This window comes from Perca fluviatilis, chromosome 7 (genome assembly GCF_010015445.1).
Source record: "Perca fluviatilis chromosome 7, GENO_Pfluv_1.0, whole genome shotgun sequence".
In the NCBI taxonomy this organism is placed as follows: Eukaryota; Metazoa; Chordata; class Actinopteri; order Perciformes; family Percidae; genus Perca; species Perca fluviatilis.
Window position 1 is genome coordinate 14,175,514 of NC_053118.1, and position 268,104 is coordinate 14,443,617.

General features: G+C 39.7%; 3 protein-coding genes across 7 annotated transcripts; 1 reads left to right on the forward strand and 2 right to left on the reverse strand.

Moving 5' to 3' along the window:
- The first annotated feature begins 303 nt into the window (after window positions 1-303).
- LOC120562174 (RNA-binding motif, single-stranded-interacting protein 3-like) lies at window positions 304-192,906 on the forward strand. 5 transcript variants are annotated; one of them, XM_039805720.1, is made up of 17 exons: window positions 304-456; window positions 694-853; window positions 931-1,568; window positions 2,275-2,373; window positions 3,149-3,243; window positions 4,712-4,915; window positions 101,037-101,224; window positions 114,780-114,838; window positions 127,755-127,846; window positions 158,224-158,381; window positions 159,413-159,492; window positions 171,603-171,709; window positions 178,313-178,356; window positions 182,579-182,675; window positions 184,743-184,793; window positions 191,164-191,280; window positions 191,540-191,748. In XM_039805720.1, the coding sequence occupies exons 6-17, from the start codon at window positions 4,859-4,861 to the stop codon at window positions 191,699-191,701; spliced, it is 1,212 nt and encodes a 403-aa protein (XP_039661654.1). In that variant the 5' UTR covers window positions 304-456; window positions 694-853; window positions 931-1,568; window positions 2,275-2,373; window positions 3,149-3,243; window positions 4,712-4,858; the 3' UTR covers window positions 191,702-191,748. The 5 variants fall into 5 exon arrangements, with proteins under 5 accessions (XP_039661654.1, XP_039661655.1, XP_039661656.1 ...); XM_039805721.1 differs by lacking the exon at window positions 931-1,568; XM_039805722.1 differs by lacking the exons at window positions 694-853; window positions 931-1,568.
- Window positions 192,907-198,249: 5,343 nt separating this feature from the next.
- entpd3 (ectonucleoside triphosphate diphosphohydrolase 3) lies at window positions 198,250-210,200 on the reverse strand. Its single transcript, XM_039806764.1, has 10 exons — window positions 209,963-210,200; window positions 204,550-204,687; window positions 204,015-204,132; window positions 203,561-203,720; window positions 202,409-202,568; window positions 202,047-202,274; window positions 201,081-201,344; window positions 200,886-200,996; window positions 199,597-199,734; window positions 198,250-198,921 (listed from the first exon to the last, which is right to left on the reverse strand). Exons 2-10 carry the CDS (start codon window positions 204,682-204,684, stop codon window positions 198,733-198,735), a joined length of 1,503 nt encoding a protein of 500 aa, XP_039662698.1. The 5' UTR covers window positions 204,685-204,687; window positions 209,963-210,200; the 3' UTR covers window positions 198,250-198,732.
- A 13,832-nt stretch (window positions 210,201-224,032) lies between these two features.
- ddc (dopa decarboxylase) lies at window positions 224,033-241,104 on the reverse strand. The gene is made up of 14 exons (XM_039806765.1): window positions 240,967-241,104; window positions 239,642-239,849; window positions 238,964-239,077; window positions 238,724-238,843; window positions 235,191-235,325; window positions 234,170-234,313; window positions 233,564-233,630; window positions 233,018-233,112; window positions 231,535-231,602; window positions 230,366-230,442; window positions 228,307-228,326; window positions 228,093-228,191; window positions 226,020-226,121; window positions 224,033-224,372 (listed from the first exon to the last, which is right to left on the reverse strand). Exons 2-14 carry the CDS (start codon window positions 239,840-239,842, stop codon window positions 224,172-224,174), a joined length of 1,443 nt encoding a protein of 480 aa, XP_039662699.1. The 5' UTR covers window positions 239,843-239,849; window positions 240,967-241,104; the 3' UTR covers window positions 224,033-224,171.
- Between the last annotated feature and the right edge of the window lie 27,000 nt (window positions 241,105-268,104).

Genomic DNA, 268,104 nt, shown 5'->3' on the forward strand with positions numbered 1-268,104 from the left:
TGACATGAGTTCCACCAATCAGAGGCATCACTGTGGGATTGTGGGTAATGAAGTACCTATCCAAGACATCGCGAATAAAAGACATTTATCTCAAAACAAGGTTGGTACCCCATGAACTTTTGGCGTCTATGCGAGCATATACAATCGCGTAGTCACGTCGTAGCTGGTTTTAAGTCTACCATCGACGGTTACGATTTTATGGCTTATACTCCAATTGTCAATGGAGAAATTGCATTGTATTTTTACTTCCGGAACCGGCTGTGGGCGGGACAGGGGCGGGACCGTTGAGCTCGAGCACACCGCACACCCTGAGAAGTTTTAGTTGTGTTTGCTGGAGTAGACTTGCCTTTCTCAGAGCCCGTTTATTCGAAATACGACATGGACAACTGTACAAACGTAAAGAAGTGTCAGCGTTCAAGGGTGTGGGAAAAGTTTGCTCCATTATCCCAGAATAAGGTAAACGGTTACGTTTTATGGACTGTTGTATTATTAGGCCTATTTATTATTATCTATTATTATTATTATTATTAGCTAACGTCATTGTCATTCAGACATTATCTGCTTAACAAAGTAGCCTAGGTGCATTAACTACCTACCTAGCTAGCTAGCTAGTAATTCAGATCAAATTGGCTATTCTAACAGGCCAGTCCAGGTTTTATTTCAAAACAGTCACACTCATTGCATTATTTTAAGGTTCGGTGTTTACTGTGCCAACAAGAACTGGCATACATCAATACCTCTACAATGTTGAGGCACCTCCGTACAAAACACACAGCAGCAGCAGCAGCAGCAGCAGCAGCAACATCCAGTGCTCCGCCCAGCGACAACATTCAAGGCAGTGTTAATTCATTTGGTTAGTTTTATTTCGTTTAATTATTGTAATCATTATTATACAACACATAGCCTACTAATCTTGTCTCACCCCACCAGGAAGGAACACGCACCAAACTGGGCGAAAGGATATCACTAGCGGTCCTCACTCCTTGCAGAAATCACCTTGATCGCCACGCTTTATCACTTTATATCCTTTAAAATGTCACCTAATTCAAACACAATGCTCACTCACATACACCTGTACGTAATTCTACGTAGCGGTAGAATGGGGCATTGTTGCTGCAGTTTATTGAATCCATATTTAGCCTAATTAAACATAGGCTACTTACATTCAAATCCTGATCACAGTATTATTATATTATAATGTTATATTCAAACATAGGCATTATATTTTTCATTCAGTCATGTCATGTTCATGTCATTTAATTCAAGTTCAGTCATGTCATGCCATATGCATGCATGTGTCCATTCTGTCTCTCCTATGTTCCTGTTGTAAGCTTTGTTTGGCGGTGTCGAGTTCATTTCTGCTGACCACCAGATGTCACTGTGTTGTCTTCGATGCTTTGATGCTGCGGATCATTTTGAGATACAGTCAGGAAGAAGCTTCAGAGGCTTCGCAAGGCTTCGTTTGCCCATCACTAAATGATGTCACTGGAAATTTCAACAGGAAGTGCACCAACGTGTCTTCCTGGTTGCATCTTCAGAACTAGAGACTTTCCATAGAAATAAAATGGGTTATTAATTTTCTTTATTGGACTTTATCTTAATTGAATCTAAATAGTTGTGAGAGAGTCCAAAAGAACTGGTTAATGATTTGACACAATATGGAATGCTCAACTAGTTGGATTATTCATCAATTATTATTCATCATTAATTTAATGAAACATTCATTTAATGAACAATAAAATAAAAAATGACTTTAAATAAGTAAGTTTAGTAAATGTGCTTACTAAAAGATAATTATATCTAGAAATCAAAAGTCCAAACATACATATAATAGTTGATCAAGACATTATGTAGCTCTAATATCAAATATTTCAATATTAATATTTTAATTTATGTACATTTTGGGAAATCTGTTTTAGGGAAGTGAGAGAGAAACATGAGTATGGCATTTACCAGCAGTGGTTGTGCCAGGCAGAACATTAAAGTGTGCACAGTAGTGTGAGTAAAAATCTCACTCAACGTGCCTACCTAACCTAAGGGTTTAAATGGTATCATTCAGAAAATTCTACTTAGAGAAAGCAACAAACAGTACTAAAGTTAATGGGATCTCAAGAGGCAACTTGCTTTCATGATTTCTAATGTTGGTTGTACTCTGCTGTGTTTTTAGGGAGTTTGCCACTTATGTTTGTCACTGCTATTAATCTGTAGGTTTTTCTGTATTCCTTGTATTGCCAAATAATTCCTAAATGTGCTATTTTCACCTTCACTTTAAAGGAGTCAAACCCTGTGCTTTGGCTGTTGAGGGAGCTGCAAAGATCAGTGACATGACATGTGAAGAGGCACCCGAGATCTGCATCTTAAAGACTCGCGAGTGTAAGCCCAACACTTGCATGTGTCACCTCAATAAACTCACTTCCCTGTGACTGTCGTACACACTAGTTTAGTTCTTAGTCTTAGTTTAGAGAGTAAACATGCTTTTCAATTAAAGTATAACGCTTTTATTTTATTCCTTTCAAATATGACTAATAGTTATATATATATATATATATATATATATATATATATATATATATATATATATATATATATATAACTTTCAAGAAGTTATATATATATATATATATAACTTTCAAAAAAAAAAAATATATATATATATATATATATATATATATATATATATATTATTTTTTTTTTTTGTATGCACCTGAATCTGCAAAAGTCAAAAGAAGTATGTCATGTTTTTAAGGCATGACATCAGTCTTAAATTCAGGCTAATGTGGTTAGAGTCAATGAAATGAGGTGACTTTGTCACCAGCATTTGAATAATTATTCATTTCTTTCATTGAGTTCAGTTGATTGTGGTGGTCGGGCTGTACAAATTCCAACATATAGTTTTTGAGTCCACTGTGCTAGTCCCATTTTGTAAAATAGTTTTTCTTCTCCCATCAATCCAAACCTTTTATTACATTTACAGTTTGAACTGTTTCATGTTTATATTTTTTGCATTTATATTGCAATAGTTTTAAAAGAATTCTGTCTGTGCCCTGGAACTGAGAAATTTACATGTCAGCAGAAGTGTTTTACCAAATTGTAATGTGGATAGCAGAGGTGGGGACTACTACTGTCTTTTGTGTCATTGTCATTGCAGTGTTGTTAAAGGCTCAGCTCCTGATGTATGATATAGAGGAACTTCTGGACTGTTGTACATCAGCAGGCCCCTGCAACCAGAGACGGTGCAGAACGGTACGCATTGAGGCAGTGGTGTAAATTGGAACCATGTGGATATGATCGTGACCACAATATATCCCTTAAAGGACAACTATTGTATAGCATTTTCAGGATTATACTTGCATTTGGTGTTTGTACTAGAACATGTTTACATGCTTTAATGTTAAAAAAAAAAACAACTTTATTTTTCTCATACTGCCCTTGGCCGCTGCACCTGTATTCACCCTCTGTATGAGATGCTCTGTAGGAGCGCCTGTCTCTTTCATCCCTCCTCCCGAAAAAGCCCTGTCTGCTCTGATTGGCCAGCGCGCCTCCTGGAATCTCCGGAGCCACCACTGCGTGTTTCACTAGTTGAAGCTGGAGCTACTGCAACAGAGTAAATAGCAGGACTTTCTACTGTGAAAAATCACCCATAAAGGCTTCTAAACCAAATATTACGTCTCATATTATGTCCCAGCAGTAAAGTGCTTGTATCATGTGGACGCGCCGACAGCTTTGTTGTCCTTACTTAGAATTCCTCATGGGGGCGGCAGAAACTACACACTATAGCTTTAACCAACCAGTTTTATTTGTCTAATGTTAACCTGACTATTTCTTTAATTTATTTTGTCCTGTCTTTTAAAGAACATAATGAAGCAGATAGGACTATCACATTCCTTCAATACTTAGGTCAGAAGTGGTCAGGCTACATGAGTTCCCTACAGTTGCATAGCAACACCGTTCATTTGCCCTCTCATCTGCAGCCTGAGATGTAAACTGAATTGCAATCAATGTAGTTTTCAGCTGACATACAGTACGAAGCTCCTTAACTATTTTACCCTTTCACGGTTGCCGTGCACTCTAAACTGAGCCTCTCATTGTTTTCCATCAAAGTGATCAAGGGACAAACCGCTTTAAGCATTAAATCCTCCTGACCTATTTCGTGAAGTACCCGAGAGGCCAGCAAATACAACTTTTTCCAAAACCTTTGTTCAGAAAGGAGAGAAATGTCTTTGCTTTAAAGCCAGTTGATTTAAAACAGCCTCCCATGCTGCATCGATTTCATCCACGCTTGTTGCTGTATTTTCTTTAGATTTTAGCTATGGCCCAGTTAGATGACGTTCACAACCTCAGCCCGACCTACAAATGCATTGATTGGCTCAGCTATTTCTCCAACCGGGAAAACAGCCATTAATGAAAAGCCTTTAAATCTCTCAACAAACAGATGTAGGTGCTTATTCAGAGGTCTGGAACCAGACTAGCAGAACACTAAGTTAGTATGGTAGTGAGGACTGTTTAAAAATTGTCTTTCTTTCACACACACACACACACACACACACACACACACACACACACACACACACACACACACACACACACACACACACACACACACACACAAATAGTAGACTCATAAACTGGATGGATGTGCAAATGACCTTGTTATTATTTTCAGGCATAGCGTGCACAGCGTGATCTAGTGTGCATGTTGTTGTTGTGACAGATTCAGCAGGAGTGTCAGGCCAGTATAGAGGAGGACGGAGAGACCTTGATCATAGAGGGCTTCAGGTTTGAGAGTGCGGTCAGCAGGGAGGACTGGCTGAAATCACAGACTGGTGGAAGAGGAGGATGCCAGGGCGACACTTGAGTGATGGCTACCTTAGTGGTTTCATCCCACAATGTCAACAAGGCCAAACGACTGGCAGAGGTAACAATGGCAGATCGAGAACCAACACATGACGTGATTAAAAATGATGGGAGGAAGGCCAACAACTGATGTGTAGCTCTCTAGACAGAGAGACAAAGCACGATGACACAATGTTCTATAGAGGATACAGACAATTTTTACTCTTGATAAACGTTCCAATTTTTCCTAAATGCTAATGTAAGACGTACGTTACTTGTTCATTGTTGCTTGTTTTCAGATCTTCGAGAACATAGTTTGACAGTTTTGAATTACCATATTTGGCACAACGTTTGCCATTTCAGAATATTGTATTTATTTTGTATTTATTATAGTGCTACAGTATAGAGAGGTAAATAGTATAAGTTAAAGTTAGAATGCCATTGTTTAGGCCAATGGTGAAGTCTTTGCATTATTTATTTCACTTCTGGTAGTCTTGTCTACCCCAGCATAGTACATTAAGCAGTTTCAGCAGTGTGACCCGACTGGAGCAGTAGCTCACTGACGTTCAATACAGTTATGCCTTTGTTTCATTTAGCGTTGTTGCCTTTTAACTATAGTGTGGGTCTCACACACCCTGAATATCCAATATACAACAACACACTGTGTAGGTTAGATGGGGACATAGGCTTTCTCTTTGATTACACAGAGCTGTTGGACTATTCAGTGTCCTTCCTGTTTGTACCCTATTGTAGATCATCTTGCTCTCTAAAAGAACCTCCAATGCTCTAATTACAGCAACGTTTCACAGCCCACCATGCTTTTTAGTGCAGTTGGCCTGGAGAAAAACAGTATAATAAATACATATGACAGTGCTATATTTGGGCATCTGAAGGTCTATAAGAAATCTTATGATTGAATAACTTGAAGTGAAGACCTTTTAGAGCTCATAAATAAAGTTCACTGCATTGGAGGATGAATATGACAGTACAGTCTCTCAGTCTTAATAGGTTGCTCTTCCTCAGTCCACTATGTCCTGATAGGTCAGATACAGTATTTACTGCACCATTACTTCTCTGCTGATTTTGGTAGTGAAACTGGTATAATAAACATTTTACTTGAATTTAAAATGAATTTATAAACTTGTGATGCCACTTGTATTACATCATAGCATCGATTCACAGTAATTGATGGTACATGTTATGTTCTAAATATTGTGATACTGTTGTATCAGCTCTAAAGGGGAATAAAAGATTACTGATCAATTTTGTTTTCTAATTGTTGCTCATAGCATCTTTTCTATATTCTAACCATAATCATATCCAACTAATCTGACGTTGGGGGCTTAAAACACCATCGACCTGATTGTGTCAAGGGAAGCCAAATGCAGTATCAGTGAGAACTATGTACTCATCAGCCCTTTATTACCTTATAAATCCCTCTACTGTATGATAAGGGGGAATTATGTGCTGCCATAGCCTGTTTTATAGTAAAGTCCCATTTTGTTAACCTCACACATAAGTAGCATCAGTTTTAGCACCATTAGTTTGTTGACATACATATAATTAAATATGAAAATCTTGTGAACAAATTGTAAAATAAATCCCGTAGATGGTGAAACCAAGACATAAAAATGAGACAGTTTTGTCTCGCCATGCAACGCCCTGTGTAAAGTGAGAAAGTAGGCTGTTTGGTTCTGAAATGAACGAGACCCGCCAGTAGATTAACAAGTGTCAGGGCATCAATGTAACCAATTATCAAACTCCCAATTAGAATGTCTGCTGAGCGATTAAACACTGAAGTTTACCAAGCATTAACATACTAAGCAGACTAACATAATATATGCAAATAAGGTAATTATTATGCATGTGCTAGTTCAGTGGCCAAATTAAGTGCTTGTTTGGAGCACTTGGAATGTGTTTGCAAGCATGAGCTCTATGACAACATATTACAGAAATAATGGTCACTTGAAAAATCTAATACGTTTTACATTTGGCTGTAAGCTATAATTGTTTCTCGATCACTTAGACAGCTTAAATTAAATGTAGTAATCATTCAAAGCTATATCAAGACATCTCCCTAATATTTATAGAAATAGGGAAAGGGCTTAATAATGAATTGTTTGGAAATATATTATGCAGACACACACTCATGCTGTAATCAGGCCAAGTGGTAGAAAAGCATTCAGCAGATGCTGAATCAGTAATGACAGAAGTTGCAGATTGACGGTGTTGATTGTAATGTTTTTGTCCTAAAGTGCAGAATGAATTATTTATGTTACAGCCCATGCAATTACATGTTGATGGGAAAAGACTGGACTAGGAAAACAAGAGTACTTGCTGTTCTTTGGAAATGATTAATCAGTCGCTTGGGTCTTTATCATTTGTGACAATTTTAGGACTTTGACCCTCTTCATACTGAGACGGACACTTATTCACCACAGCTTATAAGAGAATGACACTACTGTTTTTGGATGGTATCCTTTGGTTCATTGATCTCATGCCTGTTTTTGATATAAACATCTGCTGTACATAAATCTACGGTGATGGAGCCGAGATACTTGAAGCAACAGCAGATGCATGCTATGATGATTTTCAACCAGAAGAGGATGCTATTTCTTTGTTATTTTACTCAGTCCTTGCTCCGGAAAATTAGGCACTTAAGTGATTAGAATGGATGACAATGAGACGTTCAAAGGCATATGAAACACATTGTAGAGAAGTAGAGTGGCTGAAGGTTGGACTCCTACAGAGTTGTCTTTCACTACCTTGTAAAAACTTGAGTTAGAACATTATGAAATTAGTAGGGGGTACAGACATGCAGAATAACTCACCTTTGTCTCTTGGCAAAGTAGAACGTATTCCCCTATTATTAATCACTAGTGAGACATGTATGTATGGTGGGGGTCACAGTATACCCTCTACGATCCTTTTCTCTGCAATTTAACACCCCATCAACTGCAACTGCACTGCTGCAGTTAAAGTTAGGATCAGTGATGCCAGCAGTACGGTCATATATCACACGGCTGTCTCAGAGTTGTTTCACACTGCTGAACTAAACTGCACCAACACAAATTACACCTACAGACATACCTCCAGTATTTCTCTCACTGCATTTCAAAACACTGGGGATTTTTGACAGCCGTGGATTGCCATGATGTGGTGAAGTCTTATCGCCTATCAATTGTGCATCAAGCTGCACTGGGAGGAATGGTGTCATAAACTTATGTTACGGTAGGGAGTTTTTTTGTTTTTTTTGCCTGGATTTTGACAAACACCCTTTGCTAGAGCAAATACTGTATCACACACTGTAAGCGTTGTGCCCTGTGTGAGATGGTTGGCCTCAGAGCACTGTTTGCATGTAGAGTTAACGAGACCTCCATTGGCCAGAGCGTTCTTGGCAACCCACAGGGTGTTTTCATATTGTGCTTCAAAGCTGTTCTGAAGTAAAGTGCACTCGTCTGCTTACTGACTCATTACATACCCTGAAACTGTGCCATGTAATCAAGAACTGGCCTTCTTTAGACAACACAGAGGTCAGCCATATCCAAGGCCCCGTGGATATGTGTTGGTACAACAGAGGGCATCCCTGTAGACGGAATGGGCATAGCTGCAGCAGGGAATCCAAGGCCCTTCCCTTGTTTTTGCTGAGCCAATTAGAGAGAGATAGAATCTACTATAAAAGGAGAACAATGGCTTGTTCATTGCGTGTTTGAGTCCATAAGTAGAAGTATATGTGTGCGTGTGTCGGTGTCTGTAGGCTAGTTACTAATTACACTTGTGAGTTTCTGTAGCTACAGTATATTAGCGTGTGGAGTGTGTGTTGAATAGTAATGAGAGAGAGAGAGAGAGAGAGAGAGAGAGAGAGAGAGAGAAAATTGTGTACAGCAGAAGAGAGGACACAAGAAAACGACTGCCTACAAAGTATGACAGACAGCATATGGCTTCATCTGCTGTGGTTCAGTTAAGCCCCATACACACACAAACACACACAGGAAATCACCAGAGAGGCAAATATAAATTAGGAAGACTTCCTGCATTTATGCGCCGAGGCACATACAATGCTTGTAATTAAAAAGTCACCGCTGTTGAGTGACAGTCTGGCTCATGCACAGTTAGTTTGTGTCCTCGCTCCAACTTCTGTGAAACTTTTTGACAGGAAGTATGGTGATGATTTCACACTAGGCCATAAACACTCCATCTATCCAAAGGACCTGGAGTCCATTAACCCCTACCTGCTGCTGTCTCGAGCTGTGCAGTGTGATGACTCTTCTTTTTGAGCTAAGGAGTGAACAGAGAGGGTGTGTGTGTGTGTGTGTGTGTGTGTGTGTGTGTGTGTGTGTGTGTGTGTGTGTGTGTGTGTGTGTGTGTTTAGCAAAGCTAGCTAGCACCCCTGGCTTGGCCAGCCGGCTCCACCATATGGTCACATTTATCATGTATCTCGCTATTCATTAGGACTGCCCTTGCTGGCTGCAGAAGCACTGCTGGGGGCCTCAACCTCACCTCAGAAACACCATGGACGACTGACTGCAGTCCACTGTAATTTAGGTGTGAATGCTGCAAAAATATATCTGGCCTAACATTATGAACCAAAGGTTATTTTGCCTCACAGGAGGCCCAGTTTTGCATCAGAGGAAAGGATGATTAAAATGCAGTTTGAATTAAATTATACATCATAATAATAATAATAATAATAGTTTATTGCACAAATATGTAATTAGTGTTTTAAAGCTCTGCAAATATACAATTGTCTGTGGAGAGTCTCCCATAGTGTGCTATTCTCCCGCACTGTGTGACATATTTTTGTAACTAAGCAAACATAATAACAGCTTATCAGTGAGATCAGGCCCATTGCTTAACTGCCCTCACTGAATGTAATGGTTTGGGGGAAAAATCCTGTTTCTTCTCTTTATTTTCACTAAGAGATGTTAGCGTACGGCTATTTGGATGTGCGTATTTATTTACACATATTAAACTTACTGTTACACACATCAGCTCATCCTCTCATCGTGCTTGGTGACATTTTGTTTGACAAAAGTCTGTTTCTTCAGTATGTTTATACATCTACAAGGAGTCAAACATCTTCATTTATGCCAGAAATGCATTAGCAGCAATGGTTGCTAAACAATGTGGCATGAACGATATGTTTTGGTCTGTAATGTTAATGCCCCGAGATCCAAGTTCCCTTTGTGAGGAACGCATCACACATTTTCTAGTGTAAAACATAACGTTTCTTGTTCTTTTTACATAAAGAGAACACATTTACATTTTAGACATGATATATTAATGGATGGTTTCCTGCGTCAACTACAAATAGTGCTCTGATTAACATATCAGTCTTGTTCGCTGAGCTAACTGTGGCAGTGCAAAAATAATTACCTGAGCAGGGGATTTTTTGATCTGCTCTCTGTGCAGCGCGTCAGACTGTATTTACACAAACCACATACAGTACAGGCCAAAAGTTTGGACACACCTTCTGATTCAATGTGTTTCTTTATTTTCATGACTATTTACATTGTAGATTCTCACTGAAGGCATCAAAACTATGAATGAACACATATGGAATTATGTACTTAACAAAAAAGTGTGAAATAACTGAAAACATGTCTTATATTTTAGATTCTTCAAAGTAGCCACCCTTTGCTTTTTTGATAATTATGCAAACCCTTGGTGTTCTCTCAATGAGCTTCATGAGGTAGTCACCTGAAATGGTTTTCACTTCACAGGTGTGCCTTGTCAGGGTTAATTAGTGGAATTTCTTCCCTTATTAATAAAAAAGCAAAGGGTGGCTACTTTAAAGAATCTAAAATATAAGACATGTTTTCAGTTATTTCACACTTTTTTGTTAAGTACATAATTCCATATGTGTTCATTCATAGTTTTTAATGCCTTCAGTGAGAATCTACAATGTAAATAGTCATGAAATTAAAAAGGAAACGCATTGAATGAGAAGGTGTGTCCAAACTTTTGGCCTGTACTGTATTATCTTTGACTTTCTGATCTTGGCTATGTTCATTTTGTTAGAATTTGTAATTCTAGGCCTCCTGTTTAAAGACAGAGAACTAAAATAGGGCTCACAGCAATATCCTAAAGTCTTTACCATCTGAACCAGAGAACAGAAAACACTAATCACCAATACAATAAATTAACTGGAATTTCTTTTTGTCGCTAGCTATTTCTCTTTCCCTTTTATGTTGGTAACCTCAAGATAGCTCTAAAAATGTGTCTGTGCAGAGTTTGTGTCTCTTTGTGAAGATGTACCAGACAAAACAGGTGGGGAGCTCAAACATAGCACAGATCTAATGTTTACTTGTTGAGCATCCATCTGCTGACATCCTGGCCTCACTGGCAACAATTTTAAACTATCCCGTTAAATAATTTTTTCTAGTTTCATATGATAGCTGGAATTCTGGGGCATAGCATTTCAAACACAAGAGACTGCTCAATAGGAAAAGTTGAAGTGATATGTGAGGAAGTCTGGCGACTATACTCCATCGTGACATCATCGTTTTACAGATAATCACACCATGAGCCGTGCAGGAATATCTGCCGCAATGGAGTGAAGAATCGAAAAAACATTAAGCCTAGCTGAAGATCTAGATGGATGTGATCTGGAGCGAGATCTGTGATGAGCTCATTGGATGGACCCAATGGACAGCTGGTTCTGATGAAAATAGGAGGTGGAGGGGGTGGAGGTGGGTTGCACTGACAGCTGAAAAGCAGCATAGAAGGGAGCAGATTTGAACCGCAACAAAATGATTGGCTAATTCGGTTGTGGTAAGATGTGATTGGTTTCAATGAATCTGCAAACTTAGTTTGAAGCAGGAACGGAAAAAAAGCTAAATAAACAGAGAGATTGTTTTCTGTTTTGCACTACAGTTACCTTTCGCTATTTTATGTAAGTGTCTGAATTCTGAGTGGGAATTTTGTTTAAACTAGTCCCACAATGGAACTAAAATAAGAAGTGTAATGACATGTATGCTACTTTCTGTTAACAATCCCACAATGGGATTTTTTTTGGGTAAGCTTATTATACTAGATGTGTAATTTCTAATTGGTTATACGCAGATTTGCACACACAGTGCCAGGGCAATACCTTACTGTCCTTCATCAGTGTGGTCATGTATTCTCCTTACCATCTGCTTTTGATACTAAGTTAGGGACTTGGTATCAGAAGGACTGTTCAAACTTGCTGCAGCTTGTGTTGGGACTGCGAGGCCAGCTGTTGTTTCAGTACGTCCCTGTTAAGCATCAAAACATCAAACGGCAAGCATGACTTAACTGCCCAGAGAAAATCACAGACTGTTGTTGTGCCTGTCATTTTTATCTCAGGAAGAAGTCGTTGCATTTCTCTCCCACTCGGTGTAACACACTTGATTTTCTTTCATCCTGCCTGTCCGTCTTCCTCTGTCTCTCCTTGATGGTTTGACAGTGTGACAGCGAGGAAGAGACGTCTTCAGTCTTGTGGGGGAATGTCAGCAGGAGTGAGATGTCTGTCTTGGCACCACTGATTGCTCTGTGTGTGGGTGTGTGTTCATGCTTGTCCGAATTTGTTGCGTGTGTGCGCATACTTTAGGTTTTCTAATGTGTTGAATATTGAATATGTTCCGGTGCATACTCGTGTTTTTGTGTGCTTGTGTGCATCTTTGCACCGTCACTGCAGATTTGTTTTTGTTTTTTTACAATAAATCACATTATTCAAAGCATATATAAGCATTGTAATGATAATTCTGGTAAGACAGAGGTTTGTCCTGTTTGGAGCACCTTTATGAACAATGTCTCTGTAACAGTTTGGTTCTTGCAGCCATTCAAGCTTATGAGGCAAAATCTCTCATAAGAGACTGCACTGACTGCAAGTGAGACCTTGTTTTTCTAGATTGTCTAAGAGACATCATACATACAGCTTTAGATAAGGAAAAAAAGCCAGATACACAAATTCATTATAATAAAAGCAATATTACTAGCTTGCAGGAACACTGCACAACAATTTGAGCTAAGTGCCTTACTTAAGAGCATTTTAACACCGCTTGTTATTCCTAAATAATACTAGCTGCTCACTGTGCAGTTACTTCCTTAAGTGCTTTTACCCTTATTTTTGCTTGTGCAGACATCAATTACTGATTAGCATTTTAACGCTTTGGAAAATGGACAGAAATAAGGAAAGAATTACTGAGTTTACCATTGCTGTGGATTGTATTGTAGATTTCTGAGGCGAGAGGCTCTAATATAACTAGACTATATCCTAAACATACACTACATAAGACTCCATTAGAATCTTGTCTGTTGATGCAGATGTAAAAGTCTCACTTCTTTCAAAAGCTTTTCCAGTTTTGTGGAGCTGTCAGCTGTCATGGGATGATGTGGCCAGATTGCAAGTATCAAATCGTAAAAGTTTGTTCTGTTTCACATATAAGTCTGTTTTCCCCCATGTGTATTCAGTGACTTGCGTCTTTAGGACATTAGACTTTTTGAAAAGTGTATCTGTGTCCTCAGCTAAATCTCCTTTAGTCATGATCAGCAACACCAAAAATAACCTCTCAGCAAATGTACTCTCAATGCAGTTGGCTCCCATATACAGGTATGCTACAAATAACCAATGGCCTATGACCTTCCTAGCAAGTAGACAATAGCTTTTGGAGTCACAACGCCATTAAGACAGCAGTACAAAGCAGCTACAGTCTTTGCTGTTTTGTTGAAGAAGGAAGTGACAGGAGAAACTTCTTAGTAGCGGAGCAGCTTTTAGAGTTCTGTTGTTAGTCTAGCAGTGTTCATATCAGCTATTCCACTACTGGCTTCAGTGGAGATGGGTTTCAATAATAACTGTATTTAAATGTATTTTGTGCACTGGATTCTACTCTAACAGCAAGAAAGTACAACAAAGCGCCACAGTTTGGATCAGACTTTTTTTTTTTAATGAATATTGGTAAATTAGGCAGGCATTTAACCTAGCAGTCACTTTCATGAGGAAATAAAAAAAATACCCAGAGTAACTGAAAGGCTATTAAGTGAATATATTTGCAAATAAAAGATTTTCAGTGCAAAATGCTGGATGTATTTTCACAGCACGTACTTTATACTCCTGCATAATAGCCCTCCTAATTCAGATGTCACCTGGACATGTTTGGTAGACCAGTGATGCCTATAAGCTGCTGGCACAAAGACATGTCAGGGCATATGAAACTCAGAATGAGAGGATGTGTGGACACAGATAAGGATGAGAGTGAAACCATGACCTTGGTATAGTATTAATGACATGATCACATATAACCTTTGATGACAAAAGAGGCCCTTATTACTGCAGCCAGGGGAAACCCTGTGACGGGGGTATCTGCATTCAGAAAATGATAAACTAATCACATTTTATGTGTGTGTGGTTGTGTGTGAAGGAATTTTCAAGCGCAGTGGAATTTCCCTGATCCTTATGTTTCTATCAGTGGAATTACCCTTCAGGACACCTGATGCTTCATAGCATGTCTAACACACACACACACACACACACACACACACACACACACACACACACACACACACACACACACACACATACACATACACACAAACGCGCACACACAGTCTCATACAGGTGACAGAGAATGATTTGTCTGCTTGTGTCTCTTTGGTCAGAGCCTTGTTGTTGGGTCACAGACGTGCCTCCATCTGTCATTGTCTTATGACATATCACACTAATATGAAGCAATATATAAAGGAGAACCTGCTGTTATTCTAGATGCTTTAAACTTGTCTTTATTAAGTTTTCTGTCTCTTTGCATTTTACAAAAAACACAATTTGTACATGCAGTGATTCACCTAAATAGATTTCTAAATGCCGCATTTATCTGCCCTCAAAAGACATCTTGTATTACCAAAGTTTTACATGGATGCCAAGACAGACCCGTATTTAAAAAAAATCAACACTATTAATTTACTTTACATTCAATTTAGTTGTAAAATCAATGTAGTTGTATAAATATGTCAATTCCAACAAGACAACCAGATAAACTCACTACGTTATTACCCCTGAGGGTCACATTGGCTTTGTGTGGATTAGTGTACATGTGTAGTGGGGTGATCGCTCTGTGTGTTCATAAAACTCCTACTGTTAACACATAGAAGTACATATAAGCATATATTCTTATGCTGATTCTGTGCCATTAAATGCCTCAGGCCCTTCAATGTTCGAGCACACATTTTCTATATGGGACCCTAATCAAAGCCAGCTTCAGCTGTCCTGCCGGCACCCACACACAGAGAGACTGTGGACTGGAGTATGATGTTATTTTCCAGGCTGAGCTAATTGTCTCTGGGGCTCAGTTCTCCCTTCTCTCTGGTTGCACTCGGACTTTGCTCTGTTACACGATGCAGCCGCGGGTCCCTGGGAAGGCTCTAATGAAGAGTTATGAGAAGCTGGATGCCTCTTGGCTGGGGAGAGAGGGATGGAGGGAGGACACAGAGAGATAGAATATGGGAGTGAAGCATAAGAGAGGAAAGGAGGGAGACGGCATGCAGTGAGGCACAAAGATGGATGGAAGGAAAGAAAGCACGAGTGGCTATGTGAAGAGAAACCCAACACCCATGGAAGCCCCTGCAAGCCAAAAGTCTGTTACTGCAGTACGCTGCTCTGCCGCCATTACTGCCTTGCAACATGTACGCCACACGGGCTTCCCATGCAGTGTGATGTGCCTTGCCAATAGGAGGAGACTGTATTTCTTTGGATGAATTAAGATTATCTTACTGTATCCTAAACTTTTTACATTGTCATCAGGGGAGATGGTTGGTGTTCTGTAACCGGAACATTACTGCAGCATTTGCATTTTTATGTAACGTTTGGGGCTTAAGCCTGCTGGCCACCATTACAGCTTTACTGTCCTCAGGAGTGAACATGAATTATCCTCCGATTGTACAAGTTGGGTGTTTATGTCGTCTCTCCCTCAAGGCCTGTCTGCATTCCTTTTTTTTTATTCTGTCCCTCTCTTTCTTTCTCCATCTGATAAATATCTGCAATATAATAAATATCTAAATATAGCGATTTCATTTTGGAAATGTTCAGACCTCCAAGCTTTCTCCCTGTCTGTCTTTTCTTGCTTCCTCTTTCCTGCCTTTTCCCTGTTTGTGGCTGTTGTCTAAAAAACAAAACAATTGCAAGATTAAAAAAGCAATCCTCAGGATTTATTTAGTGTCTGTCAAGTTTTCGAACCGTTTGCGCAACATGTCCCTGCATATTGTAGGGATATTAATCAAGGTATTATCTCCAGGTTGTGTGTTTTTTTTTTTTTGTGTCACCTATTGCTAGAGAGAAATCCTATAAATGAGTGCGTAAATATGGATTATGGATTGCACACAGGTGTTTTATTTTCTTTAAGTTATGATAAGCAGCGGTTATGATCTTAATCCAAGTACAGCAAGTTTTGAAATCCTTAAAGTAAGCAGTGTTGAATTCACTGGAAAATCACGCCCTTCTAAAAAATGCATTTATGGTAGATTTCATGTGCATTTCAATAATATTTAGCTGTAACCTGGGTCCATACACTTTTAAGAGCAGGGTCTAAAATGTTAGCTGTCAGAACCGTCTTAGTTTTGTTGGTTGCATCGTGTCTGTGAAAACATTTAAGAAAAACAAGTAAAGTTTATCATGGCATATTAAATGTAGCCTTGAAAAGCTTCCTGCCTCTCCCTGCGGTTATTGAAAAAAAAGATGTCTATTGAACAGACTGTTTGTTTTCAAATAGTGTCATCAGTATTTTAATAATAGTTTGATGATTGCTTTTACCATTTGCATAAATCACAGCCAAACACCAAGAAATTGAGTCCACAGAGGCTATTTTCAGTGTTTCTTGCCTACATAACAAAAAGTGTATTGCTTTCCCTATATAGATGACAGAGCATCTTCAACCATTTTGATTTGAGATGGGGGTTGACTGGGTCACGCCTTTGGAGGATAGAGGAGACTCTTTCTGTCCCTTTTCAGGGGAGAATCCTTTCTTTGACTTCCTCTCTTCCCTCTGCCTTCGCTCGAGTCTAAATGTCAGCCAGTCTGAGAAAGAGAGAGAGAGAGAGAGAGAGACACAGAGAGATAGAGAGAGACGGAGACAGAAAGAGAGAGGGAGAGCTGCAGTCTGCTGGGAGAAAGCCATTGAAAGCATACATGATGGCACACCCCCCCCCCATTCAGTCTGATGAGCTATTGAAAAGCAAGATGACATTTTGCAATAATACACCATATACTGTAGCTCTAGAGTTTAGTGAGATAAAACATTATTCATAAATATGTGATGCCTGGCATTTATTGATGTTTGTGGCTAGATTTGCTGTCAAATCGTTTTTCGGTTTCAGTTGGAGTTTTATTTGTGAGGAAATATGCTGCACCTTGACAAAGCGATGAACCATGACAGTGAGCTGCAATAATCAGCTGTACAACCACATTGTTGAGCACAATAATGTAATGTATAGAGTCACAGTGAAAAATTTGACAAGATTTATAAAGCATTGTGCATTCAGCTTCTGCATAATTATGAAAAATGATCTACTCTGTGTGATGTGATGTGTGTGTGTGTGTGTGTGTGTGTGTGTGTGTGTGTGTGTGTGTGTGTGTGTGTGTGTGTGTGTGTGTGTGTGTGTGTGTGTGTGTGTGTGTGTGTGTGTGTGTGTGTGTGTTTGTTGAGGTTACAGAGCAGAAGTGAGTTCAGGCTTCAGCTTCGTGTCCTAGTTACAGTGGAGATTCTGCTACATCAGCCTGCACACAACACTGCAAAATCACTTTTGTTCAGTGATGATGGGGAAAAAAAGTATTTAGTTGACATGGTTTTCCAGGAGAGAGTGTTTGAAAACTTCTGCATCTTGTACTCACCGCTGAGAGATTTGTGTGCGTTTGTATAGCTATTTTTGCCAGCATGTGTGTGCACACGTCAGGTGGAACACTAACAATACAGTGATTGGGGAAATCAGATTGGCTTTTTGGGAACGGCAGGCGAGCTCATGCTATTATGCTTAATTTTTACTCTTTTCACCTCCCTGTCTGTGTCGCCCTCTTCCATCATTCCTCCCTCTGTTAGAAGAGGAACGCGTGTTATTTCCTTTCATGTCCCCAATTTGGTGTGAAGTCCCCATGAAGGGTAGTAGATTAGCGTCATTCTCATCCAGATAATTTTAACAGCTGCAGCGATGGTGCTGCTGCTGACATCTGAAGCCTCTTGTCTCCTGAGAGACACTCTGGCTGATGGTTGAATATCTGTCGCTTCAGATCAGCCCAGCTGGAGAAACCCTAAACAGGCACTTTTTATCTAATCCGGGCCCCCACGGATGTTCTGGTTACACAATGCTCGAGCTGCAGTATCAACGAAGTATTGACTGCTGCATCTAGAGGACCAGAGACGGTACCGAAGGGGCTTAAATCACATGTTGTGCAGAAAAAGGGAAAGAGAGTGCCTTTTAAGGAGAGCAAACATGCTGTTGGTTTGAATTGTCTAAGCATGTTTTTTTTTAAGTTTGTGGGTTTAACGGTGCAAAGAAGATGGCTCGGGTCTGTGTTGCTTGGCTGTGTTTTGATGCTTGCATGGCTTCTTATACTGAATGTGGATACTGTAGATGTGTAACTGTGCTAATGTCTTGCTGCTTCCTGTAGCTCTGCATGACTTACTGAGAAAGCTTATTTGTTGCTCCAGTGTCTTGTTGACTTCTGTCTGTATAGTTTAACCTGTACTAATGTCTTGCTGTTTCCTGTTGCTCTGCTCTAAAATCATCTGGCCAAAGGAACACTGGCACATTTACAGAAATGTTGATTAATGTGTGCTGTCCTTTATAAAATAAAGAATAATACCCTGTAGGTTCAAGTGAAAAAACAGAAGACCCATAAAAGTGGTCATCGTGTGAGAGACTTCCAGACTGGCCAGGGCAAGGCTGCCCAATTTGGGGCATTTTGCTCATGCTTATTCTCCTCTTATTTTGAAAGTGATGTAAAATCCTAATGACTACAAAACATACATTTTGTGCCGATAAAAAGTGATTAATCTGAATTTTACAGCAAAGTAAACCTCCCTTTAAATTAAATACATACGTTTTATCTACGAAGAATTACATGAATTATGGAATTCTTCAACATCAACATTTATTTTTGGCCCGTGGCCTTCCATCCAGATACATTTTGTCCCTTCATATGAAAGAATTTGGGCACCTCTGGGCTAGGGTGAGCATTCAAATTGAGGCTCGTTGTGTTTAAGTTTAATGTTATAAATACGCTTGTTCACTTTATTTCTGAGTTAGATCAGAAGATGAATAACACCCTCCTATCTGTACAGTTCATTTGAAGTTGGAAGTAGAAGCGGTTAGCTTAGCTCAGCATTAAGACTGTAAACAGGGGGAAAACTGCTAGCCTGATGTCCAAAGGTGACAAAATCAGCACCTCTAAAGTTCGCTAATGAGCTATATAAATAATGTTATAAATAGTTTTTTTAATCAGTACAACACCTGAGTTGTAAATACCACAGTTTTTTGCCTGGCAACTGGTCTAGGGATGAGCGGCTGCATATTTGTTGTACAGATTAGAGGTTGATGCAAAGACTGTATATGTGAAGCCAAAACATCTTCTTTTTTTTTTCAATAAAATGTTTATTGGCTTTTGTTTGAACATCAAAAAAAATAATAAAATAAAATATATATATGTATGTATGTATGTGTATATATATATATATATATATATATATATATATATATATATATATATATATATTTTATATATATATAAACAAATAGACAAAGAATAAAATAATAAAAAATAAATAAAAACATTACAGGACATCCAGAACAAAACTAAACCATAAAATAAGTAAATTATACATTTTGATATCAAAGTTCACAGCCATACATTGTGTAGTTTAATTTGCTATTTCAGTCATCCGATGTTGTCTGATCAATTTGGTTACAGTAGTGCAAAAAGGGAGTCCAAATTTTGTAAAAGTCTTTTAGTTTCCCTTTAACAACATAAGTCAGTTTTTCCAAGGCAAGGTTGCTGGTCATTTCTTTAAACCACTGACTAGGGGTGGGTCCTTGGGTCTCTTTCCATTTTAAAGCAATAGCACGCTTGGCCTGAAGCAAACTAAAATCAATTAGTTTGCGCTTTCTTGCATTCACATCAAGATAAATGAAACAAACACAATTTAGGTGCAAGAGGGACATTTTCTTCAACCAATTTACCAATCATAAAAATAATCTCCTTCCAAAATCCTTGAATCTCATTACACTCCCATATACAATGATAAAGGGTACCAATTTCTTGTTTGCATTTTAAACAGTTATCTGGAATATTTGAATTAAATTTATGTAGTTTGACTGGGGTAATGTAGGTCCGCATAAGCCATTTATAATGCAGCAATTTACAGCCAAAACATCTTCATCGCCCCCTGGTGGCTGGCTGCAGTTTAGGTTATTAACTCCACCCCCTCCATGTTAGCAGATGAGTAGTCTATATCCACGACGTTCAACTTCCGGGATTGCTCCAGTACCGCCGGAAATCCACAGGATGTCCTTCTTTTCGGCCAGATGCCTGTTACCTTCCGCTTTCTTTGTGTTGGAATTTTAAACTCTGGTCGATTTCTGAGGACTATGGTTAACTGCTCCTTAGATCTCTGCAGGGTAAATCCAGACAGCTAGCTAGACTATCTGTCCAATCTGAGTTTTCTGTTGCACGACTAAAACAACCTTTGAACGTACACGTTCCACCAAAATAAGTTCCTTCCCGAGGCTATTTTGCACAGGCACCATGGCTCCATATGGTGCTTAACACCGCCCGTGACGATTGTGATTGGTTTAAAGAAATGCCAATAAACCAGAGCGCGTTTTTTTCCCATCCCGGAATGCTGTGTGTACTAGCCAGACCCTCCTCCGCAGTGCTGTGGAGGAAGGTCTGGCAATGCGAGACTAGCGGATGAGATATGAGCAAAACTAAGAAATCTAAGTACGCGTCAAATAATTTTTTTCCAAAGATGCTTTCTGTCATTTTAGGTAGTTATTATCACGCTAGTCTTTGTTCATTTGTTCATGTTTCTGATTGTTGAACTTTGTTTTTTATTAGTTATTTGATGCTATAAAAATGGGGTGAAACATCATGATTGACAGCTGGGATTGACTCGCGATCGGTCTCCACTGTCGATCACTAGTTCGCCGACTCTGGCTCCAAAATTACAAGATGGCGGCGCCTGTATCCGAGGTATTTTGGCTTCACTTTTGTACAGTGGTAAGAAGTGGAGACGCTCATTCCAAAATGTTAAACTACCCCTTTACATTTGCAAATCTTACTTTCTATGGAACCTTTCCTGGACCACAGTTTGCACAAGAATTGTACGCACTTTACTCCGTTACTTTTTCTGCAAACATCTTTGGTTTCTGCAAAAACTAAATGACCAAAGATGGCATTCTTTTGTCGTCTCAGCTCTGTAAGCACTGAGCTCAGTTGCAGGGCGTAAGCCAGCGTCATTGGCAGATCTGCCGAACTGCCTGTGTGCTGTGTTTGTATTGGGTGGGTATTGATTTTGTATTTGTCCTGGTAAATACTGTATTTTGGAACCCAGTGCCTCACTGAATTCTGTTCGTTGTTGGATGGTAACAGAGGAGAGGGAATGACACACATGGGAGGGAGGTAAAAGAGTGCATGGAGCAACAGTAATACAGCAAGTATGAAAGAGGGAGAAAAAGGTGAGCTTGAGGACAAAGGAAAGAGAAGGGGTGCCAAAAAAGAGAACAGTAAAATAATAGAGAGAGAATTAAAGGAGGCGGTGAAAGAGAGACGATGAGGTAGAAATGCAAAAATGAAAGCAGAAGAATAATGAGGAGGAAGAAGAAGAAACTGAACTGCACTGTTCATTCTTACTTGGATGCATACAAACACATCAGCTCACCTCCAGCAAGAGCAGACAGAATTTGTGGCCAAATCATCCATTCTCCGACCCCCTCCCTTTGCTGCTCAAGAACTTAATTACAGCGATGATTTGGCCTTGTTTGTTGTAGCCATTATTACATTCTGTAAGCACCGGTCAGCTAATGAAAACACAGACACCAGATCAGAGACGTGATCAGGCCGCTGCCTAAAAAACTGGCGAAGAAAGAAAAGTTAAGAACAGAATCAACCGTCAGAGACCGTGTGAAGCCATGTCATGTACAGCATAATGAGCACCAAAGTGTTCTCTGTGCTCACTGATGCCAGCAGACATTATTAAGAAAGAATTAAAGACAAAAGGAAAAATATTAAAGATGAGTCGGTGCTTAATCTTGGTTGTTGACTGTGGTGTGTCATTTTAGGAAAATGATCCTCTTAATGCTTGCTTTGTCTCTAATTAAGTGAAATTACAGACTTCCCTTCATTTAAACATCAACTGAAGAGCCATCAAGATCTAGACAAGCCTAATTACAAAGAGCAGCAGCATACACCAGAAAACTGTTGTCCCTTTCAGTTTAAGCACTGCTTCAAAACTAATGTATTTTCTTTACTTTGATGTTGCTGAATGTGACAATGATGGGATGTATAGTTTAAGACTCAGCAGACATCTTCTATAGAGACAAAGGAAAAACATAAGGCAGAGGGGGTGATTGCCACTAGGATATGGATTTTGTTTAATACAATTGTAAAATTGGTGGGTGGTGATGGCGCAGTGGCTATAACCCATGCCTTTGATGTGGGAGATCTGGGTTCGATTCCCACTGCAATCTATCAACCAATGTGTCCCTGAGCAAGACACTTAACCCCTAGTTGCTCCAGAGGCGTGCAACCTTTGATATAGCAATTGTAAGTCACTTTGGATAAAAGTGTCAGCTAAATGACATGTAATGTAAAATTGTTCAACTTAAACTTTTGACTGCTAGTATTTTATGCTTATATACTGTATTTATACATTTGAATATACTTTAAGGGTAACTACCGTTTTTTTCAACCTGGGCTCCATTTCCCAATGCATTTATGTCTAATACACTGATGTGACTGAAAAAGGGATTTCTTTTGGTGGTGACAGGCTCAGATTGTTACTAAAAGTGTCTGAAAACATTATCGATCTCAGGAAGCAACGTTTTGTCCGAAGACAGCGGTTTGGAGAGTGAAACGCGAGACGAGAAAAAGGCGTTCAGGTAGTCTGTTTTTACGGAGTAGGCTACAGAAATTATAGGCTCCTGTTATCTTAAAGATTTTCAATGTAATGGCTCAGTATTGAAATGATTTCGACAATGTGGATGAGGTCGTTATCGTTCGATGACCACATGTAGGCTATTCATTTGAGCCAGAGTAGGCTACAACGTTACGGATGAAGAGAAAAAGAGAGAGAGAGAGAGAGAGAGGCAGAGGAGGGTGAAGCAGCGGCTGAAGGCTTGGGATATTGGTAGTGCTCCTGTGGGTGCTGTTCCCCTATATGCCCAAAGAATACGTTGTCAGGAGTGGGACCTGTTGCTGCTTGATATCTGTGGTCTGGATGTGTCCAGTGATATACCTTGGACACAACGCTGTGTCACCACGTCAGGATTTTCCTCCTCTAATCAACAGGGCTGTACTTGAACGTCTTGCGTTTCACTCTCCACATCGCTGACTGCGGACAAAACATCACATCCTGACACTGATAATGTTGTCAGACACTTTTAGTAACAATCTGAGCCTGTCAGTAGCAAAATAAATCACTATTATTGGCCAAAAAGCAAGGCTCCATAATTGCCTCATTAGGTAACATTTTAGCTTGGTTCGCGCCGGCTCGTCATTGCAATCTCGCTCAATACTGGACCAAATTCAAAGATTTTTGGTCACATCAGTCTATTAGACACAAATGCATGGGGAAATGGAGCCCAGGTTGGAAAAAACGGTAGTTACCCTTTAAGCCAGAGGACTTCAGATGGATCACCGATTGATACTGATACACTGATGATTGCTCATTGGATCATTAGAATCTATTCATTATCATAAATTTGGCATGAAATAAACATTACAGTATATAAAATGACAAGTAATAGCTAAAGTAATAGTCCAAGAACCAACTATGTTTCCAATTCAATGCAAAATAGTGTGACTCTATTGGATCGTTAACTATGTTGGGTCTATGGCATGTGATACTTGTTATTTCTAACAGTCTGAATATACCTGTATTCACCTTCTGTCTTTTTTTTAAAGATTATTTTTTGGCCTTTTCCGCCTTTAATTTTTGACAGCTAGGCGAGAAAGGGGAGAGAGAGGGGGAAGACATTGGAAATTGTCACAGGTCGGATTCGAAATCCTGGACCTCTGCATCGAGGCATAAACCTCTCAGTATATGTGCGCCTGCTCTACCCACTGATCCAACCCAGCAACTAGCGCCTGTCTCTTTAAGCCCCCTTCTCTTTAAGCCCAGTCTGCTCTGATTAGCTTGCGAGAAAAATATGGCGCACCTTTGCAAAGGTAATTCTCAAGCCGTGGATGGAGATACTCAGATGGGGGGGCGGTATATTCTAATGAGCCTGCATGTGACATAGGAAGGGGAGCCAAATCTGAATGACTTGTTGAATCCCATGTTTTCTGATCTAGACAGCCCACAAAAAAACTGACTGAGTTGTCTTATTTCACAGTGTGTGGGTTGGTACCTAAATGTATGTGCACAAGCACTGAAAAAGTGAGTTTTTGTATATGTCCCCTTTAAAGCTGTATGCCATATCTTTGTGATTCAATCATCAACATTTAATAACTTTGACTTCCACCATTGCACCTATTGCATTTCCAAACTATACCAAATGCTTTTAGATTTAGGTTTTAAGTGAGTGAAAGGGACTGACACAGTTGGAGACTGCATTAGTTAAAGTCCTGACTAGATAAATTGCAACCTAAGCTCATCCTGAAGCACTACTCAGTCTCTAGAACCCAGAGGAGGCATTCAAGTCTGCTGGGATGCCCCCTCCATTTATTAAATGATTTTGCTGCAGTTACATAGCTGTGTAAATGTCAGCTGACATGTGGGCGAAACTCCATTTAAAGCTTGTCAGAGAGATTTATCAGGGTATTAAAAACTTTTAAATGTGCTGTTTTTGAAAGCTGTTGCGATGCGTCATACACCTCCATAGCTGTGTATCATTGCAGGAGAAATAAACACTGTATATTTACGTCTTGCAGAGGCCACCAGCGATGCACACAGAGTAATCCACTGTGCATTTGAATAGAACAGGCAACAGATAGCTCACATTAGTCTGTAAATAATGTAGTTATTATAAATTCCCATTTTATTAAATTGCCTGTACGGTCTCAGACTCACTTTAGTAATAAGTAACTGATATTGCAGGGCAACAGTATTCTATTACAACACAAAATGTGACATACGACTGGTCTTGCATTCAAACTGTGCAATGCTAATATTTCCTTTTCTAAAGACACTAAAATAAAAGATATTGCACAGGAGACAAAAGGTATATCACTTTCCTAACTAGTGTACTAGTGTATACTCCACTGGCCTAGAGAATGTGATACATATTTGGTGTTTGCTCCCTTTGGTGACAAATACATGTTCTTAGTTGACTAAGCACTAATGGGCCAGAACAAGACCATTGTTGACCCACACTTTCCAGACGATCCATGCTCATATGTTCCATGCGCTGCCTGCCTTGCTAGTCGTCTGGTGCATAACATGAAATTATGACAGCAGTATAATTTTTATGATCCTTATTCTAGAATTAGGGCTGATGCAACCGAGCCAACTGTGGAGTTTCCGTCATGGTGGCTGCCGTGAGCATCATATAGGTCCCCCTGGTGCCTTTTTACACACACACACACACACACACACACACACACACACACACACACACACACACACACACACACACACACACACACACACACACACACACACACACACACACACACACACACACACACACTCTCGCACATGGCCACAGACTGTGGACCATTGGATTTATGGTAACAGTTTTTTCTTTTCTTTTTTTATGAGGGGCTTAGACAAACAGTATTTGGACCACATTGATCGTTATGCTGTACATTATCCCATTAGCTGGAACTCATTTCTCTTTTCGGCTGGAACTTGGCAAAACTGGACAGTGGACCAGACACACAGTCCACAAAACAAAGGAGTTTAAACACAAAAATATGTGGAAATGTTATTTAAAAAAAGGCAGCGGAACGTTAGTTGTTTTTTATTAGGTTTTTACAGTAACAAAGCAAGTACATGCATACAAAAATGAAAATACAGTATACCTGTATGGGTATTAAAAATGCATGCGCACATAAATAAAAAAAAGTGAAAAGGCTTTTTTTCACATGCATTTGCACACCTATCAGACACACAAACACACACAGACACACACACACAGATGGAGAGTTGAAGGAAAAAGGGTCAAAAAGGTTGCGCATCATGTGTCTGTGTGACCAAAACCTCTAGATGATAGAAGTAACCTCCCACAACTGTTTTAGTTTCCACACACAGCTGTAGAGTTGAGAAGATGGATTGTTTTGTACTATATGCAAGTCAGAGTTTTAAATAATTAGTGCCGAAGATGCAATTGACACCAATTGTAACGAAACAGTGCATACTGTATGCATTCATGTATGCTACTTTTGCTAATAAAATTGTTTATTCGTTGACTACACAATAAGCAATCTGATATAGTGTTTTTACAGCCTACATTTAGGCCAACACACATCGACATACATGCCTTGCATGGCGTTACCGTCAGCATACCCAACCAGAATAATATGTCTGCTAAAATGTTGGTGACAATCAAGTTTAGCCACCAACTCTGGCTCCATCTCACTTTGTTTCCGTAAGAACACTGAGCGTAGCCAAGGCTATTTAGTTTACTGAGGTTGTCCTCACAAACATAGCCGCTGTGTGAGTCAGTTTACGTATAATATCTGTGGTAGATTTAACATACATTTACAGTGACATTAGTGCTTGGTGCACATTAGAAAAGCTACAGGCTAGACTTGTCCGCCTTCTACGTAACTACGTACACTTTCCAAAGCAAATATGGCAGAATCGTCCTTCACAAATATGATTGTGTACATGCCTGAATCGAGATCGCGATATTTTTTTAAAGGAAAATTCCGGCGCAAAATGATCCTAGGGGTTAATAACATATGTGTACCAAGTCGAACGTTCTCGAATGCTGTGTTTGAACTATGTTACTGGTTGAATGGCGTTCGACGTTCGACTGCTCATTACCGTTTTCCAAGATGGCGCCTGCATGTAAACATGAACGCTACTGTCTTTATAATCTATCTTTTTAATAGACTGTCTGTACACTTACAAAGTTCTCAATGCTTCGGTCTACATGTAGGGACCCTCATTATGCTACCGTTTAAGTGTGGTGCTATTTTGAGCCTTGTTAGTGGTATAAAATAGCAATTTACCCTCTTGCCCCGAAAGCTAGCGTTAGCAGCTAACCACTGGTTTGCGGTAGCTTGTTTAAAGCTAGAGACTCATTCGATTAGCATGAAAACATATCCCCGAGAACGTTCGACTCGGTACACATATGTTATTAACCCCTAGGTTCATTTTGCGCCGGAATTGTCCTTTAACGATTAATCGTGCAGCCCTAGTACTGTACACCAAACAAAACTGAATTGGGCATGGTTGTACAGTATGTCAAACTGCTGTTGAGTACATTGCTGAAAGCACATGCCAGTATACTCACTAAGTCGAAGTAGCAAGGCGCCATATTCCCCCTTAGAATCATCCACTAATAGATTGTTTAAACAATTTAAATGCTAAGTTTCCTGCTGTCCATGGTTGTTGTTGGAATTCTCTTATTTTGGTTGTCAAAGGTTTGCTGCATCTGGATATGGCCTTCTATTTCAGCAGTACAATCATAGGTGGAATAAAAAATCTATTTCTTATTCATCATCGCACAGACATACATGGTAAGATAAAGAAGTAAAAAGTTGTTTTTTTAATACTATTTGTTCATGATTTTTTTTTTTTTTTACATTAAGTACTTCATTCAAGCCAGGGGATGTGTCTTGCTGTAATAATTGTTCTCCATAAGTTATAGCTTAATGTGGGAATAACCTCATGAATGTTAATTGAACATGTCTGTAACAACAAGCACAGTGAGTAGATATTAGAAAAAAAAACAGTAAACTGAACTGGTGGAAATCATCACTTTTGCTCATTAAAAGCATATTTATTTTAGATTGCTTGTTGTAATTAATAATTGTGAAGGGGTATGTTGTTTATTCAGCTAGCAGCTTTCTTTAATTAACAATGTGCAGCTTTATGAACTACTGTTACTTGGCATGGGAGGAAAATCTGGCGGATCTCAGGGACAAGACAAGAGGGGCACAAAAGACTTGCCGATCCTCATAGTAAATGAAAATGAGATGCGGCAGCCTACCCTACCTCACCGTGCCCATTGTGTCTTCAGTCTTAAAGAGGAACATGTGGCCTAAATGACTCATGGATAATGCATTAGGGGCAGTGAAGGAGGCTTTGGGGAAATTTCAACAAGGCAAATACAGCCAATCATTTAGAGCACAACGACACAGTTTCACCTGCGCAAACACATAAAATTTGAATTTGCTTGGACTGTACTGCTGACCTTACTTACATTAGCAGGGTTCATTCATCCTTTTCAAACTGTTATACACTCTACCAATAGAGCATAGGCACATACATCTGACTGGCTTGGCTAATTCAATTAACTCAGCAACATTTGATCAGATAAAAAGTCCAAGCCTGGGAGCTAAATTAAATACAAGGGGGTGCGGAAATGCCCATGTGTACACATCTGGGTGAGTACGAGTGTATTCGTGCTTGTCGACAGTATTAGTGCATGGATGGTGTCTGTGTGTGAGAGAGTGACTGCAGGTGCACGGCTGATTCAGTTTGTGTTTATGCTTGCATGGCTGTTTGGGTGTGTGTTTTTATAACTGGTTGCTAGGCGAGGAATGAGATAAAGCATTTAACTGAGACACAGGAGATTTACAACATGCTTTTCCGTTGAGCTGCTGAATACACAATAGTAGGGAGTTCAGCAAAGTTCACAAAATCGGACTGCTTGCTCAATGCTGCATGAAGATGGATGTGTGTTTGGTTTTTTTTCTTCCCAAAAATGAATTTATGATTTAAAAAAAACACCTTTCGGCCTAAACAAACCGGCAGCGATGTTCATGCCCGAGGTAGGAGTATGCATACCCCGGAGAATTTGAACTAACTACTTGACATCAACAAAGCTCAGGCAGAAGTTCAATGATAAAAACTGAAGCTAGTGTTTCGACAAAATGGCCCTCTTTAGGGCTATGCATTTGCATGTGCCCTTTTTGTGGATGTCTACTATGTTAGACAAATAATGATTATAAAACAACAAAACGTGACAAATAAATCCAAAGTAAGTCAAGAAACCTAAAGCAAAAAAATCTACACTGTGGAAGAACACTTAGGCTTACTAGAATGATAAAGCCCTCGGCTGAAGTCTGGGAGAGCGGCATCAACTAATATGTAATGGCACAAGTTCTGGCTGAAGCTGTGCACTTGAGGAGTACACAGCCATGCACTCTCCCAAATAAGTCATCTCCACCAACCTCTAAATCTCTCCACAGCGAAGAGGATGACTCTGGAGAATGATCCTCAGATACTTTTGGAAGTCCTTGAAGTGTTTGCTGTAGCCTTTAGACATCAGATGAGAGCATGGTGCTTTGACTGGTCTCTGTTTCACCAGAGAAGCATAGCTCACTGCTGTTTCCTGGCATCCTCGTGGTTAAGAAGCAGCCAGTCCTGGACGGCTGCTGGTTTTTAGGGGACTCACTCTAAGGATGCTGGCTTCCCTGGCAGATGGTGATTGTAGCTGCAGATTCCCAGCCTTTGTGTTGGAGTAGCTCTGTCTCTGCCTCTATGAAGTCAGTTGAACAGTACCAGTGCCACCAGCCCTCCACCCTTGTTGCAGCCATAGCACAAGATGAGATCCATATGTACACTTGGACATACTTAACACTGACTGAAAGCCTGCACCCTGTTCCTGCTGCTATCTTCTCTGCTCATGCTGCACTTTCATGCCTGACCAGACTTCCCCATTACAGTATCTTGACCTCATATCATCCTCTCTCCTGTGATTAGCTGGTTGTCTAATTTAGGATTGCTGGAGGTAAAATAGCAGCAGAGCAGAGTTGTTGCTTCTGGTACAGACCTGGGTCTTTGTGAATTGTCTTGTGATATGCTTTGTTTATGTGATTAACCTGGTCAGTTAGTGCCATGGTGCTGTCTTGCTTATTTGTGGCATCAAGGTGGGGAAAGAAACTGGTTTGTACTACATAAAAGTGTTCATAGTTAGTTCCGAATTGCCACTCTCGAAGGCGGGATTAATGCCGTCCGTCACATGTTCAAGTGGAATGGGGGGATAATGACGCATTAAATCAGGAAATCTTTCCTCGAAGGCATTCAGAGTTTTGCAATCGTACAAAGGAAAGGTGAATAGTTGTATGACAAATCCAAAAAAAGGAGAGCTGAAGAGAAAGGTTCAAATCTTGCTTACTCTCTGGCTGTGTGTTGTGTATTTGGCCTCCTGCATGACTGTTTTGCAAATAGAAGCTACTGTATGAGAGCTGCGATGAGGATTGTGTCAGTTGTGTTGCTCTGAGTGCTGTCCAGGCACTAAAAATTTAACTCAGCACATCCTGGATATTAGGGGGAAAAAACTCCTTTCACTTGGTCAAGTAGCACCGGTCGTAGGATCCCCAGCAGCATCTGTGTAACAGAGACGGGCACTGAGACAATTTTCACGAAGAGATAAAGTCTTTGTATTGGCCCCTCTTTTTCAGCTTCAAGTTACTCACCAGGTCTCAGAGATTTATGGTCGCATAACAAATGAAGGATTTTGTTTATGAGGTACGCCTGGAGAAAAAAAACAACAACAAATGCCTTGTCAGTCTCCTTAAACTTGCAAAGAGGCAATGTATTACCTGTCTCTTTGGCGAAAATGGAGAATGAAAAACATCAGTTCAGACCGGCGGTTACAAAATCATCGAAGCTTGACTGTGCCCTTTGTGATGACCATTTCTCAAGAGGCCAGAGCGTAAAACCACCAGAGAGGCACCCTTAGGGATAGTGGTACACACACGTCCTTACTGCTTGTAAGGGCCTACAATGCTTTAACAATAATTGAACATGTTGCTTCAATAGTACACTGTTGCCTGCTGGGATGAAATCTTCATCTGTTGTGACAGCTGGCAGCAGAATATACAGTACTTTGAAACCATTTTGGAATGACAGAATTGGATGGTCTTGACATCCCATCAGTGGTTGTCAGCCTCCCCTGCTGCCTGTAAGCAGACTAATTGTGAAACTTGTTCTTCTTGGAAATTATCTGTTAAATAATTAAAAATGTATTTCCCCTTCAAATGCAAGGGATATCTTGCAGACACCTGAGACACAAGCTCGGTGCTGCAATATGCCCACTCAGAACTGACTTGCAGCATTTCTAAAAGAATACTTGCTCTGGCTTTTATAATAGTGATGCAGCAAAGTATGCACAGTAGGCACATTCTGTGGTTGCCTCTGCATGAAAGAGCAATTTGTTTTCCGGTGTAACTAAGAAGTGGAGAAATGCCCCTGCTACTGTCAAGGTTCAGAGTTCTATTCCCATCGGTGCCACTCATATTAAACACAAGAACGCAGTTTTGCTTGTTACACTTGCCCAGTGCTGTCTACTTACTGATTTGGTAGAGGCAGATTGTGATTGCAGTTGACCTGTTCCTTTTTTCCATTTTGTTTATGATGCTCACACTATTAAAATCTGCATAATTACCAGTTAATGAGTTTGTCGTTCCAAGGTGTTAAGTGTGTTGGTGTGTGTAGCATGTATATGTGCCCGTTATTTGATAATGTTGATCATGATGCAGCAAACATCCCGTTTCTCAGTAGAGCCTTTCCTCTCCTCTCCATTCCTCACTCCTCTTCTTTACTCCTCTCCTCACTCCTCTACACTCCTCTCCTCCGAGGACTTTCTTCCTCTCCCCAGGTGACAGGGTGATGGATTATGCCCAAATAAACTCGTTCATCTTTCAATTAGAGCCAGTGTGGAGGTGCCAGCCATTATGAAGCTGTCTGGAAGATGGGGAGCATGGGAGTGATGGAGAGATGGAGAGAAAAAAGGGTGAGAGTGAGTTATGGGATTAGTGTGAGAGACGGAGATAGAAAGATGTATGTGAAAGACGGAGTGAGAAAAGAGGTGAGAAAGGAATAAAGAGAGTGCTGTATGTGTTTGGGAAGAAAGTTATTGGCCGAGGGAGCAGATCCAACTATTAAAACATCACTCCTGTGCTGCCGTCAGAACAGAACTCCCATGCCTGGCCGACCACCCACGGTCTAGCTCCCCACGTCATCACCAGCCCAGCTTGTGCTTTTACGCAACATTGCCTTTCACTGATTTGATTTTTTTCCCTCTATTGTTGTCGCTGTTTCTTATGAGTCTGATGAATTTGTTCTGAGTGGCTTAGTCATAGAAATGGAGCGCTGCAGAGTGCGAGTGTGGAAAGGCCCTTGCATATATGTACATGTAGGTGTAAAGGTAAGCATAGATATTTGTCTGCAAATACGTGTACTTGTTCACACATATTAAAGTGTGGGTGCATACATATTCCTTATAGTGTATGAATACAATATGTGTATTAATATGCAATAATGTCTGTGCGTGGGTGCATAAGAGGGAGAAGACAATGGTGTTTGAGGAGGCTGTTATGACTTAGTGCCCTCACCTTCATTCTCTCCCAGAAACCAATACTGAGTTGTTGGCATATTTTCATTTTTTTCCCATTTTACTTCTTCTTCTTCTTTTCCTTCAAGGGAATATTATGTACTGTAGGCACACAGGGACGAGTTCTAATGAATTTGAATGAGCGTCTCAATTTATTTTCCATGTTTTATTTATTTTTTCAGGGTTTGGTGAGTAAATTGAATCGACGGCGGTGATGCGTGCGCTAGTCAGGAGCAATATAGGGACCTGCTGTTCTGATTAAGTTCCTGTTATGGAGCCGTTCATTATTGATTTCATTTCTCCTCACTTCTCCTCCCTCTCACATTCGCTCCATATCTCTTTCTTCTCAGCAGGTTTCTCCATCTTTCTCTGTGCCTCATAGTCTTTCCTTCTTCTTCGCTGTCAGCTCTTATTTAAAAGAAGCAAGTTGTTTATAAAACTCTTCAGCTTTATTTCAAACCTAATACAAAAGTAGTTTTGCTTCTAATCCCACTTTAGTATTTAAGGTTTAGGTACTCTAGGTTTTGGCCAGCATTGTAAGTGGAGGCTGGCTTTGTTCTGATTGAAGCAAAGTCGTGAATCATGTTGTGCTGCTGTTTCACTGAGTGGACTTAGACAACATTCATGGTTTATTTACCAACCAGTTAAATACAGAGCTCCAGCTCTGACCGAAGTATTATTTAGTGAAACAATAAATCCATTTTTCTCTCTGTACTGTAAAGCAAGTTCTAGAAAGAGGACTACTGGCTTGTCTTAAGAAAGGAGTTTGCACTGTATACTGTCAAAAAAGCAAAAGATCAGTACTTGTAGAATACTATTTCAGCTTACGTGTAGTATTTTTGTTGTGTTGATGAAAATTAGAACAGGATCTTTTTTGCTTTATACACATGGATAGTCATCTCTGTAGACAAAGTCTTCACAAAGAGGTGTTATGTGGACCATTGTCAGCTCTTGTCAGACTTGCACTCAGACACTTTGCTGTGTATTAATTGGCACCTATATGCATTTTGGGAGTTCAGTCCATTGTTCACCTGGCACTCACACCATACCCATGTCTCTGAGACTGTAGATAGGCATATAGTTTGTTAGGTTATCCAAAGCATCGTGCTAAAACTTACAATTTTTTTTTATTATTTTCATTGTTAAATGCTTGTAGATTGAACAAAATGTACAAGTCACGCATAGACTCTCAAGCCAGCGGAGGTCTCTTGCTATTGAAATACATACTTTTGTCAAAAACTATGGTTGTAAAAATAACATGTGAAAATGTGCAGATTAATGATGTCCCTTGACCCAATATTTCATTAAACATAGCACTGTCCATAGTAGCTTTGTATACATAATGGAAGCAGATGACAAAACATTGCTTGGCATAGTGAATGACAAATGTACATCTAAAAACACGCCTATGCAAAACCGTTGATAGAAGCACCGTTTGTGCAATTTCTGCAGTTAGAAATTGAAGTACTTGAAATATCAGCTCAAAGCACATAGCCTGTAGGTCAGACCTAGCACAACCGCTGATGCTAGCATGAGTGAGCAGTTGTCAAGCCACGCTCAAATAGGCGTTCAGACGCAGACTAGAGAAGTCTACCTGTGACTGTTGCTGATGCCCTGGATTTGAAATTGCACTATATGTTAAACTGTTTGTCTGTGTTGCCAAAGTTTATTTTGACATATAAGATATTGGAGAAATAGTATTGAGGTCAAACGGACCGTTAGCCTATTGTCATATCTTTGACTGTTATTATCATTATTATTATTATTATTATTATTATTAAGGGATGTTGATCTTTAAAATGTATTCACTGATCTATCAAACCATTTGAATATCTTTAAATGCTTATCACGGCAAATATTGATGTATGTGATTCATTTAGATTCATTATTCACAAAACATGTAATTGATTAGATTAATTTTTGTAATTGCTTGACAGCCCTATTTAAAACTAAGGCAGGTTTAGATGCATGCCTTTAACATTAGCTCCAGCCTTGCAGATATTTTCATTGTCTTATTTGTGGTATAATGCACTTAATGTTCTATATTCTGACGTGTTTGCATGTACAGTACGCTGGACAGAACCACTTCAGATCTAATGAGAGTGAACACTGGCCCCAATCCACTCTACACATACTTTATTTGACACATGAGCCAACCTGCAAACAATGGGTTTAGTCCTTTAAGGTGCCAACCCTCAAAATATTATGAATTTCACCATAATGACATCAACGCTTGGGTGGCTTTCACTAAGGTAGAGTGGCAAGCATAGACCGTATATAAACTGGACCAACAGATCCCGTTGCTCTGGACGGAGACCAGTGAAGGATATTAGAAGCACTTTTCCGGTGATGGCTGAGCGTTACTAGGCAGCCTCCAACTGAGCTCGAAGATGTAGATGTGACGTGAGCAACCTGTCTGAAAGTCTTCTGGTAGCTGTGCCAAGAGAAATCTCAATCTTACCGAGACGGAGAGTGTAGGTATATGTAAGGAGATAACATAGGCACAGGCTAATTATTGCTAACTAAAATGCTAGTTAACATTAGTAATTAAACTTAAACAGCTAATGTAAGTCGAAACTGCCTGCGAGCTTCTCCTGTAAGATACGGTAATTCCTCTATTATGCGACAGTAAGTCGCGTGGTTATGACACAATCATTAGCCTATTTTTACAAAAACGTCTACTACGGAGCCATAATGTGAGGTACAAGGTAATGGAGCCTTTATACATTGTCGTGTTTCTTTAGAAATAAACAATGGACAAATAAAGTCTTTATACGCTTCAGATGTAAAGTTATTCGCTGTCAAAGTGACGCCAAAATGAATGGCAGTCATTGAAATGCTAACAGGAGGTGATGGCTTGGTAGCATCAAAATGGCGCCATTGGAGCTACGCGTTCCGGGGAGAGGCTTACCCCCTTGGTGGCAAGACTGTTTAATCAAAAAAAGGTTGATCCCCGGTTCCTTCTGTCCACATGTATGTCCAAGTATACTTTAGCAACAGTGAAACCAAACTCCATTTGTGAATACAGTAGGTATATATAAAAACAAAGTCAGCTGTTCTTCAAGTCAAAATTAGTTTTGGCTTGTTTTGCCTTTTTAGATCTTAAAGGTCAAACACATTTTGTAAAGCCACTGAATCTGCCATTTCCAGACGTTAATCCAGTAATAGATCGCAGATGAGAGTGATAGGTCTCTCTCTCACACTGAAAAACATAGGTCACGAGTCTTTCAAGAAATAAGTACACTCAAACAGTTAAATCTCTTATGTGGAGGATTAAGAAGTGCGGCTTCAGTAAAGTAAGAGGCCGGCAGCTGTGTGGAGACTGGGCTATGGTTCCGAGACAAACTGAAAGCTTCTGTCTGCTGGTGTTATTATGACTAACTTTCTATAACCCGACCTCTTCATGAGTCAAGAGCCACCTCACAGAGAAAGGAATGCAGCGACAGGTTCCATGGAAAAATAAAGAGGGGAACCTGACGTTGTCTGCATGTTTTCGACTGCTTTCAGCTGGCTGTTTTGCTTACTTGCAGTGTGGGTGGCAGGCTGGATCACAGACAGGTCGGCCATAGCACGATGTTGTGTTTTTCCTGGCTAGTATTCTCACTTCCTGGGCTCCATGCTGACGAGTAAATGCTAGCTGCTTGGCTTTTTTCGCTGGCTCTCTGCTGAATGTGTTGCTGGATCATATAAAGTACTCAACTATACAATACTCATATTTCAGATCATTTCAGCACCTTATACATCAGTCTGATGTATTTATTCATACAGTTTATTATATCAAGACATTGCTGAGCTAATCTTAAAAGCTAGGTTTCAAATATACTTTATTTTTTTTCTGGCAGCCTCTGTCTGCATTTTAAAGGAAGTACCCTGTCAAAAGTCTGGCCTTCTTAACTCAAACTGTGAGAGAGTGAGAGCGGCCTGCTGAAACATCTGTGGTCTTGGCTGGGAATTAATGACTATGGATAGACTGGGGATTAAGAATCCTGGATGTGAGCTCTGGGGTGAGGTGATGGAGAAGTTGGCTGGGTCCGGGGGGTTGTGAGTTGGGAACAAGGGGTGGGGTAAGGATGTGGGGCTGGGAACACGAGGGACGCTACAGGACTGGAGTTGAAAGTTCGGGATCGGTTGAGTGCAGGACTCAGGGAATTGGTGGTGAGGAGGGATGGATATAGGAAGGGCGCGGTGAGTTTAGGGAAACTGGGGTTAAGACTGGGACAAAGGCCGCTGTAGAAACTAAAGCAAAACTACCACTCTGCTTCAACAAAAAGAATCAAGGTAGCCGTGTTGGACATTTCTGGGCCAGGTAGCAACACTGAATGGACTTTTCTTGAATCACTTAAAATACCCAATACAATAAATCCCAACTGCTAAATCAACATTTGGGATTTGGTGTAATGGAGAGAATGAATTAGGTGGGTAACATGGCTAAGGAAAAAGACTTGATGTGGAGACTGTGGTGAAGCATGACTCTGGAGCTGTTTTAGGGTCTACAAATTGAGGTTTGTGGAAGTAAAATTATGTCAAGGTTTTTTTTTTCTCTTTATAGGACCACAGTGGGAGGCTGATGCCTGCTTTAGCTAAAGCCGTACTGAATAGATAGATAGATTACAGATAAATTGGAATACAAAAGAATTTGGACTGAGCTGGAACACGTGAGAGTGGAGTTGGCTCTCCAGCTGGGAAGTGGCTCTAGCGGGTTAAGGGAGGGTTGGGATGAGGGTCATTTGATGCTATTGTGGCTGTTCCCGGATTCAGTATAGGCTAGACATGAAGGAGGCCTCTCCTCTCTTTCACACACCACACACACACACACACACACACACACACACACACACACACACACACACACACACTTTGATGCGCACAAACTCCTTTCATGCTAAGCCAGTTACACTTTTGGGAAAATGATGTTATGGACGATATGGAGCACAAGATGACTCAGCCACAGGAATCCCAGAAAACCCACAGTGGCTGGCTGGACTACATAGAGAGATAGAGAGAGAGAGAGACAGTGAGACAGAGGGAGGCAGAGGGAATGTTTGTGAGAGTGTGTGTGAGTGAGAGAGAGAAATATGAAAACCAAGGAGAAGTAAAGGAGAAAGGGAGTCACGGGAACATGTCATTGGAAGTAGTAATTGTTGTTTCTGGGAATTAATGATCTTGACCTTATTTTTTGTTGCCATTAGTAATTCATTAAAATAAATCTCCCTTATTAGTCACTAATGAACACAAATAAATTCATGATTACAATTGATAATGAACAAGTCATGCCTAATGTCGATTGACGTTCTGTGAGCTCTGTGTCATGTTGACTGGGGCAGTTTCGATGTCTTTGTTTCAGCAAAACTGTGTTTGCTGTTCAAGAAAAAAAGAAATTAAACTGCAGTTGGAACAAAAAAACACCTCCCACAGTTGTTTTGAGGTAAAGACTGAATGCCAAAAGAAAAACCAGCATCAATGAATATATTCCCTATCATGACTAACTGATAATTGTCTGCAGCTAAATATTACAAATGCACAGCTGAGAAGCATCCCTGCCTGAGGTTTGAGATTTGAGATGTCTGTTCTACGTGCACCTGTCGTTGCAGTGGCTGATAGTAAAATAGCAAATGGCTACTTGTGGAAGGAGTTAGCATTACTTTGTAACAAAACACAGAATGTTTGTGGGAAATGTGGTCTTAGTGTTTATGGAACACCAGCAGCACACCACTGGTATGCTCAGATGATTCAGATATTACTGGCCTTTTCTAACAAGGTCTTATGGTCATTGTACAACAATACCACAACTAATTTGAGACGGATATATTAGGAATTGACTGTCCAACATGTCGTACTTCTCTTTCTTCTCTTTGGCTCTGTGCTGTTATTGGGGCTGACATTGCCATTGTCTCTGCTGGGGTATTTTGTCTGTTGTCCTGCCAAGCTGACATGAAGGGGTCCAGAAACAGGCCCAGGATCAGCTTGAGGCAGAAGTCCAATGTGCTGCACCTCCTCTGTTACTAGGCAGACACAACTGGAAGGAAGTAAACGGCCAGGCGAGAGGAAGTAGAGTCCCTTTTTTTTTTTATGCGTGCTGGATGCATGCCTACCCACACATTTAGAATGAACATTTGTCTATTCCTCCCATTTATCCATACCATAACTCGAAACAAGCACACTACAAATGATCTTGTTTTGGTTTCTAAAGTCGGATATTTTTGTTTTCTCCTGGGCCATTTTCTCAATATCACAGCTTCACAAGCTAGGGAGGAAAACAGAGACGGACTTAAGTTATGAGTAAGCACCTAATGTAATTGATGGTAATAAAACTGTAACTTTTGATAGAGTGGTACAGTTTTAATTGCATTGATAGCAGAAATCCTTAAAAAAGAAACACTTCCGGTCATGTCAAAAATAGATATAAATCACAATAGAATGCCAGGATCATGAAATAAGCCAGTATGCCACTGCGATGACATACAATCGAGGTACGTTGGACGATGCAACAGGATTCACACTCGCTCTTTTGTCAGTCTGGCTGTTAGAGACTAGCAGAGAGGTAGAAAAGTGCTGACTCACCCTTGAGCTCCTGGTACCATGTACCTTCCAAACTTTCGCAGTGTTGCAGTGACCTTGTGCGGCGCAGAGTGGAGCGAGCCAGTGAGTGACTGTGGAAAATGAGAGAGAGAGACTCCTCCAACCTGCTTCTTGACAGATAATCTGTCAACCCCCCACTGGTCCCCAGACTCATGGTACATGCGGCATACACACACATATGCTACATAGAGCACACACACACACACACACACACACACACACACACACACACACACACACACACTCCTGCAGCACAGCCGAGTGTCTGACAGAGAGGTAGTTGGTGGAGAACGGCCATACCCCCCTCCTCTCCTCCTCCTTTTTCAACTCCATCCATCACACCCAACACACCGCTTTCTTTCTCTATCATTTACTTCCTGCCTCCTCTCTCATGCATTATCTTTCTTCTCTTTAATAACCTTCCTCTTTTCCTTGCTGTGGGTCTGTCATGCTCTCCCACTCACTCTTTGTTTGTCATTTTCTCTCTCCAGTTTATCGTGTCTTATATTTGTCTACTCTTAAACCTCCTTAGTTAGTTGAGAAGGGGGGGGAGGCTCAATCGGTAAAAAATGGCCACTGTGGAGAACACACACTGGTCTGTAATCTCAGTACAAGCTGGAACACTCTTGATTATATCAGCCCTGTGAAGTGCTGTAACAAACGTGTGATACGAGGCTCGCCGCGAATGGCTGTCGTTAACGAATCTGAAATTGAAAACTATTGATCAGCTCGGTCACTGTTCATCAGCGCACATGCACATTTTGTTTCACTCTGGCTTTTCTCTGTGTGATACACACACACACACACACACACACACACACACACACACACACACACACAGACACACACACACACACAGTCCAACCCCTACATCTAAGCCAGTGAGTTACAGGATTGCACTCTAAGAACTTTTCTGGTGAGTTTGAGTGGATCACCATGTGCAAGCTGTCCTATGAGAGTTTTCATTATACCGGGGAAATGGATACAGCAGTTAACTTGTGTCTCTTTTTTTCTCTGAGTGGGTAGAGTGCAGAATGAGTCAGTGGGCTGACATTACCCGGCAATCCTGCAAAGTGCGCAAATGCATCGCAAAGACTCAAGATGAGTCACTCCTCACATCCAAGATGATGATTGCACTTAGTGACTCAATTACCACATTTGGGTTTGTTATTTCCATGGAAGTTAACGCAGAACAAGTGAACAGACATCCTGTAGTCCCAAAGACTGGGAGATGGAGATGCAGTGTGTTTGTGAGAAAGGAATGAGAGAGACGGTGGTTGTAAATGTGTGAGAGAGATGGATTTAGAATACAGAGTGGTGATGCCTCCTCCACCACGTGTGATCATTTAGACCATTACTGGTCCTCGTGTTTGTTCTCAACGTCTTTACCCCTCTCTCGTCCATCTTTCTGCCAACTTAATTTCCCTGCTATGTGATGGTTAGATTTATAGACGTGTTCCCCCACTGAGCCGCCACGGGAGGTGGAGCAGCACAGATGTGATGAAGCACCGTCCAGAATCCAAGAACTACAGTCGAGTTCCCAATCTGTGCCAAGAGCCGCGTGAATTTGGGTGGGGTGATGAGGTGATGTTGCTGAAAGCGGCTGAAACTTCTAGAGATGCTGTGACTGAATTCAATTTCACATCTGTGGTGGGAGATATTCAGTTGGTGATGATCATCTTTAGGGCTGCAGCTGTCGATTTTAGTAATCGAGTATTCTACCAATTATTCCATCGATTAATCGAGTAATCGGATAAGAAATACTTTTGTTTAATTGAAGAGCAATAACATACAATAGTTTGGTTTAATTTTCGGGAAAAAGCTACATTTTTATTGCCTACATTGCTTACAATATCATCTCTCAAAAAACAAACATATTAAGTGCAGTTAAGTGCCATATTACATGTTTTTTAAAGAAAACATTTTCTGAAATGCAATAACAACCTCAAACTAAGGCATACATTAAACATACATAAACATTACCTTAAGTTGTGCAACTTAACTTTCAGAACTACAAGTTTCAACCTGAGACTGATCTGTATATAGGGCTATATGTAAATATTAGTTATACTCAACCTATTTTCATTTATATATTTGATTACAATGTCACACAGCTCTGTTACACTTATGCTAGTAGATAGTTGATCAGCTGTTCCTCCGTGAAGAGAGAGGGGCGCACAACTATCAGCGGTTTTTCCGAAGGGATAGTCAACAAGTCGGCTCTTTAGATCAAATTGTGGTCACCACTACTTATTTTCTTATCTTTGTTTTTGGTAGTTGTTGTATTTGGTGTAGTTTCATCATCCATACGACTGTGATTTACTTTTGTCGGGTCCCCTTCGTGGAATGGATGGATAGATTCAATGTTTTCTGTTGAGATGCTGAAGCATTGACGTTGTGCCATTATCGTGGTAAGCTAGTTTGATTTTGCAGTAGACACAATGTACAGAGTTTTAGTTTTAATTACGTTTGAACTGATTCCAAACTTTGTCATTTTTCTCCAGCCTGTCTCTTCTCTTAGCCCCTCACTATTTACGCTCCCTTTCTTCATTTTGTAATCTGTGCCTTCATGGCATGTGTGGCCAGCAGCGTCAGCCCGGTGTGCGACAGTAATAATCATCCGTGCGGAAACTCCGTCAGTGATACAACGTTGGTAACGTTGATTAAACGAAGCTTCGAGGCAAATCATTTAGCTTAAAGGTTTTTTTGGTAATCGAATTATTCGAGTTACTCAAGGAATCGTTTCAGCCCTAATAATCTTCAGATAATGCTAATCTTCAAGCTGTATGGAGTTAACTGGTGGTAATGTTGTAAGCCTAAAGGAATAGTGCAACCACAAATTGTAATTTTGCCATTATTGACTCAACTTAGTCAAAACACCAGGGAGGTTTGTAATATAGCACAAAATGAGTTACTCTAAAAAGCTCATGCATTTCAGGAAATAATTATTAATGGTTGGATTTTTACATTTCAAGTTCATTTTGGTGGGCAAACCTTTGATTTAAAAACTAACAAAATTGATTATTGTTTGTGTTTTAAACGGTGGTTTGTCTGACAAAAAGCATAACACATTTCATTGCACTGAACGTCAATGTTATTATTTTCTATGCGATTTTGCATGCATGCATTCCGTACTACATAAAGAAAGAGTCTTCTTGTTATTCAGTTCAACGTTATTGCCCAGCACTTTCTGAAGGCCATGATGTATATGTTTATATGTGAGGCCTCAGTCCATTTGATAAGAATTAAAGGGGTGCTACACTGATTGGCATTAAAAGTACCTTCATAATATTTTCATGTGATAATACACTTATAAAAGCTCCTGATTATACTAAGTGGGTAGTATGCTGACTGGCTGACCTTGGTGGCTCTCAGATGCACAGATTAGAAACATGTTTTAGCATTATAATAATCACCAACATGGACCAAATAAAATCACAAAACAATTATCCATTTGTTTTACTCTGAGCAGTCATTACAGTGATTGCACTACTACCGAGAGTAAAATGAGAAATGTACACAATTGTACACAAGGCTTCCCGCACTAAGGCAATGCGAGGGTGTACACCTAAAGTAACTTTTGAAGATGACTGACAAAACAAAAGCCATAGCTGTTGCTTAATGAAGCATTTCATTACCATCGTTGTTTCTACACCCCCACAGGATTTCATTGTATCTTTTTACTTGATGTAGCCTGTGTGAAGTGCAGCAGAGCACTGTATCTACACAATTTTAGATAGAGGGCTCTGAAGCAGTGCCTCAGTGTTCAGAATGGGCCGCTAATGGTGTGTGTGTGTGTGTGTGTGTGTGTGTGTTAATCCTCTGTGTGTGGAACAAAGATAATTGAATGTAAGTGCTGCCTATCAACTGTGGTCGTATTTCTCTGTGGTATTGAAACCTACAGAGATTTGAAAACTCATTTAGCCGCGCCACTTCAAAGAAAAGAAAATATTATGTAAAAACTAGGCTGGAAGTGTGGGCACCCTTCCCCCCCCCCCTCTGCCGGTGCGTTGTAAAGTGCACAAAAGACCTGGCGTGTGGAAAATGAGTTAGGGCTGTCCTTTCACTGTATTTCCATGTGTCGTAATTGTGTATGTGTGTGCATTCATAAACATGTGTGCACGCATGTATTTGTGTGTGTGTGTGCATAGTGTGCATCCGTTTGCGTCTTTGTCTGAGCGACGTGCGTGATTGTATTCATGCTAATTAGTGTGTCGATTGAAAAACAGGAAGCTGTTCCCAGTCTGCGAAGATGAAAGGCATGAGAGCTGTGTCCAGTGTTTCCTCCCTGGCGTGTTACACTGCAGCTCTACAGGCTTTCACAGTGAGATCCACGACAAAGACGGAAAGAAACGGAGAAAAAGAATGAATGTCACAGAGTTTCATGAGCTCCATTTCACTACAGCATCAGAGTGAAAGCCTTCCTCAAATAATTGCAGCCAGGTCGGCAAGGTTCTAATGCAGAGCATTGCAGAAGGCGTGGAGGCAGGTTATTTGCAATTAATTATGGCAGACGCATTATATACAGCATTTTCACCTGCTTTAGCCCAACTTTTATTTTAACTATTACTGTAGTTTAAGACTGAAAATAAATGCAGGGTCTCACAAACATGGACTTAAGATCAAACCAAACAGGAAATATATATATATATACACACACACTATAAATGTGTGTCTGTGTGTGTGTCTGTGTGTGTGTGTGCGCCCAACTACACCAGCAAAATTACATTGTTAATGTAATGCGTTTGCCAGACTCAAGCCGGATTTAATTAACTTTAAAATAAAAGATTGATGCACTAATTACATTTCATTTAATTGAGGTAAATGTTGCACTAACAATGTTTTTCAGAACACTTCAGATACACACATGGGATGTTAAACGATAATGTATAAAGGTAGTTTTGCTGATAATGCTTCAATAGAAATCTAAATGTGATCTAATTGTTTTTTAGCTACTCTGGGATTACGTTGCTGCTCCAAATCCCTGCATGCAGCTCAACTGTGCAGTTTGCAAAGAAATTCCATTAGATTTATAATTGTTTACCTCAATTACTATTTGAAAATGTATTAAATGCTCTTTCGACTGTGTTTAGGAAAAGTTAACAAAACAAACAGAAAATGAATAAAAATGTAAATCAAGTAATTATGTGCCTCCCGCTGACAGATTTTATAGTTATACTTATATAAAAGCTGATAGGTAAGTTATAACGTAGCATATTGGCCTGAAGACCTTTTATAATTAAAGTGGAAAGGATCGTATTTTTTCATGCTAACATGACTGAAGGGGACAACTCTCCGAGTCTAATTAAACAAAGAACCTATTCATAATATGCCATGAAATATTTATTATGTGTCCCAGATACACACTCTCCAAATTTCACCTCACATTATTACTTGAGAGAGGCACAGCTAAAGACTGTCTATCATACCTGCCTGCCCTCGCAGCACTGCTGTTTCAGTGCAGCTGTTTTTGAATGTGGTTTTGTTTCTTAAAACTTCAGTAGCCGCCGATTACTCAAAACGGAGTTGTTGTTTTTTCTCCAGTCTTTTCAAAAATGTTTTACTTTACTTCTTGCTTGTTCTCAATGATCAAAATGGTTGCCACGTTTTGAATCAAGGATGCCGCCGTTTGATTTAAGGGTGGCGTTTCTCCTGCTGCAGACAGCTTCCTATTTGTCAAATATTCCGTTTGGATTGGGCCTTTTAACAGACTCAGGGGAACTGTAAGAAAACAGATTATTTGCCAAAATGCTTCCTCCCATGATCAATAATCGCTGACTCAGTATGGAGTCCTGCACAATACCGGACTGTAAGTGGGATGTCGTTAGCTTGTTGCATATTAAAGCGGGGCGATTAAATGCCACAGCAGGACATGGACAGTATAACTTAATGGCTCATTTTTACTGCAGTTGTTAGGTCCTTGCCTTGGCCCCCAGTGAGCAATATCTTTCTATTCAGCAACAAGGACAGCGGAGAAGGTAAAATATTGTTTTCACAGATTTTTCTTTTTAAGTTAACAAGGGCAATGCATGACATATTTTGTGTTAACAAGGGAGATGCTGCCCCCCATTCCCCCCCCCCCCACTCAAATTGATCCTGTTAAAAGCCACCAGAGTATGAAGCGGAAGCCGTCGCTGTGAGGAATGAAGGCCATTGAGTTAAGCTTGTTGAGTTAAATGGAGCAGGAAGGCTACAGTAGAAGTAATGGCTGAGGGTGAGCTTAGCTACAGGCCTGTCAGGTACCAAAGGGAGGGTAGAGGAAGGTTATATCCTGCAAGACAGTGCTATCTTTTACCACTCACACACACTGTTTTCATTGTTTTGGCTTTGTTCCACTGTATATCAAGTTTGTGTGCTATTGCAACAGGATACAGCACGTCATTTACAGCAATATCATATAGTATCAGTGAGTCCTAGAAGAGGTCAACCGTTAACACCCATCATTATCTGTTGATATGAAGACCTAAACTGAATTCCCCACTGGCTAATTTAGAGCAGATCGACATCTGGCTCTGGTAATGTCATCTAGATGTTGTCTTTAGTCACCAATGGTTTATGTCTGTGTGATGGTGATATAGGGCAGGTGTTGCGGTTGTTAATGTTCAGCTTTTTATTTGGTGTGCTTCTCCTCTCCTGGTGTGTGTGTGTGTGTGTGTGTGTGTGTGTGTGGGGGGGTGGTTACATGTGTGACAGCAAGTCCGTATGTATTTGTGTGTATGGAAGAAGTGGATGGGGGATGAGGTAGTTCTTTTTAATGTCAGTGCAGTGACTCATGGGTACCCTCACGATCCTGTTAAGAGCTGCTCCATCTAGGATACACACACACAGACACACACACACACACAAACATTCACACATACAACATGGGTGCAGAAATGATTGCTCAGCATATACGTAGAGAATCACTCATTTTCTTAATCTCTCATTCTCGGACAGTAAACAATCCCATCGGCCTACTGTAGCTATGGAAACACTTGCTGCCACAGGCCCCTCATTTGGCCGCACTAGTCTGTTCTACACTGTGGTTTACTATAGTTATCCCTGCCAAGTATTGAGGCAGGCAGACTGCTGTCATACATTGCTGCAAAAGCCATAAAGGCTCCTGTCATACAATCCATCAGATCTATAAGCCCCGGGGCTTGATGTCACACAGTAATGTATGTCTAGCTGTGAAAACACTGACTTCGAGGCGAGCCATGTAACTTGCTTTGGCAGGGGGAACAAAGCAGAGCGGTGGCTGCAGCGCTTATAGTCTGGCAACCGGATAATATTAGAGGCAAACAGAACGGTTTTCACAGGACTCGGCTGACCGCGTGCCGAGTGACTGCGGTGTGGCTCCGCAGTTCTCGGGCTCTGGAAATTCTGAGGGGAGAAAGTGGGAAAGTTACATGCTGTTGAGTTATAAAAACAATCTTACACCAAGCAAACTCCAGCTGATTTAGTTTTATTGACCTCAGTTTTTTCGCTCAGGGCATACATTCAAAGTGATTTTAGGTGCTTTGTGATTGTGCAGCAGTATCGTGCAACTGATAAATGTAGAATGTGGACCTTGACAGTTTCCTTATAACCTTAATTTCATTATTTTTGAGATTACAATCACTTTTGCAAGAGAGACCAGAGTACAAAGGACAGAATGAAGATAAGACACACAAGCACACCAAGTTCCATATTTACTAGCGGGGTACCAAGAGTTAATCTGCTTTGACAAACAGGAGTTCTAAATTTGAGAAGAGATGTGACATACTGAGGCAGCCAAATAATAAACTAAAATGGTGTGTGTAGTTCTCTTCTTGTTACTGCTTCTTCCTGTAGTACACGGCGATGAGTATGGTATTTATCTCCTGTAATGAAACGCAGGGCACAGTGATGAATTGCATCAAGTTGTTTTAAGGTGGAATTGATTGCCTGACATTTTACTGTAATGTACAATAAAATATCAGTTCTGAATTTAATCCATCTCAACACCATAGCAGTACGCACAGTTTGTGTTTTACCTGACATTGCAAAACCTAAGACTTGGGCTGCATCTCTGACTCGTTTCTTTCAGAAGACTTTTACCCTGAGCAGTATTCTGCTATTTCAACACATTTCCTGTATGGTTGTAGAGTCAGCTGTGTACGATTCAACGCAACCACTCCTACATATGATCACAGCCTTCCAAGTTTGCCTATGGAGTCTAGTTTTCTAGGTTGAGTATTTTTTAAGAGGGGTGGTGGTTGACTGAACTATTATTCTTGAACCTCAAGAGATTGCATCTAATGTCTGGATTCACGCAAGTACAGCGAACAATGACCAGACATTATAGTGTTACTGTCAAGACACAACATTTTCTCAATGACACAAACAGTTCTTATTTTAGGATGTCACTTAGGTTGGGATTAGTTGCGAAGGACATTGTACTGCTGTAGCCTTTGTTTTCCTGGATGTGGTGCATGCTTCCAAATGCGCCCAATGGCATTAACAAAGAGAACATTGGGTTGTTAAGGTGCATAAGAACGTAATGGAGAGTAGTTATTTTGGATATCGAATTATGCTTGGATGTAGAATAAAATGATTTGACTACCACCTTGATGTTTAGTCCGTGATGCTCCACGTAATTAACAGCGACGATACTGGCCTTTGATGAGGCCTGATGAGATGTAGTGAAATCCTTCATGCATTATAATATTTTGTGGTGTGCAACAGTGTAGGCGTAGAGAAAATTAACACCATGAATATGGATGTTGGGTGAGCATCATGAGAGTAAATGTGCTTACTCTATTGATTAAATCTCCCATCAGTCACCTAGCAGCATGGTACCCATCCTCTCTCTCTCTCTCTCTTTCTTTCTTTCTCTCTCTCTCTCTCTCTCTCTCCCTCTCCCTCTCTCTCTCCCTCACACATCTCTCTACTCATCTCTGTCAAGGCGAGCTCAGTGGAGTGGTTAAATTGTCCATAGCGCGTAAACGCTCGTTTATAAAAGCCGACAGACGTGGCGGTCGTTTGCTAAAATTAATTACCCCTCGGAGCCACAGCAAGCACGGGCCCTAGTCAGTCAGTCACGGTCCACCACCTCCCAGGCCCTGTACCTGCAGAGAGAGAGAGAGAGAGAGGAAGAGAGCCACACAAAAAGACATGTTTGCAACAATGAACCTGATTACCTGATACAGTTAAACGTGATAAAAGTGATAGCACCAAACAAACCTCTAATCCTCCAAAAACAATAGAAGTGTAAATCATAAGAAAAAAGTCTGAGAAACCCCCCCCATCCAAATTGCACATTTTTAGCTGTGAAATATTTTGCTTGAGCAAAAGATCTGTGGGGAGTTTTACACTGACGCACCACAAGACGATAATATGATACACACCATAGTGACATCAAACTAATCAGAATGTATTCATCTTCAACTGGAGTAACTTAATGAACTTCAGCACTATCTGATGCAACACTTCTCTAACATTAATAAAAGCTTCATCTCCTGTCTGATTTGCATAATTGTTCAAATGAATCCACTAACGTGCTGTTTTTTTTCTTTCTTTTTTAATAAAGTGATGATTTGTGTTAAAGTGAGCTGTGGCTTGCTGTTGAGAGGGGAAGGAGGGGAGGAGGGAGCAGAAAGGAGGATGGGAGGAGCGGGATTTGCAAAGAGCCTAAGGTGATTTGTCACCATTTTGATTCAGTCATGTAATTAAGCGTTCAGTGTTGTACAAGGGGTTATTGGTTTGAAGTGATTTTTCATATGGCTTTATGGCTACGGAGATAGTTTAGAATGAGTTCCTCATATTGTGTAACTTAATATCTCCTTCTTCTTGTCTGCCTCTCTCATTGACTGAGACATCTACACATTTCCCTCATCCCTTAATCTACTTATTGTTGGTGTTCATTATGAACTCTGCAACCCATTTCAAATCCCTTGATATTGCTACATCGACTGTCATTGTCAGCCACACGCTGGGAGTGCTTTATAAATGTGTGCCAAATGTGTGTCATGAAATGGCATCACTAGGCGTCTTAATTGTAAGAGATTTTACTAGGTGGTGCATGTGCGTAGTGCTTCTTGGTTAAACGTTAAAGCCAGTACCTACTCCCTACCAAGACAACTGCTACGTCCACGTCTTTCTCGGCTTTTGTTCACACAGCTTTGCCTCCACGACAGCAGATTGAGCTCCTTCACTGAGAGAGCCACACATTTTCTTGAGGTTTAAACTGGCCTTTGTCCCAGCCTCTCACCCAATGTCAGCTGGGATAGGGATGGATGGATGGATGGATGGATGGATTTCAGTTGGAATTGATTATTCAAAATAACATATGTTGTCTTTTTGCTAGTTACATTGAGCTGTGCCAGACACTCAGAGTTATTGAAAGTCTTCCATCAGGGGAAATTCACTGATAATGGCACGGCAATACAGATGTAGAGAATTATATTGAAGGGGCCCTTGAAATTAGTATTAAAAATCTGATTTATCATAAGTGATGTTAATTGAATTGATCACATTGATAATTTACTGCTTTGTCAAAGCTAAACGGAGGTGAAAGAATTAACAAACGCAGCAGGTTGAGTAACGAGCTTTATCGCGGTTTTCAGCTTGCTGTAAAGAGTTTTTTTTCGAAGGACAGTTGTGTTATGCCCTTCTCCTCTGATTAAGTAGACAAGCTGGCAAGGCTCACTACTGACGCGCTTCGACTGTCTTCGTTGTTTACCTGAGCTTCGCTTTGCAGATAATATCAGTCTTTCCAGAGTCCATTGTTGTCACAAGGGGGCATTGGTCCGGTATCATCTGCCTTTTACTTACCTTTTCAATCTGTGAAAATGTGTGTAAGATTTAGAGATTCACTAACCTGACTCCGCCAGATGGATTGCTTCGCATTTGCTCAGCATATCCATCTGGGAACTTTCCTTTAGAGAACTTTTGGGAAGGGGCGAAAATACTGGTTAGCTGATTGGATAAACCATCTGTCTATCACCACCTATGTTGGTGACAGATGGGCCAAATCAACCAGTCAGATCAAACTCTTGCCGAAACCAGTCGGGAGAAGAGCAAAAACATCTTTTCCTCCGAGAAAAGCCTCCAGTGCCGTTTTTTGCTCTTCTTTCAATGAAGGAATACTTTCTAATTCGGATAAAACGTGCGTGATAGCTACGCTCATCTCATCCGTGGAAGCTGCCATGTTGTTTAGACTGAACAGTCGCTTCTCGTTGAGTCACACCTAAACCCGCCTCAAAACCAACGCTGATTGGTCGGTCGTTTGGCGAACGGCTCCAAATTTTTGTCTATCTCAAGATGCCAGACTGATCTGCGAGTGGAAAACTGGAGCTCGCGAGATCAGGACGGTCTCACGAGTCTAGAGATTCACTGCATTACAATAGTTTAATTTGTTTACCCTTATGTCTAACTGAGTGTCTCACATACAGGATAATAACCATGTGTGAATAAGGTTTAAAAATGTAGCTTGGATGCGATGTAGATGTTAACAGACGCTAAATTGCCAAAGATACTGCATTTTATTTTGTCAATATTTTTAAACATGAATTCTTCTTATTCGATTTCCTGTATCAAAGAAACCCAAACCAGTTTATTCTACATTATCTGCAGTCTCTGTGTTTGTATCTCATGGGACTTGCAAGCAGACAAATTCCCTCATGCTGTGTATGGCAATTGGATGTAATAGTCCATTTACCACTGTAAATCTGCTGTGTTCAAATACCAGTGTGTCTGTGTGTGTGTGTGTGTGTGTGTGTGTGTGTGTGTGTGTGTGTGTGTGTGTGTGTGTGTGTGTGTGTGTGTGTGTGTGTGTGATATCCTGGCCAGTGTTTTCTTTGATAAACAACCAGAGCAGCTTCTGTAAAATAGGACTATCGTCATCATGACCTCTTCTGTTTTCCCAGCTGTATCTGAGCTAAGATGTGAGGATTTTACTGCTCTTTTTTTCTGGCTCGGTGTTTGTTATACATCTGGTGGTCAGCGATGAGAGGATCACATCCCTTAGTCACAGCATGGCCTTTCCTGCTCCATTTGAAAACTGCTTTGATGACCAGGGGCTTTAAGAATACACAGTGTCAATGAAAACACTTTGATACTTTGCTCCAGCTGTCAGTTTTTTTTATCTGGTATTTTTCAAGCATTGGACTTGGAAAATAGCGTCTCTCCTTAGGAAAAGGTCATTTTTTGCAAAGAAATGCAGATGCAGCAGATACACTTTCAGTCTTTAGAAACAAGTAGGCAATTAGATTGTGCTTAAGACGTAATAGAAGTCTGTTTGATATTAGAATGAATGCAATTAACCAGTATTTACCACCGCCATTATGGCTGTCTTGCCACAAGACGTGGTAATTAGGAAGCTTTATTATGGCAACAGAGTATGGAGTGAGATGTAAAGATTGTGCCTCATAATGGGACTGTACTGTGCAGTTGGAAGAATCAATTCTCTTTCTTTGTTTTCCCAAACTGCGGTGTCATCAGAATCTTAATTTTCATGAAAACTTTGGCTGGTGTGCTACTCATGTATAGTAGACACGCACGCAGGCATGCACACACACACACACACACACACACACACACACACACACACACACACACACACACACACACACACACACACACACCCCTAATCTCCCAGTATCCCTCCGTGTTTGGCATTCCACACATAGTGCCATTGAATGAATGTATAACCTTCCTCATCAAACTGCTTAGCTCTGTGTGCGTACGATTCAGGAATGCATACTCCTCAACTACAAGTGCAACACAATCAATACAGCCTGCTTTTGCTAGCAGCGGCCCAACAACATGCTCATATATTTCACTGTGAAGACGAGGCTGGAATTACTGCAAGATGAGCTCACGCAGTAGCTCCTCTTCCATGTAGAAGAGTATAGATCATGACTTGCATGTAAAGGTTACAAAATGGTTTTGGTTAATTCACTGATTGGTAGCGTAAAGAGAATGTACAAAATTACATTTTATTGTAGGAACTGTTCTTATGAGTGGAATATTGGATAGCCTTGAAAACTAATTGATATGAGCTTAATCAAAATATTGACCCAGTGCCATTGATGGAAGATGGTAATCCGTATCGATTTTTCCACCACCCCTACTTGCCAGCAGCAATCTTTTCTAAGTAGGCACATAACTGTCACGGCATCATGTCATGTCATTTAACATAGTCTCATAAAGTGGTTTTGCAAGTTGAAAATGTATCCTAATTTAAATAAACCACTGGGTTTTCCACTGGATGAACACATGTTTTTGTCTTAATCTATTATCTTTCAAATGTTTAGCTTCACTTGCACCGTGGCACTAAGGATAACGATGTTGAATGACAAAAACTCAATAGTTGTGTTGGTACACACAAAAACACAAATGTTGATCTGTCAATTGGCCTACTGGTCGCTCAGTCTGTCCACCACTTTCCAGACTAAAATATCCTAACAACTATTGTTGGATTGCCAGGGAACTTTGTTCAGTGATTAATGACTTTGGTGATCCCCTGACTTTTCCTCTAGCGCCACCATGAGAGTGAATAAAGCGTCTCTACAAGTGTAGGAAGGATTGCCATTAAATTCACTACAGACATTCATGTTGCCCTCAGGATATTTTGTAGTAACTCTGATGCCATTGTCACAGTAATGGCCAAATACCTGCAAAACTAATGATCTCATCAGCCACAGCTGTATTTTATGTTTACTGTTGAGTAGCAAACCATACGATGCTAACTAAGATGGTAAAAAAGATTGGTGTACAGTAAAAAGATGCTCACTAAGCATGTTGCATCAGCACATTGTCTTTGTGAGCATGTTCGCATGCTGATGGTTGCAACATGCTATATATACAGTACAGGTCAAAAGTTTGGACACACCTTCTCATTCAATGTGTTTCCTTTATTTTCATGATTATTTACATTGTAGATTCTCACTGAAGGCATCAAAACTATGACTGAACACGTGGAATTATGTACTTAACAAAAAAGTGTGAAATAACTGAAATCTTGTCTTATATTCTAGTTTCTTCAAAGTAGCCACCCTTTGCTCTGATTACTGCTTTGCACACTCTTGGCATTCTCTTGATGAGCTTCAAGAGGTAGTCACCTGAAATGGTTTTCCAACAGTCTTGAAGGAGTTCCCAGAGATGCTTAGCACTTGTTGGCACTTTTGCCTTCACTCTGCGGTCCAGCTCACCCCAAACCATCTCGATTGGGTTCAGGTCCGGTGACTGTGGAGGCCAGGTCATCTGGCGCAGCACTCCATCACTCTCCTTCTTGGTCAAAAAGCCCTTACACAGCCTGGAGGTGTGTTTGGGGTCATTGTCCTGTTGAAAAATAAATGATAGTCCAACTAAACGCAAACCGGATGGGATGGCATGTTGCTGCAGGATGCTGTGGTAGCCATGCTGGTTCAGTATGCCTTCAATTTTGAATAAATCCCCAACAGTGTCACCAGCAAAGCACCCCCACACCATCACACCTCCTCCTCCTTCATGCTTCACGGTGGGAACCAGGCATGTAGAATTTATCCGTTCACCTTTTCTGCGTCACACAAAGACACGGCGGTTGGAACCAAAGATCTCAAATTTGGACTCATCAGACCAAAGCACAGATTTCCACTGGTCTAATGTGGCATTCATCTGGTCTCTAATCTGAGCTGCTGTTAACTTGCGATTTGAGGCTGGTGACTTGGATGAACTTGTCCTCAGCACATTCAAAGTTTTCGCACATTCAATTTTCCTGACTGACTGACCTTCATTTGTTAAAGTAATGATGGCCACTCGTTTCGCTTTACTTAGCTGATTGGTTCTTGCCATAATATGAATTCTAACAGTTGTCCAATAGGGCTGTCGGCTGTGTATCAACCTTACTTCTTCACAACACAACTGATGGTCCCAACCCCATTAATAAGCAAAAAAATCCCACTAATTAACCCTGACAAAGCACACCTGTGAAGTGAAAACCATTTCAGGTGACTACCTCATGAAACTCATTGAGAGAACACCAAGGGTTTGCAGCGCTATCAAAAAAGCAAAGGGTGGCTACTTTGAGGAATCTAAAATATAAGACATGTTTTCAGTTATTTCACACTTTTTTGTTAAGTACATAATTCCATATGTGTTCATTCATAGTTTTGATGCCTTCAGTGAAAATCTAGTCTAAAAAATTGTCATGAAAATAAAGAAAACGCATTGAATGAGAAGGTGTGTCCAAACTTTTGGCCTGTACTGTGTGTGTATATATATATATATATATATATATATACATACTGTAGCTTAAACTAGCACTGTGGCTGGAAACCTGTTACCTTGTATAAGATAAAAATGCGTCCCATGTTTTTAAAAATGAGATGGCATCTTCATTTACTTTTACTTGAAGGAGCATGAGAGTATATTTGATGTTATGTTTTTGTGCTTAAAGTGCTCATATTATGGTCATTTTCAGGTTCATAATTGTATTTAGAGGTTGCACCAGAATAGGTTTATGTGGTTTAAGTTTCAGACAACACCATATATTTGTTGTACTGCAAATTGCTGCAGCTCCTCTTTTCACCCTGTGTGTTGAGGTCTCTGTTTTAGCTACAGAGTGAGGCATCGCACTTCTGTTCCATCTCTGTTGGGAGTCGTACATGCGCAGTAAGTACTGCTAGCTTGTCAGTTGCAGAGTATGAGGGTGTGCCACGCTAGCAGCTAGGCGAGCATTATAACGTGTGTTACAAAGTGATGCACGTTTGTCACGGAAGTAAAGGCTGGATGCATACAATAGAGCTGTTTGTGAAAAGGGGTTTTTTTGGAAAGAAGGAAGGCTTTGGGGGGGGGGTAGAGGAGGTGTGCACTTTTTTTTGGGGAAGGGCGGCGCTTGTCTTTGTGGGGGGGCGTGGCCACCCCTTCCCTCTTGGGTCCCCCTTTTTTTTTTTTAATAAATTCTTCTTTTTGTAACTACCGTCCATACAGTACAGTATCAAAATCAGTTGTAGGATAACTTCATGGGGTCTGCTTAACACATCCCTCTAGCCCTCGGACCTGGTGAAATATTAACCTAAGTCTGTCACATCATATACAATGTGCCTGTTCCCAGCATTAGCACAACACTTTGCTATGGTGTCGAAGTGGAAATCAAGAGAATAGTGGCAGCGCCACACCAGTTACAGAACAACATGCATCTCAGTGTCAGTCCAAATTACGCACAATAAACAGTTTGAACTCACTGATGTAATGCCATTTATTTATTTTCTAAGTGTTAGTACGCTCAGTTATTGAAAGCAAAACTAACGACAAAAGGCACAACTCCGGGAGGACTTGGTGTCGCCATCGTCAATGCATTTTTTTTATATGTGAGTGCGCGCACATAAGGCATAGCGCATGCGTTACGTTGCACATTATGGCAAAGGGCAGGGGACATGCAGCTCATCATACGTTTGCCCAACGTGTATGCGCCAATAAAAGAAAATAGAAATACATTAATAAATTTAGATTTAAAAAGCAATAATTGACGAGTCTCGAAGCTCAAGTCCGAGTCAAGTCTGAAGTATTTTGGGTCGAGTCCGAGTCAAGTCTGAAGTCAGCTATTTGTGCGACTTAAGTGCGACTCGAATCCGAGTCTCAGACTCGAGTCAGAGTCTCAGACTCGAGTCTCAGACTCGAGTCCCCATCTCTGGTGGACTTTGCGCTTTTTCACTTTGTAAACTTATAATGTGCACAAAAAGATATGTAGCACAATAGGAAAGGGGAAAAGCCAAAAAGCAGAATATGAGCACTTTAACTTAACTATTTGTCAGCTGGATGGCTTTAACTTGACTACTACAGCTGTGCACACTTCTTGATTTCCATTTACAAGATAACTCCACTATATCCGATGTATAGTCCTTTGGGGGGCAGAGAATGTCTGCTACTGTCAATTTATGATAATTATGATCATAAAACATGCTATCACAAGGTTATTCAGATGGCTTTTTGGAAAAACTATGTAAAAGCTACTGGCACTACATCAACAAAACTCAGGGTTAAACTGTAGCACAAAACTTTGTCACCAACAAAAATATATTAAAGGTACTCTAAGCGATGTCACGAGTTTTGTAGGATACAACATTTTTTTGTCCCATACAGCAAACATCTCCTCACTATCCGCGAGCTGCCGGTCCCCTGAACACACTGTAAAAAAACGCGGTCTCTGTAGACAGCCTAGGGTCCACACACGCCAACAAAAACAAAGTGGTTCAACCTGGACCATGCAAACATACACAAACCGTGTTCCAGTGTTCAGCCAATAACAGACAAGAAGGATTTGGGGGGGGTTGTATGGGGTGAGGGGGGTTAGTGCGCTGAGGCACAGAAGGGAGGGAACAGAATGAGGAGGAGGGAGGAGCGAGCTAGTCTTCGTTTTGTTTGAAAATACTTTGAACGTCAACAAGAAGTAACGTCACCCAACATCGCTTAAAGCACCTTTAAAGAGCCCCTATTATGCTTTTTTGGATTTGTTTTCCATCTTTTAGTGCATTACATAGTTTTTGTATATGTAATAGATGAATAAAGAACACATTTTACTCCAAATGGAGTTTTCTCTCCCACAGACAGCACTTTTTCTCAACTGCCTGAAAACAGCTTGCCCACATTCCTGTTTGAAATTCCCCAATTAATGATGTCATTAATGGAGAATGCCAGCCCAGTGCTGCCCCGTGGCTTGTTTGGATTTGGTTGCCGACTGGGCTTTTCAGAAAGGCAGGCCAAAAGCTCAAACAGTGTTTCAGGTGGAGGCACTGCAGCAATTGGGATTATGAGAAACTTAATGTTTTTTGAACATCAAAGCATGTAAACCTATTCTAGTAGACCCCAAGAGTACAAATATGATGCTGAAAAGGAGTATAATAGGGGCTCTTTAAAGAAAATAATCTAATTGGGTCTGATTGGAGCAATGCATGGCTTAAAAAATTATAACTGTATACAAATTACAGCATGCAATGTATGCAGTCCTGAAGACAGACTTGTTTCAGTCTGTGTAATAAATAAACTCAATTTGTCACATGGTTAACAATGCAATACAGATGAAAATGAAAACACAAGTTATTCCCGGAGTCTAGGCCAAGCATGAAGTTTAAGGTTAAGACTCAGAGAGCTGTTTCACACACCGGTGCTGAGGTAAGACAAGACAACAGTCAAGTAAAAATGATGTTACTCATTACCCACTTCTCAAAGCTGGAGTAGCATTTATACTCACCCCCCAGGGGGCTTATGCATACTCTCCAGTCAGTGCGTTTACATGCACAGCAGTAACCGGAGTATATACTTACCCCGGTTAAGTGAATAACATCATAAATAATGACAGGAGTAACTCTACCTCCGGTACAGTAGGTGGCGCTCTACCGACGCACAACTTGCTTGTTCATCCGGTTGATCTTTGTCAAAATTATACTGACCGGACACTAAATTAGTAAAATATAACAACCTAATGTTTCATTCACACACTCTTGTCACAGCGCAGAAAAGCACAGTGCTTCGCCAGATGGCTGTCAACTTGTTCGGCTCATAATATCTGTAACCAGTGTCTGGTGGAATTAATCAGCGGCTGCAGCGTGGGCTCCTCGGTGCCTCCACTTTTTTGCCGAGCACAGCGTTGACAGCCCCGGAGATGGACAATCTGTTTAGCCATATCCCGGTGTCTGCTGCTGCCTCGGTGGGGAGTAAAACAGATGGACCGCAGGCTCTTTGCTGCCGATGGCTCGCTGATTCGGGCAACGCTGTTTTGTTGTATGGTGTCATAGCAACGACTAATGATTCACAGCGCTGACGGATTATTTCCGGTTCAAAAACCACTTCAGCGGAGTGGGGAGGGGCAGTTGGAGCACGTGCATATGGTTAACCCGACTATACCCCAGTTAAGGAATGCAGGAATACCCCGGTTATTGAAGGAGTTCTCTAGGTCTGTTAACCGGGTTATGACGGTAACTCCGAAATTAATCGTTTTTTTAAACTGCATCTAAACGCAATGACTGATTAGTATGTTGTGGGGGCGGGGTTGGTGCCAGAGTAATTGCTGTCCTTGCTCCTTCTTCTTTCTGACAACGTCCTAATCTGGATCAAACATGTTTAATATTTTTGTTGATGGGTGGTCAAACAAACACAATTGTCACTTGTCAAAATAACTTTTAAGAAATTTGAGATGTCTCGACGAAACTCTGTGTTGTATGCACCTAGCACTGTGCTGCTCGCATTTTTTTATTTTACACAACAGCCTTCTACAGTTTTGGGAAAGTTCACTTTCTACATGAACTAGTTCAAAGTTCAGTTCACAGTTCCAAAAATGAACTAGTTCATAGTTCTTTTTTCCATATGTTGCTGCGAGCTATTATTTTTCAAAATGATTGCCACAGCCCATATAGAACCACAGACAGCAATTATTTGATCAGTTTTAATAGGGCTGCACAATTAATCGAATTTTAATCACGATCATGATTTTCCTCTATAGTGAAATACAGTCACACTACACCGTTTAGTTGTCAGCATTTTAGCCGTGTTTAATCCAGTTACTACTGTGGCTAACGGTAGGCTAATGTTACCTGCTGTGTAACGTGTTATTAGTGTTTACTGTAGCTAGCTAATTGTAGGCTAACGTTACCTGCTGTGTAACGTGTTATTAGTGTTTACTGTAGCTAGCTAATGGTAGGCTAACGTTACCTGCTGTGTAACGTGTTATTAGTGTTTACTGTAGCTAGCTAATGGTAGGCTAACGTTACCTGCTGTGTAACGTGTTATTTCGGAGCATCAGAGCGCAACGCAGACATGTAAGTAGCAGTGTAATGAGCCACCGAAATCCGCGTTGCTATTTTGTCAGGTAGATACCTTACGGCAAACGTGCATGTATGGAAAGCGGTCGCACAACAGCTGAAATGGCATACTCCTTCACAGTATCCCTCAATAAAGGAGGTATGTAGCACAATATGAATGTATTAGCAGGAATGTAGCACAATATGGATGTAATGGATCTCAATATTGATCAAAATAATCGTGATTATCATTTTGGCCATAATCGTGCAGCCCTAAGTTTTAACTCTGAAACTATGCGTCAGATTTCATCTTCATATCCAATCAATTCAATGTGCCGTTTCAGGTTTGCTGTGGATGTGACTGAAGTGCGGATTTTCTTTTTGAAAGCCGGCGGGCAAAGTTTGCACAGAAATGTAAGAAAAACTTGTTTAAATGATCATACGACGCCTCCTTGCTGCTTTGTCGCCTCCATGCTGCTGTCACCTCATGCTGCTTTTTGTTTTGATGACGCATGCGGCAGTGCGACACTGGTGGCTGGTGTTGCCAGATTTGGTGTTTTTGCTGCTACATATTAAGGCGTGTTTACGGTGTGTTTTAGCTGGGTTTTCGCCTGGAAGGCTCTATAGAAATCTGGCACCCTATTAAACGAAGTTAAAGGTGCAATATGTAATATTGTATGTAATACTGGCAGCTAGCGGTTAAAATAGTTACTGCACTACCAATTCAAAATACTGGAGAGTCGTTTCCCCGCCCCCTCCTGCCCAGACTCGAAGTTCACGGGGGTTGCCAGGCTGAGACCGCAGCATTCACAACAATGTTGCTAGACGGCTTTTCTCACATAGCCAGACATTACCCCACAGCACAGCAGAGTAGCTAACGTTAGATGCTAGTCTCAAATAGCCAGACATTACTCCACAGCACAGCAGAGTAGCTAACGTTAGATGCTAGTCTCACATAGCCAGACATTACTCCACAGCACAGCAGAGTAGCTAACGTTAGATGCTAGTCTCAAATAGCCAGACATTACTCCACAGCACAGCAGAGTAGCTAACGTTAGATGCTAGTCTCAAATAGCCAGACATTACTCCACAGCACAGCAGAGTAGCTAACGTTAGATGCTAGTCTCACATAGCCAGACATTACTCCACAGCACAGCAGAGTAGCTAACGTTATGCTGGCTATATCGACAGTCATAAAAGCCCGTGCTCACGCGGAGCCATAGATATATACACGACGCGGAGCTCTGTAACCAACTGACAGACACACTTTTTCGGCTTAAAATTACAGTATGAACCGCTAAAAACACAACAACCTCACCGTCCTCTCCACACGCCAGTCAGGCACACTTCCTCGGCTTAGAATTACAATACGAAACGCTAAAAATACCACTAGCTACCTTGCCAACGGAACACACTTCATTGGCTTAGAATTACGGCAACAATCGCTAAACACACTGCAAACTCACAGTCCTCTCTTCCCGATTTACAGCCCCCCTCTCGTGGCTTAAAATAACTCACCGTTGTCGGCTCCAGCTGCTGAACTACACGTTGTAAACAGCCATGGCCCGCTTGCCTGGTCCTACCGGTAACGTTAGCAGTTAACAGGGTTAGCATGGCGGCGTTAGCCAGGACCAGTCGGGATCACTTTACTGTCTGTCTCAATTGTTTTTGCGAGTAACCACCTCGGGTACTCTAGCAATATAATTCAATGCGAGTACACAAATGTTGAAATGACATAAAATGCCCGTCCCTAGTGGCTGTGATAAATTAGCCTGAAGCTATGCTTACCTGTTCAGGAGGAAATTAGCCAATTCTGCGTCCTTTTGGGATCTAAGCTGTCTCCATCTTTCAAATACATCTCCAATATTTACCAGGGGGTTATTACGTCTCTGGTCACGCAACTGTTAGAAACATGCTGTTTACTTTTTTTTTTTTTAGGTCGGGTAGAATCTATCTCCGTTGATCCTGTTCGTTTGTTAGCTGCTTTCATGGCTGTAACAACGTTACAGCTGTAGCGCGCTGGGTTTACGTTTTTACAGGTATATCTGGCAACCCGGCCTGGCTGTCAAACTGGGCCGTTGATAACAACACACAGATCAAAACATAAACAGAAATTCCGTCACGGAATGTAAATTTCAAAAAGAAAAAATACTGACATTAGCATTGTTGTCAGAAAAGATTGTATTTCAGTTTAACATGTTTCCTTAATATCTGATGAGGCATTGGTGTCATTTTTGGATTTATTACAGTACAAATATTACATATTGGACCTTTAAACAGAGAGCGTGCCGTTCACAGACACCAGAATGAACGAGTTCACAGTAACGTTCATCAGGCAGTATTACAGTACGTTCAGTTCACGTTCGCCCAAAATATGAACGAGTTCATGAACTATCGTTCAATAAACGCGTTCAGGCACAACACTGGCCTTCTTTATGCTGCATTTCTATATGCTGCATTGGAAGATGTTTTGTTATTAGTACACCTCAGAGCCAAACATATAATTTTTGTGTATTATATAAGCTGGCAGAAGAATGCTATTAAAAAAATAAGGACAGACATGTGGACATTGTGACAAAAACTCTCGCACACTAGCACAAGGACAGTGATGTGATTTTGCAGCACAGTCTGTAAAGTAGTTTAATTGCGCACAAGAAATAAAGCCCTTATCTTAGAGAAGGTTTTGTGTTTGCATTCTGTTCTCATGCCCCTTTTTCCACTGCAGGGAATTTGCATTGTCTGCCAACCCTTGTCTCCTTGACACACACACACACACACACACACACACACACACACACACACACACACACACACACACACACACACACACACACACACACACACACACACACACACACACACACACACACACACACACAGCTGCAGTCAGAGGGCAGAGCAGTCTTCATGCATGGCTCACTGTGCTTATATAAGAGCACTACTTAAACCTGGTTGCATCACATAACAGGCAGCACTGTGCCAGTGGGTCACTGTGCCACACAACCACTGCATACTATGTTGGGCCCTTCACTGGCCATGTGTGAATGGAGCGTCTCTGTGTGCGCTGAGGCATTCGGGTCGGGCACACATGTATGTCAGTTATGCCAGCTGATTGTGAGTTGCTGTATAATAAAAAAAACGTGATTCAATATTAGCAAAGTAAAATGGAAAATATGATGATGATGATATATTATGTTAATCAGTTTAAAGTATCCAAAACAGCTTTTATTATGAAAAATGTGTCATTGCTGCGCCTGTAGAGTGCCAGTAGGGGGGCCTCTCTGTTTCCAAATTATACTGCTCGTGTATCCTCTTCTCAACCTTTACCCTAGCTCCCGCTCCTCGTACCCCCCCACCCCCACCCCCCCAGCACCGCCTTTCTGCCAGTAGAACAGCTCATCTTCGTCTTCGTTCTCAGTTTCTATTCAGTACACACACGCACACACACACACACACACACACACACACACACACACACACACACACACACACACACACACACACACACACACACCCACCCCAGGGCTTGAACGAGGGCAGGACCAACCACTCCCACTGTTCTATAGTTCCATGAAAAAAACAGAGGGAGAGAGACACAGACGGAAGAGAGGAAGAGAGAGAGGGAGGGAGGAGCGTAGCTGCGCTGAAGCCGAGCCCCTCTATGCCTCAGCACGCAGAGTGGAGCAGACGGCAGCAGCCACACAAACACACTCCACACACCACCACCACCACTGCCGCCACCACCACACACACACACGCACACACATAGTGACGGCTGCCAGGCGCAGTGGGAAGCAAGCCGTCAGGGAGAGCTTGAGAAGAAAGAGGGGGATCACAGAGGGGAAGAGAAGAAAAGAGTTGGAGGAGGAACCTTGTGGATCAGAAGGGATTTTCCTCTGTGTGAGTGCGTGTCTAGATAGGACTATCTGCTTCTTCCTGAGCGAGAGGAGTTTTTACGGAGGCTTTTTCTTTTTTGCTCATCCTCCACGCCGGGCTTCAGCGATATCTACCTATCTATCCCCGGAGCTTAACAAAAGAGGGAGGGAGTGTGAGAGAGAGAGTGAGAAGAAAGGCACTCACAGCTTCAGCTCCAGACCACCCTCTCTCCTCCTCATCGTCCTCCTCTCCTCTCTTTCTCGCTCCACATCCATGTGTGAGTTAATCACTGATTTCACTGTCTATTGAGGATAGAAGCAGAGGACAGCGTGTGTTCCCCAGGATACAGCCGAGCTCCCGGTGGGATCTGGGTCTCGTCTGGTGTGAGAGAGAGAGAGAGAGAGGGAGCAAGAACGAGACAGGGAAACGGATTCACAAGAAGAGAGAAAGAGAGAGACAAGAGTAAGAGACGCTGGAACGCAAATTGAGGGGCATGTTCAGGGCAGCAGAGAGAGTCTGATTTTTAGAGCCGAGTGCAAGGAACCGGCAACCGGATCCCATCCATCCCTCCCTCCTCATCCTCTTCTTCTTCTTCTTCCCTCTCCCTTTACCCTCTCTCTGTCCTGCTCTTCAATTCCCCCTATTGTTTCCTGTGTTGCCTCCTGCTATCCTACCCTCCTATCTTCCTTTCCTCACCTCCTTCTCCCCCAACCCCTTTTTTGCTGCCACTCCGGATTCTCTCTACCTCTCTTTCCAGACCTGTCTCTCTTTGTGAGGTTCCCCGTGAGCTCCCAGACAAGTAGACAGACTGAAATCCCAAGTACTATCTGTTCCTCCTATCCCTCCATTGCTCTGTGCGTTTATCACACACACACACACACACACACACGTACACACACACACACACGCACACACACACACACACACACACACACACACACACACACACACACACACAGCTCAGTAAGAGGAGAAGCTTCTCTCTCTGCATCCTCCACTTTCGGACACAGCCGTCTGAAGGATCCAGGCCAGCCCCTCTGAGTGATTGTACCCCACCTGCGAGCTTCTATCTCCAGCCTCCAGGACCTTCAATTGGATTCCAGCTACATGGGAAAACGTTTGGAGCAGCAGCCAATGTACCCCCACTGCACCTACTACTACCCCCACTATCTCCAGACCAAGGTAGGATGGTCCGCAAGGTTGACCTATTTTACCCCTCTAAACTCAGAGGGAATAAACGCGTTTGTGCGTTGCAAATACACATCCGCTTTTCCTCTTGTAACTGTCTCAAAAGCATCTTGCAACCCTCATTTTAATTAACTCTAAAATCTATAACTCAATATATATATCTTCTGTATCTGCTGCATCTTTAAATCTCCTGCTCAATCAGTACCAGATGAAGACAAAATTGCCTTTTCCGACGGTCGCAAGTGTTTGATTGACAAGTAATTCTTACCTAAATTAGGTTGTTTCTTAATCTATGCACCAAGACTCAAAAAGGGGTCTGACCGTAGCATATCTAAAGACTAAGATTGTGTTTCACCAAGCCAGGGAAGACCAAAATTGACTCACTTTCGGTCCTATGGTGAAACTGTTTGAAAAAGCACAGAGATAGATGCTGAAACTGCCTCGTAAAGACAGCTTGCTAAACGTCCCCTCTCCCCCATCTGTCTCTCAGGAGGGTGATATTGGTGTCACTCAGCTGGGTTTTTCCTTTTCCATCCACACGAGCGCTTGACCCCATGCTCCCCTCTCTCTCAGACCCCATCAGCTCCAAGTTCAAGTTTAGGGCATGAGGCCCACCCTTTCCTCAGCCCTTGTTTTCTCTCCTACTTTATTCCTCTCTCCCCCCACCCCAGGCCATACTGGCCCCATGATACCATGTTGTAGACGTGACTGATGGAACCTGATACACTTCTCCGATTACCCGAAGTACATAAAACCGAGCTCAGTTTTTTCTTTGTTCTTTCACTTTTATTCTCAAACACACACACACTATATATATATATATATATATATATATATATATATATATATATATATATATATATTTCCCTCTCTGAGTCTTCTACCACCAAGAAGAGGAAAATGGATTGCTAAGGCCTGATCGATGGCTCCTGCATCATATCACCCGGTCCGCCATTCCTTTGTCTGCCGTGATTCATTTGTTTTTCTTTTCGTGTGATAGTAAGTGTGAGGAGTTGGCAGGTTTGCTGCAATATTTAGTAAATGTGTACATGTCAGTAGGCAGGAGAGATGGAGAGAGATGCAAAGATAAAAGTGTAGGTGTGGGATGCTATGAGAATAGAGAGATCATGCTATCAGATGGACACAGTGTGGGAAGAACAGGTAAGAAAATGATTGCTCCACTGTTAGGAATAGGTTGAACCTTGAACCAAACGCAGACTGCATGATGCATTTGCAGGCTTATCAACACATCTAGAATGAATGAGAAGTCCTATGTACTGTTATTTGAACCAACAACCCGTTGGTAGTATTGTCTTAATCTTGTCCTAGACTCCAATCCAAATGATTAAATACTTCCATCCAGCCAATTTCCAATCTGATATTTATATTTTTCTTCAAGACCTGAGAGCACCCAAATAGCTCAGCAGCTCTAAAAAAAAAACTTATAAATATCCCTTGTTGTTTCTTAACTGCTAACTTGCCCCAAAAGACTGCCTACCCTTAACAATAACATTTAAATAAATACATTTTACCATTAAAAGAACCTGTTACTGCCATCGTGCAAAACACAAACGATTTGTGGATGTGGATTTTTGGCTTTTTTCATTTTCTAATTTAAAATAGTTCCACATTGAAGATTGCTTGCTAACTTTTGCTAACACGTGCCACAATTGGTGGATAATGTTAGTTGACGACAATTACTGTACAGATGAAAGCTGGTAGGGACGAAGCATTTTGAGTTCCAATTAAAAAAGGCATTTATATGTTGGGGCTTCAGTGTTGCTGATACTGATCAACCAAAACATTGGCTAGAATATCAATCCGTCAGATCAGCTTTGGACATCTCTTTAAGTGGTGATGAACAGATTGTAGTTTTTACACGATGAAACTGTTGTCCACATGTTTTTAAATCTAAGATCTTAAAGAAATATCTTTTCACTGATTCAGCTCAGTCAAGTACACGCTGACTAAATGTTGTACTTTATTCATTAGCTTAAACAAATCCACTGTAGCAGCTCTTCAGCTTTAGTTCGCAAAATAGGCTATTCCCATTAACTGCAGGATGTATTTGGAGAGGACGTGCAGATTGTATTTGCAGCATGTCGACATTAGCGACTTATCTGCTGATCTCGGAGTTGCATACACTCACATCTGGGCGCTGTCTGATGTTTTTAAGAATGTGCTCAAGATGAGCAAACAGAAGCTGGGAACTGTTTGTTAATGCACATCTGTGATTTGGTTGTAATAAACAACATCACCAATGACGAGCACCCCCCTTTTTTTGTAGCTTATCTGGAAGAGTAAATACGTGTCTGCTGCTGGATCCTATAAACTGTGTTGTTTCTAAATGTTCTTTTAATGAAAGAAACTCCAAACATCTATATGGTAATTGTCTCTTGGCAAAAGTGTTCTTTCGTTTAATATATTTTTTCCCTGAACAGAATTAAAATGACAAATACACAATTCGTCTTGTTGATAAATTGTGTTGTTCTTGAACAAATCGTGCCCGACTTTGACAGCCAGTGTTTATGGCTGCGTTTTCATCCTTCATTTTGTGGTCGCGTTAATTCAGCATATTTACACGCGTAAATATTAATGGTTGTGATTGTATTGGCTTTATAATGAACTTAAAAAAGGGCATCTTATTTAATTTTCTAGCAACAACAAAGATGCAGCAGTTCTAGTCGGCTCTGTCAGTGAATGAAGGAGCATCCAACAGAATTCCCTGTGTGATTTGTTTATTTCACGAGATATTTTGCTGTGTGCACATGTACGTTAGATTAACTTCAACATTTGATGCGCGTCTGTCACACCGTTTTATGTGCGCAGATGTCACCGTGTCACACTGCTGTTTTCTTGTTCTATGATTTATCTCGATCAGTTCGAGGTCATCTAATTTCTCTGAAGTATCTGCAACAGGCATCTGGCCCAGACCATCACTTCATTCCTTACACTCCATCCATCCATCCCTCAGTCCCTCCCTCCCACCAGCCCTCGCTCGCTCTGCTGTCAAGGTCAAATCAAATTGGATCCTACCCTACCCAGTGTTCCCTCTCCAGTGTGCCTGCCTGTGTGTGTGTGTGTGTGTGTGTGTGTGTGTGTTCGCATATCTATCCATATATGAATAAAACCTGCATGTGTATGTCAGCTTTGTATCCGTGACTGTACATGAGCCTCTAACTTTGTCCGTCAATGTGTGCGTGATCTTGGACTGAATTTATTTGCTCACTTTTGAGTGTGCATGTCTGCAAGTACATGTGTGTATCCTGTATTAATGTGTGTGTGTGTGTGTGTGTGTGTGTGTGTCTGCGTTTGTGGGGCCTCTGAACAGTGACTTCCCTGCCTGACCCCTTCTTGCTGCAGCATGCTGTCATTAAAGCTCTACCAGGTCCCAAAGGAGCCGTTGTGTGTGTGTGTGTGTGTGTGTGTGTGTGTGTGTGTGTCTGTCAGTCAGAGGCCCCATAGAATAGCTCAGTTATACATCTATATGGACCTTGACAACAGCCCAGTGTTTGATCTGCTTGTGCTGCTCTCAGACGTCAAATATAAGGTGTGTGTCTTTGTTTGCGGGTGTGAATGTAGGTGTGCAGCTGGTTTTCAGGCTCTTTTCTTTGTTTACAATGGACAAGAGTATACAAAGACTTACTGGTTGTATTTATTGTGTTCCATTTTTTTTAGCTCTTTCTCACACTTCCACCTCTCTCTTTCTCTTTCTCTTTCTCTGTCTCGCTCTTTCTCTTTCTCTCCCTTGCTCACTGATCTGATTGGAGATGTAAATGGCCTCTTATTAATCTCGATTCCAGAGAGTGGAGGCTCTCCTCCTGTGGAAATCAATTGTGTGTGTGTGTGTGTGTGTGTGTGTGTGTGTATATATGTGTGTGTATATATGTGTGTGTATATATGTGTGTGTGTGTGTGTGTGTGTGTGTGTGTAGCCTTCACTGCCTTACAATAGCAATCTTTAAACACAAGACACACTCGCTCAACAGCACGCACGCACGCACGCACGCACGCACACACACACACACACTGACACACACACGGACCACCTTCACACAAAGGCAGTTATGAAATGACTAACTTAAACTAACAATCCTTAGTCAGATGACTGAGTGTGTGTAAATGTGTGGCTATTAAGTGGAGAAATGCTCTTGCGCTGCCTCCATAATGGTGCTATAGGTACAGTTAGTGTACATTAGCAGGGGGCGGGTAGGGACAGCATGCTCTCTTATGTGAGCCTAGTGGCCCTTAATCACAGCTGTGAGAGGGTTTGAGGAGATCAGGGGGAGGGTTATTGCCGAAGCGCAGCTGCATTGTTGCGTTCTCGGTGTAATTTGTTAAAATATAACCAGAGGGTATAGCTGGAGGGGCTAGCTCTATTATTCTTAAGTACAATCAGTGTTTAGGATTTTCTCAGTTGTGTCTTTGAGCTAGTTTCAGTCGGCGTATTGTTAATGCCCTTTCTGTTGCTTAGAGGCCATGATTTAGTAATCTAGTGGAAACATGTTTCAGGAAATCCTGTCTGTTAAATCCCTAATTGGACCAAATGAAAGTGAAAAAACAAATTATCGCTTGTGATTGTTGCTGTGATGTTTTGAACGTGTTTTTTTCTTTTTTTCTGGGGTTGGGATGGAATGTGTCATATCTGCACATTTCACAGCATCAATAACAACAAAATCTGACATGTTGCTTTTTTTAGAAGTGGAAAAGTAGCAGTCATGACGTAGGTGACTACTTGGTTTTGACGAGGCAAATGCCTCTTCAATGTTCTTACACCCTTGTCATACATTTCTACCATAAAGCTTCTGATAATCTGAAATTATATTTGAAATATTTTATTATAAATTTGATCAGCTGGACCGTTTCTTAGATAATTCAGGCGCTCCTTATCTTTAGTTAACATATACGTGATACATTCTAGTTCATCTCCTCTCCCCTTTTGCCTTCATTTCTCTTATCTCAAACATGATTTGCTCTTCTTTGACTTTTGATTTTATGTCTCTGTATATACGTATATGCCAATATATGAACCTTCATCAGTACATGCATGCATGGTTGTGCCTCTGAATGTAGTAGAGATATTCAAGTTTTGAATCGTTCCAGCCTCTGATGATGATTGACTGAGGATGTGAATCTTTGATGATAATCGTTGAGAGCAAGATAAGAGAGAATCTGAATGAAAAAAAGAGAGAATAAAGTCGCATTATCAACCAGCCGATCATTAGTTTGCTGCAGATGAGTGTGCTAATATGCTCAGTGGCACACGAGGAGCTTTAATTAGGCTAATGAGAAACAGCATTCCGCTGATATCAAAGTAATGGCACATGCGGACACCCTCAGATGTAAATACAATATTCCATTCTTCAAAAATGAGCTTTTCACATTGAATTACTCTCTATTAGATAAATGCTAGATAAATGTGGCCAGTGTTTGGCTAAGCTGTGATGAGTAAACATCATAATGGTAGGAGGGAAAGAAGAACCCACAGCATGGAGGTATATGAAACTGATTAACTCATACACTGAGCTGTTCTTTCTCTCCTCCCTTCACTATCACTTCCTTCCTTCCTTGCTTCCTTCTAAGCTTCTGTTCCTCCTCTTGTCAAACATAAAGTACTTTGCCTTAGCAGAAACAGCGACCATAAATTATGCAACACACACATACAGAAACTGAATAGTGTGTGTTTGTGTGTGTGTGCAAAGTTAACAGAGGGTATACGATTTACAGCACGGCATGCATTCTGCTCATGCCCTGTTTCTCCTCACGCATCTGCCTGCCTGCATTAGGTTGTAGTTTTACAACACAATAATGTTGTCATGTGCTTGTTGTTTAAGACCTAGCTATTCTGTTTGGATCTCAGCTCGGCTTTTGATAGCATCGTTTGCCAATGTAGAGAATGGAGAATATCCTTATGTTGCCTTCTTCTAATGATCTACCCAACACTCATGCTCCCTCCTTTCCTTTTTTTTTTCTGCTCTCTCTTTTTTTTTTTTTTTTTTTTTTTTTTTTTTTTTTTTCTCTCTCTCTCTCCTTTCTACCATCTGTTCAGTTTGCCAGGCCTGGGTAGTTTTTACTGCTTAAAAAGGACTCTCCTAACCACCCATATATGTCCATTTATTATTCTCCGTGGGCTGTTCTATTCTTGTCCCAGTACAGTAGCGGCCGCTGACCAGCGCCTCGCTATGTTGCATAGGAGTAAAAAGGCTTCAGTGGGTCAGCGCATGTACGGAGGGGTGAGAGAGGCGCACCCCTGCCAGTTTTGTAATAGAAAATATGTGGGGGAGGGAGAGAGAATGGAGGAGAAAAATGGATGCCAAAAGAATTCAAAAAAAGAATTCAATAAAAGAGATGGAGATCCAAAGGGAAATAAAGAGTGATGCGGTGAAGGAGATAGAAGTTGTAGGCTGGGTCAGGGAATAATGGTGCTGCTGCATTTTTAATAGTTGGCCACTTTGTAGCGACCCTTGTCTAATGGATTCTCTGCCTCTTAAAAGCTTATGTCAGAGCCCTTTACCTCAAACTGTTACACCACGGAAATTGCTGAGGGCCCCAATAGTCCCCAACACTTCCTGATAAAATGTTCAATGATCTAATATTGCCTGGCAGCAAACATAATTCTATTTAGTACTCAGATGTTTTGGAAAATCATGTTTAGAGCTAAATAGACTGCACTTACAGGAAGCAGCAACTGAAATACTTTGGGCATAAAAGAAATCCAAGACTTGACTGATATCGCAACTCGTTGAGATGTACAGCTCTGGCCATCGGTGTTTTTGGCTTTTAGAACACAGTGCTACAGTAAGTGTCTGACAAAGACTCTATCGGTGGGAAGAAAAGGGAGAGACGAAGAGCATAACCTCTAGCTGTTAGCTATTTCAAATGTGTGTGTGTGTGTGTAATTGGCAGTGCAGTGTATATGGCCCCTGGCTCTGAAGCTGGTCTAGTTTCTGGTGATAGGGGATTCTGTCTAGGTTTTACAAATGCCTGTATTTCTGCATTATATAGACGGTGGCCTTCAACTATCCAGTAAATGTTCAGACTCCTCACATCCACTTATTAACAGAACAGGTTGGAAGATACAGTGTATGTTGACATGTAAGGACATGGTTGGGTATCACAGCGGACCCAGCAGTCTAATACCTCTCTAAATTACAATTTATTATATAAGTATAATTTAGGTGTCACAAATTATCGCATCAAGTTGAACTCTGTGTTTCAGTCTGATTCAGTGTGGTTGTTGATAGCCTGTATCAACACCACACCTTGTTTGAAGTTATAAAGTGTGTGATGTTTAAGGATTGAAGGTTTGTCTTCTGACCAAGAAGTTGCCCGTCATTTTAATTAATATTATTTAAAATTAGGGCTGTCAGCATTAACGCGTTAATCGCATTGCGATTAATGGCCGAGCATAACCGCATGTTAACCGCCATTTATTAATTTATTTTCACTTCACTCTGCCTCATGTCGTTCCTAACAGGCTACTATTTTGACCCTTTGCCGCACCTTTACTTATCAATCTGCCATACTTCTTCGTAACACATCCTCCTGCTGCAGGCTGCAAGCATGATGGAGAAATGCAGCAGGAACACAATTCTGAATGGGGTTTTTTATTTTCCAAAACTCCCAGACGGCTCGTAGACAAGTCGAAAGCCATATGCACATTGTGTAAAGCCGAATTAAAATATCACGAAGCACGTCAAGCTTGAGCTACCACCTACAAGCTAAGCATAGTCCAGTTAACGTGACTCAGGTTGATGCTAGTGGGCTCAGGCAAAGCACTGTTTTGGAGAGTGCTACTTGCCGACCTGTTATTGAAACCAAAGTGCAAACGCTGTCTCATCAACCGGTGATCACTGGACGTCAGTGAGTTATCAAAATTACGAGACGTAACAGTCTGCTCTGCAGTGCAGCTGCTGCTGTTGTCGGAATTAAACAACACAGACGGTGCGTTCACTTAAAACAGGTAGCCTTGTGGTGCATTCACAGTAATTGTAAAATACCCTTTTCCCATCTGGTGGTTGTTTTTGTCGTTCAACAGCAATTTACTGGTGAAATAAGTTATTGTTATATTATAGTTATTACTAGGGCTGGGCGATATGGCTGAAAACTGTATCACGATATAAGTGTTTCATATCGGTCGATATCGATAATTATTGTTTTTTTTTATGACCTATTTAAAATAAGGACCAGGAGAAAAATATATTAAATTTAAACATTTTTATTTTAAACTTAACCTTCCTCTGATTATAATCCCCTCAGTTATAAAAGCAGAAATGTCAACACAACCATGGAAATCACTCAAATAATTAAAATGTAAACGTCTGTAAAAAGACGTTTTAAAAAAATGTAAAAAGTCTAAAATCACAGTAAAGAAAGAATAAGTAAGAACTGCTTAATAAGGTGTAATAAAATGGTGCAAAGTGTTAAATATAAACATAGAGAAACCTGAAACCTAAGAAGAACTATTTTCTGCAGGTTTAGTGCTAGGTTGGTAACCTGGCTTCTGGACAGTGCTCAGCACGTCTGCCTCCGTTATTTCTTTGTAGCGTTTAGTAAGGCGCTGATGCAGAGTACCTCTCCATGGCGGTCTGCTGCTTGTGCGGTGTAGCAGCGGCAGATGTTGGACGTTGCTGGCGAATACGGCTGTGCTCCAAAGTGTGAGCGCGGCTAAGGTGGTAAAACAAGTTTGCGGTAGTGTTGGTGGGGACGACGGTCAGACTTATAAAATCCAAAAAACTGCCATACTGACTTTTCCTGTTTTATCAACAATTTCCTCGCTCGCTGCGGCACTCACTTTCCACTTATTCCGGTTCTGTTATTGTAGAATCCAACACGAGACAGCGATGTGGCGCAACCAAACTTGATACTGTTACATGATTGGCTGTTAGAGTGTCACTCCCTACGTTGCTAGGTTACCAGAGAGTGAGTGCCTTTGTTCATGCAACCAAACTTGCTTTGCAACTTCTGGTTTCTTCCGAAGAAGAAAAACAAGTTATCGAACGTTTTATCGACCGCATTTTCTATTGATATTGATTACGTGTCTATCGCGATACATATCGTTATCGTTTTATCGCCCAGCCCTAGTTATTACATTATTATTAAATCTTTAATTTTGACCATGGCCTTAACAATAAACAAGTTGCTGACTGTTGTTTAGTACCCTTTTTTTTCTTTCTTTTTTCTTCTTTTGTTTACAGTAAATAAATAATAAACAAATACAAATCTTAAAGTCAAGTTCATAAAGTAACTTTCTTTGCATTCATTTGATTCCCAATCAAGATACACTGGTAAGAATTGCTTTCCATTGTTAATATGTATTTAAAAACAGTTCTGAAATGCGAAATAATAGAATTTGAATCACGTGATAAAACATGCGATTAATTGCGATTAACTATAGAAATTCAGAGATTAATCGCGATTAAAAAAATGTATCGTTTGACAGCCCTATTTTAAGTATGTTTTATTTTTTGTTGTTAATGTTATGACTGAACCTGGACCCTCAACGTGTAAATGAGAGAAATAATGTGTTTTTATAAAATGGTGTATCCAGGTTTCAGCGCGAAGCTGCTGTTCACTTAAAGTTTACAAAGTTCACTCACCTCCAGCTTTCTGGAGAGTATGCCGTTCTTTTGGTCTACATTTGTTCACCTTTTCACCCAAATGTAACAATTTCCCTCTATTTGAGCACATATTAGTAGAGCGAACTATTTTTGTATTGCAAGATTTTGTGTTCTTACTGGATTTCAGGGGGGGGGGGGAGCTGCGAGCAATGTGATGTGATTTTAGAGTGCTTGTATTGTGCTCTGTTTTTACTCAGTTGTTTAGCTACAATATTAAGTATAAATAAGTATAAAAATGTGTGTGTTTTGGTGAAAAAATATGATATGTGTCAGGAATAGCTTAAGGATCATTAGCTGACCAGTGTGGGAGTATTTTTACACAAAACTTGTTGACCTGTGATTTCCCTGTGTCAAGCAGTTTACACAGAGTGTGGGCACGGGACATGAGTCAGGCAGCGCAGCACACATGGGCAGATGTTGTCTGCATTCGTTACACCTACACGCTGTAACAGATACAATACTGCTATCATAAATTTCATTATCTCCTATCTTAAATTACACATACATTGATCCGGTATAATTAGGTTGCTTGTTAATTAGATGCTTGTTCTGTTTCTTGATGAATTAAATAACATTTTTCCTGAAAGTTGGCTATATTATAGTACACATCTTGTTCAGACCTAACAATATCTACTGTATTTGCCATCTGTAATGCATTTAGCATTTAATTAGCTCATCTCTTCCTGTTCAGGCTTGTCTGGGGTAGAAATATGTTGGAGAAAAAAAGAATTGGCAAAAATCTATAAAGATTCCATTGTTTACATTTAACACATGAAAATCTTGTCAAGCACTTCTAGATTTAATTCATACTGTTTCTCGTTCTTATTTAAACAAGACATATAATGCTTTGTGTTCACAGACCAAATATATTTATATAATTGAAAATATTCATCTCTAACACCGTAGCATTATTTGCATACATTCTTTGCATGAAATGCATGATGTCATTATTACTGTCAACGTGGGGATTTGGTCGGCCCATTTCTTCTCATTTTGTGTGAGCTGGTGGGATGTGTGGGGGTTTGTTCGTTGGTGGGCGAGTGATCCCTACACAAGGGACCAGGGAGATAATTGAAAGAATGGCCTAAGGGATTTCCCCCCCATATGTTGTTCCTTATCCTACTTAGCTGTTGCTTCCTTCTATCTGTCTCTTCTTTCTCTTTTCCTTTCTCACTCTCAGTCACCTCAGTTCAGCTCAGGTCAGACATGTTAAAGGAAAATTCCACCCTGTCTACCTTTACACAGTTAGTGTGAATCGATCTGTGATCTTAAACACATGCCAGTCTTTTTGTCATTTACCCTTCTCTCTGCAGCTCCTTCAGTGTCTTTACAGTTCACGGATTGCCTTTTAAAATCCGGCAAAGAAGTGAATCTATCCATTTGTGGACAGCAGAGAGAGTAATAAGGGTAGTGATAGCTGTAGTAAAGAGAGTCCCCCACACTTCAGTGGAGAAAATGTAAAAAAGCCTCCACTAGTTAGGGCCGTTACAGAGTCAACGCATCGGTACGCGTCCGCAAGGCTACGCATCGCTACGCTTCGGCCGCCATTATGCGTCGATGCGTAGCCAAATGTGTCGTCCCAGTTTTTGATACGCGACGCGCCGATGCGCACAATACTATGCGTTGTCGGTGGGGGCGACACTGCACGTATTGTACATTAAAAATATTGAATCAACATATCTGTGCAATTTCGTCAAACATAGGACTACTGAGTCACATTTTTCGGTGTGTATTAACGTTGTGTGTAGTCTATGCTGTGTGCCCTCCTCAAGAGGCGAGAGAGAGACCCAAATGTATCTATATATTTTTAAAACCTCCTAACCATTTATATGCGACCTTTTATCAATGTATTGGTCAGTGCTACCCAATTGTAGCATACTGTACTGGTGGGGAAACAAGCATCTGATAAAAAGAAATCAGCCAGCCAGCTGCTCCCTGACCATAGGTATATATCTATGCTCCCTGACAAGAGCCACTCTCTGGGAGGGTCTGGCTCTGCCGACCGAACACCGTGGAGCACTCTGCTACCCCCTGTTGCGTGGGCGGTGTATTGCATTTCACGCATCGCCCGTGACGCTTGGGTCTACTTGCGTCCGCTGTTTAGACTATGAAAGGGAGCGCGGCGCTCGCGTTGCTTGTTCGCGTTGCTCGCGTTGACTCTGTAACGGCCCTTACTCTTTGCTAGAAGAAAGTCTGAGCCACTCGTGGAGTCGTCGATGACATGAGTCTGTCCATCCTCTGGCAGTTTATAGACCACACCTGGTCTCAGTAAACACAAGTGTACCAACAGCAATGACTATACATCTGTCTGTACTCTACATATACATTTCATTTCACACAAATAATAGTGTTCTGTTAGCTTTCTCTATTCCAAACTCTAGATTCACAGTGCATTATTACAATCCCTGTTAATTACAATAGATATACTGTACTAATTATTACTATAGAAATGACTGTATACACTGGGAGTGCACTGGAGCTGACACTTTGGCAGAGCTAAATAGATAAATATTGAATTAGGTGCGGACCTTAATCATGAAGAAAATAAGAAAAGTATGATTGTAAGCCTCCATTTATAGTTGTGCGTTAAATTCCGGTGCAAACTATAGCAGGAGGATAACACCAATTTGGGTTTTTCTCGCTACTGACAGCACTCCAAGTCCAGCTTGATGGTTAGATTTAGGTTGTACACAATGAAATAAAGGCACAGAGCTCATCGGTACATCTCTGTATTTTACACAAATTTGCCTTAAAACCTTAAAGCACACGCTGAGGTTAAAGTCTCCATCCGCCAAGATTCCAGAGAGGCGTCCTACCCATGAGCATCAAATCCAGGACACAATACATCATCCGTCTCACGCCTTAAACCACCCAAACATTTATATTTATTTTATTAAAATGTTACCTCATGCTCTTATCAATATTAAAGAATAACAACAAAAATGAGAGACATCACAGTTTCTGTAGAAAATGATACATTCCTCAGATGTATAATCATAAAACTCCAAGAAAATATTGAACCCTAGCACACACTGCGCCTTCTCCTCAAATTTTCCAAAGTCTCACCTTGCTGGCTGCTAAACACTGATAGTGTTTAAATCTGTGTCACTTAAAGAGTACTTGCAAGCACACAGGACACCTTTTTTTTAATACCCAGCAGCATAGTAGGACAGCTCCAAGTGTGAACAAACTCAGGAGCTCAACCTCTGTACTTATTCTTTTTGGGTCTGAGAGGAATATATAAAGAAACACAGTTAAACTCTATAAAACTGTCACAGTGTTTGCCCTTACAGACACTTTAGCTGGGTTACAGACACTCTCTTGTCCCTGAGCCAGAGGTGGCTGGCCAGGCCAAACATCTCCTATTCCCTGCTAATGAAATCCTGAATAAAACCCTCCCTACTCGGCTTGATCCCACACATACACAATTGCACAACTACGAACGCACAAACACAGACACCCACTCTCCAGGGTTCTGGTACACACATACACACATACACACACACACACACACACACACACACACACACACACACACACACACACACACACACACACACACACACACACACACACACACACACACACACACACACACACACACACACACGTAGATCCCCTGCAGTTCCAGCCAGGGATTATCCTAGGAAAACACTCCTTTTGTTGGGCCCCAGTCAAATTACTTTTCAGAGCTCTCATGCTTTTATCAGAGCTGTCTACCTATCTGTGTGTATATGTGCGTGTGTGTGGACATGCATGTTATGGCAGTCTAAACGTTGGCTGTTGCTGATTGCAGGGAGCGCATCCAAAGCCAATGATCACTAATGACACTTGAAAGTAAGCTGTTTATATTGCCCTCACTGTGTGTGTGTGTGTGTGTGTGTGTGTGTGTGTTGTGTGTTGTGTGTGTGATTGAGAAAGAGATTGCGTGTGTGTGTCTACTCATATGCCAGTGATTTTCTAAAGATAGTATAACACCAAATCACCATGTTGTGTTGCCCGTTGAAAGGCTGGTCTGGAGTTTGTGACATTTCAACTTGACATTTATGAATAAAGACACTGATACTTACAAACAAGAACATCAAGTTGCACTTCCTGTAGGCCTAATGCTCCTGGGACTTTACCCCCGCTCTGTGAAGAAATATATGGGACATTCCGCACGACTACTTCGACTACCTCACTAGAACAACAACAGCAGTATTTGTTGTTCAAATGCTAAAAAATATTGCACTTTTTTTTAACCCTGAAACCAATCTTCCCTTAACCTTAATCCAGTATGACAGATCAGGGAAATGCTCATATGTGTCGTTTTTTGGAACAATGACCTTTTTTGTTCGTTCGGTACGAGGACTGACTGAATCAGTATACTTGGAGTTCAGAGACTCCTCTGTAGCGGCTGCCAATGTACAGTCATACTTTTGTTCTGTGGATAATTCTTTTCTGGGGTACCAACTCTCCGCCTGGGCAATGGCCAACTCAGTTGACTGGGCACAGATTGTAAAGCTACATTCAGCTTCTATTCATTCACACTACAGGCTCTCCTTAGAGACTACAAGTCTTTTTCAAAGTTGTGTGAGAGTGTGTTGTGTGCAAGTATGTTTTGGTGTGTACGAGAGCGTGCGTGGTGTGGGTTTGTGCCTGAGACGCAGAGGGATGAGGCGAGAGTGCCAATGTGAGAGATAAACAGAGACTAACAACGAAGGAGGAGAAGTGAAGCATGTGCTCGCGTGCATGTGTACGTGTGTGCCGATGGTGCAAACTAGCTTTGTAGCTCTCAGTGAAGTGTTGATTTAGGTGGAAGTGGAGGGAGGAGATGGGATAAAAGGCCTGACTAGATTAGGCTGGCACACACTACTGAGGCGTGCTGTACTGCCTGGCCTTTCAGCGCACTCTGCACTGAGTGTGTGTGTGTGTGTGTGTGTGTGTTTGTGTGTTTGTGTGTATGTCTGAGAGAAAAGCAGCAGATTAGCAGAGCCACCGCAGCCACTATAACAGCATTGAGAACACTAATCACTGTTCTGACATCTCAGCGTTATCCTGTGCTGTACATAGTGTATGTTACCACGGTGAAGTGTTATTGTGGAGGGGTGGTATGGAAGTTTTTACAGTGTCACAGTTCTCCAAGTCCCCACCGAATGCCCCAGATTCTTCATCTCTGTGAAGGAGAAATATAATAGATTAGAAGATGGATTATAGGAAATAGATTACAGACTTTGCGGCTGTTTTTTCCCCTCCATACTTTAATATACTTATAACCTTGCAGTTTCTGCCAGTAGGAGGCTGACTTACTGCATATTCAAGCTCCCCCACCCAGACACCCCACTGTTTAAAGTCAAGGTAGCCTCCAACAATAATAGTTCATTGGCTAAGCCACCTTGCAGAACTGTCTTTCCATGTTAGTCTCTGTGGGTAGGAGACTGAATTTGAGGGTAAAAATAACATTTAAAGTGTTTTAAAATGTCTGAGGTGTCCTTGGTTTAACTTGAACAGACAACGCAACCGCTTCAAAAGTGGTAACACACTGCTTGTAAAATTTGACAAGTCATCCGCCCTCTCGCTTTTTCAAATATTGAACATGTATGCCACTGCTCTTTAGCCAGGGTTTAGAGAGTGACAGAAGCTAACTTATTATTGGCACAGTGGTTTTGCAGTAAGGTTAAACAATCATCTGGCCTTAATTATTACCACAACAGTGCTTAAAACACAGTTGAATGAGTAGGAGTCCGTGGGCTGTCACATTTTGGCAACGGCGAGGTGAGAGTTAACTGAAGCCGCCGCTAAATAATGGTTCGTCGTAATTGTGTTGTTGTTGCTTTTTTGCCTCCATTCCGTGCTGCTCGAACTCCACCATCATGCTGACAGTTGTGCTGAACCATTGGATGAGACAGAGACATTAGTCTGCTACATGTGGTACAGCAGCAAACTGCATATTTCATTGATTTAACTTCCCGTATGAATAATTAAGACCCTGGGAGACAGTCTCCTTGTGCATGTATGTTTGCATCCTTGTATGCACATGCTCACTTGTCTAGTCGTGTATATAGTGCATAGCTGATGTGTGCATTTATAGGCTTACTTAGTATGTACTTTGTTCATTAAGAAGATGCTCCTTATGCAATATGCACTACAGGGCATCGATGCAGAAGCACTAGAGTACATTAAGAAGACTTTCTTATCAAAGCTTGACGTTGTTCTTAGACTCTGCATATTTGTGTCTGTGGGTGTTTCTGAGGGTTCCTGCTGTCATGTGCGTTTTAAGGTTGACCTATGACTGCACCAGAGCTGCACCAGATTTCATCACTGTATTCTGCAATCTTATAGTATTTTCCTGTTAATCTTAATCTATCATAAATCTTTATCTCTCTTACTGTTGTTTTTTTTAGTTTCTCCCACAAATGTGTATTTCCAGCTCTTTGAGGCCTTATGACATGGGTTGGCCTCTGCCAAAATATATATATATATATGTTATATATATATAACAAATACATCCTTTATTTCAGAGAAATGGACAATGCATTCAAATTAAAAGTGACCCATTGCCCAAAATCATCTCTAATGCCTGAATTCTATTTGTTTTAATAGATGCCAGGCACTAATCGTGGCCTCATCTTCAAATGGATACTGTAACACAATTTAATATATACAGTTTAAAATGTTCCTCCTGGATCAGCAGCAGTAGATTCATGCAGTTGGATAGTTAGATAGTACCTGATATATGGACATTGTCATTTTGCTTTATAATTTATTATAATCCCATTATGATTGAGTCCTCTCTGCCGTTAATAGCTAAGTCTGTATTTCTTCCTTTAACTAATATCCCATTGTTTTACACTTTGAATGAATCCTCATAAAATCGAAATAAGACACTCAAATAACATTTTATGTAGACTTAAAAACTCATGCATGCACACATGCAGGCGTGAATGAAATGTTCAACAAGTATTTGTATGTAATAAAAAAACACACACACACACACACAGAGCAACTGTCAACTGCTAGATTAGATGCAGTGGAGTACAACAGGAGGAGCCTTCAGTGCACCGCTGTGACAGAAAATACTAACTGTAGCACTCTTACCAATACCAACCCTAGAATTATCCTCTCAGCAGAGGTCTCTCTCAGTCCTCCCCGTCTCTCTTTCTCCCCCCACATCAATGATGTGGGGGACACTCAGCCAGTACGGTGGGAGAGCCACCTGCATACAAGGCATACAATAACTGATTTGTCTTTGTTCTATAGACAATATAAAGTTAATACAGATGTAATCTGATGCTGTTGTTTTCAGTCTGACATATTTTACATGCTGAAACAGCTAACATTGCCACCAGTGTTTGATTAATGCATGATAAAATGATCATACTGATGACTAAATTAATTTTACTGTTAAGTTTTGCATTATCTCAGAAGCACCATAGCGGATTAAAACACTAAGAATACAGAGGTGAAACTGCAACCAAATTTCTTATTGCACTGCAGTAAATTAATCCAAAGGATTATTTTCAAAAAGTCAATGTATTCCACCAATGGATATCTCTTGTTATGGGATACTGTGACTGTGACTGAGTACTTTCCAGAAACAAATCTGCCTCTAAGGGGAGGTTCAGTTAAATGGCAGGTACTTGAAAAACAAGGAAGTAGAACATACAACGGATAATAACATAAAAATATTCACATACATGTAGCTGTATTGCTGTCACAGACGCACTGCAGTGGGCACAACAGCGCGCTGTATAGACAAGAGGGAGAGTACATATCATAAACTAACGGACATGACATAATGACACTGTGATCTCCCCCAACTCATTCACAAAGACACTAAAGTGGAGCAGAGCCCCAGTGGTGTTGGTTATAGTCTGGAGGAGGTGTGTGGTGGTTTGTACATCCGCAGAGGATGCTAGGTCAAAAATGTTAAAGCACAACAGCAGAGGAGATGCAGAGGAAATACAGGAGAGGATCAGAGTACGGGGGGAGGGACTAAGGCACAGATAAGGCAGAGAGGAAAAGAAAGGGGCCGAGAGAAAAATATGAAGCACTTCTGAAATAAGCTTATAAGAGGAGAATTGTTTGACTCCCTGGTATAGGAATCCTCTCCAATACTCATTCCAAAAAATAACGTTTTTAAAATCCATATGTCACTTTCCCACCCTGGATCATATTCTCTGCTGTATTCACTCGAATTGCTCTCGGCAATTACTCCTTTGCCTTCTCTCTGAAATACATCAGAGCTATATTGCTAGGGTGCTGCGGTTCTTGGTCCTTCAGTTTTTCATTATTGCGTGGTTATGGTTTTCATGCACAAGGAAGCTTATTCAATTTCTAGATTGCAGAATGTCAAAATAAAATGATGAAATTATACACTACATATCGTGAGAGAAAATGTAGTCAGACAAGACTTCATGTCATACTGAAAGCTGAAAGACAGTCGCACAGATTTCAAAACATGCAATCTGGACTTCACAACAGTCAATCAGAGACAGGAAGTACAGCCGAATTACAGATTGAGTGGCAAACCCAGACCGAAGGGAACATGGACTGACAAAAGTGGAGAGGCAAAACAGAGACAAAGCAAAGGAGGCAGACTCTTGCTTTCTTCCAGAGTACATCCACAAGCTGTTGGTCTCAGTCTGCCAACCGAGCTTAACATCCCAGCCATAGATAAGCTGTGTGTGTGTGTGTGTGTGTGTGTGTGTGTGTGTGTGTGTGTGTGTGTGTTTTTTTTTTTTTTTGTGTTGTGTGTGTGTGTGTGTGTGTGTGTGTGTGTGTGTGTGTGTGTGTGTGTGTGTGTGTGTGTGTGTGTGTGTGTGTGTAATTCATAAGCGTAGCCAAATCAAGATTTACAGATTATCATGATGACCAGTGCACAAAAAAGGAGAGAGGAAGGGAATAAGGGAGGATGAATGGGAACAGAGGAGAGAAGGAAAAGTGTGTGTGTGTGTGTGTGTGGGGGGGGGGGAGGGGGCGTTAGCAAGGATGATACACATGCAATTACAGGTTACAGAGCATCAAATATTTTATATTCACCCCACATTTACCTGTATGCACCAGCATGTGTTCACATACACATCCATTTCCCATAGGCTCCCTGTGTATAACCTTCTCCTCTCTCTGTTTCTCTATCTTCATTCAATGGCTCCTTCCCTCCCTCTTTTACTTTCAAGGAAGGGTAATCCCTCTTGTAGCTAATGTGCTGTGACATTTCATGGTACAATAGGATTTGGGAGACACTATGTATTCTCATGGTGCCCGGGTCTGGCTGATAACCTCCCTGTCTGGGTGATTTTGGACTGCAAAAACTCCTGGACTAGTTTTTATCTCACTTTGGAAATCTAATTCTCAAGGTGGAAATGCAGTTCACAATAATATAGACTCTGAGGTGACGCTTCGGGGGTTATTGGCAAACCACAGTAGCCGCATACGGCCACACAATATTTTGAATAAAGAAAATGGACTATTATTAGATATGATTCATAGATTTAACATGACATCAACTGCCATGTTACAGATTAATGTATTTCTGAGTGCGGACGCAGGTGACAGCCAATAAAATCATTATTTTAAGTAAGTGGTGTATGTGCTGGGGTTAAAGTGGGCCGGAACCATCCGGAACAGCGTTCCAGCACCTTTGATTATTATGTAAATTAATCTAATTGGCAGTTTCATACATCCGTGTTCTCCGTTCGTTTAAAATAAAGCCAAATATCCATTTGCACCACCGTGAGTCCATAAACAAGGCAAGTGTCTGCGGTTAGTTCACATATCTGATAAAAGCAGGAAAGTTGAGTACTATCTGGTAAAGTCGATTGAACAGGCGAAGATAACGTTGTCGGTATTTTATATAAAGGTAGGTATATATCGGCGCATGAGACGCGATATGATACAGTTAGCAGGGTTTCCCTTAGAATCAGCTGAGGGCTAAGGTGCTTATCTCACCAACAGAGCTGATGTGTGAGGATAGGATATGGGAGCAGTTTATGTGCTCATCAACCTTTAGGCACAGATATGATGCCGCCAGAGTGCCTTGAGCTGGACGGCACTTAGTGAAGGCAACGTTGGAAGGGATAAATGTTAAATACTTTGCGTGACATTTATTGTGGATTCTGTTTTCAGTTTGTCCGACAAATCAAGGATGTTTACCGGCAATGAATGAGAGCATCAGAAACATACAAACCAAGAAGAAGATGCTGGCCTCAATTCTTTTCCTTTTGGTTGAGCACCCCAAGATGCTAGCACCTTACCCTAAGAGGCATCTTACAGGATTCACATGCAGACCAATACAATTTGCTGACTTTCAGTTTCTTAGACACAACTAAAGCAGTTTAGACATCTGCACACAGAGGCACGCACTGGATGTTTTTCTGTAGCTAAACAATGCATTGTGCTTACACTGATATTATTCCATACACACAAGTACACAAGATGCAAGTTGTCTTCTTTTCAAAGAATGAGAAGAACATTCTTATTTTCCCTATTAATACCTGTGGAGATTTTAAACGACGAAAGGGCTTAATTTATAGTGGCGCAGAGAAAGCTTCTATACATAAACAGGCTTTTACTGTAATACATTTAAAAAAAAAAAAACATTTGTGATTATGACACCATTACATGGCAATAATGACTTGCCCTTCATATTATTTCTTGATTATTCAAACTGTAGTAAAGCCTTGAGTACTGAAAAGGCAAATTTAATTCACGACCTGTTATTAAGTCAAGCCTTAAATTTACTTTAATGCAAATCATGCGAAAGCCCCTGATGCTGCACATAACGTCTTCCTCAAATAAATGCAGATTACAACTGAAGTGAGCCGAGTGTTTATCTAGCTAACAACCGTACGAGGGGACTAACGTCTTGTCGCTTTGATTTGCCGTAAGATTTGCTTTCAGAGCGTGAGAGCGAGCGTGAGACAGATAGAAGCTGAGAAGTATCACGCCCAGATTCATAAGACGGGGTTGCCAGGCCTGCTATTGCTGTTTTGGCTGACTGTGTTATACCTGGAGGGAAGTCAATGCTGCCGTCGCTACACTGTAGCCAATTTAGCTGGAGCACAGCTGCTAAGAGGCTCCCTGAGGTGTGTGTGTATGTGTGCTTCAGGATTAAGCCACAGCACCAATTAATGCCTCAGACTGTTTTTTAAAGGATAAATTATTAACAGCAGAAGTGACCTCTCTGGTGGCCTTTTCTCCCTCCTCTGCTGTTCTCTTCTGATCTTCTCTTTAACCTTCCTCCACTTTCCTCAAACTGGCCTCCCTTCCCTCACGTCTCCTCTTTCTTTGCCTGTGCTTGCTTCTGTTTTTATTCTGATGACCCTTGTACAATTTCTGAAAGATTATGGATTTTAAATGTTTTTATATTTTACTCTTGTATTTTAGAATTTAAACGGAAAAAATCAAGTCTGGTTGTATATTTTAAGTGTCCCTAAACTTGCAGTTCAAAATCTAAACCTTCATCTTCTCACCTGGCTAAACGAAAAGGAACGACAAAGATAGGAATGTGTTCTCTCAGCAAAGCATATTCAAGAACGATTTCTTTCTGTTTGCCTCTCTCTAACTTGCGTCTGTTAACGGTGATATTTCTCTTTCAAGATGTGTTTTCCCTCACTGAATACTTTGGTATATCTATGCCTCGAGGATAAAGTTGGGCCTGATTGTTGCTCTATGCAGTTGCATTCCTTGTTTTTCCCCCCTGTGTTCAATAGCAAATGCATGTTAGTAATGGATACTTTTAACCTTTTCCAGGTAATTTGATCAGGCGGGCTTTAAATCAATCCAAAAGCACACACTCTCTCAGTAATGATCGGTGAATACGTCGACTGCTGCTCTCACTGTTCAGCTATTGTTTGTTTTTTTAATGGGTGAACCATGTCTCTTTTTTTTTTTATTTGATGAATGGTTCAATACTGGATTCTGAATTATAAATGTGGGCTGCTGTGTACCATCTTTTACAGGGACAAAAGAGGAGTGAGAGTTAAAATGGTTTCAAGGCCTAAATGTATTTAACACTGGGGTTACTTCATGCTGTCATTCAGTATTCCAGCAAATGGAATTTCCTGTGGAAAATGGTGCGGCATCCCCTCACTATATTATATTGGTCCGTTGGCTCGTCATAATCCAGATGTAATTTGTTTTGGCAGTTGACTCTATTAACATACTGTTGGAACACAGTGCACAGAATATAAATTGTGAGTTTCATTTCAACAGCAAAGTGCATACAGTGGAGGTGCATTTCTGAACGAAGGTACCAATTGTATGCCTGACTCGTATCATGTGTGTCTGATACTTCACTTTGCCTCTCTGTACTGACTAGCAGTGTAATGCATTGCCACCTTTTTCTTTAGATGTTTCTGTTTAATCTTCCACCTCAGAAATAAAAAAATTTAATGATTTGACTTTGCTCTACCTTTTGTTGCGATGCCCTTTTATGGATTTTCCCTGTAGATATCCTTAGGTCATCATCTGATCTCACTCAGCAGGCCTCGGATGATCCCACTCAATATGTTCTTACACTCTGATCTCTTCCTCTCTTCCTCCCTCCATCCCTCTACCCCTCCCTCTTCTTCTCTCTTCCCCTGAATATTTCCTTCTCTCAGATTTGATGAAGGAATTTAATTAGAGCAGAGAGAGAAACAGGAAGGAAGGAGGGACACAGTGAGGGAAGGAAGCAGAGTAATAATGAATGACCCTGAGAGCAGACAAGGCAAAGATAAGTGTGTTTAAATCAGACCTGGTCGATCTGGAGGAGAGAGGCATATTGAACCTTGTTACTACATTATACGAGACTGTATATAGTTGTAGTGGTGCATTGACTCTGCAACGCTGCTTCAAATACGAGTGAAATTACCTGCAAGCCCCGAAGTACCCAGACGCCTACTGCACCATCACGTGTCTCTGTTCGCTACCATAGCTCAGTGAGATGACCTTAAACAGGAGTTCTTGTTTACAGTGTTTTCATGTGATTTCCATCAACATAGATTATTTTGATCGAATACATCAACCTTGGATTTGTTTTACAGTACAGCTGTGTCCTGTTGTTAAGTGCCAGCACACATCCTATAATTGTAGGGAGATTGATGTGAATTTATACATTTCCTAATTCTCAGCTTAAAATGTACCAGAATTGAATAATTCCCAAGAGTTCAGAGGGATGTAGGTTTATACTTTAAAGTCATATTTTATATTTTCCTCATAATAAAAGCTAATAGGCTACTTTAGCCGTGGTAGCTAGTAGCCAGGTAGCTAATTAAGTATAGTAGTTTTTCTTGAGTTTGCTAGCTATTTTCTTGCCGCTCAACTGTTTTCATTCATTACATTTCATAACATTTTATTTACGTTAAATTTATTTATTTACGTTTTACAGACGTGGTTTTTTTGTGTCAGCTGTTGCCCTTCTTTATGTTTTGTGGTAATTATCAAAATGTAGCATGCTAACACGCCAAACTAAGATGGTGAACATGGTTATCTGTGCTACTTGTCTTGAGGTTAATACTGCCAGTTGAAGCATGTTAGCATGCTGACGTTAGCAATAGCTCAAAGCAACGCTGTGCCAAATACAGTCTCAAAGAGCTGCTAGCATGGCTGTAGACTGTTCGTCTTGTTAGAGCTGACAGGTGTATCTGAAGTTATTTTTTTTAGTGGTCTGCTACATGATGTTGAATGGCATTTTTTCTTAATCTTTTCTTTAATTCGTTTGTGTGTGGGTGTTAAAGTACCGCCTTAAAAATGTGATGGTTATCATATTGGTTTATCCTGGTTCACAATATGTTTGAACACCAATGTTAACCGATGTTAGGTAATAGACTGGCAGTGACCCTACTGTGCTTTTCTAGAATGTCCACCTCTGCAACACACTTTCACAACTCAGAATCTATTCACCAACATTATTCTATTATTATTAATCTTAGCTGCCTCTTCCAGTAATGTGATACGTTGCCATCCCCATTTCTGTTGCCTTGTATGCCCACATAATATACTGTATGTCACGACCTGTGATGTTGCTACGCTAGAGACATTTTAATTGATTCGCTAATGAGAATATACCCCCCTTAACATGCGCCACAACGTGCTCACACACACACACACACACACACACACACACACACACACACACACACACACACACACACACACACACACACACACACACACACACACCTGTCAATTACTATCTCTTCAGCTTCTCATTTTTGCTGTGAGGAGATGAACCCAACACACAAGAGCGCACCCACACACACAGACACACACATGGCAGCTTTATCTTTTCAGCTTCTCATTGTTGCCGTGGAGAAACATTATTCTGTCTGCACTCTTATTCTATAGTCTCCATTCTTTGACCTGACGCTATATAAGCATTCTGTCTTATTCTTATGCCCTCTTATTCTGATGTTAATTTGACTGGCTGAAAGGACTGGCAGAGGATTGTTCTGTCTCATTCAACAAAATACGCTAAAAAGTCATTCCTGGGATTAAAAAAAAGCTCTGCGGTTGATTTCCAGGGCTCTGTTGTCGTCTCTGCAGTTGCCCGTCGGCCCCCTGTTCATATGCTAATGAGCCAGAGCTTGATTGTTTCCTCATATTTTAATCTCCTGCACGGTGTTGGAAGAGAGGGGGGCAGCATATAGGAGGAGTGTGAGTACAAGGAAGATGAGAGGAGAGGAAAAAAGATGATGGAAAAACAAAAAGAAGACAGGGCAGAGGCTGCCGGTGGCTGAGGAATGGAGAGGAGGAGAAAGTTGAAGACAAAAGACGAAGTAATGTAGGAGGAGGAGAAAAGCAAAATGTTTGACTAGAACAGTGAAGAGGTGAGGGACATGAGAGGGCAGGGAGATATTATTAATATGCAGGGAGGAGATGATAAGATAAAGAGGGATAGAAGCACTGCTGGATGATGAGCGGCAGGTAGGAATATACAGTTCACCTATTAAGAAGAAATCCAGAGTTCATTAGCAGTGACAAAGAAGTGGAGCTAAGCTGTTGAAACTTAATATTTAACATTCCTTCAGTTTAAACTTTGAGGGGAGTCACCGTAGAAGAACAAAACCTCCATACTTTCCCCTTGCACATAGGTCTGTATAGAACCAATCAGAAAGCCCGTCTGCTGCCGCTCATCATGCATACTGCAGGGTTGAAACACTGACCAGGGGCCAATGAGAGGAGGAGCGAGAGAGACTTTCTTGAATAAACTAATGTGTCATTTGCATAAATATACATAATAAAAGAGCTTTGTGGAAAGCTCCTCTTCAATATGCACCCCCCCCCCCTCCTTTTTTTTTGCAATAGAGGTCATGCAATTAAAAAAGAAGAATGTAACATTTAATTTTTTTTCTTTTTGGAATATACTCAGAGAGGTGAAGAAAAAAATCATTGCAATGGGTTTTGAAGTACAATGCAGTGTAATGTTTTTTATTGGAAAGAAAGAGTGCCAGGTCAGCTGCTTTAGCATAGGTAGATTTGTTAGTTACTGTGAGTGTTTCAGACAGCAAAGGCAGAACGTATGCACGTAGCTTACCAGGGACTTGAATCTGAGCCAGCATGTAGTACATATGTTGAGATATGTGCATTGGTAGACTTCCTTGTCTTTAAAGATGCAGTAGGTAAGTCTTATAAAACTAACTTTCTGTCATATTTGCTGAAACTGACCCTATGTTCCAGTAGAACTACATGAATTATGTAAAAAAAAAAAAAAAAGACCGCTCCCCTGGCAACTCCTACAGCCTGTAGTGCCATTGGCAAAATTCCACCGCTCCCGGTCGATTTTCTCCAATCAGGGCCACAGGGGTGGTCTATCTGCCTGTCAATCACTGCTCAGGCACACGCATATATAGCGTTCTCCCCTCCCCGCGCACGAGCTGCAGAAAGGTTTTCCAAAACTCTGTGAATAATGGAGTGGCTTTTCAGAGGTGGCGTGGCTGCAGGATTTTAAAGATCTGAAGAACGATGCAGATGTAGCCACATTTCCTCTCAACAGGTAACATAATTACCATAAATGATTTATCTTTCACTTGGTTATTAGTAGTCAAAAGTCCACAAAGCTACGTTGGGGAGGATGATAGTAACGTTAGCACAGTGTTCGGTCTGATATGATGCTGAAATGGCTAACGGTAGCCTGCTAGTTAGCATCGTTTTACTGTTGGTGAGTAAAGTTAACGTTGTGTTGGTGTTTAGTTATTGAACATGTTGTCTGAAATGCCGGCAGTTCTGTCAAACTCCGTTGTGTGGGAGGGGCTTAGGAGACGGTTTGGGCTGCAGCAGAAAGGGAGGAGGGACTGAGAAGTTGTCGATGTTCAAATTTGTTGGCAAAGTCCTGGCTCTTCACAATCTTACCTACTGCAGCTTTAAGTGTTAGGAAAAATAAGTAGAATCCATACTTGGCTGTGATGCCAGTAAAGACATTTTAACACACACACACACACACACACACACACACACACACACACACACACACACACACACACACACACACACACGCACACGCACAGCCTTGACCCCCAGAACAAGAGCCCTGCAGCCTAAGTCAGATTCAAATCAATCTTAAGTTAAACAGCTTGCCTGTAAACTCACACATACTGTAGCCGTCACCTCCCCTCTCTCTGACCTTCTCATAAACACAGCTGCAGGAATTCAATGAGAGTTCAGCAACGTCACCGCAGCCTCTCCATCGTCTCCTTATCTCCCACCAGGTCACTCAGCACAAAGCCCAAACTGGATGTCCCCCTGGGATGTTTGTGCAACTTGTTTATGACAGCCCAAATGTTGTTGATGCTTTTGTTGCTGATGTTAAGAGAGATAGAGACGTAGAGGGTTGTAACACGGTGTTCCACTGGGAAGCAACCTAGACGACCTGATCTTCTGAGGAGACAGAGAGAAACGAGGGGGGTGGAGTTGTTTTGGGAAGGGGGCTGGGAGAGGGACGAGAGGGGAGAGGAAATCAGGGGAGAGGTGAGAGATAAACAAGAAGACTAGAGAGACAGAAAGTGGAAGCACATAAAATGTAAGAGTTCTAAAATGCAGCGTCCAAAGACTTTCTTTTCAGAATAACTCAGCACTGACAGACTGACGTTGTTACAGTATGTGACCGAAATGAAACATTTTAATGTAAAAGATGAGCAATGTTCCCGTGTGTATGCAGTTACAGATACTGCTTTACATTGCGTCCTACATTTCACAAATGTTACAGATTCCTGTTGCACAAATTTCCTGATGAGCAATGAAATGGGTCATGCGGACTCTATTCTCATTGGTCAACTTTCTTCATTTCTAATTAAAGTGATCTTTTTTCTATTCTGATTGACCTTACCATGATCTAAGATCGAGGCTGATGAAACTTGCAGACACCCTGGTAAAACATGATATCCACTTTTTTCTGCCTCATAAAAACTGCTGTGTCTGCAGGTCCTGAAAAACTTAAACAGCCTTAAATTACAATACTTATGGCTGTTAAGGCTCAGGGGTATTGTTAAAGCTAGTATTACACTTGTAAAATAAAGTGGTTGGTGTGGTATATTTTTTGTCCGTTGATAAATAACCCCAAATACAACGACTCATATTTTTCATGTATTTCAACTGCATATTTGTTCAGGTATGTTACTGTAGCTGGCATGAAGATACGTCCTTAAAAACCTTAAAGGGGTGATAGAATGATTATATAGGGTATTTCACACTGTTCCTTATGGTCTCCTTATGGGGTATGTAACCTTGGTTGGGCTGAAAATGGCGTGGTTGATATTTTATTGGCCCTTATTCATCCCTGTGTTTTGGCCCTATTTGTAACAAGAGCTTAAATTCCAAATATGGTATGTTCATGAATATTTAGATGAGCTGCGCGCTGATTGGTTCAGCGAATCCCCATACACACACATTAGAGAAGCGACAGAATCTCATATTCCAGACACTGCAATGTTTCATTACCAATTCACTTCTGAGACTTTTTTATGTGAGAAATCAACTATATAAAGCTCAAATATGGGCCGTTTTACGAATATTGATGGCTAATTGCAAATTTGGTAAGACGTGTCGGACTATAGGAGCTCCACACAGTATGACGAGAAAGCGGCAGCCTGCTGGGCTCCATACCCAGGGTAAAGTCACCCTTTGTGGATTAGCTACTGCACTACGGGGCTTTGCGGCCAGCTGCCGGAATAACTATAATATATTTACAGTCTGAATTTCGTCATTGCACTTATATCACAGCTACCCCAAGGTCTTACAAAGGTAAAAAAAAGCTAATAGTCTGATTTGAATTTAAGGCATTTTTATAAACGTGAGGGCTCTTGTTAGGTGGAACAGCTAACTAGCTATGTGTCCCATTCAATACAATGGGAAACGATTGTGGCTCACTAGCTACACTTTCGACATAACTATAGTATATTTACGGTTTGAATTTCGTTACGCCACTTATATAACCTCTACCACAAGGTCTTATAAAGCTAACAATGGTGTCCGATTTCAATTTTATAAATTTTTTTGAATTTCAGGGGAATTCTAAGAGGAGGCTAGCTAGCTCTCATTGATAGAGCTCCATCCAGCCGCAGGCTCTATCAATGAGACTCGCGGACAAGAGGCATTTATTTCACCGATCGTTTGTTTAAATAACTCAACACATTATAATTACACACATTATAAGATTAACTGGAACCTGTGGTAAGAGATTGCTGGCGTAAAAACTTCGCTGACCATGCTCTCACTCACACACACTGGGCATTTAGCAGGAAGAGGGCAGCTGCAGGCCCTGGAGCTCTGTCCAGGCAGCGGCGTTTGTTAGTCCATTAACCCACAAAACGGTGACTTTGCATGGGTATGAAGTGCCGTGGGCTGCCAGCCGTGACGGAGCTCAATCGAGCACACAGCAGGCCGAGGTCTGTGAAGGAAGGCAGGCCAGGCGGCGAGGCAGCAACACAGGCAGCACCGGCAGCTGAACTCCGACACACAGTCGGACAAAATTTGCAATTAGACATACTTTTTCTTAAAACGGCCCATATTTGACCTCTACATAGTTGATTTCTTGCATAAAAAAGTCTCAGAAGTGAATTTAATGGTAAAATAGCAGATGAACAATGTATACAATTTCTGAGATCTGCCCGACCTAGATTCAGAAGACTACCTGATCTCAGGTCAGTTGTGTAGCCTATGTAAATGTTGGGGCATGACAAACATAGAGACTAGAGCCAAATGAGGAGGATTGTTTTCAGAGGCAGTTTCAAATTGTGAGATTTGCAGAGGAAAGAGGTGTCAATGGGATTTAGAGGTTCTATGTACGTCCTAGTTACCCACTAAACTGTCATTATTCAACTATGACAAGGTAAAATCGGTTTTGCATTCTATCACCCCTTTAATGAAACATGCAGAGACTTGATTATCAGTGCACTTTATGAAAGGACAAACTTAAATAACTGCAAATCCTTTTTTTTCTGAAATTCTAAGCAACTCCTGGAACTGGTTTGAAATGGTTTTATTAAATAACTCTCAGATGTGATTTCCCCACACATAATTTACTCTCCAGACTAATCACAGGTTATACCTCTAGCCTACACATTCTCAACTTGATACTTGGAAACCTGTACGTATCCTGTATTGAATATCATTAGGCTTTTCTCCAAGAAGGCTAATTATACTGGCACACAGCATTAACTGAACTTGCTGTGGCCTCCTCTGCTTCCACTAACATAAATATGCCATGTTTCCTTCCTTTATTTTCATCATATAAAGTATTTATTTTCTGTTTGGTGATTGCAACACCCCGCGGCCACGTCGTCCAGTCAGACAAGGCCTGGACACGACAAGTTTGGCATTCAATTCCTGAAAAGATGATTTGTTGCTTTTTTAAGATTTCCGAGAGAAGCGGTAGCCAAGGCTTAATTTAGCTGCTTGTGTAATCTCTAAACCGGGATGGTATATTGGGAGCCATGTTTCCATTCCGATGTATTCATAAGCTCTTCCTTAAACCCTTCCGCTGGTGCGTTTAGAGGCACAGAGAGTAAGAGAGAATCTCAGCGCTGGACCCAAAAATAGCCCGCATTCTTTCCTCTGTGTTTCAGGAAGCATCCGAAAAGGCTGGAACAACCCGCTCTTACATGTCCCCCTCTTTCATTTCTCCATTGTCTCATCCTCTTTCCTCTTATCCTTTCTCACTCAGTTCTCATCATCAGCCATCCCTCCTTTACCCTCTCCCTACTCTTTTCCCTGCCGCCTTCTCTTTCACCGCCTCTCTCCCATTTCTTTAGCCCTTCCTTGCTTCCTTTCACCCAAAGTTCACCCCTCTCTGGGACTTCTTTTGCTCTACTCTCCTTCCTTTCTACCATCACTTAGAGTCTTTCAATCCCTTCATCTATAATGGACTCACGCTTAATACAGCTAAGACTGATCCTTAATGTTAATGTCTCTGCACACACGCCCACGGGAAAAAGAAAAAAGGTGTTGCATCATATTAAATGCACATTGCACACACACATATTGCATATTGCCAGAGATGAGCCTTGTTAAATGTATAGTGGAGTTATAGCAGCTTCAGATTCATTGTTGGCTGTTACTGTAATCTCCCAAGCCATATACCTGTCTTACACACTTTTATATCTGCATCTCTGTCTTGCTCACAGATACAACAGCAACACACTGGCACACTCAGAGCCTCAGCATGCAATAACAAAAATTGTTTTTGCTAAAAATAGCAGGGGAAACCTGACCTTAGCAAGGTCAATGTACTTTTACGGGAACTCTGGAAAAAACTTAGCTGTGGTTGTATGTGAGTGTGTGTGGGGGGTTAGTTGAAACCCATTTTGAGAAGCTCATTGTTTGGAAAGTAGAGAACTCTTTAGGGACAAGAGGGCTATCTATAGACAAGTGTGTGCGCATAGATGTGAGTTTAGTTGCAGATACAGTATCTGTGTGTGTGTGTGTGTGTGTGTGTGTGTGTGTGTCTCTAGTGTGTTTTATGTGTTTCAACCTAGCCCTGAATAAAGTGGATCGGCAGAGAGGAAGGGCAGCATTCACAGAATGAGCTGAATAACAAATGGGTGGTAGATAGTAGAGTACATGCCCGGTCGCATCAGCATTTAAAACGGACAATTTTGTGAAAAAAAAGGCTCACGTGTGCAATGAACATCTGCACAAACTGTTTGCGTCAGGTTCAATTTTGGAGAATTTTAACCAATAGCAAGCCATTTTGACAGTGTTGAGTAAACGGAGAACCGAAAAGTCCAAAATAGACCACCATTAACTTTTATTTAACCCTCTTTTGGTGTATAAACTGCTCCACAAAAAAAGAAATGTTTATTTGACAGAAAATGATCATACAAATATGTTTTCTTATTAAACTGTGTGACTTTGTATGTGACCCAGCTAACAAGCAGCTGACAGTTAGCAACTTTGCTAGTTCGGAGAACTTTTTCCCTCTTTACTAACTATTTGTTAAATGAAATGATATTCAGTCCTGAAAGCAAAACGGCAGGTGAGTAAACGGGCCAGTACAGAGACAACAGAAAGCAGCTCAGAGAGCTATTATGACTTGCCAGCGCTAGCATGACCCTGGCTGGCTATCATGATATTGGTTAGCTAGCCAGCTACAGGAGTTTACCAACTAGCCATTCAAGTAGACACTATAACATTATGCCTCTTGAACCACATATTTCCCAAAGACGCAAAATGAGACTCAAGAAAGCAGTTGTTTCAAAGAAATATAGATTGAAAGTGGCTGGGTTGGACCAGTGGGTAGGGGAGCGCAGGGCACAAAGTAACACTTTTTGGTTTGGGCTAAATATTTCTCAAACCATTTGAGTTTTACTGCTCATATTTTTATACAAGCAACATACATATCTCTGTTACAAATGTGCACTGAAAGTTTGTTTATAGGACCTACCGTTCTTGAACAATTCCACCGAGAGTGGCGAAAGGTGAAATGTTTCAACCATATGCGGGGTTAGTTGTAACAGATAGAGGGTTAGTTGTAATACTTGTTAAAAAGTTGGATTTAACACAAATAATTCAATAGCATTGTGCTATACACCTAATAAACCTGTATAAAACACTTCTTTACTAAACTCTGGATAATATAATAGTTTAATTTATGGAGCTATTGAAAAAAATAAATAAAATAAAATGTAAAAAATAATAATAAAAAGAATTCTCATTCTATTGACAAAAGAAATGCAATACATAGTTGTTCACGCTGTACTTCAATACTTTCAAAATGACGCATTTACCTCAGGACTGGTTAGCACTTGCTATAAAATGGTACGATGTTTTAGCCAAGAGGACGGTGATCAAGGCAATCTAAGATTAGTTACACTGACTTTCACACGCTCTTTAGAAATCGAAAAATACTTCTGACCAAAAAAAATAGTTACATGACGCCAAAACACAATTTCTTCTCTCTCTCGGACACAGCGGAAGTAAAAAGAATTCCAAATTGGCTGGAACATGTCTAATTGCAATGTCATTACATGCCCTGAAGAACATCCAGTTCTACCCTGTGCAACCACCTAAAAAACATGTGTTACATTTAACCCCGCGTTACTTTGTGCCCCGCGCTCCGAGCAGGCGCACATATACTTGGGGGTTTATGCCTCGACGCAGAGGTCCAGGGTTCAAATCCGACCTGTGACGATTTCCTGCATGTCTTCCCCCCCTCTCTCTCACTCCCCTAGCTGTCCTATCAAATAAAGGCGGAAAAGCCCAAAAGAAATATATATATATAGATTGCATAGTTGTTGAAGTCAATAATGGTATCTATTAAAGACAAAAACAACATTAAGTGTCTTAGGAAGGTGTTGGGCCACCACGACCTTCCGGAATAGCTGCATTGTACCTTATTGCAATCTTTATTATTATCATGTGCTTTATATGCTTTTAGTATCTAGTAACTGAAATAGTTTGCATTGCATTTTACTATCCAGACAAACTCATTAGGTAGTCAGCAGCATGTGCATATATGACACCGTGCAGCAATGTTTTGTGGTGTGTTGCTCACAGGCTCAGCCATGCAGGAAATCTACGAAAAGCCGGTGACTGTGTTTGCTTTGTGTGACAGTTTGTGTTGCTGCCTCTGAGCCTTTTTCCCACTGCGAGAGCTGCTCCACTGTACTTAGTGTGTCAACAATACCAGCTGAGAGGCAGCCTTCAGTCCACACACTCCGACTGCAGAGTAATCCTTAAAAGAGAGAAACTGGGAGAAAGAGAGAAGGGAGGGAGACGTATAGAGCGAGTATATGGGAAGTGGAAAGATAGAGGTGAAAAGAGCAAGAGATTGAGCGATGGTGGAGCTGAATTTGACAGTGAGCGAGAGAGGGAAAGAGAGGAGAATGCACGAGAGAGAGAGAGAGATATTTCAATGTTTCAAAGGATTTCCCTATCACAGTCTCTGACACATTACATACACAGCTCACTATCGGCCTGACCCTGACAGCTGCACAAATTGGCTGAAAGAGGTTTCCTGGGAAAGGCCTTTGATCAGGTGTGTGTGTGTGTGTGTGTGTGTGTTTGTGTGTGTGTGTGTGTGTGTGTGTGTTGTGTCAGCAAATGAGAGGAAGGGGAAAGATGTACATTTGTGCATACCTGGACATCTGAGTGTGTGTGTATGTGTGAGTGAAGAAAGGCTCTTTTCTGTTCCAAATCATGATGGAATGAAATTAATGTACATAGGTAAGGCTGACACTGAGTGTGTGAATAAATGCTGCCAGTTTGGTTATGTTTGCTTGCGCATATTGCATGTGCCGACATGTGTGCAACGTGTCTTATCTTAAAGACGATAAAGCTTTTATTCCGGTGATATTTCTATTTCAGATTTCAGCCTGGGGTCTTTTATTTGTATCTGATACTTCCCATCAAACATTTATCCATGTTATCTTTCAGAGGTGGTCGGTAAACAAACCTATTGTTAAAAGGCTTATATCGAAATAGTTCAGGCTTTGAAGCAGCAAGGTTTTCATTATCAGGATCACAGGCACCACATGCAAACACCTCTCAGTACAATCCACACACTGCTGGGCCCTGAGCAGCTCCTCTGGAGGAATTTCGACTGTGATGCTTTGCTCAGTGTGTCTGCTTTCTAGCAACTAAAAAGCTGTCTTTAATAATAATACAGCTTCAGGATATCAGAGTTCACCTTTTCTTCTCAGTCTTTACAGTAATGATATTAACACATTGATGTTGATGTTTTAGAAATGCAAGCAGCATGGCACTAGGTATGGTCCTCTGAGGCCCATGAATGTGCATATTATTGGGCATTAGTGGTCCCCAGAGGATGAACCCCACTGACTCTGGTGATACTTGACTTTTTCCTCCAGCGCCATAGCGAGGTGGATTTTTTTTTTTGTGTTGTAGTTAAATATCTTCTTAACTATTGAATGGATTGCTTATGCATTTTAATGACTTTGGTGATCCTCTGACTTCTCCTCTAGGACCACCAGCAGGTGGACATGTTTTGGTTTTTAATGAAATATTTCAACAACTTTTTAATGGATTGCCATTAAATTTGGCACGGACTTTCATGTTCCCCCTCAGGACTAAATTGAATACCTTTGTGGTTCCATTAACTTTTCATTTAGTATTATTACCAAATACCTACAAAACAAAATCTTCTCAGTAAACACAGTATTGGGAGATATTCTGGAAAAAAACACCAGACTGCAAATGTAAGGGTTTTAGGACTCACTTGCAATACAGAGTTGTATTTGTCACAGCCATTAAAATGAAGTATTAGCCAGTGTAGCCTTTTTTCATCTCTGCACTTTGTCATGTTTTTGTTGAAGTGTATAGGCTCATTCTGGGCTGTTAGTGTAAGGCACTGACCTGTAAATGACACTACTCCACAGGCACCATCTCTTTTTACTGCTGCATGTCTGCTGTACATGTGTTGAATCCTGTTAGTGCAGTCTGTCTGAGCTGCCAGCGTGCTTGTGTGTGTGTGTGTGTGTGTGTGTGTGTGTGTGTGTGTGTGTGTGTGTGTGTGTGTGTGTGTGTGTGTGTGTGTGTGTGTGTGTGTGTGCGTGTGTGCGTGCGTGCGTGTGAGGAATCGAGGGAAGTACAGGTAATGGATTAATATCAGAGCTGGCTCAGGCTCTACATTGCTGTGTTGTGGCAACCTGTCATTATCACAAACACTGGCTTACACACACAAAAGCTCACACACACTCACTGGCAATTGCAACGCACATGCACATACATCCGCCAAATACAGTATACATCCAAACGCACACACTTAGTCTCTCACCTGTCCCTCTCCCTTGCCTCAACTCTCTCTCCCTGTCTCGCTCACTTGTCATTGTGGCACACAGTGGAACTGGCCTGTGATCATCTCGAACTGCAGCAGGATCTCAAACTCATTCCATCCAGTTCTCTACATTGGGACCAATGCTGAGACTAGATTTCTTTGTTGAGACAGTGTTTTGCTCCCAACATTAAGGAGGCAGTAAGAGTGTTTTGCAATGCTGTTGTCATAGGCTTGTTTACTTCCTCCAAACTTAACCTAATAGTTTGCTTGTGGCAGCGGGCAGGCAAGGGTGGGTGTGCACTCTGATCCCATCATCCAAACACTCATTAATCCTCACACTGCCCTTCTTCCCTGCCAGAAATGGTCATCTTATTAAGTCATTTAGTCAGCATTGAGCTGTGTAATTGGACCGTGGAGGCCGATAGGAAACGTTTGAGTAAGTTAGGGTTGATAAAGGGCCAAGGCCTGGATTAAACACTGGATGGCCTGGTTTGTGCACCCATAACAGGATGCTTGACAGAAACTTCTTAGAGTACAGTGAATGAGCCCAATGTAGTATTCTGTGGTTTCAAGAAATTGTCATTTGACTCGAGATGATTTCCTTTTATCGTTTTGAACCAACTCTGCTTGGATACTAAAGAACAAGTTAAATGATCACATTTTTAAAGGAACACGCCGACTTATTGGGAATTTAGCTTATTCACCGTAACCCCCAGAGTAAGACAAGTCGATACATACCCTTTTCATCTCCGTGCGTGCTGTAACGCTGTCTGACGGCTCCAGCATTAGCTTAGCTCAGCACAGATCCTGCAGTTAACTGGTTCCAACTAGCCTACTGCTCCGAATTGTGACAAAAGTGACAAAATAACGCCAACATGTTACTATTTACATGTTGTTACATTAGAGTCCGGCGTGTACAAAAACAACGTAACATGAGACACAGCCATCTTCTATCCATAAACAAACCGGAAACATATTCTCGAAGACTGCTTGTTGCGAGCATATCCTCACTGCCCAAGTACTATATTCTTCCAACTGAGAATATAGTTCCCGGTTTGTTTCACGGTTAGAAGATGGCCGTGTCTCATGTTACGTTGTTTTTGTACAGCGCGTGACTCTACAAATCACAACATGTAAATAGGAACATGTTGGCGTTATTTTGTCACTTATTCGGAGCAGAAGGATTACTGGAACCATTCACCTGCCTGTTCTGTGATGGGCTGATGCCGCTGGAGCCGTCAGACAGCTTTACAGCACGCACGGAGATGAGAAGGGTATGTATCGACTTGTCTTACTCTGGGGCTTACGGTGAATAAGCTAAATTCCCAATAAGTCGGCGTGTTCCTTTAAGATTCAGACTGAAGATTTAGACTGAAAGACCTGTCAAGACAGCTGATGCAACTTTTAAATTAAATACACTCACCAGCGACAGGACATACGCTCAGAGCCTTCTGTCCACCGACACTTGCCAGTGGCTTGAGAAATTTCCTGTTCGATAACACGAAAACCCTGTAACTTACAGCAAGTCACTCCAATCGTGATGTTGACACTGCCTGAATAGGGATGTTTATTGCATTGTCATCAAAGCCGGAGAAGTTACTAAGATGCAACACAGCCTGTTATCGTTATTGATACAGGCACCCATAGTAAAACTTGGTACCATGATCATAATGAGCACTACAGTACTAATTACACACATCCTGCTTCCTTAATTTGATGTGCTTCCTGTTGAATCAATGTATTGGTGTGGGACTTGATGCAGGAAGAGATTATTCACAAGGATGTGAGTTCGGTAGAAAGATGATGTTGTGTTTGATGGGTAGGACTGAGGTTACCGTGCACAACAGCTGGAATCTCACAATATCACATATCACACGAAAATCCATCTTGGCAGGTTTCAAGTAACGCGTTTGTGACTGAACTACCAGCTTTCCGAACCAATCAGCGCCTGGTGAGGAGCTACTGGCAGCTACGGGTGTAGTTTACTGTAGGTGTGTGTGACGGCAGCAACAAAACAACAATTGTGGACGTGATAGACAGATGGTTCATCCAATCATCTGCCAGGTATTTCTGGAAAGTGCCTGCCCTTTTTCAAACAGTTTCCAATGAAGGCTTCTCAGATGGTTCTGTGTAACAAACCATGTGGCGCGTCAGGTTAGGACTGAGGGGCAGAAATCGAAAAATACTTTTTTTTTTAACATTTTTAAATTGGTAATTGTTGTGGCACAAAAAAAGTCTAAAACAATACAAGGCTGGAAAAATATATTTCAAAACTAAATAAATTTTTATATAAATAGAAAATGTATATATTATGTTGTGACCTCTCCCTCTTTTTCTCTTTCCATCTCTGCAGCAGTCCTATGCTCCTCCCCCTCCGCCCATGGCTCCGCCCAGCCCTGGCACCACAGGAGGAGGAGGTGGTGGTGGTGGAGGAGGAGGTCATGGAGGAGGGCTAGTGGAGCAGCTTAGTAAGACCAACCTGTACATCAGAGGCCTTCCGCCTGCCACCACCGACCAGGACCTCATCAAACTCTGCCAGCCGTGAGTTCTATTCTATTCTATTCTGTTCTGTACTGTTTAGTTCTGTTCGGCTTAATCTGACCATGTCCTCGCTCTGCATAATTATGCATCCTTCAGTGCAGCTGAGCTCAGTTCATTCCTGCTCTGTTCAGTTTAGCTTGTGGTAATTCGTTTTGCGTGAGTCCAAAAGCAGCTTATAATGAGTATCAACAGTTTGCTCTTGACCTTTCTGCCCAAACCCCCCTGTGCTTCCTCAGAGGAAAAAACACAACCCAGCTGGGCCTAACCCATCCGCTCCCTTCTGCACTGGGTCATCGGCACACACACACACACATATGCTGCACAAGGACAGACACATGTATCCTTTTATCCATCAGCAGAACATGTAATCCCGTCAGCAAAACATTTCTTCACAGGAAAAGGGGGGTCTAACTGCGTGTCAATCACTGCTCATGCACACACATTCATTCTCCCTTGTGGGGGGGAGGGGCTTAGGTGACCGGTAGGGCTGGGCATCGTTCAAAATCTTTCGATCCGGTGCCAATTTCGATACCTCAGTTTCGATGCCGGTTCCTAACGATATTTTTTTCGATACCATATGTTTTAAAATCCATTTCAACATCAACAAAAATACATTAAACACAATGCTTTTATTTTCAACTTTAATTGTGAATCTAAACAGTTCAAAATTCTGGTAAAACTGCTCACTCAGAGTAACATTATTAAAAGTACCTTGTCTTACAAGCTCAGCCTGTCAGTCAGTCATCAGGGCAGAGAAACCACCGTTGTGCCTGCTTGTCTAAGCGGAAGTGCAACATCAACAGCACCGCCAACGCTTTCGCCTCTCTATTAATATCATATCGCAGCAAATGCTGTCTGCGTGAAGTTTAGGACAACTGTAACCACACTTGAAACCATTTTATCGTCGTTGCTGTGACTCACTGTGACTTCAACAAAACTGCAGAGTCGACAACGTAGTTTACTCAGTCCGCACCTCTCCGTGTGTGTGTGTGTTTGTGTGTGTGTGTCGGTTGGAGCTTTATTCTCTGTCAATATGCAGAGAGGAAAGATAAGCTTATGCTTACGCGTTCAGACGCTTTTGGAACCGAAATTTAGCACAGAAAGATTAATAATTTTTCAATACTCATAGGATCGGAATTTGTTTTTGGTGCCATAAAAGTATCGACGTTCGGTACCCAGCCCTAGAGACCGGTTTGGGCTTTAGCGGAAAGGGGGGGAGGGATTGAGAAGTTGTTGATGTTAAAATCTTTTGGCTAAGTCCTGGATCTTCACAATCCTACCTACAGCACCTTTAATGTTTAGGCTTGCTACACGTAAATATCATTGAATTTATCAGCCGTGGAAAGTAACTATGCCATACTTCAATACAACTGTAAGGTACTTTTAATTATTAAAGTAGAGTATTTTCATTTTCTCCTACTTGCCTATTGTACGTTTTACTTCTCTATTTTTTATAGCTTTAGTTAATTTGCATATTCATATTAAATATACAAAATATTATAGATAATCAATGATGTATTAAAGTGGATAAAGATGAGACTTTATTGATCCAGTGGTGAAATCCCCAAGCTACCTGCCAAGTCAAACTTCCGCTGTTATTTTGGTGAAAGAAACTCAAAAGTAATGCAAAAGTAGTGCAAAGCATTACAATTCCGAGACAGTAATACTGTAATCTAACTCTCAAATGACAGTAACTAGTAATCTATAATGTATTACATTTTGGAAGTTATTTGCCCAACACTGGTCTTTAAAGTGCCCATATTATGCTCATTTTCAGGTTCATAATTGTATTTTGAGGTTGTACCAGAATAGGTTTACATGGTTTAATTTTCATAAAACACCATATTATATTATTATTATATTATACATATATTTTTGTTGTACTGCACATTGCTGCAGCTACTCTTTTCACCCTGTGTGTTTTAGCTACAGAGTGAGGCATCACACTTCTATTCCATCTCTGTTGGGAGTCGCACATGCGCAGTAGCTAGGTAAGGACTACTGGCTAGCTACTATTACTAGCTAGCTAGCGGCGCTAGCAGCAGCGCTAGCAGACGAGGGACACGTAAGTAGTTCTATACAATTTCTTTTGTAAATTAGGGTGAACTTGTGTGTATTGTAGCAGTGTTTTGCCATTGAGAACGAGGTGGCTAACCGCCGCTGCTAGCGCCGCTGCTAGCGCCGCTGCTAGCACCGCTGCTAGTGCCGCTGCTAGCGCCGCTGCTAGCACCGCTAGCAGTTAGCCACCTCGTTCTGAATGGCAAAACACTGCGCAGGTATTCCACGCAAAGTTGGAAGTGCGCCCTCGTTTAGAAGAACTCTCCCGGCTAATCCTGCCTTGTACTGACCAAGGGGGTAAGAAAACGTCTGGCAAGCATAGCTCCTATGGCACCATTTTGATGCTAACAAGCACTCACCCCCCGTTAGCATCCCATTGACTGCCATTCATTTTGACGTCACTTTGACAGCGAATAACTCTACATCTGAAGTGTTTATAGACTTTATTTGTCCATTGTTTATTTCTAAAGAAACATGACAATGTATAAAAGGCTCCAATACCTTGTATCTCAAGTTATAGCTCTGTAGTAGACGTTTTTGTAAAAATAGGCTAACGATTGTGTCATAACCACGCAACTCACTGTTGCATAGTAGAGGAATTACCGTATAGTACAGGAGAAGCTCGCAGGCAGTTTCGACATATATTAGCTGTATAAGTTTAATTACTAATGTTAACTAGCATTTTAGTTAGCAATAATTAGCCTGTGGCCATGTTATCTCCTTACATATACCTACGCTCTCCGATGTTTTTTATCCAAGTTTGTATTCATGTGGAAGCACCGGAGACACAAAATAACACCCCAAATCCCAGAAAAGGTGTTTTTTTTCATAATATGGGCACTTAAACATATATGCCAACGGTTTTGGAAATGTATTGTTTAAAGACTATATTACATATAGGACATATCCACTCATTCCATAAAAGAAGTAGTAAAACTAGAATTAATAGAAATGTAATTGCATTGTAGTCAATGCTACCAAGTGATACAGCACAATTTAAAATATAAAGCTTTATTACAACTGATCTGCAAGATTTATAGTAGGGCTGATGAAGGCTCATCACTATCCACCAGCAGCTAGGTTACGTCTGAACAAGTTCTGATACAGTGTTTATTTTAACCCACTGTGCTTTGGCAGCAGCAATTGTTGTACACAGTTTGTGTTGTAAATGCCCGATTGCTCTTTGTTTAAACGCTAAAAACATTGAGGTTGAAAGTTCTGGAAGACAGAAACAGTCTCACCACAAGGTCCCCTCTGCTGCTTTCAGTCATTTCCCTTGATCTCCCTCAACAGATGGAGTTTAAAAGAATAGAATTAGAAAGATAAAAATGCTAAAAATAGCAAAGTATAGTCGTTTCTCTAGTGGATTTTGTTGTTTCCCGTCATTTTGGATACAAAGAGGATTATAAAAAAATTTAACTTTGAATGAAACCTTTAACTAAAATCTGCAGATTATATTTTTCTTAAAACAGTATTAACACATCTTACCCAACTGGATTGTTATTATCAGTAATTTGCATTAAATGACTTTGATAGGAATACTTGAATACTTGATTGAGACATTGTTATTGAGCATGTATTCTTACGTTCACAGCAATATAGCTGAGCATATCTGATCTTTTTGTTAATATATGGGTGAATGATGCAAATGATAAACCAGCTCTTCCAGAGAGGTCCTGTTTGCCTCCAGCTATTACCTGATATTATCAAATGTAACTGGAGAATAATATATTGAGCTAAATATTCAGCAGGTAAAGGCTTTCGTTGTCTCATCAGAATTTCTAGTTGATCTGATTTTGGAATAAATGGTGGAAAAAAGGTGGATAAAAATGAAATAGTGAAGACTATAACACGCACACACACACACACACACACACACACACACACACACACACACACACACACACACACACACACACACACACAAGCACACACACACACACACACACACACACACACACACACACACACACACACACACACACACACACACACACACACACACACACACACACACACACACACACACACACCATACCTTGCCCTTCTGCATGTCAGCTGCAGTTCAAGCCTGTTGTATTTCAGCTTAGCCCTGGAGGCGTTCTGGAGAAACAGGGTGAAAAATGGGGGCCAATAAAAGTTTCATTAGAGGCCCAGTCAGTTTGCCAAGTGGCCAGTAACATTTAGGAAAGGTCAGTGGGGGAGGGGGCCTGTGTGTGCTGTTGGGCAGCAGTCTTTGCCTTGGCTTTCTAACTCTCTGCGGCTTTCAGAAATACACTGAATAGCAGTTTCCTGTCACTCACTGATGTGACATGCGCGCAAACAAACACACACAAACAGGCATTTTATTCATGCAAATAGTTACCATGAATAACAGAAGGACAGTCCCTTGACGCTGACACACACACACACACACACACACACACACACACACACACACACACACACACACACACACACACACACACACACACACACACACACACACACACACACTTTTAGCTCAATGTTGTCCTCATCCTTTTTGTTACCAAGCGTGGTCTTCTTGTGTGTGCTAACCCGCCTACCAGCACCATCCTCTCCTTTCACATTCTGTCATCCTCCTCATTTCCTCCCTCCATCCTTCTCTCTCTCTCTTTCTCTCTGCCCCTGTCCCTCAGTCTACCCCTCACCCCACTCTCTCTGTCTCTGTGCCAGTTCTCAGAGTGTCAGTGAAAAGTGCTGTTGTCAGCTGACATTTCCAATCACTCCCCCGGTCGCCCAAACTATGGACACACTTTTAACGTCTGGGGACAGAGCAGAACGTGAGCGGAATCTAAAGCAGAGCACAAGGGCAATTTCTCTCTCTCTCATTTTAACTGACACTGTCTGTCTCTCTCACGCTTCCTCTGACTCAACACATTGTCTGTCTATCTATCTATCTATCTATCTATCTATCTATCTATCTATCTATCTATCTATCTATCTATCTATCTATCTATCTAACTATCTGCTAGTCTCTAATTCATGATGGAGGGGTTGTATGAGGACAGAAAACTTAACGGCTCAAATCCACTAAAAGGAGAAATCACTGAAGACCTATATAAAACACTAAATGACTTCGCAGTCTCTCGTTAATCCTCAGAAGGCTGAGGTAGAAAATGCCAATTCATGTAAATTGGAAAAGCGTCCCAACGAATGTGCTTGATATTTGGTAGCAGTTGATTGATGTGAAACCTGAAACCTAGAAATATCTGTCTGTCCTAAAATGTATTGTCTAGTATTTCATAGACGGATTCCATCTTTAATTATCTTACTGTCTTATTAGCAAAACTCTGTGGACAAGAATTAATTTAAGTAATACGGCTTAAACCTTTTTCTTGAATAGTTGTTGGTAGGTGCCTACCCCGACACCTGTGTCTGACAATTTTAATAACGTTCTTTAACCCATATTTGATCTGTTCCCTAGCAGCGAATTCCGGTGATGCTGATGCGAAAGTGCCTTAAACCTGTATTCTATCTCATTTCCAGCAAAGGGCAACTCCACTGGCTCCGAAAAGAAGTCAGTTTCTATAGAGGTCTATGGGAAGTTGACCCTACTTCTCACTTGATTTATTACCTCGGTTTTCTAACAAGTTTATGGTCTCAATCGTTTCAATTCTGCTTCAATACAGCAGTGGTGGAATGTAACCAAGTACAAATACTTTGTTACTGTACTTATGTACATTTTTCACGTATCTGTACTTTACTTAAGTAGAATCAATAGTGCATACTTTTGACTTTTACTTAGTTACATTTTGCAGCAATTATCTATACTTTCTACTCCACTACATTTCTACAACGTTCCGTTACATTTTCGTTACATTTTCTGATCAGTTTTTCCCCCTGCCAAAACGTCTTCCTGACCGTCACATGTTTGTCTCACCAGTGAAGTTTGGTTGCCATAGATATATATGGGGCACCGCCGGTCCTTCATCTGCTTCCAAGCTGGCTCCGGTGCTCCTGAGCCTGGGCGCAGCGCTGCTGACCCTCGGTAATACAGTCTCCGGTAAAAGTGAAAATGTTTTTTTTTTTATTATTCCCGTTTTTAAATCATAGTTGCCATCTATTTCTCTCCACAGCGTCGTTTACTTCTCCGCCAGGCTGCGTTAAGACGCGTTCATATCTTATTTATTTGGCTGGACCTCTTCACAGCGCCTCCCCATTTCCGCTGCTTCACACAATTTATTTGCTTACGCTCCCATGGTTAAAGGAAATAAAACTGTCTTAAAATACATCCATGAATAAAACCAACTGCATCCTGATTCTAACAACATATTTCCGTTTTATGCTGGTTAGGATATGAACTTTTTTTAAAAGCCAGGCCTTGTTTGTGGTAGTGGACAGCATGGATACTGTCGAAGCTCAGCATCAAAATAACTGAACCACTCCTTTGTAAATCGCGGGTCGCTAGACACAGTACCCTCACTCACCAAGGTGCAAACTAACCAACTAACCAACTTTTTTTTTCTTATTTGCATTTTACCATTTAAAATGGTAATATGCAAATAAGATTAACAGAATAAATCGTTATGCAAGTACTTTTGATACTTAAAGTACATTTAAAATCAGGTACTTTTTACTTTTACTTAAGTAGGGTTGTCATTGTGGTACTTCTACTTTTACTAAACTAAATATGTCTCTGGTTATTTATACTTTTACTTAAAGCGTAACTCTCGCCAAAATGCATCCTAGGGTATTTTTGTGAATGTACGTGAGTCAAACTTTAGTTTAAAAGCATATTTAGGACCGAATCGCCACTTTTAAGATTCACCGTATTCTCGTTTTTGGGTCAAATGGCCTTTTGAATTGGAGTGATAGGGGCACTCTCATGCTAGTCTCAAAATAGCTATTTTCGAAATAGGCTCGACATGAAACTTTGCTTCAAGTATCACCAGGAGCTCTACACCTTAACGCAAGCATTGACAACATTCTTTGTGTACACAGATTTACTAAAAAGAAAGTTTCTGAGCAACTCACCGCAGCTGTCCGGCTGCGGCCATTTTATCAGTCAAAAACAATCGATTTCCGAATGCAACGTAACAGGGAGGAGAGTAAAGACGGAAAGCTCCTAAAGCTTAGTTCCATATAAATGCACGGATAAGTTGTTGTTTTGTCGCTATTGAAAAACAATATTGACCTTGTAGTTGAAAAAGGAGCCTCATATGGAGTCTGTTCATTCGCATTCGAATATTGACTCGTTTTGACTGCCGAGGTGGTAGTGGCCGGAAACAACAACAGCTGCGGTGAGTTGCTCAGAAACTTTCTTTTTAGTAAATCTGTGTACACAAAGAATGTTGTCAATGCTTGCGTTAAGGTGTAGAGCTCCTGGTGATACTTGAAGCAAAGTTTCATGTTGTGTCGAGCCTTCTTAGTATTTCGAAAATAGCTATTTTGAGACTAGCATGAGAGTGCCCCTAGCTCTCCCATTCAAAGAGGCCATTTGACCCAAAAACGAGAATACGGTGAATCTTAAAAGTGGGTCCGATCTAATTATGCTTATAAACTAAAATTTGACTCCACGCATACTCTCAAAAATACCGATAACAATTGGAAGATACGCTTTAAGTACTGACTCCTAATTTCCACTGGTTGCGGAACGGCTATGGCACCCAGTTTTCCTGCGCGATGTTGTGCAGAACCCAAAAGGCTAAAACAATGTTGCAGACTTTTTCTCCCGTTTATAGTAGGGTCCCCCCCTGCTGATGCAAGACAGAGCAATCTGCCCTAATCAATCCGATGGAGCGCTCCACCGTGGCCCGTGCGCGTACGTGTGCACTGTTCTGCAACCGGTTGAAATAGCCAGTGAGATTCAGTTCTTCCCCCACCACTGCAATACAGCATGATGTTCATTTAGTAAATTATTATAGAAGATAAAACAGGGGATGGTTTGGGGGCGTGGCTACACCCTGACCTGTCAATGATAACAGAGGCTTAGCAATGCTAACCATAGCCATTTGTACATTAAAATAGCTGTGAACTTGTTTCTGAGTGTGTCTCGCTGTGTGTGTTCACTTCATCAAAGTTAATTGGAACATCTTGGTCACCTAAAAATGTATTGTTCAGTGTTCGGTAGCACCTTGCCAACCTAAGCTAGATAGCTAGTGTTAGCTGGTATTTTAAGAGAAAGTTTGCTGATTTTCTGTGCTGCCGTAAATACAGATGTACGGCGCCAGTGCCTGGAGGTCCGCATTTACGTTTGCGATTGTAACCACAACCAACACTGGCTTGGCCGCGTCATCCTCCCCAGCTCCGCCCTCTTGTCCAAATATGGTCAATTATGGCTCCAAAATACCAAGATAGCGACGGCCAAAATGCAAACAGCTGGCTTCAAAACGGCAGTCCACAAATCACTGGGTGACATCACGTCCATTATTTTTTACAGTCTATGTTCGTTACACATCTATTTCTGTCACTTGTTGTGTTTATAACTGAGTGCCAGGCACTAACAGTGTTACCTGCCAAGTGCTCTGCAGAAGAGTCTGAAAGCATGCTCTGTTTTCCCCATTTGAGCTATTATGGAATCACACTCCTCTCTATAATGGTCAGATTTTCACCCCACCTCAAGTGTGGCCATTTGGAACAGTTATAAATACTTTTGCCTTCTGACGTGGTCGGACAACTCATAGTACCAACTAGCTCTTTTCTAGAAAGTCATGATCTTTTGCCAACACTGGTGTTGTCACACGTAATTTCACTTTAACTACATTGACAAAAAGATCCTATGTTAAGGATCCTAAATGGAGAATGTATTGAGCTCTCTGAAGAGTTATGGCCAGTGACGTAGTGGAGATTAAACTCATTTAAACTCAATTCACCCTCCATGTATTTGAAATAGAGTATTACCCAGCTTTTTGGTCTGACATAAATCTTCATGGCAAAAGTTCACACTAAGGATAGGAAAACAAATTCAACTAAAGCTTTTTTTGTTTTGTTTATACTTGTGATTGTTTACCTTATGATGACCACATATTTGTGGTCATACAGTACTAGTTTACTGCATGTAATACCAATTCCTGAATGCACCACCTAACTGGCCTTGCAGACACTGAAACATCATAAAAAGCCCTTTTGGCAGATAAACTTGTTTCAGTGACATCAAGCTATCTTCTGAAGTCATAGCACATTGCCTTTTCATCATGGACAAACTCCAAGACTTTATTTCTGTATAGCCTCTGAACATGTTAAACTACATGTGGGGAATGAATTCAAAGACTTCTGAAGCACTGCACTCTTTCAGTCCCTCCCTCTGTGTGAGTCCAACTGGCAGAGAGAGGGACAAATGAAGGAAGTGCAAGAGACAAGACAACTGCATTGGATCCCCAATTAGGGGATACCACACACAGAGACCAACCTACGTGCATACACACACACACACACACACACACACGCTCAAACACATACACAGCCTCAGACACAACACGCACAACTTACAAACTCAGAGAACATGCACATATCCATAATGTATGTACACACTCACAGACATCCTGGAGAGATGTAGAAATGATGTGTGTGTTGGTGTGTGGCAACTGTGCTTCAGTAGACATCAAACGATGAGCATCCATTGACTGACAGTGCTCCACAAGCAAATGAAAACACAGATCTGACGCTGTGGGGGCCCTCTGAGGATCAGTCATTAACACACACACACAACACACACACACACACACACACACACACACACACACACACACACACACACACACACACACACACACACACACACACACACACACACACACAGCCAAGGTGCACACAGATTTTGTCAAGCCTGCCAAAATTGGGTGAGTTTCATGTTGACATTCCTCCTTAAACCTTGACAGTGTGGAAAATACTGTCACTTTTTTTTTTTTACTGTCTTTGTGTATCGCATATCTCGGTGGGGAAAAAAAAATCAAAAGTTCTGTTTTGGCAAAAATACTAAGGAGTTTCCATGTGTTGAAGAAGACAAGTAGCTTGTCCTAAAAGGTCTTCTCTGGCTTAGTACTGTTTTGTGGGGCTTTGTAGCTTTTCTACAAAGCCAAAGAAAAGAGAGAGCTACTCCTGGCATTACTTTATGATGTTTGACAAAATGTAGATACTTCAGCAGGGTAAGAAAAAGAAAAACTTAGTATTCGAAGGGTTTCACTCCTGAAAACAAACAACACGCACGGGGAATCAGGATTGGGAACAAAAGTGGTGTCACATGGATGGGACTGACAATAACAGACATTATGGGAATGAACTGAGCAGACTGGAAATACAATTTCAATATACATCAAGGGAAGATACAAGTTTGGTTACAGAACTACAGATCCGGCTGTGGTTTAGATCACTTTGTCTAGCACGTTGGAAATTGCTCCACTGTTGCTTCACACTTAACTCCCATAATGGACTCTTTAGTCATGATTTACATCCAGTGGAAACAAATGACATACCCAGATCCCTTTCAGAACGTATTCACTTACTGCTTCTTTGGCGCAATGGAGAATAATGGAATAAGGAAGTGCTAACTCTAACCATCTGGCTCCTTGGAGTCTTTTGTTGATTTGTCGTAAGTATTTGAATAGTTTTTTTTATGTGTATCTCATGTGTCACAGCCGTTGGGTCAAGTGTGGGTCGATGTTATTTCAACTAGCGCCGGCTTCTGCTGGATCAATGAAAGGGCTCCAGTTGGGACTTTAAGACAGAACAGGACATTCTGCACTTTTCCTCTCCTCTTATTCCAAGCTCTCGTCTACACCCTTACTTTATCGTCTGATCTATTATCAATACTTTCTTCCATTTCTTCACCCCAGTAGCAGATCGCTGTAGCTGTCTGGATAAAATGGAATTTTACCACTGAATCAAGTCCAGAAGGGGACACCATTTTGGAATGGCGCAGTGTTGTTGTAATTTGAATTTTCCCCAAGGCCATTGTGTCATCTCTCTCTCCTCCTACTCTTCCTTTGTTTTTCAGTCTAGCTTAATTGTGTTTTTATCACATTATATTAGAGAATGAACAGGCGGATTTATACTTGTACGTCACACACGTTGATCTGAGGATAACACGCACACACGCACAGACACAGCCACGCATTAAATATACGCTGTTTGTTTTCCACTCCAAACATATTTTTTCAAGATTCATAATGTGTCAGGCCAAGTACATCTCTCTTTTTCTTTCTCACTCTTTCTTTTTTTACCGATACACACACACACGCAAACGAACAAACAGTCTGGAAATGTTTCAGTTTTCTGCCGGGAAAAACAACCTGCCAAAACACCAATGGTGCATGAGATCTTTGTCATGCATTCACACTCACTCACACATGCATTGTATGTGTTTGCACGCACACTCACACACACACACCAAGTTTGGATCACACTGAGGCCGAAGTCAACAAAGATCTGGGTATTGCCAGATGGTGTGTGTAATGTGTGTGATTACCGCTTTGGTGTTTTTGATCTACGATGTTGCCTCTCGTGTGCGTCTGCATGTGTGTTTGTCTTTGCGTATGTGTGTGGGCGATTAGACCTGCCTTGTTTTTCCAGTGTTTTTTGCATCTGCAACAGTTGGATTGCTCCCCAAATTGCAGGCCAAAGACCTTGTTTACCACCAGCTATGACTTTGTAAAAAAACAACACTCAGACAAACATCAGATTTGGTTTTAGCCTGACACAATCGGTGGGTTTGTAAATACCCTAAAAATATCTCAAATTGCAGAAAAAATCTGTGAAATTATGCATTGTCTGAAAAAGCAGTGATTTTCTCTCTCCCAATTTCAAGATCATACGCTGCTCAGCTATCGTGTTATGTGTGATAGCAGCCTTTTAAAGCCTTTTGTCTGTCGTTATTTCTAAAGTCTCCTGTCCCAATAGAGTTTGATGTGAAGCTGTCAGGCGAGCTCGTCTCTGTTCTCTTTTTCTAACTGACAGAAGCAGTTGGCTGACAGAGACTCTCCTGATGGTGACAACTAAATGATCTCTTCTTTATTAAACACCTCTTACTATCTCCCTATCGCTCCCTGAATACCTCGCTTCCTCCTCGCCTTCAGTGTCTCTTTTTTATCTTTTGACTGACTGCTCTCCCTCTCCTCATCTCTTTCTCATCCCTCCGAGTGTCTCTCTCCTCCTCCCGTCGCTTTATTCACCCTCTCGGCTTGTAACCTCCCACACTGTATCTTCTCTTGATTTCTCTATCCTTTCTGTCTCCCTCCTAGTTGTCTCCCTCTTTTTCTGTGAAAGGGAAGAGGGAATATGCTTCCATCCCTCACCTGTGGCCATCAGCCAGTCAGCTAGCCAGTCTGTCAATCTGTTTGATAGTCACTCAGCCAGTCTGTCATTGTGCAGCAGCGTTAAAACATTAATTAAAAAGTCTCATCCACAGAGCTAGGCAGTGATCCAGACTGATCTCAGCGATCCAAGCTTTCTGGTCTTGAGTCTCTCTCCCCCTCTCTCTGTCTTTTCTTTCCTCTCTACTCAAACCTTCTCAGCCTCTTTCTCAGTTTTCTCTCTTTCCAGGAGGACTGAAAGTATGGGCTGATAAGAAACATTATTAACTTCTCTCTGAGAACAGAGAGCTGGAGAATAGAAAAGTGATAAAGGGGGAAATAAAGGAAGAAGACAAAGAGAGGCACAGGTTCAAACGTAAGACAGACAGTGAAGTATTGAAACGGACAGACATTAAAAGTTGGCACAGAGAACAGATAGAAAGAGGTATGGCGTTTGTCTCTCTTATAGGCCCTCCAAGCAGGATTGGGTGCCATACCGATGTCTAGTTATTACCATCATTTATGAGACAGTACTGTCTGTGTTCTGAGGCCTACGGGTGAGATTTGAAACAGATAAGGACAGAATGGATGGATAGGAGCATAGATAGAAAATGTAACTGATGATGTGGAGTCTCTTGTAGACACCCGAGAAACTGTTTTATGAATAGACTTTGTTCAGTTTAATTTAATTTTGTCCTTTGTGGAAACATCTTTACAGTTGCACCTAAAACTATTGTCTCAGAGGAGGTAACATTTCTTGAATTTCGACACTACTTAAGTGGTGCTTTGAGCTAAATGCTAATACTAGCATGACAACTATGATAATGCTAACATGCCGATTAGTAGCAAGAATAATGTGTATCAAATTCACCATCTCAGTTTAGCATGTTAGCATGTTTAGATTTGCTAATTAGCACTTAACACAAAAGCTAACGCTGATGGGAAATGTCATTAGTTTTGCACAAACCGACAATGGACAACTATTTTTACCTGATATATAAAAAGTTAACATAATTACAATTGAACCTCTGGGGAACATGAATCTCTGTACAACATTTGAAGTTGTTGAAATATTTCTAGGACCAAAATGGTGGACTGACAGAATGACCACTACAGACATTGCCACCACTACCCTAGAGCAATGCCACATCCATAACACTCAAACAACAACCATTATTGCTCCAGATGTTAAAAATAGCAAAACTGATATAACAACTAATCAGAATATGTCATTGTTGTTTTTACAGATATGGGAAGATTGTGTCAACAAAGGCGATCCTGGACAAGAACACCAACCAATGCAAAGGTGAGTGAGAATCCATTGACTTTATCCAGTGTGGTTATGTGTGTGACTTGCAAAGTCATAACTGACAAACTCTGATATGAGATTTCAGTCTAGGAAAATGGAATTGATTAGGGACCGTTCAGTATTTATGGAATGGACCACCGGAGGAAAATAGGGGAGGGTCATGTCTTTTTATTCTTTGTTGATTGGAGGGTCATCCAGTTATTTTTAGTCTAGGGGGGAGGGTCACCCAACTTTTGTATTCATGAAAACATTTCAGCAACATTTCAAAGTGGCTTGTTTGGTGCATATTTATCCATGTAGCTCCATATAGCTCTCTCAGTCTCGGCCCCTATTGCTAGCAGATGGGTCCCTCCCTGTTTAGTCAGCCAGACAATTTGAGCTGTAGCTTTAGAGACCGTGGGATTTCCCAAACTGAATAAATCCCGCTCGCACATATAAACACAAAACTGCTTTGCTAGCTCCATCGTGTTGTAACTAAGACATCTGCTGAAAAAATAGTTTTATTCATTAGCATGATTGCCATACTGTTTAGTTCAAAAACATCCAAAACACCGTACGAAAATATATAGCGGAACAGACGCAGGCTTTTATTTTGAAAAGCCGAAGCTCGTGGACAGCACCAAGCCGGGATGGCATGAGACGGGAGGTCTCCAGGCTGCAGCCATACCCGACTCAAATATCCTTTTGGTCCTGGTGATTATTTGTGAAATGATGCAAACGACAGCCTTATCAAGGCATTTGAGAAGGAAGGAGTGGTAGCATCCAAGCTCCCAAATTGATGCTCGTCTTAGAAATGGAGTTTTGGATAATGTTCAGCTTTGGCAGCTTTACCTATGCTAAAATATACAATGACTCAGGAAGCCTGGTGACGAGTCCATAGCAACCAGTGTTGAATTTGTTATTACCCAGTGTGCTTTGTTGGATGGTCTCAATGTTTTGTTTTATTTCATGTAAATACTAGTTTAGTAGAGGAGTAACTTAGTATTTGAAGTAATGCAGGAAGTGTGCATTTAGTTTCCATGCTTATTGTGTTTCCACAACAATGTCAGTGAATAAATCTCCTGAAATGGCCACCACACCATAACAGAGGAGTGTGATGCGTTAGATGAGAATGCAGAGGTTAACTCACATATGTCATGGCTGTAAAAGAACAATGGGCGTCTTTACATCTTTGCCATGTGCAATTTTTCCATATTATGGGAGGGTCAGGTCTATTTTGACTAAAGATCCCCAAACTCCTCTGGTGGCCCCTGAAATAAATAACAAACAGTTCCTTAGCTTGGCAGCTTACAGGCAGACCAAACAGTGCACTCTAGGGAGTGTATTTTTTTGTATATTTCCCGTCCTGTAGTACTTTTTTTGCATCCCCAATTAATCAATGCCTAAATGTTTTAACAGTGGGCTAAAATGTCTGTCTGAAAGTGTGACGTCAAATTAAAACAAAGCACTTCAATCGTGCTGTGCGTGCTGTTGCACAAGGTTCTTCTGTTTGCCTCAGAATTGTGAGTTTACTTATGTGGTACTGTAAGGGTGTGTGATGTTACACTGTATACATAACAACAGTATTGACTCCCATAATGACCATGCCATCCTTTAATCTATCTAAATGATGCACTGCTAGAGTACCTTTATTTGGTTTCACTTCTCCATGATGATGATTTCAGGATTGCACCCTAATGATAGTCAGAGTTAAGCAGCTTTTGAAAGCAAGATGTTGGCATTGTCGCCATTGGCCAAGTCAAAATAGAGAACGCCACACAACAGCCACAATGTGTTTCAAATAGCCTCTGTGGTGAATGAGGCTCACTCAAGTGTCTTCTGTTGAGGGTCTGCTTGATTGTTGGAGTGGTCTGAACAAAGCATTAATCAATATGATTGTAGTCGTCTGCTTTTGAAGAGGCACACAAGAGCATGTGTTCAGTATGATTGCTGCTCATCTGCCAGGGCTGTACTCAAAGGTACACTGACATGGTTCAGGACAACGGCACAAATGGCCTGTAATCAGCACATCAGGTTCAATAGCATGAGTGAAGGAAAAGTCATTCTGATTGATAGCGATGGCAGAGACCTTCATGCAAATTCTAAGACTTCATCTGCTGTGATTACTTCAGATAAGATATTTTGAGTAAATGATTGCAGTCCTACCTGTTTTAACATGATAATGAAACCAAACGTTATTGAATGTCCCCTGAAAACTGTTTTACTTTCGTTATTTCTTGGATCTTTCTAACTGGCTAGTTATATAAATCTAGTCAAATCTAGTACCTGCTTTGGCATCACATAATCAAATATTGCTTTGAGCTCTAAAAGCATATTGAAATGCCTGTCGTGACATCATTACAGCACAGCCGGGGGAAAGACAGAATATTCTATAAACCTAGTGATAATTATCTGTTACTCTTCCATTTTCTCAATTCATATTTTTTTTGTATTGCTGTTACTTGAAGTGGAGTTTAAAAAAACAGATTCAGTACAGCCTCAGTGCTCCAGCTCATGATTATTATGTTTGCCAGTTATGCTATGCTATACGATGCTGCTTAGTATGATTTACACATGGAAAATAACATCTGTTTTATTTATGATCACATCACAATGCTTACAAACCAAACCAAAACCAACCTTAATTTGCTTTAATGTGGTGATATTCTAGGCAAGGCAAGTTTATTTACATAGCACATTTCAGGGGAATTCAAAGTGCTTTACATAAAACATTAAAGAGCAATTAAAATCAATTGAAACACATTCTCATCACATTTGTTGAAGAGAATAAAAAATAAAAGTGCTAAAATAGATTAAGACAGATATAAAATATAAGAATAAAGGTTACAGTGCAGCGTAAGAAATAGACAAATCTGTTTAATTGATTTTTTTTTTTATATATATAGGTATCGGAACAACTCCACTAGCCATATCTTGGCACATGTCAATTAAAGCTTGCTGCATTTTGTAAATGGACTGTTTTTATATAGCGCTTTTCTAGTCTTAACAACTACTCAAAGCGCTTTAACATAGTACAGGAACCATTCACACACATTCATACACTGTGGCCGAGGCTGCTTTACAAGGTGCCACCTGCTCATCAGATAAACATTCACACACATTTACACTCCGATGGCGCAGCATCGGGGGCGACTCAGGGTTCAGTGTCTTGCCCAAGGACACTTTGGCATGGAACTGCAGGGCCAGGGATCGAACCACAAACCTTTCGATTGGCAGGTGACCTCTCTACCACTTAGCCACAGCCACCCCAAGCATACACAAGCATCCTTATCAGGCTGTGGAGACAGAGGTTGTTGCCGTTGTGGAGGGGCCCAAGATGCCTGGCGTTTTACCTTCGGAGGTTGTGTCAAAACTGTGACAGGTGGACGCCAGGGGGGGAATAATGGGAGTAGGGCGGTGGGTAAATTTGTTTCCAGCATTAACCAGCTCCTTTATCTGGTCAGTGAGCTCCAACAGGGGGAGGAGGGGGAAAGGGGCGAAAGGTTGAGTTGAGATAACGGTGGTATGGAGTGGTAAAGGAGATGGGCGTTAGTGTTGGTGAGGGGGGTTGAGAGTCCTCGTCCTAGCTCTGAGTGTCCCACGGTCAAAGCTCTCCTCAGCTGGGGGCTGAGGTGGATCTCTGCCACGCTGTGTTATGTCTTCCTCTTGTTTAGAGTCCTCATGTCTTGTGTCCTTGGCAGAGGGAACAGGGTGACTCAGGAAGTAAAATATGTTCGAGGTGAACAGCTTTACTCCTGACTTGCTAAGGAAAAGTCTGTCTGCCTTAAAAAGATGTCTGAAGTCCCAGAAAAAGTTGAAATTGTTAATAAAATGCACTGAATGGGTGGTACATGCAGTTCATTGCTAACAATCTGCTCAATCTCTCAACACCTCTTCTGACTGGTGGTAGAGGGACACAGCATTCAGAGAGCTGACTGCGTTCAGCAGATCAATAAAGTCCCGTTTCAGTACTTCAGACTGTTGCTTTACAACATCATTTGACCCTATGTGCAGTATGATCTTTTTCACAATTGGGTGTGCTGCCACGATATGCAGGATTCTTTTTGCAGTGTTTCCGCTATACATTTTGGAGTGGCAACCCGCTGAAGAGACGTATTCCTGTGACACTTTGTATTCACTTACTATTTAAAACTCACATTTACATACAGTTCAAGTTGCTTCAGTTTAGGCTTGTGAAGCTAAGGTTTTAATGTTATCCTAACCTTACTTTGGCCAAAAAAAAGCAAACGCTGACTTTACTTGATATCACCATTGAGTTATGTATGCTTTTAAGTTACATACTGTGTTTAATTTGTTCACAATATGGACTAGCCTGCTCATATTTAAGTATAAAGCCAGAAGGAATGCATGTATACAGTGTTGTAGGGCTGGGACGATTCGTCGACGTAGTCGACGGCATCGATTACGTAAATGCGTCGACACAAATAATTTGCGTCGACACGTCACTATATAAAATAAATAAAACTTGCGTGCAAATTAATTAATGTAATGCGGAACTAATGTAATGCGGAATTACTGTTAGATACGCGGGTTCTAGGAACACCTAATCTGTAGCTTTGAAGCTAGCAGAGCTCTCCGCCTACATGCAGTTTTTTGTCAGGTCCCATGTCATGCCCTCCCGCCTGGTGCCGTCCCTGCCTCGAAAACGTCGGTCTTCGGGTCAGTTCCAGTAGTAGGCTACAGGCGAGAGAGTGGTGGATAAGACGAGGACTGTGTGTCGGCGTTGTTCAGCAGTTGTTGGGTATGTGAGTGGAAATACATCTAACATTCTAATGCATATCTGACGCCATCACCCAGATGTGCCAATCACTGGAACGAGACAAAAAAAACCTGTCCAACTTCTCCTCCCTACAGTGCGTAACCAGCCTTTAGATACAAATAATTAAACTAAAAAAAAAAAAAAATGCAGATACAGGCTACTCTTTTTGCACTTGCTCTGTTTACTTTAAGTTTTTAATTTTTGTATTCTTCCTGAAAGTGACTTTATTTTGTGGTTGGATTGATAGCCTATATCTGGCTTCAGGTTGCACTAAAAAATAATAACAGTGCAGTGTTAAACAATTTGAATAAATAGAGATTTGAGCCTTATTGAAATTAGTTTTGTGTAAATTGTTAATAATTGAGCAATGGGAAATTAATCGTTAAGTGAAAAATTAATCGTTCGATTAATTGAAAAATTAATCGTTAGATTAGTCGACTAATCGAAAAAATAATTGCTCGAATAATCGTTTAAAAAATAATCGTTTGGGACAGCCCTACAGTGTTGTAATGACAAATTAGCGGTCGTAGTAAGTGAAAATGTGATCTGAGTTGTACATTGTAAAATATGGTATGTATTTGTAATTGTTCATTATATGTGATATCTGTAAACTGAATGGACTCTGATCTGATTTTATTATGGTCCAAAAACTGAAATAGAACTATTTGTGTGAGAGAAAGGACACAATATCCTGGAATATAATTGTAACACATATGATGCTTTTGAGTAACCATTGCATACACAGACACACTGTTTGTATGGGACCACTCTCTGGACCCATAACACCTACGATATTTTTCATTGCTGTTGCTGGCCAGCAGTGTAGCTACTAGACTAGTGCACCCCCACTAATTTTCAACCCTAATCAACATTAACCCTTTCCACCAGCTGCTGAAAAAAAAATCCTAGAGGAAACACTGTTTTGTCAAGTCAGAAGATTCCTTTTTTTTACTAAATATTTTCATGTAGCCTTTCGCTTTTTGAGTTACTCTCAGTCCTTACCCCTGCTGTGGGACGATAAGTCATAATCCAGTTCATCAGACGGAGATCCAGGGTCCTGCAGCAGTACAGCATATCTGTTGCACACTAGCTGTGGGGAGTTGTTTTGTTGCTAGTTCCACAGATGTTCCCTACTAAGTACAGGGGTTGAAGAGGCGCTCTGCCTGGACGATAATGCAGGCCAGCCGGTCATATCACAAATCTCAGGGTGCTGCGCTCTGCCCGTTACTCGTCCTCCCATTTCCCAGGAAAATGATTTACTCTTAGACTTTGCACCAAGAGAGTGCAAGGGAGGACTATCACTTGTAGATTTATTACCTGGTACACAGCCCTCCTGTTTCTTTGTAGTCTTGTTGGTGCTAATTAAATGTGTGTCAGCATACAGTTATCCACTGTTTTGTCATGGTAAAGTGGTGTTATTCCCACAAGGCCCATTCACTTCCACATTCACTTCTAGCCTGTTTATTTTGGTTTTCAATTGGTTTGCAACTTTCTGAAGAAGTTTTTCGTCTGTGAAGAAGGGAGGCATCTTGCTGCTAATTAGCTTCAGCTAAGGGCCACGTTTCCAGTCACTGCAGTACAGGCTTGTGCTATTGGTAGGCTATGCTTACGCAGTACTGAGGAGGTCATATACAGTAAATGTTGAAATATACATTAAAAAAAAAGAATTTAAGTATCCATCTCGTAGTTTCTCACAGAAGCAAGAATATGCAAGCAGAGGTGAGAGCAAGCAGCTAAAGCATCACTGTAAGAAAGCAAAACAAACAGACTATTCTACTAACGAGTATTGCAATAGCAATTTCCAAAAGTGTCCAAAAACTGTTAAAACACACCAATGAGCCACACCCTTGCACTGGGTGACATGTTTTTTCATTACAATGGACATGGGCACATGTTTATGTTGAGTAAATCCCACATAGTTCTTCCATAAACACTCACTAGAGCACCAAATGTGTATTAATCCGCAGCTGAAAATAGTCCTCAACAAATGCACTATTTACTCTTGTTTGTGTCACATTTTGACCAAGTATTTAGCCTTTTTCATATATGTAATATATGGAAAGACTGGAAAGGTGTGTACACGTACGTTTAAGCAGACACCCAATGTAGCATAAATAGAACTGCTGGTGCATCCGCTGTCCATGTTCATGTTTCCTAGATCTTGTCCAGAATTAGATTTAAAAAAAGTTCAGTGAATGAGATGTGCAATGTTTGGCTTTCTTTTTGTCATCTTGTAGAAGAGACACAACTTTCATTATTACATAAAATCCAGGTAAAAAAATTTTGTTTTGTAAAAAGCAAAGAGTCTGTGTGTTTGCATGTAAATAGTAGGGGTAATCTTGGCACTGGATCAGGCACTATACTCTGGATATACTCCAGACGAGGCCTTTATGAATGCTTAACATTAGTGAGAGTGTTTCAAAATGCAAACTGATATCTTCAGCTGTAGATTTATGCTTATTATTGAATGCAGCAGCTGCAGCAGCATAGGCGATTTCTACAGGCTGTGGCCCACATCAGCAATTTCGCTGCTTGTGATGTAGACATCATCATGTTAACGCACAATGAAGGAGTTTCATTATCAGGCGGCCATTATAATGCCTTACAACCGGATAAGTGTTGGTTTGATTGCAGAGGCATTCAGTGGGGACAAGATAAGTGCTTAGCGTGACTAAGGGAGTACAAATTGGCACCGAGAGTTCTCTTGGAAAGGAAGGGATGGATGGGAGGAGGCGGGGGAGGGGAGGGTGGGGGTAAAAATAACCTGGGGCTGACAGAAAAGGAAGGGGACCCCTTGAAAGTGATGATTTAGCAGACATCCTCTTTTCAGTAAGATTTTGCAGAGAGGAAAGAGTATAGAGAGCGTGAGAGACAAAAAGATAAAAATAAAGGTAAATAAATAGTCTTGTTCCTTTGCTGTCTGCAGGGATATTGATCCCAATTTCTGTGGTGGTCTTGCTTCATCTAAATAATTTCTAAATTGTTGTTGAGTTCTGAAATTTCACGATTCCTCAGCTTTTGAAAACCCCACAAGCCCCTCAAGGCTTCTTTGCTTCTTTTACCCTAAAAAGTGAATGTTTCTCTCTGGAACAATATATGAATATATGGTGCATAGATACATTAAAATGTTAGCCCTAAACAACACTTTCCTGATAATTACTGTTTAATGCATTGCCATTTCAATGAACAAAGAAAGCAACATTTTTGCTTTGTCAGCAGAGGAAGAAATATTTACATCTTTCACTTAAGTAAAAGTAGAAAAGTGTTAGCATCAATATATACAAAGTAACTAATGCAACATAAATATAGTGTTAGAGTAAAAAGTACAATATTTCCCTCTGAGATGTAGTGGAGGAGAAGTATAAAGCATAAAATGAATAATCAAGTAAAGTACATGTACGTCAAAATTGTACTCAAATACAGTACTTGAGTAAATGTACTTAGTTACATTCTGCCACTGTGCTCTGTTCTCTGAAAAAAAAGATTTTCTTTGTAAAATCCTCAGCTTTGTATTGGGCTCAATGTTAAATACACTGACAGTTTTCTAGTTAGCAGCGTGGGAGCTCTGGGGGAGGGAGAGGGCACGGAGCACAGGATGGAGGAAGGAAGGGAGAGGAAACCACTTTAGATTGTAAAGGATTTCCATTTCCCAAAGACAAGCGCTCTCCCTCTCACTGTCTCCATGTCTCCTGCCTTTTCTCCACCTCCCTCCTGTTTTTCATCTCATCTCTCTCTCTCTCTCTCTCTCTCTGCCTGCCTGCCACTCTCTCCCTCCCATTCCTCCTTTGCTCCGTCTCGCTCTCCTTTTCCCTCTCTACTCGGTTAGCCCATTCTAATGGCCTATGGCCAGGAACTCCGGGAGCTCAGGAGATTAGATGGGAGTGTGTGTGTGTGTGTGTGTGTGTGTGTGTGTGTGTGTGTGTGTGTGTGTGTGTGTGTGTGTGTGTGTGTGGGTGTGTGTGTGTGTGTGTGTGTTGCGCATGTGTGTGTGTGTTGCGCATGTGTGTGTGTTGCGCTTGTGCTCATGTTTATCTGTGCTTCCATCTGTGTATGAGCGCAAATGTGTATTCATGTGGACCTGTGCTTCGTAATAAAACTTATTTTTTTCTTCTTTTTTTTCATTCACGATTGGAATATTTGTCAGGCCTGACTGAGCAAGAGGAATTTTAATCTCTGTGTCATCATAAGGCCACAGATGGGAGGGACAGGGCACAAATAAGGGTTATATAATTCAGAGATATTATTTTATTTCTTCCGTTCTCTGGAAATATCCTTATTATTGTGCCTAGAAGAGCTGAGATGAGGGTTTTCACCAAACTAAAGAGGTTAGGTTATATGAAAATTTACAAATTACATGTCGGGCAGTAGTGTGGCGTAATCATTTGGAAAACTGTCCATCAGCTTGGAAGGCAGGCATTTACTTACAGATTCAAGCAGCTTCCACTAAGCTGAAGTGTCCTTGAGCAAGACAATAAATCCCTACCAGCTCCTGGGATGTGTTCTGTTGCTGATACTTGACCTCTGACCTCCCTAGAGGGAGGGGCAAATACATTTTCACAAAACACAGATCACTCCTTGAGTGATGAATACAATCAAAGCAAATGGCACATTTCAAGGCTGATGGTCTATCATACCAAAGTTGTCAATTAGATGAGCACTTTGAGAAAAAATACCTCCACCATTCATGTCTCGAGACATGAATGGTGGATGGTGTCTGGCTATAGGTGTTTTTCTTGTGTGCAGGGCAAAGCCAGATTACATGCCAGCATCTACAACAACTCAATATTTTAATATTTATAAGTGTACAAGGTTCCTCAGACATAGACAGCATTTTCTGGTACTTCAGTACTAACTAAACATTTGATAAGAGCTACACAGTTGGTCAGTAAATCACTGTAAACAGAGCCTATCCAAGAAGTGGCTCTTGGTTACGTTGCAGATTAAAGTCTCAAGCCTCTAGTTTGATGGTTATAAACCAATCGGCTGATCACACCTACGTGCTTTGTTTTCACTCTACAGAATCTCTTACTAGCACTATACGTCGCCACCATTCAACAAAATCAACTGCATTCAAGTTGTGCAAATATGCTAATATACAAAGCAGCCAATCCCTATAGTAATAATACCAAGTGGGAAAAATACCATCCTGCTGCTGCACTGTATAAGATATATATTTTTGTAGCCTCTTTATTTAGTCTCTATTAAAAACCTAACTTTTTAAAAGTCCTGGATGGATCCAAATAATTGAAAATTGGCTATTAAGGCCTTAGGGGATTGATGGTGAATAAAATGACATTTATTTTGTGCAGACCTGCTGTATCATGGAACCCCCTGCCGCCCTCATAACACAGAAATATAATAATCCATAATGAATGTCATGCTTAATTATTACAAAGGAGGAAATGGAAGTGATTAAATAAACTACTTAACAAATTAACTACTCTAAGTGAGACAATTAGGCCGAGTCAGTGCTGTTCAGGAGCTTTATACTCTCGTAAATATGATTTGTTTTGTGTAGAGGCTGATGGCTCTCAATAATGAACTGAAACTTTACTGATGTGCAATAATATGGTTATTATAATAAAGGTGTGTGACATTATATGGCTACCACACATAAAAGTCATACAGTTCATTATTTCTAAGTAGCTTTATAAGAGTACTCCACCGATCTGGCATTGCACTCCTATTGCATTGACAGACTCATGATGATGACAGTCAAAAATAGAAAAATAAAGCATCAAAATCAGTGCAGCAGAACCAGATGTATCGCCTTGTTTTATTCCACGCATTCGTCTTCCTTGTCAAAATCTGCCATCTACATTACCCACAATACAACTCGAGCAGAGATTTGGGTGTGTTATGTTAGGAGTGGTTACTGTGGCATCGAGCCACTAGCCTAAAGCAGAGATGAGGAGCGGGCTAAAGGGGTCTGGTGAACTCCACACCCCGAGATTTTTTTTTCTTCATTTGCAAACTTGTAGTCTTTGGACCCGACCAACGCTGAAGTGACATCACTTGAGATCACTCAATCATCAGATTTGGATGAGCTCCCTCTGGATCCACAAAAGGCTTCATACAATTTTTTTAACATACATGCAGTAGTACTCAAGACCTATACACCTATAGACTTTGATGTGTCTTTTTTTATTTCAACAACCACGTGCACTGCCGGTAATGTTGAACTACTGCCATCAAACACAAGGACTAGTTGTGATTGATCCGTTGTGAACTGTTTTGGGGTTTTATTTTCCCACTAATTACACGGACATTCTGTGGTTAAACAAACAGCCGTTAGTTCAAGTGTGAGATATGAGAAATGGAACTTTTTAAATCTTTGTGAAATAAAATGAAAAGCACCCTGCCGCCTTTCAAGATGCTTTACTGATGTATGTTTGTGCATTCTCAATTAGTTCAACTGTTGTGGTGTGGCCCTAATTAGATAAATATAGATACAAAATTGTGATGCCTGTGTATGTAGTGTGCATGTGTGTACATGCTTGCATATGTTTATAAATCAGTTTTCTCTGCATACTGTGTGTGTGTATCCATGCTTCTCTAGATGTGTTTGTCACAGTCGTTAATGTGTGCACATAAATGTGTGTTTGTGCACAGGGGGGGGTTCTCATTAGCAACAGTATACATATTTGTGCATGCAACACATATCTTGCTGCCTTTGAACAATACAAAAAAAATCATCTGCTTATCAGCAAAACAGCGTCGCTCCAAATCCTGGAACAGACAGACAAGAACAGATGTTAGGAATTGTGTGTGTGTGTGTGTGTGTGTGTGTGTGTGTGTGTGTGTGTGTGTGTGTGTGTGTGTGTGTGTGTGTGTGTGTGTGTGTGTGTGTGTGTGTGTGTGTGTGTGTGTGTGTGTGTGTGAGAGATTGAAAGAGAAAGTGTATTCCCTCGTTCTTAACATGTTTACATTTAGGATTGTAATGAGTCAGGCTTTTGATCATTTAATTGTGTTCACACGCAGCCCACTCAAAACTACAGCAGGATTTTCAAATCTGCTGTGCTTTCTGAACGCTTAATGCGTGTGTGTGTGTGTGTGTGTGTGTGTGTCAATATGTCTCTTGTATTAGTCTCTCATATAAACACACAGTCAAAAACCTTTCTCTACTAACAGTCTCTCAGTTTTGCTCACCACACACACACTTGCACGCAAACTGCCATTCACACTGCAGACAGACTGCGCCTCTTTAGCTTCTTTCTGTCTATTTGACATCTCTTTCCAGCCTCACCCATGTGACCCAGCAAAACAGGGCGTATTTCTGAAAGAAGAGATTTATATGTGCGTGTTCAGACCTTTTGTCCTTCAGTGCTTCCTCTAGTGCCCGACCTAGATCCCCAGAGCGTCAGCAATTTGGCAGATAGACTGTGCACGCATACACACTCTCAAAATGATGCAGACCATATTGCAATGAAATCAACTTGATGCTCATTCTCTTTGCGTCTTTATTTCTTCAAACAAGACTCTGAATCACTTTAATGGCTGCATTAAATGTGGAGAATTTTTCTTCATGTCACTTGTATTGGCCACTACTATAGGAACCCCATATGTTCTGACAGATTTAGTGTAGTGCAGGGATGAAAAAAGGCTCATATGCAATGCAGTGGGATATTAAATGTCAGAGAATAGGAAGCCATTAGATTTTACATGTAAAAGTAAAGAATTCTCTCAGCATTGAGTCATGATGAAGAGTATATGTACAGTACATCTACAGGGAATGAATGGGGAGCAGCCATTAGTGCAATGAAAGACTAATGAAAGATTAGAGGCTTTACAACACATGGACATGATTTCATTAAAAAAAGAGCTGTAGTAACAAAACCTTGAGCAGACATTAGAAGATCTTTTGGTTCATAAACAAGATAGCAAGAGTTACTGTTTTGACACCAGTTCTGTTGATGTTCTGTGCTAAAACACATTTAATGGGGGGAACTAGCAGCTTTCATTAAATACGTGACCTGACTTGATTTTCACACATTTGTAGGATTTATGCAGCTGGCTGGTTTTGCTCAGCGATATTCAGAACAACATTAACTGATATTATACAACCTTTTATCCTTTTTTTTTCCCCCCTCACCGTGCTCCTCCTTCTCATCATCATCATCTTCTTCTTCTTCTGTGTTGTCTGTGTGTGTACAGGCTATGGCTTTGTGGACTTTGACAGCCCTGCTGCAGCCCAGAAGGCTGTGGCCTCACTCAAAGCCAGCGGAGTCCAGGCACAGATGGCGAAGGTAAGCTTCACGCCTCCGCTCACTCTCTCCTCTCCTTTACTTGTTGTTATTGAGGCATTTGGCTTTGTTGTGCTGCTATACTCCAGGTGGACTCAATCTCTGTCTGTAAACCCGGGAGAAAACCGATGGCGGCGAGGTTATTTGTGGTCATAATAACAATAGTGACAAAAGTAGTGCGGTGTTTATGATTATAATAACCACTGGATTGACTGCATATCAGTCCTACTGTTGCAGTGAGTAATGTGAGAATGATAGGTGCAGCTTTGACTAAGTCAATGATGAGATTATTGATTGAGTCCATATAGAGTTATTATTTAACGGCTATGGTCATGATGAGATTATCTAACTAAAACGGAAGGAGTATCTGCAGAGGCGTCGTTAGGCCTGGGTGTCCCCGGCAAACAGCCCCGAATGTTTTATAATTACTCCGGATCTCTTGCCCTCGCTCTCTTTTTTTTATTTTATTTTTATTTTACAAAAACAAGTATAATAAAATACTAATACTAATAAAGGAAACAAAGTTACAAACTTACATGTGTGTTGTAGAACTCCTGGTAGGACTGTTTATTTACTGTTAAGTTTATTTTTCCGAGGCAAATAAAACCGGCAGCTACGTGCGGGGTCTGACCAGCATGACGTATTTGTTGCTATCACCTAGCAACCGTCTCTAAGTGAGGAAAGTTGTGAAAGGTGAAATTTTCGGAGGAATCATAGCCAAATCAGTCTAATACATTGACGCCATTAACACAAAGTTTAGGAGTGCAATACTAATGATTTAGTTTGAAGTTCCTGTGCCGCTCTGAAGCAGACCTGTGCGTCGCTTTAGTGTCCATTCTCTCTGTAAAAATAGTGATGAGCAGCGCGGCTTCCGTGGTCTGTGCAGCTTCAGGTTTATTTCTGCTGTAGTTTTGGTCTTCCACCTCCGATTTATAGCAGCGTACAGCCACTTCCCTATCTAAATGTTGTGTCATTCAGAGACAGAGTCTCAAACGGGGCTCTGTGTCTGTCAGAAGGTCTGAGATCTACCATATTAGCGTGACAATCACGTAATACAAAGCAGACTACGGTGCAGGTAGATTATTTTCTGAAATATAGTGACTGTGTTCTTGTAATAGCCTATTATCACTTTATTTTTCTCAACATATCACGACTCCTCCAAATCACAGAGAACACAGATATATTTTGAATGTGCACAAAGCATGAGAATTGAACATGAGCAGAAATCTTGCTCAAAAACATCTGAAATATTACAGTCCAGGGGTTTATTAATTAATTAATTAAATGAATTAATGTATCACTGAGGTGAATAATTGTCATATGCACATTTAAGGAGGTTACTTCCCCAAACAAAAGACGCAAAAGAGGAGGGAGGAGTAAATTATGCCTAGGGTACATGTGTGCTGACTCAGATATAATAAGAAAAGTCGATCTACCGGAGAATACATAGTTGAAAGCAAAACAGAATGCCTAAGAGCCTTCACTTGAATGCAGGAAATTAAGTGTTTAACGCTCACAATTCCCCGCCACCCACATCATAAGTCGCCACACAGATCTGGAAACAAAACCTTGGCCTTTGGGTTGCCAGGCCAGTTATGATTAGGCCAAATGTTGGTGCCATCTAACAAACATCTACAAACTGGACAGCTAAAATGAACATACACCGGCTATTAACAAGCCGGGCAAGCCAATTGCTGTTTTGCATTGCATTAAGTTTATTCAAATGGGTCCTGGCTAAGCCCTGAACCCCTGAGTGTCTGTCTGTCTGTCCTTGGATTTTCTCGACAACCGTTCATCCGATCGACTTTACGCTTGGCAGGTGTATTACGGGGAACCCAAGGAAGCGCAGTGTCGAGTATGAAGTTGTTTGCACCGGTTGGAGCGGTTCTCAAGAAAACTGGAAGCAGTAATACCGGAGGCCTAGCAATCATCCTGTTCCGAACACGCACATTTTCAACAGGCACTGCACTAGTTGATCAAATCCCTGAAAAGATGGAAAAAAGGATGCAGCAGATTATTATAGATGGCTGAGCTAGTTTTAGTTTTAGTATGTATTTTCTCTATTTTCTTCTTTAATGCTAATAATCATTTGTGTTTGTAATTTTATGTGTGTGCGTGCGTTCGTGCGTGCGTGTGTGCCTGTATAGCTGGCAGTTGTCTGCAACAAGGCTGTGCCAAAACATTTGGGCCTAACCAGCACAATCACATTATCCTTCAATGCGTGTGAGAGAAAGACACTGAATAGCCTGCCTTGCTTTCTGATTCATTAAAGCTGTATCGCTGCATACTTCCTCTTATAAATGAGAGAGAAGTGCAATTAAAATGGGCCAGTCTTCAGGCACAAGGACCATCCCATTGAGTTAAACAGCAGAAAGCCAACTTTGCCTTGCTCTTCTATTAAACCTCTTTTCATTAGACTTCTATCTCTTATTTTGTTCCTAACGGCTTGAGGGGGCATTTGGAAGAGCAGTGTTGATGTGTTTAGCTGTTATTAAAGAGAGAGGAACCCTCGACTCCTTGGAGATCGAGTTTTCCAAAGGGATGGAATAGAGGGCATGGAGTCAATTCCAAATGAAATTACACAGACTTCTTATTGTTTCATGAACTTATTATGCACAGAGCTGCTGATATCCCAGCTAACTTTCCTGAATCGGGTTGCAATGAGAAAGTCTCTGATGTTGATTTCCAGCTCGAGCCTCTAACATTTTGTAAGATGAGCACCTTAATTGGGGTTTGACAAAGTCTTGTTTTTAATGCATTCAGTACCAATTAGACTGACTGAAGTGAAAACTCATGGCACGCTATTTCACACATCCTTCTCAGACTATGCTGAGGTTTTGTAGGTTAGCTGGGACAGAAAGTTTTGTTCTTAGTTCTAATCTGCATGAGAGTTAAAAGCTTTTCCACCAAAGACAGCAGTGAGGTGGTAGAAGGGAGGGAGAAAAAATAGATTAGCTTTTGTGAAAGAGAGATGAGACATTTAGGAAAGGTGAATACTGATGGTTTTTGGGTAGGGGAGGTTTGGAGATAGAGCTGTACTGATCTAACATTGAACATCACTACTGAGCCGGTGGTGAACTGAAACGCTGGGTCAAAAATAGTGTTGTTGTTGATTGGATCTTATCTATAAAGATCAAGGGGTAAACCTCTCTCCACAACGCGTAGCTCCTATGGCGCCATTTTGATGCTAACAAGCACTCACCCGCCGTTAGCATTCCATTGACATTCATTTTGACGTCACTTTGACAGCGAATAACTTTACATCTGAAGCGTTTAAAGACTCTATTTGTCCATTGTTTATTTCTAAAGAAACACGACAACGTATAAAAGGCTCCATTACCTTGTACCTCACATTATGGCTCCGTAGCAGACGTTTTTGTAAAAATAGGCTAACGATTGGGTCATAACCACGTGACTTACTGTCACATAGTAGAGGAATTACTGTATAGTACAGGAGAATGATTGAATGATTGAGATTTCTCTTGGCACAGCTACCAGAAGACTTTCAGACAGGTTGCTCACGTCACATTAACCTCTTCAAGCTCAGTTGGAGGCTGCGTAGTAACGCTCAGCCATCACCGGAAAAGTGCTTCTAATGGCCTTCACTGGTCTCCGTCCAGAGCAACGGGATCTATTGGTCCATTTCTTTATGATCTCTATCTATCTATCTATCTATCTATCTATCTATCTATCTATCTATCTATCTATCTATCTATCTATCTATCTATCTATCTATCTATTACATTTCATGATGCTGGTGAAAGGAGAAGCTTTCTGTCTTAACTCTACCTATATCAAAGTGCTGAAACTTTCATAGCTTTGGTATATTTGCAGCATATATATAAAAATACAAAGGTTAACATATGTATGTGCTACAGCTTCATTGCCTTGCTTATTGTGTAACTGTTTGTTTCATAGCAAACTAAATGTGCTGTGGTGTGAATGGTTACATATTTTAATTATGGATTTGATTAAATGTATTAATATTAGACACTAGTGAAAGTTGTAGTTTTGTTCTTTTGTGCAAAATAGAAGAATACAAAAAGCACATCTAATGGACTCTGGAGAGTCTGTATCCCTAATCGTATTGACAACATAAGAAATATATTTGTGCAGTCAAGAATAGCTGCAGAAACTGTTTTATCAGTGTTTTCAAGTTAATCTCTCGGGTTGTCTTTACTTTTGGAAATAATCTGAGAAAGATAATCAGTTCTGACATCCTTATTCTAAACACTGTAGCTGAACCCAAGCTCTATCAGGTGGAAATGGTGGACATGGAGCTCAGTAGATTTCCACAATCACTCCACTTTTCTACAGTCTCACTTAAAAAAAGTGAATATCATCATTTATCCACATAACAGATTGAACACCTTTGGTTTTCCTCACTCTCTCACAAAGGGCTATATAATCCGTATTACACATTTTATTAAAAGATCTTAGTGTGAGTATGGGGATTTAAGAGATGGGTGAGATTAGAGTAAAAAAATAGGTGTTTCTTTCGAGTCAGTGTTAAAGGTGTGAGAGCGGAAAGCAGTTCAAATTCATTAAAAACTTAAGTTACATAAATTGATGAATAAAAAAAAAAAACATAAGTGAAGGGTGTCAAGAAGAACCGAAGCATGAAGAATAAAATTAGGGGGTTATCATTTAGGCTTCAAAGGAGGATGAAATGTCAATAATCATTGAGCAATAGTGAAACTGCGACCCAAATGTAGTCGCAGGGTCACTGCTCCACGCAGACATCCTTAATCTCTGAGTGCAGATTAAACTGGGACCTGGCACTGTTCAATGATTGGGAGCATACTACTTTGTTCGCTGTCAAATTTAATTAAAAATCATACAACCCTAAATTGTTTGACTAGAGGAGGTCATTTAGCATAAAGAAGTTATTTAAATTGAACATTGAGACATCTGTCTATTGCCATGCTGACGTCAAGCCTTGGGCAGCATTTGCAGAATCGGAGGATTCCTTCCACAAGACTTTTAAACTCTGCAGCATCGGATGGAACATCAACACCAGCCAAGTTTGAAATACTTGGCTACCAAATACCGCAGTAGTAATGTAAAGTGTGCTGAATGCAATGCCATTTCAGACCATCTCCAAGTCTCCAGAGCTGCCTTGAACCTGGTCTGTATTAGGCTAAAAGGGGTGATTGTAAGGACGAATTTGATAATGATACAACCCGACTGCTGGTACTGTACATTGTGCATGAGCAGCACCATAATTGTACACAGCACAGAAAGGAATTAATGGGCAGCGTCTAAGCCAAACACAGGCACTGTCCTGCTGCGTTGCACATCATGTGAGGGATGTGGGGGGTACAGTATATGCAGCCTAAGAGAGGCTAAACTTAAAAAAATAACTTAAAATACCAATAGGAGAGTATGAAGCAGCAGTATATCTTACAGAGGTCTGACAATCCAACTGCCAACCTCAAAGTTAACCATGATTAAAGTAACTTCCTGACATTACCAATGAATTAATTATAGCACACTTGAAGCAAGATTAGACTGTTGGTGTATATTCACTGTGAGAAACCTTTATCCATTAAACCCTGCAGCCCGCACTGACATCTTCTTTGTGATAGGTGCATGTTTTGGTTGTGAAATAAACGAGACAAGAAGAAAATACAGCAGGCCGAGATGTGAAGAGGGAAGAAACTCTGTGTGTGTGTGTGTGTGTGTGTGTGTGTGTGTGTGTGTGTGTGTGTGTGTGTGTGTGTGTGTGTGTGTCCTACACTCACTTCCTCAGTCTTTTGGTAATTACTGTTGACCAAAAAGATGATTACTGCTACAGCTGTACCCCCGTCTTGCCTGCTCACTCACAGTTAGTTATTCTGTCTCCCTGCCTTATACTAACTTTCTCTCTTTGTTAAGTATATCTGTATGTTGAATCCTCATTTAACTTAAAGTATTAAATGTCACCCACTCCTTCTTTTACATAGAACACCGTAGAATTTACTGTACTTTACACAGTTGTGTGTGTGTGTGTGTGTGTGTGTGTGTGTGTGTGTGTGTCGGACCTCTGCTCTGTCAACATGCAGAGAGGACAGATAAGCTTGCGCTTACGCGCTCTCAGGTACCGGAATTTGGCACCGTTTGATTTCACGTGAACCAATACTCTGTAGTACTGGCGTGATTTGGTCGGTACCGGTAAAAGTACCGGGTTCGGTACCCAACCCTACACACTGGGCAGTTGAGATTATCAAGATTACATAACAGAAGGATAGTTTCTTCTTCTATTCTATTTTCTATGCTTCTCCTTGTGTCCATGAATCATGCCTCAAGATAAACCAATTAGATGCTGGACAGCTATTTGACAAAATGTAGAAATGTTAAATTATTGTCTATTTAAATTCACATAAGGCGCTGCTTTTACCATTCAAACACAAAAAAGTCACACACTGTGCTATACCTATTAGCACTGTGTGTGTGTGTGTGTGTGTGTGTGTGTGTGTGTGTGTGTGTGTGTGTGTGTGTGTGTGTGTGTGTGTGTGTGTGTGTGTGTGCAATAACAGTTACAGAGGACCAAGGTCACTATGCTAATTAGAGAGATGGTACCACTGGCATTGACACTTCACACCTCCCTCCGTTCTTCTCTCCCTTTCTTCTTCCCTCCACTTTGTCCTTGGTCCCTCCCGCCTTTCTTTCCCCTTCACTGTCTTTCTTTTCTTTTTTACCTCCCTGTCTTCCCTCTTTTTTCGGCCTAGTTTTTTCTCTTTATCTGACCCCTCCCCCTACGTCCTCATCATCTCTCCTTCCTTTTTTTTGTTTGTCTGCAGCAGGTGCTGCAATGCCTCCTCCAGAGTCATTAGTTACAGGGTTGAGTGAGGACAGATAGTGAGGGATAGAGAGAGAAAGGTGGGGGGTTCTGTGTGGGTGGAGAGAGTGTAATGAAAAAGAGAAAGAGGGGACACACACACACACACACACACACACATACATACACATAAAGTCAACTTTGTTGCATGACTGTCATTTATCAGCCCTGATTAAACCCTTTGGTCAGTCCAGTTGTGTGCTTTCTTTCTGTTTCTTGCGTGTGTGTCTGATAAAAGCCAGATGCCTGCTGTTCTCTTGAAATGGTTTACTGATGTATTGTGTGTGTGTGTGTGTGTGTGTGTGTGTGTGTGTGTGTGTGTGTGTCTGACAGCTGAGGTTAGTGATGGGAAGAGGACAACAGAGCCGACTGACATAAAAAGATGAGAGGAGACAAAAACACATAGACAGGAAGACGTGTGCATCTCTCTCTCTTTCTAACCCCACTTTCTGCTTGTCTATCACTCTGTCTCTTTCTTGCCTGAAACTATGTGCCATCTTATTTCACCTCCGTTTTTTCCTTCCCCTCATCTCTCACCTCTGTTTGTTCAAATGTGTTTGTTTCCTTTTTTATATATTCTCTTTTTTTCTGTTTCTCCTTTGCTTGTTTCATCTCGCTCCTTCTCTTTCTCTTTCTCAGCCAGTTATAAGACACTATCCTTTCACAAGGCAGCATACAGATTTTAAAGTGAAAAGTGGTGGCGCTCTCCTTTCTAAAGCAAACTCTGTGACAGAGAAGCATCATTTGAAAATGGCAAGACCTACGGTAATAGTGCTGGTGTGATATTTTTTCGGCTTTATGGTCTGTTGTAAAATTTAAAATAATCGGTCTCCGATCCCTCGTAAACTACTAAAACATGTACATTACTAAAAACACAACGGTGACAGGGAAGATGTATTGCTCAGGTTTACCACTGCCTGTTGTTGACACTGCAATCTTGTCTGTGGGCTAACTAGAATAAGAATTTTCTCTTTTTGTGACCGCATATCATCTATCGACTGCGACTGCAATTTAATCAGTCGGACCCATAGTGCTTATGTTAGTTCACTTAGAAGGTGGAAGCTGGCAAGCTAGACTAACTAGCTTCCACTCAAAAAGGAAGTGGTAGTTAGCCTAGCCTGCTAACGAAAGCACTAGTTCCAACACAGTTTTTGTTTGTTTATATAATTTGCGCCATTTTTAGGCTCCTGCACACTTAGTGTTGTTTTCATCCCATTGTATACTAAGGAAATATCTAGCTAACGTTAGCTTTTTCTATTTCATGGGTCCAGATGTGGTAATGGCAAACCTCAGCACTCTGTACATTACCTCGAGATTTGTACATACATGGGCCCAATCAAAACAAACACTGCAGATACATACTGATTTCTTAGCAAAAAAGTAAGCATAAAAGTAATAATATATACTGTAGTAAGACCAGTGTATCCATTGTAGTGGCACTCAAAAGTATATTGTAAGAATTGGGGATGACAGACTTTCTTTCTTTAAAACTGCCACAATAAAATATATTCAATTTCTAGTTACTTCTACACAATAAGATCAAATGTGTGTGTTATCCAACTGCCCTGCCATAGTTCCGCTGCAGTGACGGCAGGATAGCAATGTTTGTTTGCAACATTGTTTTACAATAGTCTAGCATGCACACATCTATTTAAATATCTATTTTAAAATTCTAGATTAGACATTTAATTAATTAAAATCTTATTTTTCTTCCCCATGTGCTTCATCCTGGTTCAAGTCATGTCTGGTTCAAGGCAGAGTTGACATTGTAAAATACAGATAATGAATCACATTCGGTTTGGAGTGGAGGACACAGAGTGGCCAAGGACGTGTGTGTGTGTGTGTGTGTTTTTTTTTTTTTTTTTTTTTTTTTTTTTTTAAAAAAAAAGGGAGGAGTGGGAGGGATCCTAGTGAGAGAAACCCAATCGAATTAAATGAAATCTGGCCTGAATGTGCACAACCATCAGCTGCTCTCCAATCTCATTAACCCTGCATTACCAGCCCTGGGTTGCGTCTATGTCTGTGTGTGCATGTGGCTTTTTTATGTTAGTGTGTGTGGAGGAGAGAGAGAGATGGAGGAGTTAAGTGGATGAGAGAGAAAAGAAAAGGAAGAGATGGACGGGATGGGAAGAAGAGAGAGTGTGAAAGGCGGGGAGATGGAGAGGAAAATGAAGATGAATAAGGGTGTTTGGGTGATTAATGTGCCTCTGTGGCATTGCTAATGAAAAAAAAGACATTTCTCATAATAACAGTAATCACAATAATTTCTTGTGGCACTTAACAGTTTCTTTATTTTGCTGCATTAACTAACGTCAAAAAGGGATTGCATATGGATAAAAAAATCAGGGATGCAACTCTGCAGCCACAATTTAAATCTTAGTAATTAGCCTAACATACTTAATAGGGTGTGACAAAACTGTGCAAACACAGAGAGTACAAACTCAAGAACATTTATTCTTTGAGTATAGTTAACAGTTGTTGGCTAACAGTTGCCTTTTTAATAACATACACATTTCACAACAAAATGAGATAGAAACAATCAGTCTGATTCAATTTCTGCTTCTGAAAATGATCACTGTGCACTGCAGCATGAGACACAACATAGTTTCAGGAAAGACAGCAGGAAACGCTGGCATGTCACAGAACAACTATTTTTAGACTGCTTTCAGTTAGTACTTGTGTTACCGCTTATTATAGTACCCATTATAAGCCACTATATGTCATTTTGCGTATGTTTTAATAGCCTGCTTAGACTATTCAACAAATTCAGATATGCAATGGGAAACCTCTATCTATTTTCATTACACTATAGTAAGTCTACAGTCTACTGTTCTCTTGGATATCAGTTTGTTGTTTTAAAGAACGTGTTGTGTTTATCCAGCCTGCAGTGGCATACTGTAGCTTGACTGATATTCAGCCAAAAGCCATCCATCCAAAGGTCCCTGACTCATAAATACTGCAGTATGTTCATTAAAAATTATAATTTTATTACTTGACGCAGTGCCTTTTCTGAGATGCAGTTTGCCATAACAGTTAGAAAAAAAGAGGTTGACAGACAAACTAGGGGCAGTCACACTTAGGGATTTAATTGGCCGAGGCTGCCCGAGGGCCTACACCCTTCTATATATCCGGGGGACGCTTAACTTAGCACATCTTCAACAGTGTTTATATTTTCACACTTTTCTCGGTCTTAATAATTCAAACAACACTAAAACATGTTTTCTTTTTCTTTAGATACAGATACACAGGAGAGTGCACTAACAGTTTGTCATCAGCTGTAGTTTTGCACACATGCCGACAGTATCTAGAATGACTTTGACTAGAGTGTTCAGAGCTGACCACTTTGTTATATTTTATTTACAGTTTGTCAGATGATAATCAGATTTTGTAGTCTATGCGCACACACATGTATTTTCCTAGAGATCACTCTGCAATCAATGTCCCACTGAGACACCTTCTTTGTGGTGATTAAGTTTAAGTTTTCCTTGATTTCCTCATCTGTTTAATTCAATCAAATGTTTACAGCGGATGGGAATGTTCAAATGTATATCGTGCTGTGTTCCAAAGCATGTTTCTTAGAAAGGCCCTACCTACAACCTGTTGTTTAGGAAAATGCTGTGCAAATACAAATTCATGGGTCAGGTAGTGTGAATCAGTTGATCACAGAGATGAGCAAGACAGACATTTTGTACGTACTGTATATGAAAAAGTCTCTGGTTCTTAATTTAACTCCCAGATTTTTGGTTTTATATCTCATAATGTGGGGATGTCTCTGTGTACAGCAGCAATTCCAACTCTATGCATTCTGCAGTTCCCTGCATCATGCCTGGCAGCAGAAACAGAGTTAAAGTGGTGATGGCAGCACTCTGAAAGACTGAAAATGTCCCAAAAGCTCAAAATTTTGATTTTGTATTCATGAAAAGCCTTAACAACTTTATGATTTTAGACTTTTAGGGATTTTTGCTTAAAAATAGTATGTAAATGTGGTCCAAACTCATAGAATAAATACTGAAGAAGAAAACCAGCATCTGGGCCATGATGTCATGGCATGAGGTCATGCACGAATAAAACATTAGTACATACTGCACAGTCGACACAGTTCATTAAACGCAAACATTTTTGTTTATCCAGTGACGCAGTCATGTTTTCTCAACGTTATAAATTAATTAAATCAAATACAGGTCTAAGAGGTGGCCATGTGAAAATCTCCCTCCTCAGGCCGAATTAATCTGCTAATAGCAACACAACATAGTGTGTGAAATGAAGTTAAACTAAAAGTATTACATCTTCATTGCTTCATACTATAATAATGGAAAGCAATAGGCAATAACAGTAACATTGATTTTAAAAAGCTATTATTTTAGAAGAAAATTAGATAATGAGCTTATATGGGGCATCATTTTGTTGAAGTAAAGTGTTTTTCAACTGGTGAATGCCTCATTTAGGATTGAACCCCTTCAGATTCAGCATCACCCCAGCATTACCCTAGAGAGGATGGAAAACAAAGAGGAATGAGGGAAATATTGCCACGAACAGAGGAGGAATAGAGTAGGCAGCTGGAGAGTGGGGGTTGTGCTTGGTGTTTGATGGAGCTGGGCTGAGAACAGCTCTATAAGGACGGAGATAACTGGAAAACACTATAAAATGCCTCTGCTCACATTCTTTCCCTCTGTGGAATTAGCCTTTGAGTGGGCTGTTTGAGCGAGGGAGGGTGCATACAGAGATTGATGGAGGGAGGGTGTGGGAAGCCCAAACTGTAGCGAGGGTGGATGGAGAGAGATGGAGTGAATATGGAGTGGGCAGCTTGAACTCTGAGAGCGAGGAATGGAGACTAATCAGAGAGGAGGAAGTACAAGAAGGAAATAAAAGGCTAGAAGAGAAGGAGGGTTGGAGGAAGAAAAGGGTGTATTGCACACACACTGTGGAATACATATGAATGAAGTACAAATATTAATGGTAGAAGGAGCGGCTGACTGAAATGTCCTTATTTTATGGGGACACTATTAAGTCTCTTTACTGATTGGCTGTCCGGTCCTCACGTCTCTCATTGTTATTGGTGGCCAGGCATGTTTGTTGTTTATCATTGGGCAGACAGCAGCGTCGGCTAGATTCACAATCCGATGGCATAATTCAGCCATCGATCAAACTTTGTGGACAGCAGTAGCCAAACTGCTCCTCCAGACAGAGAGAGAGAGAGAGAGAGAGAGAGAGAGAGAGAGCTTTCAGAGTGGAATATCACAAATCAAATGCTGTAACCTTTTAGTACGTCTGAGCTTGCACATGCCCACTGAAACCCAATGAGGCTTTTTCTCTTGCTGTGCCTATCAGCCTGTCTACTCTTCCTCTTCACTTGTCTTCTCTTTTCTTCTTTATTTTCTTCTGTCTTTCATTTTCTTTCCATCATCCCCATTCCACTTCTTGTTCTTGAAAAGTTTATTCACTGAGTTCCTCAGGGTCATTTGTCTTTGTCTATCTAAACAGAGATGCACTAAGAATCATGATGATGCTTGAGTGAGACACCTGCAATGCCCGCTGGTCCTTTTAACATTTACTCAGATGAACGATTTGCAAAGCAAATGTGAACTGTTTTGTTGCTTAAAATTCAAGATAAAGCCAGCACTTTATAATTCAGCATTAAAGAATCTGCAGGGAAAACCTTGGCACCAACATGCAAAAAAAGCTTGGTTCAAATGTGCCTTTAGCTCTGTCTTCTGTTACACTGTTCTGCAAGATATATGCAATATATGTGTGCAATTTTACACACAACCAGAGTTAAGCAGGTTAAAATAGGTTACAGTAACTCCACCAAAATTCTACCCACATGCGCTATTTAAAAAAAGAAAAGAAAGACTATTCTAATGTCAACTTGTTTTAAGTGCTTGTAGCAGCAAAGGAAATGCCATCACTTGCACATGTATGCGGGGGATGTTTCATAACAATTATGACAAAAAATAAGATTATACCTTAAAACTAAGACTATCTGCTTTGCTTGATATCACTAGGGCTATAAGTGCAAAAATATCTGTAAGTTGGGTGAACTGATCCTTTAAGTCTATACGGATAGATTGGAATTCCGATTGCACCAGCTTACTCTGAAGAAAGTTATAGCAGTGTTAAACCATAAATTATGAAGGCTATAAATCACTAGTAAAACGACTAAATTCTGATTGATCATTTTTGGATCCGTTAAACTTTCCTTTTTCGACAAAGAATTGTGGAAATGTCATCTACCCATACTAATAAATCAAATGAATTCAATCATTGCATTGCAGTATATCTTACGTGATCAGAACAAAAGTGATTGCACTGAGCCCCTTACAGTACATTTACAATGTCAGTCTCTAATTCTTTAGTACTTACTTTCCAGGCTCAGATGTTCTGATTGCAGATGCAAAAGAAATAGTTATTTTTAGTAGCTGAGATGTTTCATTGCATTCCAAAGAATTTGAGCATGTTAAACTAAGTTATGATTCATAATAAGACAGTCAATTCTCTTTTTTAATCCTTCACAAAGAAATCTAACATTGAAAGATTAAACTGTCATCTATTGGTTAACTTGCACAGATCTGCAGTTTCAAGGAAAAAGCAAGAAGCATGATGGTTACTCAAACTGATATATTTGATGTCAATGTATTTTACTGTGGATATAAGAGATAACATATAATCAGTAAAGTGTCAGGTTAAGTTAATTTAGCAACAGTCACTCTAAAGGGCAAGGTCATGAAATCGTCATTTCTTGATAATGATGAAAGAACACTGATTTTAAGAACAAATACAGTTAATAGTTTTGTACAATATGTACTTCTGCTTTTTACCTTCATGTTGCAGCTTAAAATAAAAAATTATACTTATGTCAAGAGCTTAGAAGATCCTATTGACTGCCACTGGCTGTCCTTTTTCAGGAAGATTCACATTCTGGCTAGGGAGGGCAAATTGGACATTAGCAGCCATGGTCCAGCAGGTGGATAAAAATTCCTGGCTGCTCCTATGAATGTTAAAGGTATCTTATGCATGTTATTATAGTAAATCATACTGTATGTAATTGCTGCTTCTATTCTCCGTGTGTGTGTGTGTGTGTGTGTGTGTGTGTGTGTGTTGAGAGAGAGAGAGAGAGAGAGAGAGAGAGAGAGAGAAGAGAGAGAGAGAGAGAGAGAGAGAGAGAGAGAGAGAGAGAGAGAGAGAGAGAATGAGAATGTACAAGTGTGTGTGTTAGTGATAAGGCCAATATTAGTAAATGGTTGACTGGTTAGTGGTTGGTTCTTGGTTATCAGATCTTATGTTAGTAAAATGTGGGGTTATGGCACCGCTGGGACCTGAAATAGAACACTGGCCGGTTTGTGGTGGGTGCTCATATGATGGAGCTTTAATGAGGTTCTGTCTCAGGAGGACACTAAAGCTGCTCAATTTGGGCTGGAAGGGTTTAAGAACCCTTGTTAGAGCCTAATGGCTTTGTAAGAGGGGAGGATGTAGTTTGTACAGGTAAAATGAATAGCTGAATGTGAGCGTGCTGTCATGAGGTGTCCTTGGTGGAGGATATTATGGTAATTAGGCTGCTGTTTTCTCAATGGTGTTCCAGCGATGAGCCTACTTAACCTCTTGGAGGTGTGTGTGTGTGTGTGTGTGTGTGTGTGTGTGTGTGTGTGTGTGTGTGTGTGTGTGTGTGTGTGAGCACTTACTGGAGATGAAATAGTTAGATGTCTGTGCATGTGCCTGTGTCTTTGCATGTGTGTGGCTGCCCTTTAGTATTTGCTGACTCAGGCTGGTTTTCCCTTTCTAAAAGTAAATAACCTTGGTCCGCCAAGCTGTCAGCTGGCCCCACTGTGCCCTCGTCCCAACATCTAAAGACGGCGAGAAAATCTCTGCTCTCACATCTAAGCACCATAGCAACACGCACCACAAGCACATCTTCAGAGAGCCTAGCCTGCGTACTGCAAAGAACTTGTATCTTCAAAAAGCCACCTTCTGATGAAAAACTGGTACAGTTTACATGCTTTTATTTTCTGCCAGCACATTAAATGAATTCCCCCACATGTTGCCTTGAATGCGTCGTCTGTAGCACAAAGACTGTTCTTCAACCAGAGGGCTCCGGTTCAAACTCACACACATACGTTTGAGGAACAAGATCATTTGCTGAACTGAGAGTGTGATGCAGTGGCTACATTGTGTTGTTTTCCCTAACAAAGCATAATGACAGCCAATTGGAAAAACAACATCTCAATGACAGAACCCCAATATTTTGTTTTGAAATGCAGGCCAGTGGTTTCTGTACAGCCAAAGGAAAACCAAGCCGATCCAAACCAAAGCAAAATTTATGAAGGGAATAAAGTTGGCAACGCAGCTGAGGTAAATAAAGTCAGTCACATAACTGTTTTTGTGTTTGGCTATTCTTTATATTGTTGAAGTACTATGGTTGTATATTTTTGAGCGATTATGTTAAAGTATGCCCAAGACACTACTAGGACATAGCAACCTGCGAACCTCTCAAATCCTTAGCCCCTACAGTATATTATCTCTCTGTCTCTATACCTATCTATATCTCTTCCTTATATTATTGTTAGATTCTTCTCACCAGTAGTTGTTTTTCTCTCACTTCTTCCCTCTTGTTTTGCTCCTCTCTCTCTCTCTCTCTCTCTCTCTCTCTCTCTCTCTCTCTCTTCCGTCTCCCTCTCACTGTCTCCCAAGCCATCCCCCTGGAGGTTAATCCCTGCGTTTTCAAATAGAGATAACCATGGCAACAGGCCACGGCTTTCGAGCTTTGGGTCGGTGGGACAAAAGCATTGATCAGGATGAAATAGTGTCATGTGTAAGCACTAAACAAACACACTTTTGCGCGGAGGCAGAGAATCCACCAACCCTGACTTTGCTGCTCAGTCACTTATATTACACAGTGTGAAAATCAGCCAAGTATACATGTAGCTGCTGTTGTTAAATCGATACATTGTTAAGTCTAACAAATCCCTGGAACAGGATGTGTTCAGAATGATGAAGACAGAAACAGGGAGAACATGAACAATGGTATTAAAGGTAAACAAAACATTAATAGCCATTTGGGATGATTGAATAACAAACGAGAGATGCATATTTGAGCCTTGACGTTTTCTGGTTTGAAGCCCCAGATTCACTATGTGCAGGGAAAATAACATATTGCCTTTTTTTATCACAATCAGGTCCTACTTGCCATCTTACAAGACAGAAATTCATTCACACATACTCGCCAACATACACATACTTGACCTTGATGGCGGGATTGCAGCATGAGAGGTGTAGTGAGACCAGCAGAGTTGATGAAAAAGGTCTTTTATTGAAGTGTAAACCAGTATTCCTCTCCTCCAGGACTTTATAGCAGAGGCCAGCAGAAGGTGTGGGTGGACACGGACAGCTTAACTCCCCATAATATGGCAAGTCACCCAGCTTGTGTAACTTTTATAAGTGCTGCAAGTGTTATATGCCCTTGGATGATATGACAGCCTCACTTTTACTGCAGTGCAATTAAGTCAAAAATAAGGTTGGAGCCTTTGCCTTAAAGCCCCTCATTTACACTCTAGCATTGGATTTTGTTTGCTTGCTCTCAAGAGGAATTGTTTCCCACAAATGTGCAAATGCAGGATACAACAGATTTCTGCAGTCATCACCAAGACCAGGATGGAATTTGATTATTTTTTGTGTGTAATTTTCCTAATTTTCAAACGGCATTTCCCCATACTCATCTCCCCATACAAGAATGTAACATGACACAACAGAAGCACCAACTTTGGTCAGAATCAAATGTGCCTCTTTCTTCCCTCTGAGCCAATGGGATTCTTGTGTCTGAGCCGGTGCTTTAATTGTAATCACTGCAGTGCCGAGAGCACAATCCTACTCCCTGCACTTTTCGGGAACTTTTTTAATTTTGCAGTTTCACTTTAATTTGTTTTCTCTCTGGCTGTGGCTCTTAACTTCATTTCCCAATCATTTGTCTGAGGACAAAGCCACATGCCATTAGCAGGGGGGAAAAAAGTCGGAAACAAAGAAACCCTGGATTCAATAACTTCGTGTAAAAACTTTCTTTATTAATTTTCTCTTTCCTTATCCGAGAAAGTGCTTCCTCAATGGTAATCCAGCAATCCAGCAGGTCTTCTGGTTTATTGCATTTTTCTAATAAAATGCTCTGATACAGACAGGCAATCAAGGAGCAATTCGGTGAAAGGAGGGGAGAGAGAGAGAGAGGAAATAGATGATGTAGTATGTGAGTCATTTTAGGAGCACAGCGTGCTGTGGAAAAAGGTCTGGCAAAGCGAGTCTACAGGGTTTGAGTCTCATCTTGACCAGCTGACTACCTCTCATCCTCTCTCTCCCCCCCGTTTCCTGTCACACTTTACAAGACACTGTCTAATAAAGCAGAAATACCACTGCTGTGCAACATTGTGTCTTTAGCAAGAAGCTATAGACATAAAAACGATGTCTGTTGATGAAAAAAACAGCTTTCCTAATTATTGAAATCAATGATTGTAGCTGCATCAGAAAACTAGTATGTTGACATGTCTGACTCAAGTAAAAACATTTGATTCCATTGACTATTCCAATTGATTGCCTGAAAGAATTGTTGGCATTGGATTCATGAATAATTGTAATGCTACCTTACTTGGAGAGGTTTTCTGTTGCCATTATAGATGCTTCTACTAGCTCTAACCACTTACACGTGGTGTTCCCCAGGGATCAATTTAGGATAATTTTATTTTCTATATCTATGCTGTCACTGGGCCTCATAAAATAATTCATTTTGTATTTCTATGCTAATGATACACCACTTTATATTGCAATGTAACACACAATATGGTTGCTTATCCTCTAGAATGTGTAATATTTTACTTTAACCCAGTGAAAAAACACTTGGCTAGAGGAATGCAATCTTGTTTTCATTCAACAATAGCCAAAACATTTCGAACAACAATATTTTTTGCAAAAGTAGTCCATGCTTTAACCATCTTGTTTGTTCTTTTTGTAATCGTGCTGCTTGACTTTTTAGTAAAAAATGTCTAATGTCTCTTGGAATTAGTAAAACGTTTTTACTAATTCTCTTGAAATCATTATACATTATACAGATTCTTTGGTCTCTTCACTGACCGTCATTCTTATTACATTCTTTTATACAGGATTAAGGCCTTCTTCTAGTTTTCTCAGGTCACCTTTGAACTACCTCTATTACAACCGTTTTCACCTTTATACTGTACTTATATTTTTATAATAGCATGTTAATTTGGTTTGATTAGGACAATGCACATTAATCTAACTAATAATTAATTTCTGTAAATGCACCAGTGTTAGCCAGTCAGGTAATTTTCAACTGTAGTCCTAGTATGCATGTCTTTACGGTGAGAAGAACCCAGAGGAAACCCACGCAAACATGCAAACTCCACACAGAAAGGCCAGGAACGACCCGGACTCAAACCCAGAACCTTCTTGCTGTGAGGAAGAAGTGCTAACCACTGAGCCACGTGCTCCCTAATTTGTTAATAATGTATGCTGCAGTTACATTTGAAAAAATCTATCCTTCTGTTATGTAATCTTGATTATCTCAACTGCCCAGTGTGTAGGGTTGGGTACCGAAAGTAAAGTGGTATGATATTAATGGCGAGCCGAAAGCAGTCACAGTGCTGTTGACGTTACACTTCCTGTGAGACATGCAGGCACAACAGTGGTTTCTGTGCCCTGGGCACTGACTGACAGGCTGAGGTTTAAAGGCAAAGCAACTTTATTTCTACAGCCCCTTTCAGCAACAAGTAAAAGTGCTTTACATAAAACATTAAAGAGCAATTAACAATGGAATAATAAGATAAAAATAAGGATAAAAAAAAAAGGGGGGAAATATACAATTTAGGGTTATTGATTAATAAAAGAATTGTATCTTAAGTTAAATAGGATAAATAGGTTTTGAATTATTTTTACAATTGAAATATTTTATTTTTGTAACAGACAGAGGGAAAGTACCGAAAAAAGTACCATTGGGTACTGGAACCGAATTTGAGGTACCGGTACCGATACTCGTATTGGTTCAGATGCAAAAGGTACCCAACCCTACCAGTGTGACACCTCTGTTTATAGCTGTGTTTTTAGTTTTGTATTTGTGTGTGGATGTATAGCTGCCATCCTTAAGGAGTACACACACAGAAATTGGATATGTGGGATGGGATACACTATTATTAACTGGAGAGACAGGTCGTCTGTGTTGTTGTTGAATGTTTTATATTCTGGACAGCATTTAAATCAGTCCCATTTGAAAGTTATTGATCCCTTTATATTGAACTCTGTGAGAGTTTTAGAGCACTTAACTTGCTGCTCAATCATAGCTTTGTTTGCCACTTAAAATGCCTAAAATGTATCTCTTAATATAAATGATTTAAAATTTCCACTCAAAGTTATTTCACTTTTGCTTTGGCTCTGAGTGATTGTTGTAAAATCCATCCACCCCACCTTCTTAAGGAGGTTAGTCTTTGTCAAATAAGTGACAATTTAGTTAGAAGTAAACAGTGTGATTGAAAATGACTAGAACTATTCACTTAATTAAAAGAACTGAGAAATAAAGACCGGAGATGTTTTGTGTAAATTTAGCAACGTGCTTTTCTCTACCCGGTTTTTCGCCATTAGAATTCCTGACTGAGATGGAATGGAAGTGTTGCCTGAGCTTTCATTGACCTTTAAAAAATGCATGCATTCTGTGTGGCTGGGTTAGCTCAGTTGGTAGAACAGGTGCACATATAGAGGTTTATTCCTTAGTGCAGAAGCCACGGGTTTGACTCTGACCTGCAGCCCTTTGCTGCTTGTCATTCCCCTTCTCTCTCCCCTTTCATGTCTTCATCTGTCCTATGGAAATAAAGGCCTTAAATGCCTGAAAAAATAATCTTAAAGGTGCAATATGTAATATTGTATGTAATACTGGCAGCTAGCGGTTAAAATAGTTACTGCACTACCAATTCAAAATACTGGAGTGTCGTTTCCCCCGCCCCCTCCTGCCCAGACTTGAAGTTCATGGGGGTTGCCAGGCTGAGACCGCAGCATTCACAACAATGTTGCTAGACGCTTTTCTCACATAGCCAGACATTACTCCACAGCACAGCAGAGTAGCTAACGTTAGATGCTAGTCTCACATAGCCAGACATTACTCCACAGCACAGCGCGGAGTCTTTTATATATGTCAATGAGCGGAGTAGCTAACGTTAGATGCTGGCTATATTGACAGTCATAAAAGCCCGTTCACTCCGGCGGCTCTGTAACCAACTGACAGACACACACTTTTTCGGCTTCGAAAATTACAGTATGAACCGCGCTATAACACAACAACATCACCGTTCCTTATACACCGTGTCAGGAACATTGCTTCGGCCTAGAATTACAATACAAACGCTAAAAATACCACTACCTTGGCCGACGGAACACACTTCATTGGCTTAGAATTACGGCAACAATCGCTAAACACACTGCAAACTCACAGTCCCCTCTTCCCGATTTACAGCCCCCTCTGGTGGCTAAAAATAACACACCGTTGTCTGCTCCAGGCCGCTTACCTACACGTTGTAAACAGCCATGGCCCGCTTGCCTGGTCCTCCCGGTAACGTTAGCAGTAAACAGGGTTAGCATGGGGCGTTAGCCAGGACCAGTCGGGATCACTTTACGCTGTGTCTCAATTGTTTTTGCGAGTAACCAACTTCGGGTACTCTAGCTATATAATTCATCAATGTGAGTACACAAATGTTGAAATGACAAAAAGTGCCCGTCCTTAGTGGCTGTGATAAATTAGCCTGAAGCTATGCTTACCCTATGCTTCGGAGGAAATAAGCCAATTCTGCGGTGCTTTTGGGATCTAAGCTGTCTCCATCTTTCAAATACATCTCCAATATTTACCCAGGGGTTGTTACGTCTCTGGTCAGGCCGCAACTGTTAGAAAAAAAAAATGTTTTCTTTTTTAGGTCGGGTAGAATCTATCTCCGTTGATCCTGTTCGTTTGTTTGCTGCTTTCATGGCTTTACTACCGTTACAGCTGTAGGCGCTGGGTTTACGTTTTTCCAGGTATATCTGGAAACCCGGCCTGGCTGTCCAAACTGGGCCGTTGATAACAACACACAGATCAAAACATAAACATAAATTCCGTCACGGAATGTAAATTTCAAAAAGAAAAAATACTGACATTAGCATTGTTGTCAGAAAAGATAGTATTTCAGTTTAACATGTTTCCTTAATATCTGATGAGGCATTGGTGTCATTTTTGGATTTATTACAGTACAAATATTACATATTGGACCTTTAAAAAAAAATACATGTAAACATATACTTTATGTTTATTCTGTGAACACACAGACACACACCACATGCAAAAAAAGCGCATGCTGACTCACACTACATACACTCACACTTCTTTGAGTGGCAGGTGCATGAAAAAAAGAAACTTGACTATGGAAGGTGTGTGTGTGTGTGTGTGTGTGTGTGTGTGTGTGTGTGTGTGTGTGTGTGTGTGTGTGTGTGTATAGGCCTGTCTCCCAGATCATCTGTCTACATTCCAGGTAATTAGACTGGCCAACAGCTGAGTCCCATTAGCCTTGATTACAGCGTTCAGTACTACAGAAGAGGAGAGAGAGAGAGAAGAGAGAATATGCAATAGAGGAGTATGTTTTAAGGCTTAAGGCCTGGTATGTGTAGGTGTGTGTGTATAATCCTTGTACATGAGTTCTATGTGTTATAGCAGTGCCTTGGGTATAACAGTCTAATCTAAGGAACTCTGTTTTCGACGATGTCCATAAGCATTTGTTTTAAATTTCATAGCATAGTTCTTAAAAAAAAAATATTTTTCTCAATAGGCTTCCCACAGTGGGCGCTGAGACACTTTACCAGTCGGCCAAAATTGTAATGTTAAACCCAAAATGGGTCACAGGCCTGTTTCTGGTGGATCCCCACAAGATAAGAAACATATATTTTTTCAATGAGTCTAAATGCCACATTTGGGTTTTTGGCTGAAACGAGTCCAGGACCGAGCCATAAAGAAGTACCAACAACAGCCACATAACCCCAGAAAATTACACCACTTCTACTCAACTGTTAGGAATCAAGCCCACACCAGAAGTTGTATTTGTGTGGTCGATTTGAAGAATAAACAACTACATCAACAACAAAAGAACGCATTACAGATGTAAAATTATAATCGTGCTAGGATGTTGTTTAGTCTATCTAAGCATCTATCCATCTCGTATCCCTGCCTTAAAAATTTTGATCTGCATTCAGCCCAGGAATTGTTTATTCAATCCGCCCTAGCTATCTCTCTATATGTGCACCTCCAGCTCTTTCTCCCTCCCTGTAGTTTTCTCTGTGTGTCTCCCTCTCTCTTCTATCTCCGTCTGACCCTCCCTGATGGTTTCAATGTCTCAGGTTTGGGTGATTGATTCTAGCTCTGGACGGCTGGCAGACAAGCAGCCTGCACACTGGTGTGCAGCAGGGACTGCACTCTGCTCTAAATGTGCAATGAATTACTGGCCTTTTAATACACACAGTAGAGACAGTATGAGTGAAAAAAAAAAAAAAAAAGATCGTATGAGAAGGGAATAAGCCATGTTAAAATTGCAACAAGTAAGAAAGGGCAGTAGAGCACAATGCAAAAACATTGAGGGCTGGAGAGAAGATGAAGCAAAGATACAAATAAGTGGGTGAATTTAGTAATAAGTGTGTGTGTGTGGGTGTGGGTGTAGTCCCCATTATCTAGAAAGGCCTCTCGTATTGCTTTAAATGAGTCATGCAGAGTGTAAAGACACAGGCAGCCTTCGTAGCCAGAGGGAGAGAAAAACGTTCTGCCCGTCATGAAATTGAATTAAACATTGAAACATAGTCAGTCTCTCACTTAGTCAAGTGTGATGCCATTTCTTTGAATAGTCAGGGTTTCTTTGCCACTTCACAGCCACCAGAGAGCCAGAGTGGAAACGGCTTTTCTGCTTCTGAATATTTTTATAAGTATGCCACCACTTGAAAAGCATCTAAACCCAGTTTTGATGATGCTTGAGCTTTGGCTCAATCCTTTAAAAGTTAGCTACGGTAAATTACCTTTGTAGCCAATTAGCCACAGTGATTAATTTACAAGGTTCATTGATCAATGTATAGTGTTTTCTTTTTCTGCTTGAACATTTTATATTTTTTGGAAGTTGAAAGGATGTAACAACAGTGATAAATTCTATGTCCTTTTTGTATTATTACTCATGGTTTCCACGGGGTCTTAAAAAGTCTTAAATTTCAAAATCTAAATTTAAAGTCTTAAATCTAGGTCTTAAATTAATTTGAATCGGGTCTTAATTTTCCTACGTCCATTTACGTAATGCTACCTCTAATGCTCATTGAAATGCTCTCACAGCGCTTAAGAATGTTGTATTTCTTTATTCCTTGGTGTTGTAGTTATCTTTTTCGCAGTAGAGCTGAGATTGAAAAGCGGCTGGTGGTCACAGACAGTGCTTATGCCACGAACCGTTTACATTACTCATTAAAAGTGTTAAACATACCAACGGTGAGCATAGACAAATATATATGTATAATTATACAGTATATACTGGCGGTATAGGCATAAGCCAATTGACACGTAACCATCAGCCAGTTCTACCGAGTATCAGGCGGCTCCAGTCCCGGCAGTACCTCTACACTGGCGAAACCCACACAGCAGCTTCGCAACTCCCGTAAGCAACCTCCGTGTTGCTTTTGGATCAGAGCCAACAGAGCGGAAACCCGGTGCCGATATGTATCTACCGGGCCGAATAGCAACGTGGATTTCGGTGCCTCATTCTGGTGCCACTGAAATACCTGCGGTCGCTGCATGTAACGCTAGTTAACATTACACTTCGCAGCAGGTAACGTTAGCCAGTAGCTGCTTAAATACGGTATCAGAAAAAAAAAAAAACGATGTCGAATCCTACTCTGTGTCCTCCACAGGGTGACTAGACACCAGTCCTATAATGCGAATGAGGAAATCAGAATTGTTTCAGATGTTTCCCGACTCTGACATCTGCCGTTTTTTTTGTTTTAAATGTCGTGATATAGGTCTTGAATTTAATTTATAAAGGTGTCTTGAATTTTACTTGGTAAAAACCTGCAGAAACCCTGATTATTATACATATTAAAGCCAAACCTCTGGAGATATTCAACACACAAACATAGAAGAAATAACCAGCTGTGACTCTTCTTGTGATGAATAGGGCATACATCCACAAGCTCTGGGATCTCTTAACTTCCAAAAACACTTAGATTGCAGTGCCTTTAGGTGGCTGAAACATACAGCAGTGCTTCAGGAATTTTGATGTTTAGATATTTCTGTATTTTATAATACATGTAGGTAGATAAATCCAATAAGAAAAGTATTAGGCATGCAGCAGACAGGCAATATACTTAAAATACAAGTTAACATCAACAAAAGAGTTATTTGACATGTGGGTGTTGTACAGGTCTTAAACCTGTACAATTGAAAGCACATACATCATATGTACAGATGACTAAACTAACATCTTACGTAGACATGTCTGTTTCCTACTACACGAGAGCAAACACATGCACATTAGAAGCAGCAGCAGCAGCTGAACATCATGCTGACAGTAATACAGTATGAACTGACCAGAGACTAAATGATGAGGTAATCAGTATCCAGTGTTGATTTCACTGAGCCTCCAGTCATCATGAAGATGGTGAAAAGTGTATATCTCCATGGCTAATGAAACCCTGGGGATGTCAGGGTTTAGGGTTCATAAAGTATTTATGGTATGTTCATTAAGTATTGATTAAGCCGTTAGAGAGCGTTTAGACACCCAGACAATCATTATGAAAGATTAGATCTTGGCTAGAGGAAGAGGAAGATGGAGGAAGGCAGAAATGCAAAGAGAGAAAGAGGTTGCGGTGAGGGATGAATGGAAATGAAGGAAACCAAAAGATGATGTGAAGAGGGAAATGTAAGCTATGGCAGAGGGAAAAGAGCAAGGAGGCAAGAGGGAAAGGAAAGGAAGAAGGAAAATTCTGCTCTTTAAATATTCATGAAGCATTCAGATAGCATTTTAAACAGCAAGGCTATTATAGGAGATTAGTATTAATCTGAGGAAGAGAAGGGGCAAATAGCAAATAGGGAAGAGGGGAAAGGAAACGAGGAGGAGGGGGAGCATGAGAAAAGAGGACGTTAAGGATAGAGAGGAGGTGGGCTGAAGGAGGGCAAATGAGAAGGAAGAATAGATGGATTAAAAGAGGAAATGAGCAGGATTATGCGTGAAACAAGTTTGAAAGGTAGAGGAAGGAGTCAACACGTAATGAATTGAAAGTCTCATTTCCCTAATCATATACTGCTTTTTTTAAGAAGTGCTCTGCTAGTTGTTTCCAAAGCATTTCTCAGCCTATGTCTTCACTTAATTTTTTTCCTCATCTTTCCTTCCATTCATTTTCAATACCTGCTCAATTCCTGTTCCAGGCTGTGGGAGGCTGTGATGTGGCATGTCTGATGTGAAGTGTTGCTATTTGAGATGCAAGTGGGATTTTAAAGAAATATGACATTCAAGTAGCGTCTCACCTCATATCCATCCATCTAGCATACAGACCCAGCAGGTGTTTTTCACAGGTATTTAACCGTTGCTTTGCCCTCTCTTTACCCTCTAGCTCTTTAGCAGGTGTTGTTGCATTGCAGGGTAACCAGGAAGTAGCATGATAAGAGGTGCAGACCTGCTATAATGATGCTGCAATGAGGTTTAATGGAGCTGAAAACACAGGCTGACTGGCTGGCAGGCAGACTATATAGTCAGGCAGAGGCACAGTTGGTGTGAAGCTGTTTCCAGCTCATGACAGATGTTACAGAGAGAGAGAGAGAGAGAGAGAGAGACACAGACAAAGAGAGAGAGAGGGGACAAGACGGAGAGACAAAGAGACAGAGGGAGAGGGGACAGAGAGAGGTGAGTCATTTGCAACATGCAGAGTTAGGGATCACCGAGAAGTAACTTTGTGCAAATGGCAACTTTGAGCAAAGTCAAGCAGAGTTCATTCACATGTGAGTGCTCCAAAGCACTTTATTTCATATCCCAGAAGTACTTGTGCAAATAAATGGTTTCACAGCCAACTGTGTCTAGAGACGGTGTAGTGAAGTGTAATGGGATTTCAGTAACCCACCCCTGTTGATTTTGTACCCATCTCACTCTTGATTTTCCTGGATTGAGACAATATAAATGATACAAAGAAAAACTAAGGATTTCCAGGCAGGCACAGACATGCGTAAAATCAGCAACTGTAGGACGAGTAGAGGAGAGGTTATGGCATCCCGCTTGTTCGCTTGGAATCGGCATTCATTCCCCTTGTTACAGTAACTGCAAACTGTACGGAAAATGTGTGCAGAAACAAAACAGCTGACCCACTTTTTGCTAAAAAACTGGGAAAACCACTGTGAGATTTTGTTAAAGACATATTGTCTTTGGATGAAATTAGCTTGCAACCACATTGACCACAGGGATAGGAAACATTCTGTTTTACCATTTAATCTTTTTTGTGGCTTACAAACAGAGAGAACAGGATTTTGACGTTGTTGCTTCCACAGACGGCGAGGGGGAATTCTGCTCTAGACTGAAAAGTGAAAATCCTAGATGAGCAAGTTATTGTTGATTATAACAAAGTCCACAGCCATAGTGGAACATAGCCTCAGGAATGCTCTGGAGCAAATTCATTTGAATGACAGAAACTCAGAGACCTGTAACGTTAAACAGCCTGACATGGCAATGAATGTGTTTTACTTTCTCCAGTGATTTCTCCACTACATTCCTGCAACCTGGATGTGCTATGGTACCTTTATGAGCTTTAGTTTTATTAGCCTTAGGCACTGCTGAATCTTCTCATGGGTATTCACATTTTTTAGAGCGTTCAAGTTCTGATTTTTATTATAAAGGTTTCCCACGGCAACTGAATAAAAAAATGTCCTGTTTGTCAACCCGGGCCTTATTAAGCCATTATTTCTTATTGCAGAGCACAATTCCAACTGAATCTAACCACTGTGCTGCAGTTTGTCACTGGGTATAAACACGGTCCCATGAGGCAATTGTTCAGGCCTTTACAAACCAGAATATATCTTGATTTCTTAAACAAAAAGCTCACAGTGTAGTCAGATATGTCTGTATGTTCTGATGATAAAGAGAAGGTCACGCACACAATGCTTTTAACCATTTTATAAGTAAAGTTTGCAAAGTAAAACACTAACTCTATCCCTGTCTGAAAGAATAGTTTGCAATTTTTTATCAGTAGAGTATGTAGACATTGATGATATTATGTATGAGTGTTTAAAGACCTGAATAATTGCCCCTTTTGATTTTGCTTAAGCCTTGTGAGAAGTAAATAAAGGATAGGTTTACAATTGTTTAAGTCTAAGTTTACTTAGGTGCCCATATGAACATTGAAACAGCTTTGCTGTAATCATTTCTTCTGTTCATACTTGACATGAAGCGATCCCTTCCTAATGGGCTTCCAAGATAAGTTATGGTGGACAAAATTCAGTTGTCGTTTTGCGCAAAAATGAATCCAAAGGTTTACCTGGAGCTAATGTGAGGCAGTAGGAAGGAATCTTTGAACTGCCAGTTTGAACAGGAGGAAAGATTACACCCAGCAACACGTGTTTCATTAGCCCTGTTTCCATTCACAAAAATACAATAAAACTTCCTCAAATGCTCTAAAAAGTTTTGCACTCGCTTGAGGTGTTTTTTTGCCTTTGTCGATAAAGAGTTAATGCAATAAATAGGATATGGAGACACCTGTTTCTGCTGTCGGCGTCGCGGTGCTGGCGGCTAAAATATAGCTTGTAGTAGCAAACACAGGTATGTAATTTGTCTTTGTCTCCAGACAGCATAAAACATAACCAATACTAGCTGACATGAAAAAACAATTAGAACTTGCCCAATTGAAACTAATTCCTAAAGACCTCTCTTCAGTTTTCTCTTGTAGATGGGTTAGATGGCCAAGACTTGTTTTGTTTCCGGTTTTACTTCTTCTACTCTGTTTACTGGCCAATTACAGCCATGCATAGCCTATACTGCCAACTTCTTACGAAACCACGCTGAAGCCTTATTTATTAATTCCAAACCAGTTAATGGAAATGTACCTAAATCACATTTGTTTTTGCGAAATTTTAAAAGTTTGCTTAAAATTCACTTGAATGGGAACCCAACTAATGTTCTTATGGGCAACTATCTGTTGTTTTAAGACAGACTTGAACAATTATGAAACTGCCCTTTGATAAAAACAACATAATAAACATATGTTCTATGTTAAAAAGCAGTGATGTAATAGTTTACACAGGTATGTGGCAAGTAGAAGGCCTTGATGACTTGGCCTTGACTCTTTAATGAAGATCAAGGGCTCCACACGACTTATGCCTTTGATGCCACTGCTTGCATGAATGCACGCACACACAGGCATGCTCACAAATGTAAAAGATTACATTGAAAGCCAGTTGCCCTGTGTGGGAATACTACTGTGCCACTCTGTGTATTGGACACTCTGCCAAGGGAAAACCCCTGCTGACAAAGATAGAGAGATTCAGACTCAGAAAGAAAGGTAAAATATTTCAGACTTCTTCACTGTTCTGCTTATTCTGAGTCACTGATTACATAGATGGCTTTGGTCACAGTCGGCCAGACTTGGAACTCCCACTCTTGAAACAGCTCTGGTGCATGCAAAGGAAAAGCAAAAAAAAAGCAAATAATTATACTCAGAAATGAGCCACATTGGGAAATTTTCTTTTCTGTCACAAGGTATTCACCCAACAACACACACACAGACATATATCCAACATACATTGGAACATAAACATTGTGGACTCTTACCATTTCATTTGATGTATACAGCATAGCACACACTATACACCCTACTACTTTTAGTATTTGTTTTATTTTCCATGACAACAGTGGAATAAAATGTACAACTAGTGTCCCATTCCAGCACTGCACAGGCTTCAATGTCAGTATGTTACTTGTGTTTCTGCTGCCTGGGTTTGTGCACAGGTGACATGAGATAAAATATGTGAGACCCTACCGTTTTAATAATAACAGCTACTATCTGATATAATACATCAGAGACTTTCCAGGCACTTCTGGGCACTGATTGTAATAAAAATGTGTTGTGAATTACAAATTTGAGTGTTGTACCTTACCATCAAGATTTCCAAAGTTATTACCAAGGCCATAATTAATACATAGTATAATTACGGCATGGAGGGGAGATAAAGCCGACGTAGCCGTAAACTCCCATGAATCAAAGAAACATTACAGAGGCATTCTGGGGAACTATGTGTCATAGACATAAAATAATGTCTTGAAATCATGTAGTTAGGATTCATAGAACATGTGTGTATCACACCCCCTTTTCTCTCTCCATCACTCTTCCTTTCTGGTTTATTTTCAATTAGGAATTGGCCGGTATGAGATTCTGACAGTATGATAACCTTCAGCAAAAATATCACGGTTTCACGGTATTACGGTATTGCAATTACAACTATAAATATTATTTTTTGAAATAACTTTTTTCCCCCCATTGAACACAATGTATTTTATTTTGAAACACATTGCACACTGGCAGGGAGAGGGATTTCTAAACTGCACCTCTGTCCTTGAAGACTCAGAAAAAAACAGCTCATACCTTAGGAACGGTATGACAGAAAACTTTTGTGGTTTGAAATCGTGACTTTTTCAAACCGCGGTATACCTTGAAACCGGTAACCGGCCCATGCCTAGTCTCAGTAGCAAAACCCTCTATCAAACCCTCTCGTGCATCCATCCTTCTTTAATTTGTCAGCACTCCAGTTACACGCACACGCACACATGCACACATGCACACACAGGCTTTGGTCTCCTGCAGAGGATCAATTCAGTAGGGTGCTGCTAAACAGAGCAAAAATATTTGAAGGAACTAACTGAGAGGCACATTACCAGGAAGTTCCCTCATTTCCTTCAATGTTTTTAATGCAACTCAGTTAACATCTATGAATCCTGAGGGGGTTTCCTTACTGCTTCAGGGGTTCTGAGTGAAGCTGGTGCGCTGCCTTTTCAATGAAATGTTTATTCCTCTTTTGAGGAGAGTTTGCCACTTGAGTTAAATTCACAGATATTTTGCAGTAGGATATTCAGTCATAAATATGGAAATAAAGACTTGAATGGTGCTGCCTTAACCTTTAATGCATATACTGCTGCAAAACCAGCCTTTAGTGGAGGGTTATAGTGAACTCTTTTATTTCTTTTACTTCACTTTGAGCATTTTACACACTACAATACAAAAGGAAAATAATTGTTTGCTTAGCATAAGGACAAGTAAGGATGAATCCAACATCTGTACTGTTCACAGTCCATTTCTATGCATGAAGTGCTGATCTTTTAGAGAGTAGTTTATGAAGTTTGATTATCAAGAATAAATAACATACAAGTGCATATTGTGAAACCCAATAGTGATTATTTTCAAGGTTTCAAATTCTCTTTTCTGTCTGGCTTTGAAACCTTTGCCTATGCAAGACAAATGAAGTTATTATGACTCTTTTCATATCTTATGCTACTGTGTTTCCCAACAGCAACAGGAGCAGGACCCCACCAACCTTTACATCTCGAACCTGCCACTGTCCATGGATGAGCAGGAGCTGGAGAACATGCTGAAGCCCTTTGGTCATGTCATTTCCACGCGGATACTGAGGGACGCCAATGGCCTGAGCAGAGGAGTCGGCTTTGCTAGGTATGCACGGAGAGAGAGAAAGCACACAAACTGTCACTTACGCTTATGGCTCTCCAAAAATCTTGTATTTACCAAAACGTTAGTATTGCTTGAGGAGCTTAACTACATTTCCCACTGTTTTTTTGTCAAACACAACCAAATGTATTTAAATGTAGGCTTTTGCTGGGCAAACTATAATTACTTAACAGGCACAACAAAATACAGATTCATAGTTATCACACTATCACATTTTTTCAGATTCAAGAGGCAACATAACCCTGAGTTGACTTCCTGCCTTTTACAACCAATGGACTTTTAGCTGTAATTATACAACTGCACATTCCTGTACCCTTGGCCCCTTCACCCTCCTCTGTGTGTGTGTGTGTGTGTGTGTGTGTGTGTGTGTGTGTGTTCTTCTCAGTTACACCGTGGAGTGTGCCAGTGATTAGAATGCAGTCAGGGCTCCATTCAGGGTCACTGGCTATGTGTAGAAAACCCAAGACACACACAGAATCATGCATGCTCACATACCACACGCACACACTGGCTCTCTCTCTCTCTCTCTCTCTCTCTCTCTCTCTCTCTCTCTCTCTCTCTCTCTCTCTCTCGTCACCATTTTTCTCTCCCACACACACACATACACACTAGCTTTTGCTTGCCAAGCAGGCAATTAGTCATTGAGCTGTGATTGGGTGAGCAGAGCTGAATGGTGGCAGACAAAGAGGACATGACACACAACAGATCAGACTGAATGGAGCTTTTAAACCCGGACAAAGGAGAGGAAACCCCATAGAAAACACACAGAGACACAGACGCACACACATGCACAGGCCTACCTCAGGCATTTTGCTCAGGCTGACATTGGCAAACAAGCACAATATGCAGGCATTTGATTTGCTTATTGTATTGCGGGACACATTTGCATGCACACATATCCACATACAGTACATTCACACTTTTAAGAACCACATTACCTTTTGTGCCTATTGAATAGTAACATAAGGAGCTTACTGTCGTCAAGTAGAACCTCTGTCTTTTCTTCTCTCTGTCAGGATGGAGTCGACAGAGAAGTGCGATGTGGTGATTCAGAATTTCAACGGGAAATTCTTGAAAACCCCTCCAGGCATGACAGGTAGGTGTCAATCACCAAGACAATTGTGTTGTACTGACAAAGCTTGTGTTTTTCTATAGCGAGAGCATGGTGTTTCTCTATAGGTCCGGGTGCTCATATAGATGCAGCACTTTGTGGCATCTTACACTCAATCTTTGTGTTCTTTTCTTTCTTCGCCGTGTTCTTTTAACTCAGTTTTCCACCAACCTTTAAAAGCACCTCCCATAAGTTCAGAGGTTTGTATGTTTGTTGATAGAAATATAAAGGACAGTGCTCGAAGTGGGCCGGTACTCACCGGTACGCAGTACCGGCCCTTCTACATTTTACTCTTAAGCGTACCTGCACTTTTTCTTGCGTACCGCTACTTCTCGCATGTAGCCGGAGTCGGATTAGCCCCTCCTCCGATGTCGGACTTCTTCAAAACAAAGACTCACAGTGGTGCCAGGACTAGGGCCTCCTCTAGAGGTGACTGTGAGGTGCCTTTTAGAAGAACAGCCTTTGGGAAAAATGCTTTGTCTGTGAAGGCTGGTAAGTTCTGGAACAGTATCCCCATCAGTGTTAGGGAATGTCCGACATTAATAATTTTTAAAACCAAACTTAAAGTGTGGCTTAAAGCAAACCAGTCTTGTAACCATTAAGTGACTATTTCACTTTTGCCTGTATTTATTCATTTTTGTATTGTTTTTCTTTTTCTTTTTTTTTTTTAGATTTGTATGTTGTAATTTCTGTGTTTCTGTAATTTGTCTGGGGACTACGGATGTAAATTAGCCCTGTGGCTATAATCCGGCGTGTTTACGTCTGTTTTTGTTGTTTCAATGCAGATGTTCATTAATGTGCATTGTCCCTATCAAATAAAGGATTAATTAAAGCCAGGACTCTACCACTGACAGAAAAAGCGTCAGTGTCAGAGAGATTGACCCTAACATTACATAAACTACACTACCCAGAGGGCACTACGTGACTTCCCTCAGTTCGGAAAAGCTGTCTGATGCCTGCAGCCTGACCATAACAGATTTTTCACTGCTGAAAACCTAGAAACTAAAAAGAAGTGTGTCAAGTTTGTATGTCGTTATGTTATGTTAACATCAGGTACGATTCATGAGCTTCAAACTAACGTTAACGTTGATATGAGCGGAACAGCTAGCGTTAATGAGGAGTCTGCAGCTACCAGCCTTAACATATCCTTAGTCAATGACACCCACGTCAAAAATAATGTGAGTAACAAAACACATGGATGGCCTGACTGTTGGTCAAGGGACCAAATTATGTATTTTTGCTCCATGAACAGCTGGCTCGTTTTTTAAAGATAACTAACTGGGCTGCAAAACATGTAGCAGCATACAGTCACTTGCTAGCCAGACAGAGAGGGGACTAAAGCTGTCACACACACACAAGCGCGCACACACACACACACACACACACACACACACACACACACACACACACACACACACACACACCAACTTGTTTAAATAAATACATACATTTATGTTGTTAATAAATAACAATAAATTAATGTTGTACCAGCAATATCTCCAAGTTTTGTTTTTTACTGTAGAAATCTCAAATGTCATAATGATTTGCCAATGCAAGAGAGCACCGGCACTCTTTTTTTCCACTTCAAGCACTGGTAAAGGAAGTAATCTTTTAGTGTCTTATTGATAAGAGCACAGCAGTCTTGTCATTTTATGTGCACATCATGATAAGGTGGACAGCTCTCATAAATGAGGCTGGTTATTGTTTGAAAATCTTTAATACCAGTACAAATACAGCACCTGAGTTTTAGTACCGATAACAAAATTATACATATCTCCAGTAACTTAGTTTGAGGACTATAAACATTTTTCTTTCATTTGATTAAATACACTCATAACCGTAGCAGCTACAGTATCAATATAGTTTAACAATTCGCACATCCGTTGGAAAATATCACAGACTTGAAAAAAGGAAAATCCCGCACTTTGCTCTTGCTACAGCATCACCATTTCTTGAAGAAACTAACGTTACGGCCCCTTTGGACCTCCATCAAGAGTATATCCAACAGTTCTAATCAGTTACAGTCATGCAAGGGACATCTCCGCCTTTTGGTGTTACAGCATCTGTCTGTGTACAAGCAGTGTCAGTGCGACTGATAATATATCAGCATCATCTCTGCTGCTCTCTTTCTCCCTCTGTCCCACTCCTTCGACCACCTTGAGTTGAAGATCTAAGTGATTAATTGACTATTGACTGCACGACACACAGATTTAGACGCACACATGCACGAGGGGAAGAGGGAGGGGGGAAGGATGGGGTGTAGGGAGAGAGAGAGAGAGACGAGGAAAGGATGGGAGAAGAGGAGGAGGAGATGTAATGAGGATGAGATTGGGGATGTCATTGTGTTTGGAAAAAAAAACGAGTAGGGGTGTGTGGGTGTGAGAGAGAGAATGACATTAACAGAGAGAGAGAGAGACAGACAGACAGAGAGAGAGGGACAAGTCGGGTGACTAAACATGAGTGAGATAACAGAGCAAGGACAAGGTGGGTGAAAAGAGAAAGCTGAGTTGGGGAGAAGCAAACTGAAAGTGACACAAAATGGGAGAGAAGAGATGGAGATACAGAATGATCAAATATAGATAGAAAGCTGCGCCACACTGAAGAAAATGGAAATCAACGACAGACAGAGAGAGCTGTGCCCCGTGCTATGGCAGTATGATTTGTGAGGTACAGCATGGTGGGCGGCTCCGTTTCTCACCCAGACACACACACACACACACACACACTCTAGAGCCTTCATTAAAGGTTAAGAGTTTCTCAAGAGATCTTGTTTATTCATGCTTATTTGAATTTTGGTAATACTTTAATTGATACTCATGCAGCCCAATAATACATATACATGGCAGTTTCACCTTTAAATTCTTGAATGATTATATCATAAAAACAGCAACTACATATGACCTGGTCAGCTATTGCTTAACAAAAGTATAAAAGTAAATACTTAGTAATTAGATGCTGGTTTCAGGAAATGAAAAAGGGACATCTGCCTCTCTCTATTACTCTAACCCAATTGCATTTCCCCATTATGTCTTTTTCTCTGTTTGTGATTTATTTTTCTCCTCCAAGTTATCCTCTCTCACACTCTATCACCTCTGACCCACATCTGATCTCTTTTTCCTCTTTTTCTTTACCATTTTCTAATCATTCTGTCTCTTCTTTCTCTCCCACTATCTTATATAGTGTTGTAGTTTTAATAGTTCTCTTTTTCCTATCCTCCCTTAAATAGTAAAACAAATGGAGGACAAGAATGAAAAATGTCCAGATCTCAGAGAAGGCCCATTATTATTCACTCTTTTCAATAATAATCAGGAGGCTTTAAAAAATGTGTGCAGCATTAAATGTGTCTGGTATGATCATGAGGCATTAAGCCCCCATTTGTTGCAGAAGTGGTTCAATACTTTTTAATTAATAAAGAAATTAGAAATTAATGTTATTTGATGTTCCTGATAATGCTGGAAAATAATTGAACGGTGCTGTACTGAGAAAAATATTTTGTAATTATTTGGCAGCACTGCACTGTCAGACTGAGTCAGGTTACATGTTTTGGCAGCGACTTATTCTATACTCAAAACATTGCTATGGGTGTTAAAATGTGATACTTTTGAAGCACTGACCAATTGACATCAGTGCTGTCAAGTTCTAAAAGTTGCAAGGACGTGCTTGTATTTAAACATCATTCGGAGTATAACATTCTTAGATAAATATGTTCATGCATCAGTACCTTTTATTTCTACTTGTCTCACAGCCAATTCTTTTTGGGTTGCTTTATGACAAGAAAATGGAGTAAATGTAGTGAGCTTCCTCACCCCCGGGGATGGTGTCAGGGAATGGTTTGTTGAGTGGTTGTTAATGTCAGCTCGTACTTCACAGGGGCAGCCACACAGGGTGGAGATCAACTCAGTTAACCTTTTAAACTTAACAAGTGCAAAAGTCTTCTAAATCTCCGAACTCTGTCTCAGCTTACGGTCCTTACTGTTTTGTTTATTGCAGTAGACATTGTTAATGCTATGAAAAAAGGCTAATAGCAGTATGCATAAACAATTTCTAATACATATTTCTTGATTTGGGTGGCAAATAGTTGGCGTCCTCTCATGTTTTGAACTAGTAACCCTCTAGAGTCCATATTGTTTTGTCCCCGGGCTATGAGCTCTTTGATGCCTGGTCTCTTAAAGAAAAAAGACAACATCCCATTCCACCCGAGTATAGGGAATCCTCATTTTATCACATTTGGGGATTGGATCCCATTTTCCAAATGATTTCCCATGTTGCTTGCAAATGGATTGGATTTTAAATGAGAATTTTCCCATTTGGGGGATTGTCCCACTCATATGATATTCTCCCTCTTCCTAAGTGAAAACTGAGCTAAGGCCTTTTACTGACCTAGAGATTGATGCCTTGCATAGAAGCACCAAACCTAAGGTCTTTAGTACCTTCACTTAATCAGGTGCATCTAGAGGAGCCTGTGTGTTTAATCCTCCCCCACATTTTTCTTCTCCCCCATTTCTTTTCCTGTGTCCTTCTCACCAAAACACAGATGGATATGTTTGTTTGCTCTGCTGGAGTTTTAACAGTTTCTATGTTGCCTTGAAATATCCCACAGCTCCAATGAGTGGTAACAGTATGTGATCCACTCCTCACAGTACAATCCACCCACACCGCTACCTATGTACGCATACACAAACCGCCACAGATCGAAAGCTCCATTTCAAATCTGTAAAGCACTACTTCTGTTCTTACCCTGTAACATTAACATGTACACACACACATTCAGACAGGCAAACAAACAACCTCTGTCATTTTATTGATAGCTCTTGCAGTCTTCACATCTTTTATTTTCTATTTGCGTTGCTTGTCTGTGCAGCTGCAGGATGTCACCCTATTTTTCTTTCCCCAAATGAAGCAAAAAAAACAACACAAAAACTGGAGTGAAACTCTTCACTTTCTGATCCATAAAGCTGTGGAACTTTGATTGATAAATTAAATTGGTAAATGAACTGCTGCATGCCTTGGTTTATGCATACAACTAAATCTTGTAAACAGTTCCCAATTTTAAACAAATGTAGTATTTTTTATCTATTCTTATCAGTTACTTGCCCTTTTCAAGTTTGCAGCTCTTGGCAACAACTTATGTTGTTTGGTAGTATTGACTACACACACGCAGTGTGACACACAACTACAGTACACACACCACATAGTAGCTCGATGTGTGGGTTGTTGTTTTTTTGTCTTGAGTATTTTATTTCACACATTCATCATAGGGATGAATCTCAGAGTCACATTTTACAGCAAAAACAAGAAATTCAGATTCACTTTGAAATAAAATAAAATGTAGACTCTTTTATCAAATGTGTGATATTTTGAAAGATCATTAGTGCTACAGACTTTTTTACACCTACAATATATTATGATGTTAAAATATAAACACATGGACCAAATACCAAGGACAACCTCCTCCCAAGTCATGGAAGCCAATGACAAATTATTGGAACACAAACAAAGGCTGTGTAAACTAAAATCTGCATTTTATTTATTTCCAAATATCATTAACTACTTACATCCATAACTAGATGATGACAAGATCATCTATGGAGGTAGTCATCAGAGAAAAAACTTAACGCCTGTTATCTTTTCATTTCTGTATATGTGAGACAACAACATATGGTGTATGCAATACGTTGGCTCACAACTTGTTCTGTATAATACAAATGCTCCTGTCAATAAAAATACAAAAATAGAATAACATCTTTATGAATAATATATCGTGTGTGTGATCAAATGTGACTACAGTATAAACTTAATAGAACAAAATGAAAGACAGTGTTTCTCACCTCGGTGTGCCTGCTCACTGTGTGTATCCACTCTGACTCTTTCTGTTATGGTGAAGTTCCATTAAGCAGCTCGTTCTGCCTCCAATCATTTTCTATGAGGCGTGCAGTTGTCTGCACGTTGCAGTAGTTTGAAAACTAATGATGTTGAGATTTCCCACACAACTCCCTTACCTGTCGGGACACAGTCCTGAGTAAGAAGGGGAATATTGTGCTTGGGGCTCAGTGTTTCCTCTAGAATTGTGGGGGGGGTGGGGGGGGGTTAGACATTTTTGGTAATATCAACATAGAGGAAACACTGGGGCTACAAAGATCAATTTATGTGTGCCTGTACCAATCATTTTTGCTCATTGGATTTAAATTGGAATTTAATTTATTCAACTCCATGTCTTGTTTACTAAGAATGCACATATCTGAACTCTTTTGATAGCCATATATTTGGTTAAGACTATGTTAATTAACTTGGAATGCCCATAAGTGACCCATTTTAAGGGGCATACACAGCTGTACCCAAATTCATCATGAATTCATCACTTTGTGTTGCAGAGCAGCAAGAGTGAGAGCAGCAGGGGTCAAACTGACAATTAAAAATGTCCTTCCTTTTAAAGCCCTCTTGTGAAATGCAACAGATTGTAGTAATGTAACTGTGAAATCACGCTGAATAATTAATTTGGTGCACCAGTTTGAGCAGACAGGTAATCTTTTGGGGTTGTTGTCGCTTCCTGATTGTGTGGCAACTAAGTTTCCCTCTTAGGAATAAATAACATTTGTTATTGTCATTATCATCCTCAGTATTTATGGCTCGTCACTGTGCCTGTGAATGAATATAAGTGAATTATTTCCTCTCTCAGAGAAATGCATGATATCACAATTCTGCCGTCACAGACATCACCTAAAGCTAATACAGCAGTGACATTATACATTTGTCTGTTTTTACCTTATATCTGCAACATGAGGCGAATAAAAGGATTTTAGATATTTTTTTTAGCTCCGTATGATATTGTTACTGTCGTATTACACACTGGAGTATTGGTAGAGACTGTCAGTGAAAGTTGTTTTGCATAATTTTACATGCCTCACAATACAGATGATTTTTTAGACAATTACCAAAAATAATGGCTGTGCTGAACAGCTCTTGTTTTAATGAAATGACTTAATAGACTAAATGCCTTCATTGGTTGTCTGATTTGGGCAGTGTATCCTTTTGCACATTAGCCAATACTGATTCATTAATAGCCAGTGGAAATCCTTTCACGGTTTGTGCCAAATTAAAATTCTGGCTTGTAAAACTAATTCAGTATTAAGGACAAACTATGGCAGGCATGACAGATATGGTCTTCCTCTGAAGATGGTCATCAACAATAGCTAAACAAGTACTATTCCAACAAAACATTAGTCATATTGACTCTGTTCCCCTTCACTCAAACAGGAGCACATGCACACACAGTCATAAACTGACAGATACATGCATACAGTATACACTGCACATGCAGGATCCTGTTAATCCTATATTTCAAATCATTCTTTTATTTCAATTAGTTTTCTGTCTTAAACTACCGCTCAAACACTTAATCTTCTTTGCATTTATGTTATTTTGGCGGTATTGTGAGATGCCATGACAGTATAATCTGACATGTCAGATTTACGTAATAATAGGATTAAAGTCCAGGTATCTGAGAATGTGGCAGCATTGTGCATTCATTCAAATTATCTATAGAAACAAGAAGCACAACTTTCTCTATATATGGGCCTGTCCAAATATCCTACCCAACTGGCCTGCAGCAGTCTCTGGAAAAACACTATATCCAAGCTCCAGATGCACTAAGGCACCCAAAATAGTATAACTGTGTGTGTGTGTGTGTGTGTGTGTGTGTGTGTGTGTGTGTGTGTGTGTGTGTGTGTGTGTGTGTGTGTGTGTGTGTGTGTGTGTCTGTGTGTGTGTTTGTGTAGGCGTGTTTATGCATGTAAACACTGGAACTCAGCGGTGGGCCAGTGTTTAATGTCTGGAGCCATTTCATCAGCTCTAATACAAAAACAGATTGCAGCAACATTGCATTGTTGTGTATGTGATTTTTTTATGTCTATGTATGTGGATGGATGTTACTGTTTTTTTATTTAACCTTTTTAGACCGTCAATCTCATTGAGACACAGGGTCTCATTCTAAAGAGAGACCTGGTCAGGACACAACAGCAATATGACACAAAGATATAGACAGGACGTTCATACAAAGACAAAAGAGGACACAAATCATAAAAATTATAAGTACCAAAGTGGTAGTTTTAAAACTATATATGAGAGCAGATCCCCATAACCATCTCTCCAGAGTTCTTAAATGTAGTTTAAAATCCTCTAGAGGAATCATGCTGGACAGCTTCAGTTCCTGCTGTAGCGTGGTTCAGGTTGAGGGGGCGGAGTAGGAGAAGGCCTTTTTACCAAATTCCGTACAGACTGAGGGGATGGAGAGAGTGACGAAGCCCTGGGAGCGTATGGCAGCAATGTTTACGTGACATGTAAATGGATAAATAAGGGGATAGTAGGCCAGACAGTGGCCTTATTCCAACTCCTGCTTTTAACAAGCAGTTCAAGTTACTCCACAGAAATGTCCCTCTGTTATCATGTTGCATGCATAACTAACTGGATGGTAATATGAGGGAAACCAAGGAAGTAAGTGAAGGAAAAGTACACTTTTAAATATAGCCCGTCATCCTTTAGCAGGCATCTGTCACATCATGGGAACAGACATTACTTTTATTTTCCTCTCTGTTCAGCTACTAAGCATTTTTGCATCACTAATTCTAACAATAAATGGCCCTATTTTTTTCATCTCACTTAAGTCCACAAACCTTTTGCTGTCTGTGTGATAAGTCAGGTGCATAAAAATAACAGATTAAATTCAAAACACAGAGCTATCCTTTTCATGCAAATACCAAGGACGAACACTTGTTTTAGATCAGCAGGAGTTTCTTTGTGTGGTAGAAGACACAGAGAAGAAAGTGTCCTGACTAGAAACTCGAGAAGTTGTCGGACGTCGACAATGTGACTGTCACACCGGTAAAACAAAACAGCAACACAACACAGATGCTGCCTTTAAATCTGTATCAAGGGTGTGTGTGTGTGTGTGTGTGTGTGTGTGTGTGTGTGTGTGTGTGTGTGTGTGTGTGTGTGTGTGTGTGTGTGTGTGTGTGTGTGTGTGTGTGTGTGTGTGTGTGTGTGTGTGTGTGTGTGTGTGGGCGCCTGAGTAGCTCACCTGGTAGAGTGCGCGCCCCTATATGAGGTTCACTCCTCGAAGCCGCGGGTTTGACTCCGACCTGTGTCCCTTTGCTGCATGTCGTTTCCCCCTCTCTCCCCCTTCATGTCATCAGCCGTCCTATGCAATAAAGGCCTAAAATGCCCAAATTATTTTTCTTAAAAAACAAAAGGGTGTGTGTGTGTGTATGTCCTCACGTCTCATATTTTGTCATACGTACAAAGTAGCAATCAATTATCAGGAACATACACACACATCTATGAACTTCTAACATGTGAGGGCATACATATATTCTTTCCTTTTCCTATAAACCTGACAGTTAAATCCTGCTCACGTCAGTGTAAATGACAACTGTATCTTCTTGACTTGATTCTGAACCTATGCTCTAAATTGAAAATTGGAATTTACAACTATTGTATATAATAGTCCTCTTTTCATCTCTCTTATCGCCCATTATTACCATGTATTGATAAACCTAAGCACGACTCATGAAAGTTTTTAAATTTGCATGACACAGACTACGTATCACAAGAGGTCTTGCCAAAGTTTCACAAATAAACACTAATGTCCACCACAGGAACTCCCAGGAACTATTTCAGAAACTGAGACCTTACCTGAGAGGAAAAAAAAAAAGTTTCTCTGACCTTAGTTCCTGGTGCCAAAATGTCTAAGCTCTGGGGATAAAACTTTCAGATGGCCGAGGAAGTATTGAAGTATTGAAAAAAAAAAACAGCACAAAAACAACTGCAAAAATAGTTTCAGCGCACTTGTGGTTATTATTGTCGCTACATTGGAAACCTCCTTTTCTCAATTCTGCATTCCTCTTTTGCTAATTTTTATTACATCTGTGTAAACATTAGTGTTGTGCAACAAAGAACAACAAAATTAGTTTGTCTGTAAAAAATGGTGTCTCAAACAGCGCTATGGTTTTTTATGCGTTATTGGACAAATTTGCCAAATCTTCATGGTTCCTTTGATGCAGTAGAAACTCAAGCAGGAATGCGTGTAAGGGACTATTAGTAAATAAATTGTGTTCCTGTAGCTGCTCAGTTCCTGCAACTATATGTCTGAAAGGGCTGTTATTTTAAAGCACATCTAAAGCTGAAACGGGTCTTTTGAAGAATAAGGGCCCACAGTAAGTAAGTTGATAATACAGAGATATAGACAGTATCAACATTTGTTTTTATAGCTTTGGTGCTATCTCCTTTATTAAGTTCCCTCTGCTAAAATGACCTATGTTTGTCTCCCCACACTGTATCTTCTCTGATTTTTTTTGATTTAAAAACAAGCAGCACCTCTGAAATCAATATTGGCCATTCTTGTGTTTGTTTCTGGGCCAAGCTCTTGTTTTTCACGAGGAAACTACAGAACTAAAACAGATTCACACACACATCACACATACACCTACACACATGACTGTTTACCAAATGTATATGAATGCATGGAGCAAAGTGGGTAGAAGAGAGAGAGAGAAGGGGAGAGATTGAGAGAGCTGAATAGCAAAGGCGAGGGATGATAACAGAGGCTCAGCCGCGAGGCCTGTTATTCAGGTTAAAAAAAGTATAATGACAAAGAATTCCTAAATGCAGTATAATCTCACAGCTCTGTGTTTCTCTGTCTACTTACCTTTGGAGTACCCATCCGGGCCCCAGGCATTCCAAATAGCTCTCTTCTCAACCTTGAGCTCTGAATGTTTTTTCTCCGCTGAGAACACCTCTTCTCATTTTTCAGTTTACTGAGACAAAGAAGCATTTTTCTTGAAGTAGGCGAGGTAATTGCGTGGTTTATTTTACCATTCCCAATGTGCGAATCAGTACGGGCATGATGTTCATAGAATTATAAGAACTTTTTTTTTCTAAGCTGCACACAGTAATAAGGATTTTACTTTCTTTGCAGTTTGAAATCATTGCCAGTTAAATAAGACGAGAGTGCCAGCTAATAGACTCTTTTTTACATGCAGTCAGTGATTCAAACAGGCCTTCGTGGACGTATTAAAGTAACAAGTGAAGGCAATGCATAAAAGTAGGTCGCTTATTCAATTTCAGGGTCAAGGGGTCTCTTTTTAAAAGTGAATCAAGACATGAACAGAAGACTGGTGTGACAGTGTATCACTGAGACAATTACAGTTTAGGGCTTTATAATTTCAGTGTCTTAATGCCATTTAAATGCCTTTTTATTGGAACATACTGTTATGATAATTTGCTGTGCTTCAGTGGCTGCTATGCATCTTCTGTGGTTACCAGCTAGAAATCTTTGTCTAATGAATAGTATCTAATTGATTTGTAGTTCTTTCCTCAGTGGACAACTGAATTTAACGTAAAACATAAGATAAGTGCCCCATATACATTTTAATGCCTAAAGTCCAGATGCATTCAGGTGAAGTGGAAGTTTTCAGTTCCTTTTCTAATTCTATGTATTACATTAATACACTATTACATTCCTTTCCTAACTGGGTAACATATAATACGTACATGTTGTAATTGTACATCTCTGGAATCAACGCTTTACCAAGAGGGCAGTATTTACTTTGATCCATGGTGATTCAATATGTATGAGACTATCTGACTACATAAGCCATCAAATGTCTTCTCCGAGTGTCCTGGTTCATGTCAGGATAATACTTTTTATCGTGTTTGTTGATTCATGCTGTTGCTGAAGCATTTCCCCGAAATAGAAGCCATTATTCACGCTTTCTTGCTTTCCAACACATTCTAAAGTTCTCAATACATTTATACAGAACAAAGCCTTTTTTTCTTTCAGATAATCCTGCCCCAATCCAGCCACTTCCTGCTATTTCAGAAGCCTGTAGGGTATTTGGAGGCTGCAGCCTATCAGGTTGAAGTTAGAGTTTTGGTGAACTTTTGTATAGGAGGTCACACTCAGCTAATCCTATTTGTAATCAAGGCTTTTACTATCTTCTTTGTCTAGTCAAAAATGTTGTCTTTAGTGGTCTCAGGCCATTAATAATGATTAATCTTATTTGTCCTTGTCTCCTTCCCTCTCTGTCTGACTCACTCTGTAGCCCCTGCAGAGCCGTTGCTGTGCAAGTTTGCTGACGGAGGCCAGAAGAAGAGGCAGACCCAGGTCAAGTATCCCCAGAATGGCCGACCGTGGACACGGGATGGAGAGGTGAGGCTTAAAAGTCTATTTAATCATCAAAAAAAGCTCAGCAGTACCCATCGTAAAAGATTCCCTTCAGCAGCAACAGCAGCTTTTTCTTATAACACACATGGAAAAGGGAAATTGTAACACAAGAACCATGTCTTTCAATCAGTTTGTTACAACAATACCCATTTTACCCTCTGCCACAGTAAAAGAAAGCAACACAGCATTCTTCCTCAGGCAGAATTATGCCGCAACAGACATTCTCAAAATCTACGATCTCCGCTGAATTCTCATAGTCAGAATGAGTACACCATGTCACCTGAGAGGGTTTATAAGAGGAAATAGTAAAGTTAACGAAACCCAAAGTGGTGTTATTCTAACTTAGTCACGTGTATGAGTACAGTATATCCACAAACCTCTTTTAAATCTTTGCCTACTCAGCTTTCTAGCAAAAGCACAACAGTAATCCTATCATAATAGTCAGAGAGGTGAGAGTGAAATACTGTTGGACACAGTACACCATATTTTACTTCAGCATTTCACAGCTCAGTGTCGACAGCTGCTTCACAGAAAGCATACAACCTTAACTCTAAAGCGTGATTTATGGTTCTGCGGAGGCTCCACACAGAGCTTTCGCCGTAGCCTACATAAGTGGCCTGAAGTTTATACTTGTGCGTTGGTGTGTGCTTCAGTCTCTTAAAAGTGCCCATATTATGAAAAAAATCACTTTTTCTGGGATTTGGGGTGTTATTTTGTGTCTCTGGTGCTTCCACACGCATACAAACTTAAAAAAAAAAAAATCCATGCTGTTTTGAGTGAGATACGGGTTTCTGAATGTATCCTGCCTTCAGTCTCCGGGTGAGCTGTTCAAAATCAAACAAAGATGGGATAGAAGTGAGATGCCTCACTCTGTAGCTAAAACAGAGACCTGAACACACAGGGTGAAAAGCGGATCTGCAGCAATGTGCAGTACAACAAAAATATGGTGTTTTTTGAAAATTAAACCATGTAAACCTATTCTGGTACAACCTCTAAATACAATTATGAACCTGAAATGAGCCTAATATGGGCACTTTAAGTGAATAGCAGGGCCGGCATGTGTGTGTGCGAGGAGTGTGTGGTAGAGAGAGTGCGAGAGTGACGGGGATTAGCTTTGGAGCGAGTACCGCCTCTAGCGGCATAGTGAGAGAAACAAAGTGTCTCCTCTGTGCTTTCTGACCACGGTGGGAAATCTGTAGCAGAAAAAGTTAACCCTCTCCTCATGTTGTTAATGGAGGAGAACCAGGAAATGAGTAGGGGGTAAATGCAACGCTACCAAGCAACGGCCAAGTGACGTGCATAGCCGCGACATGTAGTTACATTTTTCGAGAGGTGCACGTCAGGCTACGGCGAAGGGTCCCTGTCTCCACGTACGTACCTACGTACGTAGCTACGGCGTAGATTTAACACAGAAGCATAAATCACACTTAAAGGTCCCCATTTAAATAAACTTTAATCTATGGCTGATGTTCCCTTTCACATCAGTTTCTTTTTCACAGTGTATAACCAAGTTTTAATAACTTGACAGGCCACCTACTGTGTCATTATCAGCTTTCATTTCCAATAACACTCTGTAGGCCGATTTAGAGATGCTGCTGACAGTATGAAAGCTTGCATGTATAAAGGTTGTTAAATTTAAAATACAAGTTTCTGCAAGACCCCAATGCCAAGTTGTTTTTCCCTTTGTTGAAACTCCCACCTCTAGTCTGTCATCTACAGAAGAAATGAAACCTTGTGCAGCGGATTGAAAGCAGATTGACTGTTGCACAATGTAGGGAGTTCAGAAGTTGTTAGTGTCGATACCAAAGCTTTAATTTACAGAACAAGGGAAAGTGAATAATAATGTCGCCACCCACACACCGAGTGCAGTTTTTAACAGTTTCCCAACATTCGCATAACATGGAGGTTGGGAAAGAGCAGGGCGGTGAAGTGAAATGAAATAGAACCAGGCTGAAACAACTGTGGGCTGAAACAAGAGCCGCCACAACAAAAACAGGATGCCACAGTATGTGCATTACCCTCATGTGTGTAGCAGGCACCCATTGCATTTTTAGTTTTTGTAAAAGCAAAGACAAATCACATTAGGGCTTAGGTAACATTAGAGGCCCCGTTAGTCATTGTTTAGTTTTTTTCTATCATGTTGTGAACATTTGTGAAGTGTCAGCTGGAATAAATGATCAGTGCTTTCAGTGGGATTCCTCACACATTTGTCAGTGGCCCAAGTCCTGACAAGGCCCACTTGGCCTTGCTAAAGGGAGGCATCTCTTCTGAGGTTTATGCATTTGTCTGAGCCAAGTCTCCGGGTCCAGGCAGACTAATAGAGGCATCTGGCTGTGGAGGTGCTTTGAGGGGCCTCACTGCGGCCTCACACTCAGTCAGCCGACCCTAATCTCCCAATACCTCTCACTCCTAAATGAGTCTGGCCTTGGGACTGTGACATGAGCAAATATTACACACACAATCACTCACACATATAAAAAAAGACACGCAGAAACCTGAGAACAAATGACACGTCCTGTCTCTTTGTGATTGTTTTGTCTTTTTTAACTACAAACATGTTGTGTGTCCTTGTGGCCATTTTGTGTCTCTCTGTAGTCATTTTGTGTCTCTGTGTAATTGTTTTGTGTCTCTCTGTAGTCATTTTGTGTCCTTCGTAGTCATTGTGTGTCTCTTTGTAGTTGTTTTGTGTCTCTTCATAGTAATTTTGTGTCTCTCTGTAGTCATTTTGTGTCTCTTCATAGTCATTGTGTGTCTCTCTGTAGTCATTATACAGTATGTCACCTCGTAGTTGTTTTGTGTTTTTTAATTTTTTTTGCATCTCTTTTTTTAGAAGAGATGTTTGAAGAGATGTTAAAAGTAACTTTAAACAGATGCTTTGGTTCCAGGGCCCCCCTGACCCTTTGGGCCCCTGGGCCTGTTCTAGGTAGGTCCATTAGGTAATCCATCAATGAGGATTCATTGTGAATGCACACTCAGGGAGATAGATGATGATGAGATTATGCAGCAGTGAGGAGTGTTGTCTTTGCTGTCAGATGAAGGAAACTTCTGAGACTGTTCAACAAGACAAATCAAAAGAACCAGCAGCAAATACAAATTCAGCTTTCAGCTTTAAATCAGATGTAAAAGAGCTGCTATGAAAATGAATCCTGGGCTTTGGAATACATATGTTCTATTTGATGTCATCAATGTTTGGCAGTCCTTTATATTGCTTGTGCAGTCTATATTCCCCCAGTCCTGGCTAGAAACAGTATCTGGGGGAAAGAACAAACATTGCAGCAAAGTTCAGAATCAGGGCACACTCCAGTCCAAATGACTTGTGTAAGGCTGCAGATAGCAGGGGAGCGAAAGTTTAGACTAAAAACACCATTGTTGCTTTAAGTCTATTCCAACATTGCCAAGAGGCAGTCAAGTGGATGAGGATCATTTTCAAAGCTCAGCAGCGAGAAGTACAGTCTCCTTCATTGGCACGTGATAGAGGAAGTGAGACAGATAGAAAACATTCAGAGTCACAGATGTGTGACACTTGATAAACACTTGACTTAATAGGGACAACATTTAAAGGAACACGCCGACTTATTGGGACTTTCACCGTATCCCCCAGAGTTAGATAAGTCCATACATACCCTTCTCATCTCCGTGCGTGTCATAACTCTCTGACTGTCTGACGCACCCACCGCTAGCATAGCTTAGCACAGATCCTGGAGGTAACCGGCTTCATCTAGCTTACTGCTCCCAATAAGTGACAAAATGACGCCAACAATTTCCTATTTACATGTTGTGATTTGTATAGTCACAGTGTGTACAAATAACAAGGTCACATGAGACACAGCCATCTTCTAACCATATACATACTGGGAACTATATTCTCAAAAGGCGAAGCACTGCTACTTCTGCTACTTGGGTGGAGTGATTTGCTCACAGCACCTGAGAAGCCTTGTGGTAAGCAGCAGAGAGTTCGCCTGGAATTTGCTCAGAGTTAACCCTAATCACTCCACCCAAGTAGCAGTGCTTCGCCTTCTGAGAATATAGTTCCCAGTATGTATACGGTTAGAAGATGGCTGTGTCTCATGTCAAATCAAATCAAAAGTGTATACAGGAAAATGTTATTTTTTATTATTTTGTCACTTATTGGGAGCAGTAGGCTAGATGGAGCTGGTTACCTCCAGGATCTGTGTTAACACCACCTATAGCACCACCTATTGTACGTTCAGCCAAACCAACCATTCTTTGCAGGGCCTTGCAATCTCGTTTGGTGCCGTTTTCGTACCAGGCAGTGATGTTCCTCATCAGGACCCTTTTGAGAGTTCCTTCTCTGCTTCTTCCCAAGGTTCACTATCATCTCTTTAGTCTTGCTGACATTTATGAGTAGGTTGATGGTTGTCAGGTAAGCCTTTTCATCGTTGTCTGTGATCAGGCCCACCACAGCCGTATCGTCAGCAAACTTGATGATGGTGTCGGAATCGAATGTGGCTACACGGTCGTGTGCGTACAGGCAGTACAGCAGGGTGCTCAAAACACATCCCTGGGATGCTCCGCTGTATCAGGAATTCAGGGATCCACATGCACAAGGTGTTTAATCCCAGGTCCTTGAGCTTTGAGACGAGCCTGGAGGGGACTATGGTGTGAAACACTAACTGTAGTCAATGAACAGCAATCTCTCATAGCTTCTGTGACGGCGCGCATGGCTGCCGTCACGGTAGCGCTATGCTACCTATTTTATCTCTCAAGGACTGAGTTTAAAGGTTGCCTGTATAGTTTGTTTAGCGTGTTAATATGTTCTGTTAATTACCACACACGGTTGTCAAATCATCTGTTAACCTAGTCATTCATCAAATTCTTCATAGTAATCCCGTAGCTTTCTTGTGTACACATTTAACATCTAATACTACGGTGATTTATATGCAATTGCTACAACCATCAATACATCATTCTCTGATTGTTTAAAACCATAACAGTTACTTTACAAACATGACTGGGTAAAATAATCATGCAATACTTATGTCTTTGTTAACTAGTGTCTTTACTGAGTTTTAAAGCTAATAGAGGGTAACATGATCTTTGTCTTACCAGCATGTGCTCTCTTTGTTATAAGGGAAAGTTTGCGAGATCCTTGGGTTTAAATGACTCTATGACTTCCGGGGTAACAGGAAGTGACATGAATTTTAAGTAATACATTTATTAGCCATCAAGATGTCTTGTGGCTTTGGCTAATTTGAATGTCAGTTATATAAATTATATGCTGTAAATGTCTAGCTTCTTAGATATATTAATGTTGGCTGTATGGAGCCGTTACGGTCTATTCACCTGAGCCACCCCTGCATGGTATTGTGTTGGTATGTTCCAATTTGAGTGGCGGGGCTTCAGGCTGTATAGCCTAGCAGTTGTATTTGTTCGAGAGACAGAGCTTGAGGAAAACCTGAGGGAGTAGGACGTAAGTCTGTTGGATGTCCTCAGAGTGGTGACTTGATTTAAGGTCAATTAGTGAACAGTTGTCTATTTATATTATCTGATTGTTTTGGCTCCCAAGTCCATTTACTTTATTTTCTTGAAAGTACATATTTTGTTTGCTTTCCATAATTTTGTTAATTTTTATATCATGATTTTGCCTCATTTGGCCTTAATTGGGGTAAACAATAAAAATCCCATCTTGTCAACTTCATCTTGGACTCATCCTGAGTGTTTACACCTGCTCACGACTACTCTTCGTCATTCGACCCTTTACAGCTTCCCTTCTTTTCCAGGTGAGATAGGAGGGTACGATGAATGTGTGCGATGGTGTCTTCCGTTGATCGGTTGGGTCGGTAGTCTAACGGTAATGGGCCCAGTCTGCTGGGTAGTGAGAGGCAGATGTAATCCTCAAACAGCCGTTCAAGCATTTACCACATTTGGTTTAAAAAGAGGTGTTTGGAGAAAGTTGGTCCAACCAAGACGTTTGTTATTATTCTATGTATTTTTATGTACAGTAGGGCGCGTCTTGTGAAACAAGCTAATTTATATTTTGATGAAAGAGATTCTGTTTTTTGCATTTTTTTTACGAAAATCTAGTTGAAAATATAGCATGTAATGGCTGAATAGCACTAAATGAGAAATCTTCTGCTCTCATGTGTTACTTTTAGTCAAACTTAGTTTAAAATACTGTGAGTGCATTGAATCAGGAGTGTATTGTTACATCCCTATTATGCAGTAGCACTATCAGGGCTATAACAAACATCTTTCAATGTCCCCTTTGTGTTTATTTTAAATAAATATAGTTTAAGTGGTCCACAGGCTCACACCAATTCATGCAGCATTATTTTATTGAACATGAGTGCTTTTAACTGGCTCATTTGAGATTATTATTATTATTATTATTATTATCAATTCTTATTTATTTAGCAGGACTTGTATCTCACTCACTTGTTTAAATTATTACATTTTAAATCAAAGCTTTTGTGTTCATTGTTTATTTTACATCACAAATAATTCTACTTTCCCTCTATATGGTGTCTTTATACCTTAAAATAACTGTTTACACATAAATATCTTAATGAGAGAGTAAACACAAAAGGCATATGAAATATTTGTTTCTCTCTTTATCTCTTTCCCCAGAGTGGTATGGCGTTGACGTATGATCCCACAGCGATGCAGAATGGGTAAGTAGAGAGTTTTTTTTTTTTCCCAGGTTTTCAACTTCTACAACTTTAGATGTCTGTAGACTTTCACATTCTGTGCCAAATATTTGTATAGCACCTGTTTATGAGCCTTTGCAAACCTTACACCCTCCCACAGCGGCAAAGCTGCAAAGATGAACACACACATCAGCACTAATATGCACAAGATCTCAAACATGCACACATATTCAAACAGATGCTGGACACACGGGTCATTAACACACACACATACACACTCTCTCACTCTCTCTACCTCGTTGCGTGCTCTTGCCCTCATTCTCACATCTGACTGATGCAGATGGAGTATTTATTAATGCACCTCTACATACAAGCTGTCAGACATGTAGGTTTTGATTGCAGACAGGGAAGTTGGGCGGTGTTGCAGTGCCACTGTAAGACTTTCGTCAGCTCAGGCTATCTGCAGTGCTCTCAGGCTTAATGCAGAGAGCCGTGTGTCTGCCTGTTTCAGGGGGAAATTGGAGATCGCTGCTGTCTGGTAGGAATGCTGTTGGTGATGCGATCCCAGGAGACACAGCCCTCCAGCTCTTTGTTTCTCTTCTCCTCCTTCTTGTCAGCTCAGTCCCACTTTGCATCCCTACTTTCCCACTTTTCTCCTCTTTTTTTACTGTTGTCCTGTTGTGCTCAACACATTGTACTTCCCTTTACCTTCTTCACGTCACCTTTAAACCAGCCCTCTTGTGCTTCTCTGAGCACCTCCTACATTTTCTTTAAACAGTTTTCGACTCTGGCCTCTCTTCCCCTTTCTCCTACATGTTATTGTCTGTAGTCTCTTTCTTCTTATAAATCCTACTCTGCATTTCCAAGCTGGTGATTTACTTTCGCTCTTCTCTGGTGTCTTTGTGTATGTGTGCGTGCTCGTGCATGTGTAAATGCATGTTCAAACGTGAGCACCTGTGCGTTTGCGGTGCTTAAACCCTCCCCGACCTCTCTCCCGCAGTCATCGGAGCTCCTTCCGGCGAAGCACTAGATGACTGTGAAATGCTAATCCAGCTAATTAGAGAGGCGAAAAAAGCAGGGAGGGAAGGGGGTTTAATAAAAAGGGATGGCCAGGCGGGGTCAAGAGGAGGGCAAAGGCAAAAGTAAAGTCAGCCCAAGGAGAGGGGAAGGGTATGAATCAATTACAGGTTTGTGAGTCTTTCCAAGCTTGAGGACGGCTGGTTTCTAGGGTCTGATGCCAATCTGATGTTATTGGAAACATGTGTCGCAACCAACCAGACTGCTTTGGCATATAGCTTGTCCTCTCTTTTATCAGGGAGACACAAAATTCACTTTCTCTGGCTCTCTTTTTCTCAATCTCTCTCCTCCATCTGGTCTGTTTGCTGTCCCTTTGTTTCTCCATCCTTCTGTCTAGTTCTCCGTGCCTCTGTTCTTACCTCTCTTATTCTGCCTCTCTGTCTTCCCTTTTCTCTGTGTCTCCTGCCCACACACATTGCACATACACATGTATATTTTAGCATGCTCCCACACATTTCTCCACTGAAAAGTCACTGAGGCCGGCTCTAAATCATTGGCTAATCTTTCAGGGCAAACTCCTGACAGTGCGGCTAGGTCACACAAGGGACTCACAGAGAGGTTTTAAATTCAATCCTATAGTGATGTTCTATTCGCAATTACATGTTTTAGTGTATTGTTTAAACAGCCGTGCTGGAGTCCCTATGGACAGCGTGCTGCTCAGGGCTAATAGCCTCCATCAATAACCTTGCATCTGTCCTCTACCTACTATTTCTCTCTCTCAATACACATCACTCTAATGAAAAATACAATAAACACAATCAGAGACCCATATTGAATAACCCGGCTGCGTTCTCTCATTTGTATTCATCAGTGACAGTAATACAGTATCTCTAATGCAAGTCATACATTCACTGTGCAGTCACAAAGATGGATCGGCACTCCTACATGATCAGCAGAAGAGTTTTGTTCTTCTTGTCGCTGATCACCACTTTGACAAACATGTTCCATTTATTTCTCCAACGTTGAACCATCCTCTATTTATCTGTTCAACTTCTCAATTTCAGGTGGTGTATAAGGTTGAAAAATATCAATAAATGCGTACAGTGTGAACATGAGACTATACTTAAAAACTCAATGAGACCATTAAGTAAGCCAGAGTTGAACGGTGCAAAAGTAAATTTCAAGAAAATCTATGTCAGTGTAAGCTGAGCCAGTGTCAACACACCGTAGATAGAACACGCAATCAACCTGCGTATGAACCAGAGCTGAACAGAGAAAATATATGGTGCAAATAATTCATGTGATTTCTCTTTCTGGTGCCAAGGAAGTGAACCATGGTGCATTTTGGAAAAGTAGAGAGTAACCATTGTAGCTATACTCTTCATGTACTACTACTTAGGCTTCAACACACCAAGTAGAGCGTATAAATCCAACAGGGAGGCTGGATGTCCGTGTGAAGCAGAATCACGCTCTGGAGCTTATCACAGGCAGTTGGAAACCAGCTGCAGCCATGAGGCCAGGACTGCAATAGTTTAAAAAATACCTGAGGGTTTGCATCTAGCAGCTGAGTTCAACACCGCTCGTGCCATCACTCATCGAACAAATGAAATGTTAAAACAGAAAGTGCAATAACAGAAGCGGGTGACCACCTCGGCATCCCATTTCACCCTTGAAATAAGGTGTGTGCTGGTGTCCCAGTGAAGTAGCACCGATCCATCTGTGTTTTCCTGTCTCTGGCTGGTTGCTGAGCCTGGCTGTCAGCTAAGTTGTAAGAATAGAGTGGATATTGTATGTTCGATTATGTGTGATATGGCTCTTTATGAAATATGGCAAATGAATATTGTGACATTTGGCAGTAGTAGTTTGAAGTAACCCTTAAAAGTAAACCAACAGTGTGTTTGATCTTTCAGTACTTTTCTCCCCCAATTAAGAAAAACACTTTTGTACCTTTTTATACAATTGTGGCTATGTTATAGACACAGTATATAGGGGAGGGCTTCTATCTGTCTCTGCCTCTCTCTTTCTCCCCTCCCTTGCTCCGTTATTCAGTCAACAGACACGTTGGGATCGATTGGGCACAGCAACACAGCCTGGCGGATGAAACATGTCCTCTCTAGGTACACAATGATAAATAAAGCACTGCGAGGGACGGCATTCTGCCGCTGCAGGGTTGAGGAGGTGAAATGGAAAAAAAAAGACATGCCGCAAAATCAGAAGAGCAAACAAAGGTATAGGGAGAGAAGTAAACCGAATACTAAATGCAGATTTCTTTTTCTCCCAAGTAGAATATGCATAGGTCAAAACATAAAGGGCAATATTGAAATATTTCATCCACTTACACGTCAAGGTGATAATTCATTATTATGTATAGCAGTGGAGCAGACTGCTTTGTAACGTGATTGTGCACTCCGGTGCAGTGTCAGGTCTCATTCAAAGACGTATTTGATGGTGTGGCACGGAGTGGAGTGGAGCTGCAATATTTATTGTTTCCATGACAGCCTTGATGATGTCTGATCCATTTTGTCAGTGGTGTCTTGACGTGCCCTGGGTGGTTAAAAACAAAGAGTACAAAAGGCACATTTTCACCTTTGCATGTGGCTACACCTGGAGAGCTAAAACGGTTTCTGCAGAGAAGCCTCTTGACTGACGTTGCATTTTTGTTAAAGGTCCCATGACATGGTGCTCTTTGGATGCTTTTATATAGACCTTAGTGGTCCCCTAATACTGTATCTGAAGTCTCTTTCCCGAAATTCAGCCTTGGTGCAGAATTACTACTGTAGAATACAATGAGCTTTCCTAAGTATGTGCCATTTCTGTGTCTTTAGCTATTGAGGGGGGGCAAGGTGGAGGGTGGGGGTGTGGTCTTGAACAACTGCGACTTTGCTCGTTTGAAAGCCATTATGTGTCTCTCTCTCTCATGGGTGGAGGTAACCTTTCCCCTTATGACCTCATAAGGAGCAGATTCCAGATCGGCCCATCTGAGCTTTCATTTTCTCAAAGGCAGAGCAGGATACCCAGGGCTCGGTTTACACCTATCACCATTTCTAGCCACTGGGGAACCATAGGCAGGCTGGGGGAACGCATATTAATGTTACATTAAATTTTCATGCCATGGGACCTTTAACATTGTACGGTCTTTTAACATGTTCTTGCTTTAGGTTTACCCCACTTCTAGGTTTGGCGATATTAATGATGTCAAAATTAAACCTTTTCTTGTTTGCTTTTATAGGTTCTACTCTTCTCCATACAGCATCTCCACCAATCGGATGATTGCACAGACGTCAATCACACCCTTCATCGCTGCCTCTCCCGTCTCCACATATCAGGTGTGTAGACCCTCTCTGAAGTTTGCTGGGTTACACCATCCTTTGAAATCCTGTAAAGGCTCTAGAAATTGACAAGGGCACAGTTGTGTTTTTAGATTAATAACTTTATTTCTAAAATTATGGTTTCATTATGTTGCTTTTTTTCCAAATTCAGGGTACTTTAGTAGACTGTTTTGTCTTGTCATAGCCACTACTGCAAAGCACCTAAGTACAAGCTTCAGGCATGTCATTTTGACTTTGCTATAGCTCTCTGGCCAGCCAACAGATTTAACAAAGCAAGTAATCAAAGTCAGACATAGCTTCAATATACTGTAGCATCCCACTGGCATATAATGCAAGCTGATAGCAATAGCGAAGTGAAGTTCTGTAGAGATACATGGGAGCGGAGCTTTGGTTTAGTAGTTGTAAATATGTGGTTGTAAAGGATAAGTGATATTCTATATTTTTTCCAATTGTCAATAAATCCCATGAAAAGACCAAAACCACTAGCACACCAAATGTGTATTAATCCGCAGCTCAAAACAGTCCCAACGAAATGCATATAATATTTTCTCCTATTTAACTGTTAAGTGTTGCTTTTTAAGAAAATTACTCAACCATTTTAGAAAATGAAATAGATATTTGTGACCTGTATTTAAAGATGTCTGTCTTCTGTAGGAATTAATGGGGCTTCATGCTGAATGAAACACACAGAGAAGTCTGAAAGTATGGAGAGACAGACTAACACATTGTTGGTTTTGGTCTTTTCATGGGATTTGCTGGCACAAAGAAAAATATAGAATAAGAGCCACCTCAGCTTCAAAATTCATTTAACATTTGTTGAATTACTAACTTTTTTCACTGTGTCCTGTGTGTAGTCCCTGGACAGGTCAAGCAAGTAGAGCTTGTCTTTTTTCAGGAGAGACTTAAACACATAACTTGACAATTCTTAGTCTAGCAAGGATAAAACACAGGCTTATATTTCAGCACTCCTCCCATCAATCTTTCATTCTTCGGCACAAATCCTCCTTTTGTCTCTCTCTCTCTCTCTCTCTGTTCCCATGTGTCACATCCTCTCTTCCACACGCACAAACCATACCAATTCATGTCAAAGCTGTGTGCCGATGTAGCTGCGGTTCTATGAGAGATTGACTCAGTACTTGATCCTCGGTTTGTCAGACACGTAGACTTTAAAACAAATACCAGTTCTTCCCCACAGGCTTTCTCTAGCACGAAACGCTGCTGTAAACGAGAAAGACAAATGCAAAGACAAACACACCTGTGCAGTGCAGAATTACACACAGAGACAGTCACATAATGCTTTTTGAGGAAATCGCAAGAAGGAATTGACCCACCTTGCATTACGTTAACTCCCCCATAGACAGACACAGGTAAGCGAACATACACATGCACTCATATAATTACTATACACATGCATGCCCTGTTTTACATGTGACAAAGCGGCCTTCTGGGACTTGTTCATCCTGATGTTAGGGTTGGGCAGTAGGAGATGAAAGTGGTGATTTGTGGCCAAGACAGGCTTTGATGATGAAACCTCCAATGTGAAGCAGTAATTATTAGACTGTATTGCTCTATGTGGTCTTCATATCCTCTTATAATTACAACATGACATACTGTATAGTGGACCCTCAGTTACTGCTGTAATATTCTTTAAGACGCCCTGCCGCAGGGACTGAGGATCTGAAATGGGTTTGTAAAGACTTGAGCTAATGATTAATTTTCTCTCTTCTCCTCGTCGGTTTTCTCATTTTCTCCCCCTTCCTGTCATTCTGTCGTCCAATTGTCCTTCTTTATGTTCTCTCTTCCTCAATTCTTTGTCCACTTGTAACAATCTTCTTTTTGATCTTCCCTTTCATCTCATCTCTTCCTGACCTCCCTTTTGCATCCACCTACTCATGCCCATCCCCCTCCTTCTTTAATTACTTTATTTTTACTTCGTTTCTACTCTCCATCTTTCTTTTTTCCATTTCCTTCGTCATGTCTGCTCTTAATGTCATCACCTCTACCTTTTGTTGCATCTTCTCATCTCCTCTCTTCGCCCCTCCCCTCCTACTTCCTTCTCCACAGGTTCAGAGTACATCTTGGATGCCACATCAACAGTATGTTATGCAACCTACAGTAAGTTTTTTTAACCAGCCTCTCCTTTCATTTTTGGGTTATATGTTTCTAATAGAGTCATTTTCTACATTTTTCAGTACTTTTCATGCCTCTTTTTTCCATTGCTGCTTGTCATCAGTGTGTCAATGGGTCTCAGCACTTAGGCCTTATGGGCTTCTTAGTCTGCCAATCTGAAAACATTCAAGATTCGGAGCAATGCACATTTTAAAAAAGCTCGATAAGTAATATGAATGTCTGTCATATTGGCTGCCACTGGATCTATGAAACAAATCTAAGAAACCATATTCTTGTTTGTGCTATAATGCTCACTACAGTATAATTGCTTTGTAAAAGTTTTTTAATGTCACTAATTACATTGATAAAGAGACTTCTGGATGTTATTCAGGATGTCACCGCAGACAAACAGTTGTTCCTTTGACTTGGATCCATCTAGCTGCAAGATGTCAACATCTGTTGACTCCATGATGTTCTTGTGTTTCAAATACATTACTTAATTACAAAAATGTATTTTATTTTATTTTTTCATTTTAAACTCGTATGTCAGTGCAAATGATGGAGCAAGTCCCTGAATAATTGCAATAAGCCAAATAATAAAAGAAAAATGACAGCATGTGAGAGCCAAACCCAGGCCAAAACAAAAACGTACGCCCTGCATCTGAGTCTTACCGTGCTGAATCAGCCTCTGAATAATCTCCTCACAGCAGCTCGCAGAGCTCAGCGGAGCAGAGGCTGGAATGCATTAAAAAAGGTTGTCCCCTGCTGGTTTGAAATGAAACTACAGGTACAAAGCATTACTACTAAGCAGTGGTGGAAGAAGAGGTCACATCCTTTACTTAAGTAAAAGTACTCACATTTGAGAAACTGGAAACGACCCAAACAGTTCTGTCAATCAACTAAGTGTTTAATTTAAGCTGGACTTGTAGGCCGTTATATTGGTGGGTAGTTTAATTTATAATTAAACATATAAACTACATTTATGTTGTGTGCAAATATCTTAATATGTAAAGTAACTAGTAACTAAAGCTGTCAGATTAATGTAGTTGAGTAAAAATTACAATATTTCCCTTTGAAATATAATATAGTATAGATAGAAGTAGAAAGTGGCATGAAAAGAAAAGACTCAAGTAAAGTACAAGTACCTCAAATTTGTACTTAAGTACAGTACTTGAGTAAATTTACTTAGTTACATTTTCCCACTACTACTAAGTGTAGTGGTAAACATTATACTAATATATAAATTCAGTTTTAATCTGTAACTACTGATCATATGTACTGTAATACACACCCACACATATATTTACACTTCAAGTCATGTATATTCCCTGTGAGTGTATGGGTGTACAGTCAATACAGTATCACCACAAATTTACACTCCCTTACAGATTCTCCTTTAGCCATGGACTGTCTACAGCTGTAGTAGCTTAGAGCCTCCGCAGGCTTCGCCTCAGCTGACGTCCTGTCTGTCTGGCATACATTAACTACCCTAACATACTGTATAACGTCTCTACACCTCCGTCCAGATCCAGGACAGAGTCCTCCCTTTAATTGTCGGGAGAAGTGAGGTACGTTGTTGCTGCATGCCTGGCAGGTGAAAGATCTCAGCAGTTCAAACTCCCTTACTGGTTGATTATTATCAACAGGTTTAAGGGATAAGAAAATGATAGATTCATTTCGGGCTCACACAATAACCTTGAAAGTGCTTCAGATGAACAATAAACCTTAATCACCTCTTCAACATTTAATCATCAGCAGTTCACAGTTCCAATGGTTCTGCTCGGCTACAGTGTACTTTGATAATTTTATATTAAAGGTGCTCTAAGCGATGCTGGGTGACGGCACTTCTTGTTGACGTTCGAAGTATTTTCAAACAAAACGAGGCTAGCTCGCCCCACCCTCCTCCTCATCCCGTCCCCTCTCCCTCCCTTCCGTGCTTCCGCGCACTCACCCCTCAAATCCTTCTTGTCGGTTATTGCCTGGAACACTGTTTGTTATGTTTCGTGGGTGCAGGTTGGCGCAGTTTGTTTTTGGTGGCGTTTGTGGAGCCTGGGCTGTCTACAGAGGCCGCGTTTTTTACAGTGTGTTCAGAGGACGAGGAGCTAGTAGATAGCGAGGAGATGTTTGCTGTATGACAAAAAATGTTGTAGCCTAAAACACGCGTGACATCGCTTAGAGCACCTTCAACTCCCAAGAATTTTTTTTTAAACTAGCCTGTAAAACATGCATTTCATTTTTATATTCAGGTGTTTTGACTAAACTCCTGTCCTGGAAAGGGTTCATATGAAGGAAAGGAATACAATTCACTGTAGTTTAAAAAGTATTTTTATAGGTCAGAAAGTGAGGGAGTCAATTATAAGACAATTGCACAATCCAATGAGGATTTTAGTCATCATGGCCATCATGGCCCGTGATGACACTGTCTGCTCCAGGTTTGTGTAAAGGAGAAATAGGATTTACAGTACAGCAGGCACCTTTCCGATATTTCTAGAAAATAAAGTTGGCTTCACTTACAAAGAGACAGTCAAAACAGATTTTATCATCCAGATTTTTATCTGACCACAAGTGTTAGTAAGTTGTTTTCTTGCAAACATCTGAAGACAGTTTTATTCCTGCAAAATGCGGTTATGTTCCATTGAAATTGTCAGCTGTAGGGCGGTGGAAGATAGAGGCAGCGCAGCACAGATATGGTATATCAGCCATGCACTGAGGAATTTCAGCTAATACTGTCAAAATACAATACTGTATTTAAATTAGTTCCAAATTCTGTTGTCCCCTCTCTATAGTTCTGTTATCCTATCGGTCTTCCTCTGTGTCTGTCTGCCAACTCCTGAAAACATTCTGTTGTCATGTCTGATTAAAATTATGTCCATGAGAGAGCATAATACCCTTCTGAAAATGTGTTTTCAAACAAATGTCTTGTCTAATTATTTGGCAGGCCCCTTGATATGACTGCGTAAGACTTGGGAGAAGACGGAGAGAGATAGAAGAGAAGAAGGGAGAGGCAGGCGCAGGGGGAGGAAAGGAAAGAAGGGATTACAAAGAATAAATCGAGAACAATGAAAAGAAAACAACGCCTGCAAAAGCATGTCTGGGCTGTGTGCGCCTCTTCCCCAGCGTTGTCTCTGCATAGTCAAAATCCCTGTTAGACAACAAAGGCGAAGGCTAGTCATTGTATTTCCTGGATACAGAAGAAGCTCAGCAAATTAAAGCTGCATCAGGGAGGGAGACTGAGAGAGACACAGCGGCTTAATTCTGTTCCTATGGCAGCAGAGGCTTCCTCACTGCTGTGCCTCGCTTAATGACCGGTAACTTTCAACAATAGTGTGCGCTCAATGACACATTTAGGTTGATGCATGCAAGCACGCCTCTTCTCATCACTCAGTCAACAGTCCATCATACAGTTATAGTTTTTGGGAGGGTTGCCATGTCTATCACTGACAATTGCACATGGTTTCACAGATACACACTGTAGTTACACGGTTACTAAAGAAATGAATAACTCTAATGAAAAGGTTAGAATGAGAGAAATAAAAACAGTGCACGTTCCCCAGGAATAAAGAAGTTGCACATACATGCACTCACACAATTGACACACACAACAGGTTTATTCAGATACACACAACTATTCACACAGCGGTGCCTTAAGGACTGTGTTTCCGAGCCTTGGTGGAATGCCCAGATTACTTGAACTCGCTGTCTTTACATCTTAATTAGTGAGAGGATGTCTTTGTGCATAATTATTCACAAATCCCCCTACAGGAAATTAATGTATTACCCTAACCATGCATATAAAAAAAAAGAGGGAACAGGGCTTATTGGAGAGCGCTGTAATGAGACATCCAAAGAATTGGGATTTCAGATCTTCCTGAGTTAAATTGCTATGTTAAACCCATTTAAGCAGACAAAGGGGGTGTGGGGGGGAGGGGGTGTTGGAAGAAAGCACAGATCAGTACATATCTGAGCCTTGACTAGTGCATAATACGGGGTTTGTTTCCGGTATTTTTTTATGCTGGGATCCTTTGTGTGCACGTATGCCTCTTTCAGCATGCATAACCCATGCATGCACTTGGGGGCATGTTTCGAGTTTACGACACAGCAATACCTTTTTAGTTTTTTGCTTCATGTCAAAGTCTTGTGTGCTTTACAATGTAAAAGAAAAAAAAAAAAAACAGGGTGTAGTCTCAGTATTGAAAATCCTTTTGTAGAATAATCCAAACATCTGCTTTTCAGATCACACCACCAGAGAACAAATAATGACGGTTCTCATCCTTTGCATGCTCACACAGAGCTCCCGTCACACCAGCGGCCGTTAGTGGTTTTCTCGATAAATGGGTGTCATTATCACCAATACTGTGTATTTGATGCTGCACGGTGCCTGCAGCATTCTGCTAGTCAGCTTCACTTGACTTCTGAAAAAATGACAGCAAAAGAAAAGGAGGAGATGAAGACAGGAGGGAGTGAGCAATAAGCATGAGATAGTTCAAAGTTGAAGAAGATCTTGTGTTTTTCTCTCTTCTGTCCTCTAGGAAAAGATAACTGTCTGCTTTGCATACTCATTTATTGAAAAATAAATGTGAAAGAAATTGAAAAAATATGTCTGACACACTCTATCACATATAATTACATATTCCCCACACACCAGCTAATGCATAGTGTCTGAATGCAGACATGCAGAGATAGCAAGTTTAACTCTTGTACAGTTGTAAATCAGAGCAGACAATTAGTTATTGTGGGTTTCCTTTCTGCTTTATGCAGCTTTCTCTCAGATGGGAGCCTGCTGTGAGATTGGATGGAGTGAGAGAAATAGGATGAGAAATCATTCAACGAGAGAACGTATTATATAGATGGATGAAAAGCTTGGGTATTAATTACAGTAGCTAGATTCTGGCTGCTGGCAAAGCTTTGTGGAAAGATCTGTGGATGCATCTGTGTGTGTGTGTGTGTGTGTGTGTGTGTGTGTGTGTGTGTGTGTGTGTGTGTGTGTGTGTGTGTGTGTGTGTGTGTGTGTGCGTGTGCGTGTGCGTGTGTGTGCGCGCGCGCTTGTTTGGAAAAAGTGCCACTCATTCACTTGTGATGTTGAGGACAGGGTTGAGGGAGCATTTCTGATAGGTGTGTTCCACAAACAGTTCTCCCTATGATGACAGCAGTCAGGAGGAAGAGCACTCACCACTGTTAGCAGCTGTGACAATCCTTGTATGTACTGTGTGTGTGTTTTTGTGTGTGTGTGTGTGTGTGTGTGTGTGTGTGTGTGTGTGTGTGTGTGTGTGTGTGTGTGTGTGTGTGTGTGTGTGTGTGTGTGTGTGTGTGTGTGCGGGCGCCTCTCTGTGAAGCTTGCAGACAGGATATTCACTTACAGGTTTGCAACTGTGAGCAACTCTGACAGACTGTGCAACTCTGACAGACTGTGTGTGCCTTTGAGAGGAACATCCACACAGCTAGAACTTTCAATACTGTGTGTGTGTATGTGCGTGTGTGTATACCTATGTGTGCTTGTGTTATTGCAAGCCTCCCTATGAGACCCTACAGATACAGAGCTGTTAGGACGACTGCCGTACAGCTAGGCCGGTGCCTAAAATACCTAAATTTAATACCTGTTTTCTTCTAACATCTTGTCTCAACATGCTGCTACAGAAGTGCTGACTGCTCTCTGGAGCGATGCTGACACATGTCCACTGATGCTGTCTGTGCTCATGGGAAGTGCAGTTAAACAGCAATCACAAATGAACAGTGTTTACCTCTGCAGGGATGTTGCTAGGCATCTAAGCACACGGTGCAAGGATCTCTATGGCGAGAAGCCTCCTATTAAAACAAGAGCTGTTGAGTCTGTAGTCGAAGCTGTACTGGAAAAGTAGAGCTCAACGCATCAAGGTGTTAGCAGGCTTCAAAGCCCTTCACATCGAAGAGATTTACAGTAAATGCCTTTCTGCTCCATTCAGACACATGTTCTGTCAAGCCCGCCTGGCAAGCCGGCTGCCTGGCTGCATTACCGGCAAACCCTTTGCAGTCATCAAACTTAACTGGGTTGGACGCTTTTTTCTTTTACTAACGTATCTCTACTAGCTGAATGTCTTACAAAGCACCTGTATAGCATAAAATACATCCTCATTTTCCCATTGCACTACGCACATCAAGTGACATATTTTGCTGCGATAATTCATGTTACACTGAATAATATTTTATAGTGATTTAAAGGAATAGTTCCTTTCATGTTCTCCCCCGCCATCCCTTCATATATGACTTTCTGCGATTGGTTTAAATATTTTTGTTTATCCAAACTTCATAAACAGCCTGTTGTTTGTTTCCTCAATTCCTCAGTTTGTTCACCTTGTAAAACAATGTCTATACTGTTATGTGTCCTTCCCTCCTGCTTCAGGGTGCTGTGATCACCCCAGCAACGGCTCTAGAGCCCAGTTTGTCTCTTCACCCCTCCAGTGTAATGGCTCCTCTCACCCAGCAGATGAACCACCTGTCTCTGGGCACCACAGGCACCGTGAGTCTCAGCTTGTGCCTCCTCTAAACTATCTTGCTGTGTGTGTGTGTGTGTGTGTGTGTGTGTGTGTGTGTGTGTGTGTGTGTGTGTGTGTGTGTGTGTGTGTGTGTGTGTGTGTGTGTGTGTGTGTGTGTGTGTGTGTGTGTGTGTGTGTGTGTGTGTGTGTGTGTGTGTGTATCTTTTGAGTTGTAATATAATCAATACAATTAGTTCGTAGAGATTTCCATGATCAGCTGTAATTGAAATTATCTCACGGCAGAAACCACAAAGCCACACACATGGAAATTGCCTTTTTCTGTTTGCTGAAATGTGCGATGACCCTGGGACCAAGCCAAACTATTATGTAATGTATTGTAAAGTGTCACAAAACCACATGCCTCCGCAAGAATGTCAGACAGTACTTTTAATCCAGATATTCTAAAGGACAAATTTTCTGCGCCTACATTATAATACTGTCTGTATCTCTGTCTCTCCTCTCTCTTTCTCTTTGCAGTACATGCCTGCTGCAGCAGCTGGTCCTATGCAAGGAACCTACATTCCCCAGTACACTGCAGTGCCTGCCTTACCTTTCCTTAAAAAAAATACTCAAACAGCAGCCTATATAGGGCTTTACAGGGCTGACATGACTTGAATATAGAGAATTATATTCACTATAATTCACATATAATTCTCTCGTATTGTGCCTCTCGGATAGATTTGATGCTAGTAAATTAATGCTACGTTTACACGTGGCCGGCTATTTTCATAAATGGACATTTCAACCTCTCCGTTTTCAGAAAAGTGTTTGTTTATATGTACCATTAATGCCGTACAAGAGCATGCTTATGCGGCACGTGTAGGTTGCAGTGTAGAAGCTCAAGCCCACGTTAGCCAATCAGAATCCCGACAATAGCAACAACAGCAACCAATCACGTCCTCTTTCTCTCTCTCGGCTGCCTAAACCTCAGTTTGTCTAAGTTTACATGCAAACGTGCAAACAAAGTTTTCCAAAATCTCCACTTTGGCCGGAGTTTTTAGAAATAATCGTTTTCTGTGATAAAAACTGGGTTTTCGTGTAAATGAGAGGCCAAACCGCAGGAAAATATCTGCGACTTCCCTTCGTGTAAACGGGGCCTGAGCTGTAGTTTATAATGGTCACACTTTCATGACAAAGAAAAAGAAAATGGTGCCTATGAGAGACTGATACTGAGACATCAGTGTCAGACACTTATTTATTGCCAGTGAGGGAACTTAAGCCTTGATAATATCAGAATCAGGTCGTGCTTCTGTCTGTGTGATTCAGAGTGAGACATTGCCACTAATTATATTAAATTCCCAAAAGTCAAAGGAACTGTTATTTAATTCCTAAAATGAGCAGCAGAAATGAAATTGGGTCTTTGCTGAACTGTATTTTCTCAGTAACCTTTTTTTCAGTGCTGTGTGGAACAAAGAGTTAAATTAAATTAAACCTTCTAACAGTGTGAGAAAGCTTCATATCTGACTTGTTTCTGGTGTCAGGGCATGGTGACAGACCCATCTTCGCAGACAGCCGCCCCCTCCTCCCAGGACGCCAGCGGGCAGCAGCCTTTAACAGTGGAGAATACAGGAGATCATGCCACAGCCTACTCTTACCAGCAGTCGAAGTGAGTGTTGTAACTAGACGTCTGTCTTTGTAATGCAAACTTTCTGTGCAGGTGGTACAGAGGTGTTACGTTATTGCGACATTACTCCTGCGTTGCACTGTCACGTTTTTTCTCTCCATTGTTTTAAATGGATGAAAACAGTTAGTGGCCTGCAGCATTCTCTGTGATAACTTAGATACGCCATACATCTCTTTTACAGGTGGATTTGTCAGTACACATACACAGCAATTTCATTCAAAACACAGCTTTAAGCTGCTTTTTTAATAGTGGAAAATAAGTTTTAAAAGATTTATTCATAGAGAGAGATTTACATACACATGTATTCAGTGCTCTCACTTTACGTAAAGCTCACAAAGTCATGCTATAGCGTATTATTGCGACATTATTCCATTTCAGAAAGATATAATGTATAATTTGTTATACAGTATGTTAGAGCAGTTATCTGTGTCTTAATAACTGGCTGAAGTTATGGTTATAATGTTACATGTTATAATGTGCTGTGTAACCCAGAACTCAGATTCTCCTTTTTTCTTTCAAACACTGTTGTCACTTTGGCATGGAGGTACTTATAACTTATATTATGTCCACCACTTATAATACATTATATTGTTTGTTATAAGTTGTCATGAATTATTATAAGAATGTATTAAGTTTTATAAAGCCTTATAAATGCATTACAAAGTCTTATGAATGTGCTTATAATGCATTATTGACATAGAAATCTTACCGACTTTTTATTTAGCGTACGTGTGTAGAAAAGGCCAGACAGAGAACGCATTAAACTGTCTTCTACTTACAATCTTAAAATGTTCTACAACAGTGTTGGCTAAGGATGTGATTCACAAGTTAAATATATTATGTTGAATAGTGTGAGTGTATATATATATATACACGTAGCTACAGAAGACTACAGTGTGTAGTTGCACGGACAAAATGTTGTGTAGTTTTGGTCACAGAATCATGTCAACCTTTGCTTGTAAAACACATTTTTATCTTTCTCCTGGTGTTTATTCATCTTGTTTTTCTGCCTCCCTGATAACCTTCTGGTGGTTTCTTTTACACACAGCGGTCGGACAAAGAATGTGTGCCTGCTGTAGAGACTGGAACATTGTCCACAGTTTCCTCAGTTACCCTTTTTCCACTGACTTGTTTTTCTGTCTCCTTTAGATAACAAGATTGGTAGGAATCATTGCTGCATTGCCTTTAGAAGGACTGCACCGAGGCGCTGGAGACACAAAGAGAATCGAAATGAAACGGGGACAAAAAAAAAAAGAGGTGACGGGCAACACTGAGGGGAGAATGCTTCCACTGTGCACAGGCACCAAATAAAAGACAAAATGAAGAAAAAAAATCAATTATATTTCTTACCTGGTTGAACCACGCAAAAGACAGAAGAAAAAAGAAATGATGGTTTACTGAACTTGAGGACAATGAAATCAAACGCAGTCTGCAGCTTTGAGTTTATCATTTCTCACTGTGAGACTTGATTTTGCCTCCGAAGGAAAAAGAGAAGACAGACTGAAATCTAAACTCAACCAACAAGCTGTACAGAAAAAAAAGAACATTTGAATGTGCAGGTAGATTTTCAGACATTTTTTTATTAAAAAAAGGAAGGAAGCAAAGTCTAGGAAAAAAAAAAACAGGTTGTCTTCCTTTGATATTAAGCTACATTATTTTCATTCTTTTTATTATTTGAGTAGTTTTCTAGAATATCAATGTTTTCGTAAATCTTTATTGCCTTAATTTTCTCTAACTTTGGGGAAAAAAATGTTTCCATAGTGTTGAATTATAAAAAAAAAAAAGAGATTTGAGAGCTTCTTGGAGAGTTCCGCAAGCCACCGAGATGAAATCTACAAAGCTATTTGTACAGGATAAAAAAAAAAAAGGTTGTAATTGTATGAAAATGATTTTAAATTATGTGGTGCAGTGCAGCTGATGTTGGTTGGGAGGGGGGGGGGGGAAATCTTCTTTTATGCGACTTGTAGGAAGGGTCAATATACTGCTTCCTAGGAAATGCAGTTAGGTTTAATCATGGGATTAAAGTTCCATGTCTCCATCACATTTGTATTTTATTTTTTGTTTTTGTTTTTAAATGCAGTCTTTTTACCTTTCAAAACCTGTTTGCTTTGCCTGCTTTGCTTGTCACACCGCAAAAAGAAAAGTTAAAAAAGGAACATCTCTGACTTTGACAAAAAGCAGAAATAAATGCTAGGGTTTTTAAATGTGCAAAAAGCAATAGTTTTAGTAAAACTGTTGACAGTTTCTTGAGTCTTTCTTAACCGTTGAACAAAAGCAGCCGACAGGTGGCATATTTTATACCAAAGATGAAGAAACTAGGTAGTGAAGCGATCTTCCTTACTGTATGTTGCTTTTTCTTTATTTTATTTTTTTCACCTCTGAAACTGAGATTTTTCTTGCTTGTTAGTGTTGGTGTGTGAGATGGTTTAATCAGTGACTGGGAACATGCAGTAGGTCTTTAACACAACTGCCTCAACAAGAAGAGCTTGCTCTGAGATGTTTTGTTCGTCATGTGATTGAACGTGGTGATGCTCTAAAGTGGCGCTGTAACATCTGTCGAGGTAGGTATGTAATACTTTAGTGGTAAAGAGGCCGAAAACTCATTAAATCCTGTGGAATAGTGGCGTGCACTTTTTAAACCTGTGTATACGTCCAACAACACCCTCTTCAGGCTGCATTGACCAATCTTAAGTCCTTTTTATAACGGCCAGCTGAAATGCTCTTGATCAGTGGTTCCCAAACTCTAAGACCACGGACCAACATCTGACCAAATTTTTGCTTTTAGATTTTTTTTTTTTTATTACAGAAAGTGTGTTAAACCCATGAACAAAATAGTCATGCATTCTGTCATTGTGTTACTTAGTGATGGAATTATAGTGAAAATAAATGATTCCCCTTTTTGCTGGGGACCCCCTGGACCCCCCTCAAGAAACCTTGGAAACCACTGCTCTAGATTTAATTATTATATAAATTCACAGTCTCCGTCCATAAGACAAACAGTTTTACGCCGCTGTCTTGCCAAACACAAGCCATTTAAAATGTGAGTGGGGCGATGATCTCTGATAGAGGGAAGAGCATTTCTGTTGATTTTAGCTTGTGTATATTCTAAAAGGACAAGGATTTTGTTTTCTGTTTTGTGTTGCTTTTTTGGGGTCTTTTTTTAAGAATTGATTATGATGTGTGAGCTGCTAAACACTTTGTATTATTGGGGATTGAGACAGTCTTGTGTTGGGTGGGTGTGAAAGAGATACACTTTCAAAATTGACCATTTGAAGCCAAGATAAAGACTTTTAATTGTTATCCATGACTTGACTGCGTAAAACGCATCCTACAAGTTTTGTGCCTCTTCTCAAGTGAAAGAGGAGATGTTCCTGGTTGCAGCTCTCATAAAAACACAAAACGAATATCAAAAAAATTATTTTCTTTGATTGCTAAAAGCTGGTAATAAGAATCTGCATTATTTGTACTGAGTAAGAGAGCATTAGTGGACTTTAACTGGCTACCACAAGCTCTGAGGTCAATCCTTGAAGCCCCACCTACCTGACCCTCCACCAATGAAAAGAAGCCAATGGTGACGTAGGAACAGACGGACACGTAGAAAAAGTTCAACCAAAATCAAGCAGATACAAACCTCTATGGGAAAATAAATTATTGAAAGACAGGAGAAAGTAGAGAAAGCGAGAACAAAAGTAATATTTATGAGATCTTTTTTGTACAGGTGTGTTAAAGAAGATGCAACAGAAATAACTGATGATGCTATTTTTTTATTTGCTTGGTCACATGCCTCCCATGTCTTTGAACTTGTGATTCTGAGAGTGTCTGTAGAACCAGTGGATATTGCTGTAGTTTCAAATGTCTCCTTTCTTTGTTTTCTTTTTAGACAAATCTTTCAATAAAAAAATGTTTCAAACAGTCAATACTCCCCTTGTACTGTATATTCCGCAGGAACAAGGCGGTACCACTAGAGTGCACTGTAGTACACAGTATGCAAGTACACAGTATGAGATAGGGGATGAGAGGTTATTGGAGGAAGAGCTGCGAGTGTGTGTGTGTGTGTGTGTGTGTGTGTGTGTGTAATTTTAACAAGCTCAGGTAAAATCAGTAAGGTAAATGATGCAACACGGAAGCCTGAATCTCTTACAACAGCCACGAAAGGTACAGTTAGTAGGTTTATTATATACTGAATAGAGAATTAGCAAAACAGGACCAATACAGTAGTCAGTGCATTACATACACGTCATGCATAATTCTCTCAAGTGCAAAGACAACAATATTACAGAAAAAGCTACCTAAGTAGAATAAATATAGAATATATATAGAATACTGTATACAGAATGTCAAAAGACACACACACACACACACAAACATGTTTTAATTCATGCTGTTTTTAGTCAGAAATGATGTTGTGAAGAAATCTCTTTGCTTTGCTATATGAAATGTTTTGTAATGCCTTTATTGTTTATTGTTGAGAAAAGAAACTAAATACCAATTAAATGTTTTGGATGTACTTATCAAGTGTGTTTCATAAACAGCTCAGATAGTCAGTCAGATTCATTGCTCCCTCTCAGCCATGCTTAGTATTGCTACTGTTCTCAGGGATCTGTTGCTGACTGATTGGGACTCATCTACAAAACTGACAAAATTGAGTAAAAAAAACTCAAATAACCTCGTTGCATCAATGCTTTTTATTTGTAAACTAGTCTCTGCTGATTGAAATCTATCTCTCATTCATCTTTCATAGCAACACTGAGTAGAGATTACACTGAAAACTGGAAATGTGTGGATTGTCAGTGTTGACACTATATTTAATTATTTGGTGTAGTTTTCTCAAACTACTCCACTGACTTATCTTATATATATAAATATCTATACACTACCGGTCAAAATTTTGGGGTCACTTAGAAATTTCCATTCCACTCCATTATAGACAGAATACCAGCTGATCTGAGTGGGTGGCTGATCTTTAATGCAATATCTACATTGACCATTATCAGCAACCATTCATCCAATGTTCCAAAGGCACATTCTGTTTACTAATCTGATATCATTTTAAAAGGCTAACTGAGAAAACATTGGAGGACCCTTTTTCAATTATGTAAGCACATAATGTAATCTGAAAACTGCTGCCCTGATTAAAAAAACAATGCCACTGATATCAGCTGGTATTCTGTCTATAATGGAGTGGAATGGAAATTTCTAGGTGACCCCAAACTTTTGACCAGTAGTGTATATCTAATATTTATCCAACAATACTCTGTTCTTTAAATACAGAATGAAAACCTTCACAGGGATGGCCCAGGCAAAATCATAATGAAACAATGGCACATAGCACATTCAATACATTTTTTATTAAGGTGTTTTTTATCCCGTAAATGTGGAGTATTGTTGTGTGTACTTATATCTTTCAAGCTTTCAATGCACATTGATTACACAATGTGCGACAAGAACGAGCACATGGACATTTCTGGGTGCTCTTTCATCATCAGGCTGTATCACCTGTTTTTGTCTGTAAAACAACACTAGTTTCCTTTAGTGGAGCTTGGAAGAGTAAAACTAAAAAGATCCCATTGTTCAAATCTACGCGAGTTTCCCTGAGGTACAAAATGAGGTTTTCATTTTGAGGCTCTTCAGTTTTCATAAAAAAACTCATAATTGAAGTAAAAGGCATTCATTAGTAACTTTCAGTAGTTTAGTAACTTTTACTGTAGTAGATCCTTGGCACATGCTGCTGTAGCGCTCTCCCTCTACTTACAGGATAACCGTAGACGCCAAGGCTTACAATGGCAGATCATTCCTTTTGTAATGTACTCTCTCAATAGCAAGTGCGAATGAGGATGATGAAAACAAAGACAACAGTTACGATAGTAAGTGCTGAAAATAGAAAGACAAGGCCGGCAAAGACGGGGTCCGTCATGGGGGGGGTATATTTCACTTCAGACGGGATCATGTTGGACATACTCAGCATGTAGCCCAAACTCCAACCTATGGTGGTGTTCTTTACCTGAAAAGAAGAGGAGAGATTTCCCATGTTTTACTGTGAATTTGCATGTGGAACACTGTATTCTTTAGTAGTAAATGCAGCTAATACATCACTTTGCATGTCTAGAGAAGTTGCACAGTTGCAGCTCTAGGGCAAAAGATGAGTCATAACACCCAAAGAACACCCATATAAATACTCCAAGTGTGTCTGTTTTTTAACTTCCTCTAAAAGGACCTACCAAACCACCAGACTCCCAAACCGCCTAAAGGCACTAAACAGGACACGCAGCACACGTACTCTCTTGTTGGTGGGATTGGAAATTGGGAGCATCGCCAACTGTTGTGGAATGTTCTTGTGTTAAAATCTAAAGGCAAACCACCATCCAATTTGGAAACTGCTGCTGTAATGTGTGACTTTTTCACATCTTCTGTCTTTCTTTATGACTCATGACTGATAGACTGCATGTCACAGAGCAGGAATCCCCTTCTGTTGAGGGAGTTCCATTGTGAAAGACGCTCTGTGTCCTCAGGGCATCCCAGAGCGATACATTGCCTGCCATTCACTCTGGCCTCAACTTTTCATGTGTGCAGATGATTACTATGTCAGCCAGCCATAGGTCAGGCGATGGGTGGCCTCATTCACACTTGTGTATGTTATTGTGTTTTAGTTTCTTTTCTTTTTTTTCACTCAACCAACCTCTCTTTGGAAGTCAATGTTTTTCCATGTCTCTTTGTCAAACTTGTATCCATCCACCAGCAAAGTGAAGACATAGTGAGCTGCAAAACAGTAAGTCTTAAGATATCTTTCGTTTATCCATGTCTTTTCTGCCCTTAGCTGAAAGGAAGAGGAACAGAGATTAGAGTGGCCTGTGATTAGGAAGAATGATACAATCGAATGAAGCTGAATGCTAATATCAAGACAATACTGAGGCAAAACAATGTGCGATCAAGACGGATTTCAATTCACAGTTAAAGATGCAGTAGGTAAGTTAGAAAACTAACTTTCTGTCATATTTGCTGAAACTGACCCTATGTTCCAGTAGAACTACATAAAGCACGTAATTAAAAACTAAATCTGCCTCCTCTGGCACCACCTACAGCCTGTAGTGTGATTTGCAAAAATCCACCGCTCCCTGTTCAGATGCACCAATCAGGGCCAGGGGGGGTGTCTAACTGCATGTCAATCACTGCTTAAGCACACGCATTCATTCTCCCGTGGGGGGTGAGGGGCTTAGGAGACTGTTTTGGGCTTAAGGGGGGAGGGACTGAGAAGTTGTCGATGTTCAAATTATTTGGCGAAGTCCTAGATCTTCACAATCCTACCTACAGTACCTTTGAGATAAGATAGAATAAAACTACATCCATCCAAAAGGATTTTTTTTGTTTAAACTGTACTTTTTTGAGGTCTGATACACAGATGTGTCTATAGGTCCTGTGAAATAGAGAAATATCCGCTCTGACGTGGCAGAAATATTCTTAAAGTGCTTGAAATCTCCAAATAGCTGAGCTGAATATTCTTAAAGTGCTTGAAATCTCCAAATAGCTGAGCTGATCATTCTAAAACAACAACCCTACCAAATATGATCTGTATGTGTAAGTTTAATGCACATAGTTTGTGTTTATTGAGTTAAGTTGCTGTTATGACATAATGTTTTAACGGAAACACCCACACTAAATCACACAGAGAAGAAAATGTTCCCACACTGCTTGGCACACCTCAGCCGGTGATCTCAATCAGGTTTTGTGCCTTAGGGAAAAAAAACACTGACTTCTGCGCTTTTCTCGATTAGTAAAAATATTGTGTAATGTTAGCCTATGAGTGGTAGTGTTTGCTGCACCACTTAGAATATAGAATTCTTGTCCTTTTTCTTTCCTACATTATTGCTCCTCCCAACATTTTCTTTGTTCCTAAACTATCTTCTCATCCTCCTAGTCCACCTGTCTTCCTTTTCTTATTACTAGCTGTATAAAATTGGAAAAGCTTACTTCTGTCCAATTTGTGTTGCAGAATTTCGTAATTGAGGAGTTGAATTGATCAAGATCCGATGTTCCATTCATCCCAAGCGCCCTAGAAGTAAAGAAGAATCCTGCATATGCCTAGGAGGAACAGTAGAGACATATTGTAAGATTTTTTTCATCTTCATCTCTCTTCTTGCATGTGTTCTATTTGCTCTGTTTTACCATAAAATCTCCAGTGACGGGTGGCTGCTCGACCCCATTGAGGGAACACTGGGATGAGTTACAAGTCTTGAAATCAAATATGGACTTCACTATGCTGCCACACATGTCTGGGTCGGCTGTTCCCACCAAGAAGAGTTCTTGATCTGGGTTGTAGCCGTCAGGCTTTTTTGTGCACTCTGTGTCATAAATGTATGAGGCCTTGAAGGTGGTGTTGAAACCTTCAGGGTAGCAGGGGTTTATAATGTAGGTTGGGTCAGATGATTCCTGGAACATTGACAGGAGAAAATGTCAAAAGAAAGAATGGAGGATGAGTAAATACTAACTACATATAAGAAAAAAAGGGACAGGAAGAGACATGGAAGGATGAGATAAGAGCTTTGGACGGTATTACTTGCATTTACAGACACCATCTATATATAAAAACCATCATTAATTTACTTGACTATGACATATAGGACCTGATGCAAATGTATACCCATAACATATTCTCAATGAATAGCATATTTATCCAGCTCAATTACTAATAGTTTCAAGAATGAAGCTATAAGCTGCAAGAAATAATGCATTTCTCGCAGACTAGCATGACGACATTCACGGTCCGATCAATATTCTTAATGACATAATGCATTCTTGACTGATCTCCCTTTGCCTGTTAGCAACTCAGGGTCAACACCGTTCACTAATCAATTCTTAACTGGGCATTAATGGATCTTGGCCTGCACATGCATGCAAAAAAAACATTCCCACTGCCATGCGCACCACACACACACACAAGCACTTAAACATGAACATAGTTAAACACATACTATACAGGGAGAGAACTCAGAGAAGAACCATCACCCTTATAGTACATGAAAGTCATTACCTTTATTGATAGAAAACACACACACACACGCACACACACACACGCACACACACACACACACACACACACACACACACAAAACAAAACAAAAAGCTGTGTACCTGAACTACTTTGTCCAGAACCCTTTTGTCAGCCTCATTTTTGCCATAGCAGAGGAAACTGTGTGCGTAGACGTTGTAAGGGTAACCATACAGTTTGACATGCAAGTAGTCAGGCCCGCTGAGATCATCCTGGACAGCAAAGGCGATCTGTGTTGACGCCCCACCGAGGTCCATGGACCCTACAGTATTTTTCCCTTCTGGGCGTACATAGGTATTCCAAAGGTTTTTCTGCAAATATAATGGGAAAGGTTAATATAGGATGAACCGTGTGATGGCCCTGTTTGTGAAGCAGTATTCTTTTTTTCACCTTTAAAGGGATATGTACATGTTGACCTACAGATAGATCCATGACAGCGTCTTACCTCGAGGAAGTTTCCCATGAGGTAGTTGACAGTGACCCACCCGTACAGCCCTTCTTCTTGACCAGTAATGATGGAAGCATTATGGAAGTTGAAAGGCAAAGATCTCAGGTATTCTGTGAGACTTGCCAGGATTTCATTGGACCTCTGTTCATCCTTCTCGCTTATAGCAAAGCAGGAAAAAGGAACACAATTACAGATTTTAGTGGAAACAGGAAGGTCAGTAGCCATGACATATGGAATCAGTGTCATTAAAGAAATAGTTTCATTTTTTATTTTTTTTGCTGAGTTAGAATAGCAGATTGATACTACTGTCATGTCTGTACACTACATAGGAAGCCAGAGCTGGCCAGGAGATGGTCAGCTTAGCATAACATAACGACGGATGAAGTGAATTTTCCCAAATATGTACTACAATACCAACATCAATAATAATTATATACGTGGAGTATTTAAACTTAGACATGAAGGGGACATATAAAAAACTCACTTTTTCAGTGCTTGTGCACATACATTTATGTATATGTAATGCCTACCAACCCACACACTATGAAATAAGACAACTCAGTCAGTTTTTTTGTGGGATGTCTAGATCAGAAAACATGGGATTCAACAAGTCATTCAGATTTGGCTCCCCTTCCTATGTCACATGCAGGCTCATTTGAATATACCACCCCCCCATCTGAGTATCTCCATCCACGGCTTGAGAATTACCTTTGCAAAGGTGCGCCATATTTTTCTCACAAGCCAATCAGAGCCGACTGGGCTTTTCGAGAAGGGGGCTTAAAGAGACGCTAAAATGACGCTAAAATGAAGCATATATATGTTTTCTTAAAACATGCAAACATGTTCTAGTAGAAACCCAAGATACCAGTATGAACCTAAAAATTAGCATGATATGTCCCCTTTAATGAAATTAAAGAAAACTTAAACAATTTCAGAAGACCCCATATTTCCACTTCCCAGCATCAGTGTTACACCATCTGAGCTCTTGAATTTTGCCCCACCCTGCAGTCTAAACGTGTTTTTACTGATGGGCTTCCTGGTGACACAGAGGGCTTCTGGGAAAACCATGTGGTGCATGAATGTGTCACTCTCCAATACCTTAATGGCGAGAGGATACCCTAAAGCTGACTTATTTCAACACTTTCTTACTGCAGCAGTCTCATTCCAGCAGTAGCTCCCAGAAACAGAGGTGTGGTTTTATGTTTTTTAGCAGGAATGGCTTTGGTGATGTTGTCCATGCATTCTTTGAATCCCTTCCATGATTTGGCATCTTTCTCTGGATCAACTTTCATCTCTGAGATGCCATTACCTATGGGCACAAGGCAAAGATAAAATCATATTCCTAAGCACAGGCACTACAAATTTATAGGTATATGTTAATGTTAATGTGTAACATTTGTAACTTGGTCAGTTCAACAAACGAATGATTTAAAAAATGCTCCGTAAGCTTTGGCTTTTTATTTTTTCTCTTACTTACCCCCTATACTTCAATTTACTCTACTGCGGAATTTTCATTTAACATTTTATGTAACTCAATTGTAGAAAATGTAGAACTTTTACACACAAAACCTGCAATCGGTGTAGAGAAGCAGCAGTAACTCACCAGCAACTTTACAGTTCATTATCTCAGTCACCTCTCCGGTTTCATTCCTCTTCTCCCCTGGCCACTTGTACAGGTGCACATTGGAACGTGATGAACCTGAGTCTATCACTATGCCATACTGAAGAAGAAGAAGAAGAAAAAAAAGCATTGTTTGGTCTATCTAATAGCACTTCTTACCTTGATTAGTGAAATTTCTGAAAGCCCTTAACGATTTTGTTAATATAGCAAAGAGCGGAGACTATCAAACTACAGGCTGCTGCGACCCCCACCACCCCTTTTAAAAAACACACACTGTCCCTCAGGACCAGGATCATGACATCTGACCCTGACGTCTGGAAAACGTCTGGCATCACATTCACAACTGACTGTGTGGGAGCCGAAGTATGTGTTTGTATACCTGGTTTCTGTTTCTCTCTGTATGAGAACCTTTATGTACTTTTACTTTGTTGAAGTGAAGAAGATCTACAGCGATATAATGCCTGCACATTTCTGTGTGCATCCGTGGACATTTGTGCGTGTGCATGTATATGTTCACCTCTAAGCTGTACTCTTTGGACGTCCAGGTGTCCTGGATGACAGCAACAGCAACAAGGGCAGCAATACTAGCCAAGAGCAGAAGCAGCACTCCAGCTATGCGACACTTGTAGCCCATTTGCTGTTTGGAAGCCATTTCCTGTTGGCAAGAAATGGGGTTTAAAAAAACAAAACAAGCGTGGTTCTCACTAAAAGCTTTTTAGCTCTCAAAGTGATGACATGTGGAGAGGTTTGAAAAATGATGATGAGCAATAATAGTACACTTTATTTACTTTAACCTGGAAAAAAAACATTGGCAGCATTAATAGTATTGATGGACTATGCAATACCACCAAACAAACGCGTAAAAAGAAACAGAATCAGGAGGAAGAATGTGGATCGGATTGTCTGAATAGTTGCTGTGTTTTCAGTTAAATTGCTTACTTTTTATTATGAACAATTACGAGATACTTTAATGCCATAATATTGTGTTTGACCTATTTAATTAAGGCAAATATGCAAAGCAATTAAAAATGTACGTGTTTTTATGATCCGCAAAGGAGAATACAAACTTCAGACAGTGAAGTGGGGATTTAACGTTTGATTTAAGAGAGTTTTGGGAGGTGCCAGTTTCTACCAAGGTTGTCAGCAAGAAGAAAGAATAGGCTTAAAAGTCCTCAACAGCCAGCAAGCAAACTGGCTGCTGTCTCGTTAAAGTCTGGCATCTTTAGCCTTGAAATATCAAAGGTTTTGTTTGTGTTGTTTATATAAACTTGAACTGCGTGTGTAGTTGAACCTAAATGCAGGAATGAAACCTTACTGGTTAATTATTTATTTACCTTATTCGTAAATTGATTAAACTGATTGGCAGAACTTGTTCAGGGCTTAAAGTGATGGTTCAGAGTAATTTCACCCTAGGGTCCTTTGCACCATGACCTCGAGCCCCCCCCGAAGCTTTTTTCACCTGGGTCGAACATTGGGAGAGTTAGCGTAGAGTAGCGTTAGCCGCTGAATAGCTTAGCGCAGGGGCTAATGGATCCAGTGATGTATCTCGTAAATCCACCCACTATCGCCGAAATGATACCAAACTTATATACTCAGTAAAAATATGTAATGTTAAACGATGGATTGTAAAGTTTGTAAGTACACCAGAAGTTTATGTAAATAACACTTGCCTGCTGGCTTCTGCTCTCTGCTGTTGGTGTTGCTGCGGAGACGAGTGCTTAGGGCCGCTACAAATTACAACACCAAAAGAGATGCAAAAAAATATTTTTTAATTTAACTTTTTTTTTAAAGTAAGTGCTGTAGTATAACTAGCACGAGACAAGTAATAATTGAGGTAAGTTTGGAGACATTACCTTATTTAATCATTAAATTAATACATATTTTTGTTGTATCTCTTTTCGGCGTAGTAATTTATAGATGGCCCTAAGCACTCGTCTAACTGCAGGTAGCAGCAGCAGCAGCAGCAGCTAGCAGAAGAGAGCAGGCAAGTGTTCATAAACTTCTGGTGTACTTACAAACTTTCCAATCCATCGTTTTATGAGTACATAACCTATTTGTACTACTGTAGACGTTTGGTATCATTTCGGGCATTATTAGTGGGGTAACTTACGAGATACATCACTGGATCCATTAGCCCCTGCGCTAAGCTATTCAGCTGATAACGCTACTCTACGCTAACTCTCCCAATGTTCGACCCAGGTGAAAAAAGCTTCTGGGGGGGTGTTTGGCTCGAGGTCATGGTGCAAAGGACCCTAGGTTGAAATTACTCCGAACCATCACTTTAAGGAAGGGCCGTAGAGTGTAGGGCCATAGAGTGTATGGGTGCACAGCTAGATTACAACATCCAAGATAAGATGCTGCCACATTTCAATATTGCACAAACCCACTGGACAGGGAAACCTGCCATTGAAGATGATTCAACAAGTCCTTCAAAGCATACAACAATATAGGTTGTTAGTTCATACCCTCTAACACGACCCACGAGCTAGCCTCGTTTTGTTTGAAAATACTTTTCTACAAGAAGTGCCGTCACCCAACATCGCTTAGCGCACCTTTACGTGGAAATTTGGTGCTTTTATACTTCGTCGCCTTACTTTCTGCTATGCTCCCATCATAACTACTACAGCCACTAGAGGGCGCCGCTACTATAAACATAAATGTGACTCGTAATTGCTGCTTGAACAAACAACTTACGTGGGCGTTTTTGGGGGAAGGCCAGTCTCAGATCATTGGTTCATACAGTAATTGTGTTTTGTGTTCAACTCTTTCTAACGGCTTTGAAGAAACAGCCAGACATTGAGTACAAACACTGACATTTAGAACAAACACATATGATGTCAAGCTTTAGGCAATGATCTAATGCTCATCTCGGAGAAACACTTTTTTCAGTCAAATTTGGATCTTGTTGATAAACATGGCGTGCCATAAACAGCTCTGTTTGAGTTTCAAGTGTATACTAAATGACAGAAAATATGCTTTGATGGAGAAAAGTCAAATATACACAAGGTTAAAAGAGCATTTTTAGCATATACAAGACTGTTCTTCTACCAGAATCATACATGTATTTCTCATGTAGTCAATATGGCTGCAATTACGAGTCACACACGAACTCTTTAACATGAGACGCAGCTCTTTGTACCTAGACGCGCACACACAAACACACACACTCCCGTGAACCAATACATCTTTTGGATTCTAATATTCTAATTAATTTTATTTTCTATGCATGTTATTTACACCATAGTTCTTTAAATGTGCATGTTCTAATTGGTATTTGCTGTATGTGACGATAATCTATATTTGGGAGTGGTGGCCTAGAGGTTAAATAAGCAAACTTGTGACCAGGAGGTCGCCAATTCAATCCCCAGACCGACAGGATAAAATCTGGGTGAGGAAAGTGAAAGAGCAGCACTTGTCTCTCCCTCATTAGCACCACTGAGGTGCCCTCAAGGCCCTTAATCTCCAACTGCTCCAGTGGAGCTGCTCAGTGGCCAGCAGATCATACTGTGGTGGTACTGGGCAGCTTCCAGGTATGAATGTGTGCAACTGTGTGAATATGACAGGTCGTTGTCGTTGCAAATGGGAATTAAAACTACAACTAAGCCTAGCAATGTCATGCTATGTAACCTTCTTCATCACAATATCAATGACTGAATATATTCCTTTTAAAATTGCATGTTTTTTATAGAGTCATGAAAGAAATTAATGATCATAAATAATGACACAACGCTGGATAATATTCACCCATCCTTTCCTTAAACATGTTTTCTTAACAGCAATGGGAGGTCATAAATGGACTCGACAGTAATTCCAACCTTGTGTCAGTCTCCAGGTATTAGGTATTGCTGTGTCAGCCTTGTCATGGGTGTCATTATCAGTCTGTCAAACAGTTGGGAGAGTAAGCAGCACCACAAGTATCCATCTCCCTCTTTATCTCTCCCTTTTTTTCTCAGATTTAAGCTTCTTTTAAGTTGTATAAACTCCAAATCAATATTTGACTCCTTTGTTGTCATCAGACTATAACAACACCGCAGTGACAATGTTCAACTTCATGTGTAAACATGCAGGTAAAACGGCTAGACAACAAGACAGACAAATTGTTTTAGTCGGCTTAACATTCTACTGTCATGTGTATGTGATATAGTTGATATTGCATTTATAAATGTGGGTGATATCTCTTTAAAACTATGCTCTGGACATTTCAATGTCCCAAAGTTTTCCAAGGCTTGTGAAAGAGATACAGGGACTCTGTGGGAGTAGTAGTGTCAATGTTTGTCAAGTTTCTTCCAGCATTGTGTAAGAAACTCAGAAGCATCTGCTTTTCTGCTTTATACATTTCAGTCCTTCCAGAAAAATGCGGAGTTTTTTTGTGATTGTTGCGGGCATAAATCCTTGATTTATGCAATTTTATGCGATGAAATTGCGGGAACGTGCAAAAATTGCGGGAACGTGCAAAAATTGCGGGAACTTGCAAAAACTGCGGTTTGATGAAAAAGAGAAAAAAAGTGATTCCTCCAACACCCTGCTTTTCGATGATGTTCACGTTGCGTTATTACGTCACTTCATAACGTTCCCATGGCAACAGGGGAAAATGGCTGCTCTTGTGTGAAGTAAATAAACGCAAAATTTTTCAACTTTCTGCTAAAATATATGTGACTTTTTTGCAACGAAAATGCAGGGATTATGGAATCATGCAAGCCCCGCATATTTTGCGCGGAAATCGGCATTTTATGCGGCGAAAGTGCGGCGTATTTGAAAAAATGCGGCCCCCGCATAAATATGCGGACAATGTCAGTAACGTTCAGAGGTTGTCCATAATAATAGTTCAAGCTTACACACTAGTAACAAAATATTAATATATCATTTATATCCTCACAAAAGTGAAAATGCAACTTCTGTGGATTAATGCCAAGACATTCATCTAATGCATTAATGGATGTGAAAAATTGCTGAAAGATGAAATATCTGTAACCCCCCCAATGGTTGTTTGAGGGTGATGTGGTTCATTGAGTTCTAATGTTGTTATGGCCCCTTCACCAGCACCCTCTTCTTTTGCTGGAGGACCCTGGGTCACCAAACCAAAAGTTATGCTTTTTTGTCTGTATCATGTCTTGTATTAGTAATTTTTCTCAAATATATTTTGACACACCTTACATCATAGAGATTAAGCTCTAATTTGCATTATGTCACAAACAGGTGAAATGTGGATGCAGACAGTAAAAGCAAGTAAGCTAAGTAGAGACAGTTTGGTTTTACTATAAATAATTTACTGTAATTTAGAATGCCAAAATATTACAATCTTCGGGTCTGAAACACAGTGCACTTCTTAGTAGTTTTGCGTCGAACATGTCCACATGTATATGATATTATATATCACGAGATTACACTGCAAGCAGTTATGTATTCACTTGATGTAGCATTCACAATGTACAAGATGACATAAATGTGTTTTCTGGTCTAAAGTCACAAACATAACCACAACCACCCCGATGCACAACAAGCCCCCCTTACTCTTCATTTGTAAAAGTTATATTTGTAAACTAAATACACAATGCAACCAAACTAATTTAAATTAAATGATGAGTCAACCAGAGGAAGCAGCATGTCTGCATCTTAAATTAACATTGCGAGATTCAACACAGACAACACCCTCAATATCCCTACACGCATACTGTATATGCACATAATATTCACTCTGCTTGTTTAGACTGGTCCTCATGAGGTAAAGGGGTGGAATGTGGTTAAACAGTAACACATGCACATATCATACAACACAGTGAGGACCAGTACATCAACTCACACAATGAAACAAACTTACCTGCATCAATTAACCATTTGTTTTTTTGTTTTTTTTGTTTACTGGTGAATAAATGTTTTGTGAACAGGTAAATTGACGCATGTGAGAGAGAGGATGTGTGTTTGTTTCTTACCTTGAAGAGCTGGTTTGTAGATCCTAGTTGGGAGCGGGACTGAGATGGCTCTGAGGAAGGGATGAAGAAACACAGCAGGAAATAGGGGAGCAGCAAAGGAAGAGAGAGAGAGAGAGAAAGAGAAAGAGAAAGAGAGAGTGTGTGTGCTGTGAGTGGGAGAGAGAGAGGGGGATTGGCTCATAAGAGCAGGAGCTGTACCCCAACAAAACACAATGTCAGGGACAGAGGGAACATGGGAGGAGTAATGCATTACAAACTCCAGTTTTCACCACTCCCACTACACCAGTGCAACCAGCCCATAAGCGCACCGTCTGTGTGTAATGATTAAGCCCAGACACAGGTATTTGTGCGTATGCATGAAACAATGTGAGAAGAGAGAGGGGGAGCGGTGGTAAAGTTAATTGATGTAATCAATAAGCTAAAGTGCATCTGCTGCACAAGGTCAGCTCTTATTTGATAGGCTTAAATTGAAGGCCAAAGGATGATCAAAAGCAAAGGATCAAGCACTGTGCCAACAATCAAGGATGTGTCGGTACCTGCAAGCTCTCCCACTCTCTATCACGCTCAGTAGGATCTAAGTTAAATTGTTAAACTAAGCCTTGGGCTAATGTAGTGAACAATATGACCCACTTAGCCTGATGTAACTCATGGGCTTATGGCTCCTCTGAGCTAAGTTAACTATCTAGGAATGGGAACAGCACTCAAGGGTGTGGGGATCTTGCAGCTGGTCTTACTACCTGGCTCTTTGCCTCCATTCTGCACTTTGCTTCATGTCATACTTTTGATTTGTCATATTCATTTTTACTAAGAATGTAAAGTCGCTGCAGTGCTTCCCATCACTGTGTTTTATACATCCAGCGGATTCCTTAAAGGGGTGATAGAATGCAAAACCGCTTTTACCTTGTCATAGTTGAAAAACAACAGTTTGGAGGGTAAATAGGACATACATAGAACCTCAAAATTCCATTGACACCTCTTTCCTCTGCAAATCTCACAATTTGAAACTGCTGCTGAAAACGGGCGAATCTCAACAAAGCTAAAAGTTGACGTCAACTCCTACCTTATTTGGCTCTAGTCTCTAGTCTTTGTCACGCCCCAACATTTACATAGGCTACACTACTGACCTGAGGTCAGCTTAGTCTTCTGAATCTAGCTAGGTCATGCAGATCTCAGAAATTTGATACATTGTTTGTCTGCTATTTAAGTACTAAATTCACTTCTGAGACTTTTTTATGCGAGAAATCAACTATATAGAGGTCTAATATGTGCCGTTTTACAAAAATGGATGGCTAATTGCAAATTTTGTCCGACTGTGTGTCAGAGTTCAGCAGGAGCTCAGCAGGCTAATGTGTCAGCGGCCGGTGCTGCCTCGCCGCCCGGCGTGTCCTCCTTTAAAGACCCCGGCCCACTGTGAGCTAGATGGATCTCCGTCATGACCGGCAAAAGTGTTAGCTAAGCTTTGTAAGACCTTAAGGTAGCTGTAATATAAGTGCCGTGACAAAATTCAAAGTGGAAATATATTATAGTTATGCCAAAAGTGTAGCTAGCTAGCCGCAATCTGTACCCATAGGATTGAAGGGACACTAGCAGCTAATGAAACCCCTCACATTCACAAAAATGCATTAAATTGAAATTAGATACAACTGTTAGCTTTGTAAGACCTTAGGGTAGCTGTAATAAAAGTGGCGTGACAAAATTCAAACTGTAACTATACTATAGTTATGCTGGCAGCCGGCCAGCTCCGCGGAGCCCCGAGCCCTGCTAGTCCAGTAACCAAGAAACTGTGACTTTCTCCTGGGTATGGAGCGCAGCGGGGCCGCTGCCGCTGTCTCGTCAGACTGTGTGGACCTCCTGAAGTCCGACATGTCTTATGAAATTTGCAATTAGCCAGCAATTTTCGTAAAACGGCCCATATTTGAGCTTTATATAGTTGATTTCTCGCATAAAAAAGTCTCAGAAGTGAATTTAGTAACGAAACATTGCAGTGTCTGAAATATGAGACCTGCTGTCTCGTCTCCATGTGTATGTAGTTCGCTCAACCAATCAGCGCGCAGCTCATCTAAATATTCATGAGCATACCATATTTGGAAGAAAAGCTCTCGTTCCAAATAGGGCCAAAACACAGTGATGCATAAGGGCCCATAAAATAGCAACTGGGCCATTTTCAGCCCAATCAGTGTTACATACCCTATTAGGAGACCTTAAGGAACAGTGTGAAATACCCTATATAATCATTCTATCACCCCTTTAACATTTCAGCATGTGGGCGGTCTTGTATCGGACTGTCTACGAAGAAGACACTGATGGGGCCAGTCAAAGTGAATTACATGTCTGATTCAGTGCTCAGTGAATGAAGATAAAGTATTTTAGCTGCCTAAAGTGATACCTGAAACCCACTGGTCTGAATGAACCGGACAGACAGGACAATGAAAATTAGATTTGCACTGAGAGAGGAAATAGAAGAAAGGCAGAAAGCTCCTGCTTAACTTTCTTTTTCAAGCCTCCTGGATACAGATTACATATCTGTGCTACTTCTACTTACAGTTAGATACCTGAGGCGTGTCCATCCCAGTGTTTCATGATTAATTTATAATGGTACTGCTGCTGCTAAAAGTTAAAGGGGCTGTACTCGACATTTAGGACATTAACATAGCAGAAACAAATATGGTGGTAATGTCTTCCTGAGCAGAGAATGAAGTCACACTCCCTCTGTGTGTGTTGTAATGCGTTTTTCTCTGTTCTTTGTTTTGATAGTTGGTCCGGCCGTGCATGCATGTTAGTGAATGTGGCCATGAAGAGAGGTAAAGTATTTCACATATTGGGCAGTCCTTCCAGAAAAACGCGTTCTTTTTTGTGATTGTTGCGGGCAAAAATCCTTGATTATGTGGCACGTTTTCTTAAAAAATGCGATGGAATATGCGGGATATTTATGCAATTTTATGCAATGAAATTGCGGGAACTTGCAAAAAATGCGGGAACTTGCAAAAACTGCGGTTTGATGAAAAAGAGAAGAAAAAGTGATTCCCCCAACACCCTGCTTTTTTTAAACTTAATTTCCCAAAATAGTTTACAGATATTCAGTCATTGCAATAAGTAAACAAATAAGATACAAAAATATATACAAATAATATAATATTAAAGTAAAAATAAAAGTAATAGTCTAAACAGAGGGAAATAAAAGATACAAAAGAGACAGACTTTCAAAAATCGTTAATAATATAGACAGCAGGAGCACTTAAACAAAGAAATTTGAGTAGACATCAGATATTAAGATAGCTTTCTTATTGGATACCAACTTAAGAGACTCAAAGTACATGTCAAATTCAACCTCCAACACCTGCTTTTCGATGATGTTCAACTTTCTGCTAAGATATATGTAAAATTTTTTTTGCAACGAAAATGCGGGGATTATGAAATCATGCAAGCGCCGCATATTTTGCGCGGAAATCGGCAATTTATGCGGCGAAAGTGCGGCATATTTGAAAAAATGCGGCCCCCGCATGAATATGCAGACTTTGGCTGATTATGCATTGAATTATGCGATCGCATAATCGCATTTTTCTGGAGGGACTGATTGGGGAATGGTTTGTGAGAGCTATGTGGAGGCAGTCCCTGCCCATTGTACAGCCCCTTTAAAAAAAAAAATATTTCCCACATTTTGCTGGTGCATGGCTACACATCTGCTGCACACAGGTTGCCACAACCTTGTTTAAAAAACAATCATGTGGTGGCCTGTGTTCCCATGCACTAAATACAAACAAAATGGGACGCTCTCAAAAACATTGTTCCATATAGTGGCACTTGTGGTAAATAGCCTACATTTAACTAAATCAGTAAATTCAAAAGAAACCTGTCATCAAAATGGTAAAGTTTTTAAAGAACATATCTGCAAAGTTGCAAAACGTTATACTAAATATGTCTGCAAAGCGTTCACTGTCAATATATATATATTTCAACATTAACATCCATCTGCGGCAACGAAAGCATAATTTGTTTGGTATTTGTTAAATATAAAGAATAGCCCACACTGACCTCAATAATATTTACCTTCCCATTAGCCTAACCAAACCTAAGTTTTAGAAGACTGCACAGGATGCAGGACAACATCAGTGTCAAAGGGTGGAAGATGATTGTACCTCGGCATACTGTACTTTGCATCTACCTTCGCTTCACTGGTTTAATGCACCGCCCGGCGAAGAGGTAAGGGACCCAAATCAAACACACCGGCGACGGTACGCGTTCAACAGGTGCCTTCTGGGTCTAGCTAACATGCTAAATGTTAAAAATGCTAACGTTCTGACCATGGTGGATCCTCCTGGTGACTTCTTGGGTTCAAAGAGGAACTTTTACCTTCAGGGAGGTGTGTGAGACCTTTCTGCTGTTTTTGACAACATAACCTCTGTCACAGTTGTGTCCGCAGTGGGACAGATATACAGTAGGCCAGGGGTCACCAACACGGTGCCCGCGGGCACCAGGTAGCCCCCAAGGACCACATGAGTAGCCCTCAGGCCTGTTCTAAAAATTAAAATTGAATATTGATATTATCTTTTCCCACCTTGTTAAGTCATTGTTGATAATTATTGTGAGAAATCATTAACATGATCAGTGTCTTCACATAGATGAGTATCATTAATCATTAATAATCATTAATAATCATATATAACTAAAGGCAAACTGAGCAAATTTGTTATTTCAGAAGAGTGTATCAAACTGGTAGCCCTTCGTATGACTCAATACCCATGAAGTAGCTCTCAGTTTCAAAAAGGTTGGTGACCCCTGAAGTAGGCTATATTATGCATTGTGAATGAATGAACGACTTTTTTGATTGAGGACGACTTGCGGTGCACTAGACTCACAGAATGTCTTTTAGACAAGTGAGTAGCCTATGACAAACTTGCTGTGATGGTTGTAATTCTCTTTCGAAGAGAACTTCAATGTTGCAAGTCAAAGTAGCGTTGTAGCAGCGCCTGTGTTTGTGCAGATCTAATTTTGCTTTATTATACCTGTTTGTGGCTGCAGCTGTTGTTGATTATTCTAAGAAGTATTGCTTGCATTGCACCCGCCAATTTGTGTCCATACAGTATAGCCTCATTAGGGCCCGAGCGCCGACAGCGGCGAAGGCCCTATTGAAACTGAAGGAATTATTCTTTCTTTCTATTATTATTCTTTTTCCCGTCAAATGAATTGGCTTTTTGAGGGCCTTAACATATTCAAAAACTCACCAAATTTGGCGGTCGCATCAAGTCTGGTGAAAATTTACGTATTTTAAGGGTTTCGGGAATAGGCGCACAAAAATGGCTCGCTGGCGCCCCCTAGAAAGTTAAGAAAATTGAGCCCCTGCAGTGCGTTTAACGTAGACTCCGAAACTTGGTACACATATGTATCATGTCAAGATGTACAAAACACGTCATTAGAGCCATACCCTAAACCCAACAGGAAGTCCGCCATTTTGATTTCAAAGTTCGAAATTAGTGCGATTTTGGCCATTTCCACATGTTGTACTTTAACGAACCTCCTAGAGATTTCATCCGATCAACTTCAAACTCGGTCTGTGCCATCTTAAGATGTTAAAGATGAAAAGTTGTGTAAAAGAAAAACTTTTCGCATAGGGCGTGGCCGTGGGTGGGCGGGCCATTTTGTGCTGCGCTTTCACGAAACAGGAAGTGGGTGTAACTCGAGTGTACGTTGTCCGATTACCTCGAAACTTTTTCAGGATTCATAACAGTCCAACCCTGAGGACAAATAAAGGCCGATATTTACTTAAAGTCATAGCGCCCCCTAGTGGCAACAGGAAGTAGGCCTAAAAGTCAAGGTGATATACTTTAAACGAACTCCTCCTAGAGATTTCATCCGATGGACATCAAACTTGGTCTGTACCATCCCAACACCTTAACGATGAAAAGTTATTAAAAGAAAAACTTTTGGTCAGACGGTGTGGGCGGCGTGGCGGCCATTTGGAGTGTTTAGCGATGACCAAAGAAGTTGTTGTAACTTGAGTGTAATGCGTTGTCGTATTCGTCTGAAATTTTGTCACGATGGACAAGGGTCCATGCCTGAGGACACCTACAGGCCAAAATTGACTTTGGTCATAGCGCCCCCCCCTGGCCACAGGAAATCTGCCTTATATGACAAACATCATCCGATTTACATGAAACTTATAATATGTGGTCTACATGTGATACTGAGCCCGCCCCTATAATATGACCACGCCCACTTACTCAGGCCACGCCCCCTTTCATAACACTTGAACCGTTTAAGGTAGAGTCTTGTGTGAGGTGTCATTGAACTCAGCAGAGACTTCATTTTTAATTGGTGATGGTTCGACCTGCCCCCTATGCTTAAGCCCCGCCCCCTTTCATACAATTTGAACCGTTTAAGGTATACCCTTGTGTGAGGTATCAATGAACTCAGCAGAGACTTCCTTCTTCATTGGTGATGGTTTGGCCCATCCCCTATGTTTAAGCCACGCCCCCTTTCTTAAAATTTGAACCGTTTAAGATAGACCCTTGTGTGAGGTATCATTGAACTCAGCAGAGACTTCCTTTTTTATTGGTGATGGTTGGACCCGCCCCCTATGCTTTAGCCACGCCCCCTTTCACAGCTAATGAACCGTATGACGTAGAGTCTTGTGTGAGCTATCGTTGAACTCGGCGGGGAGTTCCCTTTTCAGTGGTGACGGTTTGCGGCGTCTGAGTGCCGCGCAAATGCACGGTCGCAAGGAGCGGCGTCCGCCAGTAACCCCGACGCGCGCAGAGGCGCGAGGGCCCGTCCATCGCTGCTCGCAGGTTTAATTTTATTTATTGTCGGTCACATGTTTAATTGTCTTAAGTTGTTTACTCTTTTGTATCATTTTTGTAAGGCAACACTGAAAAAAGCGGTTGTACAATCGATCGTCAGTTGTACGTGCAGGCTGCAAAGTGCCTAGGCTGTATAGAAAAGGAATATCGTTTTGGACATAGGGGGCTTTGTGGTGGGATGTACAGTATACCTTGACAGTTAATGTACTTTATTTTGTATCCTGTTTTTTAATTTTTTATTTCGGTCCATTATATAACATCATCATAAGTTTTATTCTTTTCCCTCCCTCTACCCCCCTCTTTCCCTTTAAAAAAATAAATAAAATAATGCAGTAAGATTTATTCAGAAGAGTAGCCTACATTTTATGTATGTCATACATTTTACTTTCATACAGTACATTTTTACATGAAAAATAAATAATTGTATTTTTAGACCTGCATGACTAAAATTGAAGTAACAGTACTTTTACTGGAGTAAAGTATTCATACTCTTTCCATTCCTGATTATACCGTCGCAGCACTGTAAAAACATATGATCACCTGGTGTAGGCCTACCATATAGCCTACTGCATTCTCTCCACTGATACAATGTACCAGTACTTTTATTGTGCTTTATGCTTAACACCATTTTTTAATACTATGCAGGTATGATCTAATATATTCCCTGACGTTTTACCCAATTTGTGCAATTACAAAGTAGCAATGAAAAGTTCCTGTATTCATTTTACAATGATTTTCACAGTAAATTATTATCAACACATTAAGCATTCTGCACAAACAGGTGTTCATACTTTTCAAATGCTAGGGGGACTGCCCCCCTGCCCCATTCTTTTGTGTTGTTACTTCTAACAAACCATTAGGTGATATTTTGACTCACTGTGAGAAAAACACATACAACATTTCAGACCAGTTTTCCTGATGAAGATTGGACTATAGTGTAATGTCTAGCCTTCTTAACAACCAAATGTAGTGCCAACTTTACATTGAGACTGTAGCTAGTCCTTTGAGATTTAGCAAGTAAGCTGCTCAGAGAAGTTGTCTGTGTCCTATTCAGTGCTTTCATAATGCAGTAAACGGCCCCATGAATATCTGCCGCAGCCCAGGAAGGAAATGGTGTGGCTGTGTTGCGGCGAGATCAATTAGAGGACAGAGGCACTTCCCCAGACTTTGCTATTCAAATATCACAATTTGAGCAATGGTTGATAATGGTGTTTGCTCTGTCTTCTCCCATCTCTCTCTTTTTTTTTTTTTTTTTTTTTTTTTCTCTCTCTCTCAATTGATTTCTCGCTCCTTTCTTGTTTTCTCCTCTACTTTCTTGTTTGCTCTTCTATTTTCTTTATGACTCATGCTCAACATTTGCCTAACCCCTCCACTGTGATCTTTTCTTAATCTTACACTCTCTCCCTCTCAACCACAATATAAATGCTATGTAATAGTTTGATGTATTCCATAATCATAATTCTTTTACAGCACATGAAAGTTGATCCTTTTCTGCGGCATTACTGTGGGAATGTTTGTACTGTAATTCAAAATCACGAAGCTACTATCAAACTTGTTACCATGTTATCAAAATCAATATACCGGTAATAAAAAGGCCCTCAGGTCACAGTTTAAAAGCAAAAAGATGTCTGTATCCTGTCTGACTAATGAGGGTATCTCAGTTCTGAAGGACTTAATGTGTTATCAGAAAATCTGATAAACCGATACATATGCACATACACACATCATACATTCTGAACCATTCGGCTGTGCCATATTGATAGAAAATGATCCTTCAAGTGTCTAATGTGTGGGCAGGTGCTTTTAAACCCAGACCCCTCCATTTCGCCCCACCCTCCGCCCCCCATCCCACCTCAAACCCAACTCAACAGGGCCGACTCACTGTAGTAGCCACTGTGGAAAACGGTCTTTATGGTAATGGCGTAACCGCTACATAATATAGAAAACTCTCTTCCGCCACTGATATTACAGAGAGACATCCCCAGGAAAAATGTAACACAATCCCATATCTCTTGCATACTAAAGCTGTGAAATAACACTCATCTCACTACTATTGAATTATCAAAAAGGAAACACTTATCCTAATAGATTTGTATGAAAGTATTAGTGTTAACAGCAATCAGTGCACAGTTTGAACACAAGGCATTAAATGCTGGCCATGTAACTTGATCTCTAAGGTCTCAAGTTGTGACTCCAGATTCAGTTATGTGCTGATGGCTGCTGAAGTGCAATGTTTTCCCAGCTGATGCCTCCCAAGTGAAAACGTGTCTCTGGCAAGCTTTCAACCAATAACCTCAAATGATGGTTTGATAGCCTAGTGTGCTGGCAAACAAACAGTGGAGCTGACATCCTGTGTTGGACCGGACTTTAACACTCTGATAACGCCTTATTCATCTTTCAGCACCTGATAGGATTGTGTCAGTATTTGTTTCTTGTCCAATATGTATGTGAAAAGCCCCAAATTGTAAGGTTTAAACTAGGGGCGCATGATATATCGACTATAATGATAATTTTTCATTGGCTAGTTACCATGCCATTTGCACATGTTAGTGCACGTCAGCGCACGGGTCCACTACGCGACAAACCCTATGGAGTGTACCACGTGACGTGTGTGCATATTTCGACAGAGTGACATTGTAAGTGAAGAAATAGATAGAGACAACAAAACGGAACGAATCAGAGAAGAGAAAGAAAAGAAAGGACCTAAAGAGAGAACGAAGGGAGTCAGTGGAGCAAAAGGAAGATACAAAAGTAAGAAAATTAGTGTTGTTCAGGGAGAAGACGAAATAACAGAGATTGAAGAGGAAACTTTAGTGGCCAAAAGTAATGCCTCCTCGGTAGCTTGGAAATACTTTGGCTTTAATAAGCCAACAGATGTTTCACAGGCTAATGCACTATACAAAACGTGTTGAATGGTGGTAAACGCGCAAGAGGCAATACAACAAATCTATTTTCGCATCTTAAAAACCACCACAAGCCACTTTACGATTAAAAAAAACAACCTGTTGCAGTTAATACGCCAGAGCTAACAAGCCTCTGTAGCGAGTGCTTTTGCTAGTGGCACAAAGTACGACAAGAAGACAAAAAGACATATCAAAATCACCAATGCTATAATGTATTATTTGGCCTAAGATATGATGCCCATCCACACAGTGGATAAAAAAGGCTTCAAGAAGCTTCTGAATGAACTAGACAAATGGTACCTAATCCCATCCCACACCTATTTCTAACAGGTAGCTATCCTGCAACTTTATAAACAGTGGAGAAAGACGGTTCAGGAAGAGTTTGGAGTAGGAAAGATTGAATATATTTCATCCATGATCGACCTGTGGTCCAGCCGCACTACAGAGCCGTACATAAGTCTCACTGTGCACTATATTATTATGAATCTATTTTTAGGACGTTTTCCCGTAACTTTTGTAATTTTAATGTTTAAAAATATCTAAATGAATATCGATATTGCAATATTCATAATCAATATCGCATTTTGTCAATATCGTGAAACCCTAGTTTAAACCATAAGGTCAGTACTTTATCTGAGACTTAACTTTGGCTGTGTCTCTGTTACTTCTCTAAGATACTTCTCAGCAGTTATGCAGGCAGCACTGAAAGTTTAGCAGATTTTAGCTGCTTTGCTCAGCGAAAGCACTATAATCTACTACAGACAGTGAAGTCTGCATTCAACACACATATAGTAACAGTGCCTTTACTGTACATAGTACACAGCAGGATATTTGACCCAAAAACATATTGGACATGCAAAGGGCAGGCCATATATTAGTATGTATCCGTCGGTGTCAGTATCAACGGCATATTTATGGATGTGGGTCATCCACTGAAAACTGTGTGGCTATTATTTGATGGATTTTCCTCTCTCGTGGCAGCATGTGTAAAGGGGACCTCTTGTGGGCAAACTAAGCAACTGCAACTCTGCGTCTCATTGCAAAGAGCTCATATAATTGTTTATTAACAATTGGTAGAACTTTAGAAAGCATAAAAGCATCTGGGGAATGAGACAATCACTCAGAGCATAAAAAGCACCCCATATCAACAAAGAGGTTTTCACTGAGGGAATATGTGTGAAGATATTTCCAGTCAAGTAGACTGATATACTCCAACTATGTCCTTTCTTTTATATTTAACCCACAAAAAATGTGTCACAAATGAATAAGGATAATGCTTACCCTGATAATAAAGCCACAATTAAGAATAAGAATTAATAATAAGCAGACAAGAAATTAAATTTGTGAAAGACAAAGTTTATGTATTTACATTTGCAAAAAATAAGTCCCTCTACATAGCATGTATCCTCCATGTGCATTTAAGAACTGACATTTGACTCAATGATCCAAGTTAACAGATTGTCTTATAAAAGCACATATTTTATATGGTCAAGTGTGCTATTGCAAGCACTTGAACTAGCACCTCTGTAATAGCATTGCTATATCCAATGCGTCCCATCATCCTAGTTTACAGTTTAATCTGAACAGACAGCTGTGACCTCGTCTCTTGGCATTTCTCAACCAGCTGTATGATTGTAGATGTTTTACTATCAAACTTACTAAGAAGTAAGTGTCATAAAGTTGCCTGCGGAATGATCTTAAGTTAATTTTTGAGGCAAGCGAATGAACCGGACAATACTGTTGAACAGTAATCGGCGGATAAGAATTAACCTTCAATAATGAAACCTCATCTGTATTTATAGAACGCTGGCCTTTGTCCTCAGGGATTAGGATGCTCAGACTAGTGTGTGTGTGTGTGTGTGTGTGTGTGTGTGTGTGTGTGTGTGTGTGTGTGTGCACGTACGCCTGTCATCTTTAATTTAGTACACTGCAGTAGAGAGACAACAGGACTATATCAGGCTGCATTCTCACTACTCTTCCAGTAATATATTGGAAAACATAACTGATTGCCTCCAGTTTATAGTTTTTTTTATATCTGTTATGCTCTCTGTTTGCGCCATTGTTTTGTTGAGAGGTTGCAACAGTTGTGTCCAGACAAAGGTAGTTCATACTGTAGTATACTGTAGCCCAGTGGTTTCCAAAAAATTCCAAAAAGCACCCATTTTAAAAATATTTTGTCATGACCCTGATATAATGTAAACCTTTTTTATGAAAATGTTAAACAAGAGAGCCAAACACCATGCAGACTACAGTAGACTTTATTAAAGTAAACCCAGAGCATTGCATGCATCAGACAGTCAAGCCAGAGAGAAAACACCTTGATCAGCAACAGCAGCATACCTTGACACAATCATATGAATTAACAACAAGGTTTGGTAATGTCAAACCACAAATTTACATATCTCCTGGCAGACAAATGTGAAAGATCAACAACCCAGAAACCATAGTGACAGAAATGTTGTATATGATTATGTTATTGGGAATAAGCTAATTAAAGAAACAAATAGTGGCCCTGAATTACAGTAAAAGAGTGATTTGTGATACAGAGTGATACAGTTTGGGAAATCCTGGCCTTCTGTGCATAAGACACTATATAAATTAATAGGCATTCTGTAAAAAATAAAATATAAAAATTGATAGGCCCTTGCCTGCTATTATATTTTAAACACAAAAATCTAATAAGGTCATGAATAAATTAATGCACTTATAAAAAGCGGTATACCTGATAACAGAGCAATGTTTAATGTTTTAACTTCACAGGCCATTTGAAGTTATCCATAAAATATATACCCAACAACAGTAGTAATGTGATAAAGTAAATCTTTTCACACTACTACAACTCATCCATTTAAATTTCTTGACCAAAAGCGTATCACTAAACATAGACATAGAAAACCTGTTGCTATATTTACATCCACAGACCTACTGCAGACACACAGACTCAAAAACCCATTCACACACAAACAATATGCAATAATTCATTTTAGAACTAAAAAAAAAAAATCACCCCAAACTAACGTTTTACATAGAATACAGAAGCATTGCATTATGAGGACAATTACATAATTATTAAACAGTGAGAGATAGAAGCAAACTAATTTAAGGGAGAAGTTGCAGACAGAAAATTTAATATTTGAAACCTGCATTTCTTTCCTTTTACACACATTTGGATTTTTGTAGATGATACATTGTTTCATATACATTAATTTGCTAAATCAGCGAAAAACATCGACCACTGCTTATTAAATTGGATAACTTGGTTGCTGACAGAGAGGTTGATGATTCCTAAGTGAGCTGTGAAGTCATTGTTCATTCCCTTTATGACATTTTACATCTGCAACATGAAACTCAGAATCTTTGTCTTAAAGGTCCAATATGTAATATATTTACTGTAATAAATCTAAAAATGCCCCCAATGCGTCACCAGATATTAGGGAACAATGCTAAGTTGAAATACTTTCTTTTCTGACAACAATGCTAATGCCAGTATTTTTTCTCCTTTTTAAATTTCTGTTCCGTGACGGAATTTTTGTTTGTGTTTTGGCTTGTGTGTTGTTATCAACTATCCAATTTGACAGCCAGGCCGGGTTGCCACATAAACCTCTAAAAACGTAAACCCAGCGCGCTACAGCTGTAACGTTAGGACAGCAATTAAGGCAGCAAACAAACAAACAGGATCAACGCAGATAGATTCTATCCAACCTAAAAAACAGTTAACAGTTGCGTGACCAGAGACGTAACAAACCCGGGTAAATATTGGAGATGTATTTGAAAGCTGAAAACAGCTTAGAGCCCAAAAGGACGCTGAGTTGGCTAATTTCATCCTGAACAGGTAAGCATTATCTTCAGGCTAATTTATTACGGCTAAAAGGGACGGGCATTTTATGTAATTTCAACATTTGTGTACTCACATTGAATTATATAGCTAGAGTACCCGAGTTGGTTAATTGCAAAAACAATTGAGACACAGCGAGTAAAGTGATCCTGCCATGCTAACCCTGCTAACTGCTAACGTTACCGGAGGACCAGGCAAGCGGGCCACGAGAGCGGGGCTGTAAATCGGGAGGACTGTGAGTTTGCGGTGTGTTTAGTGATTGTTGCCATAATTCTAAGACAATAAAGTGTGTTCAGTCGGGTGGAGAGGACAGCAAGGTAGAGTTATTTTTAGCCGTTTCTACCATAGCTAATTCTAAGCCGAGGAAGTGTGTCTGTTCAGCGGGTTGAGAGGACAGCAAGGTTGTTGTGTTTTTAGCGGCTCCTACCGTAATTCTAAGCCGAAAAAGTTTGTCTGTCAGTTGGGTACAGAGCTCCGCGTGAGCACGGGCTTTTATGACTGTCAATACAGCCAGCATCTAACATTAGCTACTCCGCTGTGCTGTGAAGTAATGGCCTATGTGAGACAAGCGTCTAGATTGTACCGCAGTAACTATTTTAAACACTAGCTGTCAGTATTACATATTGCACCTTTAACTTTGGTCCTCATTTCAGCATTAGAGTCTAGCCTTTTGGTCAATGGTTGGGCTCCTGCAAGATCTCAAAGGTCAGCTGGGTGATGTGCCGCCATGCTTCTTGGACGTGTCTTGAGTCAGTTGTGAGTGCGCAGATGGCGAAACGCAGGACAAAGCGGCCAGAGAGCTGGCAAGGCACCAGGTGGATCTCTCTGCTCTTGGTGATCCTTTTAAGCAAGAGCTCGTTCAACCTATTGGAGCCCTGACAGGAAGGAAGGAAGACGTAAAGCTCATGTTGTTTGGATTTACAATAGCCAGGATTGTTGTCTTGCCTATACTAGTGTTCAGCAATGAGCAGAGGCCTGTACTACGAAGCAAGATTTGGTGTTAAAGAGCTAACCTAAGGTTCAACCCAGGATTTTCTGTACTACGAAGGTGGATTAGTTGTTACCGGGTTCAATCGCCGTGGTAACTTATGCTGAACACCTAACCTGGTCGGGAGCAGGTTAAGTTGGAAATCAGAGATCAACCGGTGTAAAAGCACCGCCTACTGACCAATCAATACTCAATTGATAACGGCGTCACCGTTCTTATAGAAGATCAGGCGGAGCTCGGTGCACAGAGAGAGAGAGAGAGAGAGAGAGAGAGAGTGAGCGACTGATGGGGAAGTGATATTGATCAGCGCTGGCTACTTTTTTGCTGGCTTTCCTCCTGTTTTAGGAAGCAGCGACTGTATTGCGTTTTGCCTGCAAAACTGTGTCTGTGTTCTTCATATATGTAGAATTATAATTTCCTCTTCTTATGTAAAATATGCTGTTCTAGTAGATGTTTGCAGTTGGTCGTACTGTGCAAACACCACCTCTTTTATGTGAACGTGCGCGCCGCTGGATTGGGAAACCCTGGGTTGACTCAACTAGTTGATAACCACCGTCATGACACGGGTTATGCGGGACCGCGGTTGTTAGGGTTAGTGAAGCCGGATAACTGAAAGAAATCCAGGGCATGTTGATCTTGATTCGTAGTACAGCCCTCTGGTTATTCTAGAATAATCATACCATGACTTTTAAGTAGGGATACTGTTTTTTTAAAGGCTGATACTGATACAGATTGTTAGTAGTTAATGAAACCGATGGCAGATATTTGAAAGTAAAAATTAAAATTCTGGAATGTTACAAACTCCAACACAAAACTTTTTTTAAAACGCTGTAAGCAATTATTTAATTTCAATATAATACACTGTAAAAGATAGTCAGATAGTGTTGTGGTTGGGACATTAAGTCAGACTCAGTGGTGAGTGAAACCGAAGCAGAGGGACAGACACATAGCTGTAGTAGCGCACTTTTTAATTAATTAACTTTCGGTTAACTAATCGGTTATCAGGCAAATAAAATGCTGATACAGATCATCTGCAAACCGCCTATAATCGGTCTATCCCTACTTTTAAGACAACTGCTTTTACATTGATTAAAATAAAGTGAGATCTTATATATCACATCACATGCAAAAACAAGCTACATTAATATATAAACCTTGCCCGTTGCTTCATGACTCACCTGCAACTAAGTTTCCAAGCCATTTGAATTTGAATAGGTAATGTGTTTAAGAAAGACTGGGCCAGTTCAATATGGAAATTCAGTATATGTCACCTTCTGATTCACCATATTTAACATTATTAATATAACTTCTAGGCCTTGGTTTTCCTCTGCCAATGAAAAAAACCATTGAACAAAGAACTTTTACAATTAACTTCTGCTGTGGCAGTCAAACCTCCTGTCTCAGATCTGTGGGTACATCTCTACTGTGAACTATCTACAGTGGGTATGAAATTGGTTTTACAGGGTAATGAAATTTCGTAAATGATCACACTGGATTTGTGACATTATCGTAGGTTTATAATGTTGGATGTTACCTTGAGCCTGAAGCAGACCAGTCCCATGATGACCTCGGCGCAGATCTCAAACCTCTTGTCTGCTCGTACCAGACTCTCAAACTCTTTGGCCAGGCCCACTTGCTGTAAAGAGAAGACATATATTATAATCTGCTATGACTCCTGCACTGTTTGTAAAATGTACCCAATGATATACGTTTGCATGTAAATAAAAGTACACTTGCACTGCTCTTAATTTCAACGTTTTAATTAGTCTGCAGAGATCTGAGAATTAGAGAATCTGCATAGTAAATGTAACAAGCAAGTGAAAGGGCAAAGGGTTATCAATGCAATTAATAAGTATAGTACTTAATATACAGTGTAACAGAGCATTTACTAGAAAAAAAATTACATTTCTGTTTTACCTCTGCAAGAAAACAGCAACTCTACTAAAGGTTGTAATTTCTATGACTTTCACAAGATGGCAGTGCTGAATCTATACATGGCGCAGTGCTTTCAGCCATATACTGTAGATCACAGGACTGTTCCCACTGATTCAGTCTGTACCTCTAGATGTAACCCCTTACTATGAACTCAGTAACCATGAAATAGTCTGTATCACAATCCTGCTCGCAGGAAATGTCATTGCACTCCTTTTTAAAGTACTTTTCAAATGGCAATGTACAATCAAACATACTCCAACAACCTAATTTATCCGCTTATGATCAAAGAGATGGGGAAACTGTAAACGTGCATCACAACTCCACTTTTCCTGTCTCTCTAATGAAGCCAAATACTGGCCTAAATGAACAACTGGTTGACCACCACATTGTTTCCTTATTCCCAGCCAGTAATTTACCTTCACTCAGAGGTCTTTACAAGCCAATATAATATAATGACCTCATTGTCTATTTGCCTAATTACTGTATGCTACAGTAGGTAGGACTCCCATTCCACATGCCTTTGTCATTAAAATGCTTAATTTTAAAACTTATTTTTCTCATGGGAGGATAATTTGTTAGTGTTTATAAAGAAAAAAGACAAAGTAGAATTTAAATGTGTTTTCCTCTGCTGGGAAAGAAGTTCACACATGCTGCATTTCCATTAAATATTGTCTGACAAGATTTAGTTACAAAGACCAAAACCACAGCTCAAGCTGTTCTATCTAATCTAGAGGACGGATGTACAGTATAATATAGTGTGTCATGGGTTGTGGCTGAAGGGATTGCTGCTGCTTCTGACACTTCATTTAAAATGGAGAGTAAACACAAAACAGGCTGATTTGATTGACAGAGCAGACTGGAGGCAGGAAGAGGAATATGAGGGGGAGAAGCGGGTAAAGCATGGAGAAAGAAACAGAAAGGGGAAAAGGATGGGCATCGGTGCAGAGGATGGACTTTGGAGGAGAAATGTAGGAAATCATAGCTATAAAAAGAAGATGCAGACCAGACATATGACTGACAGGATATGCTGATGGAGGCAAAGATGAGGGCAGTGAAGGGACTTTAGTGATAAGGAGGATTAGGTGGGGTGTGGCAGGGGAGGGAGGAAGGGGATACCATTTACCATAAAGACCAGGCATATGTGATCATCAGAAGAGTGTTTTTTTTTTCCCCAGTAAGGAAAGGGGAAGCCAGAATGCTCAGCACTGTTCTAATCATTTAGCCATTTATAATCAAGTCAGGATTTGGATTAAGTTAGTAATACTACAGGATTACCACACTGATAATGCTAATAGCAAATGGGGTGTTTTTTGAATGGCTAACACACATTTTGTAGAATAATTCTTCATTTTCCCAAAACTGCAAACATAAAACCAACGCCTCACTGTTCTCTGGACAAACATCAGACTTTTAACACAAAATGAAACACTGTACTGCTATATAAATTTAACTTTGTCTTTTAATGTGTCATTAAGACCATTGCATGCCTACAAACACCACTTAAAACCATTATGCACTGGCTAGAGAAATAAAAAAATACTATTGTAACAGTCATGAATCAACACTACGTATAAACTGAATTTACTAAAATCTATCAGAGTGAACAGATTTTAATTTCAGCCAGGAATATATGGGCAGAGATACATAGTGGACTGTTCAGTTGGTCTCCTACCTTGCGTATATAAGCCTGCAGGCCTTGAATTCCATAAATACGGAAGACAAACCACATCTTTAGTGAGCGAAATCTTCTTCCGAGTGGAATCCCCCAATGCTGCAGGACAGAGGAGAGTGGTTATAGCTTTAACCTCTGCAAGTTCAACTAACTGAGATTATTAGATTTTTTTGTGTGCAAATTATAGGAAATGAATAATAAGGATTAATCTTACCCGGTAATCTGTGATCATACCTGTTAAAAGAAAAAACAATTCAGGAATCAGTCAGTCAATCACACACTAATAGTGTACATTGTTAATGCAGGTTTTTCAAGCTATTTTATGGTCAGCGTGTCCTCTCATCATTAAATTCTAATAAAATATAATACAATTACAAAAGCAATTTCTTCTGATTGTAAAACAACAGACTAGAGAGAAAACAACAACTTGCACCGATAAAATTTAATCAACAAAGCTCTAAAATTGAACATTATTAGCTTCAGAAAATGATCTATTGTAAAGCTGTTGTATTTGGGATTGCCTTCCACTGTCCAGGTGTTGCTGCCACTGCGCCCACCCACCCCCATCAGTCCACACAGACCACTGCCTACAGATAGCTCATCTCCACAGAATGGAGGCCAGTGTTAGCTGGTGCTAATAACCACTAATTAGATTGAAGAGCCCAGATTGTGTGAGCGAAAGGCTTTTGTAAGGTGCCTCACTGTGGTGGGAGGTAGCTGTTTGTCTTTTCTCTCTGTCTGTTGGTCTGTCAGACAAATTATAGGGCAGCTCTGAGCCCATCTGCAAACTACAGGAGCATGTACACCAGCACACACAGGCACTGAATCATATTATGGGATTTTTGTCAAGTAAAGTCTGATTCATTTTCTTTTGGATGATGGATTTGATGTTAATGGGGTGTATTAATTAAATTAGGTCACAGATACAGTAAATCAGCTTAACTTCAGATAGGATAGAATTGTAAAATAAAGCTGACTCAGAGAAGCCAACATGTATACTCTCTCTCTCTCTCTCCATCTCTCTCTCTCTCTTTATCTATCTCTCTCCCTCTCTCTCTGTCTCTCATTCTTTTGTGTTACTTCTAACAAACCATTAAGTGATATTTTGACTCACTGTGAGAAAAACACGTACAACATTTCAGACTTCCCAGTATTCCTGTTGAAGATTGGACTATAGTGCATTAGAGGATGGATACCCGAACAGAGCCGGGTTCAGACAGATATTTAGAAATTATGTTTGGGTTCGGGCTTGGTCACATCAGTGGGATAAGTCATTGAACATTTTAAATTTAAAAAAGCTTATTATGTAAGTGCGTGCCTGTGTTAACGTGCGCTTGTTGCCCCGTGTGCGCTGATGTGCTCATCTGTTGACATTTCCGAATGCCTTCCTACAGTTGCTTAATAAAAGCGGGTTTTGCACACAAACAAACGTGTACATGTGTCATTAGTATGAGAACAAAATGAGATTTTAACTGTGTCAGGCTTGGGTCGGGCTCGGACATAAATATCTTAATGCCTGTCGGGCTCGGGCCGGGTTCAGTTACTGCTCTGTCGGACGTGGGCCGGGCTCGGACAGAAAAATTTGGCCCGATCCGCACTCTATAGTGCATGTATAGCCTTCTTAACGACCAAATGCAGTTCCATCTGCCATACAACATTGCCAACTAAACATTAAGACTGTAGCTAGTGCTTTGAGATTTGGAAAGCTGCCCATAGAAGTTCTCGCTAATTGGCTGTGTCCTAGCCTATTCGGTGCTTTCATAATGCAGTAAACACCCCCATGAATCTCTGCCGCAGTCCAGGAAGGAAATGGTGTGGCCGTGTTGCTACGAGATCAATTAAAGGATAGAGGCACTTCAAATCCACGGAAAGACCCCAGACTTTACTATTCAAATATCACAATTTGAGTGAGAGTGAGTGTTTGCTCTGTCTTCTCCCATCTCTCAAAGGTCCTCCCTCTCAAGGTCTAAAACTCACAAACATAGATGCACATAAGCACTCACACACACACACACACACACACACACACACACACACACCTGTCTGGCTGTCACACAGTCATCTTCATGTCTGTGATTAGCCGTTGGTGCAATGCTTCAGCAGTTGAATCGGAAATTGAATGGATTGGATGGATTTTTGGCTCAGATGGGCACACTAACCACCTTCCTCCTAACAATGTGAACAGTAAACAAAGTCCCAACTGCAGACCCCAGATCCATCCAACCTAATCTGTGATCATTGATTCAAATACTTTAATAGAAATTACTATTTACCTGACTCCTGGTTTTCGTGTTTCAGGTAGAGGGGTTCCATCTTAAAGGCTCCAATGAGATCCTGTCTCTTCTTCACCCTGTTGATAGGTGTTGAAAAACAAATCTTCACACCAAATATCCCCATACAATTTAATGATGCAAAAAAAATCTTTTACAATCATATGTTATGTAATTTGTCATTGAAAATGGTGGTTTTTGCTTAGTCAAACATGATTATGGTCCTTTTAATATAGATTTGACACATTATACAGTATGTTTAATACTAGTTTAGTGTCCCCCATATATTTTACATTTGACATGTATGTCATAAAATACTATACTTTAATGCACTACACTAATAATAATTAGTATGTTGTACTGCACAAGACAAGGTAGCATATTCTGTAGTGTATTAAATATCTATGAAAATGTGTCACAAGTAGGTTGAACAAAAGCTCTTACTAAATTGTAACCAATGAAATATATAAAAATGTTTTGGGGATAAAGTAACTAACACAGTAACAGTTATGCATGTGCCAGACAACTATAACATAAAGATATCTCAATGGCAACAGGTATCACTGACTAGCAATGTTCATCACTCAACTGATGTACATTGCTGGGATAAAGCCTGACATTCCCTTCCTCTATCTCTGCTATTTATTTAGCAAGGGCACCGTTGCTGCATCCGGGGGTTAGGTCAATTATTAGTTTAAAGAAATACAAACAAGCTAGAGTGTTTTTTCCTTTATCCCAGAATAGATAACCGGTGTAGCCAGACCATACTCCAGTGCTGTGGAGATTGGTCTGGCAATGCAAGACCAGTAGCGAGTGATAGACTGAGCCAGAGGGGACGGAAAATGGTTTAAGAACACCTGTTGAGGTTTGAAACACCTCCGTTTCCATCTTATACAGAGCATGTCTCGTTTTGTTTGCTGCTGACAGAAGGGGCAGATGGGAGGCGTAGTTCTATTTTTACTGTGCAAATGATTTAGGTGTAGATGGATATCAGTTTTAAATGGACTGCTCATTGTTACTTTATGGGACCATGAGTCATTCTGAGGTAAATTAGTAAATAATCTGACAAATCACAAAAGACAGAAGGTGCTAGAAGCTGAAAAAAAAGTATAACTATTTTGTTTAACAGGTCTTTGTGTCCCACCCACGGTATATAGACATACAAAACATACCACATTGCAGAGCAGTCAAAGTTGATTAAAAGCCATTTGTGTGGGTTGAAGTTGAAAGAGTCTGCGAACTTTAAAAGAAACAAGAAAAAAATAGTAATTAAGCATTTTTGTTTGATGTCTTTCTGAAATGGAAGGTATGAAATAACAAAAATGAACACAAAACATTCATGATTTCATTAAATATCAGTGGCTTTCAGTGAGATCTGCATATACTGCTGCATATTTTGGGAACATCTAAGCCCAAAGGAAAATCAAAAATAATGAGTCATATGCTGTGTTTTGGCCAAAACACACACCATAATACATATTTATTTACCATTAGTGACACAGAGACAACCTTTTTACCAACAGCACTATCTGGACTGAAGCAGGCACAATTTATTTGAAATGCAAAAGAGGAACATCCAGCCAACAGCTTGCAGAGCACAAGGAAAATAACCCTTTCCTGGCAGGGTGTATTCAAAGAGAAACAAACCTTTCCTAATCTGTTCTCATCTGATTGTGGGCTATCTTTTTTAATATCCTTTTCTCTACCTCCACAAATGCAATAACACAGCGTAGAGAGACAATGTGAGACAGACTCCTGGCTGACAGTTGCCATGCTGACTGATTCAAAGGGGGCTGGCTGCCTGCTCGCCAATCACTCATATCCTAGCAACCAACCCTCCAGCAGGGCTGCACTCTCATCCAAAAAGAATGGGTTCCCTCATAATGTCCTTGTCCATTCATTTCCATAGACCTTGTAATGCTTTAAAGTTTAATACTATGACTACAGTAAGTTTGTGGACTTAATGAGTAATCCCCTCTCCACTTCCTTAAAGATTGTCCCTGAATATAAAATTCCCATTGCATCGAAGAAATACTAGAAAATGTCAATTTGATTAGGAGAGGAAAATGTGTTACTGTACATATCTAATAGCAATTTTCAGATGAAACAACAGTTGGTCCTTCTACAGTCAGTTCTGTTTTCGCTGTCGCCCCACCAACATTGTTTGAACTTGTGTCTAACAAACAGTGATATATAAAGGTCTAACACTGCCTCAGGAAATTGCTCTGTCCTTATCTCTGCGTCTCTGCACAGCTCGGGGAGCAACCGCTGCCTCGGCAGCCTCAAAAAGCAGATTGATGCTCCTGCCCTAATGCCGATTGTTCGGCCTATTACTCACTCTTGCATGCTTCCTCCTTGACATTAACGTTATGCCATTTTCAAACAGAAACAAAGCAGCTGGATATAATCAGTATGCAGTTAGTGTTTCCTTTCATAGATGCTATGAGAGATATTTCACAACCAATTGAACAGAAATAAGTTCTCTTGTCATTCAACAGCAACGTGTATCTATGCAGGCGGATGCACACTTGAAGTTTTTGACCACCATGATCAAGCTTAAAATCCTATCATGTCAAAACTTTGTCACCAAAATACCTATTGTGTTATGGTGTTCATACAATATGTGAACATGAATGCTTGCATATTTTAACACACCTCAACGCCATTCAACAAAGGCCTAAATTCTGGACAGATGAATGCACTCCCTGCATACGCTGCATCAATGTGCATCCACATGTTTTCCTTATTACCTGGAACGGACAAGAAGCAGAGAGGTTATTAACATCTGCAAAATAATTAGTTTTGTCAATCAAGATTTAATAACGGTATAAAACTATGATGCATGACTTTCAAATACAGAATCATAACACATTCATTTATTAATTGAAGTTCTTTATTTTTAGCTGGGTTTAATTGAGGGTCGTTACTACTGAATACTGGATATTTGGAAAACTGAATGCATCATTTTTGTTTGTTTCTCAATCACACACACTCAAGCGGCATACTTGGTTGCAGGATAGGAGTTTCTTACATACATCCTGACTCCCTTTTGATCTGGATTTCCTTTCCAAACAACCTGCTTCTTCTTAAGTCAAAGTGTGTGTGTTGTAGAGCTAACAAAGCCAATAGGGCTTTACAATCCTTTCCCTGTTGTAAAACTAAATAAAAATCAAGTGTTTGCTGACGCAACAGTTGACTCACATATGGGCCCCAGCTCAGTGATATGATCAAAGGCACATGATGCCGTGGTGCCAAGGGTCGCACAAAACTGAAAGACACAAGCAGACAAATCACTAACACCCTGAGGTACTTTGTTACCTGTGCCATTTTCTATTTTCACTGTGACAACAATATTAACAGTTAGATCTTAATAAGTTTGTATAAGAAAATACAAATTCACAGTCATTGCAGCTACTGTAACATATTGCTTTAGTATAAGCAGACACAGACATACATTTTTTTTTGTATTTAAACTTAGATCTGGATATCACTTTCAATACACACAGATGATTCAGAAAAGCTGGACCATTCAGCCTCGTGAATATTGTTCACTGATAATGATCTGTGGGTCCAGCTGAGACAGGGATTATTGTCCTTAACCAGATAGACATACATTAGGTTCAGCACAAACAATGTTATCCTTCAGCAGGAGCCTCAGGGTGTGCACAGAAGCATCACACACATTGTATGGTTGTAGCTCTCAACTTAGCGAGCAGCTGTGTAGGTGGTTGTATTTACATGTGAAGCAAAAGCAATTCAATGACTCTGCTATGGATGGAGGGAGGGATGGATGCTGATTGTTCTTACATAGAAAGGAATAAGTCCATCTGCTTTGTCCTCTTCCAGCATTTTCTTAAACATGCCTCCACCGACAGCATAGTTGTTGTCTGTTGGAACCTTCTTCATCATCACTCCTCCAATCAGAGAAGCACGCTCCACTGAGCAATGAGCCTTTGGAGGAAAGATATGCAATATTTGTGAGAAATGCAATGTAAGTAAGTTTTTAGATCACAGGGTTAAATCACCTCCCGCTTTTGGTAAGAAGATAAATCTTAACTGCTAATTTCATATTCATATATACTGAATGCTTTTATATGGTGAAATTATTATCATTTAGGATGGGATTGTATTCATGTCAAACCTTATCAAAACGTAAACCATAAAATGCAAGTATTCAAAGTCAAAAAAACATTTTTAATTACAGTCAGGACTTTTAGTCAACTAAAAAGCTACACTTTTATTACAATTACTGCTGGAAGATAAGAGCCTGCACCAACCTCAGAGCACTGATGATATATTTCTGATCATCTACAATAGAATACTATGCAAAAAGAAATTCAAACATACTTTAGACGTGTACATCAGGATATATTAGAATGGTGTTCTTCTGTAAAAATGCAACAAACTGCTCTCCCTGTAAAGGTCTGTGTGGCCCTCAGGCAACTCCCTAACCCAATCACAGAGTCAGCCTGGTATTAAACCTGATCAGAGCAACTGCCTCGCTGAACCTCTGTCTCATTAAATCACTGAAAATCGATTACGCTGTATCTGAGGTAACCTTTAATTTATCATTTTACATGGACAACTTGTTGAGTCAGACCGTTTACACAAGTCAACATATTTGCAGATATAAATCTTGCCTGGGTAACTTGGCAAGCAGTTTAGTAAATCTAAATTTAGTAATATCTAAAAATTTAGTAATATCTAAAAATAGTAAATAATAAAATTGTATGTGTAAAGTCAGAAATGTGGGTCAGTTTTAGGAATCAGAGTTAGCTTGTACATTAAACAGGACATATGTAAGTTTGGAAATGTCTTATGTGCTTACTTGCTCTGAGGTGTATGCCACCAGTTTGGAGAGGATTTCAGCCTCTGATTTTTCCGGGTTGGAGGCCTGAACCCGTCGGACTGCTTTACAGCGGGCAGCGAGCAGGCTCATCAGGGTTGCCTCACTGGCCGTGCTCTGTTGGAGAATTAAAGGGAACTTGTCAATGCATTTCCACTGTTGTGGATTTAAATCAAACTTAAATGGTGCCTGTACTTACAAAAGCAAAAATCAAATAGATATTTGAATCTTTCATAAGGTAAGCAGCCCTGATTTGTTACAATGGGCTGTTGTTTAGTGTTGCCAGGGTTCGGGAACAGTATTGTTTCAGCTACTGCCAATTTCTTGGTTAATAAAGCTGGGGCTGCTGCAGCCAAAATGATCTTGTGAACAACTTAATCTAGGTGTGAATCAAACCATGATTCAATAACTGCATGGTCTATTCTTGCTTGAAATATATCCGGAAACAAATTTTTGGAAAGTTAGGTTTGATCTTGGTGTGTACAGAAGAACTGCTGTGGTTTTCTAGCTTTAGGACCTGAATCACAATTTCCATTATGGTGGATTTATCCAATCAGTCAGGAAGAGTTCATGTTGATTTTTCAGCAAAGAGCAGTAATTGTCAAACATCTGTTGGTTGGCCTAAAAGCCATTGAAATAGGGTGATTGCGACTGACTGCTGTTTTCCGGCATTTAGGCCCATATTTATGATAATTTTGACGCTTTTTTCTATGATGACTAAAATCTTTTTTGCCGACTTTTTGGGGGCTTTATGAGACCCAAACTATAAGTGAGAAAGCTATATGAGACATGCAATAATACAGTAGAAATATTTGACTTTTTCTCTTAAATAAAAGCATGTCAATAAACTATACATGTCTGGCCCTTGATGTGATCCTCATTTTCCAGTCTGGCCCTTAGTGAAATTGAGCTTGACACCCCTTCTATAAACAGAATATAGTGTGGATACAATTGGCATTTTAATGTATGTGTAAACATTATGTTGTTGTTGATTGTGTGATCTTTATCTTTATGGCAGCATGGTGGCTCAGTGGTTAGCACTGTCGCCTCACAGAGTACTAAGATTCGATCCCTGGTCAGCAGTGTTGTGCCTGAACCCGTTCATTGAACTCGTTCATTCTGGTGTCTGTGAACGGCACGCTCTCTCAGTTTAACTTCATTTAATAGGGTGCCAGATTTCTATAGAGCCTTCCAGGCGAAAATCCGGCTAAAACACACCATAAACAGGCCTTAATATGTAGCGGAAAAAACACCCAATCTGGCAACACCAGCCACCAGTGTCGCACCGCCGCATGCGTCATCAAAACACGACAGCAGCATGGAGGCGACAAAGCAGCAAGGAGGCGTCATATGATCATTTAAACGAGTTTTCTGTGCAAACTTTGCCCGCCGGCTTTCAAAAAGAAAATCCGCACTTCAGTCACATCCACAGCAAACCTGAAACGGCACATTGAACTGATTGGATATGAAGATGAAATCTGACGCATTGTTTCAGTGTTAAAACTGATAAAATAATTGCTGTCTGTGGTTCTATATGGGCTGTGGCAATAATTTTTAAAAAATAATAGCTCGCAGCAACATATGAAAAAAAAGAACTATGAACTCATTTTTGGAACTGTGAACTTAATTCAAAAATGTTGAAGTATGAACTATGAACTGAACTAGTTCATTTTAAGATTTGTGAACTGAACTTTGAACTAGTTCATGTAGAAAGTGAACTTTCCCGACATTGCCAGTCAGGATCCCACTGTTCACATGGGTCTCCTCTCACCACAAAAAACATGTATGTAGAATGTGTAATGTGCATCTAGGCTAGTGCTCCTGTCAGTGCCCCTTGACCAAAAAGGCACTTGCAAAAAGAACTAGAGTTGGTCCCTGGGCGCCCGCGGCTGCCTACTGCTTCTATGTATATGATGGGTAAAATGAAGAGATCAAATTTGATTTCTCTGTGTATGCTTAGAAAGGACAATAAACGAACCGTTAACTTTTAATTGGCAGGTGTAAACTTAATGGGACAATAGATTAATCAAAAGATTATTTTCTATTTTAGCTTTCTCTTATGAACTTTGTTGCTAGCTTATAATGTGTGTGTTCCTATTGATGGATAATACAATTACGCACAAAGCTTTTGCCACACACACACACACACACACACACACACACACACACACACACACACACACACACACGGTGGACATTTAAGTCAACATTTGTGCTGTTCGATATTGCCTTTGATTTGAACGCTCTGACACCTCCATATCCTCATTAGAGAAGAAAATCACTGTCGTTGAGTCATCACCCAGCCAGCCTGATACAGAGAGAATTGTTTGAGGCAACAAAATTAAGTGAAGCGTGGCTTCTAAGGTATTTGGAGGCATTGCCACAAGAAAGTCAATGAAATGTTCAAATCATTCAATCAATAAGCGCACATCGCTTACCAGACAAGCAGGCTAATATAATGTAGGTTATGTCAAAACAAATGCAGACGCAGAGTAAAATTAAGATGATTTTTAAGCGCCTAGGGATCCACGTCAGAATGGATCAATCAACCAACATATTCATCAAATCACTGTGATTAACAAGGCATAAATAAAAGAACCGTTTAAAAAAAGAGAAACTGCATGTTCGTGTCTTTAACATCTTACGTAGAAGCAACTGTAGAATTGCACACTATCATTTTTATCTCTGATGATTTAATCAATTAGACTGTAATCTTCTGTCATTTGGAATTAATGTTAATCATAGACAAAGTGTCTTTTTCTGCCATCTAAATCCAATGACTCACACACCAGTAAAAAGGGAAAATCTAAGGTCACTAGAAGGGTCTTTTTGAAACCATCCCATGTCCCTTTTGTGTTGGTAAGGTTTATAATAATAGGCTGGCAATGTGCTGTCACAACACTCATTAGCCTTGCTGCAGCGAGAAGAGCCCCATTCGTTGCCATAGTGAGCTGGTAAGCTGCACTTAAAAAGGAGAGTGGCAAGACAGAAACAAAAACATGATGAGCCAGATGAGCACACACACACACACACACACACACTCACTCACTCACTCACTCTCACTCAGGTGGTCACAAAAGAAGAGGCATGAAATGATCTATCGTCAGAGTGCACTCTTATGCTCCACTACTCACCATCTGACGAACACACACAGACACACACACACATATATATATACTATATTATATATATATATATATATATATATATATATATACATATATCAACACTGTCAACTCTGTCTGCCTGTGAGTGACGCATTAAAAGGCAATTTCCTGCGATTTTCAGCTGGTGTGAACCAGGGAGAGAATAAGATCACAAATCAATACTACACAATTGCTGATAAATATGGTTTCAGGCACTCAGTTGTGAGTCATGGTTCCTATGCCTATACAATTTGAGCCTTTGACTTGGCTTTACACACAAACCATGGAAGAGTATAATGTGAGCAGAAGTTGGTTTTGGCTCCTTGGACTGCCTGCAGGGAGGCATAAAGACACACAAAAGACACTCACCTGGATGACACCTCCTCCGTGGCCATGAGTCCCAGCTATAAAATGCTCAGGCAGGTTCAGCATCTTCCCCAGCCAATCTAGCATCACTGTCTCCAGCTCTGTGCAGACTGGGCTGGAAGCCTGAAAACACATACCCAAAATACAAACAAAAATCTAATTTGTGTTTGCATATAAATATGATTTTTTTTAAAGAATTTTTTTAAAGAGTCAGATACTGAGACACAGCAAAGTGTTTGTTACCCAGGAGAATCCAATACAGCCTATGGCGCCACACAGCATGTCAGCCAACAGGGCAGGGTAAGAGTTAGCAGCTGGAAAGTAGGCAAAAAAGTATGGGCTGTGCCAGTGGGTGACCTGCAAAAACATAAAACATGCACCTACAGTACTTAATTAATCTGAAAACAAGCTTAGTATGTCCTTAGGAACATGGGTTGAAAAATTATTGTTTACTATATTACAGTTTTGGCAATAGTGAACAATGCTCCTCACTTTCAGCAGAGGTGGTTTACTGCCGGAGACCCCTGAAGGTGTTTTCACTGACTTACACTTCTGCTGTTGTGCCCCATGTGGTTTATTTCTATGTTGCATAGCATACTTTTCCTGCCAAACTCCATTTCTGTGTTCATATTCCTTCACTGCAGCGTCATTGTGTGTGTAGTTGCATTTTAGTATGACATTGTTGTGTCTTTCTTTACTAGTGGAGATAGTAATAAATGTTTGTCACTATACGTATGTTTCCTTTTTCATCGTTCGACTCAAGTCCACCTTAATAATTCTGATTAACGTTATATTTCCCCAAACTGAGCTTATCTTCTCTACACTAATCTCAATGAATTACACTGTCAGAAGAGCACAGGAGAGTCTGTGCATCTAAAATGCCTTTATGTGCATCAAAAATCCACAAAAGTATAAGCTCACCCCTGGCATTATAACCCTCTCCACATCTTTAATAATATCATCATAATTGTCAGGCTCCAGTGGGGCTTCAGTGGGGATCAGGGAACGAAGATACCCTGGTTCCACATCAGGGTAGACCGGTCGCTGTTCGATGTTCTCCAGGTAGTTGGCCACATAGTCCACCATCTCCCTCCCTCTGCGTCGAAACTCTTCTGCATCCATGGTACGACTGGAAAACAGCACAGAAACACTTCATCTCTCAAGCACTATGTTATTAATACTTTAATTGGTTGAATGTGACTTAATAATGACTTCTTACATAAAATGCCACCACAGAGTGTAACCTTTGATCTCGCTGGTAGGAATGAGCTAATCATTGTTTTATTAAACAGCTTCACGATGCCAACTGATTTTTTTTTTTTTTTTAAATGTTATTGATTTAAATCCCATGAAAACAATACATAATTCAACAGAAGAAGTTTTTTTTGCCATTGGAGACATTTGCCTCATATAATCCAATTTCACTCAGAGAACACATTTACAATGGTTGGTTACATATTACACACACACACACACACACACACACACACACACACACACACACACACACACACACACACACACACACACACACACACACACACACACACACACACACACACACACAGCCTAAGCCATGCTCCTTGACACAGTTTGTATAAGCTGGAACAATTTAAATGAATGCATGAACCTGTGACCCTCTTACTAACACATTAAGCCAGTCTAATCATAGCTTAGTTCCTTTCACTTTGTGGACTGACATGAACAGAAAAACTTGGTAGCAAAAAGCATTTCCACATCTAAAACAAGTTTATAGTCTACTTGTTTAGACTGTTACACACTCATTCTCTCATAATGCAATCTGCAAAAGGACAATTTCAGTAAGCCTCATCAACATCTACATACAACTTAATGAATGAAGGAAAGACTCAGTAACATTTTGAGCCCATTGAAAAACTGCAAGTGCAAACCAGGAACATTCTTCAATACATTGAAGAACAAAGCTGTTGCTGTCTTACAACCATAAATTCATCAGAATGTAGAAAAGGCGTTAAAAATTATTACCATACAAATACTGACACAGTGCTTATTAAAATGGCACAACATATGAACATTGCCCCTTGCTCTACACTAGTGCCTTGTCATTCAACAAGTGTTTAACGCTGCATGTCTCTTTTGCTTGTTGAGGAGAGCCCTTATCCTTAGCCTTATCTCAAATAGGATTAGACAGGTTTGTATGTGTGTGTGTGTGTGTGTGTGTGTGTGTGTGTGTGTGTGTGTGAGAGAGAGAGAGCGTGCATACTTACATTTTCAAATTAGAGCTTCAGATGGTGGCTCTCCTCTTCTTTAGCGTCCACAGACAGACAGACCGACAGGCAGGCACGTGGTGAGTGTGTTTGTGTGTATAAGCAGGACAAGAGACATTTGCTCCTTTTATCTTGCTACTAACCACCCCCACCCTACCATTCGCCACTAGGCCAGCCAATGGGAACAGGGCTCATGGCCAATACAAGGAATGATTGATTCCTGAAGCTGTGCTTCCGTACACACACACACACACACACACAAACACACACACTGCACAGTAATATTTGTGCACAGATAGACATAGCATTAAAATAATCTGGCTACACCAAGAAAAAAAATACTTGAATGATAATCAAGGGAACCATATTATTAGCAAAGATATAACAGTATTAGTAAATATTTTATAAACTGTATCTTGCTTGTCAAACTCAGACTAAGAACTCACTATTAGAACCACCAATATAATATATTAACCCTTGTGTCGTCTTTAACCCTTGAGAGAGATTATCTATTGATTGATGGAATAGTATACAGTATAACGCCTTTGCATCTTGAGCAAAGTCACACTTGGCATTTAATTGGCTGCATCCTTTGTAACATCCTTGTAACACCTGCATGTTTTTCACTTCACCTTTTCACATTTTAATAGCAAAGTTATTGTTGTTTATTTTCAGGCTGGAGCCAATTCCAGGTTGACATAATCACGATGAGTATAAGTTTTCCAAGCAGGACACCGAGAAGGGTGCAACTCCCAATACACTTTTGTTTGCAGAGTAAAGTTGAAGCTCAAACGGAACATCTTAGAGGCAATTTCCCCTGCAGGAAGCTCATAAACTAAAACCTAACACACCAAGAGGCCTCAGGCAAAACGGTAACTACAGTATGCACACACTCTGGAAATACAGCACTTTGTTCAAATACTAACACACTGCAGGAAAAAACAATCTCCAGTGGCCACTTTGGGGAGGTCAGCCCCCCATGATGTTACAACCTCGATCCTCAGCAGTGTTTATGCACTCTGGACATGGCCTTCAGGAAATATTTGTCCCTATCTGTTTGATCGCTCAGAAGCTTGGAGCAGTGCTTTATGAGTGTTTACCTGCATGCCACACCCTCACGGGTTGTAACACCACAAGCAGTGACTAAATTTGGACTCTCTGGTAGCCTGGAAGAGGCTTTGCCTGTGGCAAGAAGGTATGTCCTCCTCCTGTATGGCCAAAAGAAAAAGGTGGATGGGCATCCTTGTACCGACCTGGATGAGCTGAGGTACAGATTAGCATCTGATGAGTGACAGTGGTGTGTTGCATTTGTAACATCATGGGGGGCTGACCTCCCCAAAGTGGCCACTGGAGATGGCCTAACCCCCAGAATTGCTACCAAAAGCAGTTAATATTCCAAATGGTTGCTTCTAGAAAAAAACAGCTTGAGAAAAGCTGGAGATTCAGCAAGGAGTGGGCTCATTCCCCCTCACAGTGTTTGTTTTGTTAGATTGCCATTTGTTTGATTTAAGTCATTTAATTTATATTGTGTTAAGTTTTATTAAAAGGATCATTTAGGTCACATGGGGTGCCAACTGCAATCCTGACTCCTGGTCTCCTGTTTGTGCTATGGTAAGGTGTTATCTTTCGATTTCAATTTTTGTTTCCATATGGACTGTATAGTACAAGGTGCCATATGAAATGTTTCATTATTAAATGTATCTTATATTTGAATTTCTCAACATTCTTCTCATCACTGATAATGGGCTTTGGACTTGAGACTAAATTATGTCAGTGTTCCATTTTCTTTCATTTTGGACACCTCATACATTGAGTGAAAGACCACCCTGATTTTTCATGCTATATTTACATATTTGGTATTGCTGGATTCAGCACAACCCCACCTTTCCAACAAGCCATCATATGTGTTTCTATGATAATAAAACCTCTTCCAGGCTACCAGAGAGTCCAAATTTAGTCATTTCCTGTAACTTACAAAGATGGGTCTTCAGTCTTGTGAGGGCAGTGGCCTTCCCAATTCTGTACAAACTGCTTGTGGTGTTACAACCCGTGAGGGTGTGGGATGCAGGTAAACACTCATAAAGCACTGCTCCAAGCTTCTGAGCGATCAAACAGATAGGGACAAATCTTTCCTTAAGGCCATGTCCAGAGTGCATTAACACTGCTAAGGATCCAAATATCCCTTTGCTTGAATAGTACAGAAGCAAAACTAGTACACCTGTATCATCACATTTGACAATTAGACGAGAATGTGACTGTGCAAGGTGTATTGCATGTAACACCAGCCTTGTGTCAGCCACCTTCTGGTCACTGTAAAGATCTGTCAAGCAGTCAATGCCTGACTTGCTAACCCTCTTAACCTCCTGAACATATTCAAAGCCACCAGCTAAGATGACAGTGTTCCCTGAAGAAATTCTCGTTGGCCCAGTACTGGCGATGTACGAGCCTTAGAGGCTAGCTTTATGTTTCTTACTCCTCTTGCTAGCTGTTTCCCTTGAAGCAACTGTTGAGATGTTCCCTCTGCATACACATCTGACTCAGTATATCAAAGAGTCCACCATCACCAGAGCTTTCCGATGGTGCTAGGTAAGCCATCATGATATGCATACCTCCCAGTCTCATTGCGATCTTTCCTTGTAAGGGCAATGGTTTGTTCCACAAGATCTGTTGTGCTTTATTATAAATGGCATGGTCTGCTGTCACAAGAATATGGTGCTGTCCCAGTTCTGCAGCAAGCTGTAGTCGTTATAGTGTTTGATAGATATGACCACCAACACTTAGTCAAAGATCTTGAAAGACAAAGAAGAGGCGCCATTCAAACCAGCAGACAAAGACATATCATCGTATCTTATATTTGAGTTTCTCAACATTCTTCTCATCACTGATAATGGGCTTTGGACTTGAGACTAAATTATGTCAGTGTTCCATTTTCTTTCATTTTGGACACCTCATACATTGAGTGAAAGACCACCCTGATTTTTCATGCTATATTTACATATTTGGTATTGCTGGATTCAGCACAACCCCACCTTTCCAACAAGCCATCATATGTGTTTCTATGATAATCCCTGGCAAAGTAACCACAAAGTAAATGAAAACATTCTGCATAGATATTCATTTTTTTGCATGTATGCCTATTTTAGGTATGTGTTTATAGGTCTCTATTTATTCCATACATTAAGATATTCACATCCAGTCTTTTCTAGTAGGTAAAGCAACTTCCTGACTACAAACGTGCCAAGTTTCAAAGCTCGCAGAGCTTGTGTGATTGATCTGCATTAGTTTCTATGCCTTAACTCCCATACGGACAGGCTATATTTTATTCCTTTTTTGGTTTTGGGGTGTATAACAATATCTGTTAATTTAACAATCTTAGCAGTAAAATATTTTTAGCCAAGAATCCATTTCATATATGGGAGACCTTAGAGATGAGGAAAAACATTGTTGGGTTTAGTTCTACCTCTGGTAGGGGTATCTCAAAAACTAAAGAATGGACAAGACACAAAAATAGTGAATGCCTGTGTTGATGACCAGAAGAAATTTGAGCATAAGGTAACCGAAATGGAAGACACATCTCGACGCAACAATGTACGCATCATTGGACTAAAAGAGGGCAGCGAAAATGATGACCCAGTTGGGTTCCTGCAAAAACAACTACCGATGTGGATCCCCTCCTTACAGAACAAGGCTATCATCGATATTGACAGAGCACAGAGAATCTATGGCAAGGGTACAGCAACACATACTCTGATTTTCAGGTGTTTGAGATATCAGGACCGCCAAGCAATTCTCCAGGGGGCAAGACAAGCACAGCAAAAAGGGCCGATTCGTGATTCTAGAACAGCGGTGCGCTTTAAGCCTGACTACAGCACATTCACTATCCAGCGGCGTCAAGAGTTTATAGGGGCACAGTGTAAGCTACATGCTAAAGGCATCTCAAACTTTCTTATATATCCGGCCACCCTGAGACTGACCCACAAAGGAACTTCAAAAACCCCGGTAGAATTCAGTTTGTTACTCCAACTACGTTGGTGTGTTTTTCGTATAGCCTATTTCAGAATTTGATAGTTGGTTGAGACCAATTTATTTTATTTTTTTTAACGTTGTTCATGTTTAGCATAAGAGTTCACCAGACCTGTTTCAACGAACCTGTGACTTTAGACAGGAGGGGCAGTTGTGGGCTAGAGTTTGCGCGAACTGCGTTTGATATGGCCACGTATCTTTCAGACCCCTAACCCAAAGGAATAAGGTGACGGCATTAGAAAAGTGTTCCTCTCGGAAAATGTCTCAGTCATATCAGGGCACGTGACTGGAGAGGATTCCGATGATAACATGTCAAATAAAAAACGTGTAATTTAAAGCAATAGTGGGGGTAAATTGATTCAAAAGGGTTTGCGGTCTCAGAGGGTTAGGGGATTAATTTTATTTTTTATGTTTTTACCAAACTTTGCTTAGATCTAACAGTTCACCCTATGCCAGGGACGGACTGGGGCTAAAAACAGCCCTGGACTTTCTCCCAAATAGGCCCATCATCCGGCCATTCGCCCTAGCCGCGCGTAACAGACGCTAGCCAGAATGTCCTGATACTATGCCACAATGCCTATCAGACAAGGTATTCACAGCAAGTAACATCTCACAACCAATGATGATAATTGGGGTTGTGTTTATTAGTGAAGCTTCAGCCTTCAAATAAAAACAAAAAATGTACAATGCCATTACATCTGCATTGTAAATAAAATACAAATGAAATTAAATGAAATGTCACTGGCTACAGAAACCCCAAATTACACAAACTTGTAATTATAAAACATCTAATCTAAAAACAGGTTTTTAGGCTTTTGCTGAGGGTGGTAAGCAAAAAATTGTTCCAGGCTGTGACTATCTGACATGGGCCGTTTGAAATATTGTGATGTAGAGCATCCTGGGACATCCTGGCACTTCCCTGCTGATAGAGAAAAATTATGATTTATATTGTAACTGTTTGCATAGAATGCCATGATGATTACACTTTCATAAGATACCATGGGGACAGGAATTTTCTGAGGGCCGAGCAGGCAGAGGAGATTCCCAGCCATAAGATAAACTGGCAACATTGACTATAGACTTTGTATCACATTCCACATTGTATTACAAAAGCAGCTGTAGAGAGCTTTTCGTTAGGTCATTGTCTGTACTATTCTGTTGTGCGGAGAAGGCCTCATGTTGGGTTCTCAAGTAAAATGAACTTTGACTATTTCAGTGGTCCTGTCTATCATTTAATAATTAAATTATTCTAACACCTGCACTCTCCCTGTCGTCTTTTGTGCTGCAACTATCTTCAACCTGAATAAACAAATGATTTTAAAAATAGGTTATTAGCTATTATTGATGATATAATAGTATATGTTTTGCTTTTTGTTAAAGAATTAGCATTGAATAACCTATTTATTATTTTGTCATATAACACTTTTGATTCATATTAAGGCTGTGAAATGATGAAAATGACTAGGTCCTATCAATTTTGTCTGTGAAGCTTTCACAAACAACCACCAGGTCTTTGCCAGTTCCACAATAGTAAATGCAAATATGAAAGACAAGGAAAAACTGCACTCTGATGGAAGACAGACAGAAAGTGCAAGCTAGGATTTTGGGGTTAAATTGAATGAATTATTTAGCCCCCTGTTTGTTAGCACATTTAGAGTGGTAGCAATGCAGGTCTGATGTTTTCCTGTTTAATTCAATACCATAGTCTTCATCCTAGCAGCAAAAGTGAGCTCACTACAACCTCTCATATAAAACAAATTAAATCGCGGTCAACCCACAATTAATTTCTAACACGTTTAATGTTTCAAATTCTTTCAAAAACAGAAATTATTAAACACGTTAAGTTTGACAGCACTAAATGGCACAATCGTTTTCATAATCATGATGCATACCCATGTTGATAGCTGACTATGCAATTTTGCTAAGATAGGGATAAAGGCAGCCTATTATAAAGCCTCTTGCTCTGTGAGCTTTTTGCATTTTGCTGCATCAGTCTCGAGAGACCTGACCCTCTTTTCTTTGAATTTTTCTGTTAGAATAATTGCATTATCAAATGATAGACAGGGACCACTGAAGAGATATTAAAGTTCATTTTACTCAAGAACCCAACGAGGAAGCCTTCTCTGCACTATGGAATAGTATAGACAATGAGCTAACGAAAAGCTCTCTACAGCAGCTTTTGTAATACGTAGAATGTGATAATCATGATACAAGAGTTGGTGTCATCAGTTGTTTATCTTGTCAGAGTTGCTGACGTCTCCCCCATCTGGTCTGAGAGGGCATGTATCCCCTCAGGAACACACCATGCTAGGACAAGGACACACAATGGCTCCATGTTATCTTGTTTAGAATATTCAGTATAATATTATTCTATGCAAACAGTTTAATAATAACAAGAGAGAAAGTATGTAAATAAAAATTTCTCTAACATTTTCCCATCCACCTTTTTCCTTACGTTTTCTACTAGCCATTGTCACATCTAATGATGTAGGCCTACCCTTCTTCCTCAGTTTTTTTTACACGTAGCATATGAGTGATCGTATTAGCCCCCCTGCTGTTGGCTGTTAATATCGCTTTATTAGACTTTTTTAGTGCCGACGGCGCGACGGTACTGGACTTTTCCCGAACGCACAGATTGTCAGTCCGTCCCTGATGGCCAACCACACCAATACTATGTTCCTGCAGTACCGGAGGCTGCCTTTTCAGGCTCCCATTTATATGACCGCATTTCCAGGACCCTAGTTTTTCTTTCCTCTGTACCGGAGGCTGCGTTTTCAGGACTGCATTTCTAGGACCCTAGTTTTTCAAGGGTTAAAAGGTTAATTCGACCAAAAAGCTACTTTCTGTCCAAATACTTACTTTAAAAGGGGTTTTCCAGCCAGATACTACTTTGCCTTGCAATTCAACTTGATTGCTAAGAGTTGCATGTTGGGCAATTTGTGAATTTAGCATACTTAGCTCATTAACAGGTAAAATAAAGATGTACTTTTTAAATGTATTTAAATAGAAAACTATATATTTATCAACCCACCCCCAACTAAGAAAAAAAGCAAGCAACTAAGTAAAAAGGTTTTTAATTTTGACATTTCCACATGATAAACAAACAGGAGAATAACAGTTTTACTTATTTGTTGTCTGCCGTTTCTGTTCTTCACATATTCAAACACTTTGAACAGTCTCAATGATTCCTGCAAGAGAGACAGAGAGAGAGATGAGAGACCGAGCGACAGAGAGTAGTATAGTAAATATTATAAATTAAAGAACAAATTTGGTTGAGAGAGAGAGAAAAAGAGAGACTACTAACCTGTGATAATGTGTGCGTAAAGGTTGTGTAAAAGTTAATCTGACAACGCCTGGAAACCTTCAAAGATGTTAATCTTTAATCTTTGCCCACCAATAAAATGTAAGCCTTGAAACCTCACTATTTTTGCATGACTGATAATCCAAACGGTGTGACAAATCAGACCAGAGGTGATGTTATAGGGTCTACTTTTAGTAGGATCAACACAGTGTTCTTACACATAAACCGGATTTCCTTTGCGTCAGCATTTACGTACACATAATGACTCATTTGCAGGATTCATTGGTTCCAGGAGTATTGTTACTAAGGGCGTTTTCACATCTTAAGTTCGTTTGCTCTGGTCCGAATCCGTTGATGAGTTTGTACATTTTCTGCTTGGTTTGGTTTCACACAGAAAAATCCAAGCAAATCAAAATGCGTCATTACAAACCACGCAAGAAGGTTCACTCAGCTTAATGGTCAGATGTGTCTGGGGCGGAAGCAAGAAATTAAATACAGGAAAAAGGTCCTGTGTTCTGGACTAGTGCATATTTCTTGAATCTCCATGTCAAACCAGCTCACTTCATTTAAATAATAATCAGACATTGCTTTGCAAGCAATGTTACTCAATTCAATTCAAGGGGCTTTATTGGCATGAAAGTTTCAATAACAATGTTGCTAAAGCATCAGACAAAACACAATAAACAGTTTTATGTACATTAACACAACATTAGTATGGGTTTCAATAATTTTATAAATCTATTTGTATGGCAAACTACTACTCTGCTCTGCCGGTGTCTGTCTCCAATAGCGGCAGCTGGTTTGTCCATGATAATGTGAGTGACGGTGAGCTTGACAACAGTCTGTTTCTGAGAGTACAACTGCTACAGTTTGCATACTCTCTTGCCGCATCGCAGATTGCAAAGCATACCTGCCTACAGGAGCCATTCAGCACAGACTTGCAGAGTATAGCACTTTTTTCGACATACTATACTATGACCTTTTTCAACATACTGTATTTCTACTTTTATATCACTTTTTTATATACTATACTATGACTTTTTTATTAGTTTTTCAACATACTATACTTTGACTTTTTATTAGTTTTTGAAGGAGTATATGACTTTTTTTATTACTTATGATACTATACTATGATTTTTTATTAATTTTTCACTGTAGCCTACTATACTATGACTTTTTTCAACATACTATACAATGACTTTTTTCGACATACTATACTATGACTTTTTTAGACATGCTATACTGTGACTTTTGTAACTTTTTTACAACTTTCGACATACTATAGCCTACTATGACCTTTTTATCACTTTTTGTCGAAATATGACCTTTTTATCACTTTTTGTCAACATAATATACTATTAATTTCTATTTGTTTTTCGATGTAATGTACTTTGACTTTCTTTATTTTTGTGACATACAATACTATGAATTTTTATTATTTTTTCACTGTAGCCTAGCATACTAAGAATTTAATGTGTACTATGTGGTGGAGGCAGTGGCTCAGAGGTAGAGTAGGTATACTATATATAATCAACATACTATACTATGACTTTATTATTACTTTTTTATAACATACTATACTATGACATTTTCATCACTTTTTTCGACATATTATACTATGACTTTTTATCACTTTTTTCAAGAAACTATACTATGACTATTTTCGACATACTATACTATTGTTAGGCCTGCTACTGCCAGGTAGCTTTTTGTCTCTCCTCTCCCCCTCCCCTTTGTCTGTTAATTGCAGGAGTGAAGCCTGGTGTGCTGGAGTCAGTCAGGTGCAGCTCATTCACCATAATCACCTCAGTTTTAAATATCCCGGTCAACTTGCCACTCATCGTCAGATCATAGACCTTTTTCCACGGCAGACATGTTGACATGTCATAGTAGGAAAAGCACAGGTGTATTCAAAAGCATTAATGATGGCTGCATTCCACTTAGGAGAGGCCCTGGTATTGTGTAGGCTGACTCACTGAAACAGCTTACTGGGACACTTGATGGAACTGAGCCATCGTTAAGGTTATCAATTTCAGCTGTGCTTTTCCTACTATGACAAGTCAAAAATGTCTGCTGTTAAAAAGGTCCATAGTCAAGATGACAACGTTGGTCTCGTGGCTGACTCAACCTGTTGGATGTTGCTCTTGGCGTTTTTTGCCTGTCCTGATGTTTTTCTCTTGTGCTACAGTTTTTTGGAGCCTGACTCCGGCTGCCACTCGCTCCTGCCATCCACCATTCTGCCCGCTACTACTGGACCTCACTACCGACTGAACACTCACACCTACACGGACACTCCTGATTGGAACCCCTGGACCTGTACCCCTCTGAAAACCTGGACTTGCTTCCCCTTTCTGTTACAAGGACAATTAAGTACTGCAATACATTTGTTTAAATGTTACTCGGACTCTGTCTCTGTCTGCATTTTGGGTTCACACCAGTGTCACTCGTAACAACTATGACCTTTTTCGACATACTATGCTTTGACTTTTATATCACTTATTTTATATACTATGACCTTTTTTTTATTAGTTTTTTGACATACTATGCTAGGACTTTTCTGTTTCCCCCCCTAAAATTCCACACAATGCTTTTTGTTTTGTTTTATGACGTTTTTGGACATACTATAGAAAAACTTTTTCAACATACTATACTATGACTTTTTTTATCACTTTTTTCGACATAATATACTGTGACTTTTTTATCACTGTTTTTGACATACTATAGTATGACTTGTTTCAACATACTATACTATCACATTTTTTTCACTTTTTTCAACATACTATACTATGACTTTTTATCACTTTTTTCGACATACTATACTATGACATTTTTATCACTTTTTTCGACATACTATACTATGACATTTTTATCACTTTTTTCGACATACTATACTATGACTCATTACCACTTTTTTCGACATACTATATATACTATGACATTTTTGATCACTTTTTTCAACATAGTATAGTATGACTTTTTTGACATACAATGACTTTTTATCAGTTTTTTCGACATACTATACTATGACTCTTTTTTATATCACTTTTTTCAAAATGCTATATATACTATGACATTTTTATCACTTTTTTCAACATAGTATACTATGACTTTTTTCGACATACTATACTATGACATTTTTATCACTTTTTTCAACATAGTATACTATGACTTTTTTCGACATACTATACTATGACATTTTTATCACTTTTTTCGACATACTATATTTTAACATACCACACTTTGTGGGGGAGGCAGTGGCTCAGATGTAGAGTAGGTATAACCTACACCACAAGGTTGGTGCTTCAATTCCTTGTTTTGCAGGAACCTTCAAATGTTGACTTTTAAAAATATGCTAGGGCTTTTTTATTTCCCCCCCTAAAATTCCACACAATGCTTTATTTTAATGACTTTTTTTGGACATACTATAGAAAGACTTTTTCAACATACTATACTATGACTCTTTTATCACTTGTTTCGACATACTATACTATGACTTTTTTATCACTTTTTTTGACATCCTATATTATGACTTTTTTCAACATACTATTCTATGACTTTTTTATCACTTTCTTCAACATACATATTACTTTTTTATCTCTTTTTTCGACATAATATACTGTGACTTTTTTATCACTTTAATTTAACATACTATACTATGACTCTTTACCACTGTTTTCGACATACTATAGTATGACTTGTTTCAACATACTATACTTTCACATTTTTTTCACTTTTTTTCAACATACTATACTATGACTTTTTATCACTTTTTTCAACATACTATACTATGACTTTTTATCACTTTTTTGACGTACTATACTATGACATTTTTATCATTTTTTTCAACATAATATACTATGACATTTTTATCACTTTTTTGACATACTATACGATGACTTTTTAACATTTTTTTCGACACACTACTGTGACTTTTTTATCACTTGTTTCGACATACTATACTTTGACTTTTTCATCACTTGTTTCGACATTCTATACGATGACTTTTTAAAAAATTTCGACACACTACTGTGACTTTTTTATCACTTGTTTCGACATACTATACTTTGACTTTTTTATCACTTGTTTCGACATACTATACTATGACTTTTTTATCATTTTCTTCAACATACTATATTACTTTTTTCACTTTTTTTCGACATACTATACTATGACCTTTTATCACTTTTTTCAACACACTATACTGTGACTTTTTTATCACTTTTTTCGACATACTATACTTTGAATTTTTATCACTTTTTTCGACAAAATATACTGTGACTTTTTTATCACTTTTTTCGACAGGCTATGTATGACTTGTTTCAACATACTATACTATGACATTTTTATCACTTTTTCAACGTACTATACTATGACTTTTTATCACTTGTTTCAACATACTATACTATCACATTATCACTTTTTTTCGATATAATACACTGTGACTTTTTTATCACTTTTTTCGACATACTATGTATGACTTGTTTCAACATACTATACTATGACATTTTTATCACTTTTTTCAACATACTATACTATCACATTTTTATTACTTTTTTTCGACATACTATACTATGACTTTTTATCACTTTTTTCGACATACTATACTATGACTTTTTATTCCTTTTTCATCGTCCTATACTATGACAATTTATCACTTTTTTTGACCTACCATACTATGACATTTTTATCATTTTCTTCAACATAATATATTATGACATTTTTATCACTTTTTTCGACATACTATACTATGACATTTTCATCACTTGTTTCAACATACTATGCTATCACATTATCACTTTTTTCGACATACTACACTATGACATTTTATCACTTTTTTTGACGTACCATACAATGACATTTTTATAATTTTTTTCAACATGATATAGTATGACATTTTTATCACTTTTTTCGACATACTATACTATGACTCATTACCACTTTTTTTGACATACTATACTATGACTTAACACTTTTTTCAACATACTATATATACTATGACATTTTTGTAGTATGACTTTTTTGACATACAATGACTTTTTATCAGTTTTTTCGACATACTATACTATGACTCTTTTTTATATCACTTTTTTCAACATGCTATATATACTATGACATTTTTATCACTTTTTTCAACATAGTATACTATGACCTTTTTCAACATACTATACTATGACATTTTTATCACTTTTTTCGACATACTATATTTTAACATACCCACACTTTGTGGGGGAGGCAGTGGCTCAGATGTAGGTAGGCATAACATACCAAGACAGGGGCTTCAATTCCTTGATTTGCAGGAACCTTCAAATGTTGATTTTTAAAAATATGCTAGGGCTTTTCTATTTCCCCCCCTAAAATTCCACACAATGCTTTTTTTATGACTTTTTTTGGACATACTATAGAAAGACTTTTTCAACATACTATACTATGACTCTTTTATCACTTGTTTCGACATACTATACTATGACTTTCATCACTTTTTTCGACATACAATACTATGACTCTTTTATCACTTTTTTCGACATCCTATATTATGACTTTTTTCAACATACTATACTATGACTTTTTATTACTTTTTTCAACATACTATACTATGACTTTTTATCACTTTTTTTGACGTACTATATGACATTTTTATCATTTCTTTCAACATAATATAGTATGACATTTTTATCACTTTTTTTGACATACTATACTATATCATTTTTATCACTTTTTTGACATACTATACAATGACTTTTTAAAAAACAAATTCGACACACTGCTGTGACTTTTTTATCACTTGTTTCGACATACTATACTTTGACTTTTTCATCACTTGTTTCGACATACTATACTATGACTTTTATCACTTTTTTCGATATACTATACTATGACTTTTTTATCACTTTCTTCAACATACTATATTACTTTTTTCACTTTTTTTCGACATACTATACTGTGACTTTTTTATCACTTTTTTCGACATACTATACTTTGAATATTTATCACTTTTTTCGACATAATATACTGTGACTTTTTTATCACTTTTTTTGACAGGCTATGTATGACTTGTTTCAACATACTATACTATGACTTTTTATCACTTTTTTTGACGTACTATACTATGACATTTTTATCACTTTTTTCGACGACATACTATACGATGATTTTTTAACATTTTTTCGACACACTACTGTGACTTTTTGATCACTTGTTTCGACATACTATACTTTGACTTTTTCATCACTTGTTTCGACATACTATACTATGACTTTTTTATCACTTTCTTCAACATACTATATTACTTTTTTTCACTTTTTTTCACACACTATACTTTGAATTTTTATCACTTTTTTTCAACATACTATACTATGAAATTTTTATCACTTTTTTCAAACTACTAATACATATGATCTTTTTATACTTGTTTCAACATACTATACTATCACATTATCACTTTTTTTCGATATAATATACTGTGACTTTTATCACTTTTTTCGACATACTATGTATGACATGTTTCCAACATACTATACTATGACATTTTTATCACTTTTTTCACATACTATACTATGACTTTTTATTACTTTTTTTCGACATACCTATGTATGACTTGTTTCAACATACTATACTATGAAATTTTTATCACTTTTTTTGACATACTATACTATGACTTTTTTATTCCTTTTTTGACATACTATACTATGACTTTTTATTCCTCTTTTCATCATCCTGTACTATGACATTTTATCACTTTTTTATACAATTATACTTTAATATTTTTATCATTTTTTTTCAAACATAATATAGTATAAACATTTTATCCCTTTTTTCACATACACTATACTATGACTTTTTATCACTTTTTTTCGACATACTATACAATTTCCTTTTTCATCACTTTTCCTCGACATAACTATACTATGACTTTTTGTGACTTATTTGACATACTATACTCATGACATTTTTATCACTTTTTTCAACACACTATACTGTGACTTTTTATCACTTTTTTCGACAAACTATACTTTGAATTTGTATCACTTTTTTTCGACATAATATACTGTGACTTTTTTATCACTTTTTTCGACAGGCTATGTATGGACTTGTTTTCAACATACTATACTATGACTTTTTATCACTTTTTGACCGTACTATACTTAATGACATTTTTATCATTTTTTTCAACATGATATAGTATGACATTTTTATCACTTTTTCGACATACTATACTATGACTCATTACCACTTTTTTCGACATACTATACTATGACTTAACACTTTTTCAACATACTATATATACTATGACATTTTTGATCACTGTTTTCAACATAGTATAATATGACTTTTTGACATACAATGACTTTTTATCACTTTTTCGACATACTATACTATGACTCTTTTTTGTATCACTTTTTTCAACATGCTATATATACTAAGAATTTTTTTCAACATAGTATACTATGACCTTTTTCGAAATACTATATTTTAACATACCACAATACTTGTGGGGAGGCAGTGGCTCAGATGTAGGTATAACCCACAACCAAAAGGTTGGTGTCTTCAATTCCTTGTTTTGCAGGAACCTTTAAATGTTGATTTTAAAAATATGCTAGGACTTTTTTATTTCCCCCTAAAATTCCACACAATGCTTTTTTTAATGACTTTTTTGGACATACTATAGAAAGACTTTTTCGACATAATATACTGTGACTTTTTTATCACTTTTTTTGACATCCTATATTATGACTCTTTACCACTGTTTTTTCGACATACTATAGTATGACTTGTTTCCAACATACTATACTATGACTTTTTTGTTACTTATTTGACATACTATACTATGACTTTTTATCACTTTTTCATCATCCTATACTATGACAATTTATCACTTTTTTTGACGTACCATACTATGACATTTTTATCATTTTTTTCAACATAATATAGTATGACATTTTTATCACTTTTTTCAACATACTATACTATGACATTTTTATCACTTTTCTAGATACTATACCTATGACTTTTTTATCACTTTCTTCAACATAACTATATTACTTTTTCATTTTTTTTGACATACTATACTATGACCTTTTATCACCTTTTTCAACATACTATACTGTGACTTTTTTATCACCTTTTTTCGACATACTATAATTCTTTGAATTTTTATCACTTTTTTTCGCATACTATACTATGACTTTTTTTTACTTTCTTCAACATACTATATTACTTTTACTTTTTTTTCGACATAATATACTATGACCTTTTTATCACTTTTTTCAACATACTATACAGTGACTTTTTTATCACTTTTTCGACATACTATACTTTGAATTTTTATCACTTTTTTTCAACATACTATACTATGAAATTTTTATCACCTTTTTCAACGTACTATACTATGACTTTTTATCACTTGTTTCAACATACTATACTATCACATTTTTATCACTTTTTCGACATACTATACTATCACATTTTTATTCCTTTTTTTTTGACAGGCTATGTATGACTTGTTTCAACATATACTATACTATGACTTTTTATCACTTTTTTGACGTACTATACTATGACATTTTTATCATTTTTTTCAACATAATATAGTATGACATTTTTATCACTTTTTTTCGACATACTATAACGATGATTTTTTAACATTTTTTCGACACACTACTGTGACTTTTTGATCACTTGTTTCGACATACTATACTTTGACTTTTTCATCACTTGTTTCGACATACTATACTATGACTTTTTTATCACTTTCTTCAACATACTATATTACTTTTTTCACTTTTTTTCGACATACTATACTTTGAATTTTTATCACTTTTTTCAACATACTATACTATGAAATTTTTATCACTTTTTTCAACGTACTATACTATGACTTTTTATCACTTGTTTCAACATACTATACTATCACATTATCACTTTTTTTCGATATAATATACTGTGACTTTTTTATCACTTTTTTTGACATACTATGTATGACATGTTTCAACATACTATACTATGACATTTTTATCACTTATTTCGACATACTATACTATGACTTTTTATCACTTTTTTCGACATACTATACTATGACTTTTTTCAACATACTATACTATGACTTTTTATCACTTTTTTCGACATACTATACTATGACTTTTTATTCCTTTTTGACATACTATACTATGACTTTTTATTCCTTTTTCATCATCCTATACTATGACATTTTATCACTTTTTTTATGTACCATACTATGACATTTTTATCATTTTTTTTCAACATAATATAGTATGACATTTTTATCCCTTTTTTCGACATACAATACTATGACATTTTTATCACTTTTTTCTACATACTATACAATGACTTTTTCATCACTTTTTTCGACATACTATACTATGACTTTTTTGTTACTTATTTGACATACTACAGTGCCTTGCGAAAGTATTCGCCCCTTGAACGTTTGACCTTTTGCCACATTTAGCGCCTCAAACATAAAGATATAAAACTGTAATTTTTTGTGAAGAATCAACAACAAGTGGGTCCCAATTATGAAGTGGAACGAAATTCATTGGCTATTTCAAACTTTTTTAACAATAAAAAACTGGAAAAAGTGGGCGCAAAATTATTCAGCCCCCTTTTTACTTTCAGTGCAGCAAACTCTCTCCAGAAGTTCAGTGAGGATCTCTGAATGATCCAATGTTGACCTAAATGACTAATGATGATAAATAGAATCCAGCTGTGTGTAATCAAGTCTCCGGTATAAATGCACCTGCTCTGTGATAGTCTCAGAGGTCCGTGTAAAGGCAGAGAGCGATCATGAAGAACAAGGAACACACCAGGCAGGTCCGAGATACTGTTGTGGAGAAGTTTAAAGCTGGATTTGGATACAAAAAGATTTCCCAAGCTTTAAACATCCCAAGGAGCACTGTAGCGCGAGCGATAATATTGAAATGGAAGGAGTATCAGACCACTACAAATCTACGAAGACCCGGCCATCCCTCTAAACTTTCAGCTCATAAAATGAGAAGACTGATCAGAGATGCAGCCAAGAGGCCCATGATCACTCTGGATGAACTGCAGAGATCTACAGCTGAGTTGGGAGACTCTGTCCATAGGACAACAATCAGTCGTATACTGCACAAATCTGGCCTTTATGGAAGAGTGGCAAGAAGAAAGCCATTTCTTAAAGATATCCATAAAAAGTGTAGTTTAAAGTTTGCCAAAAGCCACCTGGGAGACACACCAAACATGTGGAAGAAGGTGCTGTGGTCAGATGAAACCAAAATCGAACTTTTGGCAACAATGCAAAAACGTTATGTTTGGCGTAAAAGCAACACAGCTCATCACCCTGAACACACCATCCCAACTGTCAAACATGGTGGTGGCAGCATCATGGTTTGGGCCTGCTTTTCTTCAGCAGGGACAGGGAAGATGGTTAAAATTGATGGGAAGATGGATGGAGCCAAATACAGGACCATTCTGGAAGAAAACCTGATGGAGTCTGCAAAAGACCTGAGACTGGACGGAGATTTGTCTTCCAACAAGACAATGATCCAAAACATAAATTAAAATCTACAATGGAATGGTTCACAAATAAACATATCCAGGTGTTAGAATGGCCAAGTCAAAGTCCAGACCTGAATCCAATCGAGAATCTGTGGAAAGAACTGAAAACTGCTGTTCACAAACGCTCTCCATCCAACCTCACTGAGCTCGAGCGGTTTTGCAAGGAGGAATGGGCAAAAATGTCAGGTCTCTCGAGGGCGCAAAACTGATAGAGACATACCCCAAGCGACTTACAGCTGTAATCGCAGCAAAAGGTGGCACTACAAAGTATTAACTTAAGGGGCTGAATAATTTTGCAGCCCAATATTTCAGTTTTTATTTGTTTAAAAGGTTTGAAATATCCAATAAATTTCGTTCCACTTCATGATTGTGTCCCACTTGTTGTTGATTCTTCCAAAAAAATTACAGTTTTATATCTTTATGTTTGAGGCCTGAAAAGTGGCAAAGGTCGAAAAGTTCAAGGGGCCGAATACTTTCGCAAGCAAGCACTGTATACTGACATTTTATCACTTTTTCAACACACTATACTGTGACTTTTTTATCACCTTTTTTCGACATACTATACTTTGAATTTGTATCACTTTTTTCGACATAATATACTGTGACTTTTTTATCACTTTTTTCGACAGGCTATGTATGACTTGTTTCAACATACTATACTATGACTTTTTATCACTTTTTTGACGTACTATACTATGACATTTTTATCATTTTTTTTTAACATGATATAGTATGACATTTTTATCACTTTTTTCGACATACTATACTATGACTCATTACCACTTTTTTCGACATACTATACTATGACTTAACACTTTTTTCAACATACTATATATACTATGACATTTTTGATCACTGTTTTCAACATAGTATAATATGACTTTTTGACATACAATGACTTTTTAACACTTTTTTCGACATACTATACTATGACTCTTTTTTTGTATCACTTTTTTTCAACATGCTATATATACTATGACATTTTTTTTTCAACATAGTATACTATGACTTTTTCGAAATACTATATTTTAACATACCACACATTGTGGGGGAGGCAGTGGCTCAGATGTAGAGTAGGTATAACCCTACACCAAAAGGTTGGTGCTTCAATTCCTTGTTTTGCAGGAACCTTTTAAATGTTGATTTTTAAAAATATGCTAGGACTTTTTTATTTCCCCCCTAAAATTCCAAACAATGCTTTTTTTTAATGACTTTTTTTGGACATACTATAGAAGAGACTTTTTCGACATAATATACTGTGACTTTTTTATCACTTTTTTTGACATCCTATATTATGACTCTTTACCACTGTTTTCGACATACTACTATACTATGACTTTTTATCACTTTTTTTTCGACATACTATACTATGACTTTTTATCACTTTTTTTTCAACATACTATACTATGACTTTTTATCACTTTTTTGATCGCATTCATACTATAACATTTTTATCATTTTTTTCAACATAATATAGTATGACATTTTTATCATTTTTCAACATAATATAGTATGACATTTTTATCACTTTTTTCGACATACTATACTATGACTTTTTTATCACTTTCTTCAACATACTATATTACTTTTTCACTTTTTTTTGACATACTATACTATGACCTTTTATCACTTTTTTCAACATACTATACTGGTAATTTTTTATCACTTTTTTCGACATACTATACTTTGAATTTTTATCACTTTTTTCGACATACTATACTATGACTTTTTATCACTTTCTTCAACATACTATATTACTTTTTCTACTTTTTTTTCGACATAATATACTATGACCTTTTATCACTTTTTTTCAACATACTATACAGTGACTTTTTTTATCACTTTTTTCCACATACTATAACTTTGAATTTTTATCACTTTTTTTCAACATACTATACTATGAAATTTTTTATCACTTTTTTCAACGTACTATACTATGACTTTTTATCACTTGTTTCAACATACTATACTATCACATTTTTATCACTTTTTTTCGACATACTATACTATCACATTTTTATTCCTTTTTTTTACATACACTATACTACGACTTTTTATTACTTTTTTCGCATACTATACTATGACTTTTTATTCCTTTTTCATCATCCTATACTATGACATTTTATCACTTTTTGACGCACCATACTATGACATTTTTATAATTTTTTTTTCAACATAATATAGTATGACATTTTTATCCCTTTTTTCGACATACTATACTATGACTTTTTATCACTTTTTTCTACATACTATACAATAACATTTTTATCACTTTTTTCGACATACTAAATTTTAACATACCACACTTTGTGGGGAGGCAGGGGCTCAGATGTAGAGTAGGTATAACCCCACCACAAGGTTGGTGCTTCAATTCCTTGTTTTGCAGGAAGCTTCACTTTTTTATTTCCCCACCAAAATTCTACACTATGCTTTTTTCATGACTTTTTTCGACATACTATAGAATGACTTTTTTTGACACACTATACTATGACTCTTTCCTTCATACTGTATACTGTGACTTTTTTATCAGTTTTTTTGACATATCATGCTTTATGCTGGAGGCTGTGGCTCAGAGGTATAGTGGGTTGTCACTCAGCCATAAATTCGGTGGTTCAATCCCTGGCAATCTGGCAACCTCCAGATACTTCTTTTGAAAACTACGCTATGACTTTTTATTTCTTTTTTCGACATGCTATACTATGGCTTTTTTATCACTCTACTATGACTTTTTTGATACACTATACTATGACTTTTTTTCAACATACTTTAAAATGACTTTTTATCACTTTTTTTGACATACTATACTATGACTTTTTTGTGACTTATTTGACATACTATACTGTGACTTTATAAATACTTTTTTCAACATACTATACTATGACTTTTTTATCACCGTTTTCGACATACTATAGAATGACTTTTTTGACATACTGTATATTATGACTTTTTTATCAGTTTTTTCAACATACCACACTTTGCTGGAGGCTGTGGCTCTGAGGTATAGTGTGTCGGCCCTCAACTATACATTCGGTGGTTCAATCCCTGGCTTGATCACAACCGCCAGACACTTTTTTTGAAAACTATGCTATGACTTTTTGATGACGTTTTGACAAACAATACAATTACTTTTTTATGACTTTTTCAACATACTAAACTATGACTTTTTTTGACATACTATACTATGACTTTTTTGTGACTTCTTTTCGACATACTAAACTATGACTTTTTATGACTTTTTTCAACATACTAAACTATGACTTTTTATTACTTTTCAACCTGTACTATGTCTTTTTAATAGTTTTTCACTGTACCTACTATACTATGACTTTATTTTATGAGCTATACTACGAGGTTGAGGCAGTTGCTCAGAGGTAGCATAGGTTTGCCAGCAGCATGTTTGCATTTGAACAAAGTGCTGTGTGTCCACAGTGTGTGCAGACTGTAGTTACAGTTTTGCCTGAGGCCTCTTGGACGAGCAATACTTAGGTTTTAGTTTGGGATCTCCTTGCAGGGGAAACGGCCTCTAATATGTTCTGTTTGCGCTTCAAATTTACTCTGCAAACAAAAGTGTATTGGGAGTTGCACCTGAAATTGCTTCCAGCGTGAAAATAAACAACAACAACTTTGCTTTTAAAATGTGAAAAGGTGGGTGGGTGGGTTTATTATTACTATATTACTATGTTATACCACTTATACTACACTTTTGTACAACCAAGATTTAAACAACTTGTTGTTCAGAATTGTCTTTTTATTGGCAAAAATCAATAAAATGTGTTAAACAGAAAGAAAAAAAAATGTGAAAAGGTGAAGTGAAAAACATGCACGTGTTACTTGCATCGATTCTGAATAAAACCAAAGGATGCAACCAATGGCCAAGTGTGACTTTGCTCAAGATGCAAAGGCGTTATACTGTATACTATTCCATCAATCAATAGATAATCTCTCTCAAGGGTTAAAGACGACACAAGGGTTAATTACTTTTTTCGACATATAATACTATTGTTTTTTTTATTACTTTATTAGTCATAGTATAGTATGTCAAAAAAAGTCATAGTTAATTACTTTTTTTGACATACTATACTATGACTTTTTCCGAAGGTGTGAATCTTCACCGATCTCCCAATTCGATTACAATTATTGTGTCATCGATTCGATATCTCGATGCATCACGATGCGTCAACTTTTTTTTTCTATTAAAGCCATATAGGATATTTGACTTGATAAGCTTGCATTGTCAAATGCAATGCCCAAGCTGCAATAAGTAACTTTAGACTGGAATGATGAGGTGTTTGGGTTTGTTTCTTTAAGATAGCTACCACAAAGGTTTACCTATTTTGGATAAGTCATATACCACCCTACTTTAAACCTGCAAATCTATTGTGCTGTATTGGAATAACTGACCCCAGACAACTCTTTAACAAAAAAGGTATTGTTTACGTTAGGGTTAATGCCCGATGAGGTGTATTAATGGATTACAGTGAGGCTTAAACCGTCCGACGTGCAGGCCTCAACACCAACAGCTGTTTTCACAAAGACGAGGCTCTGGCACACCTTAGATAGTCTTGCTTCTAGCTCAAAAACCCTAACTCCTATCGCTTAATGTTTAATACTGTGAGATATATGACACCCTGCTGATTATCCTGTGCAAGAATGGTGTGTGTTGTGTAAGAAATGTGAGGACAATTGCTGTCCAAAAGGGCCTGTTTCTGTTCTCCCGGTATTTCTTGTATGAGGCCACTGCTTCACTTGGAAGTTCAATGTGCCTTAAATAATACCACTCTGAGTGTGTACATTCTATCCAAAACACACTAAAGTAAAAATGTCAGAAGGGCTCTTTTTCAAAGTCTCAAAGAAGGTTGAATATTTTAAAAAGTTTTGCTATACTATACTATGACTTTTTATGACTTATTTTGACATCATATGTCATCTATTTTTTTTAAACTTTTTTCGACATTCTATACTATTACTTTTTTATCACTTTATTTGACATATACTATGACTTTTTTGAAATACTATACTATGACTTTTTTATGACTTTTTTGACATACTTTACAATGACTCTCTCTTTGTTTTTTGACATACTATACTATGACTATTTTATTACTTCTTTCGACATACTTATACTATGATTTTTTATCACTTTTTTCGACATACTCTATAACTTTTTTTATATACTATACTATGACTTTTTTCGACATACTATACTATGACTTTCTAATTGTTTTTCGACATAGTATACTGACTTTTTTTCAACATACTATACTAGACTTTTTATGACTTTTCATACTATAGTATGACTTTTTATTAGTTTTTCACCGTAGCCTACTATACTTTGACATTTTATGTTGTTTATGTGGTGGAGGCAGTGGCTCAGATTTAGATTAGGTATACCCAAAACCAAGGTTAGGGATTAAATTCCTGGCTTCACTAGAACCTCCAAACACAGTTTTTTATAAATCTGACTTTTTTTACTTTTTTCAACATACTATACTATGACTTTTTTCGACATACTCTACAATGACTTTTTCAGCATTCTATACCAGTGGTTCCCATCCCAGAAATGCTTGTTACTAACCTAGCTCTGGGGAGTTTACTCCCCGGAGTCCTTATGTTTCTTCTACGCAGAGCTATGCTCTGCGATTCTCTGCAATTCCCGGCTGCATCCTGCTGCGTCCTGCTGCGTCTGCCGCATCCGACATGACATGAACTTCCACGATGACCTTCGAAGTCACTGTTCCATTATCTTTAATGTGACTAATATGTGCCACTGTTCATCACACCCCCAACCGGCCCGTCAGACACCGCCTACCAAGAGTCTGGGTCTGCCGAGGTTTCTTCCTAAAAGGGAGTTTTTCCTTGCCACTGTCGCAATAGCTACTGCTAATGCTTGCTCTTGAGGGAATTACTGTAATTGTTGGGGTTTTGGAATTCATAGAGTGTGGTCTAGACCTACTCTATCTGTAAAGTGTCTCTGTTATGATTTGATACTATAAATAAAATTGAATTGAATTGAATTGAATTATCATAATTTGTTTAAGATGTGCAAATATTTTTTTTTACCTCAACCTCAAACCAGATAAAGACTTGCGCACCCCCTGTGATCTTTGCCGCCCCCCTGAGGGGTGCCCGGACCCTGGGAACCACTGTTCTATACTATGAATATTTTATTACTTTTTTCAACATACTATACTATGACGTTTTATTACTTTTTTCAATGTTATACTATGACTTTTTTGGACTTTTCTTGACATGCTATACTATGACATTCCATGACTTTTTTCGACATGCTATGCCATGACTTTTTTATTACTTTTTTCGACATACTATACTTTTTTCATCATCCTATACTATGACATTTTTATCATTTTTCAACATAATATAGTATGACATTTTTATCATTTTTTTCAACATAATATAGTATGACATTTTTATCACTTTTTTTGACATACTATACTATGACATTTTTATCACTTTTTTTAACATACTATACTATGACTATATTATGACTTTTTTGACATACTTTACAATGACTTTCTCTTTGTGTTTCGACATACTATACAGTACTTTGACTTTGTATGTGGTCTATGTGATGGAGACCCTAAACCACAAGATTGGTGGTTCTATTCCTGGCTTCGCTAGAACCTCGACATACTATACTATGACTTTTTTTTTAACATACATAAAAAAAGGAATGAAATGTCATAACATTTCATTCCTTTTTTTGACATACTATACTATGACTTTTTTGACTTTTTTCGTTATACTATACTTTGACTTTTTTGAAATACTATACTGTGCCTTTATATGACTTTTTTCGACATACTAAACAATGACTTTTTCAACATTCTATACTATGACTATTTTATTACTTCTTTCGACATACTATACTATGACTTTTTTATCACTTTTTCTGACATACTATACCATGACTTTTATTTTACTTTTTTTGACATACTATACTATGGCATTTTTATCACTTTTTTCGACATACTCTTTAGACATACTTCGACATACTCTACTATGACTCTTTTTGATATACTATACTATGACTTTTTTAGTACTTTTATTGACATACTATAATATAGTATTTTTTATCACTTTTTCGTCATACTATACAATTACTTTTATGAATTTTTTCGAAATACTATGCTATTTCTTTTTACTTTTTTCGACATACTATACTATAACTTTTTTCGACATACAATACAATGACTTTTTTATCACTTTTTTCGACATACTATACTATGACATTTTATTACTTTTTTCAATGTTTTATATATTATATATGTTATTACCACAAGCTTTACAATTATTTTTTCAAAATTCATGGTCAATAAACCTAATTTATATGAGTTTATAGCTAATTTTTTAGTTAAAAAGCAGAAATTATTAAATATTTTGACAATTAAGTGAAAATCCGAGGAAGACTTTTGTCTGTTTTGTCAGGAAATGGTTTTTAAACCATTTAAACCATATATACTTTTTTTGTCCTTTTCTTGACATGCTATACTATGACTTTTTTTTACTTTTTTGAAATACTATACTATGACTTTTTCGACATACTATACTATTACTTTTTATGACATATTTTTTTGACATACTATTCCATTACTTTTTATTACTTTTTATGGCATATACTACATAATTACTTTTGGATTGTATTGTTCTAAAGTAAAGTTCCTAACTGTATTTACATTTGAAACTACACTATGAAATTTTCTTGACATACTATAGTATTTATTTTTTGTGACTTTTTATGGCATACTATACAATTACTTTTGTATAATATTGTTATGTACCTTTCTTTCTACACTGCTTTAAGATCTAAATTTTATTTAAATGTGAAGGACTTAACTTTTGGAAGAAAGGTTTAAGAATTTAATAAATAAGATTTAATGTTTGTATCTTTTTTTGACATGCTATACTATGACTTTTTCTTTTACACAGTTTATTATGACTTTTTGGACATACTATATCACTTTTTTCGACGTACTATACTATGACGTTTTATGACTTTTTCCAACATACTTTATTTTTACTTTTTTTTTTACATACTATACTATGACTTTTTTCTATGACTATTATGGTATGCACCAACCATGTCAGATGCTCTGCTACAGATGTGAAAGCCCCCTAAGTTGTTTCAAATCATCACTGACAATGACTTCTCACCAGCCCTTGAATGTTGTAATATTGCACCATCTATTGGACAAACTAAGGCTTACTCTTTCAGTGGAAAGAGTAAGCCTTATATATTATGGCATGCCATTTAGGAAATGATTATATATATGTAAAGTTTGAATATATTGAATGAAAGTCTGAATATTTTGAACGAACCTTGAATATATTGAATGAATGTCTGAATATATTGAATGAAAGTCAGAATATATTGAATGAACGTCAGAATATATTGAATGAAAGTCTAAATATATTGAATGTTGAAATGGAATCTGACGTCATTGTCTGCCACCATCTTGTGTTTTCGTTGTGATTCATCCTTGAATCTGAATATATTAAATGAAAGTCTGAATATATTGAATGAATGTCTGAATATATTGAATGAACCTTGAATATATTGAATGAACCCTGAATATATTGAATGAAAGTCTGAATATAGTCTGAATATATTGAATGAATGTCTGAATATATTGAATGAAAGTCTGATTATATTGAATGAAAGTCTGAATATATTGAATGGAAGGCGTGTTGATGTTAGCCTGATGAAAGGGACCTGCCTGACCAGATAGGTTCCTTACATTCAGTCTTCCACGATGAAAAAGTGAATAAACTTCTTCATTGGGAGAACGGTACTGGATACGGTTACCGTTACCAGTTTTTTGGCCCATACTTGCATTCGCCAGTGTCTAGTGTCAAAATTGCTGACACTAGATTTCTTGCTGATTTGCTCATAGTGTCACACTTTGGTAAGGATGAATCACAATGAAAACACAAGATGGTGGCAGACAATGACGTCAGATTGCATTTCAACATTCAATATATTTAGACTTTCATTCAATATATTCTGACGTTGATTCAATATATTCTGACTTTCATTCAATATATTCAGACTTTCATTCAATATATTCAAGGTCCATTCAATATATTCAGACTTTCATTCAATATATTCAAGGTCCATTCAATATATTCAGACTTTCATTCAATATATTTAGACTTTCATTCAATATATTCACATTCATTCAATATATTCAGACTTTCATTCAATATATTCAAGGTTCATTCAATATATTCAGACTATCATTCAATAT

Coding starts and splice junctions, on each gene's coding strand:
- entpd3 (XM_039806764.1), bottom strand. CDS start 204,684: ATGGCTTCCAAACAGCAAATGGGCTACAAGTGTCGCATAGCTGGAGTG. Junction 203,721..204,014: donor AATGAACTGTAAAGTTGCTG/GTGAGTTACTGC, acceptor TTGTGCCCATAG/GTAATGGCATCTCAGAGATG. Junction 200,997..201,080: donor CCGTCACTGGAGATTTTATG/GTAAAACAGAGC, acceptor TGTTCCTCCTAG/GCATATGCAGGATTCTTCTT.
- LOC120562174 (XM_039805723.1), top strand. CDS start 63,792: ATGGGAAAACGTTTGGAGCAGCAGCCAATGTACCCCCACTGCACCTAC. Junction 191,281..191,773: donor CTCTGGGCACCACAGGCACC/GTGAGTCTCAGC, acceptor TTCTCTTTGCAG/TACATGCCTGCTGCAGCAGC. Junction 191,840..192,744: donor CCCAGTACACTGCAGTGCCT/GCCTTACCTTTC, acceptor TAACAGTGTGAG/AAAGCTTCATATCTGACTTG.
- ddc (XM_039806765.1), bottom strand. CDS start 239,842: ATGGATGCAGAAGAGTTTCGACGCAGAGGGAGGGAGATGGTGGACTAT. Junction 233,631..234,169: donor ATGGACTTATTCCTTTCTAT/GTAAGAACAATC, acceptor TGTGTCTTTCAG/TTTTGTGCGACCCTTGGCAC. Junction 224,373..226,019: donor TGGTCTGCTTCAGGCTCAAG/GTAACATCCAAC, acceptor CCTTCCTGTCAG/GGCTCCAATAGGTTGAACGA.